Genomic DNA, 280,361 nt, shown 5'->3' with positions numbered 1-280,361 from the left:
GAGGAAGGCACACAGGTAGCTGTGACAGCTGGTGAAAATGCACTCTATTTAGACCTCAGGAAGAGAGGGGTCAGGCTCTCCTAGAATGAGATAATAACTGGAAAATGCAGAAATAAGTCAGCCAGGTACTTGGGGGCAAAGCTCAGAGGACAAGAAAATTACTCTAAATAAAAAGAAAAAGTAAAATTAACTTTTTGTTTATGAAAGCTTCCACTCAATGGAAAGTTTCAGGTCTATCAGGGGTTTGAAGCCCTGGTTTCATAGATCAAATAAAGAGTAAATGAGTTTTACTTATTAATATGCTCATAAACTTCTGAAAGAGTTTAGGTTTTTCTCTTTCAACCTCTCTGAAGGTTAAGTGAAGAGTGAAAAGTGATGACCCTCATCATCTTGAACCTTTTTAATACTGAAATAAAGGAGCCCAACAGGTCAAAGTTTCCTTGAGAGAGAGAAGTGAGAAAGCACACACCTCCCTGTTCCTAGAGCAGGAGGTGTGCAGTGTTTCAAACCACCTCTGCACAGCCTGCCAGAAGCAAAACCACATTACTGGCATTTTCTTTGCAGCCACACTTGACAGGAGTTTTGTGAAGCCAGTGTGCTAGTTTGAGCCTAGCTGGGATATTTTGGTGAGAAGAATGAGATGCTAGGCTGTGAAAAGGAAACAATGGTGATGGCTGCTGCACTCAGAGGCTTGCTGAGATGGATAAGAACAAGAACACAAACATAGATAACAGAGTTGCTCTCTGGCTCTGGCTGCATGCACTTCTGTCTCTCTAACCTGCTGTCTGTGTAACTAATCTGCCTGCTTCCTAACCCCCCTGGTCGATCCTCCAAACTCACCTTGAATGTAAGGCGAAGTCTGGGATAAGGTAGAGGAGTGGAAAGGAGGTGGAAGAGTGGTTGGGAGCCCCTCCTGGGGACTCTGTTTTTCGGAGGGCTGTTGTTTTTCTGTATTACTTTTTAACTTGTCTATTTCTGTACATAGCTGTAGATACTGTAAATATCTGCTTGTGTATTGTGCTAAGCTGTAGCTATAGCTTCATTGATTAATTGCCAGCTTCTAAGCCTAGTCAGGGTGATTTTCTTAAGTGTGGGGCACAGGTAACACCCAAACCATCACAGCCAGTACAAAATATAGGTTAATGCACACAGATTCTTGCATGCTGATGCCCAGGAAACATACAGTGCTAGCAGAGGAGGGAAAGAGCTGTACACACAACTACACAGTGTGACAGACACACTCAGCCCCTAAGCAAGACCAGTGGTGATTTGCTTCAGACTCCAAAGGAGGTAAAAACCTAGGCCATAAACAGAGCAAGTTTCACTCTGTTCTCTGACTGCTGCCAAAGGAGCAGAGTGACACAGGGAGCATCCATGCGTGTGAGCATGGAACACCATGTCTGTGATTACCAGATGAATAGCCAGTGGCTTTTCCAAGACTCATATATCAAGAAACAAAGCAAGCTGTGGGTACAGTGAGTTTCATGCTTACCTTTCCCATGGCATGCAACACAAGCCAACCTCTTTATCCCATAAGTATGACAGCCTAAGTGAGCCTTCTGTTGAGCTCTACCAGCTAAAGAGCATAGTTGCATGGCAGTGATCTCCCCCTGAGCTGGGACACCTCTCAAGGTTGCTCCTCGACACAGAGAGACCTTTTACCAGTGGCAGATCTTTGGTAAGCAACCAATCTTGTACAAAACCTTGTAGTACAGTAGCTTTGATTTGTGCCTTGGTAACTTTGATTTTGTCTTGGTAACTCTGATTTGTGCCTTAGTAGTTTTGAATCATTGTTTGAGTCGTTGTGCAGTACAGTAATAGAGTGATTCTTGCCACTGAACTTGGTCAAGCTGCTCTTTTACAACTTAAAGCACTTTCACTAAGCTTTGGTGGCGATCCTTTAAGTGGTCTAAGTCACTTGCAACAAACTGACGTAGTTGGAGAAATCTTCAGTCAGGATTTGTGACACTTAGCTGTGACAAGTTGAGGGTCCTGGCAGTGATGTGAGTGGACAGGAGGAGTGATCAGTGGTGGAGAAAAAAAAAACCCAGAAGTCTTTAGGTGGAAAGTGCAGGTAAAAAGCTTCCTTTGAGTCCCTGCTCTGAGCACTGAAAGCAGAGCAGATGTCTTCTTGGAAGTTTCCAGCTGTGGGTTTTCAAAGAGCTCGTGGGAAGATGCACTGCACACTCCGAAGTGGTAATGTATCAATCCTCCTCAGAGAGCCTCTGGATAGAGTTACAGGAAGAGTCATGAAGCTTAACTGTGGTACAATACAGAAACAGGAATTTTTAGCTGTGGGAAGAGGGTCCTGTGTCTGAAGCTGTTGCATGGTACCTACATGTCCAGGTAACAGAGTGTGAGCCTCTGGCATTGCATCAAAGAGAGATGGAAGAGGCAAACAAGATTTAAGAAGGCTTTAAGGAGAACTGATTAGTCCTCAACTTCTTTGCTTATCCTAAAGCATGAGGACAGGAGCTCACGCAGCAAACTGAAAATCTCCGCACTAGGAGACTCCCTTACCTGCAAGTTATCAGCCTGTGCAGTTTTCTGTCTCCTGGAGCAGGTTCACAGGCTCACAGGATGTTCGGGGTTGGAAGGGACCCAAAGAGATCATCGAGTCCAACCCCCCTGCCAGAGCAGGACAATCCTATCTAACACAGATCACAGAGGAACACATCCAGACAGGCCTTGAAAGGCTCCAGAGAATGAATCTCCACAACCTCCCTGGGGAACCTGTGCCAATGCTCTGGGACCCTTACAGTAAAGAAGTTCCCCCTTGTGTTGAGGTAAAACCTCTTTTGCTGCAACTTACACCTGTAAGTTAAGTAAGGTGAGAAGGTTAAGTAAGGTAAAAGGTCAAATATTGGAGCAAGCATTGAGAAGAGATCAAGAGGTCCAGCAACAATATTTTGAGTTGTGCAAGCTAAAAAAGATACTTTCAAATCCCATAAACCGGTAACAGGATAAAAATAACTATGCTTTCCAGTTCCCTGCAGGCCCTGACACAACTGGTGACCAGACTGCAGGCAGTATATTGCATTAGAGAAACTGGCAGCTGTCACTAGTGGTGCTCCCCAAGGATCAGTGCTGGGCCCAGTCCTGTTCAATAGCTTTATTGATCATCTGGACCAGGGGATTGAGTCCAGCATCAGTAAGTGTGCAGATGACACCAAGCTAGGGGCAGGTGTGGATCTGTTGGAGGGTAGGAGAGCCCTGCAGAGGAACCCTGACAGGCTGGCTGGGTGGGCAGAGGCCAATGGGATGAGACTGCAAGATCCTATGCTCTTCTGCCTTAGCTGCAGGGACCTGCAAATGTGTCTAGCCCTACCTGTGCTGCTCCCAGAAGCTGTAACACACACACCAGATGACAGCCAGAATGCTCACAATGTATTGGGGAGGAGGCTTCTTCAGCCAGCCAGCACTGATCAGTCTCTTGTTCTACAGTCAGGTGTGGCATTTCTCCACTTCACTACACATTCCTCCTGCCTGCTCTGCCAGGACATGGAGAGCCTTTCCACTTCAGCTGAGCATTCACTTATGCCCTTCCCAAACGTAGATTTCACAGGCTCACAGGATATTAGGGGCTGGAAGGGACCTCCATGGATGATCAAGTCCCTGCCGGAACAGGAGCATGGAATCTAGTGCAGGTGACACAGAAACACATCCAGACAGGGCTGGAAAGGCTCCAGAGAAGGAAACTCTACAACCTCTCTGGGCAGCCTGTGCCAGTGCTCTGGGACTCAAGAAGTTCTTCCTCATGCTGATCTGGAACTTCCTGTGTTGCAGTTTCCATCCATTGCCCCTTGTTGTATCCCACAGTGCATCTGAACAGAGGGTGTCTCTGTCCCTTCCTTCCTGACCCCCAGCCCTGAGCTATTTATAAACATTTGTTGGATTCCCTCTAAGTCTTCTCTTCACCAGACCAAAAAGTCTAAGGTCCCTCAGCCTCTCCTCATCAGGCAGTGCTCCAGTCCCTTCAGCATCCTTGGAGCCCTCCCTTGGACCCTCTCCAGTAGATCCCTGTCCCTCTTGAACTGAAGAGCCCAGAAAGGGATGCAGTATTCCACATGGGGCCTCACTAGGGCAGAGCAGAGAGGCAGGAGAATCTCCTTTCATCTGCTGGACACACTCCTCTTAATAGTCCCCAGGATCCCATTGCCTTCTTGGCCCTCAGGGCACATTGCTGCCCCATGCAGGACTTGCTGCCCAACAGCACTCTCAGGTCCTTCTCCACAGGGCTGCTCTCCAGCAGATCACCTCCCAGCCTGTACTGGTGCAGTTTATTGTTCCCAGCTGCAGGACTTCTCCTTGTTGAGCCTCATTAGGTTCCTCTTGCCCAGCTCTCAGTCTGTCCAAGGCTCACTGAATAGCCTCACAGCCTCCAGGTGTATCAGCCAAGCTTCCCACTTCGGTATGGTCAGCAAACTTGCTGAGCAGACTCTGTCTAGCTGATTAGACAGGGTTGGGTGATAGGTCGGATCTTGGAGGTCTCTTCCAACCTGGTTGATTCTATGATGCTGTGATTCTGAGATAACCCTGCAAGAAAAAGGCAAGGATGTGACCTTGGAATAATTTCCTCTGATGATTTAAGAAGTTGCCCACCACTGCTATGAGCTCCAGGAAGGAGGCCATGCTGCCAGAGCACACTGCACAGCATTCAGCCCCTGGGCTTGCAGTGGTGGAGGGTGAAACTGCCATATGAGTGGTGTCACCTCTCTGCCCTTGCAGGCACAAGGGATTCCCAGACCTCCCTGGGCTCCTATGCAGTAAAAGTGTCACAGAAACTTTGGAACTGGACACCAGAATGGTCTAAGAACCCACACTGCAGATTCACATCATCAGTTGCCATACACCCCAGCACGCTCCTTTCCACTAGGCAAGTTATAATTCCTCATCAAATGACAGGAATCAGATATGCAGCACTATAACTACAGCTCTGAAAATCATCACACTCAGGATCTTAGAACTTTCTATCCAAAATAACCCCTGGGGAAGAAATTGCTCATGAAAGTTGCTTGGGTCAAGGTTCAACGAGCACTGGAAATTCTGGGGGAATCCTGTCAGCAGGGTTAGAGAAATGAGAAGGAGAAGATGAGCTGATTGTGCTGCTTGGTGAGTTGTTGAAGCTCTTTTTCTTGGGCTTTTATTTATTTTATCCTTGTTTTGAAGTTTTGAATGTTTGCATATTTATGTACATTTGCAGGAGTTTCCTCTTTGCGCTCACACAACTCCAAATGGTATTGTAGGGCCTTAAAAACAAAAAGCAAGACCCAAATTCACCGATGACCATAGTTCTGAGGGAAAAATACCTACTCCTAAGAGTCTAAGAGGAGCCAAAGGCAGCCAAGCATTCTTCTGTAGCCTGTATTTTACTGAAGGAATGTTCCTGAAGGAAGCAGCAGCACAGCAATACTTTGTACTCTCACAGGGCTTGTATGAGAGCCAAGTTCTACTGGTCCTAGTTCTCCAAGCATGATGCAGAATCATAGAATCAACTAGGTTGAAAGAGACCCCCAAGCTCAGCCAGTCCAACCCAGCACCCAGCCCTGGCCAGTCAACCAGACCATGGCACTAAGTGCCCCAGCCAGGCTTTGCTTCAACACCTCCAGGGACAGCAATTCCTCCACCTCCCTGGGCAGCCCATTCCAATGCCAATCACTCTCTCTGCCAACAACTTCCTCCTCACATCCAGCCTAGACCTCCCCTGGCACAGCTTGAGGCTGTGTCCCCTTGTCCTGTTGCTGCTTGCCTGGCAGAAGAGCCCAACCCCACCTGGCTACAGCCTCCCTTCAGGTAGTTGTAGAGAGCAATGAGGTCTGCCCTGAGCCTCCTCTTCTGCAGGTTGCACCCCCCCAGCTCTCTCAGCCTCTCCTCACAGGGCTGTGCTCCAGGCCCCTCACCAGCTTTGAGCTTTCTTGCCCTTCTCTGGACACCTTACAGCACCTCAACATCGCTCCTGAATTGAGAGGCCCAGAACTGGACACAGCACTCAAGGTGTGGCCTAAGCAGTTCTGAGTCCAGGGGCAGAAGAACCTCCCTTGTCCTGCTGGCCACACTGTTCCTGATCCAGCCCAGGATGCCATTGGCTCTCCTGCCCACCTGGGCACACTGCTGCCTCATCTTTAGCTACTCTCTACCAGCACCCCCAGATCCCTTTCTGCCTGTCTGTTCTTCAGCCACTCTGTCCCCAGCCTGTAGTGCTGCTTGGGGTTGTTGTGGCCAAAGTGTAGAGCCCTGAACTTAGCCTTGTTCAGTCTCATCCCATTGGCCTCTGCCCACCCAGCCAGCCTGTCCAGGTCCCTCTGCAGGGCTCTCCTACCCTCCAGTAGATCCACACCTGCTCCTAGCTTGGTGTCATCTGCAAGCTTACTGATACTGGACTGAATCCCCCAGTCCAGATCATCAATGGAGTAAGAGGTGTTTTGGTGCCCATTTTATTGATACTAGATTAAGGCAAAGCAGGATAAATGACCATTGATGTACCCAAGGACACACAAATGGCAAGTGACAGAAGCAGGAAGGAAAACTGAGGGTCTGTTTGGATGGCTGCATCGCCACACAGCAGCAATTGGGTCTGCAGTTTCATCTGTGCTTCTCCTGCTTAAATTCTTAATCTCCACTACTTCTAAAGAAATTCTTACAGGCTGTTTTGTTTAGTCACCAGAAACTGCTCTGCTACTTCATACACTGTAAAAAAGAACAGGAGTTGGAAGCTGCTGATAAGAGAACAAAAACATTTTCTTCTCTGCTGAATGTAGCTTCAACACCAATTGGAAACAGGTTTCGATGCACTCAGCTGTGTGTGCAGCTCTTTCTTGGTGGAGCTGGAGCCATGCTCAGCCATGCAGGAGTAGGAAGCAAACCCCAAAGCCAAATGAGCTAAATGATATTAGACAGAAATTCTGACTCAGAATGACCATGCAGGTTCTTGATGCAACAACTCTGCTTCAGGTTTCCACCTCTTTTTAGCTGATTCAAGATGAAACATTCCTGCCTGTCCCTGTGTGGTTTCAGGCCATGGCCACACACATTTTGCTGACTGGAAATGAAGAGGGGAGGTTCATTTTTGTCACCACTGTCAATTGTCATTGCTGCCTCGATGCTACTACTCCAAATAATCACTTGATCAAGACTGCCTGGGCCAGGACACCTGCATTACTGAGTGTCTAACTTAGATCATTGTGATATAACTTGCTCAGGGAATATGCAAGGGAATATGTCTAAGGAAGAATTAAGTACCCTGTCTTCACAAGTCTGCATGGGGACAGCAATAGCAGCTCCTAGGCTGGATGTTAGGAGGAAGTTCTTGTCAGAGAGAGTGATTTGCCATTGGAATGGGCTGCCCAGGGAGGTGGTGGAGTCACCATCCCTGGAGGTGTTCAAGAAAAGCCTGGATGAGGCACTTAGTGCCATGGTCTAGTTGACTGGATAGGACTGGGTGCTAGGTTGGCCTGGCTGAGCTTGGAGGTCTCTTCCAACCTGGTTGATTCTGTGATTCTATGACTTCATCCATTTCATTGCTGTGGGATAACTGTTTTGATTCTTGGATATTTCTTGACTGGTCATGTTATCTGAAGATCTAGTCCTTGGACAGGGCCGGTTGATAGGGTGGACTGGATGTTCTTGGAGGTCTCTTCCAAGCTGGATGATTCTATGATTCTTCTGGGATGATCAGAAGACACTGAGATTCCCAATCTGTGTCCCTCTTTAACTCAGACATAAAGCATAAGGAAAAAGGGGTACAGGTAGATATGCAATAGAATATATTCCTGCATTGCACAAGGGCTCCAGGTGTTTTCTTCCCTCTTTTGCCCACTGTGACACCTTGACTATCAGAAGAGGGTTGTGGAACAAGCAAATGCAACCTGCTGCTGTTGTCTTCCATCAGAATCAGCTTTGCACTGGATTCTTGGGAGCTGATTCTGGACCATTCCTCAGCCAGCCCCCCATGTTTGGCATGTGGCTGTGAAAAAACCTGCCCAAGGGAGCTGTGTCAAAGGGCTTTTACTTTGCTTTTAATGACTCCACGTAGAGTCTGAAGGAATCTGAAGCGCTCACGAAATGTGGTTTTCCCTCTGGTGTTTGCTGTTCAGCTGGCTCAGCAGCTCAACCGTTGAAAACTATTGTGAGGAGACTTAGCCTTTGTGAAATAGTGCTGGCCTGATCAGGTGGGGAGAGGGATGGGCAAAGTCCACCCACGCAGCACCAGCCCCTTCTGCCTCCTCCTCGGCTGAGGGGCCAGCCTGCAGCTCAGCTTGAGGGAGCACACACTGGGGTTCAGGTGTAACAACGCATCCTGGGGAAACGAGATATGGACTTAGCAAAAGAAAGCAGCCAACAGAGGAGGCAATATCTTCATCACTCTGGGGAAAGGAAAAGGAAAAGGAAAGGGAAAAGGAAGAGGAAAAGGAAAGGAAAAGAAAAAGGAAAAGGAGTAGGAAAAGAGAAAATGAGAAAAAGAAAAAGGGAAAATACTATAAGAAGAAAAAATAGAAAAAGAAAGAAAAAGAAAAAATAGAAAAAAAGGAAAAGAAAAAGAGAAAGAAAAAAGGAAGAAGAAGAAAAAGAAAATAGAAAAAATGAAAGAGAAAGAAAAAAATAAGAAGAAAAAGGGAAAAAAGAAAAGAGAAGACGAAAAAGAAAAAAAAGAAGAAAAAGAAAAAAGGAAGAAAAAGAAGAAAAAGAAAAAGAGAAAAAATGAAAGAAAAAGAAAAAAATAAGAAGAAAAAGGGGAAAAAAGAAGAAAAAGAGAAGAAGAGAAGAAGAAAAAGAAAAAAAAAGAAGAAGAAGAAAAAGGAAAAAATATTAAAAGATAAAAAGAAGAAAAAGGAAAAACAAAAAAAAAGGAAAAGGAAAAGAAAAAGAAGAGGAAAAAGAAAAAGAAAAATAAGAAAGAGGAAGAAAAAGGGAAAAAAGAAGGAAAAAAAAGAAAAAGAAAAAAAAGAAAAAGAAAAAGAAAAAGAAAAAGAAAAAGAAAAAGAAAAAGAAAAAGAAAAAGAAAAAGAAAAAGAAAAAGAAAAAGAAAAAGAAAAAGAAAAAGAAAAAGAAAAAGAAAAAGAAAAAGAAAAAGAAAAAGAACAAAACAGGAGAGCAGGCTCAGAAGAGAGCTGGGGCAGGGTGTGGTCTGCAGGATGACAGTCCTGCATGCCAGCAAGCCTAACAGATACAGACAGCTGATAGCCCTGGAGGGTTGTGTCCACAGAAAGCAGAGAAGATGGTGCTCCCCGTTCCATCCTAGCCTGTGCTGGTATAGTGAGAGGTGTGTTTCATGTCTGAGCTAATCTCATGCTTGATTATTCTGCTGAGACCACGAGAAAATAAAAAGAGAGGGAGAGATAACCAGGGCTAGCTCTGATGTGGACAGTGCTGCAAGCATCCTGGAGATCTGCATCTTCATCCAGAGATTCAACTCAGCGCTGGGCTCAGATAGGCAATGCAAGAGCAGATGGCAACAGGCTTTGGTGGCTACTAATTAGGTTAGCTTTTGGTTAGCCCTGTCGGGCTGAGTGGCTGAATCTGAATTCATTCCCAACTCCCTGTGTGCTATCTTCAGCCCCAAGGCTCCAGGCATCACCCTGAGTTCCTGAACTAGGTCAGTCTTACAGCGTTGCCTTTTCTGAGCAGCAGCAGATACCCAGGTGGGGAGAGGGGCTGAGGATTTGGCCGTGAGACAGTGTGGCGGTGAGCTCAGGTGCTGACTGCCAGGGTGAGGCTTCCTCTTGCCTCGGTCACGCTACAGACAGGGACATAATTGCCCCTGTGGGAGCGACTGACTCAGATGCTTGGCCAGATGCAGGGAAAGGTGTCCCCATAGCTGCCAAGAGCAAAGAACAGCTGAAAAATGGAAAGATGTCCTGCTCTGTGGCTGCAGATGATAACAGCACATTCCTCTTCACGCTGATCCAAAAGCAGGTTTTTTCCTTCCTTTGTTCCCCTCCCTGTTTTTTCCTATCTGATGAGAACAAATTTCTCAGCTCAGAGCCCGGTCTGTCTGTTGTTGGTCTGCCTAACATCATTTTTATATTCCTCTTTTTTCATTTTTGCTTTTCTTTTTACTTCTACTTTCCATATTATCAAATGACCTATGAAAAGTAAAGTTCAGCCAAGTAAACTTCAAAGGAGTTATGCAAGAGCAGGTAGCACTGAGCTTTAGAATGAACCTCCTACAGTTAACCATGCCTGACCCTGGACTTGATGAAGCTGCTTCTGAAGTCCATTGTGGGTACCTGCTGCTGCAGATCTGGTTGGAGCAGTCTGGAAGAGCACTGTTCCCCGTGGCCATCCCTCAGACAGAGGACACTGTGGCTAGCAGTATTGCTGGCCTCTCAGAGCAGTAAGTGACAGTCCCTAGCTGAGTAACTCCTTCAGCTACAGAAGCCATTTCCACACACACCATGCATTTGCACCCTGCACATGACAAAATGCTTCTTCATTCCTTATCACCAGCTCAGTGGGTGTAATTATAAGGTTGATTCAGCAGAAATGAGAGCAACACTTGTGGGAAGTTTGTCTTAGAAGCAGCAAGCTGTCCAGGCTAAGGAAAGGCTGTGATTTACTGATTACAATCTATGGATGAAAAGATCTTTGTCCTTTGAAGGCTTTCATTGTAAAGGGCAGGTGGGACTCTGTGACTCCTCTTGGTCATGTTATAGGTAATGTTCTGTCAGCCCAAAACTGTGGGAATATTCCATCTGTTAGCAAGCAGCATTCAGTCTGCCTTTTGCCCAAGGCACCTGTGTTACATACACGATCAACACTAACATGTTGATACCTGTGAGCAGAAGGAACTTCATATTCTCTACTCATTTGCTGCAGGCTTGAGGTGTTAGGAGGATGTACAAAATTAAGGCAGGAAGAGCAGGGAAGTAGAGGAAAGACTTCAAATGCAATAGGTGAAGCTCATGGAGGGACTTTGAGGTGGAAGATGGAAGCAGGGTCCTTTGAGACAGTATTTTTTTCAGAAGATGGGTAATAAGGCAAAATGTATTTGAAAGGCCCAGGGAAAGCAAGACTATATGGAGAGTGTCCAGAGAAGGGCCACGAGGATGCTCAGAGGGCTGCAGCAGCTCTGCTGTGAGCACAGACTGAAAGAGTTGGGGCTGTGCAGGCTGGAGAAGAGGAAGCTCCCAGGTGACCTTCTTGTGGCCTTCCAGCATCTGAAGGGGGCCTACAAAAAGCTGGGGAGGGACTTTTTAGGCTGTCAGGGAGTGACAGGACTGGGAGAAATGGAGGAAAAATGAAGGTGGGGAAATTCAGACTGGATATGAGGAGGAAGTTGTTGAGCATGAGAGTGGTGAGAGGCTGGAATGGGTTGCCCAGGGAGGTGGTTGAGGCCCCATGCCTGGAGGCCAGGCTGGATGAGGCTGTGGGCAGCCTGATCTAGGGTAGGGTGTTTGTGCCCATGGCAGGGGGGTTGGAACTGGCTGATCTTTGTGGTCCCTTCCAGCCCTGACTGATTCTGTGATTCTATGATTTGATGCTAGGCTCAAGAACTGAGGAAAAAGAACCCTGTAATGATTTAATTAAATATTTATCTTCCTCTCAGGTAGGGATAAATAAGGATTAGGAGTCCCTGGTCATGATAATCATAGTAATAATAGGTAGAAAGTAGTTTCTGTCACTCATCTTCTCTGGTCATGTCAGCATTAGCATCAAACAGGCTGCCTGAACAGGATATGGTGAACAGCATAAAGCAAAGGTTAGGCTGACATTTACACTTGGGGTTTTTCAGGAAATAATGCTGTGGTGAGTGCAGAGAAAGGTAGCACAAAACCACCCTCACAGGTAACACACTGGCAGTCCAGCTGAGCTGCATCAACTACAGCAAGCTCTGCTGAGGGAGGCAGAAATCAGAAGAGTGTGGTCAGAAGTGCCTGTAGGGATGAACTCCTCCATCAAGGCACAAGTGAAGCCAGGAGCTTCTCTGAGCCCATGCCACTTAATGATCATTCCAACCACAATGCCATGCTCCATCACACCCAAACACAGCTCCAAACACAAAACAATCCTGTGCCTACTCTGCTCTACATGGTCCCTAGTTTTTGGGTTTGGGTTTTTTTTCCTCTTTTTCCTTAACTCCTCCATTCCTCACCAACCATTCAGGACCTCATTTGGACACAGCCCTTTGGCTACCCCCATGTAAGAATCTAGCTCAACTATGAAACGTATATTGAATGAACCTCACTTGAAATCCAAGGCATCAGTGGTTCCAACTTCTTTTGCCACTTGGCCATCCTGAAGAGCAAAACTACAGGGTAAACCCCAGGTGCAATGCCAAAGGAATCATAAGGGACTTTGGTTTGTGCAAAACCTTGTTTCCCACCACAGCAGCGTCCACATTTGGTGGTTGAATGTGAATGCATTTCAGAGGCAGACTGTACTTGCAGCATCTGGGCACTCCATTGTCAGGGAAATAGTTGTTCTGCTTTAATCTCCTCCCACTTCTGTTCTGGCCCAGAGGCATTTGCTTCCCCAGTATGGTCTCCTAGGAAGGCCTCATTTGCTACACCCATTTGCAAAGGTCTCTCACAGCAATGTCTGCCCAGGAGACCTCTGAAAAACACAATTGGTATTAAGAGGATTTGGGCCTCCCTTTAATTTCTGCCACTCTGTACTATAGCTTCTCATTATAAAGTTAGCTCTTAAAGGTTCTTTGTCTCTGCAGGGTTCAGAGTTGCTGACTGAATGTCTGGGTCTAATTTTCCAGCAGTCCTCCTTTAACTGGCAATTCTCAGCTATGCTAAGTGTTTGTCTAATGCTACAAGATCGTTCCCATCAATCTTATTTAGTGTTTGGAACCTGCTTTCCAAAAGGGCAGGTGAGAAAACAAACTCCCAACCTGAATAAGAAGTCACCAGAGGAAAGCACTGGGCTGATCTTTTAGCAGAGGGACTGGGCAGCAGCTCTTTTCACAGAGTGAAGAGGAGTGACCTGGTCATAGAATCACAGAATCAACCAGCTTGGAGGAGACCTCCAAGCTCAGCCAGGCCAACCTAGCTCCCAGCCCCATCCAATCAACCAGACCTCTTCTGCAGGCTGCACACCCCCAGCTCCCTCAGCCTCTCCTCACAGGGCTGTGCTCCAGGCCCCTCACCAGCTTTGGCGCCCTCCTGTGGACACCTTCCTGCACCTCAACATCTCTCTTGAATTGAGGAGCCCAGAACTGGACACAGCACTCAAGGTGTGGCCTGAGCAGTGCTGAGTCCAGGGGCAGAATAACCTCCCTTGTCTTGCTGCCTACACTGCTCCTGAGCCAGGCCAGGATGCCATTTTGTTCTAATCTGGGAATGTAATTCCCATAGACAGTGCATGAGAAAGTGGCAGCAATCTACAGAGTGCCCAGGAACAGTTGCTGAGAGATGCCTGGGGTGCTACTCTTGGCAGGACATCAGGTTCCAGTAAAAGGCACTGGAGGCACCAGACTGACAGCAGTAACAATTTTTGACACAGATGAAGTGTCTTTCAGCTGAGGGTCAAGAAGAGCTTCTGCAGTGGTGGACAAGCTCCTTGTAGGAGGGAAAAAGGAAACTGATGCTCTGTAGCTGTTGCCACTGATTCAGAAGATAGGTCATTGTGCACAGAGAGTTAAAGGTCCAGGGAGAGTTAACAGGCAAGCTTCCTAGTGAACTGGCATCCACACAGTAACCTATTTTTTAGCATTTTAGTAAATCAGCTGCTGACATTCCAGGGACACAGTTTGAGCACCTGTAGGCAAATCAGGTAACCAAAGATTATGTTGTGCAAATACACAAAGTACTAAGTGAGTTCATGCACAGCTAATTGGCTTGAACATGAAACTCTTTCTACTCTGCTTGCTTTTCCTGCTTGGCACTCTTGGATGTCTTCAGAGGCCTGTTTAGAGCTTAAAGAACCAGAAATTTTAAAAAAGTGGAAGTGTATAAAAAGCTAGGGAGTAGAGATCATAGAATCATAAAGTCAAGCAGGTTGGAAGAGACCTCCAAGCTCAGCCACTCCAACCCAGCACCCAGCCCTGGCCAATCAACCAGACCATGGCACTAAGTGCCCCAGCCAGGCTTTGCTTCAACACCTCCAGGGACAGCAAATCCTCCACCTCCCTGGGCAGCCCATTCCAGTGCCAATCACTCTCTCTACTAACAACTTCCTCCTCACATCCAGCCTAGACCTCCCTGGCCACAACTTCACACTGTGTCCCCTTGTTCTGTTGCTGGTTCCCTGGCAGAAGAGCCCAACCCCACCTGGCTACAGCCTCCCTTCAGGTAGTTGTAGACAGCAGTGAGGTCTGCCCTGAGCCTTCTCTTCTGCAGGCTGCACACCCCCAGCTCCTTCAGCCTCTCCTCATAGGTCTTGCCAAGCCATGAGCTGCCAGCTTTGCCAGGAGCTTGCTGTGGCAGACAGTGTCAAAGGCTTTGCTGAAGTCCAGGCAGACTACATCCACAGCCTGCCCCACACTCACCAGGCAGGTAACCTGATCATAAAAGGAGATCAAGTTGGTCAGGCAGGACATTCCTTTCCTAAACCCATGCTGGCTGGGCCTGATCCTTTGGGCATCCTGTAGGTGCTTTGTGATGGCACTCAGGACAACCTGTTCCATGCCTTTGCCTGGCAATGAGAGAGAGCTGTAGGTCACTCACAAGCTGCTTGATGTTTTGGCTCTGGAGCCACATTTTGAAGCAGTAGCTTGCCTTTGGAGGAACAATTCCACACTTTGGCTGCCTTTCACAACCCCCAAGATCACTCTGGGCCTGTGCTTCATACACTGTACTCTAAAGATGTTGGTGGTGGTACAGTAGCAAAGCCTCCAGTGGAAGTACAGCTTCTGCTGCATCATGAACAGCTTTTACACCGTGGTTGGATTCCTCTCACCTCTCTGGCAGAAGCACACCATCACATGTTGCTGCACTGACCTTAGCTAACTGACCTTGGGAGCATGACACACATTGAGACAAGCAGTCCTTTTCCTCTGGCTCCCTCAGTGTATATTTCACAGGAGGATTTCATCTTGCTCTTTGTAGCTGTTTCCAGAGCCAACACCACAATCATTTCCCAGCCCAGCACTCCCATCAGACAGTTAGAAGCAGCTGAGAAGTCGTTGTCTGTGCTACTCACTGTTGACATGAAGGGAATTATGCGAAACAAGTCATGTTTCCTCTGTGTCATAAGGGTAATGACAACAGCAATGAAGGCTTTGTCATGACACCCCCAGTCTAAGGCAATGACTAGACCCAGAAGGATTGGACACCAGGATGATCTAATCACCTGCCGCTCCCACAGGGGGGATGTCCTGCTCCACTTCAGCCTGCGATCCTTTGCTCCCTCCTTATCTCCTGCTGCCAGAGGCACTTCTCACCTTGCCCTTCTGCTGGCATTTGCCAAACCCTTCTCACAAACAATTCAGTTCCTTGCAGCTGGAGAAAATGTTCTGCTTTGTTTTGGTTTGGTTTAAATGTAGCTTGTCTTAATGAGCTGAATTAGCTCAGAACAGGGCCTTAAGTAAGCAAGAGTGCATGAGAGCACAAGACTCATAGCAGGAACATTTGCTCTGGACTTTCAGGTCACCATAGCTACAAGGTGTAACCCTCAGAGTCATGCAGAGTATCCTCTCTTGCTGGTAGTTTCACTTTTGCAGAGAGATGACTGTAGTTACTTTCTGAGCTAATTTGATCAAGTCAGGAAGGGGATTAGCAGAATAATTGGCATAATTCTCAAGTCGCATTCAGCTACAACTGCAGAGAGAGAAAATAATTGTGGGCCCCTCAGAGCTGTACCATGCAATCCCACAAAAGAACGAAGAGGGGCAATTAGAACTGATGACACACAAGTGGAGTAGCTTTTATGGATTGAACGTGCTCTGGTGGTAAGGCAGCACAGCCACTAAGAGCTTTGCAACGCTTTACTCACTACCAGATAAACCCACATGTCTTCCCTGTGGCTTAAAACAGCATCTATCACTGGGCTAAAACATACAGAAGCACACCAAGCACTGTGAGTCACTGCACCATTCAAGTCCATTTTCTCTGTCCGGTTTTTCTTGCCCCTAAAGATTCCTTAAAGAAGTTTCTTTGCTATCCACACTGAGTTGTCTTTGACTCCACACACAGTGTTTGCTCCTTTCAGCACTTGCTTTTTGCACAGAATGTCTTAACTGCTGGCACTGAGTGCAGGTTAGAAGCTTACAATTAGTCCTAGCAGCTGTATTTGGAAGCTAAGTACTGAGAAAGTGAACCATCCTCCTTTCCAGGTTTGGGGTTTTAACAACCCCCTTGTTAGGGTCAGAGGTTAGAGACTTTTGTGGTGCTCAAAGAATGGTTTGGAATTTCTTAGCCAACCATCTGCCCTCAAAACTTAGCAGATGACTCAGTGCTCACTTTCATTTGTTACAGAGCTGCAGGTTTTATCTCTTCAGCTTCTTGTAAAGTTCCACTCTGTAGCTTTCCAGCAGCAGAACCTGTTCTAGTATGAAAGAACCACCCCATGAAATGCAGCTCAGAATTCAGGTTGCTGTCAAGTTGGGGCTCATCTGCCATGCACAGAATCACAGAATTCCTTAGATTGGAAAAGACCTTCAAGACCATCAAGTCTAATTATTAGTTTCACACTGACAAGTCTTTGACTAAACCAAATCCCTCAGCACAACCCCAATTGCTGTGGTTGGAAAGGACCACCAGGATCATCCAGTCCAACCTTCATCCCAGCATCCTTCATCACCAGACCATAGCCTCAAGTGCCACAACCACTCTTTTCTTAAACACCTCCAGGGATGGCGACTCCACCACCTCCCTGGGCAGCCTGTTCCAGTGCCTGACCACCTGCTCAGTAAAGAACTTCCTCCCAATATCCAACCTAAACCTCCCCTGGTGCAACCTGAGGCCATTTCCTCTTGTCCTATCATAGAATCATAGAATCAGCCAGGGTTGGAAGGGACCACAAGGATCATCTAGTTCCAACCCCCCTGCCATGGGCAGGGACACCTCACACTAGATCAGGCTGGCCAGAGCCCCATCCAGCCTGGCTTTAAACACCTCCAGGCATGGGGCCTCAACCACCTCCCTGGGCAACCCATTCCAGGGTCTCATTAGTAATTTGGAAGGAGAGACCAGCTCCAGCTTCACTACAGCCTCCTTTGAGGTAGCTGTAGAGGGCAATAAGGTGCCCTCTCAGCCTCCTCTTCTCCAGACTAAACACCCTCAGCTCCCTCAGCCACTCCTCACAGGCCATGTTTGCCAGACCTCTCCCCAGCCTTATTGCCCTTCTCTGCACCCTCTCCAGCACCTCAGTGTCCTTGAGCTACAGCTTTTATCTCCTCAGCTTCTTGTAAGGTTCCATTCTGTGTCTTTCCAGCAGCAGAGCCTGTTCTAATATGAAAGAACAGCCCTGTGAAGTGCTGCTCAGAATTCAAGTTGCTGTTAAATGGGGGCTGAGCTGCCATGCACGTATGCTGAGAGGCATTTACACACATAAATCACAGCTTGCTTACAGCTGGCACATGCAAAGATCTCTCTGCTTGGCACACTCTTTAAATGTGCTTCAGCTACTGCACTGAGCTCAGCTTTGCACATCGTTCTGAAAAACTTTCTTTGTCACCAGGAGGCACAAAACCTTTGCTGAGTATTTTGGTGAGATTCTTACATGTCAAAGATGCCCCTGGTAGGGCTTCTACAGCCTTGCATCTACAGGATTGTTAAAATAGGTGCTTTTTATTCTGGTGAACTAGAAAAATACTGCCTCTGTATCTCCCACGTCATTTGTTAACCCTGCACACCTTCACAGCAGCACTTAGAGGCAGTTCCTAAGCTAACTGCATAGTTAGCAGCCAAAAAAAGGATGTGATGGTTTGGCTATTACCTGCCCTCACCCCCCCCCCCCCACCCCCTCCCCCTTAAGAAAATCACCCAGACTAGACTCAGCCAGCTGGAAATTAAAGATTGAAGCTTTATATTTGCCACTTAGCACAATGTACAAGCAGATAGTTACAAACTATACAGCTATAGACAGAAATAGACAAGTGAAAGGTAATACAGAAACACAGCAGCCCTGCCAGAAACCAGAGTCCCCAGGAGGGGCTCCCAACCACCCTTCCACCTCCTTTCCACTCCTCTACCTTATCCCAGACTTTGCCTTACGCTGAAGGTGAGTTTGGAGAATCAGGCAGGGGGGTTGGGAAGCAGAGGGATTAGTTAGACAGTAAGTTAGGGAGAGAAGGGAGGCAGCCAGGAGCCAGAGAGCAACTCTGTTATCTGTGTTTGTGTTCTTGTTTTCATACATCTCAGCAAGCCTCTGAGTGCAGCATCCATCACCATTGGTTCCTTTTCACAGCCCTAGCATCTAATTCCTCTCACCAAAATATCCCAGCTAGGCTCAAACTTGCACATTTGACCAAGCTCTGGTTTCAAGTGAAGCAGCAAGGAGTTGTTGTGTCCTACCCAGACTGAATGGATTATCACAGTCTCACAGAAGCTGCTCACCAGTTTGTTTGCATATTCAGCCCCAACTGCAAAAGCTGTGGCCAGAGAACTCCCAGATAAAAACACCAAACTGGTGTCAAGATTCCTCTTCCCACCTTGTACCACAATAAGTGCACATCAAGTGAATCTTCTAGAGAGGCCTGTGAAAATCCATTAGTGGGTACAACATTGCTCATAGCTCTTTAAACTGCACCTTTCCCCCTCCCTGCAAGTGGCTCAGATTCCTTCTGGGCCCTCAATGATAGCTTTTGAGAAAGGAATATTTCTTTTCCTTCTGAACTGGAAATTTACAGTCTGCTTTAGAACTGCTTTCGAGTTATGCAAGTCCAGATCTGCACTTCTTTCATAATTTCCTGCCATGGTAACAAATAGGGCAGTGCCATGTCTGGTCCCTCGAGCTCTGTGCTTGTGCCAAAGCTAACCAGTTATACTGGCATCATTAATTTTGATGCATTAATAACACAACAGCTTTTGTCTTTAACAAGCCAGCATATTTGCCAGTAAGGTTTGGCAAAGGTAATTTAGCAAAGCTCTTTCCTCTGATGATAGGGAGAACAATTCCTGAGTTTAAAGAGAGGGGAGGAATCTTCATTTAGGGATTAATCATCACTTTATAAATCCTACAAAATTCACACTCCAGGCTCTGAGTTAGTTATATGTAATGGCTGTGGCTTGCTAATAAAGAACACCACAGGTGTTAGCTGCTTTTCCTTTAGGTTCTTAAACTGCTGATGTAAAACTTCTCCCGGTGTGATAAGCATTTCTAAGCATCTGAGGTGTGAAGCAGCAAGAACATTTGCATCTCCAGCTAACCCCGGAGAGGCTGGGAGGAAAGGCAATGATCTACATTCAACACCTCAGCCCATAACCTGGAGGACAGTGGATCTCTTCCACACCATCAGCCCCTCTATGAAAAAGGGACTGCTTTCGTGTGGGTACAAAGCAGATTCACCTTTGGGCTTTATTTGCTGTCACTGAGGGGGCTTTAGCTTGAAATTATCCATTCCTTCCTGTGGCTTGCACATGAGACAATGCAAGAAGTACTCCACAGACACACAGAGAAACTTAGAAAGCTTCCCTGAATCCATCTGAAACCTGTTCTGGGTCTTTCCCAAGAGGTACTCTGCTTTGCAGCTCAGGCAAGTTCTACCCCACCAGAGATCATGAGATGTTCTACCTATCATGAAGTGAGACAAGAAAATGGTTTGACCTATAAAGAAACCAATAAGGAAAAAATCAACCCACTTCACTTTTGATTTCCAAAATAGATTTTAGTGAGTCCTACTTCTTGCTCAGTCCCAGTAAATCTACACTTGTGTTAGGAAGAAGATAATCAATGTGGTTGGTCCACCACATCTGGATGTTAGTCTAGTTCCTTACAAGAGGAGTTTGATTGCATTTCTGAACAGGTGGGGTTAAGGCTTGACAGCTCATTTTGACTTTAGACAACCTTTCTCCTGGTCATCTATGAGCAAAACCAATGAGATTAACTTTGACTTCAGTCCTCTGCAAAATGTTTTTCTTTCCCTGTTTTCTGCAAGCCTAAAATGGATTTGCTAGCAGATTTGAAGGGTGAAACTTGATGCCAACTTTCATTTGATAACCTGGATTATTATTATACAAGGTTATTCTGCCCCTGCACTCAGCACTGCTCAGGCCACACCTTAAGTGCTGTGTCCAGTCCTGGTCTCCTCAATTCAAGAGAGATGTTGAGGTGCTGTAAGGTGTCCACAGGAGGGCAACGAAGCTGGTGAGGGGCCTGGAGCACAGCCCTGTGAGGAGAGGCTGAGGGAGCTGGGGGTGTGCAGCCTGCAAAAGAGGAGGCTCAGGGCAGAGCTCATTGCTTCTACAGCTACCTGAGGGGAGGCTGTAGCCAGGTGGGCTTGGTCTCTTCTGCCAGGCAAGCAGCAACAGAACAAGGGGACACAGTGTGAAGTTGTGCCAGGGGAGGTCTGGGCTGGATGTGAGGAGGAAGTTGTTGTCAGAGAGAGTGATTGGCATTGGAATGGGCTGCCCACGGAGGTGGTGGAGTCACCATCCCTGGAGGTGTTGAAGCCAAGCCTGGCTGGGGCACTTAGTGCCATGGTCTGGTTGATTGGACAGGGCTGGGTGCTAGGTTGGACTGGAGGAGCTTGGAGGTCTCTTCCAACCTGATTGATTCTATGATTCTCTGATTCCCCTGCTGGTGTTTTGGCTGCTGCTTTGCTGCTTCACTGCTGCTTGACCCCATCCCCATCTCCATCTTCTTTAAGGTTATTACATTCAGTAGTAGTTTATTCTCCTTATACTCTTATAAAAAATGCAATTGTATTTTCTTTTTCAACTTTCCAAAATTCTGAGTGGTGGTGAATTTCCTCTGCTGAGGGAGGGATCCTCTCTAACCCATCACAGCACTCAAAGCTTTCAGTAGTACATGACAGCGTGGTGGGGAGATGTGAGTAAGAGGAGATGAATAACCCCCGAGGCAGGGGCAGAAGTGTGCACAGGAGGGGCAGGCCTGGGGGCAGCCATTAGGTAAATGAGGCACTGGCAACCATGCCCCTATCATGAGGGGTTCCACAGGCAATCATTGGCCTTGATGAAGGGATTCTGAAGGTAGAGTGTTAAATCATTGCAGCTGGGAGACCTTCAAAACACTGACCCGGGAAGGCTCTGCTCTTTCTGCCTCCTCAGTGCCAAGACATAAGAGCACAGTGACTGAAAACTGCTGCTAAAGATGATTGTGGTATGTAGGGGTGATGGGAGGGAAATTGTGCTGGGGTGGCATCACTTGGAGACCTTCAAGCATGTTTGTAGGGTGTCCTGGGATAGCAGAAATTGCTTCAGAGGGGTCTGTGGAGAGGAAAAAACAGGTGAAGGGAGGGAAAACCTTTCGTACTGGATACTAATGTTACATTTCATTATGGTGTCTCTGAGGGATCCTGAATTCCCAAAGGAAAAGAATTGCCAGGAAAGTCCTTCCTGTGCATTTCCCAGGCAGCTGCAATAATGTCTCTTACGTGGAGATGTCCTTTGCACGATGCAGTGGTTTCTCAGTCAGTTCTCTCCTGAGAGCAGCCTGCAAACACTGGGCAGTCCCAAGGGGGCTGCCTGTTCAGTCAATGGGCAGTTCTACAGCTGATGTCAGAAGTGCTTTCTCTCTTCTCCTCTGCCTTTCTAGATGTGCTCCAAGGGACTGAATGCAGACTGAAAAAGCACTTACAGTCTGTTTGCAGCAGGAACCAACTCCTACCCTAACTGTAGCTGGAAAAGCTCTGACCCACAGCAGGGATTTTAGTAGCATTGCAGTGGCCTGACTCTTCCCAGGGACAGGGTACTTTGGATAGCAAGCCCTGAATTCTTCATTCTGTGGACCCAAGTGGTCGACAGAGGCTGACATCATCTGACCACAAAACATAAAAGACTAAAGCACTTGAGTTTTTGCCAGAGTACCATTTAATAGCTGAGCACTGACTAAAATCCCTGCTGGAATCAGTGTCCACTATATTTGCACCAGATTCTACACCTCAATGCAATTGACCAGTAGTTGGTTTGGTTTCCCTAGAATTCATCTGTGTTGTGGAAATTAACAACCACTTATGAATTATTAATTTTGATATGGAGATTAATTTTTTTATTAATAATATTTCTTTAAAACTAGGGAAGATTCCCAGAGATTCTTTGGATTTTGGGGTCGACAGGAAGTAGCTGCATGAAGAGTATTTATCAACACAGAATTAAACAATCAGAACTTGGCAAAATAGGAATGTGAAAACAGGAAAATTCTAACTATACTTATGGAGCCTCAGCATTAACTCCAGCAGATGTATCATAGAATCAGCCAGGTTGGAAGAGACCTCCAAGATCATCCAGCCCAACCTAGCACCCAGCCTTAGCCAATCAACCAGACCATGGCACTAAGAGCCTCATCCAGGCTTTGCTTGAACACCTCCAGGGTCAGCAATTCCTCCACCTCCCTGGGCAGCCCATTCCCATGCCAATCACTCTCTCTGCCAACAACTTCCTCCTCACATCCAGCCTAGACCTCCCCTGGCACAACTTGAGACTGTGTCCCCTTGTTCTATGTACTCATGATGCTTTAGTCTCTGAGTAAGTTTCCAGTACAAAGAGGCTTCAGAAACTCATGATAATGATCCTGAGGTCAAATGCAATATATTTCAGGCACAGGGAAGGAGAGAAGAGCTGAGATGCTGCTGCTGAGCTAGTGCAAGCTGCATACACATGGCCACTGTGATTCCCAGTTAACAGCTGTGAATGGGGTGCTGCTCCCCATTGGAGGCACAGTGCAGAAAGGCTCAGTGCAGAAAGAAACTGAGCCTTTCTGTATGGAGCCTAAATCACCCCCTGTTAAATACATCCTTTTGCAAATGAAACTGGCCAATAGGCACTAGCATCATCAGCCTGGAGAGCTGGGCAGAGGAACCAGATGAAGTTCAACAAGGACAAGTGCAGAGCAGGAATGATAAACTCTACCAGTACAGGCTGGGAGGTGATCTGCTGGAGAGCAGCCCTGTGGAGAGGGACCTGGGGGTCCTGGTGGCTAACAAGTTACCCAGGGCACAGCAATGTGCCCTTGTGGCCAAGAAGGCCAATGGGATCCTGGGGTGTATTAGGAGGAGTGTGTCCAGCACATCAAGGGGGGTTCTCCTCCCCCTCTACTCTGCCCTGGGGATACCTCATCTTGAATACTGTGTTCAGTTTTGGGCTCCCCAGTTGAAGAGGGACAGGGATCTGCTGGAGAGGGTCCAGTGGAGGGCTACAAGGATGATTAGACGACTGGAGGGCACTGCCTGATGAGGCAAGGCTGAGAGACTTAGGACTTTTTAGTCTGGAAAAGAGAAGACTTAAAGGGGATTTGATAAATGTTTATAAATCTCTCCTGGCCAGCCCTCAGAGGGGGGACAGGCTCTGCTCACTGCTCCCTGGGATAGGACAAGGAGCAATGGATGGAAGTTGCAGCACAGGAGGTTCCACCTCAACGCAAAGAGGAACTTCTTTAGTGTAAGGGTCCCAGAGCACTGGCACAGGCTCCTCAGAGAGGTTGTGGAGTCTCCTTCTCTGGAGCATTTCAAGGCCTGTCTGGGTGTGTTCCTGTGTGGCTCAGTGATCCTGCCTGGGCAGGGGTAGGGGTTGGACAGGCAGTTCTGTAGAGGTCCCTTCCAGCCCCTAGTGTTCTGTGACTGGTGTGAAAACATTTTCTCTCAATACAGACTTTTGTTTTTATCCCTTTGAATTTATTTCCCAGCCAGATTTTAAACAGTTAGCACCATCCTTCCCCATCAGAACAACATAAACTGATTGTAACCAAGCAATCCCAGTGCATTACGCACTCCGCTCTGGAGCAGAGCCACCCAAGATCTGGATCACTTACAGCTTTCTGCTGAATAGTTTGGCTCCTCACCTCGGGCTGCAGGGGCTCACAGGCTCAGCTTTGGATGTTCCCTAGCTGCGACTTCAGTGTCAGAGCACTGCCTATCACAGCACTCTCTGTGCTCACTGCACTCTGTAACTCTACTCCTGTAAAACCCAGCGAGTGTGTGGTCTAAGCAAACACACAGCAAATTCCAAACTCTGTAGCAAGATATCCTGAACAAACACTTTGTGCTTCTAACACACCAATGGAGAACATGGGAGTGGGCTCTTTTCAGGAGGCTGTGTCGGGAGGAAACGAGGTTTTCTGCACAAAAGAGTTCCCTTTCTTGATCTTGGCAAATGGAGGAAGATTTGGAAGCAGTCAGCTACCTACTGTGCAGTTATTGATTATACAGGACCATTGCTTGAGATGCAGCTGAACAGAATGATCTTAGCTACACCACAAGAAATTCAGAGGGGGTAACTGGAGTGTGTAATTGAGGCTATCATAGGTAAATGATGGAAAGGGTTGGATTTTTACAGACAAAGCCTGCTGCTGCTCACACTCTTCCATTATATACCAAGAACCAGACCCTTTCTCATCTGTTCTCAAAAAGTTTGACATCTTCATGCATTGCTTCAGATGGCTTTGGGTGTCAGAGTGAAGCAGAGGGTTATGGATTGAAAACTGGCTCCACACCAGAGTTCAGAGGGTTGTCATTGATGTCATAGAGGCAAGATGCAGGCCTGTGACCAGTGGTGTTCTCCAGGGATCAGTACTGGGTCTAGTTTTGTTCCATATCTTTACCAGCAACCTGGATGAGGGCATTGAGTGCACCTTCAGCGAGTTCCCTGATGATACAAAACTGGGGAAGGGGGTGGTGGCTGACACCCCTCAGGCTGTGCTGCCATCCAACCAGATCTGGGTGAAGGCAAACCTCGTGAAATTCAGTAAGGACAAGTGCAGGGTCCTCCATATGGAGAGGAACAACAACAGGCCCCAGTACAGGTTGGAGCTGCCCTGTGTCCTCTTATTCAAAAGAGATGTTGAGGTACTGGAAGGTGTCCAGAGAAGGGCAACAAAGCTGGTGAGGGGCCTGGAGCACAGCCCTGTGAGGAGAGGCTGAGGGAGCTGGGGGTATGCAGCCTGCAGAAGAGGAGGCTCAGTGCAGAGCTCATTGCTTCTACAGCTACCTGAAGGGAGGCTGTAGCCAGGTGGGGTTGGTCTCTTCTGCCAGGCAAGCAGCAACAGAACAAGGGGACACGGTCTCAAGTTGTGCCAGAGCAGGTCTAGGCTGGATGTTCTGAGGAAGTTGTTGTCAGAGAGAGTGATTGGCATTGGAATGGGCTGCCCAGGCAGGTGGTGGAGTCACTGTCCCTGGAGGTGTTGAAGCAAAGCCTAATTGAGGCACTTAGTGCCCTGGTCTGGTTGATTGGATGGGGCTGGATTCTAGGTTGGACTGGATGAGCTTGGAGGTCTCCTCCAACCTGGTTGATTCTCTGATGATTCTCTGATCAATATCCTGATGCCACAGAGCTATCTGAACAGGGATTTTATGCAGGTTGTCCGACTAACTAAAGAGCTGACTTTACCCAGGGTGTTTTGGATTGATAGAATAACTGCTGTATCAGCACCAAAGCTGCCTCAGGTCACCAGTGTGCAGCAATACGTTCCAAAGGTTTAGGAGAAGTAAGGAATACTCCTGAGTCCTTGGAGATCACTGAATTATTCAGTGTTACCTCCTGCAAACAGCTGATGATGTATCACTTTGCTGCTGTACTGAATCCAGTAACTGCTGTTTCACTACAGCATCCTGCATTGGAGGCTCAAAGGGTTAGAGAATTTCCCTCCTCTCTTGGCAAGTTATCTTCCTGTCTTCCTTTCTAATTTAAACCTAACTCAATTCAGCCTCCTCCAGCAACAATACCAAGTTGGTTTGGTGAGAGCAATTCTCTCTGCTGCTTGCCTAAGCCTGAATCAAATCTGCTCAAGAAGCACAGCTGCATCTCTTTCATCTTCCCTTCAGAAGGCATTTTTTACTGTTCTCATAAGCTGTAAGGCACTTTTCTTGTGCACTGTCTGGGTTTCACAGGTTTCTCAGCTGTCAGAGTGTTTCTCATGTTATGCTGATATTAAGCTAATGAATCTGTCAGCACTGTAGAACTGCCATGCTGCACAACAAGCTCGGGCTCAGCTCTGCTTCCATTGGGGCCCTTAAAAACGTTTCCAAGTCACAGTTGTAGGCTTCTTAATGCTCAGAAGCTGCATTTCACTTGCATCACAGTAATTGATAGAATCATAGAGTCATAGACTCAACCAGCTTGGAAGAGACCTCCAGGATCATCCAGTCCAACCTGGCACCCAGCCCTAGCCAATCAACCAGACCATGGCACTAAGTGCCTCATTCAGGCTTTGCTTCAACACTTCCAGATGCTCCAGCATCTCCACATGCCTCTTGTCCCAGGGGCTCCAGAACTGGCTGCAGTACTCCAGGTGGGGTCTCAGCAGAGCAGAGTAGAGGGAAAGAATCACATCCCTCCACCTGCTGGCCACACTTCTCCTGCTCCACCACCTCCCTGGGCAGCCCATTCCAATGCCAATCACTCTCTCTGCCAACAACTTCCTCCTAACATCCAGCCTAGACCTGCCCTGGCACAACCTGAGACTGTGTCCCCTTGTTCTGTTGCTGCTTGCCTGGCAGAAGAGCCCAACCCCACCTGGCTACAGCCTCCCTTCAGGTAGCTGTAGACAGCAATGAGCTCTGCCCTGAGCCTCCTCTTCTGCAGGCTGCACACCCCCAGCTCCCTCAGCCTTTCCTCACAGGGCTGTGCTCCAGGCCCCTCACCTGGTGAGATGCCTAGATAGGAAACCTGGGACAGGTAACTTTATCCATCATTCCATGCCAAACCAGTGCGAACTACTTGGCATATGACTGTGCTGATTATAATCATTGCTTGTTCAACTAAGGCTGGCCTTGCTTTGTGACACACAAAGTTAGATGATCTCCTCTTGCCACCCCTGTCTCCAGAAATAAAAAGAATGAGACTTTTGCTTAAAAGGAGTCTTGTAAGCTCCCATAGCCATATTTGTAGCCTCCTGGCCCATTTGTAGCCTCACCACAGGCTACCTCTCACAAACTCTATTCCCCAGGCTTATGAGAGACTTTTGCAGCACTCATTTTAAGCCAGCTTTGGCTGAGTAAATTATATTGGCTAAAACATTCAACCAGTTGATCTTAGTGTGGATGGTTCCAGCTCTAGCACTCAACATCTCTCTGCCAAATCCATCGACGGCACCAACTAATTGTGGGCAGCAGAGCACATCCCTGGGGTTGATAAAGGGCAGTGTGTGACAAGGTGTCACATAGCACAGTACTGCCAAGCAGCAGGGCCTGGGATGAAAAACACCAACTAATGCAAACTCCACTTTATGCTGCCCACAGTGTGGCACATTCCCTTTCCTTCTCTACCAGTCATGCTTTCTCAGCATTCACCCTCTGCTCTCAAACAAGGTGGGCCAGGGTTAGCCAGGTTATCTTCACAGGATGTCAGGGGCTGGAAGGGACCCAATTAGATGCATTTTGTCTCAGTGTTTTTCCTCTTGACTAATGGGTGGAATCCAGGCTGAGGGATGTCAGCACAGGAGGAAAGAAGAAGATATAGTATCACACACACACACAAAGGATCACAGGCTGTTAGGAGTTGGAAGGGACCTAAAGAGATCACTGAGTGCAGAGCAGGACCATACACTCTAGCTCAGGTCACACAGGAACACATCCAGACAGGCCTTGAAAGGCTCCAGAGAAGGAGACTCTACAACCTCTCTGGGCAGCCTGTGCCAGTATGCTGGGACCCTTACAATAAAGAAGTTCCCCCTTGTGTTGAGGTGGAACCTCCTGTGCTGCAGCTTTCACCCATTGCTCTTTGTCCTATCCCAGGGAGCAGTGAGCAGAGCCTGTCCCACCCCCTCCTGGCCCTCAGGTGTTTATAAACATTGATTAAATTTTGCTTTGCCTTTCTCAAAGGGAACTCTCCTCTGGACTCAAAAGTTTCCCTGTCACTGAAAGATGTGCTACTGGTTAGCAGGAGAACTAACTCTCTGGACCCAAAGGTTTCCCTGTCACTGAAAGATGTGCTACTGGTTAGCAAGAGAAGTAGCTCTCTGGACTCAAAAGTTTCCCTGTTGCTGAGAGGTGTGCTACTGGCTAGCAAGAGAAGGCTCTGCAGCTCACAGAACTCTCTCTTCCTTACCTGGTGCTATCTAAGCATGCTGGGCTTGGGGTTTTAATTCTTTATGCTTGCTGTTTATCCTTGTTCATAGTCACTTAGAAATATTGGAAGTCACTTCTGCACTCCCATGACACCAAACTGCATCATCCTGCTGCTTTTTAAGCACAGCAGAGCTGTTGCATATTTCTGCCTTTCCTGAGCCTGGAGACATTCACTGTCTCCTGCTAGCAAGCAAAATGAGCCTGTAGTTAGGAATTACTTCACTGCTATTATCCTTTACAATGCTTTACTGTCCTTAAGCTGTGAGGTAAAGCTTTCCTTTGCTCCCTCTCAATTCTTCTCCTCTCTTTATGTTTCCACAGTCTCTAATTTACGTAACTGCTGCATCCTTTGCCCTTCTCTTCCCTGTTTATTTGACATATATTTAATAGCTGTCTTTACTTTTTCACTTATTAAAGAGGTGCTGCTAACCAAAGATGTCCTCATTCACAGTTATGAAACTGTGGGGTTCATCTAATAAACTTCCCTGGAAGAACTTCTGCTTTTCATTCACATTTCCCTGTCCAAATCTCACTCCTGCTGTCCAGGTCTCTCTTCCCAACCACTTACTTCTGTTGTTTTCCTGATCCTTTTGCAAAGTAACTCTTTGTGAACATGATGATCCTGGAGGTGTTTTCCAACCTGGTTCCAACTACCTGAGGGGAGGCTGTAGCCAGGTGGGGTTGGTCTCTTCTACCAGACAAGCAGCATCAGAAGGGGGGAACACAGTCTCAAGTTGTGCCAGGGGAGGTCTAGGCTGGATGTTAGGAGGAAGTTGTTGGCAGAGAGAGTGATTGGCATTGGAATGGGCTGCCCAGGGAGGTGGTGGAGTCCCCATCCCTGGAGGTGTTTCAGCAGCCTATGGAGCTGATGCTTAGGGACATGGTTTAGTGTTTGCCCTAAACTGGGTTGAGGGTTGGACTGGACGAGCTTGGAGGTCCCTTCCAGCTGTATGTTTGCTGTGATTCTGTCATGCATCCACTGGGGGTCAATTTAGTTATCTTGAAAAACCTGATGATGAAATACTGCTGCAGCTACTTCTCAGTTACAGTGAAACCAAGAGAGATTGGTATTAAAGAACCTGTTTAACTGGAGCGGAGAACCAAGATAGCTACTAAGTATCTGACCACAGAAAAGATCTGGAATGTGCAGTTTGGTTTCCTGTGCTGCTGGGCAAGCCTTTTTTTTTGAAAGTTAGGTCATTTCTGGGTTGTTTGTTTTATTGGCTTTGATTTTAAGAGACATTAGTAAGTGAGCTATGTGGAGATTACACACTGCATCTTGAAAGTGATGTGCTCTTTAATGGTATTCCACACCCTGCACAGATTGGTTTTCAATATAGAAGGTTTGCTAAATTGGAGTGGGCATCTTCAGTCTTTTACCTTTACCTTTCTTCCCCACCCCCCCAAACTGGGACAATTTGCTTTAAACATAGGTATTTTATGATCTTTTCTCCAGGAAAGGCTCCCTTCTGATACAGCAAAACACAAAGAACAGGCACTGTAGATGATTTACACCACCTGTTCTCTACCTACACTCATAAAGATTCGTCCTTAGTTAACCTTTGACATCCACCTTCAAAATGCACCTTTGAAGCCTTGGAGAAAAATAAAATCAAAGTAAAAAGGCACAGGAAGCCTCATGGAAACATGAGGAGGATTTTTTCCCCTATGAAGGGTGACAGAGCACTGGAACAGGCTGCCCAGGGGGGTTGTGGAGTCTCCCTCTCTGGAGATAGTCAAACCCCACTTAAATGTGTTCCTGTGTGATCTGCTCTAGGTGATCCTGCTCTGGCTGGAGGGTTGGACTGGATTAGCTTTGGAGGTCCCTTCCAGCCCCTAGCATTCTGTGATTCTCTATGAGGGTGATGAAACAATAAGTTGCTCAGAGCGGTTTTGGGCATTTCATCCATTTCACACTTCCATGATATGATCCTGAGCAACCTCAGAGGTCTTCCCAACTGACCTAGCTTTGAGCAGAGAGTTGGACTGCATGACCTCCAAAGGTCTTTTCCAACTTCAATTATTCTTACCCAGGGAAATCAGGAAATATGTCTTAAAGTATTCTCTTTCCCTCTCTTAAGAGTCAAAAAGGAGACACTGTGGTCTCCTTTTTAGTGGTCTCCTTTTTAGTATACACGTACTGATGCAAATGTTTCTGCCAGCACCACAGGATCACAGGATATAAGGGGTTGGAAGGGACCCGAGGAGATCATCAGTCCAACCCCCCTGCCAGAGCAGGACCACACAATCTAGCACAGATCACAGGGGAACACATCCAGACAGGCCGTGAAAGTCTCCAGAGGAGACTCACTTGCTTCTGATACCACTTGCTTCTGCAGCAGCACCAGTGAAAGCAAACAGTTGTCCTAGTACCAGAAGCACCAGCACTGATTTGAGCCTTGCTGACAAATGTAGAGCAGTGTGATTTCATGCTAGGCTCCAGCACTCAGGATCCACTGGTGGTGATGTCTGGAGTGACTGTGAAGCTTGGCACGGTCAGGGCTGAGAGCGGCGGCGCAGTGAGAGCTGACGCGGAGGGCAGAGCTGCCGAACGCCTCAAACATGCCTGCTGCTGCTTGCAGTGCAGGAGTGCTCTTCCATAAGGCTGGCCACAGAGGCATCTTCCCCTTGACAGAAGTGCTGCTCTTCAGTATGTGAAATAATTATGAGATGAATATGAATTGAAAGTGCACTTCCTCTTGACCTACTTCCCAGGCAGGGAAGCGCAGCTTGGTAGCCTCCTGTTGAGAAAGGTAGAATTACCTCTCCACATTCCCTGGGCTCTACATAAGCCTCTATTGTTTGGTACCAACCACATGGCTAATTATCATACCTACTATGCAGTCACTTTTAATGATTTCCTTCCATCTCTTGTCAACACCAGGGCTGACTAACCAAACTGGTTTGTTCAGAGAGCAGTCTACCTGTTTACCTCCACTTTTGTTGGTGCTGTGAAGGTAAACATCCAGAGCAGCAGCACAACCTGGCTTTGGGAAAGTGGCTCCAGGACTATGTGCATCTGAACCCTGCTTCATTAAGTGAATAGATCTTTCTTTACATGCAGGGGTGCAGGAGGCATCTTTTTACTTCACCACAAAAATCAATTGCACCTTCCATTGATGCCAGTGATGTGTCTGGAGCCTTGAGCCTTCATGTACAAGTCCCACAGCAGCTCAGCTCAAGGCTTGGAAGAGGACAGTAATGCCCCTTCTGTGACTGTCACCTTGAGTGAAGAAAGGAAGTTTGATACATGGACTTTCAGTATCTTGATGGAGTCTACAAGAAAGCTGGGGAGGGACTTTTTAGGCTGTCAGGTAGGGATAGGACTGGGGGGAAAGAAGCAAAGCTGGAAATAAGTAGGTTCAGACTGGATGTTAGGAAGAAGTTCTTCAGCATGAGATTGATGAGACCCAGGAACCAGTTGCCCAGGGAGATGGTGGAAGCCTCATCCCTAAAGGTGTTTAAGGCTGGGCTGGATGAGGCTGTGGCCAGCCTGATCTAGTGTGAGGTGTCCCTGCCCATGGCAGGGGGAGGTTGGAACTAGATGATCACAGAATCACAGACCTTAGAGGTTGGAAGGGATCTCCAGAGAGCATCAAGTCCAACCTCCCTGCCAAGGCAGGATCATCCAAGGATCCACATCTAGAGATCACACAGGAATGCATCCAGGTGGGGTTTGAAAGTCTCCAGAGAAGGAGACTCCACAACCTCTCTGGGCAGCCTGCTCCAGGTCTCTGTCACCCTCACTCTAAAGAGGTTTCTCCTCATGTTGAGGTGGAACCTTCTCTGTTCCAGTTTATATCCATTGCTCTTTGTCTTATTGCTGGGGACCAACAAGAAAAAATTGGTCCCCTCCACTTGACCCCCACCTCTCAGATATTGATACGCATTGATGAGATCTCCTCTCAGTCTTCTCTAATCTAAACACCCCCAGGGCTCTCAGTCTCTCTTCCTAGGAGGGATGCTCAAGTGCCCTGGTCAAGGCCTGGTTTGGAGGAAGGTGGTGTGAAGCTTTGACCTAAGGAGCTTCTTGGGAGAGCCATGGCCAAGCTATACTATGGATTTTGTGTATTTGATGTGCTTTGCACTGCAGTCTGTAGCTGTGAACAGCCATTTCCATTTAGACTTTCCAATCCTATCCAATCCTCTGTGGAGACTCTTCTTTGGGAAGGCTGAAAGAGCTCTGTCTTGCTCCTTAAACCGAGACAACAGCACCAACAGACACCTGCCTACAGAGTCCCAGCTGAGCTGGGCACAGGAGCCCACAGCCCTGAGCCACCCCACAAGCCATGCTCCAGCCTTGTGGTCCCTTCCAACCCTGACTGATTCTATGAGTCTGTGACTTCCTCTCCTTTCAGAGAGGCCCATGGCTACCATTCTGGTGTCTGGGCAAAGTGCTGTACAGAGTATGCCCTAGTACAGCTTTGGCTGGCATCTCCAAACCCCCAGCTGTGCTGATGTTCCAAGAACTGCACAAAGGCTTTTTTAGGCTTGGTCTTGTCAATCCAAGGACTCCCAGGCAATCAGTATTTGAGGGCCATTTTCTCATTCTGTGGAGTCACTCCATGGTTCTTCCATCAAAAGTATCTGAGGAAGTGAGAGGCTGCTGGGATTTCTGTTCTGGATAACTGGAAAAGAGAGAGGCTGCTGGGATTTTCTGTTCTGGATAATGGAAAACATGAGCTGCTGGGATTTTCTGTTCTGCATAACTGGAAAATAGAGAGAAGCTGCTGTGATTGCCTGTTCTGGATAACTGGAATACAGAGAGGCTGCTGGGATTTTCTGTTCTGGATAACTGCAAAAGTGAAAAGTTGCTGTGACTTCTGTTCTGGATAACAGAAAACATGAGGACCTGCTGGGATTTTCTGTACTGCATAACTCCAAAAGTGAGAGGCTGCAGGGATTTCTGTTGTGGCTAAGCTTCCCTTGAAACAAACACCAAACCAACAAACCCACCCCAAACCCAAGACCAACAACCCACAGAGAACCCCCCAAGCAAACAACAAAGCAGGGTGTGTATTTAGAGAGGAGTGTTTGCTGATACACTCAATTCATCATGTTCTAGTTAGCTATTGTAACTGATGTTCTGCTGTAGAAGGGTCTTACTGTGTCAAGGCTGTTGAGAGCAAGCACCAAGAGGGTAAAGAAAGGAAAGCTCAGCATTACAGCAGACAGCAGGCTGGGGAAGACTGTTAAATTAGCAATGAGCCAAGTCACTAAGTCTGTGCAGCCTCACATGCAGCTGTACCAAATTGGCCTGGAAGCAGCAGAGAGCAGGATGTTGCTAAAGGATTGCTCAGTTAATCCAGAGCCTAAATAAGCCACCTAGAGAGAAAGGAAATATCATAGAACCAACCAGGTTGGAAGAGGCCTCCAAGCTCTGCTCAGTTAATCCATAGCCTAAATAAGCCACCTAGAGATAAGTGAAAAATCATAGAATCAACCAGGCTGGAAGAGACCTCCAAGCTCATCCAGTCCAACCTAGCACCCAGCCCTGGCCAATCAACCAGACCAGGGCACTAAGTGCCCCAGCCAGGATTTGACTGAACACCTCCAGCCACAGTGGCTCCACCACCTCCCTGGGCAGCATGTAAACTGGACAGCAAAATCTCGGCTTCACAGGCAAAAGTTTGTAGGTCACTGTGAGGAAAATTTATGCTAGGGAAGAATCTGATCCCAGGTTGTGTTGCCACTTGCCTCTTTCCCCGTGTACAGGACACCAAAAGTGACAACCTCTGCCGAGAGCTTCACCCAGGCTGGGTTGTGGCTCGGTGTGCAGGAATCACCTGCCAAACTCTCAAGTGCCTCAGTGATAGCAGAACACAAATTCAAAAGTGCAAGAGCCTTATCAGTAGCTGGAGTGGAGCTGACAGCACAGCCAGAGACAACAACCATTCCTGAATTCCTTTCTAGCTGTGCCTTGAATTTTTCATCTCATTGAGATGAGGATATGAGGCAGCTGAGTGAGGTGACCTCTGGCACAGGGCTGGATGTCCATCTGAGGTCTTGCCTGCAGTGTTAACTTCAGGCCATTTGAGCATCTGTAGTTGGTGCTATCACCTTACACATCACTAACTAAACTTCCCCCAATGGAGCAGGCCCAGAGGAGGGCTATGAAAATGATCAGGTGATTGGATTAGCTCTGTTATGAGGACAGGCTGAGGGAGCTGGGGGTGTTCAGCCTGGAGAAGAGAAGGCTCCAGGGAGACCTAATAGCAGCCTGCCAGTGCCTGAAGGGGGCTACAAGAAGGCTGCAGAGAGACTGTTTGCAAAGGCCTGCAGGGACAGGACAAGGGCAGTGGCTGCAAACTAGAGCAGAGCAGATTTAACTTGGATTCTAGGAACAGGTGCTGCACCATGAGGAACAGGTTGCCCAGAGAGATTGGGCCCCATCTCTGGAGATATTGAAGGTGAGGCTGGACAGGGGTGTGAGCAACCTGATGTAGTTGAGGATGTCCATGCTGAATGCAGAGTGGGTTGGACTGGATGAGCTTTGGAGGTCCCTTATAACCCAGACCATGCTATGGTTCTATAGCTACATCATTGATACTTTCCACCTCTCTGTGCAACTTTCTGGCAGCTGGGCAGAAGCTGATGCTGTCCTGTAGCCTTACCCACCAGCCTTGGTAGAAGAGATCATCCTCCCCCTCTGCAGAGGTAAAAAACAGCCCCTGTGTGTTAAACAAATTTAGCTCTGTAAAGTCAAACAGAGACTGCAAAGAAAACCTGCTCATAATGGACTTTGGAAGTGTCAGACACTCCTGTTCACTCCCCAGGGCCAGGATGTGGACTTCTCGGTGACTGTTCTTGGGGAGGTGGTTGGAGCCCATCCCTGGAGATACTGAAGATGAGGCTGGACAGGGCTCTGGACAACCTGATGTAGTTGAGGATGTCCCTGCTGAGTGCAGAGGGGGTTGGACTGGATGACTTTTGGAGGTCCCTTCCAGCCCAGCCCATTCTGTGATTCTGTGATTGTCTAACTGTGAGGTGTGTCCAGTGACCAAGGTATATTTCTAGATTTGTGCAATCCCATGAGGTTTTGCCTTTGTTGGTTTTGGTTTGTTTTCTTTTGTTTGGTTCTGGGTTTGTGTTGCTGGTTTTTGTTTTAGCTCGGTTTTGTGGGGTTTTTCCCCTCCAATGCAGCAAGGTAACACTCTTCTCCCAGAGGACAGTTCTGTTATCAGCAAGGATACTTAACAGGCAAACTCCTTGATGAGCTTAATTCACAGGAAACCTATTAGAAAAGCACTCTTGTGGTCAAAACAAGCACAGCTTCAGTTGAATTTGGCTCCAGCTTTATTAATTTATTTCCACCACCTTATCAAGTGCAACTTGGGGCTGTTCAGTCTGGAGAGGAGGAGGCTCCCAGGTGACCTTATTGTGGCCTTCCAGTATTTGAAAGGGGACCTACAAGAAAACTGGGGAGGGACTTTTTGGGCTCTCAAGGAGTGCCAGGACTGGGGGGAATGGAGCAAAGCTGGAGGTGGGGAGATTCAGGCTGGACATGAGGAGGAAGTTGTTGAGCATGAGAGTGGTGAGAGGCTGGAATGGGTTGCCCAGGGAGGTGGTTGATGCCCCATGGCTGGAGGTGTTTAAGGCCAGGCTGGATGAGGCTGTGGCCAGCCTGCTCTAGTGTAGCGTGTCCCTTGCCATGGCAGGTGAGTTGGAAGTAGATGATCCTTGTGGTCCCTTCCAACCCTGACTGATTCTATCATCTTTCTTAATTCCACTGGAGAAGCTTGCCTCAGGTGTACCCAAACCCCCTCTGACCTGCAGAAAGGCTCAGTGTGCCAAATCCACCAAAGCCAATAGAAGCTGTTAGCCAGTGACCTTGGAGAGAAACCCACCCACTGGCACTGCCCACTCAGTGCCTGCTCCTGTTTTGCCCAGGAGGTCAACAGAAGCTTTTGTTTTCCTCCCACAGCTTGTGACAGAAAGGCTGCTGGCCCTGGAGTCAGGCACATGTCAAACAGGTCCCTGGTTGAAGCTAACTGCAGACAAAAAGCCATTCCACAGCTATTTGCTTAAATGTTGCTTTGGCTTCCCTGATGCAAAGCACTTCCTGTGCCACTGCAGACACAGCAGAGCTTATTTCCATCCACCTCCTAGGAAGGCCTCAGACAGTGCCATTTCCAGAGAGCAGCATTTTGCAGCCCTGTTGCATGTAACAGCTGTCTAAGCAAAGTGGTGTGGCTGAGAAGCTCCCACTGGTTATACAAGAAGTTCCAGCCCTGGTAGGCTCATTAAAAGGAAGAACACTGAATGGTTAGGAGAGGCCACTGTTAATTTTGAAGTGGAGGATATATAAATCAGTTATTGCTGCCACGGGTCTGAGACAGAAGGCTGGACTGGATGGGTGAGATCAACAAGATCTGATGTGCCCAGCTGTTGTGGTAAGAGGCAAACCCACGCAGGACACTTTGGCTCCACCAGCTAGGCAGGGAACAGCAATTTGCTCTTCCTCCCCACACATGCCTGCTGTTTGCAGAGCCTTCTCACAAGCACAGCTTCAGCCACATGAGCTTTCTTGGTAGCCCATGGATGCTTACCAACTCAGCTCTATTCAATCATCTGGAAAGCCCTCAGCACTTGTGGCAGAATCGAACCCCCTTCTCTGGGACACTTAGTCTGTGAGCTTTGTGTTTTGGGGCAGAAAGTGATGCTCCTTCTCTTGACAGACCCCTCCGGAGCACAGCTGCTCTGAATCGTTGTTGCAACAGCTGAAGCAGGAGAATGAAGCCTGCTTGCTTGCCTTCTGTGCACAGTAAGTGAGGTAGCACAGGATTTAACCATAGAATCAGTCAGCACGTTTCCTTCTCTGCCATTCTCCCAGCTCACTACAGGGTGCCTCAGAGAGGCAAACAGTGAGCAATCCTTGCTCTCGCTCCAAAGGGCTGGTTGCTCTGCAGCTGTGTCTGGGTCATCTTAGAATCACACAATCAGTCAGGGTTGGAAGGGACCACAAGGATGAGCCCGTTCCAACTCCCCTGCCATGGGCACAAACACCCTACCCTAGATCAGGCTGGCCACAGCCTCATCCAGCCTGGCCTTAAACACCTCCAGCCATGGGGCCTCAACCACCTCCCTGTGCAACCTATTCCAGCCTCTCACCACTCTCATGCTGAGCAACTTCCTCCTCACCTCCAGTCTGACTCTCCCCATCTCCAGCTTTGCTCCATTCCCTCTAGTCCTGTCACTCCCTGATAGTCTAAAAAGTCCCTCCCCAGCTTTTCTGCAGGTCCCCTTCAGATACTGAAAAGCCACAATAAGGTCAAAATTTAGGTCCAAATCAGTTTCATTTCTAAAACTCTTATCTAGTTTGACCTTTAGTGTTTCTTTTACGCAAAACAAAACGGCCACAGCAAGAGCTGGATGAGGAACTGAATCTAAACTGTAATACTTCTCCAAGCCCTACTGCAGTGTCTTTCCAGTGGCAAATGTAAGACTTGAGATATGATACTTCATGAGGCTACTGGTGACATTCAGGTGTGAAGTGTTAAAGCAGCAGAGGCAGTTTTAACTGAAGATAAACTTCATTAGAAGAATGTGTGTCAGATGGTTGATCTTGAATAACGAAGAGAACAGTCTAGGGCTACCACAGCCTTTAATTAATCAGATTTAATGAGAGCAAACATTACATAGAATCATAGAATCAACCAGATGGGAAGAGACCTCCAAGATCAGACAGTCCAACCTAGCACCCAGCCCTGTCCAATCAACCAGACCATGGCACTAAGTGCCCCAGCCAGACTTTTCTTGAGCACCTCCATGGACAGCGACTCCACCACCTCCCTGGGCAGCCCATTCCAATGCCAATCACTCTCTCTGCCAACAACTTCCTCCTCACATCCAGCCTAGACCTCCCCTGGCACAACTTCACACTGTGTCCCCTTTTTCTGTTGCTGGGTGCCTGGGAGAAGAGACCAACCCCACCTGGCTACAGCCTCCCTTCAGGCAGTTGTAGACAGCAATGAGCTCTGCCCTGAGCCTCCTCTGCTGCAGGCTGCACACCCCCAGCTCCCTCAGCCTCTCCTCACAGGGCTGTGCTCCAGGCCCCTCACCAGCTTTGGCGCCCTCCTGTGGACACCTTCCAGTACTGCAACTTCTCTCTTGAATTGAGTAGCCCAGAACTGGCCACAGCACTCAAGGTGTGGCCTGAGCAGTGCTGAGCACAGGGGCAGAAGAACCTCCCTTGTCCTGCTGCCGACACTGCTCCTGAGCCAGCCCAGGATGCCACTGGCCTTCTTGGCCACCTGGGCACCTGGTGTTATATCAGGTGTTATATCAGGCATCTTGGAAGAACACACAGGGCTGGACATTAGGAAGAAGTTTTTCACAAAGAGAGTGATTGGCATTGGAATGGGCTGCCCAGGGATGTGGTGGAGTCACTGTCCCTGGAGGTGTTTATAAGGAGGCTGGATGAGGCACTTGGTGCCAGGGTTTAGTCGATTAGGACAGTTAGGTGATAGGTTTGACTCGATGATCCTAGAGGAGCTTTCCCATCCTGGTTAATTCCATGATTCTGTAATTTTGCCCTTCTGAACTCTTTGCCCTTATATTTACCCGCCCCTGCCCTGCGGCTGGCCAGGGACGTTTCCGAATGGCACAATGCACTTCTGCATCGCCTCCCGACCTAGGATGCTATGCCTGAAAAGGGCTGTATGCCTGCTAGAGAGTTACAGCTAAATCCAGAGTCGGCCGAGAGAAGAGTTGTCAGCGCCTGGGCAGAGGCACAGGATAAGCAGCGGCACCGCAACCCCCCTGCGGGCAGCTCGGCGGCCGAGCGGCGCTTTGCGTCTGCGCCTGAGCGCCGCCTGCTGGCTGCCTCCCCACGCTGCCTGCGCCGCCTGCCGTCCTCTCCCCAGCCTCCCTCTCAGAGCGCAGCCCAGATTGTAGCCACTTCCATGGCATCTGAGGTCTCGAAGCTGAGCTGCCGAACTCGACAAGGCACAAAGGTGCTGGAAGGTGTCCAGAGAAGGGCAGCAAGGCTGGTGAGGGGCCTGGAGCACAGCCCTGTGAGGAGAGGCTGAGGGAGCTGGGGGTGTGCAGCCTGCGGAAGAGGAGGCTCAGGGCAGACCTCATTGCTGCCTGCAGCTACCTGAAGGGAGTCTGTAGCCAGGTGGGGTTGGTCTCTTCTGCCAGGCAAGCAGCAACAGAAGAAGGGGACACAGTGTGAAATTGTGCCAGGGGAGATTTAGGCTGGATGTGAGGAGGAAGTTGTTGGCAGAGAGAGTGATTGGCATTGGAGTGGGCTGCCTGGGGAGGTAGAGTCACCATCCCTGGAGGTGTTTCAAAGGAGGCTGGAAGGGGCACTTATTGCCGTGGTTTAGTTAATGAGAAGTCTGAGGTGACAGCTTGGACTCGATGATCCTAGAGGTCTCCTCCAACCTGGTTAATTCTGTGATTCTGTGCAAGGTGGAGGCAGATGTGATAATGCAGATGTGATAGCAGAGCTAGAGGAGCCATCAGAAGGAGGCAAAACTCCATGCCCTCCTAAAGACAGAGGGCAGTGGGGGATAGCCTTCCCCACTGTGTCCACTCCTCAGCCTCAGAGACTAATACAAACCAAACAATCACACATAAAGAAAGCAATAGCAGCAGAGGTCCTTTCCATTTCTGCTGTGTGCCTCCTCCTCATTGCAATTAACACCCCCTGAAACACACAACTTCACCTCACTCTCTCCAACACCCCCTGACTGAAACTCAAGCTGCTGATTTTCTCACCTCGGTCCTAAGTGGTGACAGTGACCTCATGATCTCAGTTTAACATCAGCTGCTTCATCCAGCTGGCCAAGAGTGACAGGTCTGTTACCTGCTACTGTAAAAAAATCCTCATCCTGGCATTTCAGTTCAGTCACTCTGACCTTGTAAAAGTGATCTTCATGGAGGGGCTTTCAGACCACCCCTGCTGGAGTATAATTCAGTTTAAGGTCGTGAGCTTAAGCTGAGATGGCCAAAGATGAGTGTTTCGGTTAACTTTCACTGAGCAGAGGGGAAGCTGGGTAGGGAAGTTCCAGCACTGTTTCTCAGGAACAGGAGATGTTGCTGGCCACCAGCTGTTTCACTTCCAATCTCTGCCCAGCAGCAAGTCACAGATTCAGTGTAACATTACCAACACATTCTCTAGATCTGGTGTATATTCTATATGCCACTTAGACTCATGGAGTCAACCAGGCTGGAAGAGACCTCCAAGATCATCCAGTCCAACCTAGCAGCCAGTCCTAGCCAAACAACCAGACCATGGCACTAAGTGCCCCAGCCAGGATTGGCTTCAACACCTCCAGAGACAGTGACACCACCACCTCCCTGGGCAGCCCATTCCAATGCCAATCACTCTCTCTGCCAACAACTTCCTCCTAACATCCAGCCTAGACCTCCCCTTGCACAACTTCACACTGTGTCCCCTTCTTCTGTTGCTGCTTGCCTGGCAGAAGAGCCCAACCCCACCTGGCTACAGCCTCCCTGCAGGCAGCTGCAGGCAGCAATGAGCTCTGCCCTGAGCCTCCTCTGCTGCAGGCTGTACACCCCCAGCTCTCTCAGCCTCTCCTCACAGGGCTGTGCTCCAGGCCCCTCACCAGCTTTGCCACCCTTCTCTGGAAAGGTTCCAGTACCTCAACATCTCTCTTGAGAAGCCCAGAACTGGACACAGCACTCAAGGTGTGGCCTGACCAGTGCAGAGTCCAGGGGCAGAATAACCTCCCTTGTCCTGCTTCTACATCACACTTCCCTGAGTTTCTCAATTTAGCAAGGCTAAGTGTTGCAGCAGCATCAAGCTGCACTGAAGGATGGAAAGAAAAAGGTCTAACATCCTCATCCAACCAATCCTTCTGTCAACACAGCAAACAGCAGGATGGACCCCACCCTTGAAATTTCTCCAGGAAGACAAGACAGAGCCAAAGAATATTTCTAATTACCAAGGAAAACCTTCCACTCTATAATCACTTTAAACCTCTTCCCTGAGCTTTCCCGTGCATCCTCAGGCAGGGCCTTGGCCCAGCTTTCAATTAAATGATTAGCAGGAACAATAGAGTCAACATTTCTCAACTCAGATGCCTCAAGTTCTTAAACCCATGTAAAGCAATGTGACACTAGATATGCTGCTTATATATTCTCTTCCTGCACCTAGGGTTGTGTAAGGGTGGTGAGTTGGAGCTCAGCTTTGTTCCAGATGTAGGAAAGGCTCTCTTGGTGACCCAATCAGCACTCAGCCCATGTGCTCTCTGGTGTCAACACCTTGCCCAGGAATGCCAGCTTCCCTGCAAGAGCTGAGCCCCTGCCAGGAGCTGAAGTACAGAGCTTGGACCCTCTGTGTGACATTGTTTGAGATCCCATTGGGTTTGTGTGGCTTGGAAAAAGTCTGCACCAGGATTAAAGGAGGGAGGGGGGAAGGAAGGAAGGAAGGAAGGAAGGAAGGAAGGAAGGAAGGAAGGAAGGAAGGAAGGAAGGAAGGAAGGAAGGAAGGAAGGAAGGAAGGAAGGAAGGAAGGAAGGAAGGAAGGAAGGAAGGAAGGAAGGAAGGAAGGAAGGAAGGAAGGAAGGAAGGAAGGAAGGAAGGAAGGAAAAAAAACTGGAGAGCAAGAACCAAAAGGAGGATTTATTTGATTACAGCAGTGGATAAGGACTCAGCAAGCTGCAGTGTGAATAGAGGAGGGAGGCAATGCTGCAACTGTCAGAAAACCAGACCAGATTCTGGGTTGTGCCTGTTGCAAGCTGCCTGCATGCTCCTAAGCAAGGCTGCCTGTGCCTGTTGTGACAGGATACCCACATGTGGTAGGTGTCTGTCGGTCATTGGGATCAGACAGCAAAAGCATCATAGAAGCAACCAGGTTGGAAGAGACCTCCAAGATCATCCAGTCCAACCTAGCACCCAGCCCTATCCAGTCAACCAGACCATGGCACTAAGTGCCCCATTCAGGCTTTTCTTGAACACCTCCAGGGACAGAGACTCCACCACCTCCCTGGGCAGCCCATTCCAATGCCAATCACTTTCTCTGCCAACAACTTCCTCCAGGCTGCACACCCCCAGCTCCCTCAGCCTCTCCTCACAGGGCTGTGCTCCAGGCCCCTCACCAGCTTTGTCGCCTTTCTCTGGACACCTTCCAGAGAGCACAGCCCTGTGAGGAGAGGCTGAGGGAGCTGGGGGTGTGCAGCCTGCAGAGGAGGAGGCTCAGGGCCGAGCTCATTGCTATCTACAACTACCTGAAGAGAGGCTGTAGCCAGGTGGGGTTGGTCTCTTCTGCCAGGCAAGCAGCAACAGAACAAGGGGACACAGTCTCAGGTTGTGCCAGGGCAGGTCTAGGCTGGATGTTAGGAGGAAGTTGTTGGCAGAGAGAGTGATTGGCATTGGAATGGGCTGCCCAGGGAGGTGGTGGAGTTGTTGTGCCTGGAGGTGTTGAAGCAAAGCCTGGCTGGGGCACTTAGTGCCATGGTCTGGTTGCTTGGCTAGGACTGGGTGTTAGGTTGGACTGGATGAGCTTGGAGCTCTCTTCCAACCTGCTTGATTCTGTGATTCTGTGTAAATGCTCTGTCCACACTGACAGTTGACCCTATTATATGTTCACTTGACCTTTGAGGAGCCTCCTACATTTTTAATCTCTAATGGAGATAGGGTAAGAAGCTATGACTGAGACCAAAGTTCCATTGCAGTAGTTACTCTACACCAAAGAAAGAAAGATGTAAAAATAAGGAAGGTCTTTTCTTGGGCTGGAAAGATCTTAACACACAAGATTTAAAGTGGTTGTATCCCCAATTTTACATGGAATCCAAGACAGGAATTACACAACAGCTTAGAGGCAAGCTCAGACACCTCCAACCCCAAGAAGTGCTTTTACCCACAAAGTCCCATTTCACAGTATCACAGTATTATCAGGGTTGGAAGAGACCTCACAGATCATCAAGTCCAACCCTTTACCACAGAGCTCAAGGCCAGACCATGGCACCAAGTGCCACGTCCAATCCTGCCTTGAACAGCTCCAGGGACGACGACTCCACCACCTCCCCGGGCAGCCCATTCCAGTGTCCAATGACTCTCTCAGGGAAGAACTTTCTCCTCACCTCCAGCCTAAATTTCCCCTGGCACAGCTTGAGGCTGTGTCCTCTTGTTCTGGTGCTGGCCACCTGAGAGAAGAGAGCAACCTCCTCCTGGCCACAACCACCCCTCAGGTAGCTGTAGACAGCAATAAGGTCACCCCTGAGCCTCCTCTTCTCCAGGCTAACCAATCCCAGCTCCCTCAGCCTCTCCTCACAGGGCTGTGCTCAAGGCCTCTCCCCAGCCTCGTCGCCCTTCTCTGGACACACTCAAGCATCTCAATGTCCCTCCTAAACTGGGGGGCCTAGAACTGAACACAGTACTCAAGGTGTGGTCTAACCAGTGCAGAGTACAGGGGCAGAATGACCTCCCTGCTCCTGCTGACCACACCATTCCTGATGCAGGCCAGGATGCCACTGGCTCTCTTGGCCACCTAGGCACACTGCTGGCTCATGTTCAGGCAGGTATCAGTCAGCACCCCCAGATCCCTCTCTGTCTGGCTGCTCTGCAGCCACTCCGACCCTAGCCTGTATCTCTGCATGGGGTTGTTGTGGCCAAAGTGCAGCACCCTGCACTTGGAGGTATTGAACCCCATCCCCTTGGACTCTGCCCATCTGTCCAGGCAGTCAAGGTCCCACTGCAGAGCCCTTCTGCCCTCCAACCCAGCCACATCTGCCCCCAGCTTGGTGTCATCTGCAAACTTGCTGATGACTGACTCCATGCCCTCATCCAAATACATTTCCTATATTCTGAAAGAGCAAACAAGACTAAGACTCACTGTGCCTTGCATTCAGACTGGAAGAAGATCCTTACTTAGTATTCATTCCCGGGTCCTCGAAGAACAAGTGAGCCAGCTTAATGCTGCATTGTTCATTCCTAGTGCTCATCAGCAGAAAGCAGGCTCCCAGCTCACAGCCAGAAGGAAACACATAACAGTATTGCTGAGCCATAAGCTCTGCCAGTTGTTATGGGGCTGCAGAGAGAGGACCTAAGGGTATTACAGTGATGATGAACACCGTGGGGAAGAAGCTAGTTATTGTCTGGCTGCTGCTGGGGAAAATAGGACACATGCATGTATTATGGCACAAACCCATATGAAACAAGCCATTACCTACACTTAAATGTGGGAGAGGAGTCTCTTCTGAGGCAAAAATACCTAGTGTGGGGTTGCCCTGCAGCAAATAAACTCGGCAAATTCATCAGTGTGAAAAAGCTCCACGTATCACAAGGTTCTGGGCACAATGGACAAACCCAGATTTTCAGAAACAAATGGCTCCTAAAGAAGTCCCTTTTGGGATTCATTTCGTAACAGGTCTTTCCTTCTATTGTCCCTAAAGTTTAAGCCACTACACCAGATGAGCCAGGAAGGAATAGGGAGTTAGATTGGATGTTTGGAACAAGTTCTGCACCGTGAGAGTAGTGAACACTGAAAGAGGTTGCCCAGGCAGGTGGTTGAGGCCCCATCCCTGGAGATATTAAAGATGAGGCTGGATGGGGCTGTGGGCATCCTGCTCTAGTTGAGCATGTCTCTGTTGAGTGCAGAAGTGGTTGGATTGGATGACCTTCAGAGGTCACTTCCAACCCAGACCCTTCTATGATTCTTCAGTGGCAACAGCTGGGAACAGTTCCTCTGAGTTCCTTGTTAAATTTAACTACTTGAGTATGAGAGGGAGAAGCAGAAGATGGGACCAGACCTGAAGGAGCTGTGTTGCTGGAGGAAAGCAGCATGAACTGCCCCTCAGGATGGCCTCAGACCCATAGGAAGAGTCCTGATTGCCTTGTGGGAAACACTGGGCACTTTCTATGGGGGAAGCATCCCAAGGATTCTCACTTGTGCGAGGTGGCATGCGTGGGGCTGGGCTGAGGTCTGTGGTTCCACACTGACAAGCAGCTGGTGGCTGTGCTCTCCTGTCTGTAACTACTCTACATCCACATATGAACAGGTTGCCCAGGGAGGTGGTTGAGGCCCTATCCCTGGAGATATTCAAGGTGAGGCTGGAGAGGGCTCTGAGCTAATTGAGGATGCCGCTGCTGAGTACAGAGGGGGTTGGACTGGGTGAGCTTTGCAGGTCCCTACCGACCCAGACCATTCTGTGATTCTTTGATAAGGTTGGAATGCAAACTGAGATAAAAATTAAAGGTAGAGGTGACTTAGAACAGAGACTGGTACCATGGACCACATTACTGTAGTGGTTTTGCCGCTGGCTAGCAGCTGCCTCAGCTGTTCACCAAGCTCACTGAGGCTAAAAGGCTCCAACGAAAATCATTTCAGAACCTCTCTAATATTCACCCTTAGACTAAAGGGCAGTTTCTGCACCTGGCTGAGGTGCTGGGAAGATAGCCTGCAAAACCAGCTGTGCACCGTGGCTGGGAGCATCACTCCCTTAAAACACACATCTCCAAAGCAAAGGCAGAGGTTTTGCATGGAGAGAACGTCCACATCCTGTCCTCTCCAGGCGTTTGCTCCCTGCGGCTCCAGCGCCTCTCAGAGGCGTTTCCAGCTTCGCTCCTGTAATTGCTGCAGTGCTACAAGTGAGCAGAAGCTAAACATCAACAAGCTCAACCAGCACCCATGAGCAATGTCAGAGCAAGTATTGAGCTTAGACTAGCCCTACCTAGCCGGGGGGCCACACAGGCCCCCCGGCCTTTAGATCCCCTCCACCGTTCACCCGGTGATGCACCACAGGGACTCACCAGTGATGATGAGAGGAGGATCCCTCTGCCCAAATGGGCAAACTTGGGCTGCTGCCCCTCCTGGGGCTGATTATAAAGGGGAGTGGGCAGGGAGGGCAAAGTGGCCACACCTGGGGTGGGAGGAGACTCAACAGGACCCAGGTGTGGGTTTGGGGGATAAAAGGGGGAAATGGGGGGTGGGGTGAGAAAGTGGCAGGTATGATGGAAAAGGGGAGGTAGTGATGAAAGGAGGGAGATGGAGAGGAAAAGAGAAAGGTGGGGTAAAAGGATGGAGATAAGAAGAAAAGGGCCAATGGCTTTCTGGGGTAGGATGAGGGAGGTTATTCTGCCCCTGTACTCAGCACTGCTCAGGCCACACCTTGAGTGCTGTGTCCAGCTCTGGGCTCCTCAATTCAAGAGAGATGTTGAGGTGCTGGAAGGTGTCCAGAGAAGGATGACAAAGCTGGTGAGGGGCCTGGAACACAAACCCTATGAAGAGAGGCTGAGTGAGCTGGGTTCTTTAGCCTAGAGAAGAGGATGCCCAGGGGTGACCCCATTGCTGTCCACAACTACATGAAGGGAGGCTGTAGCCAAGTAGGGGTTGGTCTTTTCTCCCAGGCAACCACCAACAGAACAAGGGGACACAGTCCCCTTTTTGTGCCAAAACAGCCATGAAACCCTCTAAGGGACTTGCCCTTTTAGATGTCAGAGCAGCAGCAGTAGTTTCAGTCAGACAGTAAGCAAAGCACAAGCCAGTGCTAACAGATTCACCCACGCAGAGCAAGCCTAAATGCACAGCGAGTAAAAGGCAGCAGCTCTCTGGCCGGGCTCAGAGAGGTGCCCTGGGTGTGCTCAGTGGCACTGTGCTGCCCTGAGAACACAGCCGTGCTCCTTTCAAGCATGGCACCTCACATCCTCTCCAGGTTAGCTGTGACCCCAGCCCTGGCAAGGCAGCAGCAGCCTTTCTTGGCACAGCAGGCTGCCAGGCAAGAGGCAGCCCTGCAAGCCAGAGCTTAATGGAAGGGCGTTAACGCTAATTGAATCTGAGCAGCCATAGCCCCGCATCACTTTGCATTTTCTCATGTTAAAATGCAGCAGCCTTTGTTTGAGCACTCCTAATGGCTTCAGAAAATCTCTCCAGCCCTAACTGATGTTGTTTCTAAGGTGACATTCCCAAGCAGCCGAGCACAGGCACAAGGCTAAGTGCAGGGTTCTACACTTTGGCCACAACAACCTCAAGCAGTGCTACAGGCTGGGGACAGAGTGGCTGAGTGCAGCCAGGAAGAAAGGGACCTGGGGTTGCTGGCAGAGAGTAGCTGAAGATGAGGCAGCAGTGTGCCCAGGTGGGCAGGAGAGCCAATGGCATCCTGGCCTGGGTCAGGAGCAGTGTGGGCAGCAGGACAAGGGAGGTTCTTCTGCCCCTGGACTCAGCACTGCTCAGGCCACACCTTGAGTGCTGTGTCCAGTTCTGGGCTCCTCAATTTGCGAGGAACATGTGCAGAGAAGGGCAGCAAGGCTGGTGAGGGGCCTGGAGCACAGCCCTGTGAGGAAAAGCTGAAGGTGTTGAGCCTGGAGAAGAGGAGGCTCAGGGCAGAGCTCATTGCTGCCTACAACTACCTGAAGGGAGGCTGTAGCCAGGTGGGGTTGGTCTCTTCTGCCAGGCAACCAGAAACAGAAGAATGGGACACAGTCTCAAGTTGTGCCAGGGCAGGTCTAGGCTGGATGTTAGGAGGAAGTTGTTGGCAGAGAGAGTGATTTGCATTGGAATGGGCTGCTCAGGGAGGTGGTGGAGTCACCATCCCTGGAGGTGCTCAAGAAAAGCCTGGCTGGGGCACTTAGTGCCATGGTCTGGTTGACTGGCCAGGGCTGGGTGCTAGGTTGGACTGGCTGAGCTTGGAGGTCTCTTCCAACCTGGTTGATTGATTCTATGATTCTGTGGTTCTGTATGCAGAGTTCCAGGTCCCTGCATGAACAGAGCATAAGGGACCATTTCCACAGGCTTGTCCATTCTAAGGTTTCCTCTTTGCTTGATTCCTTTACTCTGCACATCTGCTATGAACCAGAGCCAGAGGAGAGTCAGAGAGTTGGACCTTTGGTCTGGTCCCATACAGCTGTTACCACGTTCCCTCAGTTTTAGAAATCAACCTGACCCCTCAGCAGTAGATGCAAACTTGGGAGAAGTTCCAATTTAGGACCTTGCTTTAGGAACGTTTTGTTTTGAGATGATTTGTATGAACACATTTGCTGTCTGGATCTGGCAGCAGCCCTACCATCAGGCCCAGCACTGCTGAGGATTTTGGGCCACCAGCCATCCAGCTTGGGGATTTACTCATCTTAACGTGTTTAGCTTTGTAAGCACAATGCAGTGGTTGCTGTTGTGCCTCCCGGCTGCTCTTCCATTTTTTATAACTCATTTTCTCTGCTAACCTACTTTTAATGCTTTCTTGCAAAGCTGTTTCCAGTCTTCTCTCTCTCCTCCCCTCCCTCCCCCTCCCCTACCCCAAACCAAAAGCACTGGGATAAAACTGCTCTGGGTGCTAAACACCAGCGGCTCGAACAGGCTCCAGCTTCTATATCCTGGCTTTGGAAATGATTGTTCCCACTAATCCTTTTGAGTGCACTCCCAACTCCATACATTCAAAGAGCTGTTGTCCCCCCCGCCCCCCCCATCACACAAGCACACCTAATTGCTTAACAATCAGAGATCGTGCATCAGCACATAGCACTTGCCAGTGCCAGGCAGTTCTCCAACCCTCAAGCCAACTGACTGTTTCAGAGCTATGCAGGGAGGTTCCTCCACCAATGCCACTGCCCTGCCCACCTTGTCCTCATCCCAGCTACCTGGAAAAGAACAGTTCCCTTCTATTCCAGCTCAGCCCTGCAGCCTGCCAGCCGATTCCCGGATCTCTTCAATTTGCTAGCATAAAGAAGAGAGTTTAATATAGGTTTGGTAAGACAGCTGAGTGATACATAATTTATGCTGCCCTGTAGCACAGGGAGCCCTGAAAGGCAGCTGAGAGGAAACAGGTTCAGGAAGCTTGCCATACAGCAACACAGAGTGCCAAAGGGGTAGAGAGTCAGGAGGAGAAGACTTTGAGAGCAGGGAAAAGGATGAGAGAAAAACAAGGAGAAAGGCAGGGGATGAGAAGAGACTGGAGAAGGAGAGAATAGGAGGAGGAGAGTGGAAGGAGAGAGGAGGAGCTGAATGGAAAATGCAGATGGGGGCAGATTAATAAGAGAGAAGCAGAAGTGTGGACAGGGAGAAGCAGAGAGCAGAGCATGCATGCTTGATGTGACAAGGAGGTCCCTGCAGGCTGCGAGTGCCGCAGCCGTCTGAGAAACGGAACCAACTGCCGTGTCAGCTGGAGGGCAAGGAGAGGCAGCCCAGCCCTCCTGGGGCTCTGCTGCCTCACGACTGCCCCTTGCTCCTGCACTCTGCTCCTCTGCTAGCCACTGCCAGGGCCCTGCCTGGCTTCCCTACTCACCTCCAGCTCTTAGGGCTTGCTGTTAGCCTCCTGCTCTTGTGTGGCCTCATTTTGTAAGGCTGTAGCTAAGAACATGAGGCCAGCTGGGCAAAGCAAGAGGCTCTGCTGGCAGGCTCACCTAACCACACTTTCATCCCTTCAGTAATAGCAGTGTCCTGCTTCAGCATTGCTTAGCTCAAGTAAGTGCTGTAGCGTGGTGACATCTCACCCCAAGAGAGCTCACCAAATCTGCTTGCAGCTATGACATGAGCCTCAGAAGGTGGATAAAGAAAAGAGAGAGTGGGAGTTTGGTGAGACTAGAAGAGTGTGGATAGTGTTTAGCAAGCACACAGGATTTGTGCCTGCCATTTGCTTAGGAGTCTCCTTATGAAGAGGCAGTGGCTCTTGGGCCATGGAAGTTACTTTTTGGTTGGAGAGCTTTCATCCAAACACTTGGTGCCAGTAGAGTCCTCTGTTACAGTGATCACTGACCTGTCACAGAAGTGTAGGAACACCCAAAAAAAAAGATCTCTATCACAGAACCAACCAGGTTGGAAGAGACCTCCAAGCTCAGCCACTCCAACCTAGCACCCAGCCATAGCCAATCAACCAGACCATGGCACTAAGTGCCTCATCCAGGCTTTGCTTCAACACCTCCAGCCACAGCGACTCCACCACCTCCCTGGGCAGCCCATTCCAATGCCAATCACTCTCTCTGCCAATAACTTCCTCCTAACATCCAGCCTAGACCTGCCCTGGCACAACTTGAGATTCTATCCCCTTCTTCTGTTGCTGCTTGCCTGGCAGAAGAGCCCAACCCCACCTGGCTACAGCCTCCCTGCAGGTAGCTGCAGGCAGCAATGAGCTCTGCCCTGAGCCTCCTCTTCTGCAGGCTGCACACCCCCAGCTCCCTCAGCCTCTCCTCACAGGGCTGTGCTCCAGGCCCCTCACCAGCTTTGGCGCCCTCCTGTGGACACCTTCCAGTACTGCAACTTCTCTCTTGAATTGAGGAGCCCTGAACTGGACACAGCACTCACGGTGTGGCCTGAGCAGTGCTGAGTCCTGGGGCAGAATAACCTCCCTTGTCCTGCTGGACACACTGCTCCTGAGCCAGGTCAGTTTTGGACATGGGGAGGGACTGAGGTATCCAGAAAACATTCCTGATTTGTTTTCTGGGATTTATCCAACACAGATTGAAGGCAACACAGCCATTTGGCTCTGAGCAGCACCCCCAGTGAGTAGAAGAGATGATTATATTCAAAGGATAAAACCCCAAGCACAACTGGAGTAGCCAGCAGTCTCTACAGAGGCCAAAGTGGGGGGGACTGGCCTTGCACACTCAGTTTCCCTTTCCCCCTGAAGCATCCATGACAAGATTTACTGTTCCTTTCATTCATGGAATGCAGCCAAGATGCTGACTGCTGTGCCAGCTGGAGAAAAACAGCCTTTGCCTTGCAGAGTTGGCCATAGAGCTGGTACTGCCCAAAGCATTTGCTGTGTGTCCCTCCTCTGGCACAAGTGTGCCCGTGCCCAGAGCCCCTGCTCTGCCTGCAAGCTGACACGCAGGGCTTTGGGAGGGAGCTGGTGGGCAGACTCCTGCCAATCGCTGCTGTTCCTGGTACCATCAGCCCTGCTGTCAGTGCCTAGGGATGGCACATAGGCTAGAAATAGTAAGTGGCTTGCTTCATCCCAGCTGAAGGGGTAAGGAATTGCAAGCAAAGAGGTGTCCTGCAAAAACAGAGCAGCTAATAACTGTACACTTAAAGCCAGAGGTATTGATTGAGAGCAGGCCTTTAATCTCTGCTTTCTGCACGTACAAAAGGAACTGTGCTCCCCTTGTACCTTGCAAGATGACTCTGTGTGCTTTCAACCTTCATTAACTGCTGTTTACAAAGGACTACTGAAGCTGCCAGCTGGCAAAATCTGTGGCAGCACAGCCTGGGTTTTCCCTGGTGCTGCTATTGTGTGTGCCCCCCTGCATGCAGCTGGCTGTGCGTGCCCCAATCAACCAGACCATGGCACTAAGTGCCCCAGCCAGGCTTTGCCTGGACACCTCCAGGGACAGCAACTCCTCCACCTCCCTGGGCAGCCCATTCCAATGCCAATCACTCTCTCTGCCAACTACTTCCTCCTAACATCCAGCCTAGACCTCCCCTGGCATAGCTTGAGACTGTGTCCCCTTCTTCTGTTGCTGCTTGCCTGGCAAAAGAGACCAACCCCACCTAGCTACATCCTCCCTTCAGGTAGTTGTAGACAGCAGTGAGGTCTGCCCTGAGCCTCCTCTGCTGCAGGCTGCACACCCCTGTTGGTGAGCCCTAAGAAACACCTGGTTTGTTAGTACTGTGTCCAGCTCTGGGCTCCTCAATTCAAGAGAGAAGTTGAGGTGCTGGAAGGTGTCCACAGGAGGGCGCCAAAGCTGGTGAGGGGCCTGGAGCACAGCCCTGTGAGGAGAGGCTGAGGGAGCTGGGGGTGTACAGCCTGCAGAAGAGGAGGCTCAGGGCAGAGCTCATTGCTGTCTCAAGTTGTGCAAGGGGAGGTCTAGGCTGGATGTTAGGAGGAAGTTGTTGGCAGAGAGAGTGATTGGCATTGGAATGGGCTGCCCAGGGAGGTGGTGGAGTTACCATGCCTGGAGGTGTTGAAGCAAAGCCTGGATGAGGCACTTAGTGCCATGGTCTGGTTGATTGACCAGGGCTGGGTGCTAGGTTGGAGTGGCTGAGCTTGGAGGTCTCTTCCAGCCTGGTTGTTTCCATGATTCTGTAGTGCCCCACTAAATGTGGCTTTTCCTTCCTGCTCCAGCATCTTGTCGCAGTCAGAAGCCAGCAAAAAGTGTTCCAAGGAGATAAAAAGCCCTGCCACAAACAGTCCTTTGAACATCTAACCCAAACAGAAGATCATTCTCTAATCCCCTTTGAGACTGAGGCCTGTCTGTGCCCTGAAGGAAGACAATCCAATATTCCTTGCAAAATCCTTGGCTCTGGATAATGGACATTATTGTATCTCTGGACAAACAAAAATAGCCAGGACGTGCCTGACCTTGCCAAGCTCTTCATCACCACAAGGATCTTGAGCCTTCTAACACCACGAGGCCAGAGAGGGAGGAAACTCTCAGCACGTTTCAAACATGCACCTTTGCCTCTTTCCCAGGCTTTCTAGAGCAGCCCTGTGCGGGGAGGGGGGGTGGGCAGTGGCCTGTGTGGCATGGCTGTGCCTGGCAGCTCAGCACTGCTCAGCTGCTGGAGTCCTGCAGCTGGCAAGGAACAATAACCTGCACCAGGACAGGCTGGGAGGTGACCTGCTGGAGGGCAGCCCTGTGGAGAGGGAACTGGGGGTGCTGGTGGGCAGCAAGTTCTGCATGGCACAGCAATGTACCCTGGGGACCAGGAAGGCCAATGGGGTCCTGGGGGCATTGAGAAGAGTGTGTCCAGCAGATGGAGGGAGGTTCTCCTGCCCCTCTACTCTGCCCTAGTGAGGCCCCATCTGGAATATTGCATCCAATTCTGGGGTCCCCCATTGAGGAGGGACAGGGATCTGCTGGAGAGAGTCCAAAGGAGGGCTACAGAGATGCTGAAGTGACTGGAGCAATGTGATGAGGAGAGCCCTGGGGCTGCTCTGTCTGGAGAGGAGAAGGCTGAGAGGGGATCTGAGCAATGTCTACCAATAGCTGAGGGCTGGGGGTCAGGAAGGAAAGGACAGGGACAGCCTCTGCTCACTTGTGCCCTGGCATAGGACAAGGGGCAAGGGATGCAAACTACAGCACAGGAAGTTCCACCTCAACATGAGGAAGAACTTCTTGCCTGTAAGAGTCCCAGAGCCCTGGCACAGGCTGCCCAAAGAGGTTGTGGAGTCTCCTTCTCTGGAGCCTTTCCAGCCCTGTCTGGATGTGTTCCTTTGCCACCTGCGCTGGATTCTCTGGTCCTGCTCTGGCAGGGGGTTGGACTGGAAGCTCTCCAGCTGTGCCTTCCAGCCCCTAGCATCCTGTGTGATGCCGTGTCTCTGCTGCCCCTGCAGGGCGTGAGTCCTCGCCTGCGGATCACCGGGCCGATGAACATCAACCACTACGCCACCAAGAAGAGCGTGGCCGAGAGCATGCTGGACGTGGCGCTCTTCATGGCCAACGTCACGCAGCTCAAGGCAGTGCTGGAGCAGGGCACTTCCTTCCAGTACTACACCACCCTCATCGTGCTCATCAGCATCTCCCTCTTCTTCCAGGTGGTGATTGGGATTATCCTCATCATCACTGGTAAGATGCACACTGATGTGCCTGCAGCCTCGCTGGGTACTGCAGGGGCAGGGCAGCCCGTGGCTGGGCTGGCATGGGGGTAATAAGCAGGGCTGTTGGAAGACAGCTTGAGGTGGGTGGTGGAGAGGGCTGTGCCACTGCTTTTCAAAGTGCTGGCTGGGTGTTAGCTCTGAGCACTGTTCTTCCTTCACTGGCCCACTGCTGAACGAATTCCTGTGGGCAGGAAGAGGGCTGCCCACCCTGCCACGTGTCCCTCCCTGCAGCTGCTGCAGTTACTGCCTTTCAGCTGTGCCTTTTGTCTTAGGCTAGGGCCTAACAGAACAAGTTAGGCAGAGGCTTTCTCTACATCATTCTCACATTTAACCTCCCTGGGCTGCAAGTGCTGTACAGACAGGACATTAACACCACACATCAGACAGGCTTGCTCCATCTGATACAACAGTTGCTGTATTTCAGCCTCCAACACATGCCTGATATTAAAAGTCTCCCCAAAAGTGACTTTCCCTGCATGTCCTAGGTGGATTTTGACTGAGAGCTGCCTTTTCCTGCAAATTCTAGGTGGATTTTGACTGAGCTGCCTTTCCCTGCATGTCCTAGGTGGTTTTTGACTGAGATCTGCCTTTCCCTGCATGTCCTAGGTGTTTTTTGACTCAGAGCTGCCTTTTCCTGCATATCCTAGGTAGATTTTAACTGAAAGCTGCCTTTTCCTGCATGTCCTAGGTGTTTTTTGACTGAGAGCTGCCTTTTCCTGCATATCCTAGGTAGATTTTTGACTGAGAGCTGTCTTTTCCTGCCTATCCTAGATGGGTTTTGACTGAGAGCTGTCTTTTCCTGCCTATCCTAGCTGGATTTTGACTGAGAGCTGCCTTTTCCTGCATATACTAGATGGTTTTTCACGTGAGACAAGGGGTCAGAGGCTACAGGAAATCCTGTGATGTGCTCTTTCCCCTACCCCACATATCACTGTCTTTGCTAGTGGTGGCCCCAGTATCTGGAGCCAGCTGTAAATAGGTGGACAGGGGCCTCCAGTTGAGGACAGGGATCCACAAGGCTGCCATTTGTATGGCTTACTGGCCACACAGCCCAGTCTGAACTGATCAATATCCATCTGATTCCATTTGTATGCTCAGACACCTTTTGGTCTGGAGGTAAGGAGGGCGTTAACAGCTGAGTCAGCACATACCCAGTGGGGCTGGGTGCCTACTGGAAGGAAGTGCCCTGCTCCCAACCCCAGTGCAGCATTGCTGACCTTGTTCCCCATGTCACCCAGCCTTCCCTGGCCATGCATTATGGCTGTGCAGTGTGGGGGGCATACGGCACATGCCTGGCTACATAAAGCAGTAATGTGACTGTTTGTCCTCCTGTGTCACCCTAGGATGAGCTGTGGCCCCTGTAAATGTCCTGGCACTATTCCACCAGGCCTGTGGCTGCAGTGCCCAAAGGCAGAGCAAGGCTCCCAGGGGTTGGGGATCTTGAAGCCAAGCTACAACTCTCCCTTCCTTTTTATTGCACAGCTCGTTTGAACCTGAATGATGTTGCAAAGCAGCCCCACCTGAATATACTCAACAATGCTGCCACAGCTCTCATCTTCATCACAGTCATCCTCAACATCTTCATCACAGCCTTTGGGGTGCAGAAGACTGGCCTTTACCCTAGGAATTTTCGACCTTATTAAGTCATGGGGCAATGGAGTCAGGTAAGAAAGGGCTCAGTTCTCATCTCTGCCAGCCCTGGAAGGGATTCAGTCTCAGAAAACATCAGTGCCAGGTTGTAGAGAAGGCAAAGCTCCACACATGAGCAGAGCTGCACACACGAGCAGTGCTGCACACACGAGCAGAGCTGCACACATGAGCAGAGCCAGGGGCATGTTGCTGTCCCACAAGCTTCTGGGGCCACTGAATGAATTCCCTCAAAGGAGGATGAGGAGGGGAAGGAATAAGATTTCTCCTGACTTGAGTTTTAAAGCAAGGACACCAAACATCCCAACTGCTAGGCTTTATCAGCAGCAAGTGGTTTGCACAAGGCTGCAGACTTCACCCTAGATGCAGATAGCAGCTGTGGATGAGATCTTGATTTAGGAATGATAATTGGGTGTGTTCTGGGAGGTATCCAGGGACAGCAGCATTCTCTCAGCAGAAGGAAAGGTAGTTCTGGCCAGGTGATGAAAGAGCTCTTCATAACAGCCAGGGAGGTTTAGTGGGAGCTGTTTTAACAACCTCTCATTTTCAAACGTCTGATGAATAAGGATCTAGCAAAATGGGCTTGGGTTGCCACGTCAGGTCAGGTAGGGAACGATGTGTTCTTAGGTCAAAAAGTGCCTCAGGTTAAGAAGCAAAGCTCACATCCCTTGCTTACATGACTGCAATATGTGAGCATAGTTTAAATGCAACGTAGTGGGGCAACAGCCTGCAAGGAAGCTTGATAGGTGCGGGAGGCTGCCTCGGGGTCTAGAGGGGAGAGCAGCACTCAGAGCTGCGGCTGTGGTGCCCAGGGAGCTGACACCGAGGAGACTGCTGCGACCTCACTGGCGTTTTTGTCACCCCTGCAGGACCTGAGCAACACGGCTGGCAGGAATAACTCTCCTCCTCTACATGTTCACCGACCTCGGCAGGAGCCCATCGACAGAGCTGAGTTAACCTTTCCAACGTGTGTGTGTGTGTGTGATGGTGTATCAGCACTTACCCTAATGCTTCTGCAGCCCCGAAGGGGTGGAAGCTTTGACTTGCAAAGCTAGAGAAAACTTTGCTAAAGAGGGCTGCAGGAGCTTCAAGGCACAGCTCTGCAAAGCTCATCTCTTCTTTCAGCTGCCTGCTCCTCACGCCCCACAGTTCATGTTATAGAGAAGTCTGGATGCTTTCCATGAGAAAATCCAGCTTTGTTGTCTAAAATGCTGCACTTAAAGCCAAGCTGCCTAACTGTTTACCTCCCAAATGCTGCTGCCATGGATTTCTCAGCCTGAAACCAAAAGTAGTTCTCATGGCAGGATAGAAAAGTGTGTGTGTGTCCATCTGGATGCAGCCAGCCCAAAGCTTTTCCTAGCTGCTGGAAGCTAAATAGGACCCAGCTAAGAAAACAAGTAGATCGTTCCAGCAATGCAAGGTTAACAATGGTCTGATGTCGGCAGCACGAACCTATCAGGAATGATGTCAGAGTAACCTAACAAGCTGTAGGAGAAAATCCAGCACCAATGTACACACACAGCACCTCCAGGCTCAGCACCATTGTACACACAGCACCCCCAGGTTCAGAACCATTATACTCACAGAGCACCTCCAGGCTCAGCACCATTGTACACACAGCACCCCCAGGTTCAGAACCATTATACACACAGAGCACCCCCAGGCTCAGCACCATTATACTCACAGAGCACCTCCAGGCTCAGCACCATTATACTCACAGAGCACCTCCAGGCTCAGCATCATATACACACACAGCATCTCCAGGCTCAATACCCTTATACTCACAGAGCACCCCCAGGCTCAGCACCATTATACTCACAGAGCACCTCCAGGCTCAGCATCATATACACACACAGCATCTCCAGGCTCAATACCCTTATACTCACAGAGCACCTCCAGGCTCAGCACCATTATACTCACAGAGCACCTCCAGGCTCAGCATCATATACACACACAGCATCTCCAGGCTCAATACCCTTATACTCACAGAGCACCCCCAGGCTCAGCACCATTATACTCACAGAGCACCTCCAGGCTCAGCATCATATACACACACAGCATCTCCAGGCTCAATACCCTTATACTCACAGAGCACCTCCAGGCTCAGCACCATTATACTCACAGAGCACCTCCAGGCTCAGCACCATTATACACACACAGCACCCCCAGGCTCAGCACCATTATACACACACAGCACCCCCAGGCTCAGCACCATTATACACACACAGCACCTCCAGGCTCAGCACCATTATACACACACAGCACCTCCAAGCTCAGCACCATTATACACACACAGCACCTCCAGGCTCAGCACCATTATACACACACAGCACCTCCAGGCTCATTGCCACTGTGAGCAGCGACAGGGGTACAGTGTGTGTGCGTTGCTTCCCTAAAAACATCACCAGAATCAGTTAGGGTCTCATCATTAAGGGCAATGGTTTAAAATGTATCATTTTTATACTGAAAGGGCTGGGAATCTTTTGGACTAGAAGAGTACCCTCAAAATGGATTCATGATTTTCCAGATTGGTTTGTTGGAGTAAAAAGTTTTCACTTCTAAATCTTGCAATGTTGTGGTAATGCTTTTAAAGGACCAAAAAAAGGGGAATTTCAGAGCCTGGTGTAAGCCTGTTTCACTAATTAAATGCTTTTCTGAGTGCTAAATGATTTTTTTTTAATTGGACAGCCCAATCAAGATGGAATTTTTGTTTTGCTCACTCTTGCCACTCCTAAGAAAAGTCTCCAAGAACTCTACATCATACAATCAAGCAGGCTGGAAGAGACCTCCAAGCTCAGCCACTCCAACCTAGCACCCAGCCCTGGCCAAGCAACCAGACCATGGCAATAAGTGCCCCAGCCAGGCTTGGCTTCAACGCCTCCAGGGATGGTGACTCCACCACCTCCCTGGGCAGCCCATTCCAATGCCAATCACTCTCTCTGCCAACAACTTCCTAACAACATCCAGCCTAGACCTTCCCTGGCACAACTTGAGATTCTGTCCCCTTGTTCTGTTGCTGCTTGCCTGGCAGAAGAGGCCAACCCCACCTGGCTACAGCCTCCCTTCAGGTAGTTGTAGAGAGCAATGAGGTCTGCCCTGAGCCTCCTCTGCTGCAGGCTGCACACCCCCAGCTCCCTCAGCCTCTCCTCAGAGCTGTGCTCCAGGCCCCTCCCCAGCCTTGCTGCCCTTCTCTGGACACCTACCAGCACTTCAACATCTCTCTTGAATTGAGGAGCTCATCCAGTCCAACCGCCTCTGCACTCAGCAGGGACATCCTCAACTACATCAGGTTGCCCACAGCCCTGTCCAGTCTAAGCTTCAATATCTTCCGGGATGAGGCCCAACCACCTCCTCAGGCAACCTGTTCCAGTGTTGCACTACCCTCATGGTGCAGGACCTGTTCCTAGCATCCAGTCTAAATCTGCTCTGCTCTAGTTTGCAGCCATTGCCCTTGTCCTGTCCCTGCAGAACTTTGCAGTCTCTCTGCCTCCTTCTTGTAGCGCCCTTCAGGCACTGGCTGGCTGTATTAGACCTCCCTAGAGTCTTCTCTCCAGGCTGAACACCCCCAGCTCCCTCAGCCTGTCTTTGTAGGAAAGGTGCTCCAGCCCTCTGATCATCTTGGTGGCGCTGCTATGGGCTCAGTCCATCAGCTCCATGTCCTTCTTGTGTTGAGAACACAGTACTGGGGGTGAGATCTCAGCAGAGCAGAGCAAAGTGGTAGAATCACCTCTCTGGATCTGCTGGCCACGCTGCTTTGGGTGCAGCCCAGGATGTGATTTGCCTTCTACAAGCTCACACTGCCTGAATTTAAGTGCACACTTACCAGAATTGAAATCAGCAAAGCAGACCACAGCATGGGAGCTGTCTGATGAGGTAGTGACTCATCCTCCACCTTGTCCAGGGAATGGCATGTCTGGAGTGACACCGAGCTTGTTGCTCATCTCAGTCCTTGGTTTCTGCTGAGGCCAACAGTAAACAGGGGTAAATGCTTCTAGGAAGCCTCCATTATCCTGTATTCCTCTAGAAAAAGGCTTCACTGGGGAGGCAGCAAAGACAGTCCTAGCCAGTGCAAACCCAGCAGCTAAGAGCTTTAAGCCACTACTGACCAGCTGGGTTCATAAAAAGGTTAAAAACTGTATCCTTTTGTGCAGATCCCAAATCCTGTGACTCACCTGCTTCACAGAGCAGGAGGCAAAGCAGGCAGCATTGATGACTTAATGTAAAGAGAAGGCGGGGGGGGGGGGGAAAGGTTCAACTGGGAAAGAAGTTATGAGGGGAATTTCATTACCAGATCTTAACTCCAGCGTCATTGTCTGGGAGAGATGCCACATCAGGTGGCAGGGAGGGCTCCTCATCATCCAGCCCAGGTGAGCAGACAACCAGCATCGGATTGGAATGCTGTTCCTCATCATCTTTAACAATAGTTTCTCATGATAATGGAGTCAGACTCATCAGGAGCCTTGGCTGCTTCCTTGGCTGCTTGGCCCTCTCCATATCTGACTCCCACTCCTGCCAAGCTTTTTATACTCAGTTGAATTTAAAACAAGGGCCAAATTTGAATCAAAATAAGGAGTCGCTGTGAAAGAGCTGAGCTCCCCTTCATGTAGACTGGGCCAAGAGCTGAGCTCAGGTCTTGGCTTGTGCTAGCACTGAGCCTACCTCCTCCTTGTGAGATCTCCTTCTCTGTGAGCACACTGCACTTGTGCTTTGCTGGGATGTGTCTCTGCTCCTGTGTTTCTACCTTGTTTCACATGATAAACCCAGGAAGACAGGAGAAAAATGGTTTTCATAGAACCACAGAATGACAGGGGCTGGAAGAGACCCCCAAAGCTCATCCAGCCCATCCCTCCTGCCAGAGCAGGGTCTCCTATGCCAGATCACACAGGAACACATGCAGGTGGGTTCTGAATATCTCCAGAGAAGGAGACTCCACAACCCCCCTGGGCAGCCTGTTCCAGTGCTCTGTCACCCTCACAGGGAAAAAAATCCTCCTTATGTTTAAATGAAGCTTCCTATGCCTCAGCTTCCACCCAGTGCCCCTTGTCCTGGCACTGGGCATCACCCAGCAGAGCCTGGATCCAGCTTCCTGCCACTCACCCTGCACATATTGATAACCATTGACAAAGTCACCTCTCAGGCTCCTCTTCTCCAAGCAGCACAGCCCCAGCTCCCTCAGGCTCTCCTCCTAACAGAGCTGTTCCATTCCCTTCAGCATCTTTGTGGCTCTGTGCTGCACTCTCTCAAGCAGTCCTAAGTCCCTCTTGAACTGGGGGCCCAGAACTGAACCTCTCAACCTACTATCCACACCCCTTTTAATACACCCCAGAATGGTTTTGTTGCATCCCACTTTCTGTAGCTCTAGAGGGGACCGAGAGAGGTTTTGCTCCTGGCTATTCTTGCTTGTTGTTCCTCCCACCCCCTCCTGCTGCAGAGCTCTTGTTTGCTTGGACACAGTGACCTGGCTCTCTAGTAACGTCTACACCTTTGGTTACGTGGAGCTAGAGGAGCAACACCTGGTTGCTAATTCCTGCTGCAGGGTGATGGAGCTGTGAGTAACAGACAGAACCAAGCTCTTGTAGGAAGACAATGTATTTGTAAAACATGGGGGGAGGAATCAGGTTATCCCCCAGCTCTAACAGCGGTGGCCCAGGAGTCATCTTGAAGGCACAGAGCCACTCTTAAGGCAGATCATTCAAAGGTACAATTCAGGTTTTTAACAGAAGGCATTGGTAGCTAAAAAGCAATCAGCTCCAGCTGTTCATAGGCAACGAGAAGAGCTGAGATGTTCATCCTGGGCAAAGGTTGAAGACGATGACAGAGCAAGTCATGTTGGATCGGAATAAACCCAGCCCTTCTTTATTCCCTTTGCTGACCTCTCAAACAAGTCTCAGCCCCACAATTCTGAGTCCTGAAGATGGAGTTGGCGTTTATGGACAGCCCCCCCACTGCTGTCCAACCTGTCTCTGGGGGCCCAGAGTCCCCAGCCTGGTCACAGCCTGCCTCAGAGGAAGGTGTCCCCTGCAGCATCTCCCCAGCTGGCCCCAGGCAGCAGTCTTCTCCTGTCTGCCTGCCCGATGCACAGGAAATTCCACACAACTGACTTCCTCCTGCCCCAGTGTCGGGATACAGCCAGGACGCACAAGAAGGCAGAGACCTGGGGCAAACTTCACTGCGAGCTCAGGCACAGCTCCTAAAGATATCTTGGTGACAAAAATGAGATCAGCTGTCAGGAGGAGTCAGCCTTCTGGCCATGGTGAAGACACATTCCCTCTTGCTGCTGGGAGCTCTACTGGTCCCAGAAAGCATCCCTGCGCACAGAGGCAGTGCACCCTGTGCAAGGCTGCCGGCAGCAGCTGATCAGCATCTGCGGTGGCCTCACTGCTGCCCTGTCTGGCCATGCCTTTGCGCTGCACGGCTGTGGCACCACCTGCCCCTGCCATGCTCCCAGCTTCTCCACTCCTCAGCTTTGCAGCCACTCATCTCCCTACAATTGGTAGTGGGCTCTGAGCATGTGGGCTGGAAGACAGCTTTTGTCTCCATGTGCTCTCTCCGAGCTCCTCCAGGGAGGCTGCCAACGAGCATTGATCATGTTAACTGCTAATTACTGCAATGTCATAGAATCATAGAATCAACCAGGTTGGAAGAGACCTCTAAGATCATCCAGTCCAAACTATCACCAGTGCCTAACACCAACTAAGGATCCCCACCGCTTTAGGAGGGGAAGGACATTTGCAATGGCAGCTTTGGCAGTGGGGATGGCAGCCGTCAGGAATCTGGACTGAAACCCACTAACTCCTTTACATTTCCACCCAGGAGTCCTCTTGAGGTAAGAGCTCTGCCTGTCACCAGCCTGGGTCACAAGGCTTGAAGGGAGGAGCACAGGCTTGGCTGAAGCACGGGGGTGAAGTGCTCAGATTCTGCTGCCAGCCTCCTTCCGAACGCACTCTCTGCCAGCTCCTCTCGCTGGTGAGGCAGAGGGACTGCCTGTACCATTCCAGCCCTGTGAGTTACACCCAGCTCTTGCCGGGGTCTGCAGATGAATGCCGGCTGGCAGCTCAAGGTGCTGCGGGTCACACCTAAGCTGGCAGTGGCCGCAGGTGGTACAACCCAACCCTCCCCGCCTTGCACCGCCGCACCCACCAGCTCCCCACGGCACGGCAGGGCTTGGTGCCGCTCCCTGCCGGGCGAGGCCAAACGGCTGCGTCCTGCTAACGCCTTCCTGCGTCCCGGCGCTCAGCCTCCCCACCAGCCTCTCCCCATTCCACAGGGATTGCGTGAGGCAGCCAGCCCGGGCAGGCTGCGGAGGCACAGCCCCAGCGCCCCAGAGCAGCTCCGCTGCAGCCTGGCAGGGCTGTGCCTGCGTCTGCAGGCAGCACAGGTCCCGACACGCCGGGGCGGGCCTGGCGCTGCCCGCTCCGGGCAGGAGCAGGGCTGGCTGCAGGGGCAGTCACTGGGCTCCGGCCTCCTAAACACCTCCGACACATGAGAAAGCGAAACAACACAACAGTGCAGCCTGCTGTCAGCCTCTCAGCTCTCACCCCCGCCCTCGCGTCTCAGTTCTGAAGTCTCTGCTGAGACACCAACGCTCGCCCTCAGTAAAAGCCTGCTCTGGCTTGGCCAGAAGGCTGTGGCTGCCTCCTCTGAGGTCATCAGTGTGCACCCTGAGAAGGGCTCTGCCTGCACACACAGCTGCCTGAGTGCCTCTCCCCAGTGCCGCACACCGCAACGCTCTGAAATCTGATCATCCACTCCTAACGCTGTCACTCACAAACCCCAGGCTGAGGCACGCAGATGATCTGACCAGATCTCTGTCTCCAGTGCCTCCACCTGAACGTTCAGCTTTGCGCTGCAACAGTGGAGCCTGATGGACTTGTCAAGCGTCACAGGACCGCTAACGAGTGAATGTCCCTTCTGAACCGGCAGCCACTCCATCGGCGTGAAAGGCAAACGGCTCTAGAACCAAGCCAGCACTGCCTGTATCCTGCACACCTCTGTTACTTCTCCCAGCTCCCAGCAGAGCTGGGCACCACCAGCACCATCCTGTCATGCTCTCCCCTCAGGCTTGAGGCCTTTTCAGGATGGCATGGGGGATCTGAAGCTGCAGTGCAGAGCAGCGAGTGTGCTGCCATTCCTGGCTTTCTGTGCTCCTGTAAAGTGGATACCAATCCCCTGTAACACCAGGCCAGCTATGGACGGGGGCCATTTCAATGCTCACACAGACCTGCCCATGCTCTCTCCTGTTCTTCGCACCTAATGCATGTGCCAAGGCCCGAGGGCCACCTCCTCCCTACCAGCCCAGAGCTCAGAGGGCTGTTCCAGAGGTGAAGCATCAACAGCTGTTCTAGTTCCTCAATCAAGAAGCCTGCTCTTCACATGAAACTCAAACTGTGACAAGACATTAGTGTGAGGCCATAACTTATTGAATTAACCTTTAGGTGCTGCATACATGTACAGGATTTAGAGAGCAGAATCCTCTGCCGCCTCTTTTTCTGACAAGATCACAAGATTTCAACTAAGAAAATATTGCCACTTCTTCCCTGCTAGGGTTTCCCTGATTTCCATAGGACAAACACACTGTCTGTCAGATAAGGCTGCAAAGTTCCTCCTGAGATGCTGTCCTAGCTTCTCCGTATAACCATCCACTATGCCCAGGCAGTGCATCGGTAATTGAGGTGGCAGTGCCCCAGCTGCAGGGTGTCTCCCACCCAGCAGGCAGCCTGGCATCCCTCCCTGGCCCATCACTTGCTGCCCGAGAGCACAGACTCTCATCACGACACAGTGAAGAGCACAGAGAAACATCTAAGCACCAGCAGCCTGAAGTGCCTGCCAGCTCCTCCACGGAGACTGCAGCACACGGACACCATACAGCTGAGAGAACTTCCTTTGGTCCCCTGTCCAGAAGCAGGGATACTGGAGAAACAGGGAAGGGGGGGAGGGGGTAATGGGCAGGGTTAGGGGTTTGTTTTTGCTGAGTTGTTGTTTTTTTTTCATTCAAGTACTTGTAGAGAAGCTGTGCTGCTCTACATAAATTATTCTGGGCTTAGCTGGGACTTGTGTGTGTTTGGTTTGCACCATGCGAGACTCGATGGGAAGTCTGGCACCTCTCCCACTGTGCCATCCCCCGGGGCTGCATGGCAGGAAAACACCAGCCCTTCGCCTGCTGGCGTCTGCCTTGCACATCTTCCCAGCAAGACACTGATCCTACATCTTGGACACAACAGCTCACAAGAGAAGCTCCCACTCCTCTAGCCTGGTCACCCCTTCCTCGGCTGTGCTCCCCCATCAGAGGGCTATGGAGGCAGAGGAAGCGTTTGTGTGCTCAGCTGTGTGCCTCGATAAGGCGCACAGGGAGATGAGAGTGGATGGTGCTGCCGAGCAGCTGCGGGGGGCTGCGGGTCACAGTGTCTTCAGCTGGCGCCGGTTCCACATGCCCCGCTTCGAGTGGAACCAGTGGAAGAAGTTCCTCAGGGAGAGGCGCTCCACTTCCAGCCCAGCTTGCAGGATCCTGGCAGAAAGCAGAAGGGTAGACTCAGGCAAATCTTGATCACAGAAGCACTGAAAGGCTCAGCCCAAGGAAATCTCTTGTAAGCTGTGTTGCTGTCAAGAAGCCGCGATCAAACTGCAGAGTCCAGCTCAAGGGTACCTCATGTCCATGAGCATGCATCCAGTGATGCTTGCTGAGTGCTTATCCACACCTGAGAGTAGCCTGCACATGCCAGGCCAGGAGGAAAGGCATCTGGCAACATAGCAGATGCCAGTATGGTCTGCAGACAGGCCAGGCCCCAAAACCTGGAACTACAAACCCAGAGGCCTAGGATCTCTTGTCTTAAACTTCTGAGGAATTCTAACTGTACTTCATGACCACCACCTCCCTAACAGTTACTCTTCTGGGCTACTGCTACATGTAGTATGGGACCCAAACTGGACTCACTGTGCACTGCACTGCTCCAAGAGGACAAAGTCTGGGCAATCACCAGTGCCTGATCTGCCAGTGGCCAGCCAGCAGGGTGTCTGTAAGGCACCAGGAAACAGCTGCTCTCTTTTTCCACCAGTGGCTGCAGGTGCAAATGTGGGTCCACCTGCCTGCTAAGGTCAGAACATGCTCAAAGACTCTCCCTCACTGACCAAGCTTATGGTGGCATCAGTCACCTCAGCCTCCTCAGATCCCCACTCCCCTGTGGTCATTAGTCCTCCAGGATCTACTGAGTCTCCCCTCCTGAGCACATGAATGATGACAAAAGTGTCCTACCTGTCCAGCAGCTCCCAGTCCTCTCCTCCCCAGCGGTCCCGAAACTCTTTCGTATTCATGCCTCCGATCTTGTCCAGGTCAGACTTGTATATGCCCAGGAGACCAAACCCATTCACCTCCCAGTAGCCTGAGGACAGCACACAAGAGGCACAGGTGTGGTAGTGCTTTGAACTGCTGAGGAGCCCAGCAGGGCTGCTGCAGTGAGATTCCAGCTGCTCTTAGCACAATGCTGACACCACAGTCAACACCAAGCCAGAGCCCCTGGCTGCCAGCACAGTGCCTAATGTACCTGAACTGTCACAGTTTCAGAGGGTTATCCCTGTGCCTGGGTGCCTCAGGATGGCCACCTCTCACTAAAGGAAAACCTGTGCTCAGATGATCTGTGCCACTTTCCTCCCCCTGACTTGGGCTGGTTACCCTCAACCCCAGGCTACTAGCTCTCCTCAGGACAGGCTGTGCCCCCTAGGAAATAGGAGAAATGGACAGAAAGGAGTAGAGGTTTTCCAAGGTCCTGATATCCACAGAGAGCCCTAGGAGATGACCAGCAGAACTGTCCTATAAAAGGCTGGCTCTTGGAGCTCAAATTTGAGGCACCTGACACTGTTAAACCCCAGCCTATATCTAATACACTCTCACCCAGTGGTCCTGGAAGTGCCTTAAGCTCCAGATCTTGACAGCACCAGAGGAACAAACCTCGAGGCGGCAGGTGTGGAAGAATTTCTCACCAGTCGAGGACATAAACTCATAAACATGTGCAACCTGCACTGAGAACGTCCTTGGTTCCCAGCTAAGCCCAGGAAATCGAGATGTGAACAGCTGAGCACCCCACACACAGCTGCAGTGGGCAGAGACTAGATAACCAAAGGGGCTGGAGTGGGTGGTCTAGGAGGCTGACCCCTAGAATGTTGTGATAAGTTAACCTATGCACGCATTACATGTAACCTTTCAATTATCACCTGTAACCAATCTTAAGCTGAGCACGCCTCTTGCTAGAATGCATATAAGTCACTGTATCACGGAAATGAAGTGGATTTGACCATCTCACCATCTTGGTGAACAAAGAGTCATCTTCCCATAGCGCTCCACCCAACGTTTTCCAACAGGCAGGCACCCTCCTTCTCACCCCAAGCACTGAGCCAGAGAGCACCCGCTCCTCTTACCATCAGGCCGCTGTGGGGACATGCCGCAGTGCAGCCGCATGACCATGGGGGCGAAGGCCATCTTGCCTTCCACGCAGTGCTTCCGGATGGCATCGATGACTCCAGCTGGGAAGTGGATGTGGAGGTCGCACAGGAAGATGATGCTGTGCGGGTCCTAGAACCGACCACACCAGCCGGGCAAAGAAAAGGTCAGCTTTAAGTAAGACAGAGATATGGAAGAGATTTAAAGAGCTGTTCGTGGCTACCTCAGAAACAGGAGCCAGGGGCTAGCAAAACAGCCACGGAGAGGTGTTGAGTGATGGGTGTGAAGCATTGTGACCACGACCTGGCAGAGCCAGCATCACAAAGCTGCTGCTGCTGATTTCCCTCCCCAGAGGTGGACCAAGAACTGAACACAAGCTCCTCAGAATAAAGGGTGAGGCCCTTACTCTGCAGGGACGGGAAACATCTACAACTTAGTCTAGTCTGCTAGGCTGTTCCTTTCCCTATAAAGCAGCACGTTCGGTATGGAAGGCAGAGACAGCATCAGACACATACTACAAGCACCCACGCCCACCCCATGGGCCCCCAGGCTTACCGTCACAAGGTCTATCCCCGCCTGCAGGCCGGCAGAACGCTCGAAATTCCCTGTCAGCTTCAAGTACTGATAGCTGGGGGTCAGATGGGAAAGAGAAGTTGAGCATGTGCACGCTGGTGAGCACGGGAAGCGCTGCCAGCAGCAGCGCACTGCAGGCGTCAGGCTGTGGAGCTGCATCCTCTCCAGGAGGAGGAAAGCCTTTGCTGTGCGCGTTCAGCACTGCCCCAAGTCACAGCGTGCCTGAGGGCATCTCCTCCCTTGTGCAGCAAGGATAGGGAGCACTCTAGCAGAAGCCTTTTCAGCTCTAGCCCAGCTCTATCCTAGGACCTGTTACTGGGAACCACTGGCACGTAAAGGAAACGGTCAGGCAAAGCCAGCTCAGCTCAGAGCACAGAAAGCCAGAGTTACCCCCATCAACTGCAGACGCCACAGGCCTCCACGCTCTCTGTGCCACTTCTCACAGCTTTGTTTGCTGTGTCCTTCCCCCTCCCCATCACTGCGACTCTTGCTTCCCCTCCCCTCCCAGGAACTTGAACAAAAGCCAGAAGGCAAGAGCTGCAGGCAGGCAGCACTGTTCCGTGCCGGCTGCACACAGCCTGCCCTACAACAGCAATGCTCGAGTAGATGTGGCAGGCCTGCAGGACCTTTATCTCTGGATTTCCAGCTGCAGCAGCCTGTGGTTGGTCAGTACAGAGAGGCTGTTTGCAGGCACAAGGACGTGGGCAGTTTTTATGGGCAGGAAGTGGTCTCACCTGTGCAGTGCAGACCTTTTCAGAGCCTTCTCTACATCCATGTCATCGCTGCTGTAGTCTGTGATGATGACGTTGAAGTAGCGATCCTTGGTGACTCGGAACAGCTCTTCCATGTCAGAGATGAACTGCAGGACCCAGCGTGCCTGGTTTTTCACTGGTTGGATTGCAAGAGGGAGAGGATCAAAGCAGAACTAGTCTAAAAGATAGTGTGGTTTCTCACCTGGTAAGGCTTCTTGCCTCTTCTCAAACCCCACTACCCTTGCAGGAATGCTGAAACAGGCCCAGGCTGAACTCTTGGGCCCAAGAACCCAGGAATCAGTGTGGGTGATGGGTTTACTTTTTCCTTACAACCTGTGGGAGTTTGGGCCCTGACATATTTTGAGCTGCATCAAGAGCAGAGTGGCCAGCAGGGCAAGGAAAGGGATTCTGCCCCTTTATTCTCCTCAGACTCCACGTGGAGTCCTGTGTGCAGTTCTGGAGCCCCCAGCACAGGAAGGACATGGAACTGTTGGAGCAAGCCCAGAGGAAGGCCACAAAGATGCTGAGAGGGCTGCAGCAGCTCTGCTATGAGGACAGGCTACAAGAGTTGGGGCCTTGCAGCCTGGAGAAGAGAAGGCTTTGAAGAGACCTTGGAGTGGCCTTCCAGGATCTGAAGGGGGCCTTCAGGAGGGCTGGGGAGGGACTACTGACAAGGAATGACAGGACAAGGAATGGGTTTAAACTGGCAGAGGGGAGACTGAAAGTGGATGTTAGGAGGAAGCTCTTTGCAGTGAGGGTGGTGAGACACTGGCACAGGTTGCCCAGGGAGGTTGTGAAGCACAGAAGCACCCAATGTGATCAAAGATCATGTTCTGTGATTCTGTGCTCCACAACCTCCCTGGAGGTGTTCAAGGCCAGGCTGGATGAGGCCTTGAGTGACCTGTTCCAGTGGGAGGTGTCCCTGCCTATGGCAGGGGGTTGGAACTGGCTGATCCTTGAGGTCCCTTCCAAGCTAAACCATTCCATGATTCTATGTTTCTGAGGAGGCTTAAGTCATAGAGGACATAAATTGGAAAAGGCCCAAATGAAATACTCGAGGCTGCACCAGAACCACTTCTCAGGACTGCCCTCGTGGAAACTGCCCACTGTGCCATCCCTTCATGTCCTGACCCAGTAGGTCCTTCTCACCTGGCACCACAATGTGCACCACAGCACGGTGGTTCCACGAGAAGCCCTGAGGCCAGCACAGCTCAGGTTCGTTCGCCACAGCCATCAGGTGCCGCCGGCGACCCCATGCCAGGTTCCTCATCTTCCTCTCCTCCTCCTCATCACCAGCAACGCCCTGCCAGCCCCGTGCAAAGACGTACTCGGAGAGGCGGACGAGTCGCTCCCCCTGCTCCAGCAGCTCCAGCTCCAGCAGGTAGCGGCTGCCTCGCATGCGGTCCTGGCGCTTCTCCACGTTCACGATGCGCTGCAGCTGGAACCGCCTGCAGGAGACACAGCTCAGGTGGCCACGGCCCCACTCCCACCTCCAGCCTCTTCAGCTCTGCTACGCTCTTCACTTCTGGCTAGCACCAAGCCTTTTTGGCCCCAGCTTCCTTCTGCTTTGCTGCATCACTGCCCAAGTCCCACGGGAAGGGCTAGCACCTGTTTCCTAAATCCACTAACACGTGAGATTCTGGCCAGCAGAAAATAGTTGGCAAGGGGAACCAAACAAAGGTGACACAGAAAACCACAAGCATGTGTGAATGATTATAGGGCTGCTAATACGGAGTGTACTCAACACCTCCCACAATGATCCTGGCACAAAGAGTCTGTCTGGGCTAGTGAGGCTGGCTGATGGCAGCTTGTCAGCCAGCAACGCAGGGTAGGACTGAGCAATCCTACAGTGAAAACTGAGGTGAGCTCTGGTTTTGGAATGGCCAAAACAGGATGAAGTGACAGATCACCCCACCTGGAGTACCATGCACAGTTCTGGAGGCCCCAGTACAACAAGGACATGGAACTGTTGGAGCCAGTCCAGAGGAGGGCCACAAAGATGCTGAGAGGGCTGCAGCAGCTCTGCTATGAGGACAGGCTACAAGAGTTGGGGCTCTGCAGCCTGGAGAAGAGAAGGCTTGGAGGAGACTTTGGAGTGCTTTTCCAGTATCTGAAGGAGGCCTACAGGAGGGCTGGGGAGGGACTACTGACAAGGTCTTGTAATGACAGGATAAGGAGGAATGGGTTTAAACTGGCAGAGGGGAGACTGAAAGTGGATGTTAGGAAGAAGTTCTTTGCAGTGAGGGAGGTGAGACACTGGCACAGGTTGCCCAGGGAGGTTGTGAAGCACAGAATCAGAGAATGCGATCAAAGATTCTTACAAATTTACTGCTGCCAGCTTTGGAGGGCAATATTCAACCCTCAGGCATGGCCTGTTGCCCACCAATTCCCATTTCTCAGCCAAAAGAGCTATTTAAAGCCCAGGCTTTTCCAGAGAGTCCTCGCCCCAAGTCTTATTTCCCACATCTAGTTTATCCCACGGGATGAGCGCTCCCTCGTGCCGCGTGGCATGCCGGCTCTGGGACACTGCCCCTTGGTTCTGACACGGGGTCTTACCCTTTATTCCTCTGGCTGAGCTTCTTCATGAAGACACGTGTGACTTCCAGGGCCTCCCTTTCTCTTAGCAGCAGGTTCCCCGACGTGTTGCACTTGAGGTCAATCCAATCCGTGCGCAGCATGTGGAAGTCCAGGTGGCTCGTGCTGAAGGTCTGCCCCCAGTTCACCGCCTGGTCGAACACTGGCACGTAATCAGAATCCTCCTCATCTTCCTCCTCTGGCTCTCCATCTGCCTCTTCCTCCTCTGCTGTCACAGGCCCAGCCCTGCCCTTCGCAGGAGCTACCACCTGTGCCTCTGCCTCACCCACCTGCTCACCATTGCCTGCCTTCTGCTCAGCAATGTGGGCCTGCACTTGGTTCAGCCACTGCGACAGCCCAGGCTTCTGGCTGGGGCTGGCATTGCTCGCAGCACCTCTGCTGCCTGTGCCAGAGACTGGGCCTCCTTTCTCCACTGGCAAGGTGCCTGCTAGCTGCAGCACACCCTTAGCAGTGCTGAGGTCTCCTGGAGGTCTCACCCTGCTGGGAACCATGACCCCTGAGTCCCTGGGGTCGCTGGCCCTAGAAGGAGAGTTTGCCTTTTTGAGAGGCATTCTCTCCTGGAAGGGCCTGGTGTGCTGTGGTGGGCTTCTGGAGTTGTCTTTGACACCAGCTTTTAAACGAGACCTCTTTGTTATTGGGTTCCCCTCCAGAGCAGCCTGGCTGAGGCTTTGGTTGGCAGAAGCCAGGGCAGCTGATCTGATGCCAGTCCTCTTCATCCTCCTGGTGTGCAGCCCCTCTCCCGGGCCATGCCCCAGCACGGAGAGGAGCCGCCGCCGCTCCCGGAGGGAGTGGTCCTCCCGCAAGCTGTCGCTGCCCACCACGCTGCTGGCAGCCCTGCCTGCCGCCGCTGCCCCGCCTGTGCCGGGGTGCTGGGGGGCGCTGGGACTCTCCGTGTCCTGCTCCACGTACTGCAGATCAGCCAGGTTCTCCTCCCGGGAGCCTGCAGAAGTAAGTACAGTCATGCCTCTGGCACCCTCCTGCTGCCTGACCCTGGCACCCACCCGGCGGGGGGCAGCTACTTTCTGCCTCATCTCAGTGTCTGTCTCCTGCTCAGAGGGACAGAGCTGTGCTTTGCTAGTCACCAGCCTCCTCAGCACTTCTTAGCTGGCACTGCCAAAGGCTGTGGAGGTGTCTGGCTCTGCTTTCAGCAGTTGGCCTGGCCACGGCTCTGCAGGGCAGGTGCCAGCACAGGCTGCCATGCTGCACACCTTTGGCTCTGCTGCTTCTACCTTTTGTTACATCTCCAACTGCACCTGAGCTAAGCTGCGGGCCTGAAATGGAGCTGCAATGTTCTCCACTACCTCCCACTGTTTAGTGACCCTCTGACCTGCCCTGGAGGAAACTGAAAGCAGCAGCAAAAATCTCCTCCTGGCCACAACAATCAGGCAGGGAAGGTCTGAGACTTCCATGGCACAGGAAATCAACAGCTTCTTTCAGCCGATGCTGAAAGACCACACAAGAAAGTGACAGACAGAAGGATCCTCCGGGCTCTGACACTAGGACCCCTACCTGGCTGCTCCGTTCTTTCTCCTGAGTCCAGGCCCTTCTCTGGGCGATCCATTTTCATGTACTTGTAGAATCCAAATCTACAGAGGGAAGGTGAAACACAAGTCTGATGAAAGCCACTTTGCTGTCTCCAAATGAATTCTGGCCACTGCTTTGGAAGTGATGATCCATTACTTTGACTACACCTACTCAGCGTTTCTAGATCCTTCTCTTCCAGCAAGCCACAGACTACCTGGCAAAGTTTTGGTCAAGCAGATCTTACTCTGCACTGGCAAAGATGTCAGCTTTCCTTTTGGACACCTTCTCATAAGTGCAGAAGGACATCCCAGCATAAGTATCCCAAAACACTTCTTTAGTCTCCCTCAAACTGCTCCCTAAAGCTCCCTTTTGATGTAGTGCTCACAAATGGAAGTCATCCAGCCACAAAGTGCCTCAGGCAGGTAACTGACACTAGGTCCCTCTCTATTCTCTCCTGCCACCACTGGCTGTGTGCCATCCTCATAAATATCACAGTATTATTAGGATTGGAAGAGACCTCACAGATCATCAAGTCCAACCCTTTACTACAGAGCTCAAGGCTAGACCATGGCACCAAGTGCCACGTCCAATCCTGCCTGGAACAGCTCCAGGGACGTCGACTCCACCACCTCCCCAGGCAGCCCATTCCAGTGTCCAATGACTCTCTCAGGGAAGAACTTTCTCCTCACCTCCAGCCTAAATTTCCCCTGGCGTAGCTTGAGGCTGTGTCCACTCGTTCTGGTGCTGGCCACCTGAGAGAAGAGAGCAACCTCCTCCTGGCCACAACCTCCCCTCAGGTAGTTGTAGACAGCAATACGGTCACCCCTGAGCCTCCTCTTCTCCAGGCTAAACAATCCCAGTCTGTGCTTCAGGCTTTTGGGAGTGACTACCATGACTGCTTCCCTCTGTGTATGCTTGATGCTAAGCCCCCCAGTTCCCAAATCCTGTCACAATACCAGTGAATTGTCAAAGCAATAAGCCTGGGTTGCACCTTCCAGCCCATGGCAGCCACCTTCTCCATCCTGCACTGTGAACCACAGTCCCAGGAGGTCCCACCCAAACCCACAACGTGGTCTGTTGTTCCAGCCCTCAAAAGAGAAGGGATTAAGTAGATCTTGAGTGCAGGAAGGCCACCAGAGGTTATGTCACTGGAAAGCAACTCTCCTTATCCTGCAAAAGGTCCTTCTGAAGGGAGGGGAGTTCTTGCACAAGGTCTGCCTGTGGCAGGGTGGGGCATGTGAGCGGTGGTGCTCTCAGCGGTCCACTGCTGGGAGCAAGACCCCAGTGAAGATGAATGGCAATCATTTATTCCACCCAAAAGATGCCCGGTGGTGAGCAGGCTTTGGTTTGCACAGCCATAAGGAGGCTCCAGCTGCTGGCAGGCAAAGCTTGCTGGAAATGCATTGCCTGATGTAGTGGGAAGAAGCAAACATGCTCTGACCCAGCTTCCAGGTTAACAGAGCAAGAAAAGCAGTGGAAGAGTCCCCCTGAGACTTAAACATATTTCCACTTAAAGGAAACAGAAGTCATGAAAGGAACTCTAAATGCTTCTGTGTTTTGCAGGGCTTGGGGAATCTTTAAGGATTAGGAGCCCTACAGAAGTGATTATGAAATTCCACCCCAATTCCCACCATCAAACTGTCTCCTCCCTCCCTCCCTGCTTAACCAAGCCTGCATTTGCAGCATCCTACCTTTCCAAGTAGTAAGGGTTCTCCTGATAAAAGCATTTGTTGTCTTTCTCCATGTGGCTCAGGCGGCTGTAATCATTCGGGTAAACAAAGGATAAATGAACCTGAGAAGGAGGGAGGAAAATGAAGTAAAACCCCTGATAAATGCCAGGTCTCAGTCACAAGCCCAAGTGTGAGGTCCTGCAGCTGGGCTGAGGCAATGCCAAATACACATCCAGGCTGGGCAGTGAGTGGCTGGAGAGCAGCGCTGAGGAGAGGGACTTGGGGGTGCTGGTGGACGAGAAACTCAACAGGAGCAGTGTGCACTTGCAGCCCAGAAAGCCAAGCAGATCCTGGGCTGCAGCAGCAGAAGTGTGGCCAGCAGGGACAGGGAGGTGATTCTCCCCCTCTACTCTGCTCTGCTGAGACCCCACCTGGAGTACTGCACCCAGTTCTGGAGCCCCCATTACAAGAGGGATGTGGAGGTGCTGGAGTGTGTCCAGAGAAGGACCAGGAGGATGCTCAGAGGGCTGCAGCAGCTCTGCTGTGAGCACAGACTGAAAGAGTTGGGGCTGTGCAGGCTGGAGAAGAGAAGGCTCCAAGGTGACCTTCTTGTGGCCTTCCAGGATCTGAAAAGGGCTACAAAGAAGCTGGGGAGGGACTTTTCAGGATATCAGGGAGTGACAGGGCTGGGGGGAATGGAGCAAAGCTGGAGGTGGGGAGGTTCAGGCTGGACATGAGGAGGAAGTTCTTCACCATGAGAGTGTGGAGAGGCTGGAATGGGTTGCCCAGGGAGGTGGTTGAGGCTCCATGGCTGGAGGTGTTTAAGGCCAGGCTGGATGGGGCTGTGGCCAGGCTGATCTAGGGTAGGGTGTCCCTGTCCATGGCAAGGGGTTGGAACTGGCTGATCCTTGTGGTCCCTTCCAACCCCGACTGATTCTATGATTCTAAGATGACCCAGACACAGCTGCAGAGCGACCAGCCCTTTGGAGAGGGAGCAAGGACTGCTTAGTATTTGCCTCTCTGAGGCACCTTGTAGCGAGTTGGGGAATGGCAGAGAAGGAATCATGCTGGGATGTGTGCACAGGTGAGGCTTGTTGCGTCTCTTGGCACCCACCCGTCCCTCCCTGTAACCATGTGTTTGACACCTGCGATGGGGCGAGAGCTAACCAGGAGACAGCTGGGCAGACCTGAGGAGCAGACCTGCCCAGGAGCTCCACATCAGTGGTGAGGCCCATGATTAATGAGGTGTCCCTGCATCCTCCCTGCAGGTCCCTGGGCAAGCATCTACTGAGGGAATAGAACTTACAAACTGGAGCCCCTGGTAGCGCTGCAGAGGGAATCCACTGACCACGTAGCTGGGCTTGTAGGAGCAGTCTGGCAGGACTCTGCGCACACGAGACTTGCTGAGCAGAGGCACTGCCAAGAAGAAACAAGAAGTTTAGAGCTGCTGGAGGAGCCCTGCTGGAACTGATGCACCAGCTTAGCTACTTCTGTGCCTGGTGTCTATTTATCCATGTGCACCACTAACAGATACATAAGGCAAACTGTCCTGTGCAGCTCATCTCTCCACGCTGCTCTGCAGCACTTGCACTGAAGTCTCACCCCGGGGGGAGGTGGTGTGAGCTGGATGCCAAGGAGGGGAAAGGAGATCAGCCTGTGCTTTGCCTCCTACAGTGACTGGTACTGTGTGCACTGCCTTTGCTAAGTGTGGTGTAGAAAGACAATCTGTCTTGGCTGTGCTTCTGCATGTGCTGTGACAGGCCACAGCTACCTCCTCCACTGCTCTGCAAGTCTCACCTTGATAAAGGCTGTCCCGGGGGTCAGGCTTCAACATGTCAGCTGGGTGTGCGGCGCCGCCCGCGCTGTCAGCAGGCCGCCTGGCGTGGCTGGCCAGTGTCTGCGGGATGTGCTTGACCTCATCCATCTTCAAAAGTGTCTCGTCTACAAATCACAGAGAGAGCACAGCAGGGAGGGGACAACTGATCTGAACCTTGTCCCCAGAACAGCCCTTCTCAGTGTCAGCCCTTTCTAAACGGCACTGCATCCATGGCATCAACACTGTCCCTGGCATAGCCCTGCCTAACAGTGCAGAACAGGAACTTCGCTGCAGAGACACTGCAGGAAGGAAAGGCTTTGACTCAGAAAGTTGTACATACAGAAGCTCTGGGCTAGGAACATGGCCACCACTGAAAGCAAACAGATGAATGTGGTTTCATGTTGGAAGAGACTTCCAAGCTCAGCCAGTCCAACCTAGCACCCAGCCCTAGCCAGTCAACCAGACCATGGCACCAAGTGCCACATCCAGGCTTTGCTTGAACTCCTCCAGGGACAGTGACTCCACAACCTCCCTGGGCAGCCCATTCCAATGCCAATCACTCTCTCTGTGAAGAACTTCCTCCTAACATCCAGCCTAGACCTCCCCTGGCACAACTTGAGGCTGTGTCCCCTTCTTCTGCTGCTGCTTGCCTGGCAGAAGAGCCCAACCCCACCTGACTACAACCTCCCTTAAGGTAGTTGTAGACAGCAATGAGGTCTGCCCTGAGCCTCCTCTTCTGCAGGCTAAACAACCCCAGCTCCCTCAGCTTCTCCTGAGGGGGAGGGATATCCAGCCTGTACCTCCCCTGACACAACTTGAGACTGTGTCCCCTTCTTCTGCTGCTGCTTGCCTGGCAGAAGAGTCCAACCCCACCTGGCTACAGCCTCCCTTCAGGTAGCTGCAGGCAGCAGTGAGGTCACATCTGAATTATCAGCATTACATTTAAAAGATGAAAGGGAGGAGAAACTTGAGTGGAGCTCTCTCTTGTTCTGGAAAAGCAGCAGGAGCTTAGGGCAAGGCGTTCAGTGGCTGAGGAGGACAACGCTCCAGAAGGTGAATGGAGACTCTCAGTAAGCCAGGAGCATAGGCCAGCTCGGTGCTGCTGCCAGAAGGCTTCATGTCTCCAGGGATCTTATACTGGGATGAGGAGAACTGAACAAATAGCCAGGAGGGAAAGGCAACATTACTGCCAAAGGCACTGGGGTTAGTGCTAGCAACTCCTGGGAAGTGAACATGGGAACCCAGAAGGAATAGGATGATGTGATACAACCAAAGGCTGATGTGAACATTCATGGGCAGAAGGTGCCACATAAAGATGAGACTTCAGCAGTGCACCCAATCACAAAGGGATCTTCTAGGATGTGAGAAAAGGAGGGAGAGTGAGACAGAAGCTCTGGCAAAGCTTAGACCTGGCAGGTTTCAAAACATACAGCAGCAGGTTGTGATCCAAGACACAGCAAACAGATTTACATTGGGGAGTCTTCCATGGGCAAAAATTGTTGTCATGGAAAGAAGCCCAAAGATGTTGAAAGGCAATGGTAGGCAGGGAAAGGGAGAATGCTGGCAGAGCAAAGTGATGCTGATAAAGCTAGATAGAGGTAAACAGGAGTAAGGAGCTCCTTAACTGATAAGGGTTGATAAGCACTTGATGTGCTAAGAAGGATTTACAAAAGAGGAAGCTAATGACTTGCTGCAAGCCAGCTGCGACCTGAGAGACTCTGCCCCGGTGTGCCCTCACCTTGAATATGTGTTCAGTTTTGGGCTCCCCAGTTGAAGAAGGACAGAGATCTGCTGGAGAGGGGCCAGCAGAGGGCTAAGAGGATGATTAGGAGACTGGAGGGCACTGCCTGATGAGGCGAGGCTGAGAGACCTGGGAATGTTTAGTCTGGAAAAGAGAAGACTGAGAGGGGATTTGATAAATGTTTATCAATATCTGAGGGCTGGGGGTCAGAAGTGGGGGGACAGACTCTGCTCACTGCTCCCTGGGATAGGACAAGGAGCAATGGGTGGAAGCTGCAGCACAGGAGGTTCCAGCTCAACACAAGAGGGAACTTCTTGACTCTAAGGGTCCCAGAGCACTGGCACAGGCTGCCCAGAGAGGTTGTGGAGTCTCCTTCTCTGGAGCCTTTCCATCCCTGTCTGGATGTGTTCCTGTGTGACCTGAGCTAGACTGTATGGTCCTGCTCTGGCAGGGGGGTTTGACTGGATGATCTCTTTGGCTCCTTTCCAACTGCTGACATCCTGTGAGCCTGTGTGTGATACTATATCCTCTTCTTTCCTCCTGTGCTGACATCCTTCAGCCTGGATTCTGCCCAGTAGTCAAGAGGAAAAACACTGAGACAAAGTGGATCTGATTCCTCACTCTGCTGCTACAGAAAACCAGAGAGGAACTATACAGAGGGCTTGGGGAGATGGATGCAGATGGGACAAGGGAGGTTATTCTGCCCCCGTACTCAGCACTGCTCAGGCCACAGCTTGAGTACTGTGTCCAGTTCTGGGCTCCTCAATTCAAGAGAAATGTGATCTGTGCCAGATTGTGTGGTCCTGCTCTGGCAGGGGGTTTGGACTCAATGATCTCTTTGGATCACTTGCACCCCCTAATATCCTGTGAGCCTGTGACTCGAGGCTGACGCAGAAGAATGCAGCATCCCCAAATACTGCCACCCAGAGTGGACACCCAGCACTGTATCCAACACCCAGAGTGAAATCTCCTGGAAGTGCTACAGCAGCCTCTTCTCCCTGGTTGCAAGGAGCTGTCATCAACTCTCCCAAACACACAGATCCCATCTTATGGGCCTCACACCATCCCTGGCTCTCTGCAGGCAACCTGCATCCTGTATCACTTCCAAGTGGGGAAACACCAGAGAAGCATTTTGGGAGAGTGGGCAGGTGCTTGGGGAAGGCTGTGGTGCAAATACTTACTAGCAAAAAGGGAGAGGTATTGGGAGTCAATGACTTTGAACTTTGCTTCTGGATCATTCAGTCTCCACTAGAAGAGAGAGACACATTAAAACAAAGTGCTTAAAATGAAGAGCTTGGACAAAAGGAATAAGCACAGGAAGGTTGATTTTTTTCACTAGATGGGCTCACAGCTTCCTCTTTCCCCATACTATGATTGAGTTTACCTAGCAGTAAAACACTGGGAATGAGCTGAGATTCCCCAGGACACAGCCAAAGCCAAGAAAGGACAAAGAGCCACAACAGAGATTGGAGAGGGCAGAATTGCCTCAGGCAAGCAGTGGAAAGGGTCCTAACATGTGGCCAGGGCTATCTCACATAGATCTAAGGGAAGGGACTAGATCATTCTCATGCAAGGAGGAGCTGGGGACTGGGGGAGGAGGGAAATCATTGCAAACATCATTCTGAGCTCTGAGGGGACATATATGGCATGGCCATTTGCACAGACTCACTGCTACTTCCACATGGTCTGTTCCTCTGTCATCCTGCTTGTGCAGCACCTCAAAATAGTACCTGCCTGCAGCTGACAACCTGTGAAGGACAACATGTCTGTCACCAAGGGAATGAAGTAACGTCTCTTAACTTGCCAGCAGACACTGAGTGGAGAGCAACCACACCCATGGAACAACCTAATTCTCAGGGTGAGCCGAGTTAGGACTACTGAACTCTCCAGATGCTGCCAGGGAGACAGGCAGCTGTGCTCCAGCACCTGTGGGGCTGCAGACCCTTCTCACTTTAATTCTGCTCTTACTGCCTTTCAGCTTTGTCTGCTAGGTTTTAGCCTCTACGAAACACAGCGAGTCCCAAGGCATGATAAGTTCATGGAGGAGCCTGAATCTGCTGGTGGCAGCTTCCCCCAGGGAAGGGAAAAATACTCAGTGTTGCATTTTTGCAGCAAAGCAGTGAAGCAGCCACACAGGTGTGGATGTGTTACTTCTGCTGTGGCTCTAACCTAGATCTCCGATTTCCTGAGCTCTTCAGAACAAACCTGGCTTCCTTCTCCCTCTCCCTGTGATTTCCTGGCCATGTGCAGAGGAGGTGGGGAGCAAGGGGCTCTGCTTACTCACCTCACCATCCTTGACTGCTGGCTGTGGAATTTCCCAAACTCCCCTGGCGCGGTCCACTCCTTCCCTGTCTGTGGAGAGACAGAAAATGCTCTGCTTAAGATGAGTTTCTTCCCTGGTTACTGCCCTAGGAGTGATGAAAAGGGAAAACTGAGCTACTTTTGCTAAGCTGTTGGTGAACTCCATGACCTGAGACAGGCTTAAATTCTTTGATCATAAACATGAGGCTCCCACCAGCACTGGCTGAAGGGATGCCACCTCATACCCATCTGGCACCTGTGCTGGTGTCTGCAGGCAGGCAGGAAAATAAACTTGGGTAGTGCAAACAAGAATGTCAGACAGGAAGGTCTCCATCCTCACCCAAACGTTAAAGCCTTGACACAAGCAGCCACGCAGCATGCACTGTACCTTGCCTACGCTGGCCAGCAGCTGGAGACCCAAGATCCTTTCATCTGGACTCAGCCAGAACTCAGCATTGTCATCTGCAGCAATGGCAAACTGAAACTCCCCTGTTGAAAGATGGAAGGAGTAAGCAGGGCTCTGGGGTAAGGGCTGGTGCACAGAATGGATTCTGCTCCTCTGAAATACTGTCTTCACCTTCAGTCCTGGTAAGCCTATACCTTCTCTTCTGGTATACCACCCCCACCCCTTTGAACCTCTCTGAGCTCTCCAATTCTACTGTGATTGCAAACAAAACCTCACACATGTAATTGGTTCACTATCCCCTGTACTGGCTTCATCCGACACTGACTTGAATCATAGAATCACAGGATCAGTCAGGGTTGGAAGGGACCTCAAGGATCATCCAGTTCCAACCCCCCTGCCATGGGCAGGGACACCTCACACTAGATCAGGCTGTCTAGAGCCTCATCCAGCCTGGCCTTAAACACCTCCAGGGATAAGGCTTCTGCCACCTCCCTGGGCAACCTCTTCCAGCTTCTCACCACTCTCATGCTGAAGAACTTCTTCCTAACATCCATTCTGAATCTATCCATTTCTGGCTTTGTTACATTCCCCCCAACCCTATCACTACCTGAGAGCCTAAAAAGTCCCTCCCCAGCTTTCTTGTAGGCCCCCTTAACATACTGAAAGGCCACAATAAGGTCACCTGGGAGCCTTCTCCTCTCCAGACTGAACAGTCCCAATTCCCTCAGTCTCTCCTCACAAGAGAGCTGTTCCAGCCCTCTGCTCATCCTCGTGGCCAACAAGTCCAGGCAAAGTCTCTGCCTCCTCTTTTGTTCCCAGAGCAAATTTTTGTGAGAGAAGCTGTGTTTGGATGGGGGAATGTGACATGGAGCCATGAAAGGAGACACAAGTGCCTGAGCCTCACTGTTGCGGCTGGGGTTACGAGGATGGCAGCCGAGGGCCAGAGGAGCAGGCAACGTGGGTGACTGGCAGCAGGCTGCCCCAGGCAGAAGCCTGCAGCTGGCCGACACAGATGTCAGTGGCTGGTAGGTGGCATTCACAAACATCACTGATGTCATGTACAGCCCTGTGCATGCCAGGGAGGGAGGAAAGCTCAGGGCTGCACCCCACGTACACACCATCCAAGGCAGCACTGGTTTTTATCTAGTGCTTCCCAGCTGCTCTGTCCCATCGCCTTGCTCCAGCCCTACAGGGGAGGCAGACGTGCTTCACCCACGCCGAGAGCAGGGCTGGCCACGCACAGCTAACGTGGGGGAGGTGGCACTGGGCTGGGCAGGGTGAGGGCAGTAGTGGTGAGCAGCAGAGCAGAGCAGGCTCAGAGCCCTCACCGTCGGTGAAAGGATGCAGGTAGCCAAAGATGCGGAGGCCGTAGTTGGTCCACTTTGGGGACACCGCCAGCTTCTTCAGCGTGGTTCGTGTCTGCCGGGGGGGAGGGGAAACACAAATCACATCGTTAGGTGTGAGAGGAGCCAAGGGGAGACAGGGCAGAGAGAAGCACGATGGGGAGCAGTGTGTGATGGAAAGGGGGAGAAAGGGCAGGCTGGGTAGGGAACAACTGGTGCAGATGCCACTGCAAGGGCAATGCGGGCAAGATGGTGGCGGTGAGGTGCTATTCTCTAGCCTTCTGGAGGGACAGCACCAAATAGAGGGCTCCTTCATTCTGTGTCCAAGGCCTGGGAGATCAGCATGGACAAAATGAGCCTCCCACACAGAGCAGAAAAGCTGCCAGTGTCGAGCCCATGTGATGGCTTCCAGCTCCCCCAGGAGCAGGACAGGTCAGATGATGGAGCGGGATGGGGACAGGATGCAAAGGGAGCAGGAGTGAGCCAGCTAGGAAGCAAGGCTGGGAAGTGTGGGACAGTGTTGATATCTTACTCACATGGGGGGAAGAGGGGAAAGTAGAGGTTCTTCCTGAGCTAGGAAGCAGGGCTGGGAAGTGTGGGACAGAGTGTTGATATCTTACTCACATGGGGGAAGAGGGGAAAGTGGAGGTTCTTCCTGAGCTGCTCAATGGAGCTGCCACACCAGTCCTCAAACACGTGCAGGTTGGCCAGACCCTGGAACTGGGGGCAGAAGTGGGTCACCATGAATTGATGTATCCCTCCCCTGCATCCCTCCCCTGTCCTGCCAACCTCAGTAATAGCCCCCAGCACTGGAGCACTTGTGAGAGCAAAGGAAGATGCCACTAGTCTGTAGGAGACACAGCTCTAGCCTCCTGTTTCTAATCTGCTGAGGATTTAGGACTGGACCAGGTGACAGTGTGAATGGCATCAGGGAACTGCAGTAGTGCCCAGGACATCTCAGCTAAGTGGTTGATGCTACCTCCATTTTGCTTCCATCAAGGGGGTGTCAAACCAGAGGGTGTGATCTGAGGCCCCGGTGTGGGCAATGCTGTAGCGTGGCAGCAGTCCTCCACAATGCAGCAAGCACAGCACAGGCTCTTATTTCCTTCAAGAAGGTATTTTTGGCTCCCTCTCCATTTTAAGGCTATCCTCCTGACCTGAGAAAGAGGGGACACCCTAGGAGAGAGGGAGAGGTGGCAGATCTCCCTCTTGATGGACACCTGTGAGGTCAAGCTCACAGGGGCCGATGGAGATAGGGAGGTGGAGGCTCAGCAGGGTGGGGAGCAGCAGCACAGGCAAGTCAGTGGAGCATGTGGCCTCCACCTGCCCAAAGAAACAAAAGTGCTGCTTGAAGTGGGGGGTCCCTTCCTGACTAGCTTGGGAGAGTGTGCAGTGGGTATGGGTGGCTGTCCCCACTACACAGCTGGCACTGCCAGGGCCGTACCCGATGGGGACCTGGAGCACAGCTTTGCTAGGTGAAGTCTGCTGGCTTGTTTTAACTCTGTTGTCTGTGGGATTTCAAGGGATAGAGTTTTCTTTTCACCAGAGCCACTCGGAAGAAAGGAGCTGGCTGCAGCCCAGCAAAGCCTGAGCTCTCTGCTTTCAACCCCTGGAGCTGCACACTGAAGCTCTCCATGCAGGAATGACATCCAACAGCGGAGAATAAACAAACTGGAGACTGCAGAAGCTACCTTAGATGGGGAAATGCTGAAGAAAGGAATAGGTTGCCCCGGGAGCAGGGAGGTTTTGCTGTGGCTGCCTTGCCTATATAAGGGCTGTGTGAGCAGGGCTGGGCAAAGGGCCTGACCAGCACCCAAATGTCTACAGATGGCAGCAAATTCCTGGTTTCTGTGGGGGAGCCTCTAGCAGGGCTGGAGCAGCCTCCTGCACGCACCATGCACTCCTGGCAGAGAAACTTTTCCACACAGTTAGTTTTTCAGGACAGAGGGTTGACATTTCAGTTTGGAATAAGCCATGGCTTGAAGGAAAGCTGCAAAGCAGGCTTGGCCTGGCACTGGCTGAGGCAGTCATGCTCCTTGCAAGGGGTGGGCATTAGTCACCCACGTGAAAACCACCTCTGGGTGTGCCAGGCAGAGCACACTGCCAAACACTGCTCGAGTGTCTGTCAGCAGTCCTGCCTCACTGCTGTCCATGCTGCCAGGGCTTCATTGATGCCTGCAGCCTTGTCTGGTCCCCTAGTAGAGCACTGCATTCAGTTTTGGGCTCCCCAGTTGAAGAAGGACAGAGATCTGCTGGAGAGGGGCCAGTAGAGGGCTACGAGGATGATTAGGGGACTGGAGGGCACTGCCTGATGAGGCGAGGCTGAGGGACCTGGGAATGTTTAGTCTGGAGAGGAGAAGACTGAGAGGGGATTTGATAAATGTTTATCAATATCTGAGGGCTGGGGGTCAGAAGTGGGGGGACAGACTCTGCTCACTGCTCCCTGGGATAGGACAAGGAGCAATGGATAGAAGCTGCAGCACAGGAGGTTCCAGCTCAACACAAGAGGGAACTTCTTGACTCTAAGGGTCCCAGAGCACTGGCACAGGCTGCCCAGAGAGGTTGTGGAGTCTCCTTCTCTGGAGCCTTTCCATCCCTGTCTGGATGTGTTCCTGTGTGACCTGAGCTAGACTGTGTGGTCCTGCCCTGGCAGGGGGGTTGGACTGGATGATCTCTTTGGCTCCTTTCCAGCTGCTGACATCCTGTGAGCCTGTGTGTGATACTATATCCTCTTCTTTCCTCCTGTGCTGACATCCTTCAGCCTGGATTCTGCCCAGTAGTCAAGAGGAAAAACACTGAGACAAAGTGGATCTGATTCCTCACTCTGCTGCTACAGAAAACCAGAGAGGAACTATACAGAGGGCTTGGGGAGATGGATGCAGATGGGACAAGGGAGGTTATTCTGCCTCCATACTCAGCACTACTCAGGCCACATCTTGAGTACTGTGTCTAGTTCTGGGCTCCTCAATTCAAGAGAGAAGTTGCAGTGCTGGAAGGTGTCCACAGGAGGGCGACAAAGCTGGTGAGGGGCCTAGAGCAGAGCCCTGTGAGGAGAGGCTGAGGGAGCTGGGGGTGTGCAGCCTGCAGAAGAGGAGGCTCAGGGCAGAGCTCATTGCTAGCTACAACTCCCTGAAGGGAGGCTGTAGCCAGGTGGGGTTGGTCTCTCCTCCCAGGCAAGCAGCAACAAAACAAGGGGACACAGTCTCAAGTTGTGGCAGGACAGGTCTAGGCTGAATGTTAGGAGAAAGTTGTTGGCAGAGAGAGTGATTGGCATTGGAATGGGCTGCCCAGGGAGGTGGCAGTCCCCAAGCCCTGTGGCCAAACCCAGGTTCAGCCAGGGTCTTAAAGTACTTCTCTCAGCCAAATCAAATAAATACAATTGCTGTTTCTTCACAGAATCAGCCAGGTTGGAAGAGACCTCTAGGATCATCAAGTCCAACCTAGCACCTAACCCTTCTCATTAATTAAACCACTAAGTGCCTCATCCAGCCTCCTTTTAAACACCTCTAGGGATGGTGACTCCACCACCTCCCCAGGCAGCCCATTCCAATTCCAGTCACTCTTTCTGTGAAGGATTTCTTCCTAATGCCCAGCCTAAACCTGTCCTGGCACAGCTTGAGGCTGCGTCCTCTTGTTCTTGTGGAACATGAAGGGCACAGGCTGGGTTCCCACAGCAGCTGAGTCTCATGGCAGCCTGCTTACTACCCGGGAGTGATGCCTACTTTTCTTCTTAGGAGACGGCTGGCTCCCTGCAGACAGCAGGCTCAGGTCTCTAACAAACGCAGCACAACACTCCCACGCTGTGGAGAGTATGGTGCTGCAGGCTGCTCTTGCTAAGACACAGCCAGGGAATGCTGCCCAGGCTCAGGAAGGCAACGGAGCAGGGCAGGCTTTAGCACAGCTGGCCATAAGCTGGCAGCTCGTGGCTTGGACAGATTCACTCTGATATGGGTCAAAAACTGGCTGGAGGGCTGGGCCCAGAGAGTGGTGGTGAATGGTGCCACATCCAGTTGGCAGCTGTCACTGGTGGTGTTCCCCAAGGATCAGTGCTGGGCCCAGTCCTGTTCAATATCTTTACAGATGATCTGGACCAGCAGATTGAGTCCAGCATCAGTAAGTTTGCAGAAGAAACCAAGCTAGGAGCAGGTGTGGAGCTGTTGGAAGGTAGGAGAGCCCTGCAGAGGGACCTGGACAGGCTGGATGGGTGGGCAGAAGCCAATGGGATGAGTCTGAACAAGGCCAAGTGCAGGGTTCTGCACTTTGGCCACAACGACCCCAAGCAGCACTACAGGCTGGGGACAGAGTGGCTGAGAGCAGCCAGGAAGAAAGGGACCTGGGGGTGCTGGTAGAGAGTAGCTGAAGATGAGGCAACAGTGTGCCCAGGTGGGCAGGAGAGCCCATGGCATCCTGGGCTGGCTCAGGAGCAGTGGTTAGCCTTGCTCAAATACTGGCAGAGGAACATTCCACCAGTCCCATTCTAACACAGTAAGTACTTCAAGGCAGAGTTTGACAGTGTCAGGGAGGAAGGCTGGGGAGGGACTATTGACAAGGTCTTGTAATAACAGGATGAGGAGGAGTGGATTTAAACTGGCAGAGGGGAGATGAAACTGGATGTTAGGAAGAAGTTCTTTGCAGTGAGGGTGGTGAGACACTGGCACAGGTTGCCCAGGGAGGTTGTGAGCACAGAATCACCCAATGTGATCAAAGATTCTGTGATTCTGTGCTCCACAACCTCCCTGGAGGTGTTCAGGACTAGGTTGGATGAGGCCTTGAGTGACCTGCTCTAGGAGGAGGTGTCCCTACCTATGATGGGGGATTGGAACTGAATAGCTTTGAGGTCCCTCCCAACCTAAACCATTCTATGACTTTAAGGAGAGGGCAGGCTACTAAACATAAGGTGGACACCACGGTACCAGGTGCTCCATCAATGCTGTTATGAGATTTCTAGCCCTGTCTCCAAAGTCTTTGCAAAGCCCTGAGAGAAGGAGATCATAGCAGTAGCTAATAAGGTTGTTCTGCTTTCCTGCACCCACAGCTATTAGAAACAATTAACTGGTAAATAATGAGCATTTCTTGCACAGTTTCTGAGTCTTTACTAAAGAAAACAGGGTTATCTAGTGAGCTACAGCAGCCTAGTTCAGTTTCTGCCTGTCCTGGAAGGCCAATAGGCCTATTAGACGTCCTGGCTTGCTCCACCCTTCTGCTCATGGGGGAAGCAAGGGCAGGAGGAAAACAAAGGCTTGGGCCATTATGTCCCTTTCCAGAGTGATAAACAGGTACCCACAGGTGTTTAGGTACTTGCTGGTGTCTTGCCCAAATAAGGGTGAGCAAGCCCTGGGGTCACCTAATAGGTCAGTCTGGCAAATGCCACCTGATTGGTGAATCTCTGTGGCCAAAGGAGCCTTTGCACTTGGGCAAGGAATCGAAATGGAGCTAAGTTGCAAGCAGTTGTGCTGCTCTGCCTTGCTGCCTCTGCCTCACTGTGTCCTGCTTCTGCCTTGCTGCCTCTGCTTCACTGCTGTGCCTTTGCCTCCCTGTGTGCTGCTTCTGCTCACTGCTCTGCCCCACTGTGTGCTGCTTCTGCCTTGCTGCCTCTGCCTCACTGCTCTTGGACAATGTGTTCTGCTCTGCCTCATGCTTCAGACCAGCTTAGCCCTGATGCTTTGGGCTTGAACTACTTGGAAACTTAAATGCCTCAAGTTTCCCAGGAGAAGGCATTTAAGTGCCTCACGACATGGCAAGAAGTGCCACCACCATAGAATCTTAGAATCAACCAGGTTGGAAGAGACCTCCAAGCTCATCCAGTCCAACCTAGCACCCAGCCCTGGCCAATCAACCAGACCATGGCACTAAGTGCCTCATCCAGGCTTTTCTTGAAGACCTCCAAGGACGGTGCCTCCACCACCTCCCTGGGCAGCTCTCTGAACCTCTGCAAGAGATGCTGCCTGCACCTCTGCAAACCTCTGTGCCAAGAGGAACCAGGATCAGGTCAGAGATCCTCTGCCTCTTTCCCAGCACCCTGGCAAGATCTAGAAGCCTCTCAACAGCTGAGCAGTTCCAACACTGCCACAAAGGAGCCAGGGACTATCTTGACATGTCTACTGCTCTGCAGTGAGTAGCACAGACTTACCCTAGGGCTCCAGGCTGCCTGCCTGTAAGTGAGGCAAAACCATTTTGTGACCAAACCTTTTCCAGTGTTCTGCTTCTCCTAAATGAATGAATTGCCCATAAGCATGCTTGGGAAGACTTTTCCCCAGCCAAATTAGGACCCAAATTTAACTCATTTGTATATAGTTGTGGGCAGGGCTTTTTGGAAATGAAATTAACTAACTATTTCATAATCCCTGCCTCGTTAAATTGCCACAACTAAATCACTGCTTCCTCTGAAAGAGAAGAGAAGAACTTTACTGACCGTGCTGGCTGCCCAAAGCAGTGCCCTGGGACTGAAATCTGAGGCAGCCTTTAATTTTAGGCCCCCATAAGTCACCAGTGAAGCAGCTGTTTTGAAACCCTATCACCTCCATCCCTCCAGCTCAGCTCATGGCTCTCCACTGCAGGCAGCTGAGAATTTCCTCTGTTTACTACTTGGGTCTCCTCTGCAACACACAGTAAAAATCTGCTGCTCAGGGCTTTTGCAGATTGTGGCATTAGATAAATAGCAGCACCATGCCCAATTCCTGCCCACAGCTCCTGAGAAACATCAGTGGCCTTTCTGAAACACAGCTGCTGAAGTGAGGCCAGCAGGGTGAGGGAGGTGATTCTCCCCCTCTACTCTGCTCTGCTGAGACCCCACCGGGAGTACTGCAGCCAGTTCTGGAGCCCCTGGGACAAGAGGGATGTGAAGATGCTGGAGTGTGGCCAAAGAATGGCCACGAGGATGCTCAGAGGGCTGCAGCAGCTCTGCTGTGAGCACAGGCTGAAAGAGTTGGGGCTGTGCAGGCTGGAGAAGAGGAGGCTCCCAGGTGACCTTCTTGTGGCCTTCCAGGATCTGAAGGGGGGCTATAAAAAAGCTGGGGAGGGACTTTTCAGGATATCAGGGAGTGACAGGACTGGGGGGAATGGAGCAAAGCTGGAGGTGGGGAGGTTCAGGCTGGACATGAGGAGGAACTTGTTGAGCATGAGAGTGGTGAGAGCCTGGAATGGGTTGCCCAGGGAGGTGGTTGAGGCTCCATGGCTGGAGGTGTTTAAGGCCAGGCTGGATGGGGCTGTGGGCAGCCTGCTCTAGGGTAGGGTGTCCCTGCCCATGGCAGGGGGGTTGGAACTGGCTGCTCCTTGTGGTCCCTTCCAACCCTGACTGATTCTATGATTCTATACTGACTTCCCAGATTAGAACTACCTGCTCCTGTTTCTCAAAGGGCTGGAAATTTAGGACTGAGTAGGCAACAAGCTAACTTCCCCTCCTTGCCTTAAAAACCTCTGCCAGGCATTTCAGACTATCAGCCCCTCCTAGCAAAAGAGACCATAAAGGAGGATCAGGCATGCAGAGAGCAGACCTCTCTAGCCCAAACCTTACCATGTCAAAACCACCCAGCAAAGTGGCACCACACACCCAGCAGCTCCCGCTGAGAAAGGAGCCCTAGGGAAGAGAGGTGAAGCAGTGGCAGCAGCAAGGAGCAAAGCTGGAAGGATTGTAGCAGCAGAGACAGGACCTGCTGCACTGGGAGGATTGTAGCAGCAGACAGGACCTGCTGCACTGTAACTAGAGCAGAATGAAGCAGAGAGATCTTTCCTAATTAACCCCCTGGCAGCTCTGGCACCACAGAGGCAAATCAGCTGTGTAGCTGCGTGCAGCCCAGGGAATGCATCACCAGGGATGACAAACAGGGCACAGAGAGGGCCTGAGCCCGGGAAGAAAGGAGACATTGTGCTGCCAGCTGGAAACTGCTCAGTTTGTAAGGCTCTTCTGTGTCTGCAGAGCGGCTGCAGCCCCTCCTCCTGCCTGGCCCAGCTTCCCTGACTGGGTGACATTCAGCAGCCAGCAGTTGGGCTTAGCTGCAAGCTCTGCCGTGCTGGGCACTTGTGGGAATCCATCAAGACAAGTTGGCAGCAAAGCTCCCCCTGTCCCATCAAGCCTGACACCTGATGGGAAGGAAGGGAGGGAGGCAGGGACAGAACAAGCAGCAATAACTTTGCATTTTAGTCCTTTAAGGAGAAGATGCTTCCTTTAAGGGCAGGACTGGTAGCAGAAGGATGTCACATCACAATGGTTTCATGCAGCATCTCTGCACCAACACAGGTGCTGCCAGTAAGGAGCTGTGCTCCTGGACATTGCTCACACCTCCTTCTAGAGAGAAGGAAGTCCTGAGGATGCACAGACATGACTGGGGATACAAGTTTTAAGTGCTCCCCGTGCTGCCAAGACCTTGCTCCTCTCAGAGCTGAAGAGAGGCTGCTGCAGAGGTAGAAGAGAACAACCAGGCTAACCAGGTGCATTCCTGAAAACCCTCCCCTGCACACCTGCAGCAGTACCAAAGCACAGGTCCCACAGCACAGGTTTGCCCTGGTGACAGCCAAGAACCCTCCTGAATTAATTAACAAAATTATTAACCACACCTCTCCAGCCTGACATGGCAGGGGGTGATGCTGGGAGCTGGCAGACTTTTCCCTGGCGCCTAGAAGGCACAGTGTGGGTAGGGAATGATGTGCATGGGCACCTTGAGGAACACAGGAGTGAGGCTGAACCCTCCTTTTCCTATGCAGGGCATAATTTTATTGCCCACTTTCTCACCACATTGTCCAAGGCTGAAGACTGAAACTGCTGATTTCACCTCCTGAACAACTGAAACCTGCTCTCTTTTGGCCACGCTGTCACCTTCTGCAACCCTGTTAATTATTGATGTTTGTCAAGCATACACCTCTCTACTGACACCAAGCCCAGCTCCCCAGTCTGTGGGAGGTAACGTGCCACCCCCCTCCCCAGGAATCAGGCTACAGTTCAGTTCTTAAGAGATACTGCAGGGAGGACACAATAGGATCATAGACTCAGGGCAATTAATTTAGGCAGAGTTACAACAAACTTAATCCCTAGGAGAAATTCCAGCCAGTGGCTGAGAGGACAGCAAACAGCTCTGTACAGAGATGTGTCTGTGTATCCTTCTCCATGTCCTGCAGCTGGTGCTGGTGAACCATTAGCTCCCTTTGCAGGCAGGGTGGCTCTGCCTTGCAGAGAGAAAGAGAACAGGCTGTCCCTGGAGGTGTTCAAGAAAAGACTGGATGAGACACTTAGTGCCATGGTCTAGTTGACTGGATAGGGATAGGTGCACAGGCTCACAGGATATTAGGGGTTGGAAAGGACCCAAGGAGATCATCCAGTCCAACCCCCCTGCCAGAGCAGGACCATACAATCTAGCTCAGGTCACACAGGAACACATCCAGACAGGCCTTGAAAGGCTCCAGAGAAGGAGACTCCACAACCTCTCTGGGCAGCCTGTGCCAGTGCTCTGGGACCCTTAGAGTCAAGAAGTTCCCTCTTGTGTTGAGCTGGAACCTCCTGAGCTGCAGCTTCCATCCATTGCTCCTTGTCCTATCCCAAGGAGCAGTGAGCAGAGCCTGGCCCCCAGCGCTCAGATAGTGATAAGCATTTATTCAATCCCATCTCAGTCTTCTCTTCTCCAGACTAAACAGCCCCAGGTCCCTCAGCTTCTCCTCATCAGGCAGTGCTCCTGTCTCCTCATCATCCTCATATCCCTCTGCTGGACCCTCTCCAGCAGATCCCTGTCCCTCTTAAACTGGGGAGCCAGTCAACATGAGGTCTTACCAGGGCAGAGCAGAGGGGGAGGAGAAACTCCCTCGATCTGCTGGACACACTCTTCTTAATACACCCCAGGATGCCATTGGCCCTCCTGGCCCCAAGGGCACATTGCTGTGCCATGGATGTTATCCTCCAGCACTCCCAGGTCCCTGTCCACAGGGCTGCTCTCCAGCAGTCACCTCCCAACCTGCACTGGTGCAGTTTATTATTCCTCCCCAGGTGCATCTGCTGCTCACCACCTGACACAGGGCATAGCCAGGAACTTGGGCAGTCACTGACTCTCAACACAGCCAGCCTGGGGCAGCAGCCCTGCTGCCTGGCAGAGCTCTCCTCCCCAGTGGGCAGCAGCACAGGATGAAGCATGCAGCACCTTAGCAGGCATGGGGCCGTGTAACACTGCACACCTTGAGTCCTACTTCGTCCAGCAGAACTCTCCACTCACTCTCTCCTTGGTAGCACCACCCAGGAGTGTGAGGTTTGCAGGCTGGTGGGTGCTCTGCCCAGTGCTGCAGCACTCAGGGGCATGAAGTCCCCACCACAAGAGCAGCCTTGTGCTGAACGCTCCCCTTTGCTCAAGCCACAGCACGCTTCCCACTAGCTGCACTCCTGACCCACCAAAGGCTCCTTGCACACCATGGATGGCAGGTTTCAAGACTAATATGCTTGTGAGAAACTGTCAGGGAGGAAATCAGAGGCACTGAGCAAAGCCTCAGAGAAACTGGAGGATGCCATAGAAAGCCTGCATTGCCCAGTGTCACCGGAGAAAGGAGCACTAAGTGTTCTGTGTCACCCCTGTGCCTGGCAGTAGCCTGCCTGTACACTGCCTGCCAGGCCCTGCAGCTGCAGAAAACCTCAGGCTCAGCTGGGAGTGGAGCTGATGGAGCAGAACAGATCGATGGCCTGGGCTGGGGCTGGGCACTGGAGGGTGACTGGTGCTGGCTGCTTCCAGGAAAGCTTTAGCCTGTGGTGCAGGGTCCTAAGCTGCTCAGTGCTATGGCTAGAGGCAGTGACTTTCCCTCCTGCCCTGAGTGCAGGGGCAGCAGCCTATTCCCTTCCCGGAGAGTCACAGAGGCCCTTCTAACTTGTGCAGGTCTCTAATCACCTTGAGGAATTTAGTGAGCTGACTCCAACAGCTAAATGCCCCCTGGCTGGTGTCCCTCTCCTTATCAGCAGGCTGCATTGCTCCCTTATCTGAAGAGGAATGGTAAGATAAGGGAACAGGGGAGGAAAGAGTAAGAAGCACGAGGGAACCAAAACAAACGTTTACCCCAGTCTTCAAGGGTCACTGGAGAAGGTCTCTGTTCACCAGAAGTGCCACTGAAGTGGAGAACTCTCTGTGTATGACACGCAGGGGGTGGGCAGCAAGCAAATGCCAGTGCGGAAGCAGAGCGTGACCCTTCTGTGTGCCACGGCCCTGCAATGGCCCTGGAATCCTTGGCCCTGTGCAGTCCTAGCCCTGCACAAACTTCACCTTCCAGGAAGGTAGGAAGTTGGCTGCTCCCAGGGAACTGTGGGTTGGTGCTGGGAGCCTTGATGGCTGGCACAGGTCAGGGATCTGGAGGCTCCTATCTTGCCAGGTGATTGCTCAGCTCTGAGTGTCATTAAGGCAGTAAGGTGTGATAGGGACTGGACTCCTGGTGAAGCAAGTGAATTTCCAGGCAGAGATCCCTGCCTTCTATTCTTCCTGCACAGGCTTCTACAGCTCCCTGACACAAAGCAATGGAGAAAGGCACTCACCTCAGGCACCCATGGGACAGGGTTGTCCACAGCGGCGTAACTTGATTGATTCCTCTCACCTCTTTGCAGCTCCTGGCTCTGAAATACATGCAGAGGAAAGTCAAAGTAGCCTCATACATCGCCCAGCACCAACACCTACACAAGAGGGCTCACACCTGGACACAAGAACATGTGAGAGAAATGCAAGTTCTCAAGCTCCTTTTCCAAAGGAGAAGTTAGGAGCAGCTGTGGAGCTGTTGGAGGGCAGGAGAGCCCTGCAGAGGGACCTGGCCAGGCTGCATGGGTGGGCAGAGGCCAACGGGATGAGATTGGACAAGGCCAAGTGCAGGGTTCTACACTTTGGCCACAACAACCCCAAGCAGCACTACAGGCTGGGGACTGAGTGCCTCAGAGCAGCCAGGCAGAAAGGGACATGGGGATATTGGTAGAGAGTAGCTGAACAGGAGCCAGCAGTGTGCCCAGGTGGGCAGGAGAGCCAATGGCATCCTAGGCTGGCTCAGGACCAGTGTGGCCAGCAGGACAAGAGAGGTTATTCTGCCCCTGTGCTCAGCACTGCTCAGGCCACACCTTGAGTGCTGTGTCCAGTTCTGGGCTTCTCAATTCAAGAGAGGAGTTGAAGTACTGGAAGGTGTCCACAGGAGGGCGCCAAAGCTGGTGAGGGGCCTGGAGCACAGCCCTGTGAGGAGAGGCTGAGGGAGCTGGGGGTGTGCAGCCTGCAGAAGAGGAGGCTCAGGGCAGAGCTCATTGCTGTCTACAACTACCTGAAGGGAGGCTGTAGCCAGGTGGGGTTGGTCTCTTCTGCCAGGCAAGCAGCAACAGAAGAAGGGGACACAGTCTCAAGTTGTGGCAGGGGAGGTCTGGGCTGGATGTTAGGAGGAAGTTATTGGCAGAGAGAGTGACTGGCATTGGAATGGGCTGCCCAGGGAGGTGGTGGAGTCACTGTCCCCAGAGGTGTTGAAGCCAAGCCTGGATGAGGCACTTAGTGCCATGGTCTGGTTGATTGGCCAGGGCTGGGTGCTAGGTTGGACTGGACGATCTGGGAGGTCTCTTCCAGCCTGGCTGATTCTCTGATTCTAAGTGAGCTATTATGGGCATGGAAACGTGAAAATGCTCCCTGGCTGGGCATTCTATTGTCAGCTACTGAGGACAAGGGACACCAGCACTTTGTAACTGTTTGCTAGCACAGAGTTAGAACTTGGCTCATTCTCCTTTTTTCTCCCCAGCCTTGTTTCAAAAAGGCCCCAGCAATGGACTCTACCAATGCTTCCTTCAGGCAACAGTACTGAGATGTGCTTCACCAGAGAGCTACAAACTGACTCCCATTCTTTCATTTCTGCTTTTATCTTGTTTAGTGCTCCCTTCCTGTGCCACATACCCAGACAGTTTCAGCCCACTATTGCCACTTAGTGCATCTAAAGCAAGGTCGTTGACTCCAGTGGAGTCACTGCACATTCACACTGCTGTGAGTCAGCCCAGCTCTCGCTCTGTGGCTTGCTCTCTCTGCTGTGTGAAGAGATAGCTGTCTCTTGGGGCCGGCATCAGAAGGGAAGGTCTGCCCTTCTAAACCTCCAGAAAACATCTCATGTCTCCTCACCTGCTGTCCCAGCTTCTGTGGAGAGTAAAACTGCAGGTTTGGGGCCCGGCCTGGGACACTGCTGTCTGCCAGAGCCTTAGCCAGCTCCCTCCAGCTTTTGTATCCTGCATGGAGGAAACAAAGAGATGTCAGTGTACAAGCTGCAGCACTCACCAGAATAAACTGCTCCTTGACAGGGCTGAGAGCCTTCTAACACTTTGGCGTGGTCCAGCAGAGACCAGGAGTTGTTTGCTTTACTCAGAGCTGGCAGATCGACACAAAGAGAATAAATTGCCTTTGTCTCCCTTAAAAGCTTTTCCTTCCTTACTAATTTATTATGTTAAAGATTGATCACAGTTCTAAAATACACATCAGAGCTTGCATTAGTCACCACAGGACTGGGAACCTCTCTGTGGGTCCCTCAGAGTCCCCCATTGGTCAAACTGAAGAGCTGTCACAGGCTGAGTTGAACCTGCTGCCAGTATTCAAGAGCCTGCTGCCTTTGTGCCAGTTTCCAAACCAAAGTGCTGGCTGGAGCAGAGTATCCTGGGGCTTGAAGTTCAGATTGCAGCACGAGAGGTTTCCTGTTCCTCCTGCTGCTTCTGCTTGCTGGGTTTGGGGTGTTGGGCTTTTCCTCTGCGGGGGGAAATTTTGCCTCTGGCTTCTGCTGCTGCCTTTTGCTGAGCTTTCCTGCAAACAGGCTGAGGTGGTTGAGCATTTGTGTAACTTCCAGTAAAACTCTTTAGCTCAGCACAGGGTTCTCCTCTTGTGTTACTTTCCCTCCTGTCTGTGTGGTGGGAGGGGGGCTTGTGAGCGAGCTGTGGTAACCCAGGACAAGAACATCATTGTTTTTTAACCAGCAGTCCCAAAGGAAAATTAGTACCACAATAAGCAGAGCATTAATTGGTTTAACCAGCAACAGAATATTCTGAACATGTACGTATTTGCACAGTAAAAGCTTTCAGTTTTCTGAAAGGAAATGAAGGCAAAGAATGCACCTGATGGGACATTCAGCTGCAATGCCTAAAACACAGCAGTGATGCAGTTAATGGCATCACAAAGTGAAGCCAGCTTCCAGGTTCAAAGCAGCTTCATTTGACACCTCCTCCCCTCCCATTCTGCTTGATCCGGGATCAGTATTGGTTTCTTTCCTTCTACAACCCTGTTGGCTTCCTGAGCTTAGGATAAAGATGAGCAAGATGCAGCCCAAGCTTGTAGCTGTCTGTAACTGCAGTCCTTATCACTAAGGAGGCAGTGCTGGGGAGCAAAAAGATATCAAGATGCAGCCCAAGCTTGTAGCTGTAACTGCAGTCCTTATCACCAGCAGAGTCAGTGCTGGTGAGCAGAGCTCACACCTCCCAGCAGCACTGAAGTGTCTCACACTATGTGGCTTTCAGATTTGCTCACATTTTGGCACTGAGTCAGCAACTAACCAAGCTGGCAGCAGCTTGGTACAGAGGATGCTGGCTACCACAGCGAGCCACTGCCACTTACAGGAGCTCCTGGGCAGAGGATGCTGGCCACCACAGCCAGCCATGCCACTGCAAGAGCTCCTGGGCAGAGGATGCTGGCCATCACAGCCAGCCATGCCACTGCAAGAGCTCCTGGGCAGAGGATGCTGGCCACCACAGCCAGCCACTGCCATTGAAGGGGCTCCTGGCCTTATCTGCACTCCAGATCCTGCCCACAGCTAGCATGGAGCCTGTCTTGCAGCAAAGCAAAGCTACACACAAGTGCCAGTGGCTGACATTTCTCTGAGCCTTGGGAAGGAGAAGAAAGTGGGGCAGTCCTCCCTGATGCACAAATACAATCACAGAATCAAGCAGATTGGAAGAGACCTCCAAGCTCATCCAGTCCAACCTATGCCCCAGCCCTGACCAATCAACCAGACCATGGCACTAAGTGCCTCAGCCAGGCTTTGCTTCAACACCTTCAGGCTCGGTGACTCCACCACCTCCCTGAGCAGCCCATTCCAATGCCAATCACTCCCTCTGCCAACAACTTCCTCCTAACATCCAGCCAATATCTCCCTGGCACAACTTATCTAACACATATTTACCTAACATATTTATCTAGCATATCAGCCAGATACAGGAGAGAGAAACCAGCCAGGAATTAACCTGCAGGAAGTGATTTCCTTGCTGGATAATCTGTACTTTGGCAGTCTAATTCCCCATCGTGGTGAGAAATGACTATCAGAAAATAACAGGCTAAAAGCTCCCTCAAAGAAAGTTCCTGGTGCTCCAATTCCTTCTCAAAAGCAAGCTTTTCCTTGGGAATTTCCAAGTGGCAGCCTTGGAGAGGGACCTGTTTTTGCCTATGCCTTTCTTGCCAGGAGGAGAGAGGGAGCTGCAAAAAGAAACATAGCTTTATCCTTTCTGGTGTCTCCACTGTGAGAGGGACATAGATCTGCTGGAACAAGTACAGAGAGCCACAAAGATGATCCAGGGGCTGGAACACCTCTGCTGTGAGGATAGGCTGAGGGAGCTGGGATTGTTCAGCCTGGAGAAGACTCCAGGGACACCTTTGAGCTGCCTTCCAGTGCCCAAAAGGATCCTACAGGAAAGCTGCAGAAGGACTTCTTACAAGAGTGTGCACCCACAGTCTTGATGGAAATGACAGAGGATTTGCACAGAGTGCATCCAAACTGCATTGCTTCACCTCACCCCAACTGCCAGGACATCTTCCCTGTGCCTACAACCAGACCCTTGGCCAAGCTATTTCCTACAAGCTGAGATCCACCTTCCTTTCTGCTTTAGTGCCTCACAGGGCTCAGCTACTGCCCAGCACCACTGAAGTGGCTCTTCCTCAGAAAAAATAGGCCCTTTTTCTTTATGTTCCTGTCAGGCAGGCTGGCAGGAACATGAGGAACACCTCAACCAGGGCAATCCATTCCAGGCAACCCATTCCCTGGGCAACCCATTCCAGGCTAAGGACACAAATGCCCACCGGGGCTGCCCTGCTGGTTTGAGATGAAAAGACCTCAGGACTTGAACTTGCTGCTGGAAATAGAGGCAAGTGGACACAAAGGAAAGGAAAAGAGGCTGAAGAGGAGGCTGAGACAGATGCTGTATTGTAGAGCAGAAAGCCCCACAAAAGGCAGTCTGTTGGCCAACTGTTAAGTGACAGAAAAGCCACAACAAGAGGAAATAAGATGAGGATGCTTCTTGCTTTGGGTCTAGGCAGAGCCCAGGGCCATGATTGCCTCTTCTCAGCGGCAAGTGGAGATGGGGAGATCTCATCCAGCAGTTATCACAGAAACATGCAGGCTGGCAAAGCCCCTCAGGATCACTACACCCATCTTAGAACCCTACTCTACAAGACTCACCTTAAACCATAGCCCTAAGCACCACATCCAAATGACCCTTAAACACACCCAGGGTGAGTGACTCCACCACCTCCCTGCACAGCTCATTCCAGTCCCCGATCACTCTCTCCATGAAAAACTGCACCCCAACACGCAGGCAGTGCACTTGTTCTCATCTGACTGCACCCCAACACACAGGCAGTGCACTTGTTCTCATCTGACTGCACCCCAACACACAGGCAGTGCACTTGTTCTCATCTGACTGCACCCCAACACACAGGCAGTGCACTTGTTCTCATCTGACTGCACCCCAACACACAGGCAGTGCACTTGTTCTCATCTGACTGCACCCCAACACACAGGCAGTGCACTTGTTCTCATCTGACTGCACCCCACACACAGGCAGTGCACCTGGCAGTGCCTTCACCCTGTAACACTGAGCATGAGCAGTGAGGTTGTGGTGCAGCTACCATATGCTTCTGGGCAGTGAGATCGTGAGGAGAAGCTGTGATGCTGTGGTGTGCACCCCAGGCAGCATGGTTGGGAGGCTGCAGCCTGATAGCAGCCATCTCCTTGTCACCTACACCACGCTGTAAGGAAGAGGGGACTGAGAGTCTGACATGCCTGCACCATGCTGTAAGGAAGAGGGGACTGAGAGTCTGACATGCCTGCACCATGCTGTAATGAAGAGGGGATTCAGAGTCTGACATGCCTGCACCATGCTGTAATGAAGAGGGGATTCAGAGTCTGACATGCCTGCACCATGCTGTAAGGAAGAGGGGACTGAGAGTCTGACATGCCTGCACCATGTTGTAAGGAAGAGGGGACCGTGAGTTTGACACGCCTTCATGTTTAAATGAAGCTTCCTATGCCTCAGCTTCCACCAATTGCCCCTGTCCTGTCACCAGGCATCACTCAGCAGAGCCTGGCTCCAGCCTCCTGGCACTCACTTTCACATCAGCAAGCTTTGCTCTGTGCAGCCTTCTCCACTGCTGCAAGCCCTGCAGCATGCAGACTGCTCAAATGCTTGCCAAAGGAGTTTTTTTTTTTTAATACAAGAGCTTCCCAGGCCATGAAGCTGAACATTATCCTTATCACTTAACTACTTGAAGGGAAGTTGTAGTCAGGTGGGGGTCAGGCTCTGCTCCCAGGCAGCTTGTGCCAAGACGAGAGGGCATGGCCTGAAGCTGCAGCAGGGGAGATTTAGGTTGGGTGTTAGGAAGCACTTCCTGATGGAAAGGGGAATTAGAGACTGGAATGCACTGCCCAGGGAGGTGGTGGAGTTGTCATGCCTGGAGATGTTTAAGGCAAGGTTGGATGTAGTGCTGTGGTCTGGTCGGTGTGGTGGTGTTGGAGCATAGGCTGGACTTGATGTTCATCTCAGAGCACTGTTCCAGCCCCAATACTTCTGTGATTCTTTGGTTAACTGTGCAACAGACCTTCAAGTCAGCATTTGTTACTGCTTTATTGCTGACACATTAGTTCTTTTGCCTGGGATGGAGATTTTCCTAAAGAGTTAAGAGCTTTCCACTTCCACGCAGACACAGAACTACCAAACTGTCTGCTTGCAGCTTGACTTCAAGTCCTGTGCAAGTCTGGCCTGTAGAAAATCCCCAAACACCCTGACACTTTAACTATCACTCTCCTTGCCATTTCTAGCTGCTCAAAACTCCTGCAGCCAGTTTCTTCCCTTGAATTCACCTCCAAGGCAGTAATCCACTCCCACTAAAATGCCTTTATGAACAAGATTGTGACCTTAAGCTATCACATTCAGTGGTGACTGGAGGCAGTCTAGGGCCAAGACAACAGGAAGAGAAGACTTAAGATCAAGATCAGGCTGCCAGAAACATCTCAGGTAGGGTTGATGTGACCTTGAGGCAAGGAAGCAACACTCCTAGAGACCCCTCCAGAAATGTCTTATGATTTATTTCAATCATTTTCATTTTCTTATGTTCTTCAGGTCAGTAGAACAATTGCACTTCCCAGCAGTCTGCGTGGGACATCCTGCTCTGACAGCAAACAAAGCCCTGAAGTCAGAGAGGCTTTTAAAGGTGGCACAACACAACAGTCATCTGACAGCTGTGTTGGGCAGGAAACAAAAGCAGGCACAGTGAGGAGTACCAAACCCAAGGAAACAGAACAAGTCTTTCAGATAACCAAGATGAGTGGCTGAGGCACTGCTTTGGCATTGCTTTCTAGGGAGGTCAGACTAAAACAGTTTGATGAGTGAACTTTGAGCCAGGTTCAATCCTTCTATTAATGTTCATGGGTTTGGTATAAGGCTAGAGAACCACTTCAAGAATTGCAGGAACTTGGATGTAGATCCTGTGTACAAGCTCAGCCCCACGATTCTGATCCAAAACCCAAGACTAAAGCTGCTGCTCCAGGGACACAGAGCATCAAATGCCAATTAAAATGGGAAAAAAGAGGCAACTGGAATGTCAGGATATTCTGCACAAGAGTAGGAAATTTCTCATCAGATGCTGACAGCACCAAATCTACAACCAAAGCTTCATTTGACACCTAGACCCAAATGCCAGCCTTCATCTCTTCAGACAGGAGCTGTGCCTGCAACTCTCAACACAGCACAGCCACAAAGGTCCAAATTGTATCACCGATTTCCTCCAAGCTGTCACCAAAATACGGATGGCTAGGGAGGGCAGACAGGTGTGCAAGATGGACTAAGGGTTTGTTATGGCACAGAATGCCCACAACAACCCCAAGCAGCACTACAGGCTGGGAACAGAGTGGCTGGAGAGCAGCCAGGAAGAAAGGGACCTGAGGGTGCTGGTAGAGAGTAGCTGAAGACGAGCCAGCAGTGAGGCCAGGTGGCTAAGAGAGACAGTGGCATCCTGGGCTGGATCAGGAGCAGTGTGGCCAGCAGGACAAGAGAGGTTATTCTGCCCCTGTGCTCAGCACTGGTCAGACCACACTTTGAGTGCTGTGTCCAGTTCTGGGCTCCTCAATTCAAGAGAGAAGTTGCAGTACTGGAAGGTGTCCACAGGAGGGCGACAAAGCTGGGGAGGGGCCTGGAGCACAGCCCTGTGAGGAGAGGCTGAGGGAGCTGGGGGTGTGCAGCCTGCAGAAGAGGAGGCTCAGGGCAGAGCTCATTGCTCTCTACAACTACCTGAGCAAAGGCTGTAGCCAGGTGGGGTTGGTCTCTTCTGCCAGGCAAGCAGCAACAGAACAAGGGGACACAGTGTGAAGTTGTGGCAGGGGAGGTCTAGGCTGGATGTGAGGAGGAAGTTGTTGGCAGAGAGAGTGATTGGCATTGGAATGGGCTGCCCAGGGAGGTGGTGGAGTCACCATCCCTGGAGGTGTTGCAGCCAAGCCTGGATGAGGCACTTAGTGCCATGGTCTGGTTGACTGGCCAGGGCTGGGTGCTAGGTTGGACTAGCTGAGCTTGGAGGTCTCTTCCAACCTGGCTGATTCTATGACTCTATACCTATGTCCTAAAACCCATACCAAGCCTCAGAGCTCTAAGGGTGCATGCACACACTCAAGCTCCTCCCCAACACAGGCTCAAAACTCCTGTGGACAAAACAAGCAGCCAGTCCTCCCAGTGGGCCTCCTGGCTCCAAGCAAATGTACACCCTGCAATGGGAAGGGCTGCAAAGCACTGACACTTGCTTCTGAGCTGGCTTTATTTATGTAACATGGGTTGCTATGGGGAAGAATCAGTTCTGCAGACTCTCTTTATGGAACTATTATGCAACCAACTTTTGAAATACTGTTTCTCCTCTTTCTTGACTAAATCACACATCAGTGTCCTGCCTTGGGTCTCCAATCAGCCCGTGCTACAAGCATGACAATGAAATCCCTGAGACGGGAACCAGAAATCACTCTTTGTCCAAAAAGAGGAAACCTGGAACCGTCCCCAAGCTGAGAAGCAGCAAAATATGTCACAGCCCAGCCAAACGCTGCTGCAGGGCCCCCATTCTCCACCAGCAGGCACTCCTGAAGGGTTCCAGGAGGTGATCCTTCACCCAGAAGGACAGGGCTGGGTTAGTCACCTTGGAGCTGGGCCAGCTGCCTTACAGAGCTATCCTGTTTCAGTGGAATATTTAACTGTGCTACAGCTTTCTACCAGAGCATTAAAATCACCCTGCTGCATGTTTAAGGTGGCCTGCAAGGACTGATTACAAAATGACTGTTTGCTTTCCAACACTTTGGAAATTTCCACAAGTCAAGGAAGAGAGGTTTCTGCTGCCCAGCACTCATTTCACAAGCGCCTAATGAGCTTAAGGACAAATGAGACCCTAACCACTGCCTAATCCACCTTTTGTGTCTCTCAGCACAGGAAGCTCACACAGTAATTCCTGCACTGGCTCCAGAATAAATATCAATGAAAATGCCATCTGACATTAGTCATTAGCCTGCTGATGTGAGGTTTCCAACTGCCCTCAGCCTCTTTGCTGAGCTTTCCTGACCTTTTCCACAGGCTCCTCCTGTGATTCCTACTGAGCTGCGCTGATGCTGTTCAGCTTTGCTCTCTTTCACAGAATCACAGCATCACAGAATTGATGTCAGGGGCTGGAAGGGACCTCCAAAGCTCATCCAGCCCATCCCTCCTGCCAGAGCAGGGTCACCTATACCAGATCACACAGGAACACATCCACGTGGGTTCTGAATATCTCCAGAGAGGGAGACTCCACAACCCCCCTGGGCAGCCTGTTCCAGTGCTCTGTCACTCTCCCAGGGAAAAAAATTCTCCTCATGGTTAAATGAAACTTCCTATGCCTCAGCTTCCACCCAGTGCCCCTTGTCCTGGCACTGGGCATCACCCAGCAGAGCCTGGCTGCAGCCTCCTGACACTCACCTGCACATATTGATAACCATTGATGAGGTCACCTCTCAGGCTCCTCTTCTCCAAGCTGCACAGCCCCAGCTCCCTCAGGCTCTCCTCTTAAGAAAGATGTTCCATTCCCTTCAGCATCTTTGTGGCTTTGCCCATCTTAAGCAGTTCGAAGTCCCTCTTGAACTGGGGGAGCCCAGGACCGGGCACAGTTCCATGCTGGTTTGAGTGCAGTGCCTTACACAACTTAAACACACACATCAAACCACCCATTGCTGCAGTGCTCTGGTAAGGAAAAGCAATTGGCCTCTCTCTCTGCTGCATTTTGCCAAAGGACTTGTCTGTCCCCTGTGTGCCACTGCCCCCCAAGGAACTCACAAAGCCACAGGGTCCACAGCACACCTCAGCTCTGGTGCCTTCAAACACTACAGGGCAGTTTATATGATACACACTGCTGTCAGAGAATCATAAATCCTGTTTGCTGCAGGATATTAGGGCTTTTCTGTTCTATTTCAGAACATACTTAACTTCCACTGCTAGACACACTCCTCCTCTGCCTGGAGAACTGATGCCAAAGTGATGCAATGTGCCTGTGGTCCGTGAGATTAGCTGTAACAAGGATATAGCCTGTGAGCTTAGCTGGAACAGGGATATTGGCAAAGACAAAATTGCTCACCTCTGCCAGGCTCATCTGTTTTTTTGGCTTCTCTGCCCAGGGTCTCAGTGACAATTTAGTCAGGAGGAAGCCCTGACACAGTGCATGAAGGCAGCACCATTTCAGAAAAGCCTAACCAGGCTCTCTCATGCCTTTGCTCCTTCAGTTGACACAAGAAGTGACACTTGCACAACCTACAGCATAGAATGGGTTTGGGTAGAAGGGACATTTAAAGGTTGGCTTAGTCCAACCTCCTGCAGTCAGCAGAGACATCTGCAACTAGAGCAGGTTGCTCAGAGCCCAAAACAACCAGATTTGGAGTGGATCCAGGATAGGATCATCCAGTCCAACCTAGCACCCAGCCCTAGCCAGTCAACCAGACCATGGCACTAAGTGCCTCAGCCAGGCTTTGCTTCAACACCTCCAGGGACGGCAACTCCACAACCTCCCTGGGCAGCCCATTCCAATGCCAATCACTCTCTGACAACAACTTCCTCCTAACATCCAGCCTAGACCTCCCCTGGCACAACTTGAGTCTGTGTCCCCTTGTTCTGTTGCTGCTTGCCTGGCAGAAGAGACCAACCCCCACCAGGCTACAGTCTCCTTGATGTCCCTTCCAACCTAAACCATTCTATGATTTGATGATTTCACTTTTTCCCTCCTGTTATTCCCTGGCTCTCTCAGGCTCCTCCAGCCTCCAAAAGTTTTCCCACTGAGCCTCTTCAAAGACCTCCTTCAAGTTCTCTCATGTTTCCTGGTGAGCTCCATCTTCTCTTTCACCAGCTGCCTGCAAGTCCTGCACTAGTCTTACAGCACTGGAGAGAAACACAACCCAGCAGTATTAATAAATGATAGCTGTGCCCTCCACTCCCTTTCATCTCCTCTTCCCTGGTTGTTAAGTGAGCTGCCCACTGCTGAGGCAAGGAGCAAGCTGTGGTGCTGCCACATCAAGCCCCAGGGCTGACTGCAGGCCAGGCTCTCATCTAAGCAGGATGGTGGGCAAGCCAAAACGTTGCTCTGCTCAGCCACTTCATCCTTCTGCTTGGGTGAAGATGTGATGGGTCCAGCATGAGGGACAGCTCCCACCCAGTTCAGCATCCTCTAGGGGTCACCTCCACTGACAGGTCTTCACCTCAGATCTTGAAGCACCATCACCTTTCACCTGAAGCCTATGGACAGCTCATCCTCCCTCATGGCCATCAAGAACTGCCACAACCTGTTCCATACCAGCTCAGCCCTTGAGATGAAAAATCAGTTGATTTCATGACTCAACCCTCACCACAGGGTAAAGCTAAGAAACCAATGAGGAGAGAAAAGAACAATTGCCACATGAGGAAACGTATGAGTTATCACACCCAGGACTTCCCCACCTCAAGCATCAGGAGAGTACCAACTGAAACATCACAGCAGACTCACAGAGCCCCAGCAAGGGCTGGGCATCACAGACATCAAACGACCCTGCTGACTCCTGGCCTGCTACAGGGGCCTGGGGGAACCCTTACTGATAATGTCAAAGAATCACAGAATGGGCTGGGCTGGAAGGGACCTCCAAAGGTCATCCAGTCATGCAGTCAGCAAGGACATCCTCAACTACATCAGGTGTGATGGTTTGGGTGTTCCCTGCCTCTCCCCCTCCCCTTATGATATCACCCGGACTAGACTCAGCTTGCTGGGTTAAGGACTGAAGCTTTACATTCACAGCTTAGCACAAGATACCAGCAGATAGTTACAATATCTACAGCTATAGACAGAAATAGACAAGAGAAAGGTAATACAGAAACACAACAGCCCTCCCAGAAATTTGAGTCCCCAGGAGGGGCTCCCAACCACCCTTCCACCTCCTTTCCACCCCTCTACCTTATCCCAGACTTTGCATTATGTGCAAGGTGAGGTTGGAGGACCAGCCAGTGGGGTTAGAAAGCAGAAGGGTTAGTTACACAGAAAGCAGGCCAGGGAGAAGAGCACAGGCACCCAGAGACACACAGTGACTGTCTTGTCTATGTTTGTGTTCTTGTTTTTATCCATCTCAGCAAGCCTGTGAGTGAAGCAGACATCACCACTGCTTCCTTTTTGCTGCCTATCACCTAATTCTTCTCACCAAAATATTCCAGCTAGTCTCAAACTAGCACATCAGGCTTCCTAGAGCCCTGTCCAGCCTCACCTTGAGTATCTCCAGGGATGGGGCCTCAACTACCTCTCTGGACAACCTGTTCTAGTGTTGAGATCAGGTAGGAGTAGCCCAAGGGAGAGGAGGATCTCAGAGCTTTGTCATCAATGCACACTGCACAGGTCTGAAAGGGTTTGCAAAGGCCTAAAAATCCACAAGGACTTTCTGCAAGACAAAGAGTGCCTGCTCAGTATAGAAGCCACTATCTCCATGTCTCCCAGCCACTGGTCTTAAACCAGTCCTCTTCAGTCAAGTTAATTTAGCTCTTATTGTCAGGGCTGAGAGGAGAGGTCCTCATGGTGCTGGGTCACATTTCTTACAGCAAAGGAAGTCTGACAAGATGTAGAGCTGAACTCAGATGGCTTGGTGGGAGGAGGATTTGGGGACACCCTGGTGAAGCTGAGACAGAAGACTAAATCCCTAGCAAAATCCTGGCTGCTTCAACAGCACAAACAAGGCAGGAGCTGCCATGGAGCACTTTAAAGCCTGCACACTGTGTGGTGAGAAAGTGACACTGAAACACAACTGCAGTCCTAGAGGCAATATAGGACAGTATCTCAGTATTCTCTCTTTGCTGCCCAGGGAGGTGTTGGAGTCACCATCCCTGGAGGTGTTGAAGCCAAGCCTTGATGAAGCACTTAGTACCATGGTCTGGTTGATTGGCCAGGGCTGGGGGCTAGGTTGGCCTCGATGAGCTTGGAGGTCTCTTCCAACCTGGCTGATTCTGATTCTCTTTCAGCAGCTTGCTCCAGTTCCCCTCATCCTTAAATCCCCTTAACATCCTTAAACTAAAAGGATGTTCTCGAAGTGAAGGTTGTGCAAACCACAAGCTGTATAAACAAGCCAGGCTATTTTTTGCTCTTAAAAAAGCCCCAAACACCACACCACCCAGCGGGGACCTCGCCCAGTGGTCAGCACTGCCCAGCTGCTCGCCTGTGTGCACAGCTGGATGCGATTCGCACCGCGCTCTACCGCTGCAGGAGTGGAAGGGACACAGCAAAACCAACTTGCCACAACCAGCAACATGAAAGGGATTCTTTTCATCCTCTTCCCAGTAATCAAGGTGGCCTCTCTCCTGGTTTTCGGAGCAATGGAACCATGGAAATTTAGGCTGGAGGTGAGGAGAAAGTTCTTCACTGAGAGAGTCATTGGACACTGGAATGGGCTGCCCGGGGAGGTGGTGGAGTCGCCGCCCCTGGAGCTGTTCAAGGCAGGATTGGACGTGGCACTTGGTGCCATGGTCTAGCCTTAAGCTCTGTGGTAAAGGGTTGGACTTGATGATCTGTGAGGTCTCTTCCAGTCCTGATGATACTGTGATACTGTGTGATACCCTGGAAGAATCAACCCCCAGGTATATTCAGCTTGGGGTTTTGTTTATTCAGAGAGGCCCAGTTTGCAATTCCCTTCTTGCAAGCACTCACAGCAGGCCTGGATTACCGAAGAGCGAGGCCTTGGCCAGACCCAGAGGAGCAGAAGCGATGCCCACGTAAGGCACTGCCACTGAACAACATCAAACATGCACCAGGAGGTTTTCATCTGCTCCTGGAAGTTCCACAGGCAAACACACCAACACAGATAGGGCAGATGACCCACTGCCATTCCTTCACTCCACACCAAGCTAGAACAGCTGTGGAGCTGATGGAGGGTGGGAGAGCCCTGCAGAGGGAGCTGGAGAGGTTGCATGGGTGGGCAGAGGCCAATGGGATGAGATTGAACAAGGCCAAGTGCAGGGTTCTATACTTTGTCCACAATAGCCCCAAGCAGCACTACAGGCTGGGGACAGAGTGGCTGAGAGCAGCCAGGAAGAAAGGGACCTGAGGGTGCTGGTAGAGAGTAGCTGAAGATGAGCCAGCAGTGAGGCCAGGTGGGCAGGAGAGCCAATGGCATCCTGGGCAGGATCAGGAGCAGTGTGGCCAGCAGGACAAGGGAGGTTATTCTGCCCCTGGACTCAGCACTGCTCAGGCCACACCTTGAGTGCTGTGTCCAGTTCTGGGCTCCTCAATTCAAGAGAGAAGTTGCAGTACTGGAAGGTGTCCACAGGAGGGCGACCAAGTTGGTGAGGGGCCTGGAGCACAGCCCTGTGAGGAGAGGCTGAGGGAGCTGGGGGTGTGCAGCCTGCAGAAGAGGAGGCTCAGGGCAGAGCTCATTGCTACCTGCAGCTACCTGAAGGGAGGCTGTAGCTAGGTGGGGTTGGTCTCTGTGACAAAATACTGCTAGATAAAGGTCTGCAGAGACAACAACAATCCTGAGTACTTTGCTTGGGAATAGTGCAATAGTTAGTAAGAAACTGGGTCATCGGGGACTCATTAAAAGTAGATGCTAAATGTAGTATGAGGAGTTAGGGCTGGCCTGGGTGCCAACACAAACCATAATATTTATGCATTTCCAGGCACCTGTGTCTATCCTTCAGCAAAAGGACAGAAGCCAAACAGTCTTCCCCTGGAGATCAGCTGTGAAAAGCCTGCTGACATCAGATGGAGTAGGATGCAGCCTACTGCAGCTGACTCTCCAGTGCCTTGTGTGAAGGAGAGGTGGCTGCTAGAGCAAACTGGAGCTCCTTCTTCCCCAGTGCACACCTGCCTGCTGCTACCACAGGCCAGCACAGAGTCACAGACTGCAGGAGGCTGGAGAGGACCCTCAGAAGTCCTCTTATTCTGCAGCGAGCAGGAACACCCTCAACTAGGTACAGATGCTCAGGGCAATGTCACATCTGAACTCGAATGTCTCCAGGGACAAGGCCTCAACTACATCCCTGGGCAAGGTGTTCCAGTATTTTACCATTCTCATTGTAAAGAACTTTCTCTTCATGTCTCACCTAAATCTGCCCTGCTCCAATTTCAAACTATTGCCCCTCCTCCTATCATTGCAAGCCCTTTCTTTACCCAGCCTTCATACAGGTCCCCTTCAGACACTGCAAACCTGCAAGCACTATCCCCAGGCCACCTAGCAAGTGTTTCAGTGCTGGTTACTCTGAATGAGACCTTCACTGAGTTGCTTCAGTCTGATTCGTGTGAATGGAGGTTTGGAGGAAAAAGCTACATGATGCAGGTCTCAAACAAGTGAAATTGCTTGCACCACTTGTAGGGAATCACAGAATCATAGAATCAAGCAGGTTGGAAGAGACCTCCAAGCTCAGCCAGTGCAATCTACCACCCAGCCCTGGCCAGTCAACCAGACCATGGCACTAAGTGCCCCAGCCAGGATTTGACTGAACACCTCCAGGGACAGTGACTCCACCACCTCCCTGGGCAGCCCATTCCAATGCCAATCACTCTCTCTGCCAACAACTTCCTAACAACATCCAGCCTAGACCTGCCCTGCCACAACTTCACACTATGTCCCCTTCTTCTGTTGCTGCTTGCCTGGCAGAAGAGCCCAACCCCACCTGGCTACAGCCTTTGCTCAGGTAGTTGCAGACAGCAGTGAGGTCTGCCCTGAGCCTCCTCTTCTGCAGGCTGCACACCCCCAGCTCCCTCAGCCTCTCCTCACAGGGCTGTGCTCCAGGCCCCTCACCAGCTTTGTCCCCCTCCTGTGGACACCTTCCATCTCCTCAGCATCTCTCTTGAATTGAGGAGCCCAGAACTGGACACAATACTCAAAGTGTGGCCTGAGCAGTGCTAAATACAGGGGCAGAAGAACCTCTCTTGTCCTGCTGGCCACACTGTTCCTGATATTCAGAAGCACAGCTGCCTTTTTCTGTCCTCAATTTCTAAAGGCAGAATCCTCAGGCAGGGCAGGGAATGTCCATGAGTTAGGGCTATGAAAAGGCAGAAAAGCTTCCTGCAACAACCTGCCCTTGGGAGCCAGCACAGCCTCCTCTCCAGTAAGCAAAGAGGCAGTGTGCAGTGACTGACACCAATTCCCCAGACAGACCTTCACATCAAAGCCTTCCTGCAGGAAAGCTATCAAGTCCATCACTGATGGGCTGTGCCAGGAGAGGAAATCTTGCAGAGGCCAGAAAGCTCATGGCCTACCAAGGAGACACTCTGCACAAGGTACAGAATTTCTTAGTTTGGAAAAGACCTTCAAGCTCATTGAGTCCAATCATCAGTTTCACACTGACAAGTCCTTGACTAAACCAAATCCCTCAGCACAACATCCAATCACTATGAATCACCATGGCTGGAAAGGACCACAAGGATAAGCCAGTCCAACCTGCATCCTAGCATCCTTCATCACCAGACCACAGCCTCAAGTGCCACATCCACTCCCATCTTAAACACCTCCAGGGATGGTGACTCCACCACCTCCCTGGGCAGCCTGTGCCAGTGCCTGACCACCTGCTCAGTAAAGAACTTCCTCCCAACAGCCAACCTAACCCTCCCCTGACTCAACTTGAAACCATTTCCTCTCGTCCTACCATTAGTAATTCAGAAGAGACCAGCTCCAGCCTCACTGCAACCTCCTTTTAGGTAGTTGTAGAGGGCAATAAGGTCCCCTCTCAGCCTCCTCTTCTCCATACTAAACACCCCCAGCTCCCTCAGCCGCTCCTCACAGGCCATGTTTGCCAGACCTCTCCCCAGCATCGTTGCCCTTCTCTGCACCCACTCCAGCACCTCAATGTCCCTCCTGTACTTTGGTGACCAAAACTGGACACAGTACTCGAGGCGTGGTCCCATGAGTGCTGAGTACAGGGACATGATCACCTCCCTACTCCTGCTGGTCACACCATTTGAAGTTCCCTTCACATGTGGATGAGACAGACCTGTCCCTCTCCCATGCATCAGTGAGGCAGAAGGATGTGTCCTTCACATTCAGTTGTGAAGTTTAATGGGGGGAAAAGGGGAGAATTAATTATAGGGTTAAAATTTCAATATCCCTGCTGACTGCCTTAGTGTTATTTGTGCACTGCTGTGCCCTGTTAACCTCTCAAGAAGATGCTGCAGTGACTGGACAGACAAGCCCTGTGAGGAGAGGCTGAGGGAGCTGGGGGTGTGCAGCCTGCAAAAGAGGAGGCTCAGGGCAGACCTCATTGCTGTCTACAACTACCTGAAAGGAGGTTGTAGCCAGGTGGGGTTGGTCTCTTCTGCCAGGCACCCAGCAACAGAAGAATGGGACACAGTCTCAAGTTGTGCCAGGGGAGGTCTGGGCTGGATGTTAGGAGGAAGTTGTTGCCAGAGAGAGTGATTGGCATTGGAATGGGCTGCCCAGGGAGGTGGTGGAATCGCTGTCCCTGAAGGTGTTGAAGCCAAGCCTGGCTGGGGCACTTAGTGCCATGGTCTGGTTGATTGGCCAGGGCTGGGTGCTAGGTTGGACTGGATGAGCTTGGAGTCTCTTCCACCCTGGCTGATTCTATGATTCTATGAATTATATCTATTACCTTGGCTAACAGGAGCACAAAGGCCCTCAGAAATTAAGAATGATTTCTCAGAAATTTGATTTTTTTCCCCCAGAAAATATTCTTCTCACCCTAGTGAGCTACAGGTGGCAACTCTTTGATCTAAGCTGCCTGCCTGTTGAGGCGTAGTAGTTTCTTGGTGTTTGCTTTATGAAGGTGCCCAACACCTTCAGGTACTTGGCATACCTGCCAGCATTTGGAGACTAAAAAACAACACTGGGGAGAGAAATAAGATCTTGGCATCTCTGATCAAGCAAAAAGAGATTAAGAAAGCCTTTGTAAAACACCTGAGGAACAAACTGCTAAAGAACGTGTGTACACTCCCTGAGTAACTACTGCTCTATGCAAACACTCACACCCAGGCGTACTCCTGCTCTGCAGAGGCACACACACAGTGCAGAAAGACCCAGGGTGGGATCAGCAAGGAATGCTGCAGGCCAAGGAGAGAAAAAGCTGCATGAGAGCCCTGAGTGAGCTTCACCAAGCAGATAAGGGGGGCAGAAAGAAAATGCCTACTGACTGCATAGTGCCAACGGGCTGCTGTGTTGTACTGTGCCTTAGGGGCAGAGAGACTCCTGCCCTCTTTCAGATCAATGCTCCAGCAAAGTTAGCTCACTGCAGACAAAACAAGCACAGGCAACAGATACTGCAAGCCACATGCACAGTGAGAAAGGGCAGGGCTAGAGAGAACCAGACAATCAACCAGGTTGGAAGAGACCTCCAAGATCATCCAGTCCAACCTAGCACCCAGCCACAGACAATCAACTAAGTGCCCCAGCCAGGCTTGGCTTCAACACCTTCAGGCATGGCAGCTCCACCACCTCCCTGGGCAGCCCATTCCAATGCCAATCACTCTCTCTGCCAACAACTTCCTCCTAACATTCAGCCTAGACCTCCTCCAGCACAACTTGAGACTGTGTCCCCTTGTTCTGTTGCTGATTGCCTGGCAGAAGAGACCAACCCCACCTGGCTACAGCCTCCCTTCAGGTAGTTGTAGACAGCAGTGAGGTCTGCCCTGAGTCTCCTCTTCTGCAGGCTGCACACCCCCAGCTCCCTCAGCCTCTCCTCACAGGACTGTGCTCCAGGCCCCTCACCAGCTCTGTCACCCTTCTCTGGACAAGCTGCAGTATCTCAATATGTGCAGAAGAGGAGGAGGGGGACAGGTGCTCAAAGACAGAGGGGACTGCCAGTTGGGATGCACTGGGAGAGCGGTGCTGGGGGAGGCTGTGACTCCCCTCACAGTGCAAGGATCAGGTTGGTGAGCAGCTGGAGCAGGATGGTGTCAGAATCTGAAACGGAAATGTATGGTTGCAACTCTAGAAAGGAAACTTACAAGTTCCATGGCCATATCACAGCTGCTTTATTCCAGGATCTCACATCTATGAATGTTGCTCTGCAGCTCAGAGGACCCCAGAAGGGCAGAACCCCATAATGTACAACAAGCTGTGCAGTCCCAGTCCCTCAGTAGGAGAGAGAAAGGCTATGAACACCCTGAAGAGCACTAAGCAGGCAAGGTCGATGGTATGCAGGCACTTACAGGTTAGGGTGGACAGGTACAGGTGAAAAGGAGTAACAGGGGGAGCTCATCTACACACCCAGAGAGCACTGAGCAGCACAAAGCTGTGAGCTGAGGTGGGTGGACAGCTTCAGAGATGACAGGATGGAACATCTCAGTGTGATGAAAGAGGTTTTGCAAGGAAAAGCAGAGCAGTGTGGGGTTTTGGGTGTCTCTCCCCATTGGTGCAGGTGGGGAAGCTGGGAGGTGAGGCAAGATGATGCAGCAGCATAGAGCAGCCAGATGTGCTCCAAGCACAGACACACATACTGGGGTGAGCCAGGTGCTCCTGGCTTCCCCTGGGCAGGGAGTGGGTACAGAAATTCCAGCACACCTCTGTGATGTGCCCACGTGTACCTATGTGTAATGATTCCTTAGGACACATCTATGGGGGAGACAGCAACACAAATATTACTTACTGAATTCTCTTGCCTGTGGCACTTTCACTGCATGAGTATCCCACACAGAGAGAAGCCTTGGCATGAGGGAGGGCAAGAGAAACCCTCTGTCCACCAGGGACAAAGACTGGTGGGACAGCTCATTTAACAGAGCCTGAACCCACTTGCTCCTCTGGTTCATGACAAGTGCAGAATCACAGAATTCCTTAGACTGAAAAAGACCTTTGAGACCATCGAGTCCAATCACTTGTTTCACACTGACCAGTCCTTGACTAAACCAAATCTCTCAGCACAACATCTAATCATTATGAATTGCTATGGCTGGAAAGGACCACCAGGATCATCCAGTCCAACCTTCATCACAGCATCCCTCATCACTAGACCATGGCCTCAAGCACCACATCCACTCTTCTTTGAAACACCTCCAGGGATGGTGACTCCACCATCTCCCCGGGCAGCCCATTCCTACGCAACCTCCATCACCCAGAGTGTCTCAATGCAGCATCTAAGTCTGCAATCTTACAAATCCCTTTAAAGCTAATGTTAAAACAGCAGTTAAAACTTAAGGTAGAATTAAATGAAGTGTCCCACACCCCAGCTCTGTACAACCAAGAAAATGGCTGCAGCATGCAAGGGTTCCATGCAGAATTGTACTGCTGGCACGGCCCACGTACCTCTGCTCTGTAAAACAGTGCACCACTGTCAGCAGGTCATTCAAGGGCAGCAGCAAACTACTTTGCTACTAAACCCCTCATCTCCACTTCATACTATGGCCTCCTCAGGCTCAGAAGGGGAAGAGCTGCAATTAGGTGTTCATTGCAGATCAGCTCCAGGCAGGCCACCTTGGATCAGCAAAGTGCATGTAAAATTGCCCTAGCACAAGCTCAGCTTTCTGCCAAGCCGTAAAGCTCAGCATCAAATTCCCTGGACACCTGAAACAACAGAAAGTGAAGTGCAGGTGCTACAGTTAATCCGATGGGAAATAACAGTTCTTAAGTCTGGAGCAAACAGGTTTGGTTAGGTGTGCTCAGTATGAGGTGCACAGGTGGCCTCTGGAGCACAAGAGACTTAAAAGGCATTATCGTGAGACTCACCTTAGCACAAGATGCAGAATTAGATTAGACCTTTTGTTTTCTGCCTGACAAACCTGGTGGCCTTCTATGAAGAGGTCACAACATTCATAGATGAGAGGTGAGCAACTGATGGCATTTACCTGGACCTAAGCAAGGCCTCTGACACTGTCCTGCACCACATCCTGGTCTCCAAGCTGGTGACACACGGGTTTGATGGGTGCACCACTACATGGATAAAGAACTGGCTTGATGGCTGCACCCAGAGAGTGGCTGTCAATGGCTCCATGGCCAAGTGGAGGCCAGGGACAAGCAGAGTCCCTCAGGGATCAGTCCTAGGACCAGTCCTGTTCAACATTTTTGTCTGTGCCATGGACAGAAGCATTGAGTGCAGCCTCAGCAGGTTTGCTGACCACACCAAGCTGTGCGGTGCAGCAGACAGGCTGGACGGGATGAGATTTAACAGGGCCAAGTGCAGGCTTCTGCACTTTGGCCACAACAACCCCAAGCAGTGCTACAGGCTGGGGATAGAGTGGCTGAGAGCAGCCAGGCAGAGAGGGACCTGGGGGTGCTGGTAGAGAGTAGCTGAAGCTGAGGCAGCAATAGAGGAGTAAAAAAGGCAAAAAGAAGGAAACCCAAAAGATGTCAAGTCCTTTCTGGAAGGTCTTTAAGTTTGTAGGATGGTGCCAAACATTTTTAAACCAACTGTGTAGTTTCAGTGGAGCTAGAAATTGCCCTCCTTGGTAAAAGAAAGATACTACACAGGACAGTGGGTGAGTGTTATTATGAAACAGTGGGGGGGAAAAGTGGGTGTAAAATGGAAAAAGTAACTGTGAAATGAAAGTAAGACAGAAAATGCACCCAAAAGATCAGCACCGAAAGAGCAAACAAGAATCAGCACCTCAATTTTCCACATGTCAACGAGCATAGGTGTTTCCCTCAAACGAGTGATGCTTGAGTCTGGATAGCTTCACTCTCATCTCTGTACACCTGACTGGAGAGCTTTACCTCTCACAGGTAATGAACCACCTTGGGGAAGTATTGGCAGGTGGCAGTGGCAGGCCACCTGAAGCACTCCAAGGCCTGAAAACATGAATTATAAGCAGCCTTTACATCTTCAGAGCCCCAAAAGGTATCTCTGTAGATTTTGGCAACTTGACACTGAGAAGCAATCTCAGCAGACCTTGCAGGTGATCAACTCTGCAGAGGAGAGGCAGCAGAACCACAGAACACCTCTGGCTGGAAGAGACCTCCAAGCTCATCCAGTCTAACCCTCAACTCGGCACTGAAGCTAAGCTAAATATAGTCCAGAGCAGCTTTGTTTTGACAATGGAGAAGAGTGTAAACAGGCATGACTGTGCTGTGATGTTCCCTACAACTCAGATGGAGAATACCAAAATCACAGAACACATCTGGTTGGAAGAGAGCTCCAAGCTCATCCAGTCCAACCCTCGACCCAGCACTGTAGGGTCAACACTAAACCATGTCCCTAAGCACCAGCTCCACACACTGCTGGAACACCTCCAGAGATGGGGACGCCAGCACTGTCCTGGGCAGACCATTCCAAGGTCTGAGAGCCCTCTCTGGGAAGAAATATTCCCTAGCACCCAGCCTCCAGCCTGAACCTCCCCTGCTGCAGCTTGGAACTGTTTCCTCTGTTCCTGTTGCTTGGCACCCAGGAGTAGAGGCTGCCCTCTCCTTGCTCCACCCTCCCTTCAGGCAGCTGTAGAGAGCAATGAGCTGTGCCCTCCTCACAGCCCCTGTGCTCCAGGCTACCAATGCAGTAGTGCATTTTAAACCCTGGCTACAGAGGTAAATTTAGCACAGGGCCAAGTTTAACTTTTCCTTTGCCAAGCTGCTGGGAACACATGCTGTCCCATTTTCAGGGGACACACCAGCCCCCTCCCAACGGGGTCCTTCCATATTACACAGCATCTGTCTTACAGCATCTTCCCAGCAGCTCTGCAGGGCCTTGTGCAAGCATGCTGGCAGCCTGCCTGGCAGGGACAGAGCTGCCCAGCGCTGCAGCTGCCAGAGAAGCCTCTTCCCGGATAGCCTCAGGCAGCACAGGCACGACATTTCAAGTGTCTGTCTCGTTAGAGATCAGTGTTTTTGCCAGGATACAATGCCAGGGCAGAGTTCAGCAAGGGGAAGAGAACATGGAAGAACAATTTCCTCCTCCTCCTCCAGTATATTATGATTATTAAGAGCAAGGAGGTCCCTCTCATTGTTACCAGCAAGCACAGGAAAAAGGCATTTTTTCATCACAGAACAGTATTTATCTGGGCAAAGACAATTCCTTCCTCTTAGGCTTGTTAGCCCAAGTGACACAACTGGCTTAAGCACTGAGCCCCAACAATGCCAATGCTCAACAGGTTCACCCCGGCTCCAGCCTTTGTGCATTCCCAGTGCCAACACAGGGAGCCAGGAACTGCCAGGAATGCAGGGTGCCAGCATCAGGAATAAATCTTGTACTAAAGGACTTGTCAGACTTGTATGAAGGAGGAAGAGCAGGACACAGCCACCTTTTCTCCCCCAGCCTCCTGGCTGGCCTGCAGCTGGTGGTGCTTTCTCCACCTTGCTGGGTTTCAGACACATCAATCCTCTCCAGCAAAAGCAGTAGTCCCCAGCTGGCCCAGCACAGAGTGCAATTCCTCTGTGCTGCAGCAGGCACATTTTCCCACCTACTTTGTATTTCGCTTTTCTTTATCCATGCTAAAAATACTTTGATGTCCTTCATGTAGACATTCCTCAGCCTACCTCCAGCAGGGGAGAGGAAAGGGAAGCTGAAGACTCCCTTGAAAGTTGTTTCCTTTCCTTTACTGGCACGAAAACCACAGAGTGGTGCTTGCAGGGTGAAGGCACCTGTGCCTGGAGCTGACACTGGAGCAAGGATAGACTCCAGCAGTACTGCATCCTCTCCAGGTCCTGCAGCTCTCTCCTTCCCATACACCTAACACAAGGGAGACTTGGCAGAGTTGATGTGCATCCTCTGCACACACAACTCCCACTTCCCAAACCAGCTGGCCAAATGCACAAGACACAGATAGTGCAGACACCCATCTCAGCGGCTCTCATTTCACTGCTGTTGACAGGAAAAGGGGGATTTCACCTCCCTTTCAGCAGAAACAGTTGTCAGGCAGACCATGAACATGCCTTCCTGCTTCTCCTTCCTGCAGCTGGTGCAGCTTTTGCCCCACATCAACACCCACCAACCCTTGCTGAAAATAAAGATCGCCAGGCAAACCTCATTTATGTGTATCCTGAGCTTCATTAGGCTGTCAGGTGGGGCTTGTTTTGCTTCATCACACCCCTGGTGTCTCTCAGATTGCCTCCTGAGCTATCAGAACCAATATAACATCCACAGCTCTGCAATCCTCCCTACAATGGTCACTGTTTGCCACTGTGCTACCCCTGCACGTACTGCAGATAGGCCTTTCTTGAGGCCAGGAATAAAAGGCAGGATAGGTTTTAAGGCACCAGGTCCCTCTCTGCATCTTTCCATCCATCAATTTTTTGCCCCAGACTGTGCAATTCAGGCATTTTCCCATCTATTTCTTGCCCCAGACTGTGCAATGAATGGGGAAGGTCAGAGGCAAGACCTGTGTTCTGCAGGGGCTATGCAAGTTCCTGCTGCTGCATTACACACGCTAGCAAAGCTGGCTCTCAAAAGACATGATGGGAGCATGCCTGGGGCAGCCAAACCAGCAGGATTGTACCCACATAGCAGGCTAGGTCCAGCACAGCAAGCAGTAATGAAAGAGGAGGCTTTCTGCCTGCATTCAAGTCATTTGGAGCCAAAGTAATGTTTCTTGATTCATAGGCATTAAGAATGTCACAAGGATAAACAGCAATTATCATTGACATGTTTGCTATAGAGCCCAGCTGGGGCAAGGGCTGCTGAAGCAGCTTGTTCCAAAGCCTTGGATGCTCAGCAGCAGAGAGGGCTGCTGGGCACTGCCATGCACTCTATCTCTGCTGTAACCACCACACCAGGGCTGCTGGGCACTGCCATGCACTCTATCTCTGCTGTAACCACCACACCAGGGCTGCTGGGCACTGCCATGCACTCTATCTCTGCTGTAACCACCACACCAGGGCTGCTGGGCACTGCCATGCACTCTCAACTCTGCTGTAACCACCACACCAGGGCTGCTGGGCACTGCCATGCACTCTCATCTCTGCTGTAACCACCACACCAGGGCTGCTGGGCACTGCCATGCACTCTCAACTCTGCCGTAACCACCACACCAGGGCTGCTGGGCACTGCCATGCACTCTATCTCTGCTGTAACCACCACACCAGGGCTGCTGGGCACTGCCATGCACTCTCATCTCTGCTGTAGCCACCGCATCAGGGCTGTGCTGTAGCTATCAGACCACAGTGCCCTCTTGAAGCCTGCCCCACAACGGAGCACCGACAGCTGCCCCTTTAGTGTGGGGGCAGCAGAATCTGCAGCAGGTTGTTCTGGTGGGGTGCACGCAGTGAACACAGGTTAGTTCTCCTAAGGCAGCTAACCCCCCTGAGCAAGATGTTCGCAGGTCTGATGAGATCCAAGAGCAAGACTTGGCCTCCCTGGCTGTTTAGATATTCAAAGGGAGGCTGAGAAGGAAACAGAGCTGTGAGAATCAAGATTTCCTACTGTGTCCTGAGTAGTGTCCTGGCGATATCCTACTCTCTCCACTGTCTCAGCACTCCTCCAAGCACCGGACGGTGGGGAGTGCCCTCCCCGTGCAACGAGGCCACCAAGGAGCCGGCAGGCGTGCCGGGCACTCTGCGCTGGGAGAGCTGAGCCTGTTTTCCTCTTCCCCGCACCAGGCTCAGCTGGGTCAGGCACAGCATTTGGCAAGAGAAGAGCAGCTCCCTGCTAATTTTAGCCTCCAGTTCTCCACCCAGGCAGCCGCAGCTCAACCGCCGTGGAAAGCTGGGCAGCAGGGCGGTGAGATGCTGCCTGCAGCTGGCACATGCCAGCTACATGTAAGGCCGCGGCAGGCACGGGAGGAGCCCTGCTGGCTCTCAAAAGCTAGGCCAAACGGCAGCCCCCCAAGGGGATCTGCTCGCAGGACTCAGGCCGTGCTCGCAGGACTTGCTTTCTGCCCCAGGCGGTAATGCAGGCTGCAAACGTCCAGCAGGCTCAGATGTGTTTTAGAGACTCTTGGAGCGACCTGGAGCTGGTGCACCGCGGGACCTAGCGCCGGAGCAGGCAAGCGGCGCACGGCACACACCGCTCCTACGGGAGGCTGCCTCCGCCGCCTGCCCACAGCAGCGCTGCCTCCCCACAGCAGCGCTGCCTCCGCCGCCAAACGGGCGCTGCGGGTCAGGCCTTGCCTGCAGAGGCTGACAGCCGCAACCTCCCAGCTTGTGCTCTGGGAGTCACTTCACTAAACTTTCTTTCCCAGGCCACCAGTCAGGCTGTGTTTGTCACGGAAGCTCTTTCTAGGAGCCGTGTGAGCTTGGATCCATACAGATGTTTGTGGGGCAGGGGGACAGTCCTAGAGAGCCATCACCCACGGATTACAAAAAGGTGCACACGCTGGGCTTAAGCAAAAGAGACTACACAACCTGTGGGACAAGCAGAGGAAGAGAAACAGAAAGGCGAAGTGGTTATCAAATAATACCCAGACTGCTGTCTGGGTGCCCGTCTCGGCATCAGCAGGAAGGGACACAACGATTCTGGGAATGGAGAATTAGAGCAGACAAATTATAACCACTGGGAAGAGTCCTTCAGAGCTAAAGCACCCTACAGGCACAGGGCTGGAGCTCCAGCCAAGAAGCTGAAACGGCAAGGATGCAGGCCTAGCATCTGGGGGAGAAGCTGCACAGCTGACGTATGGCTTGGCTTTGCTGCACAACCTGTTCCACACACTGAACACCGCACAAAGAGAGGGACGGTGACTGCCAAGAGAGGGACGGTGACTGCAGGCACTTCTCAAGAGAGGGCCGGTGACTGCAGGCACTTCTCAAGAGAGGGATGGTGACTGCAGGCACTTCTCAAGAGAGGGATGGTGACTGCAGGCACTTCTCAAGAGAGGGACGGTGACTGCAGGCACTTCTCAAGAGAGGGACGGTGACTGCAGGCACTTCTCAAGAGGGACGGTGACTGCAGGCACTTCTCAAGAGAGGGATGGTGACTGCAGGCACTTCTCAAGAGAGGGATGGTGACTGCAGGCACTTCTCAAGAGAGGGATGGTGACTGCCAAGAGAGGGATGGTGACTGCAGGCACTTCTCAAGAGGGACGGTGACTGCAGGCACTTCTCAAGAGGGACGGTGACTGCAGGCACTTCTCAAGAGAGGGATGGTGACTGCAGGCACTTCTCAAGAGAGGGACGGTGACTGCCAAGAGAGGGATGGTGACTGCAGGCACTTCTCAAGAGAGGGACGGTGACTGCCAAGAGAGGGATGGTGACTGCAGGCACTTCTCAAGAGAGGGACGGTGACTGCCAAGAGAGGGATGGTGACTGCAGTCACTTCTCAAGAGAGAGATGGTGACTGCCAAGAGAGGGACGGTGACTGCAGGCACTTCTCAAGAGAGGGACGGTGACTGCCAAGAGAGGGACGGTGACTGCAGGCACTTCTCAAGAGAGGGACGGTGACTGCCAAGAGAGGGACAGTGACTGCAGGCACTTCTCAAGAGAGGGACGGTGACTGCCAAGAGAGGGACGGTGACTGCAGGCACTTCTCAAGAGAGGGACGGTGACTGCCAAGAGAGGGACGGTGACTGCCAAGAGAGGGACGGTGACTGCAGGCACTTCTCAAGAGAGGGACGGTGACTGCCAAGAGAGGGACGGTGACTGCAGGCACTTCTCAAGAGAGGGACGGTGACTGCAGGCACTTCTCAAGAGAGGGACGGTGACTGCCAAGAGAGGGATGGTGACTGCAGGCACTTCTCAAGAGAGGGACGGTGACTGCCAAGAGAGGGATGGTGACTGCAGGCACTTCTCAAGAGAGGGACGGTGACTGCCAAGAGAGGGATGGTGACTGCAGTCACTTCTCAAGAGAGAGATGGTGACTGCCAAGAGAGGGACGGTGACTGCAGGCACTTCTCAAGAGAGGGACGGTGACTGCCAAGAGAGGGACGGTGACTGCAGGCACTTCTCAAGAGAGGGACGGTGACTGCCAAGAGAGGGACAGTGACTGCAGGCACTTCTCAAGAGAGGGACGGTGACTGCCAAGAGAGGGACGGTGACTGCAGGCACTTCTCAAGAGAGGGACGGTGACTGCCAAGAGAGGGACGGTGACTGCCAAGAGAGGGACGGTGACTGCAGGCACTTCTCAAGAGAGGGACGGTGACTGCCAAGAGAGGGACGGTGACTGCAGGCACTTCTCAAGAGAGGGACGGTGACTGCAGGCACTTCTCAAGAGAGGGACGGTGACTGCCAAGAGAGGGACGGTGACTGCCAAGAGAGGGACGGTGACTGCAGGCACTTCTCAAGAGAGGGACGGTGACTGCCAAGAGAGGGACGGTGACTGCCAAGAGAGGGACGGTGACTGCAGGCACTTCTCAAGAGAGGGACGGTGACTGCCAAGAGAGGGACGGTGACTGCAGGCACTTCTCAAGAGAGGGACGGTGACTGCCAAGAGAGGGACGGTGACTGCAGGCACTTCTCAAGAGAGGGACGGTGACTGCCAAGAGAGGGACGGTGACTGCAGGCACTTCTCAAGACAGGGATGGTGACTGCCAAGAGAGGGCCGGTGACTGCAGGCACTTCTCAAGAGAGGGACGGTGACTGCCAAGAGAGGGACGGTGACTGCAGGCACTTCTCAAGAGAGGGATGGTGACTGCCAAGAGAGGGATGGTGACTGCAGGCACTTCTCAAGAGAGGGACGGTGACTGCCAGCACTTCTCAAGAGAGGGACGGTGACTGCCGGCACTTGCTAGCCAAGGCCACAACACTGCAGGGCAAGTGAGCGCAGCAGCACATCATAGCACTGCCTGCCTCACACTCACAATGGTTTGAGTGAGAAGGGACTTGAGCAAGGATCATCTAATTCTAATCCACCTCCATTAGTTGTCCTTGACCTTTGGGTTGATCCACACCATGTGTGATGACCATTGCCACCATGCAGCTGATGGTGTTTCACCTCTGACACTTCTTCCTCTTCCTTCAAGTCTCCTGCAATTACCTATCTGCCTTAGCCCCTCACCTTGCTGCTAGGAGACCTTTCTACCATCCTTAGAACTCAAAGGCCTCGAAGCTCAGCAAACTGTGTGCCAGTGGCCAGGGTCCCTGTATTCATAGGACCCAAAACAGAATGCAGTGAGGTGGCTCCTGTTATCAAGAGGCCACTGTGGTGGCAATGTGCGTGGCCAAAGAAGGTTATTCTAGGGCTTGAAATTAGGAGGGCCTGGACAAAATGATAGCCACTGTTCTGTGAAGGTCAGGGGTCCTCAGTGACCCCTGTCTGACCCAGGTCACCACAAGTAACTCAGTTTCCCATGCTCAAAAGCAGCTGCGAGGGGGCAAAGCATCCAGACATCCTGCTATCAGGACAAGGAAGTGCAGCTGGCCTGCACAAGGTCTCCTAGCACTCCTCAGTTGATTGCCAAGTGTCCCAAGGACCTTCCTTTCCCATTCCCCAGCCCTGCCCCTAGGGAGCACCTCTACACAGAGCCTCCAGGCAGAGAGCACCTGGGGTCCCTTGGTCTTCCATGCCAACACAACACAAAAAATCTGTCAAGACACCACAGAGGGGGATCCCAGAGGTGGAGAAGTTTCTTTCCATTCCAGGGTTCACCCTTGCTCCATTCTTTAGTTTTAAGGACAATGGAAGTGGTAGATACCACATCCCTGGAAACATTCAAGGTCAGGTTGGACCAGCAGGCTGGGGACAGAGTGGCTGAGAGCAGCCAGGCAGAAAGGGACCTGGGGGTGCTGGTAGAGAGTAGTTGAAGATGAGGCAGCAGTGTGCCCAGGTGGGCAGGAGAGCCAATGGCATTCTGGCCTGGCTCAGGAACAGTGTGGGCAGCAGGACAAGGGAGGTTCTTCTGCCCTTGTGCTCAGCACTGCTCAGGCCACACCTTGAGTGCTGTGTCCAGTTCTGGGCTCCTCAATTCAAGAGAGGAGTTGAAGTACTGGAAGGTGTCCACAGGAGGGCGCCAAAGCTGGGGAGGGGCCTGGAGCACAGCCCTGTGAGGAGAGGCTGAGGGAGCTGGGGGTGTGCAGCCTGCAGAAGAGGAGGCTCAGGGCAGAGCTCATTGCTGCCTGCAGCTACCTGAAGGGAGGCTGTAGCCAGGTGGGGTTGGGCTCTTCTGCCAGGCAAGCAGCAACAGAACAAGGGGACACAGTCTCAAGTTGTGCCAGGGAAGGTCTAGGCTGGATGTTCTGAGGAAGTTGTTGGCAGAGAGAGTGATTGGCATTGGAATGGGCTGCCCAGGGAGGTGGTGGAGTCACCATCCCTGGAGGTGTTGAAGCCAAGCCTGGCTGGGGCACTTAGTGCCATGGTCTGGTTGATTGGCCAGGGCTGGGTGCTAGGTTGGACTGGATGAGCTTGGAGGTGTCTTCCAGCCTGGCTGATTCTATGATTCTGTCCTTACTCACTGCAGGAGGGCTGGACTAGATGACATTTAAAGGACTCATGACCTGGGAAAGACTTTAATAGTGCATCTATTCTTACCACTTTGGCTTGGATGTTATTTTGAATTCCTAAGTAGATGCAGCTGCTCCCTCCCATTGGTACAAGAGTTCAGAGCATGGCTCACAGCTGCCATTCACAACATCTCCTCTGACCCAGGCACACATTGATATTTCAGAGACACAGCAATGGAAAAATAAGACTTCTTCTATTTACTCCTATCTGAGGCAGACAACTTCTTTTCAGGGTACACCTTTGGAAAATTATAGCTCAGTAGGGTTGGATGGAAAACTTGGGCTTGGCAGATTGTTGGGTTATTTGGCCTTTTTGATCTAAACCAAATAAAGCTCTCCCAGCTGGCCTGCTTACAACAAAACAGGGCTGAGTGTGCTGCTGCTGCTGCTCCTAATTGAGACTCTTAGCATAGGCTGCTCTGGACAGGAGATCCTCAGACCACCCCAAGTTTTGTTCTGCAGTTTTGATGGGGTTAACAGTGCCCAGACACGACTGCTGCAATCCTTGCAGAAAATAACATTAGAGAGTATAAATAAAACTAATGTAGGAAGTGAAGCATTTACGAGAAGGGCTGCAGATAACCAGGCTCAAATGAACAGCAGCACGGAGGAAGCTGCTGGTGCTGCCAACACTAAATCCATGAGCCAAGTCAAACAGCCTGCACTAATGACATGGAAATAAGTGGCCTCTTGATGCAAGGCAGAAACAGATTTATTTAGAATGTGTGTGTGGGGAACAACACACATAGCATTAATGCAGTTTACCCTTCCTTCAAGAGAGCTCCACCAGGCAGCTCTGCTGCCTAACAGGTGATGATGCAGAATGTTTTTACTGGTAAATGGGATGTAAGAGTATCTGACAAGGAACTACTGTTTAGTGTGCATGAGCTTAGACAAACATGGGCTTCTACACAAGCCTGCTCATACTCACAGGCCAGAGGCCAAGCAGATTAGACAATCAAAAAGATAAAGCAATATCCAGTATCTGAAGGGGGCCTAGAGGAAGGCTGGGGAGGGACTATTGGCAAGGTATTGTAATGACAGGATGAGGAGGAATGGGTTTGAACTGGCAGAGGGGAGACTGAAACTGGATGTTAGGAATCACATTCTGTGCTCCACGACCTCCCTGGAGGTGTTTAAACTGGCAGAGAGGAGACTGAAGCTGCATGTTAGGAAGAAGCGCTTTGCAGTGAGGGTGGTGAGACACTGGCGCAGGTTGCCCAGGGAGGTTGTGGAGCACAGAATCACCCAATGTAGTCTTTTGAAGGGACCTCCAAAGCTCATCCAGTCCAATCCTTCTGCAACAACAAGAAGAGGGGCAGGGAAAGTCTCCATTCCTTAGACAATGGGAGGAATGCAGTAACAGAAGACAAGGAGAAGGCCGAAGTACTTAACACCTTCTTTGCTTCACTCTTAACAAAACAACTGACTGTCCCCAGGGCACTGAGCTCTGCCGTTGGTAGATAGGGATGGGGAGCAGAACAGCCCTCGTGGAACTCAGGAAGATGGAGTTAGTGACCTGCTGTGCCACTGAGACCCTAACAAGTCTATGAGTCCAGATGGGATTCACCCTAGGGTGCCGAGGGAGCTGGCACAAGGGCTGGCACAGCCACTCTCAGTGGTTGATCACCAGTCTGGCTACCTGGAGAGGCACCAGCTGGCTGCAAGTTGGCCAGTGTGAGGGCCAGCCACAAGAAGGGCCAGGAAGAGGATCCAGAAAACTCTAGGCCTGGCAGCCTGACCTCGGTGCCTGGCAAGGTTATGGAGCAGCTCATCCTGAGTGCCATCAAGCAGCAGGTCAGGGGACCAGGCCCAGCCAGCAGGGGTTTAGGAAAGGAAGGTGCTGACTAGCCAGCCTGACTGCATTCTGTGACTGGGGGGCCCACCTGGTTGAGGAGGGCAAGGCTGTGGATGTGCTCTACCTAGACTGCTGCAGAGCCTTTGGCACAGCTCCTGGCAAAGCTGGCAGCCCATGGCCTGGACAGGTGCACCCTTTGCTGGGTGAGTGGGCACAAAGAGTGGCTGTCAATGGAGCAGCAGCCAGCTGGTGTCTGGTGATGGTAGCTGCCCTCAGTCAGTTTGCAGATGGCACCAAGCTGGGAGGGAGTCAGTCTGCTGGAGGGTAGGAAGATGTTGCAGAGGGACCTGGCCAGAACAGCTGCAGGCTGGGGAATAAGTAGCTGGAGAGCAGCCTAGCAGAGAGGGCAGTGCTGAGTGACAGCACTGGACATGAGCCAGCAGTGTGCCCAGCTGGCACAGAAAGCCAATGGCATCTTGGCCTGTATCAGGACCAGTGTGGCCAGCAGCACCAGGGCTGTCACTCTGCCCTGCGCTGGCACTGGGCAGGCCTCAGCTCGAGCACTGTGTGCAGCTCTGAGCCCTCACTGCAAGAGAGACATTGAGGGGCTGGAGTGGGGCCAGAGGAGGGCAATGAGACTGGGGAGGGGGCTGGAGGGGAAGGCTGCTGAGGAGAGGCTGAGGGAGCTGGGGGTGTTCAGCCTGGAGGAGAGGAGACTTGGGGGGGACCTTAGCACTCTCTACAGCTACCTGAAGGGAAGGTGTAATAAGGTAGGGGTCAGGCTCTGTTCCCAGGCAGCTTGTGACAGGACAAGAGGGCCTGGCCTGAAGCTGCTCCAGGAGAAGTTTAGGTTGGATTTTAGGAAGCACTTTGTGAGAGAAAGAGGAATTAGAGACTGGAATGCACTGCCCAGAAGGTGGTGGAGTCACAGTCCTTGGAGGTGTTTAAGGCAAGCTTGGATGCCACACTTGGTGGCATGCTTTAGCTGATGTCATGGTGTTGAGTCATATCACTATCACTTGATGATCTCAGAGGTCTTTTCCAGCCTCTGTGATGCTGCAATGGTGTGACACTGTTCATTCGATTAAAGGCCCCCTCTAGCCCTTGTTCCTCCAAGCTACACCTCCCAGCAGTCATGCACCCACTACTTGTGCCTGGCTTAGTGGGACACACTCAGAGCTGCAGTCAAGGAAATCAAGTGCAAGTGACTTCCAGTCCCCTAAGACAGCAGAAGAAACAAGTTCTGCACAGCAATGTCTGGCAAGGACCTCACACCCCAGTTTCCTCCAGGACTGGGATTTGCTTCTACTACGTTGACATCAGGTTTTAAAGCCAAGGGGATGGATCATTGCTCACCCTCCCTGTCTGCAAGCACAGCTTGCTGATGCCAGCCTTGCCCCCTCAGAGTCCTACCTTTCTGCCTGGGTGGGTGAGAGGAGGCACTGCTGGGCACAGAAGAGGAAAACAGAAGTAGCAGGAGGAGAAGGCTGCCCCGGCTGCCTTTCTGTCCAACCAGAGCACTGCAGCAGCACTGGGAAGAGGCAGGCTCTTGTCTGTCCCTGCCCTTGCCGCTTCCAGCCATGCTGCCAAGCTGAAGGCATGAGAGCAGCAGAGGCAGGGTGCAGGACTTGCTCTCCAGACCTGGCTCCTCCATGCTTCGCTGGTATTTTCTCCCACCTCTCTTTCACCTTTAAAACGAGAAAGTCTCCAGCATTCACGTGTGGGAGCAAAGTGTGCCAGTGCAGCAGCCAGTAAAGACGAGAAAAACATTTCTAATGGAGAGCTCACTCCACAGAGGTTAGTGCCTGTCAGCAGCAGGAGCAAACAGACTGTCTCCAGCTCCTCGGGTTTCTTGGCAGTGTCCTGCCTGCTACAACTTGTTTTGCACGACTTCCAGGCCACATTTCATGTGAGGAGAGTTGTGCCCATCTCCAACTCACATCAGCTTGTTTGTTGTTATTCACTCAACTGTAAACGTTGTTGAGATGCCCATAAATACCTATTGGCCAGCAGACCACCCAGACAAGCTCGATGTGAGAGCAAAAAAGAAAGGCAAGCTCCACAACAAGGGCAAAGAAACACACTCCTGCCCAAGAGAGACCACAGTCCTGCCACTGAGGCTCCCTGGGAAGCATATGCAGGAATACCTTGATGCACTCATGCACAAGAACAAGAAATATGCTCTGGTTTGCTTTTTCTGAACCAGACTGCCTGCTCCTTCCAGCATCACTTGCAAAGGAAGGTGCTAACTCTTGAGAGCCCATCCCACTGTTTGTCCCTGTCCAGCCCATCCCACACTTCCCTGACAGCAAGAGAAGGAGCCTGGTCTGTGTTAATCCCAACCCAGAGGGTAAACTGAACGTGAATTCTGCATCTCAGGCTAGTTCCCTGACCTTCAACGTTACAGCACAATGACCCTCACGGGCAGAGCCTGTGCAGCGTGGTGGTGCCACGGGAGCCAGCACACAGCGCAGGTTACAGCCTATTCTCCTGGGCTCTTTATTCTCTTTCACCCACACAGCTCACAGGCTGAACTTCCTTGCACAGCAAAGCAGCACATGCATCACGAGAGAACACTCAGGGCAATCTGAAAGCATCACTTCCTCCAACACCCACAGCCAAGCCATCTGACACTTGCTTCCTTCACCATGCATTGATCTGCTGGGGAAAAGGGAGGAGAGGACCATAAAGCTGGGGAGGATCTACCGTGCCTGAAGACCTTCTCCAAAGCACTGGCCTAGGAGCAGGGGCAGTGCAGGGCCATCATGAGAGCCTGTGCTCTATCCCATGCTCCCAGGTGACCTTCTTGTGGCCTTACAGCATCTGAAGGGGGCCTATAAAAAAGCTGGGGAGGGACTTTTTAGGTTCTCAGGGAGTGAGAGGACTGGGGAGAATGGAGCAAAGCTGGAGGTGAAGAGATTCAGACTGGCGGTGAGGAGGAAGTTGTTGAGCATGAGAGTGGTGAGAGGCTGCAATGGGTTGCCCAGGGAGGTGGTTGAGGCCCCATGGCTGGAGGTGTTTAAGGCCAGGCTGGATGAGACTGTGGCCAGCTTGATCTAGGGAAGGGTGTCCGTGGCCATGGCAGGGGGATTGGAACTGGCTGCTCCTTGTGGTCCCTTCCAACCCTGACTGATTCTATGATTCTGTTGCTGAAAGGGACTGTTTTCTGAGTCCTTACAGCCTTGCACGAAGAGGGCTCAGCTTTCTGCAAGATAAAATACCCTTGTCTCTCCTTGGCTTGCCATACACAGCCTACTCGGCAGTGCCTTTTCAGGCAGCAAGGAGAAACTCCTGTTAGAGACACAGCAGATGGAAACAGTAAATCTCCTCCTAAGCCCAACAGTTCTTCATCTTCCTTGAGTCCTGTGGCCAATTCTGGGCCCCTCAATTTAAGACAGATGTTGAGGTGCTTGAATGTGTCCAGAGAAGGGCACTGAGGCTGGTGAGGGGCCTGGAGCACAGCCCTGTGAGGAAAGGCTGAGGGAGCTGGGGGTGTGCAGACTGCAGAAGAGGAGGCTCAGGGCAGAGCTCATTGCTGGCTACAACTACCTGAAAGAAGGTTGTAGCCAGGTGGGGTTGGGCACTTCTCACAGACACCCAGTGACTGAACAAGAGAACACAGCCTCCAGCTGTGCCAGGGCAGGTTTAGGCTGGACATTAGGAAGAAGTTCTTCACAGCAAGAGTGCCTGGCATTGGAATGGACTGCCCAGGGCAGTGGTGGAATCCCTATCCCCGGAGGTGTTTAAAAGGAGGCTGGATGAGGCACTTAGTGCCATGGTTTAATTATGTAGAAGGGTTAGGTGATAGGTTAGACTCGGTGATCCTAGAAGTCTGTTCCAACCTGGTTAATTCTGTGATTCCTGGCCCCAATGGAGGGAGATGCTTAGCCTTTTGCCCAGGAAAAAAAATGCCCAAACAGCCTTTACATTATCACTGATCACTGGGGAGGCAGTTGCAGCAGTTAAGTTGCAGTGGCAGCTCTTGGTTGGTCCCAGAAGTGACTTACAGTAGGGTTCCCAATTGGGACATCTGATGGAAAACAATACAGAAATGGTGGAGGAAGTATTAATTGCTCTGAGAGTCGCTCCCACCTGCACCAGCTCCCTGGGATGTCTGCAAAGTCTCACCACATGGAGTCACAAATGCAGCTGCCCTGGTCCCCAGAGAAGAAAACAGGACTTAGTTTTCACAGCAAAAGAGAAGAATTGTCCTTCGCTCCAACTTCTGATTTCTCTTACAAGAAAATGGGCTTTTAGAGGTACTGGGGCAAGAGGAAGGGTGGGGAAGGTCACCATCCTCCTGCTAGCAGATTCTGGGATCCTGGCCACAAGGCCAGGAAAACATGATGCCAACTGTCAGGTGTGTCCCCAGAGCCTTGGCTCTTCACCATGGCTTTCCCTCCGTGCTGCTGCAGAGCCACGAGGAGCTGCCTGCCAGAGGGTTTCACACTCCCACTCCTTCCAGCAGCATTTCAATGCTTTCCACATGCAATGAGCAGCAACATCTCTGGTGGATCTGGGAGAATCTGGACTTTTACATAATTCAACTTTAATACAACATAATGAATTTCCTCATCTTCTGTTTTATCTGCTAGAGCACAGTCGTGTCACTGTTTCCAGCTTCAATCTTACAACAGAACGACTTCTGTGACAGAGATGCAAAAATAACCCTATCTAAAAGCAAAGACAAACCAAATTTGTAAGAAAGGTTGCTTGTTCCTGCACAGCTCTACTGTTCTCATGCTCTCTGCCCACTTCTCCCATCCCTTCCTCCTCCTCCTTTCGCACTGCTGGCAGCCAAGAGGACTGTCAGCTGTATGGCTGACACCTGGCTCAGTCCCTCTCTCCTTACAGACACTACGTTAAATGCCTCTGAGAGGCTTGTTTCCTCCCTTGCTGCCCTACACAAATCCTCCACACACCTCTACAGTCTTCTCTGAGGGCATTAGCAAAGTGGTGCTAGAGTAGGAGGCTTGACCAGATCGCACAAAAGATACAACGCAAAGCAACTTCGTAGTGCAATTCATCTTCTCACATCCCAATCCATCCCACCAGGACAAGATGAAAAAGGTGGATTCTAACTGGAGGATTTCTCTTAGCCAAAGACATCAGATCTCTTACGCAGCTGGAACAATAAATACGTGGGTTTAGCTTTAACGTCACCTATCATACAGAACAAATGCACAAGCTGAAGTCCTGTAAACAGACTCAGTCGAGTAGACATTGGTGGAGGTCCTTACACAGCCACAGCTCTAAGGCTGAAACCAAGCCTGACCCGCGGAAGTAAGAAGTGAGGGTGTTAATTAAGGGGCTACCATACTACAAAGCATACTTCAGTGTTCACTCCCATGTATTTAGAAAACTACTAACAACTCCGACTGGCACCAAGCACTGCCACTACTTTCAACCCAGCAGCCACTCCACCGCAGGCATTTACAAAACCTTGGGCCGTTTAAAGCTTTCTTGCAGCTGTAAGAAAGGAGAGAGCCGCAGAAAGCCGAAGGCGATTGGAAATGGTTGTTTTTCCTGTAGCCGGGAAGAAAAAGCAGGCAGCTGCACCTGGTATCAGCCCTGCCGCACCGCTTCGCTCCGAGTTCCAACAGAACGAGCCCGCTCGCAGCGCACCTCTGCAGGGTGTGCATTCCCTCCTCCTTTGCATACACTTCTCGAACCAAAGCGATATTAAAAGCAGCTCTGATGCCTTCTAGCACCGCAAACAAGAGGCAGCCAAAAGCCGTGACTCCGGGCTCTGCAACTCCAGCAAAGGTCACATTTTGACATGTCTCCTGACAGAGACAAAAGCGAGAACCGACAAGCCGAGAGCAGAAAAGCAAAACCTCCCAACACTCTTCTCCTTGCCGGGGCACAAACCTCACCTCAGTCCCTCAGGGCTACCCGGGAAGCGGCTCCCCGCTCGCCGGCAGAACTCCGTCGCCCGCCGCTGCAGCAGCGCTGCCTCTACCCCCTCCTCCTCGGCCGGCCTGGGACCGGCTGCTCTGCACTGGGCTCCATAGCGGAACGGGGAACTCGAGGAAGCCCCAGACCGCGCCGGGCTGCAAAGGACGGGATGGGACCGGACCCTGCCGCCCTGCCTCACCCTCCCCTGGCGCTCCACAGGGTAACTCACCGCGGTCTGAGGGAGCTCCGCCGCCGGCCGCCACTAGTTCCAGGTAAGCGGCCCAGAGCCCTAGGGCCAGAGCGCCCAGGGCCAGCAGCAGCCGCAGCAATCGCCGCCGACGCCGCAGCCGCGCCAGCAGCCGGCCCCGCATGGCGCCGCTCAGGACGCCCGGCCCCCGCCGCCCCGGGCCATGCTCCCGCCGCGCCGCTTCGGCCCCCACTCCTTCGTGAGGCGGGCCCAGGTGCGGGGCGGCGCCGCGCCCCCGCGGAGGGAGCTCCCGGCCGGGCTCTGCCGCCGCCCCCCCGCACCTGCCTCCGCCCCGCGGGGGCCGAGCCGGGGGTACGCGTCGGGACTGCCTCCGCGGAGGCCGAACCGGGGGTACGCGTCGGGACTGCCTCCGCTCTCGCCCCTCCCGGCCGCTTGAGCGGCGCAGCCGTCAGCGCCAGCCCGCGGGGTCGGCGCTGCCAGAGGGCTCCGCTGCTGCCAAGGTGGCGGGAAGGCTGCTCCAGCAGCAGAGGCGCGGCCACGATCTCCCGGCTCCAAATCCTCCTCCCAGCCCCTTTCCTAGCGGCACCAGCACCGGCAGGCCCCTCCGACAAGCGGTGACTCCTCCGCGCCGGGGGAAGCAGGGCTAGAGCGGGGCGGTTCAAGATCGTACAGCCACACACAGCTGCATCCACTTCAAGGTGTCTCACCTTGCGCAACAAGTGTGTTTGCTTCGAAGCAGGGAGGAACAGTAAGTCTCCGAGTCTCTTTGTGAAGCAGCTGCCTCCGGCGTTAGGCTGCCCGGATCCACCAGAGGGAGGAGGTCGCAGGCGCTCTCGCAGAGCAGCACCGGCCCTGCTCCCGCCGCTGTGTTGCGTTGCCCATCTCAAGCACGCCTCCGTAGAGGGTTTCTCAGCTTCCCCTTCCTCCCCATGCTGATGGCTTGGTTCGCACACACAAGAGGTCTCTGAGGATGCGAACTGAATCCCTCCCGGGTGAAACGAAACTCTCTGATTACACGCAATGCATCCCAGAGAGTCCGGGAGAACATCTTCCCAAGCGTGTGTGCTGTGAGCATTTGGTCACAGACACCAGAACGGCTCTGCAGCTGCACAGGTCGCTGTGTGCAACCACCAAGAGAAAACCTCGAGCTCAGGGATGCTTCTTGAAATACATGCAACAATGACCGAGCGTTTTTTTAAGGGGGCAGCTTCCTTTCATAGCAGCATTCTGAAGTGAGAGGCTGCACAGAAAGACACTCAACATACTTAGCCTTAGAAAGTGTGCTCTACCTTTAAATGGCACAGAAGGCCAAGAAAGAGCAGCAGTGCCCCAGCAGGGACTGGCTGACATCAGCCCAAGTGACAGCACCCCAAGCATTGCAAGCCTCTGGCATCAGCTGCTGTGTTGCCAGTGTCCAGGCAGCCCCTAGAGACCCTGCTATTGCTTGTCACACACTGGGAGGGGCAGACAGACCACAGTTTTCCTTGCTGTGAGCCTCTCACAGACGCTTCAGAGCCATGTCCCTTCAGCTCTGTGGCGGAGGGATTTGTTTGGGGCAACTGGGGCCTGTTTTATACACTTGCAAGTAGTCATAGAGACTGATAAGGTCTCACCTGAGCCTCTTTTCCAGCCTGAACAACCCTAATTCTCTCAGTTGCTCCTCCTGAGACCTGTGCTCTAGACTCCTCACCAGCTTCATTGCTCTACTTCAGAGGTGCTGCAGCACCTCACTGTGTTTCCTGTAGTGAGTGGCCCAAAGCTGAACACAGCGTTTGAATTGGAGCCTCACCAGTGTCAGGGACAGAGAGACAATCACTTCCCTACTCCTGCTGCCCACGCAGGCCAAGATGCTCTTGGCCTTTTTGGCCACCTGAGCACAGCACTGGCTGATATGAAGCCAGGTGTCCAACAATACCCCTCAGGTCCTTACCTGCTAGGTACTTTGCAGCTGCCCTGCCCCAAGCCTGTAGCGTTGCATGGGGTTGTTGTGACCCAAGTGCAGCACCTGGCACTTGGCCTGGTTGAGTACAATTAGCCTCAGCCCATTGATCCAGCCTGGCCAGATCCTTCTGTAGATCCTCCTTGCCCTCAAGCAGATCACCACTCTTGCTCAAGTTGGTGTTGCCTGCAAACTCACTGAGCGTGCCAGAAGTTTGCTAACCAAACAGTATATTCTTAGCAGGAAGCTTCCTGAAAGAGCAAATTTCACTCTGGAAAAGGACAGTGGCACTCTGTAAAAGCTCTGGTGGAGATGAAAGTAAGCAGGCATCCATTTCTCTTGTGAAAATGGCACTGAGATGGAGGGGACAGTGATATTACAGACCAACAGGACTCCTGCTGACCTGGAAAGCAAGCCAATACTTTTCCTGATAGAACTCTGCTACAATGAAAACACTGAAAAGCTGTTGTCTCTGGAAAAGAGTCTGACAAACCTGATCTGCTTTTATGATCAGGTTACCCACCTGTTGAGTGTGGGGCAGGCTGTGGATGGAGTCTACCTGAACTTCAGCAAGGCCTTTGACACTGTCTGCCACAACAAGCTCCTGGCAAAGCTGGCAGCTCATGGCTTGGACAGATTCACTCTGATATGGGTCAAGAAGTAGCTGGAGGGCTGGGCCCAGAGAGTGGTGGTGAATGGTGCCACATCCAGCTGGCAGCTGTCACTAGTGGTGTTCCCCAGGGATCAGTGCTGGGCCCAATCCTGTACAATATCTTTATTGATGATCTGAACCAGAGGATTAAGTCCAGCATCATTAAGTTTGCAGATGACACCAAGCTAGGAGCAGGTGTGGAGCTGTTGGAGCATGGGAGAGCCCTGCAGAGGGACCTGCACAGGCTGGGTGAGTGGGCAGAGGCCAATGGGATGAGATTGAACAAGGCCAAGTGCAGGGTTCTGCACTTTGGACACAACAACCCCAAGCAGCACTACAGGCTGGAGACAGTGGCTGAGAGCAGCCAGGCAGAGAGGGAGCTGGGGGTGCTGGTAGAGAGTGGCTGAAGATGAAGCAGCAGTGCCCAGGGGGGCAGGAGAGCCAATGGCATCCTGGGCTGGCTCAGGAGCAGTGTGGGCATCAGGACAAGGGAGGTTCTTCTGCCCCTGTGCTCAGCACTGCTCAGGCCACACCTTGAGTGCTGTGTCCAGTTCTGGGCTCCTCCATTCAAGAGAGAAGTTGCAGTACTGGAAGGTGTCCACAGGAGGGCGCCAAAGCTGGTGAGGGGCCTGGAGCACAGCCCTGTGAGGAGAGGCTGAGGGAGCTGGGGGTGTGCAGCCTGCAGCAGAGGAGGCTCAGGGCAGAGCTCATTGCTGCCTGCAGCTACCTGCAGGGAGGCTGTAGCCAGGTGGGGTTGGTCTCTTCTGCCAGGGAACCAGCAACAGAAGAAGGGGACACAGTGTGAAGTTGTGGCAGGGGAGGTCTAGGCTGGATGTTCTGAGGAAGTTGTTGTCAGAGAGAGTGATTGGCATTGGAATGGGCTGCTCAGGGAGATAGTGGAGTCACTGTCCCTGGAGGTGTTGAAGCCAAGCCTGGCTGAGCTTGGAGGTCTCTTCCAGCCTGTTTGATTCTGTGATTCTATGAAGAAGCTTAAGGAAAGTGGTGAGGTATGCTGATGTTTGCCTGTTACAAGTACCACAGCAGAACAACAGCAAAGAGGAGGCCATCTGGGTGTGTAATAAGCAGTGAAATGAGGAATCTGAACAGCCCCATGCTGTGCTTAAAGCAGCTTTTGGACTTCACTGCAGAAAGCACTGATGCCCAGAAGTAGGAGTGTCTCTGCTGATAAACCAATTCAGACAAATGCTTTACCCCAAGCCCACCACAAGTCTCATGTTCTCCATCTTACAGCATCCTGCTGTCACCCAGATGTGTGCTCATAACTCCTGAGGCATCATGGTAGCGTTGGGAACCACAGCCTGTAACAATCCCAGGAGCCAGGGCCAGCCCCACTAGGGAAGGGAGCAGCAAAGGAGCTGGAAACAAGTGCTGCAGCAGGAGTCCAGGCCACATTCAGATGAGGCAGGGAAGCTGACACTGCTGACTGCCCTAATGGACCATCCTGGAACATCCGATTGCTGCTCCCTTTGGGATACCCCTCTCCTGGCCTGCCCTGAATAGCAGCTTCAAAGAAGCTGCCTGTTTGCCAGACAACTCGAGTATTTCTCGCCTTTTGTGGCTTTTGTTTTCCATTTTGGCTGTTTCCTCGGGACAAAAGCAACCTTTGATAGCGGTGCAGCATTTAATGTGTGTCTCCTGTTCCTCCTGGCTCCCCTCTCTAGCTCTGTCTCTGCACATCTCTGCCTCTTCTCGTTCTGCTTTTGCTCCTAGTTATCTAACAACTGTTTCTCTGTTCTGTGAACTACTTTTAGCTCTGTGCCAGCAGCCTTTCTCTGTAGCCTCCCCAAAGGTTCAATTATCTGCCACTTGCTCCTTGCCTTCTTTCTTCTTGTGTAATTTTCATTTTAGCACTAATTACCAGCCCCACATCAAAGATACCCAACTGTCCCTAGCCTTCACCACTCTGGTGGCTCCACACCCTTCTTCCTAACCTCAGCCATGCTCTGAAGCACAGTGACTTCATCTCAACCTGCATAACCGAAACAGCTCAAAGGCAAACATGGTTTTAAGAGGAAAAGGCAGCCTCTGCAGAGACAGTTCCCCATTATTTCCCTTTCTTGGGTCTTCTGAAAGAGACTGGGCTCTAAAAGCTGTTACTGGTTTGACTGTCTGCAGTCCTAACCCGTTAATTTGGGAGTTCCTGCAGGTTGCAGATCATGAGGGATTTTTCAGCTTTTGCTGGGTGTTTTGTTTGCTTCTTTTGGTTCTCCTTTCCTTGTGCCACTCTGCTGACACAGCAGACATTACTGCAATCAAGGCAACTGCCTAAGCGCTGAAAAACTCCTGCAACTATTGCACAGGAATAATTATGGCTTCAAAGCCAGAGGGAACTATGAAATGATTTCCTGTTACTTCATGTCATGACACTTCATTAAGTGCTTATGTGTCAAACCCAGCAACTCATTACAACAAGCTACCTTCTCTAGCAATGCAATCATTTCTCGATAACAGAAATGTAGAATTGGTTACCTCCATGAGAAGTTGGCTACAGGGAGGGGGGGAAAAAGCACAACTTTCCTCTTAAAAATGTGGGCAGGGTTATTAACTTCAGGCTCAGGCTGATGGTTCTTAGCCTTTCTCTGCTGGTTCTTAGCCTTTCTCTGCTGGCATACAGAGGCCTTTGGAAGTTTTTAATCTTCTAGATATGTGCATATTAATCAGCCTACTTAATGCAGCAGGAGCTCTTGCACCACCTTTCCTCTCCTGCTGAATCATCTGTGGTTCTGTGCCTTACCCACTCTTTCAACATCCTTTCTGAGATGCAAGCACTCTTTTTCCTGCATTTACCAACCCAGAGGACTTGTAGCTGTCTGTGCTGCTGCTCAGTGAAACACTGGGTGACAGTGGCAATGTCTGTGTAGTGATTCAAACAAGCCAACACTAACCCTATGCTCCTTCTGCTCTCCCCAGCTTGCCTGCAGGCTTTTGTTACCATCAGTTGGGTTAGGAGGAGCTTTAATGCCTTTACTTTTTAATGGCATTTTACTTCTTGCATGAGAATTGTGCCCTATCCTCTCCTCAGTTCTTATCTACAAATCTTTGCTCTTAATTCTTGTTTACAATGTCAAAGTCTTTTCACACAAAGTAACTTTTAAGTCACAAGTACCCATCTGGAAGCTTTAGAAAAGTAATCGTTCATTGAGTGCTTTCATGGGGGTAGTGAGACACTGGAACAGTGTTGCTCAGGGAGGTGGTTGCAGTCCCATCCCTGGAGGTCTTTAAGGCCAGGCTGGATGGGGCTCTGAGCAACGTGGGATGGGTTTGGAACTAGATGATCCTTGACGTCCCTTCCAGCTCTGATAATTCTGTGATTCTTCCTTACCTACAATCAAGTTTTCCCCTACTGCTTATTTTAATCTTGTGCAAGAAACCTGAATATTTGTCCAGTTCTACCTTTAAACTTCTGTAGGACAGTGTCCATGTTCCTGGAACCAGGCACTCTGGAGCCCTTTCAAATTCTCTGAACCTACACCCAGGGCTTGGCTGTATTGAAAAAAGCTGTACTGAAAGGCTCCAAGTCATACAGAGCTAATTCAAAGCAGCAAAAAAATCCTCATCTCTCTCAGAAGTAATTATTATTTTCTTGGTTTCTGCCTCAAAATTGCAGAACTAATATAGGTCTTGGAACCTTTCCCAGTAAACCTTTTGGAAATGCCAATAATTCTTTATTGACATCTTAAAAGGTAGGTGTCAGTGATAGAAAGCACTTGGGTTTGTAAAGCAGGTTCTTGGCTTGAAGGTCTGTGTTTGTTATGGCAACATGAAGTGACATTTCATGTGATAAGTACTTGAAGGGAGGCTGTAGCCAGGTGGGGTTGGGCTCTTCTGCCAGGCAAGCAGCAACAGAAGAAGGGGACACAGCCTGAAGTTGTGCCAGGGGAGATCTAGGCTGGATGTTAGGAGGAAGTTGTTGGCACAGAGAGTGACTGGCATTGGAATGGGCTGCCCAGGGAGGTAGAGGAGTCACCATCACTGGAGGTGTTGAAGCAAAGCCTGGCTGGGGAACTTAGTGCCATGGTCTGGTTGATTGTCTATTGCTGGGTGCTAGCTTGGACTGTCTGAGCGTGGAGGTCTCTTCCAACCTGTCTGATTCTACATCACACATAAAGAACACCTACAGCATCTGCCCTTCCTGCCCTCTGACAAGTATTGAGTTCCCCAATAAAATGGATTTACAAACCACCACTGGCACCATTTCCCTACACCTCACATACACACAAATCGAAGGGTTCAGAGCTTAGTGACAAAGGAAGAGCAAAGTTCACTCTGCACTTGGATTTTCAAACAGCAAAGACCATATTAAGAAGTGGTAATTTTATTCTCCTTAGTCTTTCAAGAAATAATCAATATTGGTAAAGAAGAAATTGAACACTGAGGTCCCTCCCTTATACCTCCTCCTGGTCTTACAAACCTGAACAGCAAAGCCTGTGGCTTTCAAGCAAGACAAATAATTCCACAGGCAGTGCTTTGGCTTGTAAGAGCTGAAATCAGACAGGAACCCATTTATCTCTACCTTTAAGAGACCTTTTTGTTGGTTGAATTGAAGTAGATTGATCCTACTGAGTAAGTGGCTAATACTTCATTCCATTGCAGTTTTCAGAGACAGCCTTCCAGGAGCTGTGATAACTCAGAGAGCTTCAAAGGGCAGCAGGTCATTTCATACACAAACTCACTTCCAACAGCCAGATTTCTGAGACACTACTTAGTTAGCGGAGAGAGTGAGACTCAGTGATGGACAGCATTTTGTCCTGTCCTACAGCACCAGCACTCATGTTGTTCAGCAGTTTCTGGGCATTTCAGCATTTTCAGCTAAACTTACTCTACAGCTTCTTGTAGAGTGCAGGAGTAGTTGAGCATCTAGGTACAGGCTGTCAGCCATTCACAGTGCAGTCTGTGATGAATTTCACCTCAAGAACAAATCAAAAGATAAAAAGCCACAGTCCAGGACCATGAAGGACAGCAAACATGTCACAAAAAGTATACACCATCAAAGTGGGCCTTAGGGAAAGGGAATTTCCCCTCCTGAGGTAGTTTCCCCTCCTGCATTGCTTTAGCTGGTGCTTATAAAAAGCACTTTTCTCCACAGCTTGCCAGCACAAACCCATCTTTGATATGGAATGAGGATCTCCGTGGCCATCATATCCAAAAGGAACTGCCTGCATTCACACACTAAGTTGTTTGCAACTGGCAGCCAATAGGTGTGTATTGCAGAAAGCTATTATCCTGCTTCTGTCACATTTAACAAGATAGGAAAGGTCCAGCAGGAAACAGAGGCACTTTTCTGCTCTCAGTCAACAAGGTGGACAAAACTTGCTGATGCTACAGTGAAATCTTCAATACATGCAATTACAAACCTGCCTGAAGCCACTCTCTTCAGGATTTCACCTGTTTGCTAAGCTTGTGAAATCTGGAGTGAAGATAATCACTCTACAGCCAGAGTTACACTTCTCAGGGGCACCTGCTCTTCCCCCCTACACACACTTTCAGTTAGAGTTCAGCAGCAACAGCTGTAGCAGAAGCTGACCATGATCTCTTGGTACAGAACCAAGCTACAGATAAAATGGTGGTACCAGATGTCTTATGGGCTTCCTCTGTGGGTTATGATAAACTCAGAGCAAGGGGCTGAGGAGAGGACAGTCCAGGGGCTGAGGAGAGGACAGTCCAGGGGCTGAGGAGAGGACAGTCCAGGGGCTGAGGAGAGGACAGTCCAGGGGCTGAGGAGAGGACAGTCCAGGGGCTGAGGAGAGGACAGTCCAGGGGCTGAGGAGAGGACAGTCCAAGCACCAAACCCATAATCATTTCAACCACTTTAAAAGCTGCTTCTCACACAGGCAAAGGTCATTCCAGCAATTCAGGTCTTGCACTAAATCTTCCCATGATTATACATGTCATTATGACCAGGTATGTGGTTTCTAACATGCTACACAGAAGGTGAAGGCCAGCATACAGAGACCCCTACCACAGATGTCAGGAGAGGAAGTCACAAGCAGAGCCATCCTGTGCTTTCTGTGTGAGCCACCTCTCAGAGCAAACACTGCTCTAGTCTGGCACTTTAGCAATGGCTCATGTACAACGTTCTGAAACTAACTGCTGCCACTGGATGGCAGAAAACAGTCAGGAATTGCTCTCATATAGAACTACTCCAGCCTAGCAATGTCCCATTCCTGAAAGCAGGATGCCAGTTAATATCTCAGCTTCATACAAGCCGTAGCTCATTCTCTAAGCCATAGATCTTTGCTTTTAAGCTCTTCAGTTCTCCCTGAATTTTATGGGTTAATCTGTTTCCTTGGCGGATCTCATGAAGGATTGCAAGATCCTGGTCTGGTCCCATATTCAGAGTTACCTAAAGAAGAGAAGCAAAACAGATTAAGAAACACACCAAGTGTGTACAGAATACAATTCAGAGTACTATGATGAGAATACTAGAGAGAGAGCTCTAAAGCAAACAGGATCACAGGCTGAGGGAGTTTGGGGTGTGCAGCCTGCAGAAGAGGAGGCTCAGGGCAGAGCTCATTGCTGGCTACAACTACCTGAAGGGAGGCTGTAGCCAGGTGGGGTTGGTCTCTTCTGCCAGGCAAGCCGCAACAGAACAAGGGGACACAGTCTCAAGCTGTGCCAGGAGAGGTCTAGGCTGGATATTAGGAGGAAGTTGTTGGCAGAGAGAGTGATTGGCATTGGAATGGGCTGCCCAGGGAGGTGGTGGAGTCACTGTGCCTGAAGGTGTTGAAGCAAAGCCTGGATGAGGCACTTAGTGCCATGGTCTGGTTGCTTGGCCAGGGCTGGGTGCTAGGTTGGACTGGATGAGCTTGGAGATCTTTTCTGAGCTGGCTGATTCCATGATGTCAGGGGTTGGAAGGGATCCAAAGAGACCATTGAGTGCAACCCCTCTGCCAGAGCAGAACCATACAATCTAGCCCCTTTGTGGCCAGCATACAGAAAGCTTAAGCTTTTATCACTAAACTAATGCTTATCACCAACAGAAAGGTGCTCCAGAAACAAAGAACAAAGACTTTGTCTTAACATGCAAATCTGGATAGACTATATTCAAGTGCACTCATAGCCTGTTGAACTTGAACTCTTGTATTATTTAGAGACCCACAGAAAGAGGCAAGTATTTATGAAGTTACTCTTAAGTAGTTCAAGTACTTCATCCGACACGATAACATTTTGTCATCTTTTGCTACTAGATCTAGAGGTGGCTTAACTGCTGTGACCTGCCTGCTGCCCTTCTGAACTGCACAGCACCAGTTCAAGTACAATGCCTACGCTCAGGCCATGCCACATGGCCCATACTGAGCTGAACAAAGGCTGCTGGATAATCAGAATTCCTGATGGCAATCAGGGTTGCCATTTCCTGTCACTCTGAAACTGGATAGCATGCCAGACCCAGGACTTTCAACAGCAGAGCAGCAGAGCTTTAGAAGCTGCTCTCACAGCCTTTCCTCACTGCCCTTTAGGGTGTCTCATTCTCCTAGTATAGTTTTGGGCCAAAGATTGGGATATGCAAATTAGGAAATTTAGTCATCTGTAGTCATTTTGACAACAAGTGATGAGAAGGACTGCCAGACCACTAAGGAATTCCAGCAAGTATTTTGTTCCTCTGCCCTCTTGTGGTTAGAAGAGTACAGATGACTGTAAGAGCACACCCAGGGCTGCTACCAAACATAGAATCAGAATCATCCAGGTTGGAAGAGACCTCCAAGCTAGCACCCAGCCCTAGCCAATCAACCAGACCATGGCACTAAGTGTCTCATCCAGGCTTTGCTTGAACACCTCCAGGGACGGCGACTCCACCACCTCCCTGGGCAGCCCATTCCAATGCCAATCACTCTCTCTGACAACAACTTCCTCCTAACATCCAGCCTAGACCTCCCCTGCCACAACTTCACACTGTGTCCCCTTCTTTTGTTGCTGCTTTCCTGGCAGAAGAGACCAACCCCACCTGGCTACAGCCTTTGCTCAGGTAGTTGTAGACAGCAATGAGCTCTGCCCTGAGCCTCCTCTTCTCCAGGCTGCACCCCTCCAGCTCCCTCAGCCTCTCCTCACAGGGCTGTGCTCCAGGTCCCTCACCAGCTTTGTCACCCTCCTGTGGACACCTTCCAGTACTTCAACATCTCCCTTGAGGAGCCCAGAACTGGACACAGCACTCAAAGTATGTCCTGAACAGTGCTGAGTCAAGGGGCACAATAGCCTCCCTTGTCCTGCTGGCCACACTGCTCCTGGTCCAGGACATGATGCCATTGGCTCTCCTGGCTACACTGCTGCCTCATCTTCAGCTACTATCTACCAGTACCCCTATGTTCCTTTCTTCCTGGCTGCTCTCCAGCAGCAAGTTGCTATCAGTGCACTGCCAGGCTCCTGAAAGGATCTGTTGGACAAAAGTCAGCTTAGATCATCCTCGCAGCATGTCTGAGATAAGTATCTCATCCTAAACTCCAAGCAACATCAAGGTTGTGGCTTTTCATCTAAGCTGTTCTGATGTTCAATCTGCAAAACTGGAAGCCACTAAAGAATACACAGCTTCAACTTCCAGCCATTGTTCCCACAGAGTTCCAAAGGAATAAACAAAATACTCACAATAGTCCACTAAAGGATCTCACTCTTATTGGAACTAAAACTCCCCAGAAAGTAAACCAAATCATTGTTTTCTTTGCAGGACATACTTCTGAAACTAATCACTGCCTTGCAATTGAGAGACAGCTAAGTGAGCTACAGGCATCAGAGAGGAACCGTCAGGGTTGCACCAATGTACAATCAGGGCAGTTCCTGGGGAGCTCAATGCCTGACTGATTAAAAAAGAAATTTGTTTTGCTTCATAAAACTGAAGACTAAGTGTTGCCTAACACAAATATGAATACCAGCCAGCAGTATGCCCAGGTGCCAGGAAGGCCAATGGCATCTAGTGTGGCCAGCAAGACCAGGGCAGTCCTTCTGCTCCTGTGCTCAGCACTGGTTAGGCCACACCTTGAGTGCTGTGTCCAGTTCTGGGCCCCTCAATTTAACAAAGACATTGAGATGCTTTAATGTGTCCAGAGAAGGGCACTGAGGCTGGTGAGGGGGCTGGGGCTATCCCTGTGAGGAGAGGCTGAGGGAGCTGGGGGTGCACAGCCTGCAGAAGAGGAGGCTCAGGGTAGAGCTCATTGCTGTCTACAACTCCCTGAAGGAAGGCTGTAGCCAGGTGGCATTGGTCTCTTATAGGTAAGCAGCAACAGAACAAGAGGATACAGCCTCAAGCTGCACCAGGGCAGGTTCAAGCTGGATGTTCGGAAGAAGTTCTTCACAGCAAGAGTGACTGGCATGGGAATGGGCTGCCCAGGGAGGTGGTGGAGTCACCATGCCTGGAGATCACAGTATCACCAGGGTTGGAAGAGACCTCACAGATCATCAAGTCCAACCTTTTACCACAGAGCTCAAGACTAGACCATGGCACCAAGTGCCACGTCCAACCTTGCCTGGAACTGCCCCAGGGACAGCGACTCCACCACCTCCCCGGGCAGCCCATTCCAGTGTCCAATGACTCTCTCAGTGAAGAACTTTCTCCTCACCTCAAGCCTAAATCTCCCCTGGCGCAGCCTGAGGCTGTGTCCTCTTGTTCTGGCGCTGGATGAGGCACTTAGTGCTATGGTTTAGCTAACGAGAAGGTATCAAGTGATAGGTTGGACTCCATCTCAAAGGTCTTTTCCAACCTGGTTAATTGTGTGACTCTGTGAAAGGAGCTTACTACCTTCACCCTAGGGAGACCCTGCATTCCAACGCTGAGAACACACCTCTGTCAGCTAGACCTGCACACCCTGCCTCAGATCTGCTTGGCTGTTACCTTGAAAAGCTGCTTCTCTACATCTTTCAGCTTCTGCCGCAGCTGTTTAATGTCACTCTTGAAGCCTTCCACTTCCAAGTGCCGGCGTTTTTCCAAGGCCTCGTAGCGCTGTGTCGCCAGCTTCAGGCGCTTCCCCATCCTCTCCGAGCGCTCCTACGGAGAGGAGAGCTCAACAGGGTACACAAGCTCCAGGCTGCAAGGCCATCACATAGCTGGCAAACGATTACAGACTCATTACCTTAAAGAGTTCTCTGCCAGCCTCCCCCTCCTCACGAGTCCTAGCCAGCTCGCCTTCCAGAGCGACGCACTGCTCCCTGTACATGTTTGAGAGGTGCCGCTCCTGCTGCAGCTGCTCCAGCAGCAACTAGGACACAGGAGGAACAGAAAGAATCAGCTCAAAAGCCAGTACTCACAGCACTTCCCCTGCTCTGGAAAAATCACCTATGACAGATTGACACTAGGGCAGGCAAGTGAAAATGAACAAATGGATCTGAAGCTAACAGAATGAACTTGGTAACGACAACAGGCAAGCAGCAACAGAACAAGGGGACACAGTCTCAAGTTGTGGCAGGGCAGGTCTAGGCTGGATGTTAGGAGGAAGTTGATGGCAGAGAGAGTGATTGGCATTGGAATGGGCTGCCCAGGGAGGTGGTGGAGTCGCTGTCCCTGGAGGTGCTCAAGACTGCATGGGACACTTAGTGCCATGGTCTGGTTGATTGGCTAGGGCTGGGTGCTAGGTTGGACTGGCTGAGCTTGGAGGTCTCTTCTAACCTGCTTGATTCTATGATTCTAACACTAACACCACCTCCATTACCAAAACCTTTTAATTATGTTATCAGTTCTGCATGACTTATCACCAGTTCAAAAGCTCTCTCCTCTTCCCCTTAAAAATAAAACTCATGCTGCAGTTCCCCTTTTCACAGCTGCTCACCCAGCACTGCATTTCAGAAGCATTTGCATTCAGTGGTAAAAGGAATGGAATTCCCTAAGTCCTGATTACTTCCCAGTTCCTTCCTGCATGTTTACCCACTGGAGACCTCCCACTTTCTCACTGGAAGAATACCAGAAGTGGAAGACAAATCCTGATTGCTGCAGAAGAGCTGGGAGATACCAGTTGAAAGGACTTCTGTCTTGACAGCAGCAAGCAAGATGGAGGCACTGCCTTCTAAGTCCATTAGCTGAGAGTATATATAGCAAAAGAAAGGTGTATGCAGCAAGTGGGTCAGGAACTACAGTGCCACACAGCACAGAGAGCTGTTCTGGAATAAAGAAACTGACAGTGAAGTGCTGCTGTACATTTCACCTGAAATTCGCAAGCAATGTGGATTTTGAGGCAGTAGTTTTTTCAGGTTACTGCCCAAGGATCAGTGCTGGGCCCAGTCCTGTTCAATATCTTTACTAATGATCTGGACCAGGGGATTGAGTCCTGCATCAGTAAGTTTGCAGATGACACCAAGCTAGGAGCAGGTGTGGATCTGTTGGAGGGTAGGAGAGCCCTGCAGAGGGACCTTGCCAGGCTGGATGGGTGGGCAGAAGCCAATGGGATGAGACTGAATAAGGCCAAGTGCAGGGTTCTACACTTTGGCCACAACAACCCCAAGCAGCACTACAGGCTGGGGACAGAGTGGCTGAGAGCAGCCAGGCAGAGAGGGACCTGGGGGTGCTGGTAGAGTAGCTGAAGATGAGCCAGAAGTGTCCCCAGGTGGCCAGGAAAATCAGGATAAGGAAGCTGAGGAAAAATGAATTTGTTTGGTATATTCTGACCCATGATAGCTTCAATTTTAACTTACCTGTTCAGCTGTGCTTTACTACCATGGTGCAGTATCATGTGTGCTCCTTTTTTGATAAGATGGCAGGAAACGACTCAAGGAGGAATTTCAAACCTCCATATCCCAGTTGGCAAAGGACAATGACCTTTTGTCTCGGCCCCCAGAGAGGGGCACCTGCCCCAGCCCCCAGAGAGGGGCAACCTCCCAGAAGAGCAATTCAAACTAACTCACTGAGAAATAGACAGACACGTTGGTCTCTTTGGGTAAATCCTAGGTGACCAGTTTGCTGAAAACATGGCTAAGTGGGATGGGAAACCTACCTCATTTCTCTGAGCCCACCCTAACCTAGGATGAGTGCCTCTACCCAGGACAGAACTGTTACCTTTATTTGTTTGCTATGGGGTTTGCAAGCTCCATCATCTGCTGGAAGCATCTCCTTAGCATGCCTCTGTTTATTGTCTCTTCCTGGCTGCTTGCTGCTGTGCTGCTGCAGAGCTCTGTCAAGCTTCCTCAGCAGGCTGTCCTTCTCTGCTATCCAGGCTTTCTCACTGGCTCGGGCATCAAGCTTGAGCTGCAGGAAGTCTCGAGTGCTCTCGTATAAGAGATTCTGAGTCTTCTGCAGTCTGTAAAGGGAGATCCCAGTGGAGTTAATTAACTTCTTCCCTAGTTCCTACATTAATTCTCAGTCATCACTGCAAGTAGGAAGATGCATGGAAGAAAAAGCTAGGTGCTTCTCTCAAGAGCTTAGCTCTTCTCATCTAATGAAAGAAGTGATCATCTTCCAATATGAAGCAGCATTTTTAACATGCAGATTACTCCACTCACCTCCTTCCACACTTTAGCAAACAGATGGCTGTATCATTTGCTTCTCTGACTGCTGCAGGAAGCCACACTGATAGCCAAAATATCTCTGTTGTACCACTCTCTTCTCATCTCATGACTACACGACAGCCATTCTCTCACACTTACTTATCTGTTACAGTTTTGATCTTGTCCTTGTCTCTCTGATGCTGGACCTGGGCTTCCTCCATGTGAATCCTCCTGTCCTCTAGCAGTGCCTCAACCTGTTCCTTGGATAATCGTGTCTGTTCTTCTAGCTGAGCTTGCAGTGCCTCCACCTGAAGATGAGGAGAAGCTTGTTTGGTGTGAGGGTCCTGGAGCCTGGGAGCAGGAAGCCCAGGGAGGTTTTGGAGTCTTTCTATGAAGAGATTCCAAATTCAGCTGGGTAATGTGGTCCTGGGCAAGCTGCTGTGGTCCTATGAGAAGCAGCTGAGGGAGCTGGGGCTGTTCAGCCTGGAGAATAGAAGGCTCAGGGGAGACCTGAAAAGGAGGTTATAGCCAGGTGGGACTGGTCTCTTCCCCCAGGCACCTAGGGACAGAACAAGAAGACACAGCCTCAAGCTGTGCCAGGGGAGGTTCAAGATGGATGTTAGGAGGAAGTTCTTAACAGCAAGAGTGATTGGCATTGGAGTGGGTTGCCCAGGGAGGTGGTGGAGTCACCATCCCTAGAGGTGTTTAAGAGGCTGCTGCATGAGGCACTTAGTGCCACGGTTTAGTTAGTGAGAAGGTGTTAGGTTGGACTCGATCTTGGGGGTCTTTTCCAACCTGGTTAATTCTGTGAATAAGCAAAGGCATTACTAAGACCCCACAGTAGCTTTGCTGCTGTCCTTGCTAAATTCTAAGCTGTAGATCAAAGACCAACACCTCTGAGAGTCCCAGGTTCTGTTTTAGCTGGAATGCTATTTCAAACAGCTAAAACCCTTTAAGGAAAATAAAACTCATGCTATAGGCAGGAGAGGCATATTATAAGTAGCAATCATAGATCAAAGAGATTGGAAAGATTTAAATTGCACACAGGATGTGACAATTCCTGGGCAATACACAGAGCCATTTTTGCCCCCATGCTATCACCTTGCAGTGAAATGGTGATGAAGAACCAGTTGAATTCTAGGAAGGTAACAAGTCCAGGTACCTCCAACAAAAGAAATCATTCAACCCAAACGAGTTACTGAATGTAAACAAGCTAACAAGTGCAGGAGAGGGGTGCAAAGGATCACAGTATCACAGTATCATCAGGGTTGGAAGAGACCTCACAGATCATCAAGTCCAACCCTTTACCACAGAGCTCAAGGCTAGACCATGGCACCAAGTGCCACGTCCAACCTTGCCTTGAACAGCTCCAGAGACGGCAACTCCACCACCTCCCTGGGCAGCCCATTCTTCACTTAGGGCACACAGCCAGGGAGATACACTGGAACAAGTGACAGAAAGATGTGCATCTGGCCTATGTGTAAGAAACCAGCTGAAAAAGCATGGGGTGGCAGAGCACTTCTGCTCCAGAATCAATGCTGCAAGAGAGGTAACCAGCCACTAGGTCAGCCCCCACTGCCCTTCAACAACAGCAACTAATTAACAAGAAACAACCAAAGAGAAGTCTATGTGCTATACAAGTTAGCTCTCTAATTTGCTTTGACTCATCCTTTCCCATGTTCTACATAAGGCTTCTGGTATCTTCCCCAGTGGAAGACTGTTTCAGCTTTGTTCTGACATGCCATCCCCACTCTTTCTTTCACTGAGGTGTAGCAAAGGGAGCACTGCACTGTACTAGAGTATCTTAGCAGGGCCACCTAATTCCATCTCAGGCACTTTTGTCAGGCTTCCACAAAATACCCAAGCCTGAATATCATCTGGAGGTTTGACAAATTCATAGCCACAATCAAATTACAGGAGAGAGCATCACTTACACACTCTCTATTTAAGGGCAACCTATTCCAGTTGACATTACTGGAACATCTGCACATGAAAAGCTTCCAGACTCAGACCCAAATTCTTAAATCTAAGTCTGCATTCACAACAAAACCTAAAAAAAAGGTGAGTCAGAATCCACAGGAAGATGTGTGGATAAAATTACCCAATGACAGAATGTTGGGGGCTGAAAGCAACCTCAAAAGCTCATCCAGTCCACCCACCCTGCCACAGCAGGATCTCCTAGAGGCGATCACACAGCAAGGCATCCAAGCAGGTTTTGAGTATCTCCCGAGGAGCAGCCACAGCCTCCCTGGGCAGCCTGCTGCAGTGTTCTGCCACCCTCAGAGTGGAAACATTGTCCTCACGTTTCCATGGAACTCAGCTTCCCCTGCACAAGGCTCTGGGCAACCTGATCTAGTTGAGGATCAGGAGTTGAGCCCTTAGTGACTGCAGAGGAGGTTGGACTGGATGAGCTTTAGAGGTCCCTTCCAACCCAGAGCACTCTATGATATGTGACACTTAGGATACAGTTTAATGACCATGGTGATGTTGGGTTGACAGTTGGACTGTCCATGCCTCAACTTCCACCATGGCCCCTTGACCATCACCCAGCAGAGCCTGGCTCCAGCCTCTGGGCACTCAGCCTTTTACACACTGATAAACATGAATGAGGTCACCTCTCAGGCTCCTCCAAGCTGCAGGGCCCCAGCTCCCTCAGGCTTTCCTCATAAGGAAGATGTTCCACTCCATTTTTGTGGCTCTGAATTAGTATGTCTACATGTTATCTAAGCAGACATTTCTCTCAACTGCTTGGACAGCCCAGAATTATGTCCACTGGTTAGCAAATGCCTTTACCTGAAGCAGAAGTGCCTGATTGTCTCTCTGGTATCTCTCAGAACTTTCTTGTTTCTCTCCTTTTGCAGCTGGTTTTGAAGCATTCCTCTTGGCATCTATTGTAGAAATTTAACAGAAAAAAGGTTGTCCAGTTTAGGTGCATTACCTTTTTGAGCAGGAAAGAGTTTCTCTTCTGGCAGGCCTAAAAGAACAGGAAATGCTTGCTACTGCTACCAGTACAACTTCTAGTAAAGCCAGCTGGAAGAAGAGTTTCAGCCCTTATGGCAATCACACACCTTTATCCTCACACCATCACACACTGTTTAGGCAACCTACTCATTTTCTTGGCACATATAGAAAGTAAACTTCACCAATTTCCTGAGCTAAATGTTGAACAGGCAGATGATAAAGCTCTGCAAGCATCAAGCCTTGACTGAGTTTTGAGCTTGAGTCAATTTGGCAGAGGTGGTACTTTCAAAAGAGAGAAGCAGGTAGTACAGACAGCAGTGAGTCTGTACTGAAGGCAGGAGAACCCCACACCTTGGAGAGGCTGTGGCTGAGTCCTGTTCACTACTTGCATAGCTCCAGAACAACCAGTGTCATATCAGCTTCTTGTCCCTAGCTGGGCAGATCACAGACTCATTATAGTTGGACAAGTGGTGGAAAATAGTTGGGTGGACAGTCCAACTGTCAGCCCAACATCACCATGGCCATGAAACCATATCCCAAGTGCCACACATCATAGATTGCTCCGAGTTGGAAGGGACCTCCAAAGCTCATCCAGTCCAACTTGCTCTGCAGTCACTAAGGGCATCCTCAACTAGATCAGGTTGCCCAGAGCCCTGTCCAGCTTCACCCTGAGTTTCTCCAGTGATGGAGCCTCAACTACCTCCCTGGGCAACCAGTTCCACTGTTTCACTACCCTCATGGTGCAGAACTTGCTCCTGACATTCACGTTTCTTGTACAACTCCAAGGGTTGGTGACTCCACCACCTCCCTGGACAACCTATTCCAACGCCTGAGCTTTTTTGAAGAGCTTTCTTCTATCCAAATAACTCATTTGCTTGGTTTGGTTTTGGATAGACAGGAGACAACTTGACACTGCACAACTCTTTGTGTGAGCCACCCTCAACAACAGGTCCACTGTTCTCCCAGGGAGAACACCATGTACCAGTACAGAAAGAGTGTCTAACAAGAAAATGCACACTTCTTTCTCACAAAGAGTCACATGGAAAAGACAAAGGGTAAGTTATTCATGGGAAGATTCCAACTGGACTCCAGAAGGCTTTTTTTTAGCATGAGAAGAGTCAGAGATTGGAATCATCTCCCAAGGCAGTGGATTCCCCCACACTGGTCAGTTTTAAGACTCATCTTGACAGAGTGCTAGGCCAGCTCATCTAAACTAAACTATTACCTAGAAAGATTGGACCAAACAATCCTTGAGGTCCCTTCCAGCCATGGATATGAAAGTCAGCTCAGGTGATTTTCAGTCTCTGAAGGGCAACCAAGAGTATTGCATGGCTATGTGTGTACACATGGCACACTTAGGGAGCTTCACTGAGGTATTCACAGTAAGGAACTGTTTTGGCATACTGGACATAGACACAGAGAAACAAGAACCAGCAATGTCTGAGTTGCTGTTCCTCAGCTTGGTGTGGTACCTGTTGTAGATGGCTCATTCCTTTCCTGCGACTCTCTGGGTTTAGCTGGTCTTTGCAGAACAGTAACCTACAGAAACAGACATTTGCACTGAACATCCAACTTCATCAAAGCTGAAACAGTCAAGAATAAATCTCAAAGAGTAAAATTAATTATCTAAAAGAACAGCATTACCTTACTCCTACCACAAGGCAAATAGTCACAAGTGTAATGTTCCTGTTGAAAAGATTCCTTTAGCATGGCTGAGTTTTGCCATTTCTGACTCTACTTTTTGTTCCCCCGAGACAACTGGGAAGTAATCCTGCCCCTGCTGGCTTCATCAGGATGAAAATCAGCACTCTCAGCAGGAGAAGGAGCATTTTGAGGACAGAGAGAAGAGGAAGGTGAAGATGAAGATTGTTATTTCCTTTTTTCATACTCCTCCTTGCCTTAGTAAGACAGAAAAACATGCAGCTTGATTTATCAGCACATTCATTCAGACTAGTGAACAAGCCTGACACAAAAACCAACCAACAGAACTACTGAAGGAACTTAATTGTTAGGCTGAAACCCACTTCAAAACAGGAGGCCATGAGGGAGCAAGGTTAAAACCCCAATGCTGTGTAACAGTCCTGATTTTGAACTGCCCTGTACCAGGCAATTTGAAAACTCCTGGGAGATTTTTGAACTGCTTGAGCAGTGCAGAGCACCCACAAAGAATGCAGCATGTTTCAGCCTTTTCCTGCTCCTTTTTCCCCCCCAAGATAAATCCTACATTCCATCATAAGTCTCTGTAGATCTCAACCATTCATGGCTTTAAGTAGGTTCAACTACACAGCAATGGCCAGCTGGTTAAATGGCAGCATTTCTGACATGTGTGCCCTATGATTGCCTAGAAGGGATGGCTCTTCTGCAGCCTCCTGTACAGGGAATCACAGGATATTAGGGCTTGGAAGGGACCCAAGGAAATAGAGTCCAACCCTACTGGCAGTGCAGGACCACACAATCTAGCACAGATCACACTGGAACACATCCAGACAGGCCTTGAAAGGCTCCAGAGAAGGAGACTCCACAACCTCTCTGGGCAGCCTGTGCCAGTGCTCTGGGACCCTTAGAGTCAAGAAGTTCCCTCTTGTGTTGAGCTGGAACCTCCTGTGCTGCAGCTTCCATCCACTGTTCCTTGTCCCCTGCCCCAGGGAGCAGTGAGAAGAGCCTGTCCCCCCCTCCTGATCCCCAGCCCTCAGATACTTATAAACATTGATTCAATCCCCTCTCAGTCTTCTCTTCTCCAGACTAAGCAGCCCCAGATCCCTCAGCCTCTTCTCATCAGCCATGCCCTCCTGCCCCCTAATCATCCTCGTAGCTCTCCATTGAACCCTGTCCAGCAGCTCCCTGTCCCTCTTAAACTGGGGAGCCCAAAACTGAAGGCAGTACTCAGGATGAGGTCTCATCAGGGCAGAGTAGAGGGGAAGGAGAACCTGCTTTGATCTGCAGGGAGACTGCAGCAACCTCAACACTGCTTTATTCTTTACTGACACCCTAAGAGACAGGCACTGTAAGAGAGTTGATCTTCCAATGCTGTACCTGGTAACTTTCCTCCCTGCTTTTCTCCTTCTCTTCTCCCCAGCTTCTCAATGATCATTCGCCACAAGGCTCCAAACTCCTATGTGACATTTAAGAGGCTAACATGTTTTGAAAGTTCAAGGGAAGTAATGCTAAGAGGACCTATTGGCAGTGTGCTTTTTCTACTTATGTGTGAGCAGCTATACTAAACCTAACACTGCTACACAGCTGCAGTTTCCTCCTGCTTTGGGCTGCTTAAGCAACTTTTGACTTGTGAGGCTCATCTGGTCTGTGGTCAGCCACTTGGGGGTCAGGTCTTGTTACAATCAAAAGCAGAGCTGTGCAGGAAAATGGAACTTACCTTATGTGGGGGCTCCTTGTGAAAATACGTAACTTCTCCTAAGTCTGGTCCCACTAAAGCCAGGAGATGCTGAATTTTTTTCCTATCTTCCAATTCCCTGGAATCCAAAGGAAGTGGTCAGCACATAGCTCTTTTTAAGTACACCAAGCCCTTGGGACATGCTACCCTTCTGGTTTACTTGTTAGCTTACACAAGGGTTTCAAAATGCTGCAGTTTGTAGAATCAGTCAGGGTTGGAAGGGACCACAAGGAGCAGCCAGTTCCAACCCCTCTGCCATGGGCACAGACACCCTACCCTAGAGCAGGCTGCACACAGCCTCATCCAGCCTGGCCTTCAACACCTCCAGCCATGGGGCCCCAACCACCTCCCTGGGCAACCCATTCCAGCCTCTCACCACTCTCATGCTCAACAACTTCCTCTTCATAGCCAGTCTGAATCTCCCCACCTCCAGCTTTGCTCCATTCCCTGTAGTCCTGTCACTCCTTGATAGCCTGAAAAGTCCCTCCCCAGCTTTTCTGTAGCCCCCTTTCAGATCCTGGAAGGCCACAAGAAGGTCACCTGGGAGCCTCCTCTTCTCTAGCCTGCACAGCCCCAACTCTTTCAGTCTGTCCTCACAGCAGAGCTGCTGCAGCCCTCTGAGCATCCTCATGGCCCTTCTCTGGACACACTCCAGCATCTCCACATCCTTCCTGTCATAGAGGCTCCATAGCTGGATGCAGCACTCCATGTGGGGTCTCAGTAGAGCTGAGTAGAGGGGAAGAATCACCTCCCTTGACCTGCTGGCCACACTTGTGATGCAGCCCAGTTCTGGAGAACATTGCTTAAAACCCCCTGAGAGCCTCCCAAAGACATTAGTGGTGTTGCCTATATGCTAAGAACATCACCAATTCTGCTGGCACTGGGAGCATTCCTCTTTTCAAGCCTGACAACACTACCTAGGCCAGTACAGCATTAGCACAAGGTGGTAAAGGATTTTCATTCCCAACTGCCTAACTACCATGAGCAGAAACTTTACTGGGCTGATGCAATGCTCAGCTTCACTCACAGGGCAAATCTAGATGGTTCCTTAGGTAAGTTTCCTTGGACTCTATGATCTCTTTGGATCCCTTCCAACCCTGACATCCTGTGAGCCTGTAATCAGCCTGCAGTCTGTGGAGCACACCACAGCAGAGCAGGGAGATGACCAAAAGAAGCTGTGACCCTGTGAGAAGCTCACACTGGCAGGAGCTTGCTGCAGATCTTAGGGCCCCATGAAGCGAAGTCCTCGGTGGAGCAGATTTGCTGTCAGGACTTGTGATCCCCTGCACTGGGGCAGTCCACTGCTGAAGGAACTCACTCCATAGATAGGAGCAATGCTGGAGCAGATTTACAAAAGCTACAGCCTGTGGGAAGGACTCACACTGGAGAATTTCATGGAGGATTGCCTGCAATGGAAGGGATCCCAAACTGGAGTAGGGGAAGAGTTTGAGGAAAAAGGAGTAGCAGAGAAAACCTGTGATGAACTGACCACAGTTCCCATTTTCCATGCCCCTGCACTGCTCAGTCAGGGGTAGGGGAAAAAACATCAAGAGTGAAATTGAGCCTTGTAAGAAGAGAGATGCTGGGGGAAAGGTTTTTTAAGATTGGTCTCCATTTCTCAGTATCCCACTCTGATTTGATTGGCAATAAATTGATTTCCTCAAGTCAGTCATCTCTCTCCATCCTTATCTCAACCCAGGAGCCTTTCATGCTATTTCTTTCCCCTCTCTGTCCAGGTGAGAAAGGGAAGAGGGGAGTAATTACAGGAGCTTTGGTAGAAACCAGCCAAGGTGAACCCACCACAGCCTGCTTGCATCAAAAAATCTCCACATACAAACAGTTAACTCACAAGTCAAATCTCAACCTATGTTCAACTTCTGCTCTTCCTCCTATTACCAGAATAGGAGGAATAAGTGGAAACGTATTTAGCAGCTGAACAGATTGCATTCCACCTCTGTCTGGTACCATTTCATAGGAGCCCTCCCTGGGAAACGCAGCGTAATTGTTTCCCTGAAGACTCCTGATCTGCATGAGAACAGGAACATGAAGCACACCACAGAAGGCAACTGCTGTTGCCAGGGACCCGTCCCACCTGATTTTCAGCCGGTCGTTCTCCGAGCAGAGGCGAAGGACCTGTTCTCTCTCCTGGAAGAGGAAGACTTGCATATCACTCAAAGCCTTCTGCAACTCTGCGACCTCCTCTTCTCGCTGATGGACTTCCCATTGCAATTTGTGCTAGGTAGAGAGAAGGAGGTACTTGAAATGATGCAGAGTATTGGACAACACTTACAAACTTCAAACTGCTTGTGCCCTGAGCCCTTAACTGGTAGAGAGCAACTTTCAGTTCCAGGGAATTATTTCAGTCTCTCACAAAGATGGACCAGATGAGGGCAGTCTTGGAAAAACTATTAGGAGTTCAGGGCCCTGAGAACCACTGTCACTGTGCAACAGCCAAGTAAGGCCAGTCTCCAGTGGTTGTTCTTCTGCACTGGCAGAGTAGCACAGATATTGGCAGTCTGATGTGAACAAACCCCTCAGAAAGCCTCTGTAATAGCACTTACTGTTGAAAGGAATTACTCAAGTGAAAAAAAAAAACAAACACACATGAAAATATTCCTGAGGTGTAGTACTATGGAGTCTGGCTGGTTGCTAAGTTTACACTGGTGTGTAAAAGTAACAAACCCTTCAGAAGAGCTCTTTCCCCTGGGGCAAAAGGCATTAGTTTGGACCCTTGACTTGCACACCATGTATTTCCTGGGGGCTTTCAGGCTGCTTCAAGTACAGCAGGTACTTGAGGAAGCACCTCAGTCTCCAGGAACAGAAGGATTACTTCTGAAGTGAATACAGGCACCTTTCTGCTTGCACTGACAGAGAGCTCGACTTGACAATCCAACCCTGAAATCCACTTACTACGTCTTAGCTCAATTCCATCGTGTCACCAGTAAACCTTAACGCCACACGTGCAGAGTTTGCAGCTGAAGGAAACCACTCTGTGTACAGATAGGTAGTCCATCACCATTTAAAACCCTCTTTTCCTAACCTGCTCATCATATGTTTCCCTGTATCTCTCCAGCCTTTTAACCAAATCCTCGTGCTCCTCATCAAAGTCAGCGATCTTCTTGCGGTAGTACTCCAGCAGCTCCCGGGAGGGACGGAGAAAGGCCAAGCGCTCATCCATTGAAGGGAGAGGAGTAAAGTCTTGACTTGGAGATTGAAGAGGAGCACGTTTGGATGACACGTTGGGGGTTGCCAGCCTGGACAGAAAGAGTTTCTAAAGACATGTAACCTTCAGACAGTAACATTAAAAAAAACCCTCAACTTCCTAAAGTGGTTACAGAGTCCCAGATTTAACAGAGGTTGCATTTCAAACACATCAGCTTCTCTCTGCTCCAGTGTGATGATTTGGGTGTTACCTGCCACCCCCCCCCCCCCCCCGACTTGGGTGAAAGTCATCCAGACTCGACTCAGCCAAGCTGCAAATTAAAGAATGAAGCTTTATATTCACAGCTTAGCACAATATGCAAGCAGATAGTTACAATGTCTGCAGCTATAGAGAGAAATAGACAAGTTAAAGGTAATACAGGAACACAGCAGCCCTCCAGAGTCCCCTGGAGGGGCTCCCAACCACCCTTCCACCCCTCTACCTTATCCTAGAGTTTGCCTTACATTCAAGGTGAGTTTGGAGATCAGCCAGGGGGGGTTAGGAAGCAGAAGGATTAGACAGTAAGTTAGGGAGTGCAGTGCATGCAGCCAGAGCCAAAGAGCAACTCTGTTATCTGTGTTTATGTTCTTGTTTTTATCCATCTCAGCAAGCTTATGAGTGCAGCAGCCATCACCACTGTTTCCTTTTCAAAGCCTTTCATCTAACTCTTCTCACCAAGATATTCTAGCTAGGCTCAAGCTAGCACATGCAGGTATTAGGATGAGATCATGGCATTGAGAACCAGAAGCTTTGATACAGAACAGCTTGCAGGTTTACTGTACTATGGAGATGACACCGACTGATGGAAACATTGTGGAAGAAAAGCCTCATAAGCTACTCAGGGAGAGGGAATGTGACAGGAGGAGAAGGAGGAAAGAAAAAAGGAGACAAGTCCATTGTGCAGTTAGGAGCAGCTGCCTCTGGAAAATAAACAGGAAGATACAATCTGTGACAGAATCATTATCTGATAGCCAGAGAGAAAAAACACTTCCAAACCATTGAATGAAGTGAGTAATCCAGGTTATCTGATGCACCAGGGATACACCTAAGAGTCTACATGTTTTCCTTTCTGCCATACTTGACGTTATGTACACAGTTTACCCACCCTGTCCTCAGTTAGGGTGGATCCCTCTCCTGTAGAATACACTCACGACAACTTGGATTTTTTTTTTGGAAAGTCAGGCAAAAATGATAATTGTATTTCTTGTAGTTCAAAAGTAACAGTACAATAATAATCTCCTAGAGAAATAACCAAGTAGTGGCAAAGCAGCAAAAGCAGCAGCAGGGGAAGGTAACAGAGAGTGCAGCTAAAGCAGCAAGGGGAAGGTCCAAGCTCTGCTTCCAGACAACAAGCCCAAGTGCAAGGTCTGCATCTGGGTTGGGGCAATTCCAAGCACAAATCCAGGCTGGGCAGGGAGTGGCTGGAGAGCAGCCCTAAGGAGAGGGACTTGGAGGTGCTGCTGGACGAGAAGCTCAACAGGAGCCAGCAGTGTGCACTTGCAGCCCAGAAAGCCAACCAGAGCCTGGGCTGCAGCAGGAGAAGTGTGGCCAGCAGGGCCAGGGAGGTGATTCTCCCCCTCTGCTCTGCTGAGACCCCACCTGGAGTACTGTATCCAGTTCTGGAGCCTCTATTACAAGAGGGATGTGGAGATGCTGGAGATGGGTTGATCAGAGGGCTGCAGCAGCTCTGCTATGAGGTCAGACTGAAGGACTTGTGGCTGTGCAGTCTGCAGAAGAGGAGGCTCCCAGGTGACCTTTTTTGTGGCCTTCCAGCATCTGAAAGGGGTCTACAAAACAGCTGGGGAAGGACCTTTCGGGATATCAGAGAGTGACAGGACTGGGGGGAGTGGAGCAAAGCTGGAGGTGGGGAAAGTCAGGCTGGACATGAGGAGGAAGTTGTTGAGCAGGAGAGTGGTGAGAGGCTGGAATGGGTTGCCCAGGGAGGTGACTGAGGCCTCATGGCTGGAGGTGTTTGAGGCCAGGCTGGCTGAGGCTATGGGCAGCCTGCTCTAGGGTAGGGTGTCCCTGGGCATGGCAAGGGGGTTGGAACTGGCTGCTCCTTGTGGTCCCTTCCAACCCTGACCGATTCTATGATTCTATCTGACAGGTGGCATGGAGGAAGCAGCAACTTTCATGGACCAGCTCACCAGAGCTGCATAGGTCTATGTGCCTCATCCATGGCATCACAGCATGCTCCTTAACTCCAGGCACCGCAGTACTCAAGACACCCTCTAATCAACTCACGTAGCTCCTCCTACCAACTGTGCCCAGAAAGGTCTTAAACACACACCTGGAAAAGTAAATACCAGCAACAGAAGAAATCACACAGCATAAGCACAGGGGGACTATTTCACTCCTGAGCCGAAGCACAGCGGAAAGACACAGGTGTAAGGGTGAGGAGGCACAGCAGGTCCAAGCGCTTTTCCTTAAGCCTCGCTACCGGCCAGAGGGAGCAGCTCCGCAGCCCAAGTCCGCAGAGCGGTTTCAGCACAGGGTGACGATGAAGGCAGTCTCCCGACACTACCTTCTGGAGCGGAGGGAGGTCCTCAGGGAGCAGTCCGTCGCACTCATGGGCCCGGCTCGCCGTAGGCAGGGGACAGAAACTTCGAGCGATGGCTCAAGCTGCGGCCCCAGGAGACCAGAGGAAGAGAGCGCACCCGGCGTAACAGTGGCGTAACAGCGACCTAGGGCGCGGTGCAGGTCCCGCTCACAACAGCCACGGTGGCTCCGAGCTCCCGAGGCAGCGCAGAAGAGACCGGAGCCACCACGGGAAGCCCTGAGCCCAGCAACCGCCGCCAGCCACCCGCAGCTTAAACGCCGGCGCCGCCTGCCGCCCGCCGCTCCCTCCAATCGCAGGCAGCCTTGCACACGGCCCCCGCCGCCTCTACCAATCAGCGCTGGCGGCACCGCCTGCCGCCCGCCGCTCCCTCCAATCGCAGGCAGCCTTGCACACGGCCCCCGCCGCCTCTACCAATCCGCGCTGGCGGCACCGGCTGGGGGCGCATCGCGCCGGCGCGGCTGGGAGCGTGCGGGGCCCGGGGCGGGGGGGGGACGCCGCGCGTGCGCAGGCGGTGCCGCGTCGGTGGCAGCGCCGCGCTGGTGGCAGCGGCGGGGGCGGGGCCAGCGGCGGGGGCGGGGCCAGCGTCGGGGGCGGGGCTCCGGGCCCTCCCTGCCGTCCGGCGCAGACAATGGGCCCCTCAGCACCGGAAGCGAACGGTCTCGGCTGCCTCGCACATTCCTCCGCGGCGGAAGCGGGGCGGCCCCGCCCTCCCGGGCTCGCTGCCTGCCTTGTCTTGCGGTCGCGCCGCAGCGTGTCCTGAGGGCCGGCGAGGAGAAAGAGTTTCGAGTTCGGGTCTGGCAGAGAGGCGCTTCTGGGAGCGGCGGGCCCAGGAGGCGGCCGGCTCCTCCGTAGCAGGAGCGCGCTTGCCAGAAGCGTGGCCGGGGGACTACTTTTTGGATCGGAAGGCAACGCTTGTCTCTGCTTCCGGGGGAGGGCTCAGAGCGTTCCGCGTAACTTCCGGCGAGCTGGAACGCGAGTGAGAGGGGCTCGGTCCGGGGGGAGACAGCCCCGGGGGACGGGACAACAACACTCGGCGGGAGCCGCCCCCGCCGCCCCGCACCGCCGCCTCACCGCGCTCCGTCCTCGCCTCTTATCCCCTCCCGGCGACCGTCTTGCCCGGCAGCAGCTACCGAAGGATGCGCTTCGGCCACCGGTCCAGCTCCGCCGACCTCCTTTAAGGGCCCACTCCCGCTGCCCCTCTCCGCCCTGTCCCGCCGCGCCCCTCGGTGCTCTCCCCTCGTCGTCGGTGCTCTCTCCGTGCGGCCATGTCGGGGGGCGGTGGGCCGCGCTATGCGGCCGAGTTCGTTCCGCCGCCGGAGTGCCCGGTCTTCGAGCCCAGCTGGGAGGAGTTCAGCGACCCGCTCGGCTTCATCGGCCGCATCCGCGGCTTGGCCGAGAAAACGGGCATCTGCAAGATCCGGCCCCCCAAGGTACCGCCGGCCGGCCGGGCGGGCGCCGCGCTGCGGGCAGGGCGGGGGCCGGGCTGGGCCCGGGGGGCAGGAGAGGCTCACCGTGTGCCGGAGGCTCTTCGGGGTACGCTGCGAGGTCCGAGAGGGCCCGAAGTTTGGGTGGCAGAAGTGTGGACGCAGGAACCTGGGGAGCCCCTTCCCCCCCTGCCACTGCTTGCATAGGGTTACGTACATCGCCTTGCATAGGCCTCGGTGCCTGTGCCAGGGATACCAAGGAACCTCCGTGGTCTTTGACCTCAGAGCTAGGTTTTGGTGAGGTTGCTTTGGAGCAGGTAAGAAGCTAGCAGGGCTTGGCCACGCCAGGGACTTCTTTTTAGCGTAGCTTTTACTTTTTAAAGAACCCCAGCCCGACGGCGTGCTTCTGGAAAGTGCCGGGGCTTTGTAGGCGACATGAGAGGCTTGCTCCGGGAGCGGGAGGAGGAAGAGTACTCATTTTTACTGTAGCCTTGTTTATCATCATAATCCTTATTGTTAATAGAGGTGCGGCCAGCCTCTTTGGGCAGGGGAATAGCAGGTTAGGAGGCAGAGCTTAATCTCTCTGGCGACCCGATCGTTTGCTGCTGCCTTGTCCTGTGACCTGGTAAGCTGTTTTACACGAGAACATCAGGCAATTTAAGCAAAAGGTGGTTAGATCACTTCGGAAATCGACTATAAGTAAGCTTTTAATGCAGCCTTGAAGATGAACATACTGAGAGAGAGAGGATGGAGAAAAACTGGGTTAAAAAAAAAGGAGGCATGTAACTGAGAACCAGCTTGGATACGGGGAGTGCTGGTTGGGTTTCATGATCCTTTCTCTTCTCCTGGCCTGTCTGGGTTGCTGGAATCTGGTTGGTTGGTTTAGTGATACGGTGAAAACTTGACCTCCAAGGGGCTGTCCTTTCTAAAATAAGCAGAATGGCTTAGGTTGAGAGCCCAGAAGAAATGGATCCAGATCCTGTTCATCGAGAATAAGTTCAGCTTTTCCTGGCCGTTGGAACACCTTTCTGCATGACTGCTTAGCTGTTTGCATTGCAGGGTTTTGGGGGGGAGGGGGGATGCGTGTGTCAGGTTGATTGGCAGCCTGCAGCGAGGCACTTTAACCTTTTCTGCTGTATTATTCTTTTCCATTGTTGGAAGCTGTAAATATTTCACGACTGAGCTTGAGGCTTTTATATGCTGTAGCAGTGTGAGTGATAAATACTTCCTGTGGCTTGTCCACCTGGCATGGGCTGTCCTAACTCTGCTGTATTTATTGCCAGATAATCTGCAGCGGCTTAAGCTTTCAGGGAAAAAAACAAAGCTGAGTTATACTTGTTGTGATGTCTGAACACGGTTTAGAGAGATGGGGCTAGAAGGCACATGTGGTTGAACCCCACGACTGCGTGGAGAAAGTCGTTATTACTTAAGGCTGCCTTTCTGCTGAAGAGTAGGACTCCCAGCTGGTGATCTTATCTGTATTGAAAGGACTGTAGGCAAACACGAAACAAATCAGGTGCCAAATAACCTGCTTTATTTAGTCTTTGTCGCTGCTGCCTGGGAGAGCTTTGCAGTGCGCTGTGTATATGGAACTCTGCATTTTAAAGGTAAATAACCAAGCAGCTACGCCTGCATCCCTTGGGTTTAAACTCAGCACGAGGCAGTGCCTGCTGAAGTTCTTTGGACCTTTATTTCACGTTGATGTTTTTAATTCTGTGAGGCTCTCCAGGCTGAAGTGTTGTAGGAAGAACTTCATTTTAAAAGCACGAGGAGGGGATAAAATTGGGAAATGATGTAACCAGTTCTACTGGGAAGCTCATTCACTCGAAAGCTCCTTTGCTCAGACACATTTTCTGCATTGTGCTCTTCTGGGAGAGATTTCTTGAAGCAATAAAATGCCTTTTCTGTGTCTTTGTTTAGGACTGGCAGCCTCCATTTGCTTGTGAAGTGCAAAGCTTTCGTTTCACTCCGCGAATTCAGCGCCTGAATGAACTAGAGGTGAGCTGGTCCACTCTTGGTACAATGTTGTGTCTGCTCTGGAAGCAGTAGGTCTTCTCGCTGGAGATTTGCATTTTGGCAGGTTTCTGGATAGGGGAGACTTTAGAAACCCATAGACCACATCAGTATTTATGCTTGGCACTGGCAGGCTTCGTGTAAAATAAGTCTCCGTGGCATTGAGGAAAGTCTGGTTTGGATTTTATTACTCAAAATAACCACAAGATACTTTTTTTTCCCCACATTCAACTGGAAACATCTAAAATGAATGCCAAGTACCATGCTGTTTAGTAAGAAGAGCCAGTGTCTAGCCTTCAGAGCTTCACAGGCCAATGAATTTTTTCCCTTTGTTTAAATAATTGCTGTTCTGAAGCCCCTGGTTATGCTATGTTGTCTTGATAATGCCTTTTAAAGCTTAACATTATTTGTAGTCATACTACAGTTGGTTCATTTCATGGCTCAAAAATCCATAGGAGCTTTCTTGAAAGTAGTAGGAGTGCCATTCTGCCCTGGTGTTTTCTAAGCCTTGCTCTGCTCCTACACCTAAATGTCATGTATCTTTTGTGTCCCTTTGGAAAGGGATTTAGAATCACAGAATCAGTCAGGGTTGGAAGAAACCACAAGGATCATCTAGTACCAACTCCCCTGCCGTGGGCACAAGCACCCTACCCTACATCAGCCTGGCCACAGCCTCATCCAGCCTGGCCTTAAACACCTCCAGGGATGGATGGGGCCTCAACCACCTCCCTGGGCAGCCCATTCCAGGCTCTCACCACTCTCATGCTGAACAACTTCCCCCTCATGTCCAGCCTGAATCTCCCCACCTCCAGCTTTGCTCCATTCCCCTAGTCCTGTCACCCCTTGAGAGCCTCAAAAGTCCCTCCCCATCTTTTTTTATATGCCCCCTTCAGATACTGGAAGGCCACAATAAAATTTGGGAAGTACTCAAGGGAGGAGGTCCCTCTGCATGATTAAAGCATGTATAAAAACTGTTTGTAACTCTCCCCCTCCAATGTCTATTTTAATAATGGCTCTTGTGTTTCTCCCTGAAATGCTGATTTTTCGCTAGGATGGCATATTGGTTTCAAACCCAGAAGTTCTTAGGTAGGAGTTTGGTTTGTAGGCTTTTGAATGCTGGAAAAAACCCAACATAACAAATATTCTGTTAGTAAAGATCATAGAATCAGTCAGGGTTGGGCTTTTGCTTTTGCACTGGCAAAATCTGTGCACTGTGATATAAACTTGCCTGTTAAGGGTGAGTTTTTCATCTCAATGAGTAGATTTTCTTCTTGCAAGATAAGAGAGTGATTGGCATTGGAATGGGCTGCCCAGAGAGGTGGTGGAGTCACTGTCCCTGGAGGTGTTCAATAAAAGACTGGATGAGGCACTTAGTGCCATGGTCTGGTTGATTGGATAGGGCTAGGGGGTAGGCTGGACTGGATGAGCTTGGAGGTCTCTTCCAGCCTGGTTGATTCTATGATTCTAAGGAATTAAGGTAATTAGAATCATAGAATCAGTTAGGGTTGGAAGTGACCACAAGGATCAGTTAGTTCCAGCCCCCCTGCCATGGGCACAGACACCCTACCCTAGATCAGCCTGGCCATAGCCTCAGCCAGCCTGGCCTTAAACACCTCCAGCCATGGCGCCCCAACCACCTCCTTGGGCAACCCATTCCAGTCTCTCACCACTCTCGTGCTCAAAAACTTCCTCCTCACATCCAGGCTGAATCTCCCCACCTCCAGCTTTGCTCCATTCCCCCAGTCCTGTCCCTGCCTGATAGCCTAAAAAGTCCTTCCCCAGCTTTTTTGTAGGCCCCCTTCAGATGCTGGAAGGCCATAAGAAGGTCACCTGGGAGCCTCCTCTTCTGCAGCCTGCACAGCCCCAACTCTTTCAGTCTGTGCTCACAGCAGAGCTGCTGCAGCCTCTGAGCATCCTTGTGGCAGTACTTCTATTTCTAGGATTTTTTACATGACTAAGAACTCGCTTGCTAAGCTGCACTGCAGAGATACAAAGAGTATAAAAAGATGTCATGTGTTTGCTCAGGCCTGTAAGGTGTATTTATGCATGTTTTGGGATGTGCACGTTTGTCTTCCTTTACTGATTGCAGGCAATGACAAGAGTGAAGCTGGACTTCCTGGATCAGTTAGCAAAATTTTGGGAACTCCAAGGATCTAATCTAAAAATCCCTGTGGTGGAGAGAAAAATACTGGATCTCTATGGTCTCAGCAAGGTGAGTAAGCTGTAGGTAAGACAGGGATATTGGTTTGCATTCAAGCTTGAGAAGCCAAGCAACAGAGAAGACTTATTTTACAGCATTGATCTCCTCAATACAGGGATGAAATAGGAGAGTGGAAAAATACAATAAAAATGTTGGTTTTATTGGATGGTTGTGTCAGACATGTCAAGCACAGTTAAATCAGTTGCCTTTGCTTGCTTTCCTTACATCATGTGTTTGTTATCTTGCATGCAGCTTGAACATCCTGATGTCGGTTGGCCACTTGCTTTTTAGGTCTCATTTTTTCAAGGTTGAGCTACAGGAGTTTGAAATGAGTTTGAAAAAGCAGAAGTTCACTTAAATGCAGTTCAGCTCCTGACCTAGCAGCTCTGCCATTGACTTGTATAATTGCTCCTTTCTTTCTCCCAGTATATGTTCTTGACATGACATAAGCATGCCTTGAGAACAAACCCTATGAGGAGAGGCTGAGGGAGCTGGGGGGGTGCAGCCTGCAGAAGAGGAGGCTCAGGGCAGACCTCATTGATGTCTGCAGCTACCTGAAGGAAGGTTGTAGCCAGGTGGGATTGGTCTCTTCTGCCAGGCAAGCAGCAACAGAAGGAAGGAACAAAGTCTGAAGTTGTGCCAGGGGAGGTCTAGGCTGGCTGTTAGGAGGAAGTTGTTGGCAGAGAGAGTGATTGGCATTGGAATGGGCTGCCCAGGGAGGTGGTGGAGTCTCTATCCCTGGAGGTGCTGAAGCCAGTCCTGGCTGGGGCACTTAGTGCCATGGTCTGGTTGATTGGCCTGGTCTGGGTGCTAGGTTGGACTGGATGATCTTGGAGGTTTCTTCCAACCTGGTTGAATCTGTGGCTCTGTTCTGTGATCTTTGAGGCTTTATAATGTCAGGCTTCTGCAGTAATTCTTTGAGTAAAATTCCAAAACAGGTTAGGCTTAATGGTTGCTAAAGTTTTATACTACTACTGTTGTCTTTGCTGTGTTTTTTTACAAAGATTGCACACAAATAAGTTCTTTTTTGGCTTTTGCTTTTGCATGGGCAAAATCTGTGCACTGTTACATAAACTTACCTGTTAAAGGTGAGTTTTTCATCTAATTGAGTAGATTTTCTTCTTGCAAGGTAAGGAATTAAGGTAATTAGAATAATAGAATCAGTCAGGGCTGGAAGGGACCACGAGGATCATCTAGTTCCAAGCCCCCTTGCCATGGGCACGGACACCCTGTGATGCCCTACCCTAGATCAGCCTGGCCTTAAACATCTTCAGGCATGGGGCCTCATCCACCTCCCTGGGCAACCCATTCCAACCTCTCACCACTCTCATGCTCAAAAACTTCCTCCTCATGTCCAGGCTGATTCTCCCCACTTCCAGCTTTGCTCCATTCCCCCCAGTCTTTTTATTCCCTGAGAGCCTAAGAAGTTCCTCCACAGCATTTTTGTAGGCCCCCTTCAGATCCTGGAAGGCCACAAGAAGGTCACCTGGGAGCCTCCTCTGCTCCAGCCTGCACAGCCCCAACTCTTTCAGTCTGTGCTCACAGCAGAGCTGCTGCAGCCCTCTGAGGATCCTCGTGGCCCCCAATTCTGGTGCTTTTGGGTTAGAGGATCTGTTTCCATTCCTTGTCAAGGTTTGTAAGGAAAGTAAAAATGTAAACATATGAATTGATTTATTTTTGTTTTTAAGTAAAGAAGTCAGAGTCTTTTAACCAGTCTGGAACCGATGGTAAAATCTGTCTTGGGACAGTGAGAAATTGTCAGGTTACTGTTAAGAGAAGTTTTTAGTTGCCTGCAGATAACACAGGTCTCAGCTTAGTTACTTAGTTGCTCCTCTGGCTTTTTTTTTTTTTTTGGCACAGATAATTTCAGAAATGAAAATCTCCAGAGAAAAAAAAAAAGAAGTTCAGTTGAAATTTAGGAGTAGTTGATGTAAAAATGGCTTTTCTATATAGGATTTAAATCAAATGATCAATAATGCTGTTGTTTGATCTGACTGTAGCCATCCCTGATAACAGGAGCAACCTGAGTGAACAAATACATCACTGCCACAATTTCACTTTCGAATTTACCTCAGCTGTAAATTTCACTCCAGCAACAAAAAGCTTTTGCATTGGGGTTTCTAACAGTCTGTGAAACAGTAAAGCACATGTAAAGAAACATAAGGCAAGGCTACACTGTCGTGGAGGTGCTTTTAGTGTTACAATAATAGCAGTGACATGAAAATTCATTTGGCTTTTAAGCTGCTTGGCAGTGAAACTAGACAGGATGGAAAAATGGCCAGTGATTCTAGGGAAGCAACTCATGCTGTGATCATCATTGCTTGGAGGCAAATGGGTCTGTGTACATACTAGTTACATGGAAGCAGTGATAGTTCTGTATGTGCATTATGAGGCTCAAACCAGTCAGGTGTAAGAACTGGGCTGAGTTAATTTGGAAGATAGATTCAACAAGGCCAAGTATAAGGTCCTGCACCTGGCTTGGTGCAATCTAAGGCTGGGTGGGGAATGGCTGAGAGCAGCCCTGAGGTAAAGAACTTGAGGGTCTGGGCTGATGAAAAGCTCAACATGAGCCTGCAGTGTGAGTGCAGCCCAGACAGCAACCCTGTGCTGGGCTGCAGCAGGGCAAGGGAGGGGATTCTGCCCTTTGGCTCTGCTCTCCTCAGCCCCCACCTGCAGTCCTGTGTGCACTTCTGGAGCCCTCAACACAAGAAGGCCATGGAACTGTTTGAGCCAGTCCAGAGCAGGCCACAGTGATGCTCAGAGGGCTGCAGCAGCTCTGCTGTGAGGACAGGCTTCAAGAGTTGAAGTTCTGCAGCCTGAAGAAGAGAAAGGTTCAAGGAGACCTTGGAGTGGCCTTCCAGTATCTGAAGGGAGCCTACAGGAGGGCTGGGGAGGGACTATTGACAAGGTCTTGTAATGACAGGATGAGGAGGAATGGGTTTGAACTGGCAGAGGGGAGATTGCAACTGGATGTTAGGAAAGGATTCTTTGCAGTGAGGGTGGTGAGACACTGGCACAGGTTGCCCAGGGAGGTTGTGGAGGACAGAAGCACCCAATGTGATCAAAGATCACATTCTGTGCTTCTGTCCTCCACAACCTCCCAGGAGGTGCTCAAGGCCAGGTTGAATGAGGCCTTGAGCAACCTTTTCTAGTGGGAGGTGTCCCTGCCTATGGCAGGGGGTTGCACCTAGATGAGCTCTGGGGTCTCTTCCAACCTAAACCATTCTATGATTCAGTTTTCTCTCTTTTTACAGCAGCCTGACATCCAGAGTCTTGTGAGAGTATAATTCTGCAGTTGTGAGCTCCTACACTCCCTTTCATCTGGGGTTTGTTTTCTAGCCAGACTTGTGTTTTGCAGCAGAGTGCAAGCCTGTTGAGAATGAACTTTCCATTTGTTGTGGTGGTGAGATTTGTGTTCTTTCCAATACATGGCAAACCTTAACTGACCACCTCCTCCTGTCCACAATTTAACACTTGCTAGGAAAATTGAATGTGCTGAGTAATGAGGGTAAATGTTTATTATTGCAACAACAGTCCATCAGGAAACAAAGACTAAATTCAGGAGTTTGCCACTTTTGAATACTTGACTGCTTTAGTTGATTCTTGATATATCCAAGAGCTGCTCAAAACTCTTCCCTTTTTGATTTGTGTTTCAGATTGTTGCCAGCAAAGGAGGCTTTGAAGTAGTTACTAAGGAGAAGAAATGGTCTAAAGTGGCAAGTCGACTTGGCTACCTCCCAGGAAAAGGCACTGGGTCGTTACTCAAGTCTCATTATGAACGAATCTTGTACCCCTATGAGCTCTTCCAGTCTGGGGTCAGCCTTATGGTACGATGATGCTTCTTCAGGATACGAAGAGGGGACCCAGACTGCATGTTGAATGCTCTTTATTGCTGCATGTGAAGCAACAACACAGGCTCTATGCTTTTAGAAGCTTTAGCTGTGTAAACAACCCTACAGCCACCCTCAGTAAACAGCTCTACAGCCACCCTCATGCTTACCTGTGACAGCAGTGCTCGCAGCTGGAGCGTGGCATCGTGTGGTTGTTTTCTGATTGCCCTTCTATTAGGACTGAGGGCAGCCTTGGTGGGAAGGAAAACAGGGCAAAAGATGATATTTGGGAGGATGTCTGTCTTTTTGAGCTTGAGATTGCTTCCTTGTTTAGAGTGTGTAGCTTAACTGGTCTCTTGTCAAACTGGTCTGTGGAATGCTGTGGCATTTTCACTCCTGTGTCTCAGCAGAGTGTTTCACATCCCCTGGAATGATTGACGCTGCCTGATCAATTGACCTGGTGTTCTATGTTCTGATCCTTTAGGGCATCCAGAAGCCAAACTTGGACCTTAAGGAAAAAGTGGAGGTTGAGGAGCTCAGCTCAGATGCCCAGGTTTCCCCAAAGCAGGCTTCAAGGATGAATGTTGTGCTGAAGAGGACCAGGCGCGTCAAGTCCCAGGTACAGAGGGAGCAGATCTGCGCTCTCCCCACTGCCGCAGCAGCACTGGCAGTGCAGTGGCCTTTGTTTGGCTGTGGGAGCCTGCTTAAAAGCACTACCAGAAAGCAGCCTTTGTTCGTATAAAATCTAGAGAAGGATGCCTCTTTTGGGCCTGGTTTTGCTTATGGTAGCTGCACTGTAACTGAAAACGTTTAAAAGCTGCTTTTTGTTTATGACAGGTGGCCTGGCTACCTTTGTAGTTAATCTCTCTGTGAAAACTAACCAGATAGAAAGCTGTTTGTGAGATGATGAAGAAACTTCTGCTCAGGCAGAGCTGAAAACGTTTTACAACTCTTCCAGATATACCCATTAGTTATGCAAATACGTTGAGATAAGTCCTTGTTAACTGTGGGAATTGCACTTGAGCTAATTCCTCATCTGGACAGACTGGTTTGCTGAAGAAACAAAACAGCAGTTCCACAAGTTTTCTGCTGAAGAGCAGTTTCTTTTCTTCTGGGTTAGACATTCTGCTGTTCCACTATGTGATATTAAATGCTGGGAGTATCCTCCAGTGATTCTCAAGATGAAACGACACCATTTTAACTACTATATCATTAGAAGTAATCTTGAAGGCTTGTCCAGATGGCTCCATTGTTTCTGTTACATTGCTTAAAGCAGGCCTTCACCTTTTGGCACAGCTATCTGTTACTGGCAGCATACTGTGGCCCTTCACAGCACAGCTAGAGCTCAGAATCACAGAATCAGCCATGTTGGAAAAGACCTCTAGGATCACTGAGTCCAACCTAACACCTGATTAATTGAACCATGATACTATGTGCCTCATCCAGCCTCCTTATAAACACCTTCAGGGATGGTGATTCCACCACCTCCCTGGGCAGCCCATTCCAATGCCAATCACTCTCTCTGCCAACAACTTCCTCCTCACATCCAGCCTAGACCTCCCCTGGCACAACTTCACACTGTGTCCCCTTGTTCTGTTGCTGCTTGCCTGGCAGAAGAGCCCAACCCCACCTGGCTACAGCCTTTGCTCAGGCAGTTGTAGAGAGCAATGAGGTCTGCCCTGAGCCTCCTCTTCTGCAGGCTGCACACCCCCAGCTCCCTCAGCCTCTCCTCACAGGGCTGTGCTCCAGGCCCCTCACCAGCTTTGTCCCCTTCCTGTGGACACCTTCCAGCACCTCAACATCTCTCTTGAATGGAGGAGCCCAGAACTGGACACAGTACTCGAGGTGTGGCCTGAGCAATGCTGAGCACAGGGTCACAATAACCTCCCTTGTCCTGCTGGCCACACTGCTCCTGATCCAGGCCAGGATGCCATTGGCTCTCCTGGGCACACTGCTAGCTCATGTTCAGCTACTCTCTACCAGCACCTTCAGGTCCCTTTCTGCTTGGCTGCTCTCAGCCACTCTGTCCCCAGCCTGTAGTTGTTGTGTCCAAAGTGAAGAACCCTGCACTTGGCCTTGTTCAGTCTCATCCCGTTGGCCTCTGCCCACCCATCCAGCCTGGCAAGGTCCCTCTGCAGGGCTCTCCTACCCTCCAGCAGCTCCACACCTGCTGCTAGCTTGGTGTCATCTGCAAACTCACTGATGCTGGACTCAATCTGCTGGTCCAGATCATCAGTAAAGATATTGAACAGGACTGGGCCCAGCTCTGGCCCTTGGAGAACACCACTAGTGACTGGCTGCCAGCTCCCTGCTGATATGTCAGCAGAACATGGGCAAAAGCTGGATTTAGATCCAACAATCATTACCTGCTTGATGCCATTCTAGACTTACTTTAAGCACCAAAAATTTATTTTCAAATGCTCTTAAAGAGTTTCTTTCAAATGCATCTTCCTTATGACTGAGATCTTTTGAGTATACTTCATAAACCTTCATCTTTTTCTCTGACCTGACTGATTTAGACTAAGCTGCTTTTTTAAGTCTCTTTACTCCACTTACTGAGACTGCCTTGCTGTTTATTCATCATAGCCACATAACAATGCATCTATCCCAGGCTGTGCTCTTACATGTCTCTCAAACCCTCTATTGTCAGTGAGCTATCCAGTAAAGCTGAGAACACTGCAGGAACTGAAATGGTCATTTGTTCTGGGGGATTCTGGGGAATTGGAACAAAGCTTGTGGAATAATGCTGCTGGGGGCCTTTCTCATGATTTCAGTGGCACCATATTATATTAGGATCCTGTGGGGTCTTGTCTTCTGCTGATTTCAGTAGAATAATGGGTCTCGTTTTTCCTGCTTGGAAAAAAAACATTCTGTGGTGATTGTGGCACAGTGTATCTGCTTCATGTCAGTTAAGGGGCTGCATTTCAGAAAGGAAAGAGTTGATTTTACTTGGATCATCTGCAAAAAGTACATTTATGTATGTATTTATTAGGCTTGTAGCCATCCTCATTCTTAAACAGTAGAGTTACTAAAATGAGTCTTTCAGCACAGAAAAAAATTCAACCTACCTGCTTAAGACACCAAAATTACTCTTTTGGAAGCTATGTGTAACTCTGTGAAGTTGACTCTGAAAGTGTACTTAAAGGCCAAGAGTTGTTCTCAGTAGCCCCACATGGTGGAACTGTAAATATCTGGAGCAGGCTGAGAAATGGTTCCAGTGTTCAGGGCGCCTCCATGTTATAAAGAGGACTCTGCTTACTGTTTGAAGTGCTTACCTGGAACTGTACCACTGATTGTCTCCATTATAGAGTCACAGTAGCCTTCAGAGAACAGGTAATATGTAAATCATGTGAGAAGCTGCTAGCTAAATGTCATTCTGCCCTGGCTGCTACACCTGGAGGCTTTGTGTGCAGTGTGCTGAGCAGCCTAGGGCCTGGGTAATGAGCACAAGTGACTGTGCTGACCTTGGCTGCTTCTCAGTAGAGCTCCACAAGTACTTTGCAGGAACGCTTTGCATCTTGCAGATCACAGGATGGGAGAGAAGCGACTTCTGGAGATCTTTCAGTCAACCCTTCCTGCCAGAGAATCCAGCACAGGTTGCATGGGAACACACCCAGACAGGGCTGGAAAGGCTCCAGAGAAGGAGACTCCACAACCTCTGGGCAGCCTGTGCCAGGGCTCTGGGACCTTTACAGTCAAGAAGTTCTTCCTCGTGTTGAGCTGGAACTTCCTGTGCTGTACTTTCCATCTCTTGCCCCTTGTCCTGTGCCAGGGCACAAGTGAGCAGAGGCTGTCCCTGTCCCTTCCTTTCTGCCCCCCAGCCCTCAGCTAATTACAGACATTTGTCAGATCTCCTCTCAACCTTTTCTCCAGACTAAGCATCCCCAGGGCTCTCAGCCTCTCCTCACCAGGCAGTGCTGCAGTCCCTTCAGCATCCTTGTGTTGGACTCTCCCCAGCAGATCCCTGTCCCTCTTGAACTGGGGAACCCAGAATTGGATGCAGTATTCCAGATGGGGCCTCACTAGGGTAGAGTAGAGGGGCAGGAGAACCTCCTCGATGTGCTGGGTACTGAATACACCTCAGGATCCCATTGGCCCTCCTGGCCACAAGGGCAAGGCCACTTACCTAAGAATGGGTGTTAAATAAGAAAGCAGAAATATCATAATCAACAATAAACAGAGATCCTCAGTGATAGGAGGAGGTGGTAGACTTAAATATGATTTTCTAGAGCAAGTGAGAAAATAAAGCCAGAAGAATTCTCCACCATGAGGGATGGGTTGAGAATGTTTGGATCCTGTAATCAGCTGTCAGTTGAGTCCATTGTTTCTGAATAGGAGGAGGCAACAAGAAATAGACTCAATTCAAATCAGGAAAGGAAAATTTCCTTATGGAAAATTGAGTTTTAGGAGGGAGGGGGAAAGATGAGTGGATCTTCATAGGTGACCTGTTAGGATGTATTTTAATTGGTAAGGGATTTGTCTAACAAGGTTGCAGCAAGGTCATTTCTAGTACTGAAATGCAGTATTGTGGTGTGGGGGGGAAGTGAATTAATTTCCTTTTCAGAGGATATTAGTGCCCAGGGAATTTTCTGAAGGATTGAACTCAGTTTTGAGTGCTGTATCTGCTTGCAGTTTACTTTTTACAGCTGTGGTTGATTGCAGAATAAGAGAATCAGTAAAATAAGCTTCCAATTTTTTTTTTTTACTGTGAAAGATTTTCTTCCCTGGGAGCAGTTATGTAAACCCAAAGAACTCTGGGTTGTGCTGACAGGTGCTCAGAATGTATTGATTCTTGCTTGTAACTCTTCTGGTCTTGTGCACGGGGGATGGAATGGGGAGGATGCAAATGTTTTGAAGTTGTCTGCTGACAGTACCAAACTGGGAGGCTAGGCTCAGACACCTGGAGGCTGTGAGGCCATTCAGTGAGGCTGAGAGCCAGGCAAAGAGGAATCTAATGAGGGTCAACAAGGAGAAGTGCAGAGTCCTGCACCCGGGAAGGAAAAATCAACTGCACCAGCTACAGGTGGAGAAGGACCTGGGAATGCTGGTGGGCAGCAAGTTCTGCATGGGACAGCAGTGTGCATTGGTGGCCAAAAAGGCCAGTAGTATCCTGGTGTGCATTAAGAGGAGTGTGGCCAGCAGATGGAGCGAGGTTCTCCTCCCCCTCTACCCTGCCATAGTGAGACTTCATCTGGAGTGTTATGTTCAGTTTTGGGCTCCCCAGTTCAAGAGGGACAGGGATCTGCTGGGGAGAGTCCAAGGGAGGGCTACAATGATGCTGAAAGGACTGGAGCACTGCCTGATGAGGAGGGGCTGAGAGGCCTGGGGCTGCTCAGTCTGGAGAGGAGAAGGATGAGAAGGGATCTGTGCAATGTCTATCAATAGTTGAGGGCTGGGGGTCAGGAAGGAAGGGACAGGGACAGCCTTTGCTCACTTGTGCCCTGGCATAGGACAAGGGGCAAAGGATGGAGCTGGAACTTCTGTGCTGCAGTTTCAGCATGAAGAAGAACTTCTTGACTAGGCACAGGCTGCCCAAAGAGGTTAGGGAGTCTCCCTGTCTGGAGCCTTTCTAGCCCTGTCTAGATGTGTTCTTGTGCTAGATTCTCTAGTCCTGCTCTGGCAGGGGGGCTTGGACTGCAAGATCTCCAGGGGTCCCTTCCAATCCCTACCATCCTGTGAGCCTGCGATTTGTGGGTTACTGTGACAGTAACAGAGCAGAGAGGTGGTGAAGTCTCCATGTCCTACCTTTAACAACAGTGTAAAGATGGTGTGTGAATCCAGTGGAGCTGGATCATGTTGTTAGGATTCACTAACATAGAGGAAAAGCCTTTGGGTTGTGCTGCCACTTGATGTGTGAATCCAGTGGAGCTGGATCATGTTGTTAGGATTCACTAACATAGAGGAAAAGCCTTTGGGTTGTGCTGTCACTTGAGAAGGTGAGAGAAACAAAAATGTGTCTGCATCCTTTAGCAGGGAGGAGCTGAGACTGGAATTGCAGTTTACCAAAGGGTGGAAAATACACAGTGTAAAGGTGTGCTGGAACTTTGTGTTGTTAGGAACGAGGAAAGGGCAAGAGATGCAAGATGACTGCTTCCATGCACTCACAGTTTTGGCTGTGGTGGACTTGATGATCTATGAGTTCTCTTCCAACCTTGGTGATATTGTGATACAGTCTTCAGTGACACCACCAAAAGCCTTCTGAATGGTGCTGATACTCAGGCTTTCAGCTGTCAGTACCATAGCAGTGTTCACAAGGTTATGTAGGCATCTGATTTTGAAGTGTTTTGTTTCACCACCTGTTCTTTCTGTAAACTCTCTAAGCTTTTTTCCACACAAGTAGGAATGGATTTAGTGGGATCCATGGGCAGGGACACCTTCCACTCAGTCAGGCTGCTCAAGGCCTCATTCAGCCTGGCCTTGAACACCTCCAGAGAGGGGGCATCCATGACCTCTGTGGACAACTTGTTCCAGTGTCTCACTACTCACTGTAAAGAACTTTTTGCTGGTGCTTAGTCTAAATCTGCCCTCCTGAAGCTTCAATCCATTCTCTCTCATCCCATCTCTACAAGCCCATGTAAGAAGTCCATTCTCTTGTGTTGAATTGTTCATCTTTCTCCTCCAGACTGTTCTGGAGGCATTCCTCACCCAGCCTGTATTTGTGGTTGGCCTTGGTGAACTTCTTGAGATTGGCTTGGGCCTACCTTTAAGCCTGAGCTTGGGCCTACCTTTAAGCCTGAGCAAACCCCTCTAGCTGCCCTCTCTTATAGAATCAGAGAATCAAGCAGGTTGGAAGAGACCTCCAAGCTCATCCAGTCCAGCCTAGCACCCAGCCCTAGCCAGTCAACTAGACCATGGCACAAAGTGCCCCAGACAGGCTTTGCTTGAACTCCTCCAAGGGCAGCAACTCCACCACCTCCCTGGGCAGCCCATTCCAATGCCAATCACTCTGCCAACAGCTTCCTCCTAACATCCAGCCTAGATCTCCCCTGGCACAACTCTTCCCTCCAACCTGTCAGTTAGGCCACACAGCTGCACTCGGTGCTGCTGCCCATGGCACTGACAAAGATGTTCAACAGCACTGGTCCCTGTAGCCACCCCTGAGGAATGCCACTTGTCACTGGTCTCCATTTGCAGGAAGGCTGGGGAGGGACTGTGGACAAGGTCTTGTAATGACAGGACAAGGAGTAATGGGTTTAAACTGACAGAGGGGAGATAGAGACTGGATGTTAGGAAGAAGTTGTTTGCAGTGAGGGTGGTGAGACACTGGCACAGGTTGCCCAGGGAGGTTGTGGAGCACAGAATGTCCTGAAAGCCAAACCTTGTTCTTTTACCTGCTCTATAAGTAACTGTAGTTTAGCTGTAATCCAAACTGCAAATCATGTAGAAGATTGGGACAAAAATGCTGTCTCTTGTTCCATTTGCATTTGAGTTTTGAAACAGGAAATTGTCTTGTCAAGCTTCCTTTTTCTTCCTCTTGATGAGTCTTAAATGAAAGGTATAGATAAATGCTGAAGAGATCTGGAGGGGAAATACTGATGGCTTGTGCTGATGTGGTCTTGTTTGTAGGCAGAGGCTGGAGAAATGAGTAGAAATACTGAACTCAAGAAGCTGCAGATCTTTGGAGCTGGACCCAAGATGATGGGACTGGCGTTGGGAGCAAAGGATAAAGAGGGTAACTAAATCTTGGGCTCATTGCTTTATAAAGTAACAAGGATGTTAAATCTTTCTGCATGTCTCATTGTGAAGAAGTAAGCAAATCATTCTAACTGGAAAAAGAAAGTGGCCAAGTATGGTAGGGTTCCATTCACAGTTATTCCTGCAGCCTGGCAAGGTGTATTAGGTAGTAACAGTAACAATACACAGAGCTCACAGAAGCATTCTGGTTGGAAAAGACTCCCAGGATCTGTTATCCCTACTCTGCAAAGCTCACCCTTAAACCATATCCTCAGCTGCCACATCCAAATGGATTTTAAACACATCTGTGATGCTTTGGGAGTGATCTGCCCCCTCACTCTTATGAAATCAGCCAGGCTGGACTCAGCTGGCTGAAAGTTAAGCTTTATATCATGAGCTTCACTTGGATGTCTTGGAGCTGAGAAGAATATTCACAGCTTAGCACAAGATACAAGCAGATATTTGCAATATTTACAGCTATAGACAGAAATAGACAAGTTAAAGGTAATACAGGAGCACAACAGCCCTACCAGAAGCCAGAGTCCCCAGGAGGGGCTCCCAACCACCCTTCCACCTCCTTTCCACCCCTCCGCCTTACCCAGTGTGTGCCTTACGTGCAAGGTGAGCTTTGGAGGGTTGGCCAGGGGAGTTAGAAAGCAGAAGGATTAGTTACACAGAAGCAGCCCAGGGAGAAAAGCACAGGCAACAACTGTGACAGAGACATACACACTCTCTGTCTTAATCTGTGTTCTTGCTGTTCTCCCCCTCAGCAAGCCTCTGAGTGAAGCAGATGTCACCATTGTTTCGTTTTCACAGCCTATCATCCAAATTTTCTCATTAAAACATTTTAATTAGCCTCAAACAAGCACAGCATCCAGGGTTGGTGACTCCACCACCTTCCTGGGCAGCCCATTCCAATGTCTGATCACTCTTGCTGGGGAAAAAATGTTTCTTAATATCCAGTCCAAACCTACCCAGTCACAGCTTGAGATTATTCCCTCTTCTTCTATTTACCTGTGAGAAGAGACCAGCAGCAGCCTCTCCTTTCAGGTAGCCGCAGATGATTAAGCAGCTGTTGCAAGAACTGAGAGACTGGAAGGGAAAATAGGGTTTGGCAGCACTGAAACTGATCCTGCCAGCTAAGTGCACCAGTTCTCAGTTGAAGTCACTCTGTTTTTAAGGTGACTGCCACCCTAAGAGACTAAACAAACCATCTTTTCCTGATCCCTCTTCGCTTCAACTTGGCCAGGTATACCGAGGGCCTTTCTTTAGCCTCTCAGGTTGTTTCTGATAGGAAAGGCAAGGAAACCAGTCTGAGCATCTGTTTTGGTGTTGCAACTTAAACCTATTTTGATGTGCTGTTAATACCTCTGACCTGCCTTTTGCTTGAAGATGAGGTGACACGGAGGCGGAAGGGAACCAGATCAGAGGCATTCGGGATGCAGATGAGGCAGCGCAAGGGAACGCTTTCTGTCAACTTCGTAAGTCTGATGCTTTCCCTGTGATTTCTGATCAGAAACTGAGTTGCCACATTGCTCTGTTGTTGTTTTTCTTGTAAAACACTCTCCCAGCCTCCCCTCAAAAAAGATGAATTATGGGAAGAATGACAGCATTGTCAAAAATCTCTGCTCTGTGTTTTGGTTTTAACCTTTGGCACAGGAAGAATGTTGTAGTGTGAAGGTTCTTGCTTGTGATGTGGTTGAGGGCTTTATTTTGCCACAGACTTCTTGCATGCTTTCAGTAGCCACTTTCTATTTGAGCTCCTCTTTGTAGAGCAATTCTATTATTATTTCCTTAAAAGGTGTTTTTTGAAGTGCCTCTGGTGCTTCAGGAGGTTTTGCTTCAGCAATTCCAGCTTTCATGTCTTCTCTGGCTTGAGTTGCAACATGATTAAGATTCACGCAAGAAGAACCCTTGAGAGGGAGAATGATAGCATAGAATCAAGCAGGTTGGAAGAGACCTCCAAGCTCATCCAGTCCAACCTAGCACCCAGCCCTGTCCAGTCAACTAGACCATGGCACTAAGTGCCTGTCCAGTGTTTAGCAGTCTGATGTTTAACCATGGAAAAGAAGTGTATGGTGTTTCTTAATGTCTTTCCCAGCACTTTTTAAGCATCAGAATGCAGTATGTGTATACCACCATGAATGAGGATGGTGTGCTTTTAATGCCCGAAGAATTGGACTCTGCTACTAACTCAGCCTCATTTTATTTTAAGCCTGAGAACACTTGCAAGAGTTTAAGTTTCAGCCATAGAAGGCCAAGATGACCAAAAGTCAGAGAATCACAGAAGTGTCAGGGTTGGAAGGGACCTCAGGAATCATCCAGCTCCAAACCCCTTGCCGTGGGCAAAGACACCTCACACTGGATCAGGTTGCACAGAGCCACATCCAGCCTGGCCTTAAAAACTTCCAGGGATGAGGCTTCCACCACCACCCTGTGCAACCTGTGCCAGGGTCTCACCACCCTCATGCTGAAGACCTTCCTAACATCTAATCTCAATCTGCCTTTCTCTAGCTTGGATCCATTCCTCCCAGTACTGTCACTACTTGACACCCTGAAAAGTCCCTCTCCAGCTTTCTTGTAGCTCTCTTCAGACACTGAAAGGCCACAATAAGGTCTCCTTGGAGCCTTCTCTTCTCCAAACTGATCAATCCCAACTCTCTCAGCCTATCCTCACAGCAGAGCAGCTCCAGCTCTCTGCTCATCCTTGTGGCCTTTCTCTGCACATGTTGCATAGTAACCATATTTTTAGATGTGGAAATAACTTCAGGGGGAAAAAAAATGTAGGAGCCATTGGGTATTTAAAAAACAGAGCATTGTGACCAGTTGTGTGCTTTCAGTTTGTTTGCAAAACTGCTACTGAACATAAAATGTCCCTCAGCTTTCTAAGGGTTGTGATTGTTTGGTTTAAATATACTTTAATTTATAACCATTTTGTCTAGTTTGTTTGTTTCTTCAGACCTTGGTTTGCTTACTCTTCCCATTTACTTTGTGGAAATCCTGTAGGAGCAGAATTACTGTTTCAGAACTTCATTGCTGTGACTCTGGTCCTGTGAATTTCTGTGACTCTGTTTTATGCTTCAATGAGAGTTCTTCAGTGAAAGGAGGCTTTGAAGGGCTCAGGTGATACATTAGCCTTGTGTAACTTAGATCTCAAAAACACTGCCCTGCCTTGCTGTTTACATTTGGTACTCAGCACTGCTCAGGTCACACCTTGAGTCCTGTGTCCAGTTCTGGCTCCTCCATTCAAGAGAGATGTTGAGGAGCTGGAAGGTGTCCAGAGAAGGGCGACAAAACTGGTGAGGGGCCTGGAGCACAGCCCTGTGAGGAGAGGCTGAGGGAGCTGGGGGTGTGCAGCCTGCAGAAGAGGAGGCTCAGGGCAGACCTCATGGCTGTCTACAGCTACCTGAAGGGAGGCTGTAGCCAGGTGGGGTTGGGCTCTGCTGCCAGGCAAGCAGCAACAGAAGAAGGGGACACAGTCTCAAGTTCTGTCAGGGGAGGTCTGGTCTGGATGTTAAGAGGAAGTTGTTGTCAGAGAGAGTGATTGGCATTGGAATGGGCTGCCCAGGGAGATGGTGGAATTGCCATCCCTGGAGGTATTGAAGCAAAGCCTGGCTGGGGCACTTAGTGCCATGGTCTGGTTGCTTGGCCAGGGCTGGGTGCTAGGTTGGACTGGATGATCTCGGAGGTCTCTTCCAACCTGGTTGGTTCTATGATCTGTGAAATTCTACCTGTGAGATGAGGCGAATCTTTTCCCTTCCCTCTGAGAAATACATCATCCTAGGCTTACTGTGTTTTCTTATGGTGGCTGGGAGGCTTGTTTATGATTGTGTAATCACACTTCTGCTTGTTGTGAAGACAGATTTCCATTCAGTCTTTGTATTTAGTAAATCATCCCTTGGGCTGGCAGTAATGTAAAACGTGTGCTCATATCAGTTTGGAGAGAAGAAAGTAGTGTGGAGTCATAGGTAGCTAATCAGGATGAGAGATATGTCAGAGGTTGGAAGAGACCCAAAAAGAGATCATTGGGTCCAAACCCCCTGCCAGAGCAGGACCATACAGTCCAGCTCAGGTCACACAGGAACACATCCAGACAGGCCTTGAAAGGCTTCGGAGGACTCCACAACCTCTCTGGGGAGCCTGTGCCAGTGCTCTGGGACCCTTACAGTCAAGAAGTTCCCTCGTGTGTTGAGGTGAAACCTCCTGTGCTGCACCTTTCATCCAATCCTGTCCAATCAACATAGAATACTATTCATAGAATCAACCAGGTTGGAAGAGACCTCCAAGCTCATCCAGTCCAACCTAGCACCCAGCTCTGTCCAATCAACCAGACCATGGCACTAAGTGCCTCATCCAGGCTTTCTTTGAATGCCTCCAGGGATGGCTGTTAAATATTTATATGAAGTGAAATGTTCTCTGGACAGGAGAAAAAGCAATAACAAAAAAAGAGAAAAAGATCAAAAGGCTTCATCTTTTCCCCCTTTGTCCCTGAGAATATCTCCCAGGGAGTGGTGTTCTTGTTGAGAGAACATTTTGGACAGACACCTGCAGAATTTGTTTGCTGTTGTGCCTGGGTTAATACTGCTCTCTGATAAATTGGATTTTTTTAATATGTGGTTTTAGGCAAGATTAGGAGAAGTTGGTACTTTGACAGGCAGTTCCTTTCCCCTTGGCTTTTTAGATTGCAGTCTGTAGGTCTGTGGGGTCTGTTAGCTGCTCTTTTCCATTACAGAGAGAGTCATTGTGCTGTTGCAAATGATGATATCTATGGTTCTGGAATAGTTGTTGCAGATATTCCTCAGCCATGTGCTTTCTGTAGGGATTTAGTGTGAATCGTTTTCCATCATGTGCACTTGCATCACTTCCCATGATGTGTGCACTTGCAGCCCAGAAAGCCAAGCAGAGCCTGGGCTGCAGCAGGAGAAGTGTGCCCAGCAGGGCCAGGGAAGTGATTCTCCTCCTCTACTCCACTCTGGTGAGACCCCACCTGGAGTACTGCATCCAGGTCTGGAGCCTCTGTTACAAGAGGGATGTGGAGATGCTGGAGTGTGTCCAGAGAAGGGCCACAAGGATGGTCAGAGGGCTGCAGCAGCTCTGCTGCGAGGGCAGACTGAAAGAGTTGGGGCTGTGCAGGCTGGAGAAGAGGAGGCTCCCAGGTGACCTTCTTGTGGTCTTCCAATATCTGCAGGGTGCCTACAAAAAAGTGTAGGGAGTGCCAGGACTGGGAGGAATGGAGCAAAGCTGGAGATGGGGAGAGTCAGACTGGCCATGAGGAGGAAGTTGTTGAGCATGAGAGTGGTGAGAGGCTGGATGGGTGGTTGAGGCCCCATGGTTGGTGGTATTTAAGGCCAGGCTGGATGAGGCTGTGGGCAGCCTGCTCTAGGGTAGGGTGTTTGTGCCCATGGCAGGGGGGCTGGAACTAGCTGCTCCTTGTGGTCCCTTCCAACCCTGACTGATTCTATGATTCTATGGTAGAGGTTCAAAGAGAGGGAGAGCACAACAGTCTAAAACCTGCAAGCCTCTTGAGCCTGACTCCAGTAAGATTCTGCTTTGGGCTGTATAGAGAATGGTCACCTAACTCAACTGAGCAGTTAGCAGTACCCAAAGTCCAGCTGCCTCCCACATATGACTGCTTTGGAGGATTGAGGCATAATTGTTCATTATCAGTGCTTCTCAGAAACCAGAGGAAACTGTAAATGATCACACATTGGACTAGGACTATGCCAGAAGGCAGATTCTGAATGAAGACATTGCTAACAACCCTTGGTTTTGTCTCTTTTCTCCCCAGGTCGATCTGTATGTTTGCTTGTTCTGTGGCAGAGGAAATAACGAGGACAAACTGCTGCTCTGTGATGGATGTGATGACAGCTATCACACTTTTTGCTTGATTCCTCCTTTACCTGATGTACCCAAAGGGGACTGGAGGTGTCCCAAGTGCGTTGCTGAGGTACAGTTCAATAACAAATTGAGCTTTCCATGTGTTCCTGGTAAGATCAGAAGAGCAGTTCAACTTGATGCTGTTCCTTCTGGGTAGGAGACATAGTTCTGTTTGGAATGGTGTCAAGATGAGCTGTGAATCCCCAGCAACTCCTGGTTGATGAGCCACGAGGAGAAAGAAATGTTCCTTTCAGAGTTTCCACATACTGCTTTTGTTACATAACATTGTGACAGCTAAAACTTTGGCATTTGTGTGCTGAGAGCTGAAATTGGATTTGATAAGCTGCTGAGGGAAGAAATGAGGGTGAGCAGTGGGATTGTGGTGGGTGATTCAGCGTGGTGGTGAGGCATTTTGTGAACTGAAGTGATCCAAGTAAGCAATGTGGGCATAACAGGAGGCTTTGCTGGGTGGGAATTCATTATGGCCTTGTTGAGACCAGCTTGTAGCAGAAAGTGAAAGGAATAACCTAGAGAATTGCTGCTGGTTTATATTTGGTTTAGACTGAAAGGAAGTGCTGAGGCTCTGAAGGTGGAAGCTAGCTGAATTTCCTTGCTGAAAAAAGAATGAGGTGACTGAGAGGAGCAATGAATGGAAGCTGCAGCACAGGAGGTTCCAACTCAACACAAGGAGGAACTTCACTGTGAGGGTCCCAGAGCATTGGAACAGGCTCTCCAGAGAGGTTGTGGAGTCTCCTCTGGAGCCTTTCAAGGCCTGTCTGGATGTGTTTGTGTGTGACCTGAGCTAGATTGTAGCGGGCAGGGAGGTTGGACCTGATTATCTCTTTGGGTCCCTTTCAACCCCTAACATCCTGTGACTGATCAGCATGCTGGAGGCACCAACTGTCATTTGATTGGCTTGCTTTTTGTCTTAAGAAAACAAAATTTGTAAGCTCAGAAAGTTGATAGATGCAGGATTCAGAGGGAAAAAGCTTGCAGTTTTTAAATCTGGACCTGGCTTTAATTTCTTCAAACCATGTTTTCTGCCAAAGCCACACATGTGTGCATGCCCCTTTCCCTCCACATCCCCCACGCTCTTCCTGCCTGTGGGTTTCTGCTGTTTTCTCTCTGGTGTGTGGCCACAAAATGAGATGGATCATCTTGCTGCTCTCACCCTCCACCAAGAGGGATTAGATTGTCAGATGAGCTCTGAGAAGTGCTGTTGGGAGAGGTGGAAATTGGTAGTTACAGGCAAGGCAAAACCAACTGACCCTTTAGGCTGCTGCTTACAGGGTGGGTTAAGCTGCTTGTTTCTTGTTCCCTTAAAAGAGAGCAGCAAAGAAGTGTTAGCAAGCTACAACTATGCAATGTGAGGGCAGTTTAGAGGCTGTGGTAGTAATCAGAGTGACTGCAGGGGCTTTAGAATGTGGAAGTTGAGAAGAAATTTCACATAGAATCACACAGAATGTTAAGGTTTGGAAGAGACTTCAAAAACTTATCCTGTCCAACCTCTCTGCCAGAGCAAGACCCACCTAGAGCAGGTTACACAGGACCACATCCAGGTGGGTTTTGAATGTCTCCAAAGAAGGAGATTGCACAGCCTCTTCTGGTGCCCTGACACACTTGCAGTGAGGATGAGAGGGCACCAGATGGTAGATGATGTATATTATTGTATATTGTATTTGTATATGCATTATGGCTTGCACCATTGTCCTGTCATTGGACGTCACCCAGCAAAGCCTGACTCCAGCCTCCTGACACACTTTACATACTGATAAACATGAATGAGGTCACCCCTCAGGTTCCTCTGAGCCAAAGAGACTCAGCTCCCTCAGCCTTCTCTCCTTTAATGACCTTTGTGGCTCCCTGCTGGACTCTTTCAAGCAGTTCCCTGAGGTCCTTCTTGAACTTTGGGGTCCAGAACTGGACACGGTATTTGGGATGTGGCCTCACCAGGACAGAGTAGAGAGAGAGGAGATGCACTCTTGACCTGCTAGCTGCACCACTCCTAATCCAGCCCAGGATGCCATTGGCCATCTTGGCCCCAAGACCACATTGCTGACTCATGGTCAACCTGTTGTCCACCAGGACCCCCAGGTCCAGTTCTCCTTTGCTGCTCTCCAGCAGGTCAGTCCCCAAGCTGTGCTGTCCATGGAGTTGTTCTTTCCAGATGCAAGACTCTACACTTGCCCTTACTGCATTTCATTAAACTTCCTCTCCCCCAACTCTCCAGCCTGAATGACAGCAGAGCCTTCATTACTGCTGCTGGGGAAAACAGGGGTATGTTGCTATGCCCAAGGCAAAAAAATATGCATGCAGGGACAAACCCAGGGAAGTTAGGGGGCCAAGTAAGTTGTTACTAGGAGGTAATGCAGGAGGTACTTGAAAACTTCTGAAAATACTTTGAAAGTAAGGGTAAGAGTGGAAAAAATGTAGCTGTGTTATATAATGGGCAGTAAACAAATGCCAGCAGAAAGAAATGCTTGCTTTGTGCTTCATTTTTCACTTGAAATGTTAGTTGTGCATGGAAGCTTCATGTGCTGTTAGCTTCTGTTCCAGCCTCCTGCTCTTAAGAGGCATAAGGTAAAGGGCTCTTTACATGTATTCAGGTCACTGTTGTTTGGCAGTGTTTTGCAGATGTAGAACCTCTGGTTGCAGGCTCCAGCTAAGAACTGCTTTGATAACCAATGGGCATAGTCAAAGGATAGTTCCTCTTGAAGGGAAAGAAACTACTGATCCCTCGAAATCCTTTCCAGTCATAGAATGGTCTGAGTTGGAGGGGATGTCCAAAGCTCATCCAGTCCAACCCAGTCTGCACTCAGCAGGGGCATCCTCAACTAGATCAGGTTGCCCACAGCCCTGTCCAGCCTCACCTTGACTATTACCAGGGATGGGGCCACAACCACCTCCCTGGGCAACCTGTTCCAGTGTTCCACTACCCTCATGGCAAAGAGCTTGTTCCTAACTTCCAGTCTAAATTTGCTCTGCTCTAGTCTGAGCCATTGCCCTTGTCCTGTCCCTGCAGGCCTTTGCAAACAATCTCCTTGCAGCCTTCTTGTAGCTCCCTTCAGGTACTAGAAGGTTGCTATTAGGTCTCCCTGGAGCCTTCTCTTCTTCAAGCTGAACACCCTCAGCTCCTTCAGCCTGTCCTTGTAGCAGATCTGCCTCAACCCCCTGATCACTTTTGTGACCCTCTTTGGGACCTGCTCCATCAGGTCCATGTCTTTGCTGTATTGAGGGCTCTGGAGCTGGAGCTGCAGTCCTGTTTGTTTCTGACTGACCAGCTGACCATCAGCTATTTGAACACAAGACAGAACTAAGTCTGATATATGTAAACATTGGTCAGATGCAAAAGAGCAGAAAAGGACACTGGTGAAGGGGGTGGGAGAATAGCTGAAATGTGAACTAGTGAGTTTTGACTTTTAGGTTGAGTGGGGATAGAAGAGTGTGAGCCTGGGAGGTGTTCTGTTGGGAGGGTCATGTCTGCTGCTAGCTGCACTGCATGTTTGAGTTTCCTTCTCCCTCTTTCTCAGCACCAAATCTGTGGGTAATTTACTGACTTGCTAAGTTGTTCAGCAGCAGTTTGAATGCAGCATGCCCTGTGGCTGGCTGAACATCTTGTGCACCTTTGTGCTCTGTGACTGGCAGTGGTAGATGATGAAACTTAGCTTTGAGCAGGAAAGCAGAAGTGTGCAGCGTTTGGGTTTGCGACCTTAGATTAGCTTCTGTGCAATGAATTCTGTTCTCTTTCCGTTGTGGCAGGACTTCCTCAGCTGGAAAAGCACCCAAAACTTACTGTCCTTGGTGAGGACACTGGGTGGGGGTTTGCTAAAAGTGTAACAGTCATCATCTGCTGCTGGGAAGAGTATTTTTGTGTTCTCTCTCCTAGGAGTGCAACAAACCCCGAGAGGCCTTTGGATTTGAACAAGCTGTCAGGGAATACACTCTGCAGAGCTTTGGTGAAATGGCTGATAACTTCAAGTCTGACTATTTCAACATGCCAGTCCATGTGAGTTTCAACTTCTGTTGTGATTCCTTGTAGGGGAAAAAACAGAGGAGGTTTCAGCTAATCCTGGGTTTTTACTGAAGCATTTTAGCTTTGTTTTAAAGAGGTACCATAGGTTTCAAACATGCAACTATTGTTTAGCTTTCAGACACCTGGCCTCACTTCAACTTCATTTCCCCCTTTTCCTCTGATGGATTGACAGCTTTATTACTTGATAGGGTGTACCATATTTGTTGTACTCTGAGTTCTTGCTCTTTTTGTTTAATCAAACTGAGTATCTTGTTCTTGCTTGGCCCTTGCTGTGCCATTTGCCTTTGTTTAGTCTGTTCAGAGGATAAATCATTGTTTTCTTCCCTTTTCTTGTAGAAAAATCAATAGACTGAATCTGTCTTATCAGACATGGTGCATGGGTGATGGTGCTTGGTTGTTGTTTGGGGTGTTTTGTGTGTGTGTGTGCTACCCATCTCAGCAGCGTTTTTAAAGTTAGTGTTTCTGCTTTGGCACAGTTCCACTGTCCTGTTGACTGCAGGCAGCACCAAACTCCTATCTCAGGGTTCTTTAGTCGTTTTTGGGTATTTTTGCTAAAGCTTCTACCCTTAAGTACTCCAATTTGTGATTCAGGTTTTGGGTATCATAGAATCAACCAGGTTGGAAGAGACCTCCAAGCTCATCCAGTCCAACCTAGTACCCAGCCCTAGCCAGTCATCTAGACCATGGCATTAAATGCCTCATCCAGTCTTTTCTTGAACACTTCCAGGGACAGGGATTCCACCACCTCCCCGGGCAGCCCATTCCAATGCCAATCACTCTTTCTGCCAACAACTTCCTCCTAACATCCAGCCTAGCCCTGCCCCAGCACAGCTTGACACTGTGTCCCCTTGTTCTACTGCTGGTTGCCTGGGAGAAGAGACCAACCCCACCTGGCTACAGCCTCCCTTCAGGTAGTTGTAGCCAGCAATGAGCTCTGCCCTGAGCCTTCTCTTCTGCAGGCTGCACACCCACAGCTCCCTCAGCCTCTCCTCATAGGGTTTGTGTTCCAGGTACTGAGCAAAGCAAGGAATAAAGCTTATCTTACAAATAAGCTTCTTAAGTGAATGTGTCTAGAGTTGTAGTGAGCTGTGTGAAGCCTGCAATCTTGAACTCAGTTCTTGATGTGCATTTCCTTACTCAGAAGTTCTGGTTGCTGTTCTGTGAAATAGTTTGGAATCTACATGCTGTTCATCCTACTTGTCTGCTGCTGGCTGACTCCTCCTCCCCTTCTTTTTAGCTGTACTTCTGGTAACCTCATCTTGCTTTTGGTTCATTCCATGCCATCCTGTTTCTGTTACAGTGCAGCTACGATTAGGGAATACAGATCAGACTCTGTGGCATTGGCGAGATTGAGGAGACAGAGGAAGTGGCCTTGGGGCTGGAAAATTCACAGGGGATTAGTAAGGCTTTGTTCTTTAAGTGATGACTTCTGTGTTGTCTCTGCACATACTCCTAGCATCCTTTCCACTTTCAGATGGTTCCCACTGAGCTCGTAGAGAAGGAGTTCTGGCGCTTGGTGAGCAGCATAGAGGAAGATGTGATTGTGGAATACGGAGCTGACATCTCCTCCAAGGACTTTGGAAGCGGCTTCCCGGTGAAGGATGGTCGACGAAAGCTGATGCCAGAGGAGGAGGTGAGAAACAGGAGATGGAAACTGACCCCATTCTTTGCTCTGCATGAGATTTCACATTAAGAATTTAGGTCAGAAATGGAGGTGGATCTCTTTCACCAAGAAACTGCATAGGGCTTTTGCATGCACTTAGCTCCATGTGGGCAGGGCATTCAGCTGATACTTTAGCTTCTTCTGCAGATCTGATTACTGATGGCTAAGCTGCCTTTCATTACTGGAGTGACACCTGCTTTGTATCCCTGAATCTTAGCAGGCAAAGATGTGCTAGTGTGTCTAAGTATAGGGACACTTGAGATTGCTTTTTTTTCTCCTCAATATTCCAAACCCTTCTTTTACAGTTAGCTGAAGAAACAGTTCTAACCTGCCAGGGAGGTTGATAGTTGATGATCTGGAGCAGGGGATTGAGTCCAGCATCAGTAAGTTTGCAGATGACACCAAGCTAGGAGCAGGTGTGGAGCTGTTGGAGGGTAGGAGAGCCCTGCAGAGGGACCTGCACAGGCTGGATGGGTGGACAGAAGCCAGTGGGTTGAGATTGAACAAGGCCGAGTGCAGGGTCCTATACTTTGGCCACAATAACCCCAAGCAGCACTACAGGCTGGGGACAGAGTGGCTGAGAGCAGCCAAGCAGAGAAGGTAGAGGTGCTGGTAGAGAGTAGCTGAAGATGAGGCAGCAGTGTGCCCAGGTGGGCAGGAGAGCCAATGGCATCTTGGCCTGGCTCAGGAGCAGTGTGGCCAGCAGGACAAGGGAGGTTGTTGTGCCCCTGTGCTCAGCACTGCTCAGGCCACACCTTGAGTGCTGTGTCCAGTTCTGGGCTCCTGAATTCAAGAGAAATGTTGAGGTGCAGGCTTTTCTTGAACATCTTCAGGGACAGTGACTCCACCATCTCCCTGGGCAGCCCATTCCAATGCCAATCACTCTCTCTGACAACAACTTCCTCCTAACATCCAGCATAGACCTCCCCTGGCACAACTTCACATTGTGTCCCCTTGTTCTGTTGCTGCTTGCCTGGCAGCAGAGCCCAACCCCACCTGGCTACAGCCTCCCTTCAGGTAGTTGCAGACAGCAATGAGGTCTGCCCTGAGCCTCCTCTTCTGCAGGCTGCACCCCCCCAGCTCCCTCAGCCTCTCCTCACAGGGCTGTGCTCCAGGCCCCTCACCAGCCTTGCTGCCCTTCTCTGGACACATTCAAACACCTCAACATCTCTCTTGAATTGAGGAGCCCTGAACTGGACACAGCACTCAAGATGTGGCCTGAGCAGTGCTGAGTGCAGAGGAAGAATAGAAATGGACAGGCTCATCTCTTCCTTTGTACATTGTTTTTCTGGAGCTGGTGTCCTTGCATCCCTCTGATCTGTCAGAATTCTCTTTGTTGTTTTTTTGGCAGGACTATGCACTTTCTGGTTGGAACTTGAACAACATGCCAATTCTAGAACAATCAGTGCTTGCTCACATCAATGCAGACATCTCTGGCATGAAGGTGCCTTGGCTGTACGTTGGGATGTGCTTCTCCTCATTTTGCTGGCACATTGAAGATCATTGGAGCTATTCCATCAACTACCTTCACTGGTATGGGCTCCTCTTTGTCAGTCTACCTTGAACCTGTTCTGTTTGTTGTTAGTATGTTTGTTTGTACTTGAAATTGCCTCTTCACACTGATGAGATTTTTCACTAAGCAGCTAAATCATAGGATGGTTTAGATTAGAAGAGACCTCCAAAGGTCATTCAGTCCAACCTCCTGAGCAGGGGCGTCCTCAACTAGATCAGGTTGCCCAGAGCCCTGTCCAGCCTCACCTTGAATATGTCCAGTGATGAATGTTCCATTTTCTCAGCTGAGGCAGGTTAAAAGCATCTCCAGATACTGTTTGATGCACTTGGGTACTTTTCACCCATTAAATATTCTTGTTTTGCCCCAAATCCAGTGGCACTGTAAAATCCTGCTTTACAGGCTCACATCCTCTCTAAGAACACTTTGGATCAAAGGTAGCATTCACTGCTTGATGATTTAAGATAGGTGATGCCCCACGCTGGAAATGCAGGCTGCTGCCTGTTGTCTTACAGGCATCAGAAAAGCCTGGATGAGGCACTTAGTGCCATGGTCTAGTTGGCTGGCTAGGGCTGGGTGCTAGGTTGGACTGGCTGAGCTTGAAGGTCTCTTCCAACCTGGTTGATTCTGTGATCCGACCTGACAGTCAATGGGGCTGAGTCTGGTTGGAGGCCTGTAGCTGGTGGAGTCCCACAGGGTCAGTACTGGGACCAGGTCTGGTCAATATATTCATCAGTGACCTGGCTGAGGGCACAGAGTGCACTGTCAGCAAGTTTGCTGGTGACACCAAACTGAGAGGATTGGCTGCCACACCAGAAGGCTGTGCTGCCATTCAGCCAGACCTGGACAGGCTGGAGGGGTGGGCAAGGAGAAATGGAATGAAATTCAACAAGGGGAAGGGTAGAGTCTTGCACCTGGGAGGAAACTGATTCTGCAGCCAGTTTTATAGGGATGCATAGAATCATAGAATCAGAGATTCAGCTGGGCTGGAAAAGACCTCCAGGATCATCCAGTCCAGCCTGGATCCAGAACTTAGGGGAATGAAAGCACAAAGAGTTACACTTTCTAGTCCACTTTCTGGATCTATCTAGCTTCTGGAGGCCCTCAACTTTGTGGTTCTTAGAGGCACCCAGCCTCGAACCAGGACAATCTGTTAAGGGTGAGCTGATAACCTTTAGATTGTGATTAACACTCCTGGAGAATTGTGTTTGATCCACAAGCTCAGGAGGGGAATTAATTTCCTATGGTCAGGATGTGATCCTGATCCTGTGTAATTCTGTGATGATTCTGTGATTTAAGACCTCACCTGCCAGGGAAACTTAGGTTACTCTCCAAAATTTACAGTTTCTGCTTTCAGAGATTCACAGAACTTGAGAGGCTGGAAGGGATCACATCCTGGTCCTGTGTAATTACCTATGGTCAGGATGTGAGCTGCCACTTCTGATGATCATGACAGGCTGAGGGAGCTGGGGTTGTTCAGCCTGGAGACAAGAAGGCTCTGGAAAGACCTCATAGCAGCCTTCCAGTACCTGAAGGGAGCCTGCAAGGAGGATGGAGAATGACTGATTACAAAGGCTTGTGGTGATAGGATGAGAGGCAGTGGTTTCAAAGAGCAGATTTAGGTTGGGTGCTCTTTACCATGAGGGTAGTGATACACTGGAACGAGTTGCCCAGGGAGGTGGTTGGGGCCCCAGCTCTGGCGATATTCAGAGTGAGGCTCAACAGGGCACTGGGCAACATGATGTAGTTGAGGATGCCCCTGCTGACTGCAGGAGGGGCTGGACTAGATGGCCTTTGGGGGTCCCTTCCAACCCAGACATGCTCTGATTCTAGTTTTGTGAATGCCCTCGGCATGCTATGTACTAGATCAGGATGCTGAGGAGCTTGTGCCAGCTGGCGACTTGCAGCAGCCCAGATGCAGGGCAGCAGTAGCTATTCGCTGGGGTTTGTTAACCGTGTCCTGCCAGCAGATGTCACTGAAGCCCTTTAGGAGCCACAGAGCATGCTGCATTGTGCCTTCTCCAATGTTTGGCCAGGTTGGTGACAAGATTAATGATCCCATTAAGTGTTGCTATATAAACTCTTTCAGATATTCCAGCAGACTTCTGCTTGTAGTTCACTAGAGAAATAAATGTGAAGCCCAAACCCCAGCACTCTGGGTACTGCAGAATTACAGTTTATTTTCACACAAGCACAGAATGAAAAGGGTTGGAAGGGACCTCAAGCATCATCTATTTCTAACCACCCTGCCATGGGCAGGGACACCTCACACTACATCAGGTTGCCCAGAGCCACATCCAGCCTGGCTTTAAAAACTCCCAGGGATGAGGCTTCCACTACCTCCCTGGGCAACCTGTTCCAGTGTCTCACCACCCTCATGGTGAAGAACTTCACATCCAATCTAAATCCACTCATTTCTGGTTTTGCTCCACTCCTCTTGGGCCTATCACGACCTGACACCCTAAAAAGTCCCTCCCCAGCTTTGTTGCATGCCCCTTCAACTAGTGAAAGGCCACAATATGGTCTCCTCAGAAGGACTTAAAGACTGGAATAATATGTTCACAAGTCATTTTCTCTTTAACTTTGTTTTTTCCCCTCTCCAGCTTCAACAGTTCACGCCTTTAGCTTTTTATGTGAAGAGTTGAGTGGAGCACTGGCTTTCAGTAAATTGAGAAATGGAATGCAATTCAATAGGGGCAACAGAACTGGTTGCAGTGGCTGCCACACCAGGAGGCTGTGCTGCCATTCAGCCAGACCTGGACAGACTGTGGAGGGGCAGGCAGGGAGAAGTGGAATGAAATTCAACAGGGGCAAGTGTAGAGTCTGGCACCTGGGAAAGAACAACCCCAGGGATCAGGATAAGTTGGGGATTGACCTGTTGGAAGGCAGTGAAGGGGAAAAGCACTTAGGGGTCCTAGTTGGTGGAAGGATGCCTGTGAGCCATCAATGTGCTCTGGCAGCCAGTTGGGCCAATGCCATTCTGGGGTGTACTAGAAGTGCTGTGGTTAGTAGGTTGAGAGAGGTTCTTCTGCTCCTCTACCCTGCCCTGGTGAGGCCCCATCTGGAGTATTGTGTCCAGTTCTGGGCCTTTCAGTTCAAGAAGGACCTCAGAACTGATTGAAAGAGTCCAGTGCAAAGCCACAAAAATGATGAAGGGAAAGGAACATCTTCCTTATGAGGAGAGCCTGAGGGAGCTGGGGCTTGGAGCTTGGAGAGGAGGAGGCTGAGAGTTGACCTCATTCATGTTTATCAGTATGTAAAGGCTGAGTGCCAGGAGGCTGGAGCCAGGCTCAGCTGAGGGATGCCCAATGACAGGACAAGAGGCAATGGTCAAAGTTGAGGCTTAGGAAGTTCCATGGAATCATGAGGAAAATGCTTTCGGTGTGGGGATGACAGAACACTGGAACAGGCTGCCCAGGGTGGGTTGTGGAGTCTCCTCCTCTGGAGATACTCAACACCCACCTCAGTGTGTTCCTGTGTGATTTGCTCTGGCAGGGGGGGCTCGACTGGATGATCTTTCAAGGTCACTTGCACCCCCCAGCAGCCTGTGATTGTGTGTCAGAAGGATTACATGTTCCACTGCACTCTCTGGTATTCTTCCCACTTCTCTTAGCTGCTGTTCCATGGGATTCAGGTATACAGCTACTCCAGGCCAGAGTGGAGTGCCACAGCATTAGCTGTGACAGCCAAGCTTTTCTTTGTTAAATTTAGTTTGTTCTTCCTAAAGGAAAATGGTTGCCCATTTTACCCCTGTAGAGCATGGTAGATGAAAATTGTCTTCCACATTAGGCTTGTCATGGCAGATCAGCCTTCAGGTACGTGGAGAATGGTGATGGAGCAGAATTGATTTTTCAGATGAGAATTACAGACCCTGAAGATGACAGTTGTTGCTGAAAGACTTTTTTTGGGTCTGTATAATCAACTTTTGTGGACTGGGTGTTCAAAGCCAGGCTGGATGGGGCTCTGGCCAGCCTGATCTAGGGTGAGGTGTCCCTGCTCATGTCAGGGGGGTTGGAACTAGATGATCCTTGTGGTCCCTTCCAACCCTGACTGATTCTGTGATTCTATGTGGTGCTAGTTTTTGAGGTGTATTTTGCAGATGAGTAGTGCTGTTAGTTTCCTTTAAGTGGTGTGTGTTGCTTTTGGACACTGTGTTGCTGGAGTACATCTAGAGAAAGGCAAGGAGGCTGAGGAAGGGCCTGGAGAGCAAGTCTTGTGGCTGAGGGAGCTGGGGTTGTTCAGTCTGGAGAAGTCTACAGTCTACAACTACCTGAAAGGAGGCTGCAGTGAGGTGGAGGCTGCTCTCCTCTCCCTGGTATCAAATGATCAAATCGGAGCAAATGGCCTCAAGTTGTGCCTGGGGAGGTTTAGATTGGATAGTAGGGGAAAATTCTTTACTGAAGGGTGTGGTCAGGCATTGGAACAAGCTGCCCAGCGAGGTGGTGGAGTCCCCATCCCTGGGGGGCCCAGCGAGGTGGTGGAGTCCCCATCCCTGGGGGGCCCAGCGAGGTGGTGGAGTCCCCATCCCTGGGGGGCCCAGCGAGGTGGTGGAGTCCCCATCCCTGGGGGGCCCAGCGAGGTGGTGGAGTCCCCATCCCTGGGGGGCCCAGCGAGGTGGTGGAGTCCCCATCCCTGGGGGGCCCAGCGAGGTGGTGGAGTCCCCATCCCTGGAAGTGTTCAGAAAATGTGTAGACGTGGAGCTCTTAATGGCCACTGGTAGTGTTAGGTTCCCAGCTGGACTCTTGTGCCCTGAGCTGGTCTGGTGCAGCTGCCCCAGGCTGCAGTGCCCTAACTGTGCCCTGTGTGGTGCGTTGCCAGGGGCGAGCCGAAGACGTGGTACGGTGTGCCCTCCCACGCCGCAGAGCAGCTGGAGGACGTGATGAAGGAACTGGCTCCTGAGCTGTTTGAATCCCAGCCTGACCTCCTGCATCAGCTGGTCACTATCATGAACCCCAACGTGCTGATGGAGCATGGTGTCCCAGTGAGTATGTTGTGTGGTTTTTTTAAAGAGAGCCAACAGAAATGAAGGTCTCCAATGAACTGGAGAAGAAAACAACCCAGAATTATATCTGGAGAGGGAGATACAGCCTGTGAGTGCAGCAGCCTATCATCTAATTTTTCTCCCTGGAATACCCCAGCTAGGCTCAAACTAAACTGCTAGCTTATATATTCAGCTCTTTGGCCTAAGACTATACACAGGCTTCACTTAGAACCAATCCTTACCACTCTGGGGGTAGCTATGTTGCCTGGGGTATTCTCTACCTAGAGAAAATGGTGTTCAAGCATCTTGTGAGTATCTTGAACTCTGTTGCAAGTTTCTTGTTTTTGTTTTTCCCCACCGTGCTTGTATTAGGTTTACAGGACCAATCAGTGTGCTGGCGAGTTCGTGGTGACCTTCCCTCGTGCCTACCACTCTGGGTTTAACCAGGGGTACAACTTTGCTGAAGCTGTCAACTTCTGCACTGCTGACTGGGTCAGTTCGTTGCTCTGTTTGCTATGTCTGCTAGGTCACCTTACAGAGTGTCTTAGTAACTTAACCGTCTGGAGAATGCTCTTGTTACAAAGTGTGTTTTATGTTTGCAGTTCCTGGCAGCACAGTTTAAGACTGATGTGATTTTCTGTTCCATTAAATAATTTTGATGAGGCCATAATTTTCAGCTGCTTCAACCTGAGGCTTTGGCTTTAGATCTTCCTTTTCAAGTGTTGATCTAGCAAGAAAGTGACATCTGTCATTACCTTTAGCTACTCTTTCTGTGGTGCCTCTTTCTGAGTTTGATGTAGATTCACACGATCCCAGGATGTGTTAGGGGTTGGAAAGGACCTCTGGAGACAAAGCTGGTGGGAGGCCTGGAACACAAGCCCTATGACAAGAGGCTGAGGGAGTTGGGATAGTTTAGTCTGGAGAAGAGGAGGCTCAGGGCAGGTTATTCTGCCCCTGTACTAAGCACTGGTCAGGCCACACCGTGAGTGTTGTGTCCAGTTCTGGGCTCCTCAAGAGAGAAGCTGAAGTACTGGAAGGTGTCCAGAGAAGGGCAGCAAGGCTGGTGAGGGGCCTGGAGCACAGCCCTGTGAGGAGAGGCTGAGGGAGCTGGAGGTGTGCAGCCTGGAGAAGAGGAGGCTCAGGGCAGACCTCATTGCTGCCTGCAGCTACCTGAAGGGAGGCTGTAGCCAGGTGGGGTTGGGCTCTTCTGCCAGACAAGCAGCGACAGAACAAGGGGACACAGTCTCAAGTCTTAAGCCAGGGGAGGTCTAGTCTGGATGTTCGGAGGAAGTTGTTGCCAGAGAGAGTGATTGGCATTGGAATGGGCTGCCCAGGGAGGTGGTGGAGTGGCTGTCCCTGGAGGTGTTGCAGCCAAGCCTGGCTGGGGCACTTAATTCCACTTGAATTAAAAAGAGCTTTGGACAAAACTTAAACTTATGACTGAGGGCAGCTACTGTTGGCTCTGTGCACCATGATGCAGCTCTCTCAGTCTTGGTCTTTTCCCAGCCTTGTCAAAGGCAGGGCAGAGGGAGTTTTTCCCAGAATGAGAGCTGTTTTTGTTTTGTAGCTCCCCATTGGACGCCAGTGTGTGAGTCACTACCGAAGGCTGGGCCGTCACTGCGTCTTCTCCCATGAAGAGTTGATCTTCAAGATGGCTGCAGATCCAGAGTGCCTGGACGTTGGGCTGGCTGCCATGGTCTGCAAGGAGATGACTCTAATGATAGAGGAAGAAACACGGCTGAGAGAGTCTGTTGTACAGATGGTGAGCAAGAAGGCAGCTCTCAGTTTGCTGGCAAAAGAGCTTTTGCTTCACCTTGCCCTCACCTGAATTAGAGTTACTCAGTGTCAAGGTCTGGAGAACAGAGATGAAGAATATCTCTGTCCAGAGGAGCAAGATCAGTTCTTACAGATTTCTGTGTCATGAAAATAAGGTGCAAACAAGACCATTCTGGCCTCTGAATGGAGGTGTGGGTTACCAATGGAATGGGCTGCCCAGGGAGGTGGTGGAGTCACTGTCCCTGGAGGTGTTCAAGACAAGGCTGGATGGGGCACTTAGTGCCATGGTCTGGTTGATTGGACAGGGCTGGATGCTAGGTTGGACTGGATGAGCTTGGAGGTCTCTTGCAACCTGTTTGATTCTATTCCATTCATATGTCACCACAAAACTATTTGTTAAAGGATAAAGTTGGACAAAACAGAGGGAGGGAGAGAGAGAGAGAAGTGGAGGAGAGAGATAAAAAGAACAACAGAGAAGAGGAGAAGAAGCAGGGAAGGAAAAGAGCTGAGATCATATTACCATCAGTTGCAGATGAGGGGGGGAAGAGAGAGAGAGGTGAGTGCATGGCCCAGGGGTGGTCTTCTGTGGAGTTCATCAGGGATTCTTCTGGTGGTGGTGCAGCTCTGAAGGTCCACACTTGGTAGCCTGGTGGAGGTGCAGCCCTTTGGCAGGCATTGCTCCTGTCTTTTATACAGTTTGTAGATGAGTGTACAGGTGCAGCTCCCCAGGAAGTCTTCTGTGTATTCATACATTTGCAGGGGAAGGGCTTCTGCCCCCTCCCTGCACTGTCCCTGTCCATACCCTGAATACACAGAAGCCTTTTCTCTTCGGGGTAGCTGATGTAAGATGTACACATCCTGGGCATTCAAGCCAGGCTGAGGTCCAGGAATTTCCAAAGCATTGTCTGTTGATTTGCATCCCTGATTTCGGCCAAGCACCTAATCTGAATCCAGATGGTTGGCAGAAGCAATCTTTATCTTTATTGATTAGGGAGAGTCGATGCAATCTTTATCTTTGTCTATGAACCAGAGAGAGGATTTAGACTCTGACACTCAGCAAGTCTGCTTTTTCTTTTGGTTAGGGAGTGTTGATGTCTGAAGAAGAGGTGTTTGAACTGGTTCCAGACGATGAGCGTCAGTGCACGGCTTGCAGAACCACGTGCTTCTTGTCAGCTCTTACATGTTCCTGTAATCCTGAGCGTCTGGTATGCTTATACCATCCATCTGATTTATGTCCATGTCCCATGCAGAAGAAGTGTCTAAGGTACACAGAATTTTAACCCCTCCCTCTCACTTTTCTTCTGTATCCAATAGCTTGCTGGAAACCAGTGACCAAACGCAGCATTTGGCCACAGTTCGCTCTTAAGGAGTGTTTTCATCCTCTTTGCTTGTTTGTTTGCTTCCAGGGCAGCAGGTTTTACACATGTTCTGTCTTTTGTTGTGGTTGGGGGAAAAAAAAATCAATCTAAGCAAGATGCTGACTTTTGCATGGCTTCTAATACTCCTCTGTGTTTTTCTTCTCTGTCTCCAGGTACCGCTACCCTCTAGAAGACCTTCCTTCCTTGCTGTACGGAGTGAAAGTTAGAGCACAGTCTTATGACACTTGGGTCAGTAGAGTTACAGAGGCTCTGTCTGCCAATCTCAACCACAAGAAAGGTCAGACTTCTATCATTCCATAGTAGGATGCTCTGATAAGCCTGTGTTTGTTCTGTGTTCTTCATTAACACGCTGTATTGATAATGGGAATAAGAGGTTAGATGGTCTGATAATATAATGCAACTCCTTAGAAGTTTCAAATGGAAGCAGACTGTTGGAAGCTAGGTTGAAGGCTTTGGAAGCAGTCTAAAATCTCTCTTGATTTTGCATGCAAATGATTTATGTGCTGTTATTACAGATGTGATTGAGCTGAGAGTAATGTTGGAGGATGCTGAAGACAGGAAGTATCCAGAGAATGATTTGTTCCGCAGGCTCAGAGATGCTGTGAAAGAAGCAGAGACCTGTGCTTCAGTAGCACAGCTGCTGCTGAGTAAAAAGCAGAAGCACAGGTAGGACAAGGCATTTTTCCCACAGTTGTACATTGTCTGTGTTGTTGGTTGACTGCACCGTAAGATGTGCCTGGGTGGCCAAGAGAGCCAGTGGCATCCTGGCCTGGCTCAGGAGCAGTGTGGTCAGTAGGGCAAGGGAAGTTATTCTGCCCCTGGACTCAGCACTGCTCAGGCCACACCTTGAGTGCTGTGTCCAGTTCTGGGCTCCTCAATTCAAGAGAGAAGTTGCAGTACTGGAAGGTGTCCACAGGAGGGCGCCAAAGCTGGTGAGGGGCCTGGAGCACAGCCCTGTGAGGAGAGGCTGAGGGAGCTGGGGGTGTGCAGCCTGCAGCAGAGGAGGCTCAGGGCAGAGCTCATTGCTGTCTACAACTACCTGCAGGGAGGCTGTAGCCAGATGGGGTTGGCCTTTTCTCCCAGGCAAGCAGCAACAGAATGAGGAGGCACAGTCTCAAGCCAGGGGAGGTCTGGTCTGGATGTTCTGAGGAAGTTGTTGTCAGAGAGAGTGATTGGCATTGGAATGGGCTGCCCAGGGAGGTGGTGGAGTTGCTGCCCCTGGAGGTGTTGAAGCCAAGCCTGGCTGAGGCACTTAGTGCCATGGTCTGGTTGATTGGCCAGGGCTGGGTGCTAGGTTGGCCTGGATGATCTTGGAGGTCTCTTCCAACCTGGTTGATTCTATGATTCTAATATTGGTAATTATGTCCATTCACACAGCAGACAAAGCCAAGACAGTGGAAGGACACGGACCAAGCTGACTATGGAGGAGCTGAAAGCATTTGTGCAGCAGTTGTTTAGCTTGCCCTGCATTATCAGCCAGGCTCGACAAGTAAAGGTAAGCTTGCATCTGCTCCTTGGGTCATGCCATCCTTTCTGCTTTTGGGTTGGTTGGCTTTTGGGTGGGTGGTTGGTTTTTAGCAGATAAAGTTGCCTGGTATAGAGGATAAAAGGTTTTTTCCTTTAAGAATCAGTCCTGCACTGGCTGAGATGGGTTGAAGGGGGGATGGTGTTTCCTTTGTAGCTTCCACTGTAAATCATGCAGCTGCTTTGCAGTCATATCTGTGGCCTCAGGAAAGGAAGTAGAAGACCCTGGATACATCTAACTCAGTGTCTCTCTGCTTCACCCCTGTGGATAATCCTGCTGCTGTTAAAGTTGTGCTGTTGGAATGGGTACATTTATTTCCTACTCTTTTGCAGCTGCATCTCTTCTGTGCACAGCAGCTGAATGTGTAGAGCCATTAGGGTGTGGGTATCTGTTGCTTTCTCAGATGCTCTGAAGTATTCCACCTGGGCTCTGCTACTCTTTCAAAAGGATGTGGCAGCCATTGTGTAGCAATCAGTGGCAGGCTGCATTTAGGTGAAGGAGCAGAGCACTGCCTGTGGTTATGTGTGCACTTCTTCAGGTGCTTGTTGCAGTGGGCATCATCAGATATGCTAGTCTCACTCTAGATAAACTGAGTTCCTAGCCCCCATCACTGGTCAGATGGCCCAGTTTTACTTCTCTGAAGCAGTAACCTTTATGCCAGCATGATTAATGCTTGCTTAAGTAGTAGAATTTCTGGTTCCATCCTAGCCCTTATGTGTTTTCACAGAGACTTCTGAAGGGTATATTGATGTGCTTCTGTACAGGAGAGTGGAAACAGTACCACATTGGCACTTGTCACATTTGACACTGTCTCCCACAGCATCCCTCTGGCTAAACTGAGGCAGTGTGGTCTGGATGATCAAATAGTGAGGTGGATTGGGAACTGATTGAAAGAAACAATCCAGAGAGCTGTGGTCAGTGGAATGGAGTCTAATTGGAGGTCTGTACCTAGTGAAGTCCCACAGGATCAGTACTGGGACCAGTTCTGTTCAATATATTCATCAATGACCTGGCTGAGGGCACAGAGTGCACTGTTAGCAAGTTTGCTGGTGATGCTGAACTGGTTGCAGTGGCTGCCACACCAGGAGGCTGTGCTGCCATTCAGCCAGACCTGGACAGGCTGAAGGGGTGGGCAGACAGAAACTGGATGAAATTCAGCAAGGGCAAGGATAGAGTCTTGCACCTGGGAAAGAACAACCCCAGGGATCAGGATAGGTTGGGGACTGACCTGTTAGAATCCAGTGAAGGGGAAAAGGATTTGGGGTCCTAGTTGATAGGAGGATAACCATAAGCCAGCAATGTGCTCTGGTGGCCAGGAGAGGCAATGGCATTCTGGGATGTATTAGAAGGGCTGTGGTTAGTAGGTGGGGAGAGGTTCTCCTGCTCCTCTACTCTTCCTTGGGGAGACCACATCTGGAATGTGGTGTCCAGTTGTGGGTACCCCCCAGTTCAAGAGGGACATAGAACTGCTTGAGAGAGTCCAGCACAGAGACACAGAGATGCTGAAGGGAATAGAACAGCTCTGTTAGGAGGAGAGCTTGAGGGAGCTGGGGCTGTGCTGCTGGCAGAGGAGGAGCCTGAGAGGTGACCTCAGCAGTGGTTATCAATGTGTGCAGGGTGAGTGGCAGGAGGCTGGAGCCAGGCTCTGCTGGGTGATGCTCAGTGCCAGGACAAGGGGCACTGGGTGGAAGCTGAGGCATAGGAAGTTTCATGGAAACATGAGGAGGAATTTTTTCCCTGTGAGAGTGGCAGAGCACTGGAACAGGCTGGGGGTTGTGGAGTTTCCCTCTTTGGAGATATTCAAACCCCGCTTGAGTGTGTTCCTGTGTGATCTGCTTTAGGTGATCCTGCTCTGGCAGGGGGCTTGTGCTGGATGAGCTTTTGAGTTCCCTTCCAGCCCCTGATGTTCTGTGATTCTGTGAATACTTCTCAGCCTTGCTTTCTAGATTAAGGCCCTCTTAATTTGTATTCATGGCCTGCATTTCTTGTTTTTCATATAGTTCTTTGCCCCTGTCTTGGAATAAATCTAGACTAATAAGTGATCCAGATGACACTGATTGTCCTGGCTGCTGTTCCTGTTAATCATGCTGGCAGGCTCTGTCATAGCAAATGTTTTTAGCAGCAGTCTTCATTTGTTTCTCTGTCACTGCTGATGGAATGTTGAAGACTGTTTTGCCTGTAAACAGGCTTCTAGAAAACTCATTTGAGAAGCATCCTTAATAAGGATTTTTCACCTTGAGAAATGGTTCTTGAGGTGCATGTTAATCACTATTTTAACACAATTGTTCTCTGTTGATCTGGAATGTTCAGTAGTGCTGGACAGAGGACCTCAAATTCAAAATGCTCCCTTATGTGCAATCTAAATTGATGTTTGCCTGGGCTCCCTCTGCTGCCTGAATCATAGAATCCACCAAGTTGGAAGAGACCTCCAAGCTCATCCAGTCCAACCTAGCACCCAGCCCTATCCAGTCAACTAGACTATGGCACTTAGTGCCCCAACCAGGCTTTTCTTGGGCTCCTTCTGCTGTTTCAGTCATCGAATTGATCAGGTTGGAAGAGGCCTCCAAGCTCATCCAGTCCAACCTAGCATCCAGCCCTGTCCAGTCAACCAGACCATGGCACTAAGTGACTCATCCAGGCTTTTCTTGGGCTCTCTCTGTGCCTGAATCATAGAATCAACCAGGTTGGAAGAGACCTCCAAGCTCATCTGCTCCAACCTAGCACCCAGCCCTGTCCAGTCAACCAGACCATGGCACTAAGTGCCCCATGCAGGCTTTTTTGGGCTCCCTCTGCAGCCTTCATTCTGCTGGTTGCAAACTGCAGTCCTAGTTTCTGAATGAAGTCAGGTAGCAGTCATTTCTGCCTGGGCACTCACTCACTTTCAGCCTGGGGTTTGAATGCAGTTGTCCATCATAAGCAACTGCAAAGCAATTGTCATGTTGCTTGCTGATTGTTTCCGAACACAAAAGGCATTAATATTGTTAAAGTGTAATATCTCACTGGTGTCACTCTGCAGCATTCAGCACATGTTCCCTAAATCAAACTTTCTGTGATGTGGATCTTGTTCTTTTTTTTCTTTGGTGAGTGCCTTCTGGTTTGCTGTCAGTCATGCAAAGCAGCATCAGACAAAAAGTGTGCAGCCTTCCAGTCAATTCCTTATCCAGCAGTGCTCCACCCATCAAGTCTGTGTTCTTCCAGTTTGATGACCAGGATGCCATGTGGGACAGAGTCAAATGCATTATGATACATGAGGCCACTAAATGAGCTTAGGTGGTCTGTTCCTTAATACATGTCAGACTTGCTGGCCTGTGATGGCATTGTGTGTAGAGGCTCTGACCTCATCATTACCTGATGATCACATGAAAACTCACAGCTGGCTGAGTCACCTTTCCCTTTTGCTGCTATGAAGACTTCTTCCTAATTGATGTGCTCTATGTTACTTTAGAATCTGCTTGATGATGTGGAAGAGTTTCATGAGCGTGCTCAAGAAGCGATAATGGATGAGATCCCAGACTCCTCCAAGCTGCAGGAACTGATAGATTTGGGCTCTGGCCTTTATGTAGAACTCCCTGAACTGCCAAGGCTGAAACAAGAACTGCAGCAGGCAAGGTGGCTGGATGAGGTGAGGTCTACCCTCTTAGATCCTCAGAGGGTCACCCTGGATGTGATGAAGAAGCTGATTGACTCGGGCGTGGGCTTAGCACCGCACCATGCTGTAGAGAAGGCCATGGCTGAGCTGCAGGAGCTGCTTACAGTCTCGGAGAGGTGGGAGGAGAAGGCCAAGGTCTGCCTGCAGGCCAGGTGAGTGTTCCTTTCCAAACTGCTCTTCTAGGACATAACCTTCAGGGATTCCTGGCTTCTGTTGAGAACCGTGGTGAAAAAGTAGGGACTTTGAGCCTGTAGTGCATTTTGGTTGGGTTGTTTTTTTATGTCCCAGCAGTTTCATTGCTTGAGAGTTGGATTTGATGTTGTTGGTGAGTTGCATAGTGGCAGGAGGCTGTGGTTGTTGCTGCTGTCTTTGCTGTTCTTTGCCCTCTACAAAAAACACCAAATGTGCTGCACAAGACAGTTCCATCCACATTGAGAGGTTCAGATGCTGTACACTTTTGAACTTGATTGTGCAAAGTCCATTTGATTTCTTACCTCTACTCTGGTGGCCAGTAGTACCCTCCAAGAATAGAGCCTTGGTGTACTGCACTGCAGTGTAGTGATGAAGTTACATCACCAGCCTGTCAAATTCATTACTTCAGTTGCCTGGCATGTTGAGAGAAGGCTGGAATTGGGTTTTTCTTACTCTAGACCACGCCAAAGTATGATGGCTCTGGAGGGCATCGTGAATGAAGCCAAGAACATCCCTGCTTACCTGCCCAATGTGCTGGCACTGAAAGAAGCCCTGCAGCGGGCTAGAGACTGGACAGCCAAGGTGGAGGCCATTCAGGTAGGGGATACAGCAGGGGCTGGAATCTTCTGCTTCCATTGTTTTGTTTAAACATGTTCATCATTCCTAGCTTCTCTGCTTCCAAAAGTGTCCTGAAGGGCAGCTGTGCTGTAGCTGTTCAGTCTGCTTACCAAGGCTCACCTGCTTGAATTTCTGTATCCCTTTGTGCTGCTGTTTCCATAGTCATAGAATCAGTCAGGGGTGGAAGGGACCACAAGGATCATCCCCAGTTCCAACCTCCCTGCTGTGGGCAGAGATACCCTACCCTAGATCAGGCTGCCCACAGCCCTGTGCAGCCTGGCCTTAAACATCTCCAGGGATGGGGCCTCAACCACCTCCCTAGGCAACCCATTCCACACTCTCACCACTCTCATGCTCAATGACTTCCTCCTCACAGGCAGGATGAATCTCCCCACCTCCAGCTTTGCTCCATTCCCCCCAGTCCTCTCACTTCCTGATAGCCTAGAAAGTCCCTCCCCAGCTTTTTTGTTCTAGGGGAATTGGATGATCTTTGAGGTCACTTCCAACCTAAACCATTCTGTGATTCTGTATAGCAGGCATGTCAGTTGCATTAGGCTCTGCACCTAAAATATTACAACTGCAACTGACTCCAACCAAAGAGAGTATTAAGCACTTCCCAGACAAAATTAATTATAAAGTAGCTGAGAGAGACTTTGGCAGAGAGATCACAGAATCACAGAATCAGTCAGGGTTGGAAGGGACCACAAGGATCATCTAGTTTCAATCCACCTGCCATGGGCAGGGACACCTTACCCTAGATCAGACTGGCCACAGCCCCATCCATAGAATCATTATCATAGAATCAACCAGGTTGGAAGAGACCTCCAAGCTCATCCAGTCCAACCTAGCACCCAGCCCTATCCAGTCGTCTAGACCATGACACTAAGTGCCTCATCCAGTCTTTGCTTGAACACCTCCAGGGATGGCAACTCCACCACCTCTCTGGGCAGCCCATTCCAATGCCAATCACTCTCTCTGCCAACAACTTCCTCCTAACATCCAGCCTAGACTTTCCCTGGCACAGCTTGAGACTGTGTCCCTTTGTTCTGTTGCTGCTTGCCTGGCAGAAGAGCCCAACCCCACCTGGCTACAGCCTCCCTTCAGGTAGTTGTAGACAGCCATGAGGTCTGCCCTGAGCCTCCTCTTCTGCAGGCTGCACACCCCCAGCTCCCTCAGCCTCTCCTCACAGGGCTGTGCTCCAGGCCCCTCACCAGCTTCATTGCCCTTCTCTGGACACCTTCCAGCACCTCAACATCTCTCTTGAATTGAGGAGCCTAGAACTGGACACAGCACTCAAGATGTGGCCTGAGCAGTGTTGAGTGCGGGGGGGCGTCCTACTGGCCTTAAACACCTCCAGGGACAGGGTTGGCTTTCCAATTTCTTTTCCAAATCCTTTTGACGTGTTTCCTGGGGCATGTAAGAACTGGCAAATTCATCATGATAGCAATGTTACACTCAGGATGGGTTTGATACTGAAACTGTTCTGCATACTGTTGGTGGCAATACTTAGCTGCTCACAGGACTTCAGTTTTAGAGCTGGCTATGGAAAGCTTTGGTTTTTGATGGGATGTTTTGGTTTTGTTTGTTGAGTTATTTTTGTTTTGTTTCATTTTTTCCCTCCAGATGGTATAATATTTAGTGGCACTAATGGCCAGAGTTTTCTATCTGAAATAGATAAGTTAGAACATTAGTTCAGTCACCACCACCCTATTTGTCTCCTTTGCCAACTTGATCCAAGAGGGCTGTGCTTTCTGTGGTGGTTTTAGGCATTGAACTGGTGTTCTTGTGTGGGGTATTTAGTGGAACCTCCATGAGAATCTCAGCTGCTTTCACATCAGTCCTTGTACAGCACTCAGATACAGTAGCTTGCTGTTTAAGCAGACACAATTTCAGCCAAGCTCAAACTGGAATGTTGTCTTGTTCCCTGAACCAGCTGGCTGGGCCAGAACGATGTGACAGCAAAAACTCCTTGGCCTGAAACTTTGTGCTCCTTTCCTTTTCCATGGGACTCTACTTTAGTCAGCGAGAGAGCAGAGAGCTGGCCACGGACAGAATGCTGGCATCACCAACTCAGCTTGTTAACATTTCCTTCCCCCCAGAATGGGAACAGCTATGCCTATCTGGAGCAGCTGGAGAGCTTGTCTGCCAAGGGCCGCCCCATCCCGGTGCGCCTGGATGCGCTGCCGCAGCTGGAGTCGCAGGTGGCTGCGGCGCGAGCCTGGAGGGAGCGCACGGGAAGGACCTTCCTGAAGAAGAACTCCAGTTACAGTCTGTTGCAGGTGAGCAATGCTGGCTCCTGTGTCAGCCTTCAGAAACTGAGCTCAGGGGCTGTCTGCAGCTGGCTCAGCTACAGGAGATTACAGCTCCTTTTGGTAATTGTACGGGGTTAACCCTCCAGGGGAAGTGACCTTGAACTTGACCCTAGGTGGTCTTGATGCCTCCTGAGGAGTGGGTCTGAACACTACCAGGTGATGGTTAGCCCACTCCCCCTTCCTGTCTAAAGATCCATAAAAGCAGGGGGCTTCCTGTTCTCTCTCTGTGCTCCCTGCCTCCCTGCTTACCAGCATCACCATCCTGTTCCTGATTCTCTTTGGTTTACCACGTGGCCATCACCCACGAGGCAGACAAAGCCTTTGCCATCAAAAATCTGGTTGTATTTACACATCTTGTTTTTGTTTTCCCTTCCCTCTACCTTTCTAACTTCCCTACCTCAGATACCTTTTTAATTTGTTGTTAAACTTTTGTTTTTTAACTTCCAAATCGAGTGAGATTGATTTATTTGGGTGTGCTTACCTTTTCCTCTCTCTCCATCTGATTTCTTTCTTTGGGGAAAGAAGGGGGAAGAGGGAAGGGCACTCTGTAAGTTGTTGTTTGGTTCTATCAAATTTATTTGAGTCTTTGGGAATTTAAATTAGAACCAAGACAGTCATAGAACAACACTTCAGCTGTTCTTGTCTGGAAAGAAGGAAAAAAGGCAGAAAGTTACAGAATTGTTGAGGCTGGAGTAGACCTCTGAGGTGGACATCAAGTCCAGCCTATGACCTAGCACCACTGCATTGACCAGCCCACGTCACTGAGAGCCACATCCAGGTCTTTCCTTAAACACCTCCATGGATGGTGACTCCACCACCTCCCTGGGCAGCCCATTCCAATGCCAATCACTCTCTCTGCCTACAACTTCCTCAGAACATCCAGCCTAGACCTCCCCTGCCACAACTCTAGACTGTGTCCCCTTCTTCTGTTGCTGCTTGCCTGGCAGAAGAGCCCAACCCCACCTGGCTACAGCCTTCCTTCAGGTAGCTGTAGACAGCAATGAGCTCTGCCCTGAGCCTCCTCTTCTGCAGGCTGCACCCCCCCAGCTCCCTCAGCCTCTCCTCACAGGGCTGTGCTCCAGGCCTCTCACCAGGTGATGTTTTCCCCCTCAGATGGTGTAACTCAGGTATTTTATACTGTTTCTGATTCATTTGTCATAGTTCCACCTGTGACATGTTACAGTGCATCTGTGACTTCCAGGTGCCTCCCAGTGACCTTACAAGGGCTGGTGCTGAGTGACCTCCAGCCACCCCTGGACAGTTGTTACCTTGGTGGGCAGAGCTGCCTCATAAGGCTGTTCTTCAGGAGGACCTTGCCTTTGTTGATACACTTCTAACGTTTTTAATGCAGTCATCACATTCAGAAGGTGGTTTTTGTGTCCAGCACAGAATTCCCATGCTACTTGCCAAGTTTTCTTTTTCTAGGGAAAACCATCCCAGTTCTGTCAAGGCTTTCACGGAGGCTGCATTTTTTTGTAGTCTCAGTGCTATTCTTTGTGGCTTGTCTTCACTTTTAAGGTGACATCCAAACCTAGACAGAATCCTCTCCCTATGGCTTCGCAGTGCCATGGGAAGCGCAGTGCCTGTATCTTGTGTCTCCCCAGGGATGCTGTTAATGTTTCCCTCTGGGATATGCCCCTGTTGCAGTAACTTTTTTCTTTTCAGTTTATAAGGCACAGCATGTCCATTTTTTTGTCATTGTTTTTTCATTCTCAAATAGTCATTAATCACAGAATGTGAGAGATCATTGAGTCCAACCCCCTCTGCCAAAAGCAGAATCACACAGGAATGCATCCAGGTGGATTTTGAAAGCCTCTAGGGAAGGAGACTCCATAATCTCTCTGGGCAGCCTGTTCCATGGCTGTGCCATCCTCACTGTAAAGAAGTTTCTTCTCATGTTGAGGTGAAACCTTCTGTGTTCCACTTTGTATCCATTATTTGTATCCGCTGTGTCCCCTTATTCTGTTGCTGGCTGCCTGACAGAAGAGCCCAACCCCACCTGGCTACAGCCGCCCTTCAGGCAGCTGCAGACAGCAATGAGCTCTGCCCTGAGCCTTCTCTTCTGCAGGCTGCACACCCCCAGCTCCCTCAGCCTCTCCTCACAGGGTTTGTGCTCCAGGCCTCTGACCAGCTTTTTCTGTTCTTGGCTCTGACTGTGTGTTCTTTGCTGTGTACAGGTTCTGAGCCCTCGCACTGACATTGGCATTTATGGGAGCAGCAAGAACAGGCGGAAGAGGGTGAAGGAGTTGATGGAAAAGGAAAAGGAAAAAGATCTGGACTTGGAATCCCTAAGTGAGCTGGAGGATGGGCTGGAGGAAGCCAGAGACACTGCAGCTGTGGTAAGGAGCAGTGAAAGGTAGTGTCTTGTGCTATGTGAGTTTAGCTGGCCTTTAACCTGCCTCTAATAGAAATCCTATGGAAGAGACTTCAATGAATCTCCTTGAAACAAGTATCTCATAATAGGGTGTTTGACAGAAGAGTATAATTGCAGTGGAAGTAGAGTCCTAAGTGTTGCTATTTAGTTTGTGTTGGGCTGTGTATGAGATGTAAATTAGATAAGCAGCAAATCTTCTGCTGCTTATCTAATATTAACATGTATTGAAATCCCACCAAAATGATGTGGGGTGAGGTGCAGCTCCACCTTAAACAGTTCACATTTGGTTAGGTTGACCCTGAGCACTGCTATTAGCACTTGATCATAGAAACTGGGCTGAAGGCAAGGCCACATTTGTTGCTGGGAGGCTACTGATGCAGTTTATGAGAAGAATTTGCTGTCATCTGCCTGCCCTTTCCCCAGGAAGCCAGAAATGTGTTCTCATGGATGCAGCACTTCAGTTAGTTACCTGAGGCACTGAGGCAGTGCAAGTTGCTTTAGGGAGTATGTGGTCACTCAGATGTTCCTTGTGCTATGTCAGCTATCAAACACTGCTCAGCTGTGTTGTCTCTGTATCACAGGATGTCAGGGGTTGGAAGTGACTTAAAGAGATTGAGTCCAACCCACCTGCCAGAGCAGGACAGCACAGTCTAGCTCAGATCACACAGAAACACATCCAGACAGGCCTTGAAAGTCTTCAAGGAAGGAGATTCCACAGCCTCTCTGGGGAGCCTGTGCCAGTGTTTTGTGACCCTTACAGTATAGAAGTTGCCATTTGTGTTGAGGTGGAGCCTCCTGTGCTGCAGCTTCCATCCATTGCTCCTTGTCCCCTGTCCCAGGGAGCAGTGAGCAGAGCCTGTCCCATTCCTCCTCACTCCCTCCCGCAGCCCTCAGACATTTATAAACATGTAATTAACATTAAATCCCCTCTCAGTCTTCTCTTCTCCAGACTAAGCAGCCTCTCCTCAGGCAGTGCTCCAGTCTCATCATTCTTGTAGCCTCCTCTGGACCCTTTCTAGCAGCTCCCTGTCCCTCGTAAACCGGGGAGCCCAAAACTGAAGGCAGTACTCGAGATGGGGTCTCACCAGGCCAGAGTAGAGGTGGAGGAGATCTTCCCTTGATCCCTCTGTGAATGAATAGATGGAACCAGTTCCAACTTCTTTCCTGGAGTCAGAGCCTCTTACGACAAGGATTACTTAGGAGCTTCAAAAGCTTTGTAGATAAGGAGAAGGTTATCTAAAGTTTGCATAGAGTCTCTGTCAGAAAGGCTCAGGGGGAGTAATGAGTAGTTGTGGAGCTAAGGTTACAATTAGCTCACACTGTTCTAAACTCTGGGCTGGTTTAACTGAGAGGAGTGCCTGATGTGGGAGTTCTGTTTCCCTTTCCCTGTATTGCTAATAAAATGCTGTTTCTCTTGGTTGTGAAGGCCACGAAGTGTTCTTTGTCTTTTCTGGGCAGGTGGCTGGATTCAAGGAGAGGGAGCAGAAGGAAATCGAAGCCATGCATGCTCTCAGGGCAGCTAACCTGGCCAAGATGAGCATGGTGGATCGGATCGAGGAGGTCAAGTTCTGTATCTGCCGCAAAACAGCCAGCGGGTTCATGCTGCAGTGTGAGCTCTGCAAGGACTGGTTCCACAGCGGCTGCGTGCCCCTGCCCAAGACCACCTCGCAGAAGAAGGGCTCGAGTTGGCAGGCCAAAGAAGTGAAGTTCCTGTGTCCGCTTTGCATGCGCTCTCGAAGGCCACGGCTGGAGACCATCCTGTCGCTGCTGGTGTCCCTGCAGAAGCTCCCGGTGCGGCTGCCGGAAGGCCAAGCGCTGCAGTGCCTGACGGAGCGCGCCATGAGCTGGCAGGACCGGGCGCGGCAGGCTCTGGCCACCGAGGAGCTGTCTTCTGCTTTGGCTAAGCTCTCTGTGCTCAGCCAGCGGATGGTGGAGCAGGCAGCACGGGAGAAAACGGAGAAGATCATCAGTGCAGAGCTACAGAAAGCAGCAGCCAACCCAGACCTGCAGGTAGGGATGGCTGCTGGGTGCCTCGCCTGTTGCTGTGCTCGTCCTTCTTCAGTGTGCCAGAATGGCCAGGAGGGGAAATGCCATTCTGGGGTCTATTAGAAGGGCTGTGCTTAGTAGGTCAAGAGAGGTTCTCCTGTTCTTCTACTCTGCCCTGGTGAGGCCACATCTGGAGTAATGTGTTCAGTTCTGGACCCCCCAGTTCAAGAGGGATGTAGAAATGCCTGAGAGAGTGCAGCACAGAGCCGCAAAGACGCTGAAGGGAATGGAACAGCTCTGTTAGGAGGCGAGCCTGAGGGAGCTGGGGCTGTGCTGCTGGGAGAGGAGGAGCCTGAGAGGTGACCTCATCAATGGTTATCAGTCTGTGCAGGGTGAGTGGCAGGAGGCTGCAGCCAGGCTCTGCTGGGTGATGCCCAGTGCCAGGACGAGGGGCAGTGGTGGAAGCTGAGGCATAGGAAGTTTTATGTGAACATGAGGAGGATTTTTTTCCCTGTGAGGGTGACAGAGCCCTGGCACAGGCTGCCCAGGGGGGTTGTGGAGTCTCTCTCTTTGGAGATATTCAAAACCCTGAATTTATTCCTGTGTGATCTGTCCTAGGTGATCCTGCTCTGGCAGGGGAGTTGAACTGGATGAACTTTGGAGGTCCCTTCCAGCCTCTGACATGCAAGGGGTGGGCAATCATGCTGAGCATCAGGCATTTCCAGCATGAGCTAGTTCAGTGCTTCTCAGTCTGTGGCTGCCTTCAGTCCAGTAACACACTGCTCCAGGAGCAGGCCTGTTCCATTATGCTCACTGTCAATAGCAAATGTTGAAGTTGTCAGAACCATCCTGCAGAGGCGTTAACAGCTCACAAAGGGCCTGAAGATGGGTAAAGCAGCAGCTGCTTTGGGGTCCAAATTCCATTTCCTTCTTGACATGCTTGGAGGTTTCAATATTTATACTTTCTCATGGGCTGTCATTTTCAGTCATTTGGTTCCTTGCTGGTAAAGTTCAGGGAGGACTGCAGGCAGACCCTGGTGTTCTATGGCTGACCTCTTCCTCTTGAGATTTAGATCAGTCATTGGATGATGCTGTGGTGAAGAGGTTTGTAGAACCACAGGCTGTGATTTGCTAGCGCTGAAGAGCTGTATCTAGATTGTTCTAGTCACTTATTCACATAAACAAGGAAATACAATGCAAGAGGACCTTTTATTTGGGTAGTTTCCTGGTTTTCCTCACACTTTACTGTAATGAGGCTTTTCTGCCACTGCCCAGGCAGTTATCCTCAGGCCAAAACTGTTCACGATCTATAAACATTTCCCAGTGAAGTGATGCCTTTAAACAAGAATGGTGTAAATGATGATGCAGCATGGATGAATTTGCTCTGCTCTTCTCGTGGGCCTTGTGAATGAATCCTTCATCTCTAAGGGTCCATAATCTCTTATCATTCCCAAAACCTCACTGTTTTCTTTGTCACCAGCTCAGCTCTTTAAATAACACCATCTGAAGGTGTTACTGTTTCACCTCCTACATTCTACTTCTCTTTTAGGGACACTTAACTAGTTTCCAGCAATCAGCCTTTAACAGAGTGATAGGGAGTGTGTCCTCATCCCCACGGCAGACTTTGGATTATGATGATGAAGAGACAGACTCTGATGAAGACATCAGGGAGACATATGGCTATGACATAAAGGTACGTAGCTCCGTGTGGCTTCTGTGGGTGGATTGAATCCAGAACACATCTTCATTAATTGAGTTTATTTAAGACTGTTTTACATATCTTAAGCTATCTCTCTGCATTCAGCCCAGGCCTCTGTTGTAGAGGTACTTAAAGAATCATAGAATGGTTTAGGTTGGAAGGGACCTCAACAATAATCTGATTCCAACCCCTTGCCATAGGCAGAGACACCTCCCACTTAGAACAGGTCGCTCAAAGCCTCATCCAGCCTGGCCTTGAACACCTCCAGGGAGGTTGTGGAGCACAGAATCACAGAATGTGATCTCTGTAGCCTGGAGAAGAGAAGGCTTCGAGGAGACCTTATAGCAGCCTTCCAGTATCTGAAGGGGGCCTACAGGAGGGCTGGGGAGGGACTATTGACAAGGTCTTGTCATGACAGGATGTGGAGGAATGGGTCTAAACTGGCAGAGGGGAGATACAAACACTATGTTAGGAAAGGTTTCTTTGCAGTGAGGGTGGTGAGACACTGGCACAGGTTGTGCAGGGGGGTTGTGGAGCATAGAATCACCCAATGTGATCAAAGATCACATCAAAGATCACATTGGGTGATTCTGTGCTCCACAACCTCCCTGGAGTTGTTCAAGGCCAGGTTGGATATGTCCTAGAGCAGCCTGTTAAAGTGGGAGGTTTCCCTGCCTATGGCAGGGGGTTGGAACTGGATAATCTTTGATGTCCTTTCCAACCTAAACCATTCTATGGTGTTTCTGGCAGGGTGCTTCAAAGCAGGGTTTCAGGGTCAGCAGCTTGGTCAGCCTTAGTAGATTTTAGTTTGATGTGGGTTCATGCCTCTGCATCCAAACATTGCCTGTTTTCTCTGGGTCTTTTTCAGGACAATGCCAGTGTAAAATCTTCTAGCAGCTTGGAGCCCAATTTGTTCTGTGACGAGGAAATCCCAATTAAATCAGAGGAAGTGGTGACACATATGTGGACTGCTCCATCATTCTGTGCTGAACATGCATATTCATCTGCTTCTAAAAGCTGCTCTCAAGGTATTTGTACCTCCATTTGTAATGGAGGGGGAATTAATGAATGCACAATGAATATTTTCCCCAAATTCATGTTCTTTATTAGTTTTGATATTCAGAACTGGCCACCCCGACCACTGATTTTAATAACAATGGGTTCCTTGCATGATCATGGAAACAGAGAGAGGAATAACTAGATCTAGAAATAACTCCCTGTGCTGGTTTGGGTGTTACCCACCCCCTCTACTTCAGAAAAATCTCTCAGACTAGACTCAGTGGCTCTGGAAATTGCATGAAACTTTATACTTAGAGCTTTAGAAGCAACCAGGTTGGAAGAGACCTCCAAGGTCATCCAGTCCAACCTAGCACCCAGCCCTATCCAGTCAACTAGACCATGGCACCGAGTGCCTCATCCAGTCTTTTCTTGAAGACCTCAAGGTCTTCAAGAAGGTCTTTGCACAATACAGAAGCAGATATTTACAACAGAGACAAAAATATACAAGTTAAAAGGTAACACAGAAACACAACAGCCCTCCCAGGAACCTGAGTCCCCAGGAGGGGCTCCCAACCACCCTTCCACCTTCTCCCCGCCCCTCTACCTTACCCCAGATCTTGCCTTATGTTCAAGGTGAGTTTGGAGGGGCGGCCAGGGGGGGTTAGGAGGCAGATGGATTAGTCACAGAGACGGCAGGTTAGGTTAGAGAGAAGTTCATGCAGCCCCAGACAGAGAGTGACTCCCTTATCTATGTTTGTGTTCTTGTTTTTATCCATCTCAGAAAGCCTATGAGTGCAGCAGCCATCACCACTGTTTGCTTTTCACAGCCTATCCTCTAATTCTTCTCACCAAAATATCCCAGCTAGGCTCAAACTGTTACCTCTGCTAGCTGGAGAGAATGTATTGTTTGTAGGCAGGCACAGCAGAGTTACGCTGCAGTTACTTTCCTTATGTCTGATGTTTTTTGCTTGGGATTTTCTTCCTGCTTAGATAGTTGTTGTTGAAAGAAGGTAATTTCTTGTGGTTTTGATCTCTACCTTTTATCCTTACATGACTTGGCTCCTGGATGAAAGGTTCTAGCACTCCAAGGAAGCAGCCTCGGAAGAGCCCACTTGTACCTCGCAGTTTGGAGCCCCCTGTGTTGGAGCTGTCACCTGGAGCCAAAGCTCAGCTTGAAGATTTAATGATGGTAGGAGATCTGCTGGAGGTGTCACTGGATGAGACTCAGCATATATGGAGGATCTTGCAGGCTACTCACCCACCCTCTGAGGACAGGTTCCTTCATGTCATGGAGGTATGGAACATGAAGAAATATTCTGGTATTAAAAAAAAAGGACAAAAACAAACCCAAAAAACCAACCAAACAACAAACCAAAAGAAAAACAAACCCCAGCACACAAAAAAAACACAAACCAAAAGCAAAAAAGCCCCCAAACCCTACATGTGACTTTGGTGGATTTTTGTAAGACAAAATCATGGATAGTTGACAGCTTAGTTACTTGATTGTGTTTGGATTTAAGCTGGGGAATAGGAGAGTCAGGAGAATAATAAGAGATTTAAAAATTCAGTTGTTGATCACTCGTGGCCTAGCACAGTCCTCCACAATGAACAGACTGGAGACAGAGTGGCTGGAGAGCAGCCAGGCAGAAAGGGACTTGGGGGTGCTGGTAGAGAGTAGCTGAACATGAGGCAGCAGTGTGCCCAGGTGGGCAGCAGAGCCAATGGCATCCTGGGCTGGCTCAGGAGCAGTGTGGGCAGTAGCACAAAGGAGGTTGTTCTGCCTCTGGACTCGGCACTGCTCAGGCCACACCTTGAGTGCTGTGTCCAGTTCTGGGCCCCTCAATTTAAGAGAGAAGTTGCAGTACTGGAAGGTGTCCACAGGAGGGCGCCAAAGCTGTTGAGGGGCCTGGAGCACAGCCCTGTGAGGAGAGGCTGAGGGAGCTGGGGGTGTGCAGCCTGCAGAAGAGGAGGCTCAGGGCAGAGCTCATTGCTCTCTACAGCTACCTGAAGGGAGGCTGTAGCCAGGTGGGGTTGGCCTTTTCTCCCAGGCAAGCAGCAACAGAAGAAGGGGACACAGTGTGATGTTGTGCCAGGGGAGGTCTGGTCTGGATGTTCTGAGGAAGTTGTTGTCAGAGAGAGTGATTGGCATTGGAATGGGCTGCCCAGGGAGGTGGTGGAGTTGCTGCCCCTGGAGGTGCTCAAGCAAAGCCTGGCTGGGGCACTTAGTGCCATGGTCTGGTTGGTTGGGCAGGGCTGGGTGCTAGGTTGGACTGGCTGAGCTTGGAGGTCTCTTCCAGCCTGGTTGATTCTATAATTCTTTGGTTCTATGACTATTTTTTGACCCAAGTACTTAATTTCATAAGCTTAATGTTTGTTAAATAGAACAGTTTTGGCATGAGATTTATGTTGGTTTGGGTGGAGTGGCTCTATGAAGTAATGGACAGGAAACAGAACCTTGCTTCACTGGCTTCTTGTATGTCCTTAATCTATTAATAATCATAAATGTTAAAGCATGTAGGTAGATGAACTGAAATTGAGTCAGTCCTGTTGGTATGAAGAGGACCTGATCACAGGATATTAGGGGTTGGAAGGGACCCAAGGAGACCATTGAGTCCAACCCCCCGTGCCAGAGCAGGACAATCCTATCTAACACAGATCACAGAGGAACACATCCAGACAGGCCTTGAAAAGCTCCAGAGAAGGAGACTCCACTTCTTACATTGTTGTTGTGTTTTCATTCCCAAGTAGTCATTAATCCCAGAATGTTGGAGGTTGGAAGGGACCTCCAGAGATCGAGTCCCACCTGCCCGTTAAGAGCAGGATCACCCAGGGTACTTCACACAGGAATGCATCCAGGTGGATTTTGAAAGTCTCTGGAGAAAGAGACTCCATAACCTCTCTGGGCAGCCTCCTCCTGGGTCTGTCAGCCTCCCTGTAAAGGAGTTTCCCCTCACGTTGAGCTGAAACCTTCTGTGTTCCAGTTTGTATCCATTGCTCTTGTCTGACTACTGTGCACTCCTGAAAAGAGCTTGGCCCCCTCCACTTACCCACCCCTCAGATATTTGGAGATACTTCAGATCAGATCTCCTCTCAGCCTTCTCAAGACTAAACAGCCCCAGGGCTCTCAGTTTCTTTTCCTTGAGGAGATGCTGAAGTCCTCTAATCGTTCTTGTGACTCTGTCACTGCTACCTGCTGTGACAGTTTGCCAACTTTAAACCTCACTTCTGATCTGAGTCTGCTCTTTAAGAGCTGCTAATGACACCAAGATATTTTACAGTGTGTGTCACTTTGGAACCTGTTCAGATAATGATCTGCTACTTCTCTTGCTCGAGTTGGTGGTGCACTGTAAGAACTCGCCAATTGCTCCTTGGCAGTCTCCAAAACAGCAGTTGCTTGCTCTCAAAAGTAATTTCCAGCAAGGCTGATCTAAGATGAAAACTAAGCAGGAGCATCTGGCAAACAATTGATCTTCTCAGCTTCTATTAAACATCAGTGTCAGAAAGGAGTTGTAATTATTGCTTATTCAGCCTCCTTACAATTGCTGACGATTTACTTTACACTAGACATTTTCAATTCATCATATTGATACCACTTAAGGATATTCTTTTGCCTAGTGTGGTGAAAATGTGACAATAAAATGGAGCCCCTTTTGCTTTCCAGCTTGCAACAAGTGTGTTATTGAATAGCTTTGTTCCTGCCATGGCAGGGTAATGCATAGGGCTGGCTGCTAGGTTGGACTGGGTGATCTTGGAGGTCTCTTCCAACCTGGTTGATTCTGTGATGCCATGATTTATGATTCTACTGTGGGATAGTCTGGCATCCACTAGAATTCAACAAAATGATGGTTGGTGAAGTGAGTGCATGTCTTGAACCACAGGTTTGCAGTGCATGGAAAGTTGCATGAAGTAAAATAAATCTCTTTTCACCTTTCCCATGAAGGATGACAGCATGGATGAGAAGCCGTTGAAAATGAGAGGGAGAGACTCTTCTGAGAGGAAGAGGAAAAGGAAGCTGGAGAGAGCAGAGCAGTTCTTTGGAGATATGAAGCAAAAATCTAAGGAGCTGAAAAAACTGGAGAAACCCAAGAAGAAGAAGCTAAAACTCACCATGGATAAGACAAAGGAGCTGAACAAGCTGGCAAAGAAACTGGCGAAGGAAGAGGAGCGGAAAAAGAAGCGAGAGAAGACAGTTGTCACAAAGGTGGAGCTAGTAAAAGAGAGCACAGAGAAGAAAAGAGAGAAGAAGGTTCTAGATATTCCCTCTAAGTATGACTGGTCAGGAGCAGAAGAGTCAGACGATGAGAATGCTGTCTGTGCTGCGCAGAACTGCCAGAGGCCCTGCAAGGATAAGGTGAGTTTGTGCTTGGGCAGAATCTCCAGTACAGTTTCATAATGAGGTTGAACAGCATCAGCCACTCGAGTGGGGTGGTTAGAAATCAGAGAGGTCTGAGTAGTGCTGGGGTTAGGTACACACAGATAGTTGATAGAACTGTAGATCTTATCCCCTTAGGTGTTCTAAAATGAGAAGGTGGAAAATAAGAATCTGGGAAAAGGTTCTGCATCTTGCTGGGGAAGTTCAACCTCCTCAAGTTTGTGTGTGCAGTGTGTGTTTGCTGATGGGGAGGAGGAAACTGCACCAGTACAGGCTGGGAGGAGATCAGCTGGAGAGCAGCCCTGCAGAGAGGGACCGGGGACTGCTTCTGGGTAACATCCATGGCACAGCAATGTGCCCTTGTGGCCAAGAAGGCCAATGGGATCCTGGGGTGCATTAAGCAGAGTGTGTCCAGCAGATCAAGGGAGGTTCTCCTCCCCCTCTACTGTGCCCTGCTGAGACCTCATCTGGAATACTGTATTCAATTTTGGGCTCCCCAGTTGAAGAGGGACAGGGATCTGCTGGAGAGGGTCCAGTGGAGGGCTACAAAGATGATTAGGGGACTGGAGGGCACTGCCTGATGAGGCGAGGCTGAGGGACCTGGGGCTGTTTAGTCTGGAGAGGAGAAGACTGAGAGGGGATTTGATAAATGTTTATCAATGTCTGAGGGCTGGGGGTCAGAAGTGGGGGGACAGGCTCTGCTCACTGCTCCCTGGGACAGGACAAGGAGCAATGGATATAGATGCAGCACAGCAGGTTCCAGCTCAACACAAGGGGCAACTTCTTTACTGTAAGGGTCCCAGAGCACTGGCACAGGCTGCCCAGAGAGGTTGTGGAATCTCCTTCTCTGGAGCCTTTTAAGGTCTGTCTGAATGCATTCCTGTGTGACCTGAGCTAGATTGTGTTGTCCTTCTCTGGCAGGGGGGTTGGACTTGATCTCTTTTGGTCATTTCCAACTCCTGACATCCTGGGATCCTGTAATTCTCAGGTTCAGTTAGAAACCTTGAGAGCAGTGTTCCTGAGCAGGAGCAGCATGCACAACATTCCTCAATGGAGCAAGTTGCCTGTAGTTCTTAAACACTGAATGTGAGCAGTGATGCTGTAGGCTGAGGGAGCTGCAAACCATAGTGCTGCACCTCTCTTGGATACAGGCAGTGATTTTTAGAGCTGCTGGGATCATTACAAAAGAGTATTGATCTGCCTCATCAAAGCCAGCCAGCAGGTTAGCCTGTCTGTTTGCCCAACACAGACATGAGGGAAAAGCAACACACACAAGCTTGGGATTGAGACACAAAAAGTGAGATAAGAATGGAGTTTACTGAGCAAAATCAGATAACCTTGGTACAAGATGCAAAGGCTCCCATGGACAATGCAGTCCAAAGGGATGTGTGTGAATTAGGAAGTGTGTTTGAGATTGCCATGGCGTGAATTGACATTTGCTGCTGTTATCCACAACCATCCTCATGCCAGCTTCAGAATGAAGCTGCTGGTTGGAACAAAGTATTGTGAGGCTTGGAGTTCAGATTGCAGCACGGGAAGCTTCCTGTTCTGCTTGCTGATTTTGAGGTCCAGGTTTTGGGTGTTTCCTGTGGCAAGATGGGTCGGAGTTGGCTGGTCCCTGCTTTTCTGTTTTATGCTGGAGCTTTTTTCTGCAGATGGCTAAGTTAAGGTAATATGCAGTATTTTATTAGCTAATATAGTTGTGCATTGGGGTGGATGGTTGGGGTGGTTGGTGTGGATGGTTGGGGTGGTTGGTGCGGATGGTTGGGGTGGTTGGTGCAGGTGGTGCAGTTGTTTGGTTGGTGTTTGATTTCACTCAGTAAAACTTTGTCTTAACTGTGTTTACCTTAACCCAGGGTTGTGTGTTACTTTCCCCTCACTTCTGTGAGGCAGGTCAACCCATGTAGGGTGTGAGAACCTGTTCCAGTGCTGTTTGGTCTCTGCTGAAGTGAGTGTCTCTGGCTGTGATGCTGTTTCAAATGCACTCTGGCATCCTCACCTTTCATTTGAGGAGAGCTCAGCAGCAGGAGTGTGTTTGTATTGTTCTGGTCTGAGGATGCAAAAAGGGCAGAGTCTGTTTGAAGAGTGATGGGGCTTTATGAAACTGAAGCAGTTTGTTAAAAGCAGCACTGTAGGGCAGCCAGGGCATCAGTTTTGTGCCCAGAGCTCTTTGTTTGAGCAGAACCAAGTGGCTTTGTTAGGTGTTTTCTTTCCAGAAGCCGTGGCTGTCTGTCCACCTTTGTAACGTGCTCTGTGCCGCTCATCTCGTCTCTTGCAGGTGGACTGGGTGCAGTGTGACGGTGGCTGCGATGAGTGGTTCCATCAGGTTTGTGTGGGGGTCTCTCCAGAGATGGCAGAGAATGAGGATTACATCTGTATAAACTGTGCAAAGAAGCCACTGCAGGGACAGAGCAGCCCTGCTCATGCACCACCCCCTCCTTTCTTACTGAGCTACAAACTACCAATGGAAGATCTTAAGGAGACAAGTTAGCAACTGCTTGATGCCTGGAACTTGTTGGGAAATGGACCACTGAAACCCTAAGGAAAGAGGGGGTTTGAAGCTAATGTAGCCACCGAGCTTCACTTCCAAGGATGTACAGACCTGCAGCAGAGTTGGTCCCTTCCTTACAGCCGGCTTCCTTCATACAATGGAGACGTCAAGGCACAGCAGTACCGACTCATCTATGCAGACACCACCTGAGTAGCAACTCCAGCCAGTGTTTTTCCCTCTCTGAGTGTGGCTGTTGCAAACTCTGAGCAAACTGGAGGCTGTTAGATTAGACACTCGAGGGCGTTAGTAGTATGTGTTGGCAGCGGGGCTGGCCTGCAGTTGGTAAGCATAGGCTGGAGCTTCTAGGCCTGCCAGGTTACCTGAAGGAGGTGACTGTGGAAGTTATCTTCTGCCTCCCCATGCCAACCCAGTGAGTAGGGCAGTGTCTTTGGAGAGTGAAGTTGCCTCCATAGCCAGGCAGCTAGCACTGTGCTTACCAGGATGGGAGCAAGTGGATGAATTCCTTTTCATTTCTCCCTCGTAGCGAAAGGGCAGAGGAGCTCATGATCTCAAATCATCAAAGGTTCTGGGTACCAAAAAGAAACCCCAACTCAGCTCCACTAAGCAAAACGTTTTCCTTAGTGAGGAGCAGCTGATCTGCCTGTCCTAAGGAGGAGGGCCAGAACACATTGATAGCCCCTAGCTGAAGCAGAGCCTGGGAAGGGCAGAGTGCTTCCTTTTCCACAGGGCTGCCCTCTCCTCTTCTAGGCTTTGCTTCGAGTCCCACACTCCCGCACGTAAAAAGGAGCTGGCAAGGAGGTACAGCACCCAGGGCAGCAGCTTCTATGATCTGTCCCCAGGGTTGGGAGGGAAGGAAGACAGCCCACTTACCTCAGAGGTGACACTGACACGTGCTTCTGTGAAAAGCTCCACTCACAACTCTTTCCAGTATCACCAGGCTACGGGCAGGGCCTCGGGCGATACAGCAGACAGTCTGGAGATTCAGTTAGCAGCGCAGACCCCCTCCCTGCTGGCTTTGCTGGGTGTCTACCAGTGTACAATCAGCAACAGGTCTTGTTCAAAGTTGCCCCTTTGCCTTGCCAGAGGAGCCAGGGGGCTTGGGGTCGTCCTGGGTGACACTTGTTTTAGTAAATCCGTTTTTAAAGAAGGACTTGTTTTTACTTTTTTCTAAATGTCTCAGACTACTGACTTGTTCTATAAATAGATTATTTTTCTTTGAGTTTTTTATACTTACCACTGTTAACCAGCAGCACAGACAGAGGTTCACAAAAGCAAAAACCTGCCCCTGGGCTTGGGTTTTTTTACTCCATTCCTTCCTTGTAGTACAAGGAATTAGCAGTTACCTTCCCCATTCTAGCTTGACCAGCTGCCTGTGTTTAAATAGGTAAATACATTTCATGTGCTACCTTTGTGTTTAGGTTTGTTCCTGTTAGTGGGGCATCTGGGCCTTAATGACTCCAGTGGGTGCTGGCTTTGTGTATGTGGATGTCTGAAGCCAGCTGCTGAGCTGTCTCGTCCCCCTCTCCACTCGCTCCCTATTGTGTTTCCATTCTTCTGCAGTCCTAGGAGTGTTGTAAGTAGTGTCCAGTCTTACTAGGAGCTGGTTTGGGATTTAAAAGAAATATTGACAAAACCAAGTGTGTTCTGTCTTGACTGTTCTGTGTCCCTTCTCTCCTTCTCTTGTATTTGGAAGTTTATTTATCTGGCAGGATTATCCATCCAAAAAAGTACTCGGCTCAGGTAAATGAACTTTTCTCTGTTTTATTTGTGCCTGCTATCTGGGAAGAGGAAGATGTGCAAAAGAAGAAGAACTGAGATGGAGGATAGAAGAAGGCTCCTGGGAGCTTTGAGCGCAGATTGGGCACAGACTTCTGATTCCTGCTCCTCGAAGACTTAATGTGGTGTTAAAAGCAGAAGCAAGCTGCGGTTAAGCATGCGGCTGAAGGGGCACCGTAGCAACCTTCCGAGTATTCTTTGTTCCCTTATTTATGAAAGTGTCTATGCTGGAGCTAGACGTACCCTCCTTTGGCCTCCACTTAACATTTTCCTCCTCAGTGTGTGCTTTCTTTGGGCAAACTGCTTTAAACATGTTCCTGTCCCCCAGGCTTTAACCTGATGGTACTACGTAATGTTTCCCTGTATGGAGTGGATAGATTTACCAATCGCAGGCATTTTAATCCTTCTGGAAGCAGATAGTGCAAGAGTCCTTAAAGACCCCCAGCCTTCTGCAGTCCTTCCTGACTCCTAGAGTCCCTGCAGGAAGGGCAAATGCAGTTACAGCGTGTCCTGTTAGCCATTCAGCTGTCCTCAGCGTTCCTCCTCTGTTGTGATCCGGGTGTCTGCGTCGCTGCCGTCAGCCGGGAAGGAGACCTGGCGGTAAATCTACACCCAGCCTTCCCGCGGGAGTGCCAGGGGTGGCAGAGAGCACAGCACAGCAAGGAGGAAAGCAAACGGCTGCGTGATGCCGCGCTCGGTCCTTCATTGCGCTTGGAACGGGCACGGCAAGGAGGCACCAGCGGGAAGAGAGGCGCAAGCCAGGTGCGGAAGGTCCTGGGTTTAGCGGTTGTGTGTCATCGCGCGGCTGCCGCACCTCTGCCCCTTACAGATGTCTCGCCTGCTCTCAGGCCAAGTGTTCACAAACTGAAGACCATTCTTAGCTTTACATCTTATTGTTTTAAGCTTCCTTTTTAAGAGCCTCGTTCCTGTCGAAGGATTGCTGAGAGTATTGACCTTACCCAATAAATGTTAACTTTTGGAAAAGGCTGGAACTAGTGGTTGGGGAAAAAAAAACAGAGAGAGCTGCACCTCTGCTGTCGTCTCCAGATCTTAGGAGGTTTCACATCTGGGAAGCAAGCCCAAATTCAGCTAAGGAGCTCATTTTCTTAAAGGTCTGTCTGCTGCAGCTGCAGGAAACATATCCGCAGCTTTGGGAACAAAAGCTCAAGGATATGCGGAGTCTTTGCGGCTTTAGAGAGCTGCCTGCCTTAATGCTGTGCTCTACAAAGGGCACTGCCCACTGCCTGCCTTATTGCTTCCTTATGTCTGACAAACAGGGTCAAAGAAATTACTTGAGCTGCTGTGAGAAACTAAACCTGGCCATGACTCCAATTGTGCGTCTTAGGCAAGCCTTGAAAACCAGGGCCTGGCCCTGGGCAGCTTTACTTGCACAGAGGTGAGCACCACTCCTGACCTGCAGTGCCATGACCTTGAGTGTTGATGCTTTCCAGAGCTCATCTGCAGCTGGATGCTTGTGCAGCCTGGACTCTTTGGTAATGAGGGCTGAAGGTAACACTGGTGAGATGGAAATTATCTTAAAGGGTTGGAATGCAGCCACAGCTGCTGTGTGCTCTGATAGCCACAGGATGTAGCTTGCCCTGCTGGGGGGTCTGTGTGTGTTTTCTTCCTTTTATTTTTTTTCCAGTTTTTAGAGTCATTTTGGTTCAGGAGACTTCTGAAAGTTGTCTGGATCAATGGGTCTGGCTGACTTTGAAAGCAGGGCAAGTTGTGCAGGGTGGTGTCCAGTTAAAGCTGAGTGCTGTGTCCAGTTCTGGGCTCCTCAAGTCAAGAGAGAAGTTGAAGTACTGGAAGGTGTCCACAGGAGGGCGCCAAAGCTGGTGAGGGGCCTGGAGCACAGCCCTGTGAGGAGAGGCTGAGGGAGCTGGGGGTGTGCAGCCTGCAGAAGAGGAGGCTCAGGGCAGAGCTCATTGCTGTCTACAACTCCCTGAAGGGAGGCTGTAGCCAGGTGGGGTTGGGCTCTTCTGCCAGGGAACCAGCAACAGAAGAAGGAGACACAGTGTGAAGTTGTGCCAGGGCAGGTCTAGGCTGGGTGTGAGGAGGAAGTTGTTGTCAGAGAGAGTGATTGGCATTGGAATGGGCTGCCCAGGGAGGTGGTGGAGTCTCTGTTGCTGGAGGTGTTGAAGCCAAGCCTGGCTGGGGCACTTAGTGCCATGGTCTGGTTGGTTGGGCAGGGCTGGGTGCTAGGTTGGACTGTCTGAGCTTGGAGGTCTCTTCCAACCTGGTTGATTCTATGATTTTGTAACAGTACAGGGCAGCTGGAAACCTCAGAGCAAGATGTGGAGAGCATTGAGCTTGCTGTAGTGAGCTGTCTCGCTACCAGGGCATGGTAAGTTGCAAGGTAAAAGGCAATAAGAGTAGCAGGGGTGTATTGGAAAGTAGAAATATTGGCCAGAAGACATTGCTCTGAATGTGAACAGTTTGAATCCTTGCTGGGACATCAGCTTTTCTGAGGCTGATTCTTGGCACTCTCTACCACCCTTGGAAAAAAACTCATTTCAAGCCAAGTGGCAGAGGTAACTGCTGTGGGTGATAATTTCTGGGGAGAGCAACCACCTCTGAACAATCTGGTCCTGAGAGGGTTGATGTCACCAGCCAGCCTGGCATCTGCTTGTAAGGGCTGTGTTATGTGCCAGCAGATGGAACTACTGCATCTCTGTTCCAGGTTGCTGTGCCTGATCACCTGCCAGGCAGTGTGCACATTGCATGCCTTGCTCTCCAGAGCAGTAAGGTGTTTGCTGCTGCTCTGCTGTGATAGCAGCAGTGGGAGCCACACATCCACATTCTGAGCTTGGGAAATGGCTTGGGTTTCAGTGGGGTGTGAGAGGAGCAGCACATCCTAGTAGTTTCTGTTGGCCCATGGTTAAACTTCCCTTCTGCACAGCTTCGGGTGGCCAGGCCTTGTGTGCCTCTGCAATGTCTCCATCCAAAAGCAATCTAAGCAGCATTGCTCTGTTTGTGGGGTTGCATCCCAGGGTTTCCTGGCTAGCTTTTCTGATGTCCTGCCTTAGCTTTACCTGGAAGCATTCTTGGGAGAGACAACTACTGCACACCATGTGTGGGAATTCCTGATGAAGACCAGGAGCCATCTGATAGCAACTCTGCCTAGGTGAGTCTGCAGTGTTTCTGTTCTTCAGTGGTTGCTGGAAGGTGTTCAAGGCCAGGTTGTATGAAGCCTTGTTTTACCTATCCTAGTCCTGCCTGTGGTTGGAACTGGATGAGCTTTGAGGTCTCTTCCAACCTAAACCATTCTATGATTCTAATTCTACCAGTGCAGCTGCAAAGCATTGTCCAGGTCTCTGTCCATGCTGGTCATGTTTATAAGCAGCTGGATTTGCTCTCTGAGTGGTGCTTCACACCCTGGCTTTGTTCTGGTCATTTTTAACCAACACTGGCAGGTTGTCAGTCCTGGCTGCTCTTTCTCACAGTCACTGTTGTAACAGAGTAGCTTGCCAGAGAGAAACCAGAGTCTTGGCCCAATGGTGGGCAGACTTCCCTGGTCATTAGCCTGTTTCTGCAGTGCCTGCTGGTTTTCCTCTCTTCATGGGGTTTGTGTTCCAGGCCCCTCACCACCTTTGTTGCCCTTCTCTGGACATGTGCCAGTACCTCAACATCTCTCTTGAATTGAGGAGCCCAGAACTGGACTCAAGGTGTGGCCTGATTGAAGATCACATTCTGTGCTTCTGTGCTCCACAGCCTCCCTGGGCAACCTGTGCCAGTGTCTCACCACCCTCACTGCAAAGAACCCTTTCCTAACATCCAGTTGCAATCTCCCCTCTGCCAGTTTAAACCCATTCCTCATCCTGTTGTTACAAGACCTTGTCAGTAGTCCCTCCCCAGCCCTTCCTGTAGGCTCCCTTCAGATACTGGAAGGCCACTCCAAGGTCTCCTCAAAGCCTTCTCTTCCCCAGGCTGAAGAGCCCAAACTCTCATAGCCTGTCCTCATAGCAGAGCTGCTGCAGCCCTCTCAGCATCTTCATGGCCCTAATAAGGAAGGAAGCATACAAGAAAGATGGGGAGGGACTTTTGACAAGGGATTGCAGTGAGAGGATAAAAGGAAATCCAGTGAAGCTTGAGGAGGGTGAGTTTAGACTGAAGAGCAGGAAGAAACTCTTTAGAGTGAGGGTAGGGAGACACTGGAACAGGTTGTGGATGCCCTCTCCCTGGAGATACTCAAGGCCAGGTTAGATGAGGTCTTGAGCAGCCTGGGCTGGTGGAAGGTGCCCCTGCCCATGGTTGCCCTGCTGGTTGGAATTAGATGATCTTTAAGGTCCCTTCCAACCCCAACCATTCTAGGAATGCATTCTAGAGATTCTCAAAACCATTGTGAGCAGCAGCATCACTGCTCCATTATCCCTGGAAACCCACAGCCACTCCAGCCTGCTGATAGCAATAATCTTATCAACAAGGCAATAAGCTAATTGCCAGTTTAAACCCCTTACTCCTCATCCTGTCATTAGAAGACCTTGTCAGTAGTCCCTCCCCAGCCTTCCTGTAGCCCTCTTCAGATACTGGAAGGCCATTATTAGGTTTCCTCGAAGCTTTCTCTTCTCCAGGCTGAAGAGCCCCAACTCTGGTAGAAGCAGCAGAAGGCAAAGCAGAGAGGATGTGAAGCCCTGCAGGTCTGCCTGCCTGGGCGCTCCTGCTGCCCTTGTGCGTGCACTACAAATGCCTGTGCACGCCTTGGGCTTGGGTTTGCTGCTTCAAATGGGCAGGAGCACAGCTGGCAAAGCACTGCTGGTCCCATCCTGCTCTGGTGGGGAAGCCACCAGCACTGGGCGTAGATGAGACAGAGTGGCAGTGAGGATTGGCAGCTCTGTTGCTGCCCCTCCCTCGCACAGCTGGGAATTCACCGTGCCGCTGATGTGGCTCGTTTGGATCCCAGCTTATGTGCCCCACTGCGTCACTGCTTCTGGTCTCGATTGAACACGTGCAGGGAGGGGATCTGCAGCGTGCTATCAGCCTGCACACTGGCCACAGTGCAAGCATCACCCTTAGCCTCTGCAGGCAGAGAAGCAATATCTGCAGGCGCAGGCTGTCCAGTGTGGTGCTTGCTGTTAGCAGGCATCCTGCGTGCCAGCTGCTCCTTGAGCTCTGCCTAGGGCAGGAGGATCATCCTTTTGTCTCCTGTTTGCAGAGCTTGGTGTCCACACTCAGATCTTGCCCCACAAGCAGACTGGGCACAAAAGTGAGGCTCCCACTGCTCCTGATGCATGCAGCCCCTTATGAAACTGCTGCAAAGGTAAGAATTTTAATGTAGTTGTACAAAGGTAGTTCTGATTTCCATTGCAGTCAACATGAGCTGGATCTACCTGTCAGTATGAATCTGAAAGTCTTATGAAGGGAAAATATTTCAGAAGCTCTGTCATTTTTAACCAAACTTCATAACCATCTTCATGATGGGATTTTCTTGCATGGGAATTCTAATCATGGGAGCTGCTGCTGGAAGCAAGTGGTTACTGAGGAAGCTGTGTCTGGCTGAGGCTGTCAGGACAAGGGGCACCGGGTGGAAGCTGAGGCATAGGAAGTTCCATTTAAACATGAGGAGGATTTTTTTCCCTGTGAGAGTGACAGCACTGGAACAGGCTGCCCAGGGGGGTTGAGGAGTCTCCCTCTCTGGAGATATTCAAAACCTGCCTGGATGTGTTCCTGTGTGATCTGCTCTGGGTGACCCTTCTCTGGCAGGGGCCTTGGGCTGGATGAGCTTTGGAGGTCCCTCCCAGCCCCTGACATTCTGTGGTTCTGTGAAAGGGCTGCTCTGTGGGAACTACAGCCTCTTGCAATGCCTTTTGGCTTCTGCTAGTTGGTTTCAAAATGCATGTATCTGCCTTTCTGGGAGGGAGCTTAGTGGCTGAAGCAGGAGTCGGTCTTTTGTGCTTGCTTTGACTTGGTTCTCTGCTAAGCAGTCTCCAGGTTCCAGTAATGTGCCAGCCAGTATCAGCCTCTGCTTATTCCCTTTCTGTGCACCACTGGTGACAATTTTCTGTGCTACAGCCATAGTCATTTAAGATGAATAACATTTTCTGGCTGCAAAGGCCAGCAGCAGGGTGGCTATCAGATAGAGAAAAAGCATCATGTTTGCTCTGGCCTTGGGTTCCCAGATAATAGAGCAGCAAATTGGGTTCCTGGAAGCTGGGAGGTGGCTTGCAAGATTACACAGCCCTGAGACACAGAGGCAGCTGGTGAGTGTGACAGAGGGGGCAGTGGAAGTGCAGAGCACAGCTTCTCTTGGTGCTCAGCAAAGGTCACAGCATCACAGGATGTTAGGGGTTGGAAGGGACCTCCAGAGATCATCAAGTCCAACCCCCCTGCCAGAGCCAGACCATGGACTCTAACGCAGGTCGCACAGGAATGCGTCCAGATGGGTCTTGAAAGTCTCCAGAGAAGGAAACTCCACAACCTCTCTGGGAAGCCTGTTCCTGTGGCTGATGGCTCCTTCAAGCTGGGTATGCTAAAGCAGCAGGAGCTTTGCCCTGGCTGCTCTCCTAAAGGCATTTAGGTGGGCTGGGGGGCATATGTTAGTTTAGAAGCCCCTGGTGCTTGCAGAGCAGTAAGAGATTGCACATGTGCCCTAATCATAGCATCAGCCAGGTTGGGAGAGACCCCCAAGCTCATCCAGCCCAACCTAGCACCCAGCCCTGGCCAAGCAACCAGACCATGGCACTAAGTGCCCCAGCCAGGCTTGGCTTCAACACCTCCAGGGACGGCGACTCCACCACCTCCCTGGGCAGCCCATTCCAATGCCAATCACTCTCTCTGCCAACAACTTCCTCAGAACATCCAGCCTAGACCTCCCCTGGCACAGCTTGAGGCTGTGTCCCCTTGTTCTGTTGCTGCTTGCCTGGCAGAAGAGCCCAACCCCACCTGGCTACATCCTCCCTTCAGGGAGCTGCAGGCAGCCATGAGGTCTGCCCTGAGCCTCCTCTTCTGCAGGCTGCACACCCCCAGCTCCCTCAGCCTCTCCTCATAATAACCACCCTCCTCTTTTCTCCTCACTACTCCTCCCAGTGGGGGCCTTTCAGTCCCTCCTCTTTTTAGGTCTGAACCACCTCTCCTGGTGGCTGGAGGGTGTTTGGAGGAGCTCATTTTCTGCTCAGCTAGGTTAGACATGAAAATCAGATCTAGGAGCTGGTCCTGTGGTGACTGTTAGAGCATGCAGGGCCAGCGCTCCTGTGTGCAGGCCATGCAGGATGTGACGGGCTGGGACTGGTTCTTGTGTGTGTCTGACCCAGAGCACACTGAAGAGCCTTGTTATCTCCAGAGGAAGCTTGTCCCAGGCTTGTTTTGTCCAGGCTGTGAACCAGCTCAGCTGCTGCTGGAAGCAGGGGACAAAGCCGAATACAGACACTTAGTAGCTGTTGTGAGGTAAAGAGAAAGTGAGCCAAATGCAGCATAAATAACAGAGGAATCCAAGCCCTTAGGATCAGCATTTTACAGCTCTCGTCCTGTCTGAGCTGTGAGGTACACTGACCCAGACCAACTCTGGTCCTGGGCTCTTGCTCTTCTTCAGAGCAGGTGCTGGAGAGAAGTGCCTAAGCCAGCCGTGCACCACTCACGCCCCTTGCCCCAGCGCTGTGCTGCTCTGTGCCAGCAGGGGCAGCTTGGCAGCTTGCCCAGACCTGGAAACTGCTTTGAGACCTGCTGAAGGAGGCATGGCTCCAGTACAGGCTGTCCCAGTGTATGGCAGGTCACAGCCTGGCTGCCCGTGCTGGGGCTGGAGGGAGTGTGGCTGCTCTGGCCAGCGCTGGCTGCAGCCCTCTGCTCTGGGGGCTACCAAACAGGTAGGCTCCCATTTCATACCTCCAGCAGGGAAGACATGCAGACCATCCCCTTGTGCCATCCCCCCGGGTGGCAGGAGAGTGATGCATGTGGGAGAGGTGCCAGCATCAGTGCTGCCACTTGCTGAGGCTTACAGCACCGGGAGGGAGATACTCTGCAGCTGCCTGGTGAGATCGAGCTCGCAGGGCTGCGGGTGGCTGATGCTGCAGCAAGGGCTCTGCCCTGCTGCTCTGCTTGCTCACACAGATACATCTGTATGCACCTAGCCAGAGGGCTTTCAGTGGCATTCTCTCAGTAGATCGTAGAATCATGGGATGGTCCGGGCTGGAAGGGACCTCTAGAGGTCACCTAGTCCAGATGCAATTGCTTTCCTCTTACTGCAGCGTGTTGCCTAGGCATGTTCTGCTGGGGGGCTTTTGGTTGCTACTCTTTTGGTTTGAACCCCCCAGTTTATCTTCATCCATCTCACTTATTTGCTTCCTGCAAATCTGTTTCCTAATGTTTTGTTTCTGAGTGTCTCTATTCTCCTCCTTGGCTTAGATGCAATTGCAGACTCAGTTATGGAGTTTTCATCCTTTCTGGTTTATCCTTTAGACTTTGACTGCCTCTCACAGGCCAATGAAAGTCCCTCCCAGTTTCCAAACATCCTTTTCTGTAGCCTTAACTGATCCTTTGTGCTGTTTGCTTTTCTCACTCTCAGTAAAAAGATTGTATTTGTTTCATTTTTCTTTTCAATCTCTCATCACTTACATCTCCCAACCCCCTATGGACTTTGCTTTGCTTCACCTCAGATGGGTGAAGTGTTCTTTTCCCTTCAGTGTGCTTTGCTCAGGGTTTCCCAGCTTGCTTTAGCACTTGCAGATTTAATGTTTCCCCGTGGGGCTGATGTTTTACACTGAACATTGGTTTTAATTTTCAGCTCACTGTTGTGTCTTACCTCACCAGGCAGAAGTTGAATTGTTTGGTATTGATTCCACAGTTGCTTCCTGAGGCTGAGGGAGCTGGGGATGTGCAGCCTGCAGAAGAGGAGGTTCAGGGCAGACCTCATTGCTGTCTACAGCTACCTGAAGGGAGGCTGTAGCCAGGTGGGGTTGGTCTCTTGTCTCAGGCAGAGGCAGTATAGTAACAGCAAATGTGATACTGAGTTACAGCAAACATAGTGTGGGAAGTGCTGCCACCAAATTCAATCTATTTTAAGTAGAAATACTAACTTAAATCAAGCAGTTTTTAAGCAGAAAGGGCTAGCAGTGGTGAGGTCTTATCCTCTTGCCTAATAGCCTCCTCTTAGCCTGGAGAAGAGGAGGCTCAGGGCAGACCTCATTGCTCTCTACAACTCCCTGAAGGGAGGCTGTAGCCAGGTGGGGTTGGGCTCTTCTGCCAGGCAAGCAGCAACAGAACAAGGGGACACAGTCTAAAGTTGTGCCAGGGAGGTCTAGGCTGGATGTTAGGAGGAAGTTGTTGGCAGAGAGAGTGATTTGCATTGGAATGGGCTGCCCAGGGAGGTGTTGGAGTCACTGTCCCTGGAGGTGTTCAAGAAAAACCTGGCTGGGGCACTTAGTGCCATGGTCTGGTTGATTTTCTATGGCTGGGTGCTAGGTTGGCCTGGATGATCTTGGAGGTCTCTTCCAACCTGATTGATTCTATAATTCTATTGTCTTGTTGATAAGATTATTGCTATCAGCAGGCTGGAGTGGCTGTGGGTTTCCAGGGATAATGGAGCAGTGATGCTGCTGCTCACAATGGTTTTGAGAATCTCTAGAATGCATTCCTAGAATGGTTGGGGTTGGAAGGGACCTTAAAGATCATCTAATTCCAACCAGCAGGGCAACTATGGGCAGGGGCACCTTCCACCAGCCCAGGCTGCTCAAGGCCTCATCTAACCTGGCCTTGAGTATCTCCAGGGAGAGGGCATCCACAACCTGTTCCAGTGTCTCCTCACCCTCACTCTAAAGAATTTCTTCCTGCTCTTCAGTCTAAACTCTCCCTCCTCAAGCTTCACTGGATTTCCTTTTATCCTCTCACTGCAATCCCTTGTCAAAAGTCCCTCCCCATCTTTCTTGTATGCTTCCTTCCTTATTAGGGCCATGAAGATGCTGAGAGGGCTGCAGCAGCTCTGCTATGAGGACAGGCTATGAGAGTTTGGGCTCTTCAGCCTGGGGAAGAGAAGGCTTTGAGGCAACCTTGGAGTGGCCTTCCTCTTGTGTTTGCCTCTTCTATGGCCTCAAAGCACAGAGCTGCTGTCATCAGCTACCTACCTGCAGGAGCCCCAAGACATCCTCCCTGAGCATCTCCAGCTGATGTGGCAGATCAGTGTTCAGTATGTGTAACTGAGACTGAGTTTAGTCATGCTGTGTGATTTAGTATTGATTAGTAATTTGTTACTCTTCATCTACTGCTTGACTGATTGCTCCCATTGCAGCTTCTGGAGTGATGTCCTGGGATGGGACAATGCAGCCCCTGGGAAAGGCTAGTGGCAAAGATCTCTGTATGTGAGGGAAGAGAGTTTGCAACCTGCCAGATGTCTGAATGAGACTGGGGCCCTCAGTGAGAAGCAGCAGAGAATTTAGTAGAGGGTTTTTTCCCAGCTCAGAGCTCTGCTGAGGGCCACAGCTCCTGGCCAAGGTATGGCCTGGCTAATCCATGACACTGCAGGTTGGGTTGTGCTGCAGGACCTTTCTCCATGGAATCATAGAATCATCCAGGCTGGAAGAGACCTCCAAGCTCAGACAGTCCAACCTATCCCCCAGCCCTGGCCAATCAACCAGACCATGGCACTAAGTGCCCCAGCCAGGCTTGGCTTCAACATCTCCAGGGGCAGTGACTCCACCACCTCCCTGGGCAGCCCATTCCAATGCCAATCACTCTCTCTGCCAACAACTTCCTCAGAACATCCAGCCTAGACCTGCCCTGGCACAACTTGAGACTGTGTCCCCTGCTTCTGTTGCTGCTTGCCTGGCAGGAGAGACCAACCCCACCTGGCTACAGCCTCCCTTCAGGTAGCTGCAGGCAGCAATGAGCTCTGCCCTGAGCCTCCTCTGCTGCAGGCTGCACACCCCCAGCTCCCTCAGCCTCTCCTCACAGGGCTGTGCTCCAGGCCCCTCACCAGCTTTGTCGCCCTCCTGTGGACACCTTCCAGCACCTCAACATCTCTCTTGAATTGAGCCCAGAACTGGCCCTGTGCTTATGTTCTCCCTTGTGAGGAGGTGCCTCATGATGGCTGTTCACCATGAACTCATATTTCATCTCTTGTCCATTCCCAGTAGATCTCAGGGCTTTGGCTCCCTCAGGCAAGGCTGTGGAGGCATCTGTGTGTGGTGGTCTCTGCTGTCTCCCATCCCTCCAGAAACGGTGTTGGGCAGAGGATGGAGAGCGTGAGCCGCAGGGTTCCTGGCCCGGGAGAGAGGGCACTGGCAGAGGCGGCGTGAGACCTTCTTACAGGCAGGGGGAATGAGCCCCTTTGCACTGGCCATGAAATCAGTCATGTGTAGATTTTTGTCCAGCCCTGGGGGGTGGGGGAAGGAATGTGGGTTGGGCGAAGTCTAGGATTACACCACCCGCTGAATTTTTCCTCTCCACACTTGGAGTCCCAGCACCTTTTGCTCCTGCCTTCGCCTCTCCCGACCGCTCGAGCCCTGGCAGTGCCGCCCGCAAGGTAACGCCTCTGCTCCTGCCTTCTTCTGCCCTGCTCCCCCCCGGCCCCACACCCGCCTGCCTTTGCTGTGTATGAGAGGCCACCGTGCACTTTCTGCCTGTTTAATCATTTTCTAGCATGGAAGGGTCCTCCCTGTCCTTCCTTGCTGCTGCTGTCAGATGCCTGCCAGTGTTCCTTGCTCTTCTTCACATCCCAAGGAGTTTCACTGGGATCTGTGTGGGGAGAGGCTGCAAGTGCTGCTTTGCTCTGTTTGCTCCTCTCCCGGATGGGGGGAGAGTGTCATTTGCTGACAGTGCCTCTTCTTCCTCTCCTGGTGAAGGATTTGCAGGCAGGAGTTAAAGGCAGCATAAGGCTGGGGTTGGGAGAGCTGCCTCTGCGGGACACCAGCAGGGCTGGCACTGGTGCCCTTCTCAACACGAAGTCTTCAGCCATCCTGTCTTTGGCACTGGGCATTGGTGGGAACCACAGGTCTCACCCTTCTCTCTGTAAGGCTTAGCATCCATGAAGGCATCCTGCCCATGAGGAACAGGCTTTGATACCCTCTGAGCCTCTTCAGTGGCTGCAGCAGAGCTGATGCCTCCCATTCTGCCCACACCTATCTCCTTGGCATCAGCTGTGCACCAACAGTCCCTTATGCTACACCCTGACTTTCCTGGCATTGAGTGTATGGGGGAAGATGGAACAGTGAGAAGGATGCCCACCTGCTCTGTGCCAGTCTTCTCCTACTGTTAGCAGAGGTGTGTTTAGAGATGGGAGACATTCTTGCAGTGCCAAAGCTTCCTGAGAGCAGTACTGTTGGGAATCCCTACAGGTGGCAGAGTCAGACCCTGGGAGAGGGTCGCTCTTGGCTGGCCATGGCACCTACAGCCATTCTTTTCCTGTACCAGCAGCACCACAAAAGCCCTCCTCATGGCCAGCAGCAGTTGCCATCACCATTGCATGGTCTGCACAGACTTTGGGAAGCAGCAGCTGAGGAGAGGAGAAACCTTTGAGTATCTTGTCGAGTATTTGATCCTGCTCTTTTCTTTCTAGAGCCCCTTCTTGCTGCAGTGGTAGGAGCTTCAGCCCAGCTGGGCTGCTGGGTCTGCTGTGCTCTGCAGTGCTTAGCAGCTGGGAGAAGCAGGAGTGGTTTGAGAAGGGTCAGTTCAATGAATGAAACTCTTAAGGACTGGTTGTGGAGTAGGCACTGGAGGCACAGGTGTGCTCTGGGCACCGTGCTGCCGGCAGGAATGGCTGTAAGGAGCAGGAGAGGAGCTGCCGGCTGCCTGCGTGTGCCCGGGCGCCTGCTCTCCCCTCTCTTGCCTCCCGTAGCCCAGGTTTGTGCCTCCTTGCACGGCCAGTGCCGAAGGTAACGAAGGGAACTCCTTCCAAAGGTGAGATGGATTATAGAGTCCCTGGCGCCATCAGCAATGGGGAGACGCTGCCCGCTCAGCCCAGCGCGGAGAAGGAGGAGGAGGAGCAGCCGCTGGAGCGCGGGCAGTGGAACAACAAGCTGGAGTACGTCCTGTCGGTGGCCGGCGAGATCGTCGGCCTGGGCAACGTCTGGCGCTTCCCCTACCTCTGCTACAAGAACGGTGGAGGTAAGTGCAGCCCTACCCAGCGCCTCTGCAGCATCTCTGCCCGGCCCTGCCGGCAGCAGCTCCTCGGAGGCTCCCGAGTCATGAGTCTAAGAGAGGCTGCCAGGCTGCCAGCGCGGTGCTGCCGCCCAGGCGACGGGCAGGGGCTGAGCTGACCTGGTGTGACATGGGTGGCAGAGTGGCAATGCCCCGGGGTTACTGACGGCTGTAGCCGTGTTTCTCTGAGGCACATCGAACCTTGATCTTGCTGGAGAGGCTGGAGACCCTCCAGAGGGCAAGGTGGCAGCAGGGTGGCTCTCGGCTGGGGAGCGTCAGCAGCTTTGTGCCAGGCAAACGGTGGCGACCAGCAGGGCAGCTGAGTGACTCTGGGGGCTACATGGCGTTCAGGTTTGGGCTCCCCAGTTTAAGAGGGACCTGGATCTGCTGGAGGAGGTCCAGATGAGGCTATGAGGTTGATGAGGGGACTGGAGCCCTGCCTGATGAGGAGAGGCTGAGGGACCTGGGGCTGCTTAGTCTGGAGAGGAGAAAACTGAGAGGAGATTCAAGCAATGTCTATGAACACCTGAGGGCTGGGGTCAGGAGTGGGGGGACAGGCTCTGCTCACTGCTCCCTGGGACAGGGGACAAGGAGCAGTGGATAGAAGCTGCAGCACAGAGGAGGTTCCACCTCAACACAAGGGAACTTCTTGACTGTAAGGGTCACAGAGCACTGGCACAGGCTGCCCAGAGAGGCTGTGGATTCTCCTTCTCTGGAAGCTTTCCAGTCCTGTTTGGATGTGTCCCCATGCGACCTGAGCTAGATTGTGTTGTCCTCATCTGGCACAGGACTCGATGATCTTTTTGGGTCCCTTCCAGCCCCTGACATCCTGTGAACCATTTCTGCAGGCACTTTGAGGAGCTGCAGCATCCTCCTGGAGGCTCAGGGGGCCTTCAAGGGGCTCTCGACCATGAGTCCTGGGCAGGTGTCTGACCACGGAGGGATGTTCCCCTGGTGCTGAAGCCAGCTGGTAGGCACAGGGCAGAGTGAAGGCGTTTTCCTCGGCTCAGTGTAGAATTACATTACCTCTCCTGCACCTCCTGGTGTCTCTCCAACATCCTCTGGAGCCGCAAGTGTGTGGGACAGGCCACCCCTGCCTCTGACCCACGCAGCAGGTCTGTGAGGTGTGCAGATGGATGTGCTCAAAGGGGAGCCAGGGAGTGGGGCACTGCTGCTACCAGCCGGGTGCCAGCAGGTCAGTGCTGCTCGGGATGTACTTGGTGGTGACTGGTGCCAAGTTGCCCCATGGCATGGCAGTGGATCTGGAGCTTTCTGCTGCAGCTGGGGTGTTGCTCTGTCTGTTTGTGGCAGGAGTTTTTGCCTGCTTGTAGCTGCTGCTGGCTTCCTTTGCAGGGAAAAAAAGCCTTGTAAAAAGTGAAAGCCTGAACCTCTTCTCAAGCTGGACTCTGGTGTGTGGAGAGAGGGAGCTGCTGGCCCTGCTGCCCCTGCAGTCCCTGTCTGGTAATTAATTGCTAATTGGGAGAGAGGAAATGGCACTTGGCTGGGAGCTGGCAGGGAGTGAGTGCTGGGGACCTGGGACCGAAATCCCCTGGCTTGAGCTTGGGCAGCCTCATGGGCCTCACTAAACTGTTTTCATCCCAGTGGCACAAAAGAGGATTAGCTGCTGCTTAGCTGCTTTCCCTCCACGCTTTGCCCAGCGCTTGTTGCTGTTCACCAGGTGGTTGGGCAGTTTCTTTCCCTCTTGAGAAAGGAGGACTTTTTTTCTGTGTTCTTGTTTTCCACAGGGAGTGTTTCTTGGCTGCTTGCTGAGCCCTATCTGCTTGCACTGCTGCACCTTTCCCAGGCACCATTCTGTCCTGGAGAAGCAGGACTTTGGAGCCTATCCCTGGCACCTCTTTCTCTGCCACTTCCCCCACTATGTTCCCCAGCACTGGGGCTGGGGAAGAGCTGCTGGAGGGCTCTGCGGAAAGGCTGTGGTGGACAGCAGAAGCCAGATGCAAAGGCCTTGTGAAATGGGTCTGAGGCTGGCAGAAGCTATGAGGAATTTGAAGTCACAGGTAGAGTTTTCATCTCTGGCTGCCTTCCCATGAGATCAGAGCAAGGATGGGGACAAGACTCTTGTGCAGGAGCAAAGTTATTTGCTATGTGGCTTCTCCTGTGACAGGCAGTGCGAGGTTGGGAAAAAAAGCCAAACTCTGAAGCTCCATGGAGGGAGGCTGGAGCAAGAAGAGGGCAGCCTCAGCTCCTTGGTGCCAAGTGACAGGACCAGATGAAGTGGTTCCAAGCTGCAGCAGGGGAAGTTCAGGTTGGATGCTAGGGAATATTTCTTCCCATAGAGGATTCTCAGACACTGAAATGGTCTGCCCAGGGCAGTGCTGGAGTCCTCATCCCTGGAGGAGTTTAAGCAGCCTGTGGAACTGGTGTTTAGGGATGTGGTTTAAGAGAGATGTTGAGGTGCTGGAACATGTCCAGAGAAGGGTAACGAAGCTGGACAGGGGCCTGGAGCACAGCCCTGCGAGGAGAGGCTGAGGGAGCTGGGGGTGTGCAGCCTGCAGCAGAGGAGGCTCAGGGCAGACCTCATTGCTGTCTGCAGCTACCTGAAGGGAGGCTGCAGCCAGATGGGTTTGGTCTCTTTTGCCAGGCAAGCAGCAACAGAAGAAGGGGACACAGTGTGAAGTTGTGCCAGGGGAGGTCAATGCTGGATGTTCTGAGGAAGTTGTTGGCAGAGAGAGTGATTGGCATTGGAATGGGCTGCCCAGGGAGGTGGTGGAGTCACTGTCCCTGGAGGTGTTGAAGACAAGCCTGGCTGAGGCACTTAGTGCCATGGTCTGGTTGCTTGGCCAGGGCTGGGTGCTAGGTTGGACTGGATGATCTTGGAGGTCTCTTCTAGGCTGGGTGCTAAGTTGGACTGCATGAGCTTGGAAGTCTCTTCTGGGATGGGTACTAGGTTGGACTGGGTACTAGGTTGGACTGGATGATCTTGGAGGTCTCTTCTACCCTGTTTGATTCTATGATTCTACATGTGACACCAGCAGCCAGCCTTGCCATGGGCTTCCCAACATCACTAGGTAGGGCCTGACCCTGCCACAGGAGAAGAAAGCAAGAGCAAGCAAGAAGAAAAAGAACATTCATTTTTTTCCCTCCTCATGCCCTGCACTGCATGTTTTCAGACCCTGGGCACTAAGCACACCAAGTGCACAAGGGCCTACTCTTCCTTTGTTATGTGGGAGTATGCCAAAGGAAAGGAAGAACCAACTGCCTGCCCCTCCTTGCACAGCTTGGGGTTTGCAGATAAATCAGACCCTTCCTCTTTCTGGGAAGGGTCTGGTTTATTCTGGGCAGCAAAGCATGAGGTCAAAGCAGTAATTTATGGTCACTGGCTCTGCACCATTCAGTGGGGGCAGAAAAGGTCTGCCAGTGAGGCAGAGCTCTTGCTGGCACAACAGCAAAGGGTTGTAGGCTAAGCACGACTGACCCGAAGATGGAAATTAAACTATGGTACCTCTCCTTTATTGAGGTACAAGAGAAGCACAGCCCAGAAGCACAGCCCAGAAGAGACCTCCAAGCTCATGCAGTCCAACCTAGCACCCAGCCCTAGCCAATCAACCAGACCATGGCACTAAGTGCCCCATCCAGGCTTGTCTTGTCATCTTTCCAGCTGCTCTTTGCTTGCAGGGAGCTGCTGAGATGCTCTCCCTGTCTCTTTCATTGACTGTCTTTCTTTGCAGGGAGGCTGTGGCTTGGTACTCAGCTGGCTGCTGTGTTGGCCTTCCAACCAGTCTCCAAACTGGCCCTCACCACCCCATCCCCAGCCCTGCATGTTAGCAAATCTCCTTCATGAAATCTCTTGGGGTTCAGGATTGCTTTTGCACTGTGACTGTTGTTTCCCCTGCACCCTTACTGTGCTGAGCCCACAACCTCTCAGCATGGCACTGCCACACAAAAGGACTGTGCAGGGAAAATGTGCTCTCTGGCTGGCTGGCTTGCCACATCAGATGGCTTGCCTATCTGAGCCTGCCACTGCTCAGCTGCCTCTCTCTTCCTGAGGCTACCCCTTTCCATGCCAGCTCCCCGTTCTGCTCCGTGTCCCTGTCCTTTTGGCAGGGCTTGAACAGCTTTGGTGGTGCATTCGTGCAGCAGGAACCACGGATGGCCTTGCAGGGCTGTCACCTGTGCCCTGCAGGCTGAAATCCACCATCACATTTAACATTAGCCTGGGGTAATCAAAAGCCTGCTGTGTTTTGTTCCTCCCTGCTTGGTTTCACAACAGGGCTTGACCAGGAGGGCAGCCCTGGCCAGTGGTGTGAAGTACATACATGTGTTTTACTGCACTAATTGCTGTTCCTTTGCACTGCTGCTGCTGCTCAACGAGCCAGTGATGGAGCAAGCCAACAGGCTCAAGGTGTTAGTCCTGATGTGCTCCTCAGTGCCTTGGTGTTGGTATCCATGGCCTTGCCAGCTTACCCAGTTAGAGTGACCAGTGTGAAGGCAGTCACCAACCTGAGTGAAACCCACAGTGGTGATACAGCAGGGGGTTCTCCTGGGATCCTGTACAGCTCCTGAGAGCTTGTTTCACTCTTCTCTGCACAAAAATCAGGCCTAGAAACTTTCCTTCCATCTCCAGCTTTTCCAGGTGTTGAATTTCTCGCACAATTATATCACTGTGGGGTATGGAGCATGCAGAAACTTTCTGCTTCCTGGCATCCCATTTGCATCCTTTCCTCCCCCTGGGAGGGCCCTGCCCAGTGCCAGGCAGCAGATGGGCTGACTGCACTCACCCCACAGGACTTCATTCTCCTGTGTGTTTCTTGACTCTGTCAGGTGCCTTCTTCATCCCCTACCTCATCTTCCTCTTCACCTGTGGGATCCCTCTCTTCCTCCTGGAGACGGCCCTGGGGCAGTACACCAGCCAGGGCGGGGTGACAGCCTGGCGCAGGATCTGCCCTCTCTTTGAAGGTGAGTAGGGTGAGCCTGGGAGGGTATGGAGATGTGAGGGCTGAGAAGTGATGCTCTCCCCACAGCCTGGGTCATTACATCCCTTCACGTCTGCTGCCCAGCACTGGGCATCCCAGCCTGGGAGCCTGCCCTGTTGCCAAAATCAGGCTTGATGAAGGGATCCCCTTTCTCACCAAACAGTTCCTCTCGTTGGATTGCATCCTGGATTCCTTCTTCGTGGATGTGGCTCTACCCAGGGTTGAATGATGAAAGCACCTCTGACAGCTAGGAGGAACCCAAAGCACACCACTGTTTTTTCCAGTCGGTGCTGTGGCATTTTCCTGAGTTAGCAGAGGGCTTAAAACCTGAGTGGGGAAAGGTCTCAAGAAATCCTTAGCAATCAGATCCACTTCTAGCCCTGTGTCAGCACAATCACCCAGCCTCCAGCCCCTCTCGGTCATCTCTCCTCTCAGCTGCCTCCTCTGCATGTACCAAAACCTTTAGATGCTCCTCCAGCAGCTCCCAGGGAAGGGATGTGGTGGTGGTGCACAGAGCTGAGGGAGCAAACCTAACCAGGCAGTGTTGGCAGCAGAGCTGTTTGCCCAGCAGCTGAAGCACAGAATTAACCAGGTTGGAAAAGACCTCCAGGGTCATCCAGGCCAACCTATCACCTAACCCTTCTCATTAACTAACCCATGGCACTAAGTGCCTCACCCAGCCTCCTTTTCAACACCTCCAGAGATGGTGACCCCACCACCTCCCTGGGCAGCCCATTCCAATGGGCACCATCATCTTTCTGCCCCTTTTGGTGACTTTCCAACCACAACCTGCTGTCACCTGCCCAGACTCCCTCTCACTGCCACCCTTTCACCAGAGGAGGCTGCAGTGGGGTGGTCTCTGGGGCCCCTGCTTGCACCCCCACTGCTGTGGCACGGTGGGCCTTGGGGGAGGGGGTGATGGCTCTGGCAGGCGCTGCAACTGGCAGCTAGCCCCATCCAGCAGCAGGGGCAGAAGGCAGAACAGCAGAGGAGGAGGTTAGGTGAGCGTGTCCCCAGGGCAGTCCAGCTCCCCCCTCCTGGCACGGGAGTCACCTGCCTTTGGGGCTCACTTTCTGCAGGGATTGGCTACGCCTCACAGGTCATCGTCGTACTGCTGAACTTCTACTACATCATTGTCCTGGCTTGGGCCTTGTTTTATCTCTTCAGTTCCTTCACCATTGACCTACCCTGGGGCAGCTGTGACCACGAGTGGAACACAGGTGGGTGTGCAACTCCCTCAGCTCTCCACTGGATCCTGGCTGAGGAAAATGTGCTGCTGCTGCTCCACAGCAAGTCTCAGGAGAGTGGCTTGTCATAGAATCAGAGAATCAAGCAGGTTGGAAGAGACCTCCAAGCTCAGCCAGTCCAACCTAGCACCCAGCCCTGTCCAGCCAACCAGACCATGGCACTAAGTGCCTCATCCAGGCTTTGCTTCAACACCTCCAGGGATGGTGACTCCACCACCTCCCTGGGCAGCCCATTCCAATGCCAATCACTCTGGCAACAACTTCCCCCTAACATCCAGCCTAGACCTCCCCCTGCATGGGTGACACTGCTGATCACAGGGGTGGGAGTGCCAGGTCACTCTAGGGGCAGAGGCTTGGCCACTGTAGCTCTTAGCAAGAAAGCACCAGTGCTTTCCAGCCACTTGCAGCACTCTGCCAGTGCTGGGCAATGATGGTCTCTCTCCAGTGACTCCCACCCTGGGATCCAGCCACTGTGGGTACCTGCCACTTTGGCATCTTCAGGTTATCCTGTGCTGTGTGTTAGCCACAGACCCAGCACTGACTGGGGCTGCTTGCTGTGCCCAGTGGCAGGACAGCTAAATGCTGCCATCTGAATTGATTCTTACCTGCATTTCTTGCCAGCCTTATCCTGGAGGGGGACTCCTTTTGTGCTGCTTTGGGACTATACAGGATTTGTCTCAGAGTCAGTGTCAGTGAGTGCTGACATTATACATGGCAAGGAAGGGTTTTTCCAGATCTCAGGGACTCCACCAACTGCTTACATTCTCTCTCTCCCTGGGCCTTTCCCACAGAGAACTGCATGGAGCTGCACAAGGCAAACTCAACCTTCAATGTGACCAGTGAGAATGCCACCTCCCCTGTCATCGAGTTCTGGGAGTAAGTTAGCAGACCTATACTCCTTCTCCTCTGGGACATACCTTCCTTGGGCAAGGGGCAAACCTTCCAGTGGCACATTCTGTTACCCCATCCTTGCCAGAAGTGGTCACAAGAGGAAGTTGGTGGGGTTGGAGTGAAGGCTCTCAGGGCCAGAGCCACCAGTCAGGGCTGGCCTTCTAGTGTTCAGAGCTGTGCTGGCATGCCTCAGAGCCACCTGATGCCGCACTCTTGTCCCTCTGGATGCTTTTGGCTTCTCTGCCTCAATGTTAGGGATGGTTAACTGACTGTGATCCTCTGATCCTTGAGATTTCATTCACTGTCTTGTTTGTCATTCCTTCTCTTCTGTTGCACTTTCCCTTTCTCCACTTGTGCTGTTCCTCTCCTTGCCTCTTCCTGGCTTTCCTCATTGCCACCTGCAAGCTTCCTTATCCAGTTGTTTCCTCCTGCAGCTTAGGTGAATCAAGTACATGTTCTCTGTCCTGAAGCTTTGGTTCAGACTTACCCAGGGGTGCAAAACTCCCAAAAAATGAGTAGCAGCCTCACAGGGTTATGGTGTGGATGAAAGTGTCTGTGTCTGCTGGGTTATCCACTGCTCTCGCTCTGTTTGGAGCAGTCTACCCCTGCCTGACCTGCTTGGTGGCTGCATCCAGTGTAACTGTGCATGGGTGACAAGACTATGGATGAGAGTGATGTGAGATCTGTGGTAATCCACAAAGCAGCAGCTCTGTGATGGGCTTTTGCCTGTGTAGTTTGCAAGCTGTTGAAGAGGAGAGACCTTGAAGCCTTGTGGTGTACTGCAGGAACCCATGCTAGTGCTGCTGCTCCCCTGGAATCTGTGCTGCTGTGTGATGCTAGGATGTTGCTAGGAGGCTCTGGCATGGTAGGTGGTGACTTCTGTCTGTAGGCTACTCTTCATCTTAAACACACAAAAAGAGGTGATGCTGTCCCTTCAGAATCATAGAGTCAGTCAGGATTGGAAGGAACCACAGGGATCCTTTACTTCCAACCCCCCTGCCATGGGCAGGGACACCTCACACTAGATCAAGCTGGCCAGAGCCTCATCCAGCCTGGCCTTAAACACCTCCAAGGATGAGGCTTCCACCATCAACCGGGGCAAGCTGTTCCAGGGTCTCACCACCCTCTTGGTGAAGAACTTCTTTGGAGTGAGTAGCATTCAAGCTCTTCTGAGGAAAGCAGCTCACCAAAAGGTGAAGTGCTAGGGTCAGCTTACTTCACGCTGAGATTTGCTCTCTCATGTCCATTGCTTTCTCTCCATGTGTTAGTCACCCTGAAGTAAAGGGCAGCTTTATTTCTGCCTTGAAGGCACAGGCCTGTTGGCTTGGGCTCTGATGATGCTCAGCAGCTGCTGGGAGAGCAGGCCCAGTGCAGCCCTGAGCTCTGGCTAGCAGGCTCTGCAAACAGCCCTTCTGCCCTTCGATGGACAGAGGGCACACAGAGTGCCCAGCACTTCCGCAGGGCAGCACAGGGAGGCTGCTTTTAAAGCTTGAGTGTTTGTAAAATGTTGTCTCCTGCAGGCTCTCCCTGGGCCTGCTGCTCACTTGTGATGAGATGGAGACCTGCTATAGACTGCTGGATGCTGGGAAAGTTGATTTCCCCATCACTGCTGTGACTGTGTCACTGGGGAATAAGCACAGGGCCCTGGAAAGTTCCACTGTCCATTGCTCCCAACGAGATGTCTGTTCCTGCCCTCCCCAGGTGGGCGTGCAGGAGGTCACTCTTTCCTTGGGAAGCAGTGAGTTGCCAGTGACCTGATGGCACACTTCTGAGGCCTCTTCTGGCTGCAGGACAGTGCCCAGTTAGTTATGGTCCACTGGCACTCCTTACCCACCAGTTACAGAGTCCATGTCCTTAGAAGCAGGCAAAGACCAACATGACGAAACCTATCTGGCAGAGCAAGGTGATTTTCCCAGCCCTTCTCTCATCCTCTCCATCTCCAAGAAAGGAGGTAGTGTGTCTTAAATGCAGTTCTCTAGGACCATGGCCTTTATTTTGGGGTCATCTCTGTCCTTGCAGCAGGGCTGACATAGCTGCTGAGCTGCAGGGTTGTGCACAGCTCTCTGCTTGGGCTGCTGGGACTGCACTGTGGTGTTTCATGCTTGGATCTGTCTGTGTGGTGTGGGAGATGGAGAGAGAAGAGTCCTTACTCCTCTGAGTGAGGAGGAGGATTTGGCACATACATCATGGATAGTTTCTGGGTCACAGAATGCTGGGGCTTGGAGAGACCTCTGGAGATCACTGAGTCCAACCTCCTTGCTAAAGCAAATTGGTTAGTTCAGCACAGAGCTGCTTCACTAACCTGTACTGCTGCAGGGGGTGATTCCTCCCAGGATGTAGGACTCTACAGTTGCCCTCCTTGAACTTCATTAGGTTCCATTCCACCCAACTCTCCAGCCTGTCCAGGATAGGGCAAGAACCCTACAACCTGAGCTGAACTAGGATCCATCTAGCCCAGGATCCTTTCTCCACAGTGGCTGAAAGAAGATGCTCAAGGTGGTGTCTTTCGCTTGTGCAGTGGGGGTGCCTGTGCTCCTGGTTGGGTCTTACTCATAGTATGGGGTGCTGTGCTGCTCTGGTTTCAGAGGTGAAACATGTAGCTGCCCTTGAAGACAGGAGTGTGCTGTGGAGAAGGGGTTGGACAGCTTTGCTTCTTGGATGGTCTTGATAGATTCTGCACAGTAAATGCAAAGCATCTTTGACTTTGAGGCTTGAAGCATGTCAGACCTGTAGGTGAACTTTGAAATGTGCAGGAAAAGAAGCCCAGGCAAAGCTCTGGGTGTGTGTCAGGTGCTGCATGTTCCTGCAGAGAGAGGATTCTTGCCCTAGAGGGCAAGACAGATGGAGGGTGGGACGAGGAGAGGAGAAGAAATGTCTTGGCCCAACGGGCCAGAACTGGAGCAAGCATAGAAGCAAGTGTCCATGCATGGCCTGCCAGGCTGGGGGGGCACTTTTAAGAGGGGAGCACTGCTTGATTCCTCTGCAGCTTGCAGCTCAGCCCTGGGTCTTGTTCATAAGCTCTTTTCATCAGATGCTTTGGAGGTGTGGTGAGAAGCAGCACGGTGCTGGCAATGTCAGTGGCCAGCATCAGTGACTCCTGGGTGTTCCTTTGCTTCCTCACAACGCAGGAGGAGAGTGCTGAAGATTTCAGATGGCATTCAGCACCTGGGCAGCCTGCGCTGGGAGCTGGCTCTGTGTCTCTTGCTGGCCTGGATCATCTGCTACTTCTGCATTTGGAAAGGGGTCAAGTCCACAGGCAAGGTGAGCCTCTGCTTCAGAACAAGCCTTTTCCCTTGGCCATAGCTGGAGCACTCCATCTACCCACCTTCTGTAGGGAGAAGCCCTATCCCCTGTAAACCACCCTCCCAGTAAGGCAGCAGGAGCTTGGCAGCCTCAGCTTGCAGCAGGAGTGTCAGCCAGGCTCGGGGTTTTGAGTAGGAAAGAATGGGAGTGCTGAGATGTCTCAGGGCAGTAGCTCCCAAGATGAGCATCTCCATCTGATGGCTCTCTACCCACAGGCCAAGGGTACCCTACAGTCTTCCTATTTATAGGGTGGTTGCATGTTCCCTTCCCTCCCACCCCTGTGTGAGCAAGCAGCATGTTTTTGCCTCTGCTGGCAAGTGCTGCAGGACCATCTTCAAATTCACTGGGTAGGAATGGAGTTAACTGGGATGGCCTCAAAGCCCTCTCTGCCTCTGAGCCATAGCAGTCCTCTTTTTTGCTGTGTCCCAACAGCAGTTGCTCATGGAGGAATGGGTTAACTCTGCTGGTCTCAAAACCCTCTCTGCCTCTGAGCCATAGCAATCTTCTTTTTTGCTGTGTCCCAACAGCAGTTGGTCATGGAGGAATGGGTTAACTCTGCTGATCTCAAAGCCCTCTCTGTCTCTGAGCCATAGCAATCTTCTTTTTTGCTGTGTCCCAACAGCAGTTGCTCATGTTCCTTGAAAACAAAGGTCTTATTTCTGCCCCCCAACACTAGTCATAACAGAAGGGATATTATGTGCTTCGGGGAAGGGTTGGTGTGACTGTCCAGCTCCATCCTATGCTCCCTGTGCCTCAGAATGTGCCACTGTCATTTGCTGTAGTGGTTTGGGTGTTGCCTGTCCCTTCCTCCCTCCCCCAGAATTCACTCAGACTAAACTCAGCTGGCTGGAAGTGAAGGAATGAAGCTGCATTTATAGCTTGGCACAGTTTGCAAGCTAAATATATACAGATATATTAACAACTGTATATAGGAATATGCAAGTAAATAGTAATACAGAGAGACAAAACCCCTCCCAGCAGCCAGACTGCCCAGGAGGGGCTACCAACCACCCTTCCACCTTCTTTCACAGAATCAACCAGATTGGAAAAGACCTCTAGGGTCAGGGAGTCCAACCCTATCACCTAACTCTTCTAAGTAACTAAACCATGGTACTACGTGTCTCATCCAGCTTCTCCACCCTCTCCCTTATCTCAGGATCTCACTTATGTGCAGGGTGAACTGGAAAAGTCAGCAAGAGGTATTAGAAGCAGAATGGTTAGTTGGGAATGTGCAGGTTCAGACAGAAGAATCATAGAATCAAGCAGCTTGGAAGAGACCTCTGAGCTTATCCAGTCCAACCTAGCACCCAGCCCTGAGCAATCAACCAGACCATGGCACTAAGTGCCCCAGCCAGGCTTGGCTTCAACACCTCCAGGCACAGTGACTCCACCACCTCCCTGGGCAGCCTATTCCAGTGCCAATCACTCTCTCTGGCAAAGACTTCCTCCTAACATCCAGGTCCTACCTCCCCCAGCACAACTTGAGGCTGTCCTCCCTTGTTCTGTTGCCGGTTGTCTGGGAGAAGAGATTGACTACAGTGACAGCCAGGCAGAGGCTGACTTATCTTTGTCTGTGTCCTTGTTTTCATTTGTCCCAGAGGAACAATTTGGTAATACAGAATCAGCCAGGTTGGAAGAGACCTCCAAGATCAGTCCAACCTAGCACCCAACCCTAGCCAGTCAACTAGGCCATGGCACTAAGTGCCCCAGCCAGGCTTTGCTTCAACACCTCCAGGGACAGTGCCTCCACCACCTCCCTGGGCAGCCCATTCCAATGCCAATCACTCTCTCTGCCAGGAACTTCCTCAGAACATCCAGCCTAGACCTCCCCTGGCATTAAAATAGTTCAATTTGCCCTGAACCAGCACATTTACATTGACCCCGTTGCTTAGTTTCTGCCTCCTGACCCACTCCCAGTCAGCCTTGTCTGGTGTCAGCAAGAACAATTGGGAATGAAGAGGATTAGTTTGTCCTCTCTGCATGCTTTGGAGAAGGAACCACGTAGAGGAGGTGTAAATTGGAGTTGCATGTACTTCTGTCAGGTGGTTGGCATGGCTGTGAGCAGTTTCCCCTGCTTCCAGAATGGTCTGGAATGATGAAACACAGCAGGGAAATCAGACACCTTGCATAGATATGTTTGCTGGTTTCCATGGAGTAAAATCAGAAGAAAAGAGCAACTGTTTGCTGTGGTGGCCTGGTAAAAGAAAGCAGAGGCAGTCTAATAACTGCAAATGTGATACTGAGTTACAGCAAACATAGTGTGGGAAGTGCTGCCACCAAATTCAATCTATTTTAAATACAAGTCCTAGGTTAAATCAAGCACTTTTGAAGCACAAATGGCTAGCAGTGGTGAGATCTTATCCTCTTGGCTAATAGCCTCCTCTTAGCCTGGAGAAGAGGAGGCTCAGGGCAGACCTCATTGCTGCCTACAACTCCCTGAAGGGAGGCTGCAGCCAGGTGGGGTTGGGCTCTGCTGCCAGGCAACCAGCAAGATAACAAGGGGACACAGTGTGAAGTTGTGGCAGGGGGAGGTCTAGGCTGGATGTGAGGAGGAAGTTGTTGTCAGAGAGAGTGATTGGCATTGGAATGGGCTGCCCAGGGAGGTGGTGGAGTCACTGTCCCTGGAGGTGTTGAAGCCAAGCCTGGCTGAGGCACTTAGTGCCATGGTCTAGTTGCTTGGCCAGGGCTGGGTGCTAGGTTGGGCTGGATGAGCTCAGAGGTCTCTTCCAAGCTGACTGATTCTATGATTCTCTCAAACCCATAACATTTCTTTCAGTAAAGCAGCAGTGTCCAAAAGTTTATCAACCCTCTGCATATTTCTTAATCCACCTTAAGTGATGGCTGTGGGAATGCAGCTCCATGGGGGAAGAGAGAATGCCTGGCTCCTGCTCATCTATTTGTAGAGGGGCAAACCCCACCTGCTCAGCTTGCCCTACTGAGAAGTGCAGTGGTGGTTCACATCCTCTGCTGCTGGGACTGCCTGTCCCTGAGAGGGGCTGCAGATGCAGGGGGCTCTCACAGATGGAAGCACTTCTCTGAGGCGTGTGGATCAGGTTCAAATACAACCCTGGATGTTGTTGGCCAGCATGAGGCAGAACAACCCCACTGGTCCCGGCAAGGTTCCTCCTGATGTACTTAGTGCTAACAATGACCAAGAAAGAAAAAGATTGGGTCTGAGCCAAGCACTGAGTCAGATCTCATTGTATCCAGATGTTCCTGTTGTTAGATAGAAGTTTGGCATTCAGTGCAACAAAACATTCCTCAGCCTCGGGCCTCTGGTCTCGGAGCAGATGTGAAGGACTGCTGAGTGGAAAGCTTATCACAGTGTCACAGTATCATCAGGGTTGGAAGAGACCTCACAGATCATCAAGTCCAACCCTTTACCACAGAGCTCAAGGCCAGACCATGGCACCAAGTGCTATGTCCAATCCTGCCTTGAACAGCTCCAGGGACGGCGACTCCACCACCTCCCCGGGCAGCCCATTCCAGTGTCCAATGACTCTCTCAGTGAAGAACTTTCTCCTCACCTCCAGCCTAAATTTCCCCTGGTGCAGCCTGAGGCTGTGTCCTCTCGTTCTGGTGCTGGCTGCCTGAGAGAAGAGAGCAACCTCCCCCTGGCCACAACCACCCCTCAGGTAGTTGTAGACAGCAATAAGGTCACCCCTGAGCCTCCTTTTCTCCAGGCTAACCAATCCCAGCTCCCTCAGCCTCTCCTCGTAGGGCTGTGCTCAAGGCCTCTCCCCAGCCTGTATCTCTCCATGGGGTTGTTGTGGCCAAAGTGCAGCACCCTGCACTTGGAGCTATTGAATGCCATCCCCTTGGGCTCTGCCCATCTGTCCAGGCAGTCAAGGTCCCGCTGCAGAGCCCTTCTGCCTTCCAACCCAGTCACATCTGCCCCCAGCTTGGTGTCATCTGCAAACTTGCTGATGACTGACTCCATGCCCTCCTCCAGATCATCTATGAAGATGTTAAAGAGGATGGGGCCCAGCACTGATCCCTGAGGGACACCACTAGTGACAGCTGCCAGCTGGATGTGGCACCATTCACCACCACTCTCTGGGTCCGGCCCTCCAGCCAGTTTCTAACCCAGCACAGAGTGTTGCCATCCAAGCCGCGGGCTGACAGCTTAGCCAGCAGTTTGCTGTGGGGGACAGTGTCAAAGGCCTTGCTGAAGTCCAGATAGAGCACATCCACAGGCCTCCCCACAGCCACCAAGCGGGTCACCTGATCATAGAAGGAGATCAGGTTAGAAAGGCAGGATCTGCCCTTCCTAAACCCATGCTGGCTGGACCTGAGCCCTTTGCCATCCCTTAGGTGCGCTCTTATCACACTGCTTTGAGCAGGCTGTGAAGCACACAGGATGGTACCAGAATGTGAATCTAGATCATAGGCCAGGCAGCTGAGCAGGCTGTGTGCTGAGCTCCTCAAACCCATCTTACCTAGGGATCCAGCCAGGAGCGTGATCGGGGGTCAAAGGCAATGGGCTGCTCTAGGGAGCTCTGGTTTGAATCTTGACTCGATGTGCTGAGGCAGATTCTGTTTGCATCCTGTCATTTCCTGAAGGAACAATTGGCTTGTCTGGTAAATGCAGAGATGATGTCCAATGAGGACAGGCCATGAGAGTTGGGGCATTGCAGCCTGGAGAAGAGAAGGCTTCAAGGAGACTTTGGAGTGGCCTTCCAGTATCTGAAGGGGGCTACAGGAGGGCTGGAGAAGGACTATTGACAAGGTCTTGTAATGACAGGATGAGGAGGAATGGGTTGAAATTGGCAGAGGGGAGGTTGAAACTGGATGTTAGGCAGAAGTTGTTTGCAGTGAGGGTGGTGAGGCACTGGCACAGGTTGCCCAGGGAGGATGTGGAGCACAGAATCACAGAATGTGCTCGCAGGGCTGTGCTCCAGGCCCCTCAGCAGCTTCAGTGTCTTCTCTGGACACATTCTAGTATCTCAACATCTATCTTGAATTGAGGAGCACAGAACTGGACACAGTACTCAAGGTGTGACCTGACCAGTGCTGAGTACAGGGTCACAGGTACATCTCGGGCAACCACAAGCCCCAACAAGGTGTTTTGCACTGACTGTTGTGGCATTGGCCAAGACTGCTGTGATACACAGAGCAATGAATAAAACACATGGGAGACCTGGAGCTGTAGGCAAAGGTCATCAAATAGTGTGGTTTGACATGGATGGGATAGCTCTGAAATGTGAGGTAGGGGATTGCTCTGGAATGTGTGCAGAGAAGGGTGATGAAGCTGGGGAGGGGCCTGGTGCACAGCCCTGTGAGGAGAGGCTGAGGGAGCTGGGGGTGTGCAGCCTGCAGAAGAGGAGGCTCAGGGCAGACCTCATTGCTGTCTGCAACTCCCTGAAGGGAGGCTGTAGCCAGGTGGGCTTGGTCTCTTCTGCCAGGCAAGCAGCAACAGAATAAGGGGACAGAGTCTCAAGTTCTGTCAGGGGAGGTCTAGGCTGGATGTGAGGAGGAAGTTGTTGGCAGAGTGATTGGCATTGGAATGGGCTGCCCAGGGAGGTGGTGGAGTTGCTGTCCCTGGAGATGTTGAAGCAAAGCCTGGCTGGGGCACTTAGTGCCATGGTCTGGTTGATTGGCCAGGGCTGAGTGCTAGGTTGGACTGGCTGAGCTTGGAGGTCTCTTCTAACCTGCTTGATTCTATGATTCTGAATCCTGTGTCCGGTTCTGTCCTTCCTCATTACTGAACTGGATCAGCAGAGAGTGCATCTTGGTTTCAAAGAGGGCTGGCATTGCAGCATCAGGTGCTGGGGGTGTTTGGTTCAAATGGGTTCAGAAGGAGCAGTTGTGGATCATTGCTCCAGTCAGAATTGCTGCCCAGGGACAGAGTGAAAGGGGTTGGAACTGGATGATCTTTGAGGTCCCTTCCAACCTAAACCATTCTGTGATTCGAAGTGGTTGGACTGCCTGGGGAAATCATGAGCTCACACTTAGCAGGTCCTCCTCTAACATCAAAGTTGTGTGGCTGAGCTGAGGATTGGTGAGCTTCAGGTGCATTTAGAAACAACAGCTTGCTCTGCATGGATGGCAAGGGGTGAGAACAGGTCCCTGCACACTGTGGTCTCTCCCAGGATGAGCTTTAGCTCTCTGGTGTGTAGCTGCCAAAGCTGGAGCGTGCTGTGTGGCTCAGCACGTCCACACAGGAAAAACCTGCAGGAGCAGCTTTTCTGTTTCAGCCTAGCAAGATACAACAGACTGAGCAGCCCTTTGGGAAGTGACTGATGAGTCTGGCAGGTGTAGGAGCAATGTGAAGGGATTAATGACACTGCTTGAATTTCTGGGGAGGCTGCATGAGCCCTTGACATCACTTTGACTGTGTGGGGAACACAGACTACAGCCCATTGTTGTCGTGGCACACTACAGAAATCAGCTTGGAGATCCCTGGAGGTGCCCCTGGTAGTCCCTAAGTAGAGTGTTAGATGTACCAGCCCTGGAGTCCTTGGAAGCATGACTTGATTCTGGCCTCCAGCATTCCCCCGGGACTGTGGCTCCTTTGCTGGAGGAGCCTGAGTACCACTGTGCTGCTCCTGAGGGCACTCAAAGCAAGAGGATGCAGGTTAAAGGTCCTGTTTGTGTCTGTGTCCTTGGTAGCAAGTCTGAGACAGGCTTCCCTGCTCTGCCTGAGGCTGGGTGCTTCAGCAGGGGTTGGTCAGGGGCAGTGGATGTGAGTTGCTGCTGTGGGGAGCAGTGGGCACAAAACGGTTGGCAGTGCCAGCCCTGCGGGGGGACCCTGGCAGTCCTTCGGTGGCAATGCCATGGCAGGCTGCAGCTCTGAGCTGCACACCCCTTCCTCCTCACCACGGAGAGAAGAGACTCTCCCAGCCTGCCTTGGACCTCTGTTTACCCCTTCCTCCTCACCACAGAGAGAAGAGACTCTCCCAGCCTGCCTCGGACCTCTGTTTGGGGTAGGAGTGTGCAGAGGGACTGGCCTGCATCAGGAATGGTGTGGCCAGCAGGAGCAGGGAGGTCATTCTGCCCCTGTACTCTGCACTGGTTAGACCACACCTTGAGTGCTGTGTTCAGTTCTGGGCCCCCCAGTTTAGGAGGGACATTGAGATGCTTGAGCGTGTCCAGAGAAGGGCAACGAGGCTGGGGAGAGGCCTTGAGCACAGCCCTATGAGGAGAGGCTGAGGGAGCTGGGATTGGTTAGCCTGGAGAAGAGGAGGCTCAGGGGTGACCTTATTGCTGTCTGCAACTACCTGAGGGGTGGTTGTGGCCAGGAGGAGGTTGCTCTCTTCTCTCAGGTGGCCAGCACCAGAACGAGAGGACACAGCCTCAAGCTGTGCCAGGGGAAATTTAGGCTGGAGGTGAGGAGAAAGTTCTTCACTGAGAGAGTCATTGGACACTGGAATGGGCTGCCCGGGGAGGTGGTGGAGTCGCCGTCCCTGGAGCTGTTCAAGGTGAGGTTGGACGTGGCACTTGGTGCCATGGTCTAGCCTTGAGCTCTGTGGTTAAGGGTTGGACTTGATGATCTGTGAGGTCTCTTCCAACCCTGATGATACTGTGAGGGGTGCTGGGGGCAGGTCGTGCTCCAGTGCACCCAGACATAACCCTGCTGCCTTCAGCAGGGCTGCTCTGGGTGTGGGGTCGTGGCAGCCTGGCTTAGGGTCTGGACTGCTCTTAGGCCTGGGAGGGTTTTCTTTGGCTCCAGCCATGCCATGGCCTGTCACAAGTGTCCCAGGCATGTTTTCAGTTGCATTTCTTTCTAGCACAGGTGACAGCACAGGGCTGATGAGGCAGCCTGACCACCTGCCTCGGCTCCTCTGCCCCAGGCTGGGGGTCAGTGCTGTGCTGCTGGCCAGCACTGTGTGCTCTGCTCCTTGCTGCTCACTCACTCTTGTCCCCTCCTGCTCCTCCCAGGTGGTGTATTTCACGGCCACATTCCCATACCTCATGCTGATCGTTCTGCTGATCAGGGGAGTTACCCTGCCCGGGGCAGCCCAGGGAATCCTGTTCTACCTTTATCCAGACCTCAGTCGCCTTGGAGACCCCCAGGTAAGGTGAAGTTGGACAGAATGGCTGAGCTGTGCTGTCGTGGATGCCTGTGGCTGTCCTCTCTGTCTCCTTTTCTCACCCTCTTTCTTTCAGTTTCTTCTTTCTGCTTCCTCTTTATCCACTCCTTGGGCACACGGCAGGGCTGTGAAGCTGGTGTGTGCTCGGGTGGCCTCATGCTCTCTTGTCCTCAGCCTGCACCTCTGCTGTTCTCTGCTCCCTGCACTCAGCACTGCTCAGGCCACACCTTGAGTGCTGTGTCCAGTTCTGGGCTCCTCCATTCAAGAGAGATGTTGAGGTGCTGGAAGGTGTCCAGAGAAGGGCAACGAAGCTGGTGAGGGGCCTGGAGCACAGCCCTGTGAGGAGAGGCTGAGGGAGCTGGGGGTGTGCAGCCTGCAGAAGAGGAGGCTCAGGGCAGACCTCATTGCTGTCTACAGCTACCTGAAGGGAGGCTGCAGCCAGGTGGGGTTGGTCTTTTCTGCCAGGCAAGCAGCAACAGAACAAGGGGACACAGTGTGAAGTTGTGCCAGGGGAGGTCTAGGCTGGATGTGAGGAGGAAGTTGTTGGCACAGAGAGTGATTGGTACTAGAATGGGCTGCCCAGGGAGGTGGTGGAGTCGCTGTCCCTGGAGGTGTTGAAGCCAAGCCTGGCTGGGGCACTTAGTGCCATGGCCTGGTTGATTGTCTAGGGCTGGGTGCTAGGTTGGACTGGCTGAGCTCTGAGGTCTCTTCCAGCCTGGCTGACTCTGTGATTCAAAGGGAGCCTGAGCTGTGGCGGTCTGGGCAGTGGGGCTGGACTGTTCTGGCCAGTGGCAGCAGCTGTCTGCCCCGTTTCGTGGGGAGACTCCCCTGCTGCAGAGACAGTGTGTGCAGTCCTGCTGCGCTGTGCCGGCAGGGAGCAGCCCTGCTCCTGGCATGCTTGCTGCAGCCTCCCTGGGTAGCACACTGGGCACATGCCCGGCAGGAGCCGTGGCAGGCTGCAGCAGCAGCAGCCCCAGCGCCGGCTGCCTGCTCTCCTTGCCTCCCTGTCCCAGTGAGAAATTTCTGCCTGACAGGAGGGTCGGTGCCCAACTGCTGCTTTTAATCTCTTTGGGACAAGTTCTTCCATGTTAAATCCTGGCTCCCGCTGAGCTGTGTACCAGCCTTTGTGTGAAGGTGTTTCTAAAGGAGATTAAAGGGTGCCTGCCTGGAAAGTAGGTCAGCAAAACCCTTTGTAACCCCATTAACTCTTTCTGGTCTAGCCCCAGTGCTGCCTTGGGTACTAATTCCACACGGGGCCTAAGTGCTGGGGGAGGAATGGCCCTGGCTGATCATCTGCTCCCTGATGGAGGAAGGATGTGGGCAGGGGTAGCAGCACGACAGGGGCGTCCCGTGGTCCTGCCTGTGCCACTGTTACAGTGTGGCTCTGTGCAAGTCAGTTTGACTCACAGCTTCCAATCGAGGGAGCTAAGCACAAGTGTCTGGTTTCCAGCTTCAGGTGGTCTGGTTTTGATCATGGGAGACCACAAAGATGATGAAGGGAATGGAACATCTCTCTTAGTAAGGAGAGCCTGAGGGAGGATGAGACTTAAGAGGTGACCTTGTCCATGGTTATCAATGTGTGCAGGGTGAGTGGCAGGAGGCTGCAGCCAGGCTCTGCTGGGTGATGCTCAGTGCCAGGACAAGGGGCACTGGGTGGAAGCTGAGGCATAGGAAGTTTCATGGAAACATGAGGAGGAATTTTTTCCCTGTGAGGGTGACAGAGCCCTGGCACAGGCTGCCCAGGAGGGTTGTGGAGTCTCCTTCTCTGGAGATATTCAAACTCCACCTGGATGTGTTCCTGTGTGATCTGCTGTAGGTGATTCTGCTGAGGCACTTAGTGCCATGGTCTGGTTGATTGGCCAGGGCTGGGTGCTAGGTTGGACTGGGTGAGCTTGGAGGTCTCTTCCAACCTGGTTGATTCTATGGTTCTGTGATCATCCTCATGGCCCTTCTCTGGCCACACTCCAGCATGTCCACATCCCTGTTGTAATAGGGTTTAAACAAAGAGCAAACAATATACAGGGGAGGTAAAATGAAAACTCTCTTAAAGTATGTGAAAAAGTAGGTGAAAAGAGGGATGAATTATTTAGCAGGTTCTACCAGGGGAGAAGCAGCAGCCAAGATGTGATTAAGTGTCAGAATATCAGGCTGGTGGGTGGAAGTCATTGTTTTTTAACTTGCCAGCTGACCTTAGCCAGGAGTGGAGGTCAGCTCAGGCTGATGGATGGTGCAGCCTTCTGGCTGTGAAGTCTGCAATACCTTCAGTCTTCCTGCACCTTCATTTCCTACCTCTATGCAACACTTATAATCAAAGCAGCAAATGAAATACATTCCACAGGCAGATGAAGAGTGTGCAGAGGAACTGCCAAGCAAAAAAGTTTGGCTGACAGAGCCTGGTTCTACTCAGACACAAGCAGGTAGCAGCAGAGCAAGAGCCACCAGAGAGGCTGCTTGGTTTAAATTCTGTGCCCCCAGATGAGAAAACCACACAAAGAAATCCCATATCTTGTGGTTAATTTAATCCTGGTGTAGGATGTTAGCATGGCAGCCATTGTAGACTCCCAATTCCTCACTTTCCCCCTTCCTGATTCCATCTTGCATGCTCCAGAAGGTTCCTGCTGTTCCATGGCAGTGCCTATGTGCTAACTGAAGCTGAGGTCCCAGGGTTGCTCCTTTCCACTTCTCATAGACTCATAGAACATTTGAGGTTGGAAGGCACCCCAAAGCTCATCCAGTTCCAACCCCCCACCATAGGCAGGGACACCTCCCACTAGAACAGGTCTCTCAGGGACTCATCCAACCTGGCCTTGAATGCCTGCAGGGAGGTTGTGGAGCACAGAATCCAACCTGGCCTTGAACACCTGCAGGGAGGTTGTGGAGCACAGAATCCAACCTGGCCTTGAACACCTGCAGGGAGGTTGTGGAGCACAGAATCCAACCTGGCCTTGAACACCTGCAGGGAGGTTGTGGAGCACAGAATCCAACCTGGCTTTGAACACCTGCAGGGAGGTTGTGGAGCACAGAATCCAACCTGGCCTTGAACATCTCCAGGGAGGTTGTGGAGCACAGAATCCAACCTGGCCTTGAACACCTGCAGGGAGGTTGTGGAGCACAGAATCCAACCTGGCCTTGAACACCTGCAGGGAGGTTGTGGAGCACAGAATCTAACCTGGCCTTGAACACCTGCAGGGAGGTTGTGGAGCACAGAATCCAACCTGGCTTTGAACACCTGCAGGGAGGTTGTGGAGCACAGAATCCAACCTGGCCTTGAACATCTCCAGGGAGGTTGTGGAGCACAGAATCCAACCTGGCTTTGAACACCTGCAGGGAGGTTGTGGAGCACAGAATCCAACCTGGCCTTGAACATCTCCAGGGAGGTTGTGGAGCACAGAATCCAACCTGGCTTTGAACACCTGCAGGGAGGTTGTGGAGCACAGAATCCAACCTGGCCTTGAACATCTCCAGGGAGGTTGTGGAGCACAGAATCCAACCTGGCCTTGAACACCTGCAGGGAGGTTGTGGAGCACAGAATCCAACCTGGCCTTGAACACCTGCAGGGAGGTTGTGGAGCACAGAATCTAACCTGGCCTTGAACACCTGCAGGGAGGTTGTGGAGCACAGAATCCAACCTGGCTTTGAACACCTGCAGGGAGGTTGTGGAGCACAGAATCCAACCTGGCCTTGAACATCTCCAGGGAGGTTGTGGAGCACAGAATCACAGAACATGATCAAAGATCACGTTCTGTGATTCTGTGCTCCACAACCTCCCTGGGTGACCTGTGCCAGATCCACAACCTCCCTGAGCAACCTGTGCCAGTGTCTCACCACCCTCATTGTAAAGAACTCCTTCCTAACATCCAGTTTGTATCTCCCCTCTGCCAGTTCAAACCCATTCCTCCTCATCCTGTCATTACAAGACCTTGTCAACAGTCCCTCCCCAGCCCTCCTCTAGCCCCCTTCAGATACTGGAAAGCCACTTCAAGGTCTCTTGGAAGCCTTCTCCTCTCCATGCTTTTGATGACTTCTCTGGAGCAATTCTGTTTATTCCAGTGGGGTCTTGGGCTGTGAGTAAGGTGAGAGCTGCACAGTGTGATCCTCTAGCAGGAAGCTGAAAGGAGAGAGCAATCTGGAGTAGAAATAATGTTGAATGTAGGAAACCTGTTATTAGAGGAAGTTTTCTCAGTTGCTGGCAGGCTTTCAAACACTTGATGGGGTCATAGCATGGTTGAAGGGTGGCAAACCTGTTATTAGAAGAACTTTCCTCAGTTGCTGACAGGCTTTCCAATGCTCAAGGGTTCATAGCATGGCCAACCACTGCTTTAACAGGTTTAAAGAGAAAACTGATGGGCTTGATGCAGAGAGTGTGGCCTGTGTGCTTGGGTTTGCTTTGAAGAAATGGATTGGTCCTTTCTGCAGTCTGATATCGATTCTCAAACAGTTGTAGCTGAGTTTTTAGATCTAAGTGAGTGAGAACACAGGAGGAGTTGAGTTTGATGGTCTCTGAGCAAATCCCTCTCTGGAAGAGCAGGAGATGTGTCTCAGAACTCCTCTTCCTGGTTTTCCCCATGGAATGTCCAGAAAAGCCACCAGCTTGATGTATGTGCTGGTGCTTAACCCAGCCTTTGTGTCCAGGAAGAACTTTTTGCCATGAGCTGCTTTCCATTGGCCCACACATGCCAAAGGCTCCAGTGGGGGCTGTACCCCTGGTCCTGGGGACAGGGAAGCAGCAGCACAAGTGGTCACAGGGACACAAGGACCAGAACTCATATCCTGTAAGCAGTCCCTGCACAGCACCTGGGCTTGCTCTGTGCAACCAACTCCAGAGCACTCCCTTCATCCAGCCTCTTCTTTCTGTTGCCTCTCCTGTTCTCACCTGCAGTGCTCTTCAAATAGCCTTTCCTCATGTCCCTTCTCATTTCCTTTAATCCATTTCCTGGTGGCTGCCTTTTGGAGCAGTGGTTGCCCCTGCAGAGTCCTCACAGGCTCCTGCTTCCTGATGGATGTGACAGGAAGGAGAGGCAAGAAGTGAGCATGTTCCCAGCCTTTGTATGGAAGGGCAGACAAGACATGAGCAGGCTCCCAGCCTTTGCAGGGGCTGTGTGGAAGGACAGACAAGACATGAGCAAGCTCCCAGCCTTTGCAGGGGCTGTGTGGAAGGACAGACAAGACATGAGCAAGCTCCCAGCCTTTGCAGGGGCTGTGTGGAAGGACAGACAAGACATGAGCAAGCTCCCAGCCTTTGCAGGGGCTGTATGGAAAGGCAGACAAGACATGAGCAAGCTCCCAGCCTTTGCAGGGGCTGTGTGGAAGGACAGACAAGACATGAGCACGCTCCCAGCCTTTGCAGGGGCTGTATGGAAAGGCAGACAAGACATGAGCAAGCTCCTATTCCTTCCAAGGGCTGTGTGGAAGGACAGACAAGACATGAGCAAGCTCCCAGCCCTTCCAAGGGCTGTATGCCATGTCTGTGGCTGGAGAAGGGAGACTGCTGGGATCAGGCTCATGGTTTGCTGTGGAGCAGCTTTTGGTGCTGAGGCTGCAGTGAGGATAAGGCCCTTGGGCCACCACAGGGATGGCAGGAGGTGCATGCATCTTTCAGGGCTGTGGCTGCTGGGTTAACGATGGACCCAGATAGCCACTCTGGGGAAGAGGTCAGGGCCCATTGATCTATCGATCGCCTTCAAACTCAGGCTCCTGCTGCTGCTCCCTGGCCAGCAAGAGCTGCTGCTTCCCAGCGAGAGGAGAGGGCAGCTGCGAGCCTGCTAAATATTATTTGTTCCTGCCTTATTTTTTCCCCAGCAAGCTTTTGCTCTGACCCTGTGCACTCAGTCTGTGCTGCAGCTGGCCCCTTCCTCCCCTTCCCGAGGCTCGCCTGTTTGCTTTCACACGGAGGGGTGACCTGCTGTGCCTGTGCGGATGCGTGTGCTGACGAGGCTGCCCCTAGCGCCCCCTGCTCACCCTCTGCACCCCGGCCCAGGCTGAGGGGCTGCGACCCCAGCATCACTGCCTGCTCTGCCTGGGGCAGCAGGGAGGGAGAGCTTGCGGCGTGTTGGTGAGAGCTGTCGGAGGGGCTCGGGGCTGGCATCTTCTCCACCTCGCTGGAGCAATGCACCCACATGGGGTGAAACACAGCTGTATTTACTCTGGAAGGCTTCTTCCTCCTCCTCTCACACCTCTTGTCAGCTCTGCTGCACGGGAGCCAAGCGGCTGGCTGCAGCCCTGCTGGGTCCCATGTCGGTGCTGACATAGCAGGGAGCACTAAAGCTGCCCATCTCTGCACCTGCAAGCAGCAGGGCAGGGGAGAGGCATCAAACCCAGCTTCCCAGGCAGCCAGGAGCATACCTCAGAGCATCCCTCTGCACCATCCTGGGGCAGGCAGCTGTGCTACACCCCACGAACCAGAAACCTGTTTGCTTTCTTGTGGCGTTGGAAAAGAAAGCCCAGCACTGAGAGGGCTCTCCTGGGTGTGAAACGTCCTTGGGGCTTGGGACATGCCCTGGAGGTGTGGGGGTCACCTGAGGTTGGAGCATTGCAAGGGCTTTGATTAACTGGGGTGCCAGGTCCCAGTTCCTCACTTCCAAGGAGTCCAAGGATGTTATTTTCTGAGCAGGTGGGGCCTGGGTCTGGGACTGTGATGCTTGGCTGGACTGAGGGTGGGCAGAAGGACAGAAATGGCAGTGACTTGTTCCCTGCCTGCTCTCTCCTGGAGGACAAGGGGAAGCAGTGGCCTGGGCTGTGCAGCCTGGTGCTGGGCTCTTTGCAGCCTCCTCTCTGCTGGAGTCAGTGGGAACAAGGGGAAGCAGTGGCTTGGGCTGTGCAGCCTGGTGCTGGGCTCTGTGCAGCCACACGGCTCCAGGGCTGCAGTCCTGCATGCTGCAGTGCTGTGGGACTTGGGCTGGGGCCTGTGGACCAGTCTTGAATGAAAAGGGAAAGGCATTGATCTGGAAATAGTGCCCTGGGTGTCTTGAGGTGAAATCTCAGGAGTCTGGATGCCTGCTTTTGAGGCTGGGCTGAGGCAGTATGTCTGCAGCGTGGCTGCTGGGGAGCTCCAGTGCCACAGGCTGACTCCTGAGTTGTGATGACACCGAGTTAGGTGGCAGTGTTGATTTGAATGAGGGTAGAGAGGCTCTTCAGAGGGACTTGGATAGGCTTAGATCAGTGCACTAATACCAATGGGATGAGTTTCAACAAGGCCAAATGCCAGGTCCTGCAATTAGGTGACAACAACCCCAAGTGATGCTACAGGCTTGGGGCAGTGTGGCTGGAGAGCTGCTGGCAGAAAGGGATCTGGGGGTTGTAACAGACAGGAGCTGAATATGAGCCAGCAGTGTGCTCAGGTGGCCAAGAAGACCAATGGCATCCTGGCTAGGATTAGAAATGCTGTGGCCAGCAGGAACAGGGAGGTGATTCTGCCCTTGGACATGGTTCTGGTGATGCCACGTCTCGAGTGCTGTGTTCAGGTTTGGGCATCACAATACAAGAGAGATGTGGAGGTGCTGGAGCAGGTCCAGAGGAGGGCAATGAAGCTGGGGAAGGGCCTGGAGAATAAATGTTATGAGGAGTGACTGACTAACTGAGGATGATTAGGGCGAAACAGAGGAGGCTGAGAGGAGACCTCATTGCTGTCTACAACTGCCTGAAGGGACATTGTGGGCTCTGCTCACAGGTAGTATGAGACAGAACAAGGGGGAATGGCCTCAAGCTGAGGCTGGGGAGGTTTAGATTGGACATTAGGGAAAAAGTTTTTCGTGGAGAGGGTGGTGAGGGTCTGGAATGAGCTGCCCAGGTTGGTGGTGGAGCCACTCACCCTAGATGCATTTCAGGGTGATTTGGATGTGGTGCTTAGGGCTATGGTTTTAGGTGAATCTTGTAGAGTAGGGTTCTGGGTTGGACTTGGTGCTCCTGAGGGGCTTTGCTTCTGTGATTCTGTGATGCTGGGAGGGCAGGAAATGCTGACTGCACTGCAGCTCATGACCTGGGTGATTTTCTGCTCTCTGCCCTGCATTACACAGTGGTGCCAGTCCATGCTGTGCCATCTCTGCTTGCTGGTGGAGACTGTGTGGCACTCCTCAACGTGGCACCTGTGTTTAATGTGTGACTTGTGCTGGGGCTCAATAATAGTTTGCTCAAACTCAGTCTTTGCTGTTAATTGTAAGTGCTTTGAGATCTTCCTAGAGGAGAATCTGCTTTAGTACAGGGGGCTATTAAATTCCAGGACATGTAATAAAACAGATATTGCTGAGAAAATTAAGGGGCAAAGGGAGATGTCCTCTTACAGTTCCTCTTGGGACATCTTGAATAACTACAGCTGAGTTGTGAAGGCTTTTGGATAAAGCCAGAGAGTAGGAGGTTATTACAAACTGCAGTAAACAACATGTTCAAGGAGATGGAATTATGTATTAAATAAACTGGATGGCTTAGCAAAGTGCAGACAACAATCAAATCAAAATACCCCTGCTGCCAGTGTGCCAGCAAAGTCTGAACACAATAAACTCTACCAGTCCTGTTGGGAGCAGAGGCGGGAGAACAGCAGCACACTTTTATCTGCAAGGGGGAAAAAAAAGAGCCCTGCCTGACCTCAGCCAAGCCCTTTCACTCAGAGTGGGAATATTAAAACAGTGAGAAGCTGTTGGTGAGCAGCACAGGAGGCAAAGGAGAATCTTGGAAGGGTTGAAGGAAGACCAAGAAACCCCAAGCCAAAAACCAAACCTCAACCATTTATCTGAGTCGCTACAGGAAGGGAACTAAGCATAAGTAGCAGGTTGGATAGATTCAGTCTGGAGAGGAGAAGGCTCCAAGGTGACCTTATTGTGACCTTTCAGCATCTGAAGGGGGGCTAAAAGAAAGCTGGGGAGGGATCTTCAAGATCAGCCAGTCCAACCTAGCACCCAGCCCTGGCCAGTCAACCAGACCATGGCACTAAGTGCTTGGCTTGAACACCTCCAGGGATGGTGACTCCACCACCTCCCTGGGCAGCCCATTCCAATGCCAATCACTCTCTCTGACAACAACTTCCTCCTAACATCCAGCCTAGACCTCCCCTGGCACTACTTGAGACTCTGTCCCCTGCTTCTGTTGCTGCTTGTCTGGCAGAAGAGCCCAACCCCACCTGGCTACAGCCTCCCTGCAGGGAGTTGTAGACAGCAATGAGCTCTGCCCTGAGCCTCCTCTTCTGCAGGCTGCACACCCCCAGCTCCCTCAGCCTCTCTTCACAGGGCTGTGCTCCAGGCCCCTCACCAGCCTTGCTGCCCTGCTCTGGACACCTTCCAGTACCTCAACATCTCTCTTGAATGGAGGAGCCCAGAACTGGACACAGCACTCAAGGTGTGGCCTGAGCAGTGCTGAGCACAGGGGCAGAAGAACCTCCCTGGTCCTGCTGGCCACACTGCTCCTGAGCCAGCCCAGGATGCCATTGGCTCTCCTGCCCACCTGGGCACTGCTGCCTCATCTTCAGGTACTATCTACCAGCACCCCCAGCTCCCTCTCTGCTTGCCTGCTCTCAGCCACTCTGTCCCCAGCCTGTAGCACTGCTTGGGGTTGTTGTGGTCAAAGTGTAGAACCCTGCACTTGGCCTTGTTCAGTCTCATCCCATTGGCCTCTGCCCACCCATCCAGCCTGACCAGGTCCCTCTGCAGGGCTCTCCTACCCTCCAACAGCTCCACACCTGCTCCTAGCTTGGTGTCATCTGCAAACTTGCTGATGCAGGACTCAATCCCCTGCTCCAGATCATCAATAAAGCTACTGAACAGGACTGGGCCCAGCACTGTAGCTATAAAACAAACTCTCTTACCACATGAGTGCTCTTTGGCCACTATGGAAGAGGAAAGGCAGAGCTATGCATTGAGAAGGGTTGCAGTGACAGGGGCTGCCCATTGCCTCAGAACAGGAGGTCTTGGCTTACATGTACAGGTTATCAGAAGCACCATGGTGCTTTACACTGGCTTCTGAGAGGGCATCCTGGAGCAAAGCTGGTGTTTGTGCTGAGGTGCTTCCCTGAGGAAGGGAGGGTATGGCTGAGTGGACTTTTCTGGTTCAAGTTGTCCCAGTAATGCTTTTCTTTCCTGATGTTTGTTTTCTGATTAGCTTTTCTTTTGTGCCTGGGATATGGCTGCCCACCAGCATTGGCTGGATGATTATCTTACCTCTGGTTTTCAGACTCCTTAGGAAGAAGGATCTTGGAAAACAGAGTGTTTAAATAACTTGGCATTGCTTCCTTCCTCCCTGTCGGTTCCTGCCTTTGCTGTTCTCTGCAGGAGGCAGTGACAGTGCTTGCACACAGGATTTCAGATCAAGTTTGGCATTGACAGACGTCAGCCTCAGAGCACTGGGACACAAGTTACTGACAGTGAGAGCAAAGCAGAGTTCAAAGGCACCTCGTGGGACTTGTTTGTTGGGGTTTTTTTTGGAGGGGGAACCATCTGTTATAAACAACTTGCTTTGTTTGCTTTAACTTTTTAAGCCCTTAAATTAAGTCCTGATCTGGAGCAGGGGATTGAGTCCAGCATCAGTTAAGTTTGCAGATGACACCAAGCTAGGGGCAGGTGTGGATCTGTTGTAAGGTAGGAGAGCCCTGCAGAGGGACCTGGACAGGCTGGATGGGTGGGCAGAGGCCAATGGGATGAGACTGAACAAGGCCAAGTGCAGGGTTCTGCACTTTGGCTACAACAACCCCAAGCAGCACTACAGGTTGGGGACTGAGTGCCTCAGAGCAGGCAGAGAGGGAGCTGGGGGTGCTGGTAGAGAGGAGCTGAAGATGAGGCAGCAGTGCCCAGGTGGGCAGCAGAGCCAATGGCATCCTGGGCTGGCTCAGGAGCAGTGTGGCCAGCAGGACCAGGGAGGTTATTCTGCCCTTGTGCTCAGCACTGCTCAGGCCACCCCTGGAGTGCTGTGTCCAGTTCTGGGCTCCTCCATTTAAGAGAGCTGTTGAGGTGCTTGAACGTGTCCAGAGCAGGGCAGCAAGGCTGGGGAGGGGCCTGGAGCACAGCCCTGTGAGGAGAGGCTGAGGGAGCTGGGGGTGTGCAGCCTGCGGAAGAGGAGGCTCAGGGCAGACCTCATTGCTGTCTACAACTCCCTGCAGGGAGGCTGTAGCCAGGTGGGGTTGGTCTCTTCTGCCAGGCAAGCAGCAACAGAAGCAGGGGACAGAGTCTCAAGTAGTGCCAGGGGAGGTTCAGGCTGGATGTTGGGAGGAAGTTGTTGCCAGAGAGAGTGATTGGCATTGGAATGGGATGCTCAGGGAGGTGGTGGAGTCACCATTCAAGACAAGCCTGGCTGAGGCACTTAGTGCCATGCTCTGGTTGATTGGCCAGGGCTGGGTGCTAGGTTGGACTGGCTGAGCTTGGACGTCTCTTCCAGCCTGGCTGATTCTGTCATTCTATACCTATACCATCCAGTGGGAAAGCAGGTTTGCCCAATTCAAGCCTCCCTTCTGTGCTAGCAGAGGGCTCTTCAGCTCTGCTGAAGTCTTTACCTGATCCCTTACTGCTGGGAGGCTGTAGAGAGTCACAGGACCTTGGCAGATTTGTCCGAGGAAGGAAGAGATGCTGAGGAAGAGCTACAGTGTTGCTGGCTTGCAGGACTGCAGTGCATCCCTTCCCTTTGGCTCTCAGCACCCCTGGGTGCCTTACTGAGCACTCTAACTCTTGGAACTGTGTAAGCTGCCTGCAGAAAAGGCTGGTCTGAGTGCTGGGTGTTGCCCTCGTCCTGTTCATTGCCCTTTCTACTGGCTGTGGCAACCCGCTGGGGTCTGCCCCTTCCCATCTGTGCAGTGTCTGCACTCTGTGCTGGCCTTACCTTCTCATCTGTGTTTGCATCTCCCTTGCAGGTCTGGATGGATGCAGGCACTCAAATCTTCTTTTCATATGCAATCTGTCTGGGATGCCTGACAGCTCTGGGCAGCTATAACAAATACCATAACAACTGCTACAGGTAACTGAAGCACAGCTCTGCTGCCTAGAGCCCTTCCCTCACTGAACATCAGTGTGTGCTGGCTGCTGAACCTCTGGAGCTTGCTGGCCTTCTGAGGTGTCATCTTTGTTCTTTCTGCTCTAAGGAAAGGCTTCGTAGGTACTTCCTCCCCAAATCTAGCTCTCTCTGCTTTCCACCCCCAGGAGCTTTCTGTGCCATGGATGACAAATCTCTTCCACACCAGCTACAACCCAGCAAAGTCAGATCCTTTGTGCTAGCTTTAGCCCATATCATAACCTCCTCTGCTGCATGAGCAGCCAATGAGGAAGCATAGCTGAGAGGTCTAATAGCTCTAGACCTTGTGATTGATCCTTCCTGTGTTCATCTGGACCTAGTGTCTTGCACTGTTGTCAGTGTTCTAGGGTCCTCTGTGCTGTCCCTGGCCTACATAAATGCCTGCAGATATGACCTCTGCTTCCCTGCATGTGCTCCTGGTGCTGGAGTGCCTCTGAACAGGGATGGGCCAGGTTGCCAGGTAGAGCCAGGCCATCGAGTTGAAGTGGTCAGGTGAAAAGAAACTTCTTTTGCTGTAGATATATCCAGCATCTGGAGCTGCATGTGCAGGGATAAAAGGCTAGTGAGTGGAAGAAGCCACCTCTAGGCAAAGCTGCCCACTTCCCTTCCTGCTGACTGTGCTGCTCCTGGTGCTGAGTTCTCCCTCCATACCTTTTAAACTCAGAATCGTGGCTGTTGCCATGAAAGGTCAAGGCAGACCACTGGCTGCACAGTCCTGGCTTGGCAGCTTTCTCTCTCTTCCCTTCAGAAGTTCACTCCTGCCTCTCCAGCAGTGGCTGGGCTGGGACTCCTTCCTTTTTGTGTCCCTTCTCCCAGATGCAGTTTGGAGAGAGAAAGGTCTGGCGAAAGAAGAGAAAAGCAGTTTGGCTTTGGCCTTGCTGCATGTCCTTGAGCATTAGCCCTCTGCATCTCCAGCCTGGGTGTATAGCAGCCTGATGCTAACAGGGACTGCTTAGCAGTGAGAGTGTGAAGAGCTGCTGGAGCTGCAGCTGGGAGATGCTGTGGAAGGGGAAGAGATGCCTGCACACAAACCCTTTGTGCTGTTTGGCTTTGCTGGGCAACTGGTTCTCAGGTTTGGTGTCCAACACCTCAGCAACCTGTTCCCAGGCATGGACATACTTATAATGGACTGCTGCTGTGCACTGCAGCTTTGGCTTTCATAGGAAGACAGGACCAAGCTTTAACAGGGCAGAGGTGCTGCACTCATTTACTCCAGGACAGTTGTAACCTTTGGTGACCTGGAAGGGGAAGGGCAAGAGGGACCATTACTTGTATGGCAGCAGTCCAAGGTGGCACCAAAGGGCAGAGTCTATTTCTTGATTTCTGGGTCAGTAAGGGATATTATCAGGGCTCCCTGGTTCCCTTTTAGGTGGAAATCTGGAGAGGTGTCTTTGGCAGTTCCACCATGACATCCCTTTCCACCTGCCAGCTCTTGCCTTTCCAGGGAGGGTTTTCCCCATCATGTTTAGATCTATGGGAAAGAGAGGCAAAGCACCAGGAAGGAAGCCAAATTGTTTGAAATGAGTGGCAGAGAATAACTGGGACTATAATTAGAAAGCAAAGCAGGCAGGTCAGAGCAGCTGGAGAAACAAGGTTCTGGTGGTGGCTTCCCACTAGGGTAAGTAAGCTTTTTGGAGTGTGACTCTCTTTGTCAGCCAGGAGATTGCCAACTGTGCATCTTCTTGGGTGCTCTCTTGCCTTGCAAACCAAGTGCAAAGGCAGAGCAATGCTATCAGATGCTCAGTAAGCTTTTTGGAGTGTGAGCCTGCTTTTTTGCCAGGAGATTGCCAACTGTGCATCTTCTTTGGTGCTCTCTTGCCTTGCAAACCAAGTGCAAAGGCAGAGCAATGCTATCAGGTGCTCAGTAAGCTTTTTGGAGTATGAGCCTCCTTTTTTGCCAGGAGATTGCCAACTGTGCATCTTCTTTGGTGCTCTCTTGCCTTGCAAACCAAGTGCAATGCTATCAGGTGCTCAGTAAGCTTTTTGGAGTGTGAGCCTCCTTTTTAGCCAGGAGGTTACCAACTGTGCACCCTCTTTGGTGCTCTCTTGCCTTGCAAACCAAGTGCAATGCTATCAGGTGCTCAGCAGCCCTCAACAATGCAGAAAGCTGTGCTGTGGAAGGAGAAATCTGACTATTTATGGCACAGGAGCTCTGCCTAGAACTGTACATTACCCCTAGGAATAGTTGCAGACTGTGAACAGGTCTGGCTAACGTTTGGGGTGGACCATGTGGCCCTCCCCCAGATGCTAAATACCTTCAGACCAATACCAGAAAATCAAACCAGCTTTGTGGAGTAGCATTTAATAAAGTCAAAGCAGGCCACGAAATGCCAGGAGGGATGTGTTCAGTTTGGTTCAGAATAGCTCAGAAAGATGCTGCAAATGTTACTGTTGTCCCCAGGGTTGCAGTCACAAGGGGGACTAAGGAGACTGGAGCGTGAAAAGGAATTGGATGGATAAGAGAGGCTTAGCTTAAAGAGTAGATGGATGCAAATGAGACGAAACAGAGACAAAAGAGAATAGATCACAGAAAATGGATGGCTTTGCTCCTCTTTCTCCTGTAATGCAAGGACCAGGAGAGATATTTAGTAGTGCTGAGAACCAAGAGGATTGTAACTGGCCTGAGAAATCTATTAAGGTGAAAGCCACGTCCCCTTTTCAGATCAAAATAATCTCTGGTGGTATTCTCTGCCACAGGGGAAAGCAGGGGAGAGAGGGAAAGGGGGAGGGGGAACTAACTCAGGCATTGTGTAGCAAGACTATGTCAGGACTGAGGAGTGTAGATGAGGAGAGGTCACCTAAGGCTTTCCTTAGGGAGAATCCTCTTGTGTTGCCCACTCTGGGGCATCCTGCTGGTGCTGGGCTGAGCTGTGGGGATGCTAGAAGCGAAGACCTGCTGTGAGCACAGTGGCTGGGGTGGAAGAGCAGGTGCTGCCTTGGGGGTTGCCAGGGGGTGTGAATTGTGGCTGGACCCCCACCTGGCTGATGCTGTGCCTGCTTCTCCCAGGGACTGCGTGGCCCTCTGTTTCCTCAACAGTGGGACCAGCTTTGTGGCTGGCTTTGCCATCTTCTCCATCCTGGGCTTCATGGCAAAGGAGCAGGGTGTGCCTATCGCCGAGGTGGCAGAGTCAGGTGAGTGGGGCTGCGGTGGGATGGGGTTGTGGGAGTGCTGCTGTTGGGCTCCCCTCAGCACGGGGAGCATGTTTGCAGAATACCCACCTTGGAATGGATGGTGCTGCAGCTGCAGCTTGCCATCCTGGTGGGCAGCTCTGCCTCCAGAAACCAGGGAGGAATGCAGCAGCTGCTGCTGCACCTTAACATCTTAGGTGACCTAACCTGCCTTGAAGGGTGAGGCAGTTGCTGTGCCTTGGAGGGGGGTTGGGGTGCCTACATTGCCTGTGCTCAGGCTTGTGTTGTGCTTCCCTCAGCTCAGAGGTATTCCCTGGTTCGTGGCCCTCACAATGGCAGTGCAGCCAGAGCTTGCTGTGTTCTCTTTCTCTTTCTGCTGGGGTCCTTCACCCCTCTGGGAGCCTGAGTTCCATGCACAGTTCCGGTGTAAGTGGAGCAGGAGGCTGCACGGCTGCAGGCTGTGCCTCGGCGGGATGGGTGCCTCAGGTGGGTGTCCATCAGCTGTGCCACACCAGTGCCGTGCCATTGCTCGCTCTGAAAGGCCTTCTTCCTGCAGGGCCTGGCCTGGCATTCATCGCCTACCCTCGGGCTGTGGTCATGCTGCCCTTCTCCCCACTCTGGGCATGCTTCTTCTTCGTGATGGTTGTTTTGCTGGGACTGGACAGCCAGGTAACGGCACAGGCGCAGATGCAGAGTGGTTCCCTGCCAGGCAAAACCCACTGCCCCTTTGGGACAGGCTTTAGCTGGGGGGCAGTGGGACTGAGGAGCCAGTGAAGATGGGCTGATGGAGATGAGATCTCTGCTCTTTGCAGTTTGTCTGCGTGGAGAGCCTTGTCACAGCTCTTGTGGACATGTACCCCACCATCTTCCGCAGGAAGAACCGCCGCGAGACTCTCATCCTGCTGGTCTCCGTCCTCTCCTACCTGGTTGGGTTGGTGATGCTCACAGAGGTATTTTAGCCTCAGACCACCTGTGTAGTCCTTGCTGGGTCTGAGTTCCTCTCTGGCAGAGGAAGGGCTGGTGGCTGGTAGTGTTTGTGCTGGGGCCAAGAGCTTGCCAGTGAGACCCATCCTGCTGGACCGTGCCTGGAGGAGGCCACTCTTCCCTTCTTGTGACGTTCACATCACCCTTCCAGACATCACCCTTTGTGTCAGTCACAGTCCTGACCTTCTCCTGCCAAGACTGATCATTAGAGCTCTGGACAGCCCATATTTCAGTTACTGATTTGTCTTTACATGACCCAAACCTTTACAGCTGTAACTTGTTGCACGTTGCCTTTCCTCTCCTCTTTCCTCCTGGCTAGAGCCACATGAACACTTGGTGTAAGGCAACTGGGTGGGCCTGAGCATGGCCCACATCTATCACACTGATTTCCTATGTGTTCCCTTTGTTGTGCTCACTTGCCTGAGAGTGAAACTCGTCTGGTTTAAAGTCTTTTAACTCCTCCTAGCAGTATGTGGGGGGGGGTGTCTGATACTACCATGATGCTCTTTGCATCTCCTGCTTTCATTTGGGCACTGTTTTGGCAAAGCTGCCTTTGGCATTGCACTTGCTGCTTTGTGCCTGCTCTCACCTGCCAGGCCATTGTGCAGGCAGCCTTTCAGGACCAGGCAGTGAGAGGTGCAGGCTGCCAGCCTCTGGGCCCACAGCAAGAGGTGCTCAGAAGGCTGCATGCACAACTACTTCCCTCTCAATCAGGGAAATCAATGTTAGTCAGCTGCGTCGTGCCTCTTGAGTGGGGTACCACAGGAGCTGCTTTGGTTTTGTCTTCTGAAATATCTCCCCAGCCTCTGGCTGTCACCTGCCCTGCCCTGGAACAGAAGGTTGCAGGGTTTTGTCTTCTGAAATATTCCCCCCTCCCAGCCTCTGGCTGTCACTTGCCCTGCCCTGGAACAGAAGGTTACAGGGTTTTGTCTTCTGAAATATCCCCCTGCCAGCCTCTGGCTGTCACTTGCCCTGCCCTGGAACAGAAGGTTGCAGGAACTCTCAGGAGCAGGGTGGCTGTGTGTCTCCATCAGGCCTTAAGCACAGGAGACATGGCCTTTGCCTTTGGCTAAAAGCCTGCCCCAGGGAGAGGAAGCTGCCTCTGGCTCCGAGGAAGATGTAGAGTTTGTTTCCTGCTCTGGCTGGAGCTCTCTGCCTGTGCCTGACTGCTCTCCCCTCTCTCCCCTGGCCCTGCTGCCCGCTTGGCCCCTGGCAGGGCGGGATGTATGTCTTCCAGCTCTTTGATTACTATGCTGCCAGTGGCATGTGCCTGCTCTTTGTGGCCATCTTCGAGGCTCTCTGCATCGCCTGGGTCTATGGTGAGTATGAACCAGGGGGGATTGCCAGCTTTGGTCTCTCAGGCTCTGTCCAAGTGCTGGTCTGTAGCTCATCTTGGCAATCGCTTTGCAGCTCATAGCAGACCTCTAAACCCTCGCTTGGGTGCCACTGGGCTCAGAACCACAGAGTCACAGAAACATGCAGCTTGGCAAAGCCCCTCAGGAGCACCAAATCCAACCTAGAACCCTGCTCTACCAGATTCACCTTCAACCGTAGCCCTAAGCACTACATCCAAAACACCCTTAAACACAGCCAGGGTGGGTGACTCTGCCACCTCCCTGGGCAGCTCATTCCACTCCCTGACCACTCTCTCCATGAAAAAAAATTCCCTAATGTCCAGTCTAAACCTCCTCAGCCTCAGCTTGAGGCCATTCCCCCTTGTTCTGTCTCGCACTACCTGTGAGCAGAGCCCAGCAGCAGCCTCTCCAAAGTGTCCCTTCGAGTAGTTGTAGACAGCAATGAGGTCTCAGGTGGTGAGGACTCAGATGGTGGTGGCTTCCTCATGGCAATGCCCTGGAGCATCTCTTTGGCAGATACCTCCAGCATGTTCCTATGCACCTCTCCTTTTGAGGCCTTCACACCGAGGGGGGATGGTTCAGGTCTTAGCCTGAGAGAAGATGAGGGACTGATGCTGAACCACTGGTCTGTTGTGGGGCAAGTTCAGGACAGGCGGGCAAGCTCCCCTGCAGGGCTGTTGGCCACACTGAGGTTACTGCACTGTGTTATGGTGAGCAGTGGCAGCGAAGCTGGAGTGTAGCCACGCAGACCTTGCTGCCCTCCTTGGGTGGCATCGTGCCCTCCTTGGGTGGCAGCAGCGAGGCCTCCTGCCCTCTTTCCGCAGGTGCTGAGCGCTTCTACGACAACATCGAGGACATGATTGGCTACCGGCCCTGGCCCCTCATCAAGTACTGCTGGCTCTTCGTCACCCCAGCTGTCTGCACGGTGAGCAGCTGTGGGCAGCAAGGGCGGCAGAGCTGGCTGGCTCTGGGGCAGAGACACCCACACAGAGCAGCGTGTGGGTGTGGAGTGGGTCTGTGACAGAGCAATGTGTGTGTGTGTGGAGTGGGGTCTGTGACAGAGCAATGTGTGTGTGTGGAGTGGGGTCTGTGACAGAGCAATGTGTGTGTGTGTGTGGAGTGGGTTCTGTGGCAGAGCAATGTGTGTGTGTGTGGAGTGGGTCTGTGACAGAGCAATGTGTGTGTGTGTGGAGTGGGTCTGTGACAGAGCAATGTGTGTGTGTGTGGAGTGGGGTCTGTGACAGAGCAATGTGTGTGTGTGGAGTGGGGTCTGTGACAGAGCAATGTGTGTGTGTGTGTGGAGTGGGTTCTGTGGCAGAGCAATGTGTGTGTGTGGAGTGGGGTCTGTGACAGAGCAATGTGTGTGTGTGTGGAGTGGGTTCTGTGACAGCAATGTGTGTGTGTGTGGAGTGGGGTCTGTGACAGCAATGTGTGTGTGTGTGGAGTGGTCTGTGACAGCAATGTGTGTGTGTGTGGAGTGGGGTCTGTGACAGCAATGTGTGTGTGTGTGGAGTGGGTATGTGACAGAGCAATGTGTGTGTGTGTGGAGTGGGGTCTGTGACAGAGCAATGTGTGTGTGTGTGGAGTGGGGTCTGTGACAGAGCAATGTGTGTGTGTGTGGAGTGGGGTCTGTGACAGCAATGTGTGTGTGTGTGTAGTGGGTCTGTGACAGCAATGTGTGTGTGTGTGGAGTGGGGTCTGTGACAGAGCAATGTGTGTGTGTGTGGAGTGGGGTATGTGACAGAGCAATGTGTGTGTGTGTGGAGTGGGTCTGTGACAGCAATGTGTGTGTGTGTGGAGTGGGGTCTGTGACAGAGCAATGTGTGTGTGTGTGGAGTGGGGTATGTGACAGAGCAATGTGTGTGTGTGTGGAGTGGGGTCTGTGACAGCAATGTGTGTGTGTGTGGAGTGGGGTCTGTGACAGAGCAATGTGTGTGTGTGTGGAGTGGGGTCTGTGACAGAGCAATGTGTGTGTGTGTGGAGTGGGGTCTGTGACAGCAATGTGTGTGTGTGTGGAGTGGGGTCTGTGACAGAGCAATGTGTGTGTGTGTGGAGTGGGGTCTGTGACAGCAATGTGTGTGTGTGTGGAGTGGGTCTGTGACAGAGCAATGTGTGTGTGTGTGGAGTGGGGTCTGTGACAGAGCAATGTGTGTGTGTGTGGAGTGGGGTATGTGACAGAGCAATGTGTGTGTGTGTGTGGAGTGGGTCTGTGACAGCAATGTGTGTGTGTGTGGAGTGGGGTCTGTGACAGAGCAATGTGTGTGTGTGTGGAGTGGGGTCTGTGACAGAGCAATGTGTGTGTGTGTGGAGTGGGGTCTGTGACAGAGCAATGTGTGTGTGTGTGGAGTGGGGTATGTGACAGAGCAATGTGTGTGTGTGTGTGGAGTGGGTCTGTGACAGCAATGTGTGTGTGTGTGGAGTGGGGTCTGTGACAGAGCAATGTGTGTGTGTGTGGAGTGGGGTCTGTGACAGAGCAATGTGTGTGTGTGGAGTGGGGTCTGTGACAGAGCAATGTGTGTGTGTGTGTAGTGGGTCTGTGACAGCAATGTGTGTGTGTGTGGAGTGGGGTCTGTGACAGAGCAATGTGTGTGTGTGTGTAGTGGGTCTGTGACAGCAATGTGTGTGTGTGTGGAGTGGGTTCTGTGACAGCAAGGGGTGTGTGTGTGTGTGGAGTGGGTTCTGTGGCAGAGCAATGTGTGTGTGCAGTGGGTTCTGTGGCCTGCAGCATGGCAGCCTGTTCCGTGTGTAGGTGGCTTTAAGGCCAGGTGTGGGGCTAAAGAACTCCGTGGCAGGAGTGTCGTGGGGCATGTCCCAGCACAGCTTGCTTGGCTGCTGTCTCTTCTGTCGCTGTCCTGGGAAGCATTTTGTGCCCAGGAGACTGTGGGCATGAGCTCGCTGGGAAAGCCTCTCCCAGCTAACGCTGTTGACCTTCTTGCTCTTTTTCTCTTGCTCTCTTCCACCTTGCCAGGCAACCTTCCTGTTTTCTCTGATCAAATACACTCCACTGACCTACAACAAGAAGTATGTGTACCCGTGGTGGGGTGACACCCTGGGCTGGCTGCTGGCCCTCTCCTCCATGGTGTGCATCCCTTTCTGGATCGTCTACAAACTCTCCACCATCAAAGGCTCCCTCAGAGAGGTGAAAGTGGTGCTCTGGGGTCAGGGCGTGGGCTGTGCTCCTGTGGCCAAGTCCAGCCTTGCAGGGGGATGGTTTGTGTGCTGCAGGTGATCAGCAGGGAGCCTAGAATGAATCAGCTGAATGAGTCCATTGTTGTCACAGACTTGGGTTTTTGAAGTGCTGTCTGGCTGGAGGGCTGCTTCAAGCTGGCAGTTGCCTGCTGCTACCCTTTGATTATTGCTTATGTCTCTTTGCAACCACCATTGGAAAAAAAAGTTCATTAGATGGAGAGGATAAAGATGATCTGCAGTGCCTCAAGACAGTTTGGAGGCTGCCCTTGACTAAGATTCAAGGATGTTGAGAAAGTTCCATATCCCATGGCCATTGTGCTCAGCTGAGTTGCCCAGTGTGTGCTGAGGCTGTAGGCATGGAGTGGAGGGGCTCAGGTGGGTTGCTGAGGCTGTAAGCATGGAGTGGAGGGGCTCAGGTGGGTTGCTGAGGCTGTAAGCATGGAGTGGAGGGGCTCAGTGGGGTTGCTGAGGCTGTAGGCATGGAGTGGAGGGGCTCAGTGGGGTTGTTGAGGCTGTAGGCATGGAGTGGAGGGGCTCACTGGGGTATTGGAGTTTCCATCCAGCCTCTGTGCCTTGGGCCTCCCAAACCCATGGCTGACTGCCCTGCCTGTGCCCTGGGGGCTTCCTACCCCTGGCACAGACACAAGGGGAGGTTTCACAAGCAGTGAGACCCAAGATCCTAGCTATTTTCTGCTTCCTGCAAGTGCTCAAGCCTGGGTTGTGACAGTAATAGGCCCCTGGCCCTTCTGCCCAGCACAGACGGGAGTGGGCACAACTGCAGGACCATGGCAAGGACCAGGCTTGCAGCCCCGTCTGGCTGTGTGAATGATACCTGTGACTGGAAGAGGAAGGCCCAGGCCATCTGTTGTCCTTGCAGCTGTGTTCCATACCTGCCTTTACCTTCCAGAGGCTCCGCCAACTCACCTGCCCCCTTGAGGACTTGCCTTGCAGGCCAGGCATGGAACAGCAGCTTCCCTCCACCAGAGCTGGCCTCTTGATGCTGACAGAGCTGGAATCTCATTGCTAGGACCGGTGTGGCTCTCCTGTCCTCCTCCAGGATGGTTTCTGCACAGCCTTTAGTGCCTGTTGGCCAGCACCAGGATTCATCACTTGCCAAGGGGAGAGGGATTTCTGGGCTGAGCTCCCTTCTCTGGAAGACTCGAGGGGCTGAGGAAGAGGCTGCTGTGGAGGTGGTCTGCACGGGGTTAGCAATGCACCTTAATCCTCTCTCTGGAGAGGGCTCTGAAGGGGACCATCGATCACCAGTACTCCTGAGTGTCCCCAGCCTTCTGGTGGACAGAAAGGAAGGACTGAACCTGGAGCAGAGAGTCTCAAGAGAGTTTCAGAGGTGTCTCCAGTGTGGACTTTGGGAGCTTCTCCATTCATTGCATTAAATCCTTGTTTTCCCCCTCTAGATCTGCTCTGACTCAGTTTTCTCTCCCCAGTTTCTCTTGCTCACAGCATGTTAGATGAGATGTTAGTGGAGCTGTGCTGGGCAGTCAGGTCTGGTGCTCAGCTGCACTGGCACGTTGGCATGGCAGTGTGGCTGGAGGAGGGGAAGCTTGGGGATGTTAAGAAGGAAAGAGGGACTGCTGGTTCAAGGGCCTCTGTGAGCGTGGGGTGCCTGGAGTGCAGTGTCACCTGCTGCTGGAGCCATTGTCAGGCCCCAGCTAGAAAAAACACCTGCTTGAGGAGTCACTGGGCTGTTCCTAGGGTCTGAGAGAAGCTTTGGAGGTTGGGTAAAGGGCTGTAAGTTGAAGGATCTTGGGAAGCACTCCCTTGTCTCTGCAGATCATAGAATCAGTCAGGGTTGGAAGGGACCACAAGGATCAGCCAGTTCCAACTTCATTGCCGTGGGCAAGGACACTCTACCCAGAGTCTCATCCAGCCTGGCCTTAAACACCTCCCTGGGCAACCCATTCCAGCCTCTCACCACTCTCATGCTCAACAACTTCCTCCTCGTGGCCAGTCTGAATCTCCCCACCTCCAGCTTTGCTCCCTTCCCCTTAGTCCTCTCACTACCTCATAGCCCAAATGTCCCTCCCCAGCTTTTTTGTAGGCTCACTCAGATCCTGGAAGGCCACATGAAGGTCACCGGGGAGCCTCCTCTTCTGCAGCCTGCACAGCCCCAACTCTTTAAGCCTGTGCTTGCAGCAGAGCTGCTGCAGCCCTCTGAGCATCCCCGTGGTGTGTTTGCTGTCTGCCTCCCAGGTGCTCTAGCAGCAGTCCTTTCGCTTCACCTAAGGAGTGAGGGCTGTGCGGTTCAGGTGAGACCTGCCTCGTGTCAACAAGCAGGGGCGCCGCATCGGGCGGTCTGCACCGAGGAAACAGCTGAATGCAAGAGCCTGCGTTCTGCGTGGGGCAGCCCCAGCGTGCGAGGAGGGCAGCCAGGGGACACACAGCTCCAGGAAGCTGGATGGCTCCCAGGAAACCCTGAGGAAGCTGAGGCCCGGGCAGAACAGAGCCAGTGGCCAGAGGCACTCGGCTTGTTGAGTGACGCAAGGGCAGCAGCGGGCACCAGGCTGTGGGCGGTGGTGCGGCGCTGCCGGCAGCGCAGGATGCAGCTCGCCGCCAGGTGGCGCCAGGACCTCACCCGGAGCCGCGGCGCTTAGAGTCAGCGAATGAATCCCAGTCAGCCAGGCTGGCACAGAGCTCCGAGCTCAGCCAGCCCAGCCTAGCACCCAGCCCTGCCCAACCAACCAGACCATGGCACTAAGTGCTCCAGCCAGGCTTGGCTGCAACACCTCCAGGCACAGCGACTCCACCACCTCCCTGGGCAGCCCATTCCAATGCCAATCACTCTCTCTGACAACAACTTCCTCCTCACATCCAGCCTAGACTTCCCCTGCCACAGCTTCACACTGTGTCCCCTTGCTCTATTGCTGCTTGCCTGGCAGAAGTGCCCAACCCCACCTGGCTACAGCCTCCCTTCAGGGAGCTGCAGACAGCAATGAGCTCTGCCCTGAGCCTCCTCTTCTGCAGGCTGCACACCCCCAGCTCCCTCAGCCTCTCCTCACAGGGCTGTGCTCCAGGCCCCTCACCAGCTTTGGCGCCCTCCTGTGGACACTTTCCAGTACTGCAACTTCTCTCTTGATTTGAGGAGCCCAGAGCTGGACACAGCACTCAAGGTGTGGCCTGAGCAGTGCTGAGCACAGGGGCAGAATAACCTCCCTTGTCCTGCTGGCCACACTGCTCCTGAGCCAGCCCAGGATGCCCTTGGCTCTGCTGCCCACCTGGGCACACTGCTGGCTCAGCTTCAGCTACTCTTCTCCTAGTAAGTACTGCCTGTCTACTGTGTACTTCAGCACAGACTGAGGCAGCACAGCCCTCACAGCCGGCTCAGGCTCCCCTGCTCCACACCTCCCCAGATTCAGGAGCTCTGGGAACTGTTCAGGTCGGAGGCAGCCTGCTCAGTGGCTGGGGAGGGATTTTCTCCTGGCTGGCAACAACCTGGGCATTTCCTGCTCCTCGCTGTTGCTCATTGACCTTTTCTCTGCAGGCTGCTCCATCCTACAGGCAGTGGTGACTCTGGTTGTGACAAACACTGGGTTTGGTCTCAGGGGATGTATAGGCAATGGTGAGTTGTTTGGCTGGGTTTTCTTTGGCTCCATTTTCTCTGGTTCACTGTTGTTGGAGCCTGGTGATCTGAGCTGAGACACAGGCTGATGGTGGAAGGAAAGGGGTTGAGAGGCTTTTGCTCAGGCTATGAAACTCTGTTGAGCACCAAGTACTGAGGGGATTGGCACTGGGACAGCTCCTGAGAGTACAGGTAGGTTTAAACTCCACTGTGGGCTTTGGGGGCTTCACTGCCTCTATTCCACAGTGCCTGTGGAAACCTCATCTCACTTCCAGCCTGCCTTGCCTTTTCCCAGCCCATTTTCCACAAGGACTTGAAAGCTGCCAGGTTTCTTTTCTAGGCTGCACATGCAGCCATGGGTGAAGCCTCTGTGGCCAGCCCTGCACCTCCCCTGTCCAAAGCTGAGCCGTTACATTCCCGTGTGCCTTCCCCACCTGCTTCTGGAACGTGGTGGTGATGCTGGAGGCATATACCTGGGGAAGTGGGAGGTCTGAACTGGCTGTCACCTTCTTTTGTGGGTGGCCTCAGAGTCTCTGGCCTCCACATTCACCTGATGCCACAGGGCTTCATTTTGCTCATGGAACTGAGAGTGGGAAAGATCTTGGAAATCTAGGGAAAGCCCTTTTGGAAGAGGCTATGATGATGTTTAGGGGACTGGAGCACTGCCTGATGAGGAGAGGCTGAGGGACCTGGGGCTGCTTAGTCTGGAGAAGAGAAGGCTGAGAGGGGATTGAATAAATGCTTATAAACACCTGAAGGCTGGGGGACAGGAGTGGGGGGACAGGCTCTGCTCACTGCTCCTGGAATAGGACAAGGAGCAATGGGTGGAAGCTGCAGCACAGGAGGTTGCACCTCAACACAAGAGGGAACTTCTTGATTGTAAGTGTCCCAGAGCACTGACACAGGCTCCCCAGAGAGGTTGTGGAGTCTCCTTCTTTGGAGCCTTTCAAGGCCTGTCTGGATGTGTTCCTGTGTGACCTGAGCTAGAATGTGTGGTCCTGCTCTGGCAGGGGGGGTTGGACTGGATGATCTCTTTGGGTCCCGTCCCACCCCTGACATCCTGTGCACAGGCACTTTGAGGAGCTGCAGCATCCTTCTGGAGGCTCAGGGGGCCTTCAAGGGGCTCTTGACCATGAGTCCTGGGCAGGTGTCTCACCACGGAGGGATGCTCTGCCTAGGAGAGAGTTCTACCTTCACTTTTCAGACATGCCTGGAAGCAGTTTGGTCCACTGGGAAGAACCTTTAACCCTAATAGAAAACAGCAGCTGCCCACAGCTACCTTCAAACCATGGCTGATGCAGAAAGTCTGCTCAGCTGCATGTGGGCAGAGAGGGGACCTGCTGGAAGGCTTGTGACTTGCCCTGGTTCAAAATAGCCTGGTGTCCAGTGAATTGGGCTCGTGATTTATTGCTCTGGTTATACACGAGCCAGGAAACCTCCCAAGCCTGTGTTTCTGCCTGACCCAATTGCTGTGAAGCTTTAGATGAGTTATCTCAGACATGCAAAAAAAGCCCAGGGGTGTCTGCTAGGCATAGCTAAATGAATGTCTTGGTTTTCATAGAATCATAGCATCAACCAGGCTGGAAGAGACCTCCAAGCTCAGCCAGTCCAACCTAGCACCCAGCCCTGGCCAAGCAACCAGACCATGGCACTAAGTGTCCCAGCCAGGCTTTGCTTCAACACCTCCAGGGACGGCAACTCCACCACCTCCCTGGGCAGCCCATTCCAACGCCAGTCACTCTCTGCCAACAACTTCCTCCTAACATCCAGCCTAGACTTCCCCTGGCACAACTTGAGACTGTGTCCCCTTGTTCTGTGGTTGGTTGCCTGGCAGAAGAGGACTTTAGGCCTGTATCTTGGCACCTGTGATACCTGGCTTGCACAAGAGCCAAGTGTATTCTGTATTGCTCACTGAGGAGGCTGATGAATGAGTATCTGAATACTTCAACTTCCAATGTCTCTCTTTTTTTTCACAGCACTCCCATGGTCAGAGGGCATTTTAGTGACATTTGGATTCTGGAGGTTTTGGAGTGTGATGATTGTTGATGGAGTGGAGTACAGTGGCAGGGATTTTGATTGCAGTAAAGATCACCCCTGTGCTGCTGCTCTTTGCAGGCTGTGTTAATTCACCCCTACCCATACCTTCTTCACCTGGGGAAGATGCTGATGTCCCCTGGGGCAAGAAATGTGTGCTTGTTTGTTGGAAAATCTCCACCTCTAGGATTCAAAGCCTGCAGTGTAGCCATTGTGGTGCTTGCAGCAGTGCTTGGAGAAGAGTCTCATCCCCCTAACCAGGCTGAGATATTTTTCCTGCTGCTGTCCTCCTCCATGGATGTGGCTCAAAACAAAGAGCAAGAGGGAACTATGCAGACAGTGGAAGCAGGGACAGGTAACCTGGGAAGAGTATGAGGAACACTGCCCAGTTGAATGGGGTTGAGGCCAGGAAAGCCAAGTCACATCTGGAGCTGAACATGGCCAGGGGTGCAAAGAATAACAAAAGGGCTTCTACAGGCACATCAACCAGTAAAGAGAGGTGAAAGGAAGCATCCCTGTTCTGAGGAGTGAGGATGCAGATCTGGTGTCAAGAGACAAGAAGAAGGCTGAGCTTCTCAACTTCTTTTGCCTCAGTCTTCACTGCAGCCTTGCTTCTCACCCATCCCTAATTGATGGGCCACTGGATGAGGACCAGGAGGGTAAAGTCCCTCCCTTCTGTAAGGGAAGATCAGGTTCAGGATCACCTGAGGAACCTGAACATGCAGAGGTCCATGGGATCTGATGAGATGCCTCCTGGAGGGAATTGGCTGCAGTAGTTGCCAAGCCAACCTCCATGGTATCTGGAGATTCACAACAGTCAGGTGCAGCCCCTGGGGACAGCAAGAAGGGAAATACTGTGCCCACTTTTGAAAGGAGTAGAAAAGAGGATGCTGCCAATTGCCAACCTGTCAGCCTCACCTCTCTGCCTGGGAAGATGATGGAAGTCATCCTCCTAGAAGCTACACAGGAACAGCCAGAGCACAGGGAGGTGACTGGAGACAGCCAGTGGAGATCCTGGCACATCCAAGGGCACATCCTGCCTCACCAGCCTGGTGCCTTTCTACAATGGGGTGACTGCATCAGTACACAAGAGGAGACCAACAGATGTCATCTACCTGGACCTCTGTAAAGCCTTTGACACAGTCCCCCACAACATCCTTCTCTTTGAACTGAAGAGATGGATTTGCTGGGTGGAGCACACAGTGGGTAAGGAATGAGTGACTAATTGCAGCCAAAGGGCAGTGGTCAGAGGCTTGATGTCCAGCTAGGGACAGGTGACAAGTGGTGTCCCTTAGGGGTCTCTGTTGGGACCAGTGCTGGTCAATATCCTCATCACTGATACAGACAGCAAGACTGAGGCACCCTCAGCAAGTTTGCTGATGGTGCCAAGCTGACTGGTGCTGTTGACATGGCTGAGGGAATGGGATGCCATCCAGGGGGACCTAGACAGGCTGGAGAAGTGGGCTCAGGTCAGTCTTAGGAGGTTTTCAGTCTGGGCCATCAGACTTGTGCAATCCCTCAGGTGCAGGTTACCATGGTAGGATAAAGTGCTCTATGCCCATAGCAGGGTTTGAATTATTGTGGGGGGTGGGGGGGTGTGGTGGTGTGTGAAATTCTGAAGCCTGAGGGTGACTTCTTGTACTTTCTGGTCTTGAAAGTAGAGGTAGCAGCCTTGTTTCCTGCTGGAGAACGATTTTCACACATTGCTGGATGAAGCTTTAATTTAGGCTGACTCTCTTCTTGTTTTACCTTAATGCCAGAGGTCATTTCCCAGCTATGGGTTTGCAGAAGCCTGCCATGTTCCTGTGAAACACTTCACTCTGTGTACATCAAGTTTTTAGGTCAGCTCTGCTTACCTAGGTTGATCTCTGTGCCCTTTTCCTATCTGGATAACCTCTGTTGCCCCTTTCCCCGGTCCGTGCTGCATGGCAGCAGCTCTCTGCGGCAGGACGGGCAGCGGAGCTGTCCTTCACTAGTAGGGGTGGAGGCAGCAGTGACTGTGCTGTGCA

At 51.1% G+C, this 280,361-nt stretch overlaps 5 protein-coding genes across 12 annotated transcripts in view; 3 read left to right on the top strand and 2 right to left on the bottom strand.

Moving 5' to 3' along the window:
* The window catches only part of NINJ2 (ninjurin 2), a 63,068-nt gene extending 5,253 nt beyond the window's left edge, over window positions 1–57,815 (top strand). For both annotated transcript variants that reach the window (XM_064155681.1, XM_064155680.1), the window contains exons 2-4: window positions 53,239–53,470; window positions 54,985–55,166; window positions 56,019–57,815. In XM_064155681.1, coding sequence (XP_064011751.1) covers window positions 53,272–53,470; window positions 54,985–55,145 — 360 coding nt within the window. In that variant the 5' untranslated portion in view covers window positions 53,239–53,271 and the 3' untranslated portion in view covers window positions 55,146–55,166; window positions 56,019–57,815. The remainder of the gene's footprint in view (window positions 1–53,238; window positions 53,471–54,984; window positions 55,167–56,018) is intronic.
* A 6,113-nt stretch (window positions 57,816–63,928) lies between these two features.
* B4GALNT3 (beta-1,4-N-acetyl-galactosaminyltransferase 3) lies at window positions 63,929–131,323 on the bottom strand. Its single transcript, XM_064155666.1, has 20 exons — window positions 131,161–131,323; window positions 94,384–94,487; window positions 92,790–92,867; window positions 81,926–82,021; window positions 81,287–81,377; window positions 79,941–80,041; window positions 79,536–79,603; window positions 78,921–78,999; window positions 78,433–78,499; window positions 75,492–75,635; window positions 75,001–75,110; window positions 73,716–73,816; window positions 72,010–72,086; window positions 70,462–71,440; window positions 69,055–69,353; window positions 67,888–68,041; window positions 67,136–67,208; window positions 66,559–66,712; window positions 65,399–65,525; window positions 63,929–64,654 (listed from the first exon to the last, which is right to left on the bottom strand). Exons 1-20 carry the CDS (start codon window positions 131,300–131,302, stop codon window positions 64,546–64,548), a joined length of 3,153 nt encoding a protein of 1,050 aa, XP_064011736.1. The 5' UTR covers window positions 131,303–131,323; the 3' UTR covers window positions 63,929–64,545.
* Window positions 131,324–138,050: 6,727 nt separating this feature from the next.
* CCDC77 (coiled-coil domain containing 77) lies at window positions 138,051–158,606 on the bottom strand. Of its 2 annotated transcripts, XM_064155663.1 has the most exons (11): window positions 158,226–158,500; window positions 155,540–155,753; window positions 154,592–154,734; window positions 152,482–152,578; window positions 150,581–150,647; window positions 148,941–149,035; window positions 146,307–146,455; window positions 145,720–145,960; window positions 143,807–143,932; window positions 143,569–143,721; window positions 138,051–140,094 (listed from the first exon to the last, which is right to left on the bottom strand). In XM_064155663.1, the coding sequence occupies exons 1-11, from the start codon at window positions 158,270–158,272 to the stop codon at window positions 139,948–139,950; spliced, it is 1,479 nt and encodes a 492-aa protein (XP_064011733.1). In that variant the 5' UTR covers window positions 158,273–158,500; the 3' UTR covers window positions 138,051–139,947. The 2 variants fall into 2 exon arrangements, with proteins under 2 accessions (XP_064011733.1, XP_064011735.1); XM_064155665.1 differs by lacking the exons at window positions 143,569–143,721; window positions 143,807–143,932 and having other exon boundaries at window positions 158,226–158,606.
* A 259-nt stretch (window positions 158,607–158,865) lies between these two features.
* Window positions 158,866–221,619, top strand: KDM5A (lysine demethylase 5A). 3 transcript variants are annotated; one of them, XM_064155661.1, is made up of 28 exons: window positions 158,866–159,691; window positions 161,606–161,683; window positions 163,788–163,910; window positions 167,555–167,725; window positions 168,213–168,347; window positions 175,295–175,400; window positions 176,795–176,883; window positions 181,191–181,349; window positions 185,166–185,285; window positions 186,787–186,945; window positions 188,327–188,508; window positions 193,304–193,466; window positions 193,839–193,958; window positions 195,034–195,228; window positions 196,325–196,506; window positions 196,774–196,898; window positions 197,137–197,287; window positions 198,002–198,116; window positions 201,592–201,947; window positions 202,446–202,584; window positions 204,705–204,884; window positions 207,095–207,256; window positions 208,750–209,301; window positions 210,827–210,970; window positions 211,845–212,004; window positions 213,049–213,269; window positions 215,916–216,326; window positions 218,626–221,619. In XM_064155661.1, exons 1-28 carry the CDS (start codon window positions 159,527–159,529, stop codon window positions 218,836–218,838), a joined length of 5,076 nt encoding a protein of 1,691 aa, XP_064011731.1. In that variant the 5' UTR covers window positions 158,866–159,526; the 3' UTR covers window positions 218,839–221,619. The 3 variants fall into 3 exon arrangements, with proteins under 3 accessions (XP_064011731.1, XP_064011730.1, XP_064011732.1); XM_064155660.1 differs by having other exon boundaries at window positions 197,999–198,116; XM_064155662.1 differs by lacking the exons at window positions 175,295–175,400; window positions 176,795–176,883 and having other exon boundaries at window positions 197,999–198,116.
* A 10,303-nt stretch (window positions 221,620–231,922) lies between these two features.
* On the top strand, window positions 231,923–274,155 carry SLC6A13 (solute carrier family 6 member 13). Of its 4 annotated transcripts, none has more exons than XM_064155658.1 (15): window positions 231,923–232,084; window positions 233,458–233,664; window positions 238,480–238,614; window positions 239,711–239,851; window positions 240,670–240,754; window positions 243,898–244,030; window positions 251,954–252,088; window positions 263,927–264,030; window positions 267,092–267,216; window positions 267,770–267,882; window positions 268,026–268,118; window positions 269,414–269,516; window positions 270,377–270,477; window positions 272,521–272,691; window positions 273,649–274,155. In XM_064155658.1, the coding sequence occupies exons 2-15, from the start codon at window positions 233,463–233,465 to the stop codon at window positions 273,766–273,768; spliced, it is 1,761 nt and encodes a 586-aa protein (XP_064011728.1). In that variant the 5' UTR covers window positions 231,923–232,084; window positions 233,458–233,462; the 3' UTR covers window positions 273,769–274,155. The 4 variants fall into 4 exon arrangements, with proteins under 4 accessions (XP_064011728.1, XP_064011726.1, XP_064011729.1 ...); XM_064155656.1 differs by having other exon boundaries at window positions 268,026–268,163; XM_064155657.1 differs by lacking the exon at window positions 231,923–232,084 and adding an exon at window positions 233,039–233,223 and having other exon boundaries at window positions 268,026–268,163.
* The last annotated feature ends 6,206 nt before the right edge of the window (window positions 274,156–280,361 follow it).

The sequence above is a fragment of the Pogoniulus pusillus genome, chromosome 15 (genome assembly GCF_015220805.1).
Source record: "Pogoniulus pusillus isolate bPogPus1 chromosome 15, bPogPus1.pri, whole genome shotgun sequence".
Taxonomy (NCBI): Eukaryota; Metazoa; Chordata; class Aves; order Piciformes; family Lybiidae; genus Pogoniulus; species Pogoniulus pusillus.
The sequence above is the reverse complement of the archived record's forward strand: the minus strand, read 5'-3'. Positions and strand labels throughout refer to the sequence as shown.

Bases quoted from the DNA above. Each gene is read 5' to 3' on its own strand.
- B4GALNT3 (XM_064155666.1), bottom strand. From the start codon at position 131,302: ATGCGGGGCCGGCTGCTGGCGCGGCTGCGGCGTCGGCGGCGATTGCTG. The intron at 68,042-69,054 runs GTGAGAAGGACC...CAATCCAACCAG, and splicing joins GGTGCACATTGTGGTGCCAG to TGAAAAACCAGGCACGCTGG. The intron at 65,526-66,558 runs GTAAGAGGAGCG...TGCTGTCCTCAG, and splicing joins GTCCCCACAGCGGCCTGATG to GCTACTGGGAGGTGAATGGG.
- CCDC77 (XM_064155663.1), bottom strand. From the start codon at position 158,272: ATGAGTGCGACGGACTGCTCCCTGAGGACCTCCCTCCGCTCCAGAAG. The intron at 146,456-148,940 runs GTAAAGGCATTT...CCTCATCTTCAG, and splicing joins ATCAGGCACTTCTGCTTCAG to GTGGAGGCACTGCAAGCTCA. The intron at 145,961-146,306 runs GTAAGTGTGAGA...CTCCCTTTACAG, and splicing joins ATCAAAACTGTAACAGATAA to ACTGCAGAAGACTCAGAATC.
- KDM5A (XM_064155660.1), top strand. From the start codon at position 159,527: ATGTCGGGGGGCGGTGGGCCGCGCTATGCGGCCGAGTTCGTTCCGCCG. The intron at 209,302-210,826 runs GTAGGGATGGCT...CTTCTCTTTTAG, and splicing joins CAGCCAACCCAGACCTGCAG to GGACACTTAACTAGTTTCCA. The intron at 212,005-213,048 runs GTATTTGTACCT...CCTGGATGAAAG, and splicing joins TTCTAAAAGCTGCTCTCAAG to GTTCTAGCACTCCAAGGAAG.
- SLC6A13 (XM_064155656.1), top strand. From the start codon at position 233,463: ATGGATTATAGAGTCCCTGGCGCCATCAGCAATGGGGAGACGCTGCCC. The intron at 240,755-243,897 runs GTAAGTTAGCAG...CTCACAACGCAG, and splicing joins CCTGTCATCGAGTTCTGGGA to GAGGAGAGTGCTGAAGATTT. The intron at 264,031-267,091 runs GTAACTGAAGCA...TGCTTCTCCCAG, and splicing joins TACCATAACAACTGCTACAG to GGACTGCGTGGCCCTCTGTT.